A 288,358-nucleotide genomic window follows, 5' to 3' on the forward strand; every position below is an offset into this window, starting at 1 on the left:
GGTCTCTTTAAAAAAAAAGAAAAGAAAAGAAAAGAAAACCCTCTAGTAGGTATCCAAGGCATGGGAGGCCTTCTCCCTTCACCAATTCATTATTCATTCTTTCATTCAACAAATATGCAGTTCTAGATACTGAGGATATAGCAGTTGACAAAATAAATAAAAAGCCCTGCCATCATGATCAGACATTCTAGTGGAAGAGGGCAGACAATAAACATTGTACTTAGCGATATGCAATATGGATAAAACCACAGCAGGAAAGGAGGGAATGCTGTGAATGGGGTGAGTGGATATTGTATTTTTATTTCATTTTTGTTGTTGTTTTAGAGAGAGCATGCACACGTGCGCGTGAGCGGGAAAGGCAGAGGGAGAGAGAATCTTTTTTTTTTTTTTAATTTATTTTTTTTTTCAACGTTTATTTATTTTTGGGACAGAGAGAGACAGAGCATGAACAGGGGAGGGGCAGAGAGAGAGGGAGACACAGAATCGGAAACAGGCTCCAGGCTCTGAGCCATCAGCCCAGAGCCTGACGCGGGGCTCGAACTCAGGGACCGCGAGATCGTGACCTGGCTGAAGTCGGACGCTTAACCGACTGCGCCACCCAGGCGCCCCAAGGGAGAGAGAATCTTAAGCAGGCTCTGTGCTGCCTCAGCTTACGCCTTTTATTTTATTTTTTAACATTTATTGATTTTTGGGAGAGTGTGCACGCATGCAAGCAGGAGAGGGACAGAGATGGATGGGGGGGTGGGCGACCCAGGATCCAAAGCAGGCTTGAAACTGACAGCAGAGAGCCAGATGTGAGGCTCAAACTCATGATCTAATTCAAAGTCCACTGCATAATGGACTGAGCCACCCAGGTGCGCCCCCCCCCCCCCCAGCTTACACCTCTTAAAAGAATTTCCATCATGGTGCACCTGGGTGGCTCAGTCAGTTAAGTCACTTTAGTTTTGGCTCAGGCATGATCTCACAGTTCATGAGTTTGAGCCTCGCCTCGGGTTCTGCACTGACAGTGTGGAGCCTGCTTGGGATTCTCTCTCTCTCTCTCTCTCTCTCTCTCTCTCTCTCTCTCTCTCTCCGCCCCTTCCTTCCCCCACCCCACACTGTAGCATGAACACTCTCTTTCTCAAAATAAATACATAAACTTAAAAAATAAATCTCCATCCTGAGTGTATGGTGATGGGGTGGAGAAGAAAAGCTACAGCTGGGAGTAGAAAGCCTTTTCAATATCCCTGAAAATATAACCTGAGCACCACTGTCTGTCCAGAGCTGGAAGTTGGAAGTGTTTGTCCCTGCTGTATCTCTGTGGATGCTACTTCAATAAAGTCTTTATATTTTTCTTTTTTTCGTTCTCTCTCTTTCTTCTTTTATTATTTATTTTGTGCATGCAGTGAAAAACTGAAGATCTCCCAAACCAGAAACCCCCCCTTCGTGGGTTGTCTGATGGGTTTAACTGACAGGCTGGTTGAAAAGGCGTGTGGGTGCTAACATTCTCAGGTGCCTTTAGTTTAAAGAGACCAGAGATGATTTGCCTTTAACTAGGGAAAGATTATATAAGTATTACTCGCTTTTAGTTGTGTGTGTGTGTGTGTGTGTGTGTGTGTGTGTGTGTGTGTGAGTGAGTGTGTGAGTGTTTGTTTTAAACCTCTTCTTCTCCCTCCCCCTTCTCCTTCCACTTTTCTCTATCACCACTCTCTTTGGAGTTCAAGACGAAAGCCAAGAAAAAGCCCCAGCCAGACGAAGTGGTCCCCGGACTGCTGCCCTATGGTCTCAGCAACAAAGGAAAAATTGGTCAAAGGTGGTGGCTCGGCGTGCGGGTTAGAAGCCAGGACTGCAAGAGCCGCTGAGAGAAGTGAGCCCCAGGGCCAACAGGCCGTGGGTAGTGGGGAGCCGGCTCCAGCCTGTCTGTGAATCCCATTCCAACATCACTCCTGACCCACCGGGGAGGCCGCCTCCCGTGTCCGGTCCCTGCCGGGAGGTGGAGGCCAGACCCCCGGTGAGAGGCTCGGCGACCCAGACTCGGGCGACCAGCAGGTTCTGGCGGAAAGTTGGCAGCCGCCGCCCCTCTCCAGTCTCCCTCCTCGACACTCCACCCCCCTCCGGGCGCTACGGCGGAGGTGGGGGTTGGGGGAACTGGCCTGGTGTTCTGGAACAGCTGCAGCCGGCGCTGGGCCCGCCTGGAATGCGGGAACAGGCTGCGCACCAGGACTTTTATGGAAACTTGCTGCTGGAGGCGGCGGCGGCGGCCAGAGGGCTCCCAGCGGCCGGAGCGGCGGCGGCAACGGCCGGAGCGCCCAGACCCCTGCCCGCACCCAGGCGCAGGACGCGCACAGCCTCTCCGCGCGCGAGGAGGACACTCGCTGCTCGTCGGCTCCGGGCGGGTGAGAGCAGTCGGGGAACGTGGGGCGGGGGCGGCGGACACGGAGGTGTCGGGTCCCCCGAGGGGGCGGGGGCTGCGGGAAGTCGCGCCCCGCCGCGGGGCTGAGCCGCAGCCCCCTGAGCGCGCGGGGCTGCGGCCAGCTGTGGCTGCGCGCCCGGCCCGGCCCGAGGGAGCCGCGTCCTGCGGACTCGGCGGGGTGCCGGCCCGGGTCTGCGCCTCTGGCGGCGCGAGCCGGCCTTGGGCTCTGGCGGCGGTTTCCTCGGCCCGCTCCCCTGCTTTCAGCTCCGCCCGTGCCCTGTCGGCACGGAACTCGGGTGCTCGAGTGCCTTCCCTACTCCTGCAGGGAACGGCCCTCCGCGAGCGCAGTGGATGCCAGTCTCCTCGCTCTCCCCTCGGGGTCCAAGCAGGCTCCAAGTTCAGTGGTGTCCCCCCCACCCACCACGTGCCCCCGGAGCGGTCTCCGTCGCCGCCAGCGATGCCTGCTGTTTTTAAGAGAAATCCTTTCTGGTGCGTCCCTGCGGAGGTTGGGGAGTAATATGTGATTTAACAACCCATCAGCTACCCCCTCCCTCCAAAGTATTTTCTGGAGGCTATTTTGTCCGAGGTGGGATGTTGGGGTTGCGCAACTACAGTGGGAAGTTGGAGTGGAGTGCGTAATGTCACCTCTGTAGACCTCCCTTGTCCTCTCTTTTTTGAAAACGCCACGCCGTTCCAACTGTTTGTAAACTGTGAAACGCTCTACAGTGCTGAAAATTTACTGGCATTTGTAAAGAAAAAAACGAAGTTGAGAGGTTATGATTATCGCAGTGGCTTCGAGACCTTCATTTTATATTTATTTGAGGACCATTACGCGAAACAAAGAGAGCTGGGGGGAGGGTGCGGTGGAGAGCGAGGGAGAACAAGGTAAAAATAGCATAAGGGTATGTCCTAACAAAATGTCTGTCCTTGGGAAAGAGGCAGGTAGAAAAAATGAAGTAAGCCATGAGAAATAGTTCCATGAGCAAAGCCATGGGAGCATCATTCATCAGCTAAATTTTGTTAATGAATTTGTGTAACGGGCCCATTGGCCTGCGAGTCACAGCATAACTATGTGTTGGGTAGTACGATTAGTAAACCTGAGTATTTATGCCATCTTAGTCACACGTCATTAAGTGAACCACATTATTCCCACCGCCCCCCCCCCCTTTACAGGTTGGATTACTGCCATAAGAAAACTCAAAACACACTAAGTCTTCGAAATTCTTCTCGGTTTTGAGGTGTGCTAAGGTGGAAAATGCATAATTAATCAAACTGAGGGACAGTTGTTTTTTTGAGATATGTTTAGTATAAATGAACTTTGATTATTTAATACAACTAGTTATGATTCTTCCTCACAGCTATTAGTCCTCTATTTTTGAAGATCTTTTATACTTTGGAATAATTTAAAGAAAAATGTGGGAAATTGTGTGTTTTATCTACAACAACTCCCTTAAGGAGCCCTAAGCAAAAACTACAACAAAATTTTTTTAAATCCGGTTTCCCTCAAATTGGCAAAATTCGGTTTTAATGGAAGAGTCACACTTCTAAATCCCTTTTCAGCTGAATGTAGTGAAGAGCCATTTTTCTTGTTCACCTTCAATGGAATCTGTGCTATTTTTGAAAATTTGATATGTAAGACTGATCATTGTCAAAATGTGTGTCATCTCGAGATGACTATATTTAGCATCAACAAAGGAATGCGTTATCTAGGCTTTTGAACAGTATTTTTCCCCTGAAATTACACTTGAAGTATTTAGGTTAGGGTTCCATTTGTGAACAGAATGAAAACTGAGTATGTATATTTGGAAGAGATTAATTGGGGATTTAGATTGCTTCGAACCCAAGTGACCTGAAATGACACACTTCTTCATTTAGGAAAAAAGGATAAAACTTACCGTTATCTTCAAAACACCCTGAAGGCAAATAAAAGTATTGTTTAAATAAAAGCACATGCCTCTAAGAAGGAAAACAATGAAGTAAATGTAGAAAAGTATGTAATAGGTGGGCAGATGTCTAAACATTTTTATGGGAGAGAGGACGCAGTATATTTTAGTATGTAAGGCATATACACACAAAATATCTTGGTAGCTGTTTTATAATTTAGAGGGAAAATAACCTGCAGCATTCTTAACAATTTCACATAGTTTTGTTCTTACTTAATCAATTTGTGGTCTATATCACCTGTGTAGGTTTTTTCATGTTCTCTTCTGGTTTTATAATTGGAAAATTACATATTATTTATATACACTTGGAATTGTTATATTTTCTTTTTCTATTTAAGTATTCAGTGCATAGTTTGGCTGGACTTAACCATAGCGTAGACTTTCTACACTCTGTGATGAGTGGATTTTTACCCTGAAATCCAACTTATTTAACTTCTAGTAAAATTTGTGGGTTTTTTGTTCTAAACTTAATATAACCATATTTATGGTTAAAAATTATCAAGAATGGAGGGGCACCTGGGTGGCTCAGTATGTTAAGCTTCCGACTTCGGCTCAGGTCATGATCTCACCATTGGTGGGTTTGAGCCCCACATCGGGCTTTGCTCTGACAGCACAGAGCCTGCTTTGGATTCTCTGTCTCCCCCTGTCTGTGCCCCTCTCCCACTCGTTCTGTCAAAAATAATGTAACGTTAAAAAATATCAGGAATGGAAAAGGGGACCTTCAAAATGTGACACATGTATTGTTAGCATTTTGATGTATTTCCTTTTTCTATCAGTAGCGTTTTTTTTTTTCTCCCTGCCCCTCCTTTTTTTTTTTTTTTTTTTTTTCTTCTTGTCATCTCCTCCCTTTTGCTGTCAGATTAGAAGACAGATTGGAGCTCCCTGGGCCATGTTTTGAGGTTGGTGAAATTTGACTTCCACCTTCCTTTCTGTGCCTCTTTCTTGTCCTTTCCTCCCCTTTGACTGGGCCTCCGCCTTTCAGGCCAAACTAGGCCTCCCTTTGTCTCTCCATTTTCTTAGTGCTGCCTGTTCATTTAGATCAGGGGCCACAAATTGGCAGCCAGAAGCCACTTACAGCCACAAACAGGCTTAAAAAATAAAACCTGGATTTCCAGCCTCTCTTGAAAAATTGGAGGATGTTGGCAAAACTGGGTCCTTTCTGCACCGCAACAATACCCTGGGACCAGCAGTTGCTTCCCCCTCAGGGTACACAGGCTGCTCTTGACATTGTCTCCTCCATTCCCTGTTGTTTTACAACCAGTCCTCATTCACTTACATTAACTGTCAATTAACACTACGTAACATTGACTTCCACTACTTTTACATTGCCTGACCCTAGACGCTTGAGTCTTCTGATCTAAGTATGAGGGCAAGTCTGAAGCTATGATATGATGGGAAGTCTGGACCTGGCATTAGGAATCCGGACTTTAAGTGTAGATATATTTTGGTTAGCAATCCTTCTCTTAAATAATGTGATCATAGGAATGAGAAGAACAGGTTAACATTCACTGACACTAATTGCTAGTATCAATTTGAGCTGGAAGGGGCAATGTATTGATAGCTAAAATGAGTAAAAAGATTTTAAGTGGTGGGATTTCAGAAAGCATAGGGTAGGTATTTCTGGGAACTCTTAAATAATCTTAATCCCTTCCCCTCCTGGAAATGTTTAGGAGAGTTTTTTGACCCCTAGAGATTGGCCATAAAGGGGAGTTAACTACTGTTCCTCTTCTGTCTTTCCATCCTCCCCTTCTTTGTAGGCAGGGCCTGGGGCTGCCCCTTCCCAGCTGTGTCCTTCATTTGAAAGGCCATTTCCACTTGCACAGAAGGTGAGGAAGCCCATTCTCCTCCAGAGATTACCACATCCATGTGCTTTGGAAGCCAACTTCTGGTTTTTCAAGAGACCTAGTTTAATGTAAATACAGTCCATTTTACTTCGTGTTCTATTCATTCATGCATGCATTCTTACCAGCAGCCTTCTTTTGGGAGATGTTAATCATAAGTTTTATTTGGGTTGACTTTGGATTAGACAATTTTCCTGTTATCTTTGTCATTCATTCACTCCTCCAAATATGAGTTGAGTTTGTACTGTGTGTCCTAGTTGTATGAGATGCTAAGGATAAAGAATAGAGTAGAGCAGGGGCACCAGGGTGGCTCAGTCGGTTGAATATCTGACTTTGGCTCAGGTCACCATCTCACGTTTGTGAGTTTAAGCCCTGTGTTGGGATCTGTGCTGACAGCTCAGAGCCTGGAACCTGCTTCAGATTCTGTGTCTGTCTCTCTCTCTGCCCCTCCCCTGCTCATGCTCTGTCTGTCAAAAATAAATAAACATTAAAAAAAAAAAAAGAATAGAGCAGCATTCTTGCTTTTAAGGGTACTCCTAGCACAGTGATTGCCCTCTGAAAACTATCAAATACAGTCATATGAGTGCAAAGTATTATACTTTATTAATAGAGAAGAATGTCAAGGCAAGTTGAAAATAAGATTCTTTGTCACTAGTGAGGAATTGTTTATATTGGTAGGAAGAAAAAAATCTATTTCTAACAGATAAAATAGGATCTAATTTAACATTTTTGAATTGTGACAAGGCTTATCACAGGTTTTATAGTATTTTTAAAGTATAAAGTTATCATCTTTACTAAAGAAATGTAATAAAGTTGTATTTTGTAAATGTTTTTTATTTGAGAGAGAGAGAGCGCGTGAGGGCGCACAAGCAAGAGCGGAACAGAGAGAGAGGGAGACAGAGGATCCGAAGCGGGCTCTATGGTCCCGATGAGGGGCTCAAACTCATGAACCATGAGATCATGACCTGAGCCTAAGTCAGATGCTTAACCGACTGAGCCACCCAGGTGCCCCAAGTTGTATTGTATTTAAGTATATATTTCTGGTGAAGTGAAAAATGGTAAAATTTAGGCTCACATTTTATGAAGCTCAAAACAATGTTGTTGTTTGTTCTAAAGACTGTAAAGGGATAGGTTTTAACATTAATTGTAGTATATAGTTAAGTGTTCTAAAACCTTCTTAAAATTTGAGACAAATAATTTACTTGAGTTTAATGAAATGCAGATTTAAAGCTGTCAGTCGTGACAATTCTGTTCCTTGAGAAAGGAGATAACACATTAACACAATGTAACCATTATTATAAATGATAGCTAAGATTTAAAATTCTTTTCTTAAGGAGTACCTGGGTGGCTCAGTTGGTTGAGCATCTGACTCTTGGTTTTGGCTCAGGTCATGATCTTGTGGTTCATGGGTTTGAGCCCTGGGTCAGCCTCCGCACTGACAGAGCAGAGCCTGCTTGGGATTCTCTCTCTCTTCCTCTCTCCCTGCCCCTCCCCTGCTTGTGCGCTTGCTCTCTCTTTCTCTCTCTCTCTCTCTGAAAATAAATGAATAAACTTAAAAAAAAGTATTTTCTTGATTCCTGCATTATTTGCTATGTTGAAATATTTTAATTGAGTATCTAAAAAAGTCAAGGAAAATTAATTTAGAAAACATAGAGGTCAAGCATAGATCCAATGAAATTCTAGAATAGAAACATTAGCATGAATATTTTTAGATCTGATGTACTTAATATTATATTCTACTATGAGATTTACATATTGTCTCACAGCTTGAGCTTCATACCTTAATACTCAACCTGGAAATTATTTTATAACAGCTCCAAATTATACTCTATTCTTGAAACACATTTTATCAGGCTATTAAGTCATTTTCAAAAGTGTCTTAAAGCCTGTCTCACTAATTGCTGTACCTGTTGATACCAATATTAGTATTACCCATCCAGCATATTATGTATATAAATATATATATGTGTATATATTTATATATATATACATATATTTCACATTCTTTAAAATTAGATAAAAATGGAGAATGATAAAATAAGTAATGGAGTAACAGTCAAGAAACCTGCAGCTGAACATTTGCAACCTCAGATAAGTCACTGAGTCTCCGTGACTCTTTTTCTGTATGGTAAGTGAAGGGATTGGACTAAACGATCTTTCAATTAGCAATAATTGTGCTTCGGATAACCCTCATTGGCTACGATCCTGCCACTGCACAAAGCTGATCTTTAAAGTCTTTGTATAATGAGCTCTAAAAATCCTGATTCTTTTTTTTTTTTAATACTTATTTTTTTATTTTGAGAGAGAGAGCATGCACACAGGAGTGAGTGCAGGGGGGAGGGGGGAGAGAGAGAGAGAGAAAGAGAGAAAGACAGAATGAATATCCCAAGCAGGCTCCGTCCATGCTGTCAACAAGGGGCTCGATCACACTCACTGTGAGATCATGGCCTGAGCCAAATTCCAGATTCAGATGCTTAACCCACTGAGCCACCCAGGATTAAAATCCATGTCATTCTGACAGGTAGTAAAATTTATTTAAAACTGAGCTCATTTTCTGACTCCTTAAATGTATTTTCAGATTTAATCTCAATTAATGGTAACTCTGTCTACTCATTTGCTCAAACTAGAAACTTCGAGCTAATTCTTCACAGTATTCCTTGCCTCTCCTCTCTCTCTCCAAATCTAAGTGGCCAAAGCTCTTGCAGTAGTGGCCCCACTACAAGGTAAGTTCCCTGGAAGCAGGGGCTTTGTCTTTTGGTTCACTTTCATCTCTCACAGCCTAGGACAGTGCCTGGCATATAGTAGGAGCTTAATGAACACGTATTAAATAAGGGCATGAATGGGTCACTATGTCCCGTCAGTTCCACTGCTAAAATGTCTCTTCCAGTTTTTGATTTGTAATGCCACTGTCTTAATTCAGGTGTTCTTTTGCCGGGACCACTGTATTTGTCCTCTTCCGTGTACCTCAATTTTCTGCATGGCTGTCAGAGTGCTTTTTCTTTCTAGACTATGTATCTAATTCACATTCTTGCTTTAAAACAATCCCTTTCTAGATCCTCATTGCCTATAGGATCAAGTCTAAACTTTCTTAATATGACATTTAGGAATGTTCCCAGTCTGTGCCCCACCTGCTTTTCTAGTTTCACCATATATTTGCTGGGTAACTTATAGTTCCCCAAATTTGCAACAGGTCATCAGGCAATTGGTGTTTTTGTTCTTGTTGCTTCTTTTGTCTGAATGTGTGAAATCCTATTTATCTTCTCCTATTTCTCTTTCAAGGTCTAAATCAAATGTCACTATCTCTGTGTAATGTTCCTTAGTCCCAAGCCCCTCCTTTATCCCACCATTGTCTTTTCCACAACTTTTCCATGTTTCTACAGCCCTGTGTATATACTGCTATTATAGCACTTAATATGTTGTGCATTAACTAGTTGCGGTCCCATCTATTTCTTCCAACAAAGCTATTTGATTTCAAAGGCTGTTTCATACAGCCTTTGCCAGGCACAGTGTCTAGTATCCCATTGCCAGGCATAATGTCTAGTACAAAGTACGTTCTCCTTCTCACAAAAATACTGTATCGTTAATACCGACCATATATGTCAAATTCGGAGAAAAATGCAACCTTTTTGATAAATCCTATCATAATATGCTATAGGCTATGGTAGTATTGTGATACTCCCTCTGAAACCTATGATGAATACTTAGCTGTCTTAATTTAACATGAATGATTAATATGCTAGACTGGCATCATTAAATCCCTTCATCATCCCAGCCTTCTTTATTATGACCAAGCTCTTGTTGATGAGCGACATGTTTAACCTTGTCCTTTAGTGTTTTCTCTCTACTCATTCTTGATAACAATTCATCTGGCTTGCCTGAGATCTTTAACACAACAGTGCAGCGAGGCTGAATTGTTGTGTTGCTGCTGCCCCCTTAAGGTGGCCAAAGACACTGCATTGCCTGAGCAAGCGGAAGAAAAGTCACTTTAATAGATTAGATTAGGAAAAGACTGTGAGATTGATTCCCCAAATCCTTTGGTATTCAGGTTACTGAGTATAGGAATTAAGTTATTAAAACAACTTCATTTAGCATTCTAAAACAGTGAGGGGGTACTCAGTCCAACTACTCCCTTTGTAGAAAGAACTAACGTGAGTTGATAGAACATTCTTTCCTGTAATTCAGCAAATCTCAGAATGTGGTTTTAGAATTCCTGGGAATATCCAACACCCTTTAGGGGCCCATAAAGTTCTTCCTTCTCCTCTCCTCTCCTCTCCTCTCCTCCCTCTCTCCCTCTCTCCCTCTCTCCCTCCCTCCCTCCCTCCCTCCCTCTCTCCCTCTCTCCCTCTCTCCCTCTCCTCTATTTATTTTTGAGACAGAGCATGAACAGGGGAGGGGCAGAGAGAGAGGGAGACACAGAATCTGAAACAGGCTCCAGGCTCTGAGTGGTCAGCACAGAGCCCGACGCGGGGCTCGAACTCACGGACCGTGAGATCATGACCTGAGCCGAAGTCAGACGCTTAACCGACCAGGCCACCCAGGTGCCCCAGTTCTTCCTTTTTCAATTATGCATCTGTATGAGGCCATATCTTTATTTTTATTTTTTGAGGCCATATCTTTAATACTTCAATCAAAACAACATGTCACAATTAGTTCAAATGCAGAAGAAGGTATGAGAATGTACCTTTTATTAAGCCAGAATTAGAGATGTGCAAAAAATGTAAAACAATGCCACTCTTAGTATTTTTATTCTGAAAAATAGTTACTTTCATAAAATGTGTGTGTTGATATGTAATGGGTTTGTTATTATTTGAAAGGACTCTCTTGGGAAGACTTTGAAGTAACCAGTCCAAAAAAATTGTAAGTTCTTATTTGATGACATTATTAATAATATTAAGTTACATATATAAATAAAATGTAAGGATTTTTTTAATGTTTTTTTTTTTTTTTTTTAATTTTTTTTTTCAACGTTTATTATTTTTGGGACAGAGAGAGACAGAGCATGAACGGGGGAGGGGCAGAGAGAGAGGGAGACACAGAATCGGAAACAGGCTCCAGGCTCTGAGCCATCAGCCCAGAGCCTGATGCGGGGCTCGAACTCACGGACCGCGAGATCGTGACCTGGCTGAAGTCGGACGCTTAACCGACTGCGCCACCCAGGCGCCCCTAATTTTCAATATTTTAAATATCTATAGATAAAATCCATACAGAAGCTCTCTAAGGCTTCTCAATAATAGATCCAGACATCAGTCCTAAACTCAAAAAGTTCTAAAACCACTCCTCTAATTTATAGCCTTTCTTCTACTGGAGGCTTTTTTCTTTAACATCATAAAACTTATTTTTATATGCGTTCCCACACTTTCAGATGTTATTTAAATGAATCATTTTCTAACTAAAATTGTTAGCCTTGTTATATCGGTAATTAGCTTTCATCCCATCTACACTGTGAGCTCCATAAAAAGATAGATTTTATTCATCTTTGTATATGTAGTGCCTTACACTACATGTAGCACATTGCAGAAAGATGTTCAATAACTTTTTAAACAAAAAATATTTTAATGTTTATTTATTATTGAGAAAGCATGAGCATAGGAGGGGCAGAGAGAGGGGGAGACATAGAATCCGAAGCAGGCTCCAGGGTCCAAGCTGTCAGCACAGAGCCCGGCACAGGGCTCGAACTCATAAACCATGAGATCATGACCTGAGCCGGGGCCAGAAGCTTAACCGACTGAGCCACGCAGGCACCCCAGAAAGATGTTCAATAACTTTCTTGAGCGAATGAATATTCATTTCAGCTAATTCCATCTTTTCCCATTTATTTGTAATTCTATCACACTCATAACCTCTAAATCTAGGAAATAACATGTGTAAACCACCTACTGTGTGGCCCCATAATAGGGATTCAGTTGTTAGTTTCGGCTCTTCTCCTTCATTCAGTGTAGAGACTCCAAGTCTTTCCTGCGATGTATTGTAGCTTTAAAAAAATCCTTACATTTTATTTGTATATGTAACTTAATTTTATTAATGATTTAATCAACTGAGAATGTACTGATTTTCTTTAAGTAGTTACTTTAAAGTCTTCCCGAGAGAGAATAAAAGGCAAGTGTTATTCTGGGCCTAATTCTGAGGGAACAGGAGGATGTACTCTGTGGTGCCTAGGATGTAGTGATTTCAGCTGAAGTAGGGTTTAAAACATCAGAAAAGTGTCATCACTTATGTGTCATGCTGCACTGGTATAACAAATAAACAGATTTTGTATTGCTGAGGACAATGGAAAAAGCAGGTGATTTTTGAAGCTTTTTGATGGTTATATAAGTGTGCATTATATTAGTCTAATTTTGCAGATGTCTGCAATGTTTTATAATAAAAAGTTAAAGTAGATTAGACTGATATTTCTTAGATGTGTGTGTGTGTGGGGGGGGGGGTGTTTGACAATATAAAAAATTTAAAAGTTTAAATGCCAGATACACCTAGAAACCTAAGCACATTTAGAGGTGTCAGAGACTGAAGGAGAGGAAACATTCATGCTTAGTTAGGGCTTAGCGGAGAAAATCACCATTTCTATTATGATTAGTTTGGGAAAGTACTTCATTGGTTAAAAAAAAAATGTGGCTTAAGAATTGTCTTGGAAGGGAGTGCCTGGGTGGCTCAGTCAGTTGAGTGTCAGACTCTGGATTTCTGCTTGGGTCATGATCCTGGGGTTGTGGGATTGAACCCTGTGTCGGGCTCCACGCTGAATGTGGAGCCTGCTTGGAATTCTCTCTCTCCCTCTGCCCCTCTCCCCTGCTCTCTTCCTCTCAAAAAAAAAAAAAAAAAAATCATCTTGGAAGGGGGTGCCTGGCACCTGACTGGCTCAGTCGGGAGGAGCGTGTCACTCTTGATCTCAGGGTTGTGAGTTCGAGCCCCGCGTTGGGTATAGAAATTTTATCTTGGAGGTGGAAATAGGCTATTGACTAAATTTGTTAAGTGGGAGGTTGAAGGAATGGGAAAAGATAAGGGAAACCAGGTCTGAGGAAGCCTGCAGAAGACCTACAGACCCAGATGAGAATTTTAATTCTGATCTGTGATGCACTATGCAGGTAATGTTCTCAGAGCTGGAGTGACGGACCAGAGTAAAGGAGCACAGAGGGGCAGGGGATGCAGTAGTTGAGGAGGCAGCCTGGTGAGCCTGATGAAAACACAAAGAATGGCAAACTGTTACCCTATTATAAATCAAAGGAATCATGGCTAGAAGTTACTACAGAACATTTTAAACCTCATTTTACTAATAATGTATACTTAAAATCATTATTCTGATAATATGTATCAGTTAAGAACTTTAAAGAAACCACATTAAAAGAGCTTCCCTGTAGAAACTGAGGTAACTTTATGTACTCACCACACTTGAATTCTAGTACCTCTTGAAAAAATTGGATAATTCAAAAATGTTTATCAGGTTTCTGAGGAAGGGAAAACTGTTAGAGTACTTTGAATTTTGTAGGTTTTTTTTATTTATCCATTTTGAAAGAGAGAGAGTAGGTGAGGGGCAGAGAGAGAGAGAATCCCAAGCAGGCCCTGTGTCACCAGCACAGAGCCCGACAGGGGGCTCAAACCCACCAACTGAGATCATGACCTGAGTTAAAGAGTTGAATGCCCAATTGATGGAACCACCCAGGCACCCCTCATTTTGTAGGCTTATTAAAATGACAGTGATACATGTGAATACTAAATATATGAATACTTTTAGCTACGTAATTATATGTAGTTAAAGGAGGGCCTGGGGTCTCTGCTCTAAATAAAACTGCAAATTCCACATGAGTTTTTTAAAAATATTTTTTATTTTTGAAAGAGGGAGAGCGTGTATGCACACGAGAGGGGGAGGGGCAGATGGGGTAGGAGACAGAGGATGTGAAGTGGGCTTTGCGCTGTCAGCACAGAGCCTGATGCAGGGCTTGAACTCATGAATAGTGAGATCATGACTGGAGCTGAAGTCAAATGCTCAACTAACTGAGACATCCCAAATTCCACACAAGTTTATAGGCTAGTAGGGGAAATGTTGACTAATAGCATATAAAAAGCATGAAAGTGGGAGGCAATAATCAATGAGTCTAAGATTGAGTGGATATTTGGAATATGAGAGTATGTTCCCAAAAGATTAATTTGAAAATCTTCTGTAAATGTCCAAGAGCAGATTTTAAAATAAGTACAGACAGTTCATTAAGAAAATAAAAGTTGGGTCAAAGGGATGGGATGTTTTAGACTTCTCAGTTTTGATGATTACTACATGTATATTGAAAATCTTTCCATGATGCCTTTTGGAGTTTATTTTACATTATAATTTCTTATTTATAGGCATTGAGGTAGGCACTGGAAAGGAACCAATCCACAGTAATCTGGGAAAGGAGCATAAAGTCCATCAGATGTGCAGGTCAAAGTCTGGGTGGAATTAAGAGAAGTGCAAAAAGTAGTCTGAGGGGGCGCCTGGGTGGCGCGGTCGGTTAAGCGTCCGACTTCAGCCAGGTCATGATCTCGCGGTCTGTGAGTTCGAGCCCCGCGTCGGGCTCTGGGCTGACGGCTCAGAGCCTGGAGCCTGTTTCCGATTCTGTGTCTCCCTCTGTCTCTGCCCCTCCCCCGTTCATGCTCTGTCTCTCTCTGTCCCAAAAATAAATAAACGTTGAAAAAAAAAAGTAGTCTGAGAATAGAAGTCATTATCTTAGGCATCTGACTGGAAGGTTGGGGTATGGTATATGCTTCCTTTCAATTCTGTATCAGATGACTGATGTTAGAACCCCACCTGTGTTTGTAGATAGTAAAGCAGACTGGACCATTAAAAATCCTGTTCCAAGGCTTTTGTTGAGAGTTTTGGCCAAGAGACTATTAACAGCATGAAAATTGGGAGAACGTCTCTATTCAATGTTGTATTTCTCAATACTTAGCAGAGTGCCTGGCACGTAGCAGATGCTTAATAAGTATTTGTGTAATAAATAGTGTATTCTGTTTATATTGTATTCCATTATTGTATAATGAAAATCATAATGATAGTGATGAGAACAGTAATCTTTAACTGTTTATAAAGTGCTTCACCTTGGAGTTGGCAGGATTTACCTATCAGCAAACAATTATTATGTAGGTCTATGCTGGGCAAATGCCATGGGCTATGGATACAGTAGTGCATAAATTACAGTCTCTACTGTCAAAGAGCTCACATTCTAGTAGAAGAGGTATTCAAGAAAGTTCATTACCATACGTTGTGGTAAATGATACAGTCAGTGTTAAGTATGGGGGTGATATGGAAACACACACAGGAGAAGCACGTAATCCAGTCTTGTGGAGTCGAGGAAAACTTCCTGGAGAAAAGTGACTAAGTACTAAAGGATGAGTAGGAGTTAGCTAGGAGGTAAGGGAATGGGCAGAACATTAAGCCAAGGGAGGTAGCTGTGCAAAGGCTTGAGGTGTGTCAATATTTCAGTGTGAGTGATAGGGTGGGAGGAAGGTGTGACAGAGATGAAGCTAACGAGGCAATTTAAAGGGCCAAAGTGTATCACTGAAGGAAAAGTTTAGAGTAAGAAGTAAAGGGCAAAGACTGAAACATGGGCAAACAACACTGAAGAGGTGGAGAGAGGCAGAGAAGTCCTCAGAGGAGACAGAAGGAATGGTTAGAGACACGAAAGAACAGGGAGAGAATGGTATCATGGAGCTGAGTGAAAAGGATTTCAGAATGAAGGAGTGGCTGAGAATGTCAGGTGTAGTAGTGACATTCTGAAGGAGAGAACTGTACATTTTTATGGGCAATATAATAAGAAATATAATGAGAAAATGAGAAAAGCATTATTCCTATTTTATATATATTATATATATCAACTTCAGTTTATATACAACTATATATAATATTAATTATAATAATATATAATAATTATATAATAATTATATTTTATAGAATAATATATAACTTATATGTTATATATAACATCTATAATTATAACTTACATAAATATATAAAAACTTATAAATATAATTTATATAATTATATAATTTATATACAATATATACATATTGTATATATAGTTTTATATAAACTGAAATTGAGAGAAGTAAACTGGTTTGCCCAAGACCATACATCTAATAAACAACCCAAACAGAAACCCTAGTAGAAGTTTTCTGGTTCTAACTCCAGTCTTCCTCCATCATCACAGTCTTCTTAATGTGCTTAGAAAATCAACAATTAACTGAGAAGTTGTCATCAGAATATATTTATAATCCTGAATATTTTGCTACAAAATCCTTAAACAACAAAAGCTCTAGTAGAATATTTTGGAAGACTTCAAAATATATTTGTATTACCCTTTTATTAAATGTAAAAATACACAGGTTTGCAAATTTTTGTATGAGAGAGGGTTTATGAAAAATTATGACAAGATTGAATTTGTATATGTAACTTTAAAAACTGAAGTGTAAATAACATACAGTGTTATTTTAGTTTCAGGTATACAACATACTGATTCAACAATTCTATTCATTATTCAGTGCTTGCCATGATAAGTGTAGTCACCATCTGTCACCATACAATGTTATACGGTATTATTTATTATATTCCCTATGCATTGCTTTTCGTCTCTATGACTTAGTTATTTTATAACTGGGAGTTTGTACTTCTTAATTCCCTTTATGTATTTGGCCCATCCTTCCATCCGCCTTCCCTCTGGCAACCACTGGTTCTCTCCTTTTAAGAGTTTATTGGAGGGGCGCCTGGGTGTCTCGGTTGAGCATCCAACTTCGGCTCAGGTCATGACCTCACAGTTCCTGAGTTCGAGCCCCGCGTTGGGCTCTGTGCTGACAGCTCAGAGCCTGGAGCCTGCTTCGGATTCTGTGTCTTCCTCTCTCTCTGCCCCTAACCCACTCGCATTCTGTCTCTGTCTCTCTCAAAAATAAATAAACATTACAAAAAAATAAAAGAGTTTATTGGATTTGTGTCCTTACTCGTTTGTTTTTTAGGTTCTACATATAAATGAAATCATAAGCTATTTGTCTTTCTCTGACTTATTTCACTTAGCATAATATCCTGTAAACTCATCCATGTTGTTGCAGATGGCAAGATGTTATTCTTTATGTTTGAGCAATATTTTGTGTGTGTGTGTGTGTGTGTGTGTATCTTCACATCTTTATCCATTCATCCATTGATGAATACTTAGGCTGCTTCCATATCTTGGCTATTGTAAATAATGCTGCAATAAACATAGGGGTGCATATGTCATTTTGAATTAGTGTTTTTGTTTTCTTTGGATTAAATACCCAGTAGTGGAGTTACTAGTTCATATGGCAATTCTGTTTTTAACTTCTCTGAGGAACCTCCATACCATTTTTCCACAGTGGCTGCACCAATTGCCAGTTCCACCAACAGTGTATTAGGGTTCTGTTTTCTCTACTTCCTTGTCGACACTTGTTTTTTTTTTTTTTTTTTTTTTGTCCTTTTGATACTTAGTCATTCTGACTGGTGTGAGGGTATATCTCACTGTGGTTTTGATTTGTATTTCCCTGATGATTAGTGATGTTGAACATCTTTTCATATGTCTGTTGACCCTCTGTACATCTTCTTTGAAAAAAAAAGTCTATTTGGGTCTTCTGCCCATCTTTCAATTGGATTGTTTTTGTTTTGTTTGGTGTTGAGTTGTAGAAATTCTTTATATATTTTGAATTTTTTTTATTACGTTTCTTTATTTTTGAGAGGCAGAGAGAGACAGAGCATGAGTGGGGGAGGGGCAGAGAGAGAGGGAGACACAGAATCCGAAGCAGGCTCCAGGCTCTGAGCTGTCAGCACAGAGCCCGATGTGGGGCTCGAACTCAGGAACTGTGAGATCATGACCTGAGCGGAAGTCGGATGCTTAACCGACTGAGCCAACCAGGATCCCCTGTTCTTTGTATATTTTGGACATTAACCTCTCATCAGATATCTCATTTGTAAATATCTTCTCCCATTCAGCAGGTTGCCTTTCTGTTTTGTTGATGGTTTCCTTTGCTGTGTTTCCTTTGTTATTTTGGGGTTGTCCCAATAGTTTATTTTTGCTTTGGTTTCCCTTGCCTGAGGAGGCATATCCATAAATATGTTGTTAAGGGAGATGTCCAAGAGATTACTGCTTGTGTTTTCTTCCAGGAGTTTTATGGTTTCAGGTCTCACATTTAGGTCTTCAATCCATTTTGAGTTTATTTTTGTGTGTGGTGTAAGAAAGTCCAGTTTTATTCTTTCGCATGTAGCTGTCAGTCCCAACACCATTTATTGAAAAGACTGTCTTTTCCCCATTGTATAATCTTGCCTCCTTTGTTGTAAATTGACCATGGAAGTGTGGCTTTATTTCTGGGCTCTCCTGTTGATTCACATGTCTCTTTTTGTGCCGGTACCATGCTATTTTGATTACCACAGCTTTGTAGTATATCTTGAAATCTGGGATTGTGATACCTCCATCTTTGTTCCTCTTTCTCAAGATTGCTTTGGCTATTTGAGGTCTTTTGTGGTTCCATACAAATTTTAGAACTATTTTTTCTAGTTCTGTGAAAAATACTATTGGGTATCTTTTTAAAAAAGATATTTATTTCTGAGAGAGCATGAGCAGGGGAGGGACAGAGAGGCAGGGAGAGAGAATCCTAAGCGGGCTCTTGGCTGACAGTAGACAGCCCAACGCAGGGCTTGAACCCAAGAACTAGGAGATCATAACCCAAGCTGAAGTCAGACACTTAATCAAATGAGCCACCCAAATACTCCTGCTTGGTGTCTTGAGAGAGACTGCATTAAATCTGTAGATTGCTTTGGGTATGTTTTGGATGTTTTAATGATATTAATTCTTCCAATGCATGAGCATGATACATCTTTCCATTTGTTTGTGTTGTCCTCTATTTCTTTCATCAATGTCTTACAGTTTTCAGAGTTTTCACCATACTGAAAAATTAACCTCTGGGTTAAATTTATTCCTAGGTATTTTATTCTCTTTGGTGCAATTTTAAATGGGATTGTTTTCTTAATTTTTCTGCTACTTCATTATTAGTGTATAGAAATGCAACAGATTTCTGTATATTAATGGTCTGGAATTTTTATATCATAATACACATGGCACCACATAATTAAGATCATTTGCATATTAAGCAGCTATTATTTAGTCTAAGACGTGGTCTCTAGTTGGCTGATATGAGAGGGAGGCAGTTTGGGCAGAGTCGAAGGTCATTATGCCCTTGAAGGAAGGGCATGAGTAGTTAGGGTATTGTGGAGTGAGGGTGCAGAGGGGGTGGTAGGAGACAGGAAGGAGAGGATTTAAGGAAACTGAAAACTTTCAGCTGCAATTTAGAGAGCATGATGATCCATTCCTTGACTTAAATGTCAGTACTGTTGACTCCCTTCCACAGGAACGTCCTTGATGGATTTATGGTTCAGTGTTGAGATTCACTAAAATGTGTGATATTCAAATAATTTTTGAACATTTCAGTGTCCGTGTCATGACTTTGTTGGAACATATATACTTTAAAAAGCCTTCATAAAACCAGAATTCTCACTGTCATTATACAATTAGGGAATTTGGCTTATTCTAGGAGTACTGTTAGATAATGTTCTGTTAGATAAATTCAGAAGCCTTCTATACTCTTGACAGTTGAGCAGAATTTTGGGATAGGTCAGTGTGTTCCTTAAGACAATGCCATACATGTGAATATTGTTACTTGATTCGTCACTGTCATTAATTACAACAATAGAAGTGCTACCTGCATGTTGCTGACTTGGGCACTTTGAAAATTAGAGAAAACAACACCTGACCTTATCACATGTGAATGAATTCACTAAATGAATTCTAAAACACAGCCAGCTGAGATAACTGCATTTCATTCAGTATTTGAGAATCATTTAATAACCTAACTCTGTGTTCTCCTTAATGCCAAGTAATTCTAAGAGAATAATTGCTAGCACATATTAGTTTATTTTTTAAAACTTTTTTTTAATGTTTATTTCTGAGACAGAGCATGAGTGGGGGAGGGGCAGAGAGAGAGGGAAATGCAGAATCCAAAGCAGGCTCCAGGCTCTGAGCTGTCAGCACAGAGCCGGATGCAGGGCTCAAACTCATGAGCTGTGAGACCATGACCTGAGCCAAAGTTGGACACTCAACTGACTGAGACACCCAGGTGCCCTCATATTAGTTTAGAAGGAAATAAACTTCCTTAAATAAAAATTGTGCTCACGTGGGACAAAATACCCTGTTCTACTGCCCGTTGCCAGGTAAAAACTACAATTTCACTAAATGTAGAGAATACTTTCAGTCATGTCTTTTGAGCTTCCAATATATTTCTGCTGCTCAGAATTATGGTTCTCAAATAATTCGATTAAAGGATCTTTTGATTACACTAGTTGGTTAGGCATTATAAGCTGGTTGGTATTCCCCTTGCCCCACCACACATGCCAGTTGCACTGTTTTTTTGGCATCAGTATAATACAGTAAGAATGCAGACCCCGTAGTCGAACTGCCTGCTTTTATCCTGTGTCCAACACCACTCATTAGTTGTGTGGTCTTAAACAGGTTACTTAACTTTTTTTTTTTTAATGTTTATTTTTGAGAGTGTGCATGTATGTGCGCGAAGTGGGGGAGGGGTAAGGAGAGGGTGGAACAGGATCTAAAGCAGGTTTTGTGCTGACAGCAGAGAGCCCAGTGTGGGAGTGGGACGCAGAGCCCAAACTCATGAACTGTGAGATCATGCCCCAAGCCCAAGTCGTAGGCTTAACCAACTGAGCCACCCAGGAGCCTCCTTGGTTACTTAACTTTCTAAGTCTTTGTTTTTCTTAAAAAAAATTTTTTTTTTAATTTTTTTTTCAACGTTTTTATTTATTTTTTTTTATTTTTGGGACAGAGAGAGACAGAGCATGAACGGGGGAGGGGCAGAGAGAGAGGGAGACACAGAATCGGAAACAGGCTCCAGGCTCTGAGCCATCAGCCCAGAGCCCGACGCGGGGCTCAAACTCACGGACCGCGAGATCGTGACCTGGCTGAAGTCGGACGCTTAACCGACTGCGCCACCCAGGCGCCCCTTAAAAAATTTTTTTAATGTTTATTCTTGAGAGAGAGGGAGAAAGAGCATGAGTGGGGGAGGGGCAGAAAGAGGGAGAGACACAGAATCCGAAGCAGGCTCCAGGCTCCAGGCTCCAAGCTGTCAACACAGAGCCTGACATGGGGTTCAAACCCGTGGGAACCAGAAGATCATGACCTGAGCTGAAGTCGGATGCTTAACCCACTGAGCCACCCACATGCCCCTAGGTCTCTGTTTTTCCATCTGTAACAATTTACAGACTTCCCATTTGTAAACTCAAAATACATTATTCTCATCTTAATATTTTAAGAATTTAAAATTACTGGGCTTGGAAATTTTGAGAGAGAGCTTGATAATAATCTTTACCGTAAAGGGCTATTGAGGGGATTAAATGAAATAATGCTTGTTAAACACTTGGCACATTGCCTGGCACACAATAAAGGCTCCATAAATGTTAGCTTGGATTATTATCATTCATATGTGATCAAAGGATGTGTTAGTGAAACAGTTGTTTTCTTTTTAGTATTTTTTTTAGGTTTATTTATTCTTAGAGACAGGGAGACAGCATGAGCAGGGGAGGAGCAGACAGAGAGGGAGACACAGAATCTAAAGCAGGCACCAGGTTCTGAACTGTCAGCACAGAGCCCAACGTGAGGCTTGAACTCATGGACTGTGAAATCATGACCTGAGCCAAAGTCGGACACTTAACCGACTGAGCCACCCAGGTGCCCCGAGATAATTGGTTTTAATAAGACATTACAATCAATGACTGTGGAACAGAGTTCTTTCTTGTGAAGTCAATGAACCTAACATAGTCAAATTCATACCTTTAACTTTAGCACAGAAAGACAACTGAGTTACAATTGGAATGTAATATTGTTTCTACCAGGAATTTAAAAAATTCCTTTTAAAAATTATAAAGGAATCCAATAGATATTTGCCTGCTTGATTTTGAATTTTTTCTCTGAATTTTTTTCATATCTCTATAAAACTAGAGATATGAGTCCTGTTGGTTTGTAACCTACATCTTAAAAGACAATTCTATAAGACAAAAAGCTAACAAACTTAGTTTGCTACAACTTTTTTATCCTCAAAATGCAGAACAGAGCAAACTCAGCAAAAGATTGTCTGCTCATATTTTAATTAAAAAAGTTAAAGTTAGTACTACTCAAATTTTCACAGACTTTCAGAATGAGAGCTCAGAGTACTGAAATGACATTTAAAAAACGATTTTAACTGGTTTTACTCATATTAAATTTAAAAATTAAACTTATTTTATTCTGAGTCTATAAATAAGTCAAGATATAATTTGAAGATTTAAAAAAAAATTAGATGAAGAAGCTAGCTGATTCATTTATTCTCCAGGACTACTCATGACAGGGTAATTTTTCACTGTCACCAAACGACAGAATTTTCTTTCATTTTGCCACAAAAAAAAGGCTCCTTCAAGTTCCCTCTGGCCAATTAATCCAGCTAAATTTATCAATTTATGTGAGATTGCTCAGTTTCCTCATACCCTTTGGTATTAATTACTCTTTTAGATTACACAAATAATATATTAATATATGCTAATTGGCAGGGAAATGTACGTTTTTACTGAAGAGGATAAAAAGGATAGGGAGACCATGAGTGATGAAATCAATCAAAATTTTTGATACCTACTAATGTTAGGTATTGTTCTAGAATTTTTTACATATGTTATCTAATCCTAACCAGGAAGCACAGAATTGAAATTTGGATTTAGATCTGATTATCAAATTGTTGTAATCAAAGTATGAGGTGATGGCTTGTATTATGAGGACAATGGAAATAGTGAAGTAATATATAAGAACAAATTTGAAAGAAACAATCACAAATCTTGACAGTCTATCATAATTTAGGAGATCTAAAAGAAGAATGAACCAGAAATAACTCTAAGGTTTGAGAAGCTATGAGAATGAAGGATAAGTTCTCTTGGTTATACAAGAAGAAATATCTAATAGGTAACTCTAGATATGATAGAGTGACTCAGGTAAGAGATCAAGACTAGAACTACTGGTTAGTTTTATCTCAGGCACATAGAATTAGATTACTTACAAACCTTGGTAATGACAGATAGTCATGTACTGCCTGCTTTTATTAGGAAAGTACTGTTAATAATGTAATAAGCACCCACAGACCCACTGAACAACAAAAGTTAGGACCTTGTTAATAATTACATGGAATCATGTCCCATCTACCTTCATCATATTGTCTTCTCCCAGAGAGAAAACTTTAGTCCCCAAATGGCTTCACTGGAAAGTTCTTGCAAACATTTAAGGAAAAAATTATATAGGGGCACTTGGTGGCTTAGTTGGTTAAGTGACACTTAATTTCAGCTCAGGTCATGATCTCAGTTCATGAGATTGAGCCCCTCATTGGGCTCTGCACTGATAGCATGGAGCCTACTTGGGATTCTCTCTCTCTCTCTCTCTCTCTCTCTCTGATACTCCCCTACTCACATTCTCTTTCTCTCAAACATAAACATTTAAAAAAAAAGAAAAAATGATACCAGTTCTACATGAGATCTTACAGAAAATTAAGACAAAATAATTCCCAACTCATTCTATGAGAGCAGTATTATTATTAACAAAAGCAGATGTTACAAAAAAATAAAACTACACACCAATATCGTCCCATAAACATGGATGGAAAACTTCTTAACAAAATTTTATCAAATTGAATTTATCAGTATGTTAAAAGGATAATGCATCGTGACCAAATGCAGTTTCTCCTAGGAATGTAAAGTTGATTTAACATTTGAAAATAAATTAACATAGCTTACTATAATGAAAATCAAACATAAGATTATCTCAAAAGATACAGAAAAGACATTTTATTAAATCCAACATCCATTCCTAAAATTACTCTAGCACAATAAGAATAGAAAGGAACTTAATCTCATACAGGGCATCTAAGAAAAATCTGTAGCTAAAATCATTTAATGGTGAAAGACTAAACATTTTTCCCCTAAGGTCAGGAACAAGCAAATATGTCTGCTCTCCCTACTTCTATTTGACTTTGTACTGAAGGTTCTATCCAGAACCTTCAGGCCAAAAAAAGAAATAAAAGACATACAGGTTATAAGGGAAAAAGTTGAAATGCATTCATAGATGATATAGTCATCTATGTAGAAAATCAAATGGAATCTATAAAAACAACCCAATGGAACTAATAAGTTACTTTGGCCAGGTAGCAGGATAGAAGATGAGAATACAAAAATAAATTATATTTCTATATACCAGCAACAAATGATCATCAATTGAAATCTAAAAAATAACATCATTTACAATAGCATCAACAACTACAGAAGTATTTACAGATTTATATATGAATACAAAGGACCTAGAATAGTCAAAATAAGTTTGAAAAGGAACAAAGTTGGGGTTACACTAATTTTTTCAAGGCTCATGATAAAGTACACTAATCAAGAATATGACACGGTGACTGGAGTTAAAAAAAAAAAAATACTGTGGTATTGGCATCAGGAGAGAGAGACTGATGGAACAGAATGGAGGGTCCAGAAATAGACCCACCATAGTCAATTGATTTTTGACAAAATGCAAAAGCATTTCATCAGAGAGATATGTTTTTTTTAATAAGTGGTCCTGGAAAAATTGTTTATCTGCAAAAAAGTGAACTTTTACCATATACAAAAATCAACCCAAAATAGATAAAAGACCTAAATGCAAAACCTAAAACTATAAACCTCTTAGAAGTAAATATGGGATAAGTTCTTTGTGATTGTGGGTTAAGCCAGTACAACACCAAAAGCACACACTATAAAAGAAAAAGATGATAAAATAGATTTTATCAAAATGAAGTTTCTGCTCTTCAAAAGACATTGTTAGGAAAATGAAAAGACAAGCCAAAGACTGGGAGAATATCTTTTCAAATCATACATCTGATATAGGTCTTGTATCCAGAATATGTAAAGTACTTTCAAAAGTTAATGGAAAATAAATAACCCAGTAACAAAATGGGCAAAAGATTTGAACAGATACTTCTACCAAAGAATATTTGTAGGTAGAAAAGAAACATATGAAAAGATGTTCAATAGCATTAGTTATTAGGGAAATGTAAATTAAAACCATAATGTGATGTCACTACACACCTTTAGAATGTCTAAAAGTTAGAAGACCCATACCAAGTGCTGGTGAGGCTATAGAGAAAGTGTAACTCTCATATACTGTTGGTGGAAGACAAAATGGTACAATCACTTAGAAAACAGTTTGTCAGTTTCTTAAAAAGTTAAACATACATCTACCATAAGGTCTAGCCATTATACTTTATTTACTCAAAAAAGTATATGTTCATACAAAAGTTTACACATGAATATTCATAACAGCTTCATTGTAATAGTAACTGCAAACAGCCCAATGTCCAGCAACAAATGAATGGTGGTATATTCAACAAACTGTGGTATTCAACCAATTCAATAGATTGTGATATATTCATACAATGGAATAATATTTAGTACTAAAAAGGAATGAACTATTGATGATCCAACTATTGATGGATGAATCTCAAAATACGCTGGATAAAGGGGCCTGATAAAATGGTACATACTATCTGATTCCATTTATAGAAAATTGAATCTTTGGTGACCAAAAATATACCTGCCTGGGGATGTGGGTGGGAGAAGCAAGAAAAGGGGGGAGTTAAGGGATCTGAGAAAACTTTTGGGGGTAATGTTTATATTATCTTGGTTGTGGTGATGGTGTCACAGGTACATACATATGTGAACTTATCAAACTGTGCACTTTAAAAAAAATTTTCTTTTAAGTTTATTTTGAGAGAGACAGAGACAGCATGAGTGGGGGAAGGGCAGAGAGAGAGGGAGACAGAGAAGCCCAAGCTGGCTCTGTGCTGTCAGTGCAGAGTCCGATGTGGGGCTCAATCCCACAAACCATGAGATCATGGCCTGAGCCGAAACCAACTGACCCACCCAGCACCCCCAAACTGTGCACTTTTCTTTTTTTTAACGTTTATTTATTTTTGAGACAGGGAGAGAGAGCATGAACGGGGGAGGGTCAGAGAGAGAGGGAGACACAGAGTCTGAAACAGGCTCCAGGCTCTGAGGTGTCAGCACAGAGCCCGACGCGGGGCTCGAACTCACAAACCGCGAGATCAGGACCTGAGCTGAAGTCTGCCGCTTAACCGACTGAGCCACCCAGGCGCCCCTGCACTTTTTAAAAGCGTAGTTTTTTTGTATGTCAGTGATACCGTAGTAAAGCTATTAAAAATTTTTTAAAGCCAATAGATAAAATTCTAAAAGTTACTCAAATAGTTCAGAAGTAGTCAGGGAAAGAGTAATAGAGGAAGAAAAAAAGGGGAGAACAAGAAACAAATAGTAAAATGGTAGTCTTAGGTCCATTTATAAAAATAATTACATTAAATGTTAATGGACTAAACACTGCAATTAAAAGATATCATAATTGGGGCGCCTGGGTGGCTCAATCGGTTAAGCATCCAACTTTGGCTCAGATCTTGATCTCACTATTCGTGGGTTTGACCCTGGTGTCGGGCTCTGTGCTGACAGCTTGGAGCCTGGAGACTGCTTCAGATTCTGTGTCTCACTCTCTCTCTCTCTGCCCCTCCCCTGCTCTCTCTCAAAAATAAACATTAAAAAAAATTTTTTTTTAATCAGAATTGATTTTTCAAAACAAGGTCTAATTATATGCTGTGTCCAAGAGATGCAGTGTACATATAAAATAATAAGTTGAAAGTAAATAGCTAGAAAATTATATACATCATACAGACTAAACTTAAGAAAGTTGGTGCAGCTATTTTTAATATCAGATAAATTAAAGACAATGAGATAAAAAGGAAATTTCGTACTGATGAGTCAATTCAAAAAGATGTTATAATCATAATGCATATGCACTTAGGTTGAAATTACACGAAGAAAATGACATAATTAAAGGAAGAATCCTTTATTAGACAATCCCACATACCTGAAGACTGATAGAATAACTGGGCCACCAAAAGAAAAAGACACAGAAGATCTCAACAACACGATAAACACCTTGACCTAGTTGATACTTACAGAGTAATACACCCAGTAACTGTCAAACACAAATTCTTTGCAAGTACACTTGATACATTCACCAAGCTATTCTGGGCCATAAATTTATAAGGATGTTTTAATACCATGCACCTTGTACCCTCTTTTACCCTGTATCTTGGGCAAAGGAGCTGAAGGTTATCACAATTTATTACTGGCCTGGATTGTGTCAGTATTTTTTGAGGAGCAATTAACATGCTGTTTCTGTTTACAAAAATACATAGAATATTAAAAATTAAGTCATTAAAAATTCTTATACAATACTAATGTATTTTTTCAGGTGCAAAAATATACAAAGCTCCATAATCACCCTGAGACCACATAGAGCAAACATGAATGATATTTCCCAAAAGGCGGAGGTAAGTCTCAAACCTTTAAAAAAAAAAAAAAAAAAAAAAAAAAAAAAGGGTGGGGGAAAACATAGGATTGACTGTAGAACTGCTTAAAGGGCAGTTGCTTTGTGGAAAGGTCATATCCAGACGTTCATAATGACATAGTGTCAAGATATAAAATGTAAGAGCTAAAATTCACAGGCTGGTCTTGGGCCCAGTATTTTCATTTGGATTCTAATCTTGGAAGCATAATTATTAAATCTGTAAATGATAGTGAAATGCAAGTGATGGCTAACATCTTGAATAGAATTTTAATACCTTGATAAATCTTAGAAGTTATTTTTTAGTATTAAAAAAAACCCACCCAGATTTGACATATACTCTTAGGAGAAAGCAATAAAATCACTCTCGGGTAAAGCTCCGTCTTAGCTACTTCTCCCAACAGCTGCAGTAAAATTTCTCTTAGTCTTTTTCTGGTTCTTCGCTGTAGTTTCTGAGAGTTGTAGTAAGAAGAGCTCAGTTGCTGACACCCCAACATTATGAAGTTTAAAAAACCTTAAATGGCCAATGGCACCATAAGAAAATAATAGAGGGGCTGGGTATGCCACAGATTAATAAGTAACTTGTCATTATTACTAGGATAATGGGTTTGGTGTTCTGAGGCACTGATGTTTTATCTACTGAAACGTCTTCTGGTGATCAGCTTAATTTTCAAAATGATGAAAATAATTTGCTTTCCTGGTTTTAGAGTGGAGGGAAATCTTTTCTCCAGTCTTTTACTAGACCCCTCCTTTTCCAGGGGAATCTCTTTTGCCATCCTAGAGCTCAGCCTACTTGCAGTGATACAGCCTTTTTACACATTTTTAATGTTGGTTTACAGAAGTTCTAGATGGACAGTACAGCAGTAGTAACAGCATACAAATCACTGCTTTATACAAAGAACCTGGAGCACATGGGTACTAAAGGGCTGCCCTTCAGTTTTACTTCTATTTGATATGGAAACAAGCAAGAGCGTTGACATATGAATGAGGCTATAAACTTTAAAGCCTGAACTTTTGCTTTATTTTCACCTTCACCTAATTTATTGAAATGAGTCCTGGTGTCTTTTAAGTAAGAGATGTAAAATCTGAATCTTTAATAATGGTGTGGGGAAAATAAAGTACAGGTTGTTTTAAATTAGAATCCAGTATTCAATTTTTATATTTTGCTAGGCTTTGCACCTACAAAGTGGAATTCCTTTATATTAATGAAGTTTTTACTCTGTTTTCTGTAATTTCATTTTTCAAAATTAGACTTTAGAAAGTAATCAGATTCTGATTGTACAAATATTTCAAACTCATTTGTTTTCTGTTTCAGTAAGTATTTCTTATATTGCTTATGCTGATCTATCTTTACCTGATTTCTTCCTATCTTATTTTTTTTTTTAACTTTCTTCTCTTTATTTTCTTCTAACGAAGATTCTGCTTTCTTCATCTAAACCTGTCCCAAAAACCTATGTGCCAAAACTTGGCAAGGGTGATGTAAAGGATAAGTTTGAAGCCATGCAGAGAGCCAGGGAAGAAAGAAATCAAAGGAGATCTAGAGATGAAAAGCAAAGAAGAAAAGAACAATATATTAGAGAGAGAGAATGGAACAGGAGAAAGCAGGAGGTTATTTTATTTTATTTTATTCTTGTGCAAAATTCATTTTCATCTTTTTAATTTATGTTTTATTCACATTAACCATATTTTATATTAAATATAACTAAAATAATTTTCTGTATTTGTCAGTTAATTTCAAACTTTGCATATAATATAGTCTAAATTTTTGACATGCTCCTATTAATTTATTTAACCATTTAGATTAAAGAAATGCTTGCTTCTGATGATGAGGAAGAGGCATCTTCTAAAGTAGAAAAGGCTTATGTCCCAAAGCTAACAGGTAAGAAACTTGAGGGGTAAATTGCAAATGAAATTGCAAAAACAGAAATGTAGCAAATATCAAACATGTTTTGTATATTCTTAGGAACTGTTAAAGGTAGATTTGCTGAAATGGAGAAACAAAGACAAGAAGAACAAAGAAAGAGGACAGAGGAGGAACGAAGACGCAGAATTGAGCAGGATATGTTAGAGAAGAGGAAGATACAACGTGAATTAGCAAAAAGGGCTGAGCAGGTATACACTAAATATTAAATTGGTATTTCTTCAGAAACTAATGGTACAAAATAAAACAATCAGTACATTGCCTAATTAAAATATTTTAATATAACAAACTTATTAAATAGCTAACTTGAAAACAAGATCTTAAACACAAATATTTAATATCAGATAAATATATCACATGCCTAGAAGGATTAAGGGCAGAATATACTTACCTTAAGGTTGAATGCTAGGATAACTTTTGTTATGCACCAACTTGTCATTCAGTCCATATTCCTTACACTGTCCACATTTCTTGTTTTTCCTGACATGTTAGAGGATTTTACAAAGATATAAGACAGTGTCACATAAACTATCTACAGTATGCTGGTCTTTCAGTAGCAATCAATAAATAGTTGTTGGTTATTATTACACACTAAGGCATAATTAGGATATCTTCCTACCCAAGAATTTGAAACAAATCACATTTTATTTAATAATGGTATTATTAGCTAGCTTATTAACTTTTTTTTTAAGTTGGGGATGGTAGTAGAAGAGGGGAGAAATGTGTGACAGCCATTTCTTTCATATAGCCATTACTGATGCCCATAGCCACAGGGGACAAATTAGAGGGGAGAAAAAAAATTGTTACTATGATCTTATATAGTCTCTTAATGAATTTAGAATTCCCACATATTTTAGCTCAGAGCATGAGAACTTAGAGGCTAGTAAGTATTTTTAAAATACTCAAGAATATGATCTAATTTCCAGAAAAAGCTAATGTCTCAAAGTGATTAATGATTATAATGACATAGAAACTTGATCAATAGTCATACTTTTATTAAGTAAAGAATTGATCAGCTCACAAAAATTAATGCACCGATACTTGTTTTACATTATAAATTATGCCTAGTCATAGACTTGATGACCGTTATATTGTTTATGAACTTAACCTAGTCTACATTATAAGATCAAAAGAGATGATCAGTGTATTGAGTTTAATGAGATGGCATTTATCTTAGAGTTGTTAATAATATTATATGAGTTAATAAATGCAAAGCACTTAGAACAGTGCCTGGTACACGTAAGTAGACTATAAATGTTTCACCTAAGTGTCATGAAACCATTTTAGCTCCTCTTTCTTCTCTCATCAATATGTTAACAAATATATTAACATAGTCTTCATAAGTACAGAACTATTTTTATTGTGAAATTGTACTTGGCTCTTTTTTGTCTACTCTTTAAGTGCTTTAAATCTGTTTGCTATGCTCCTTCCAGTTTCCTACCTTTCTAAAAAGAAAAATGACAAAGAAGGCAAAGCATATGCCATGTTTGCATGTCAAAAAAATGTATTTACCCAGACTTTGCAAATAGACACTTCTGTGGCACAAATAACCACTTGTATAGTGGCAAATAATGACATAATGCCAGATGAATTATAGAAAAGAATTGGAATTTCCTATATTTTATTACTTTGTACATCTATATCTAAAGAAAGGATGGTATGTACTTTACCTCTGACATCTCCAGTCATCAAAGATGAGAATTCATTTTGCAGTGTAAGTTCACCCAGGAATATAAATATAAGTGAGTATTACAGATTATGCATTGTCAAATATAAAATATGTCAGTGTATGTAGTTATATTTACAATATAAATTATAAAATATGGTAATAAAATATGTAATTAAAATATATGGTATTTGGCAGCAAGTTCTGTACATGGGTTTAGTCTACTTATATTAAGTCTTATCAACTTTTTCAAAAAAGCACTGATTACTCACTAGACTTTAAGACCCACTACAACCCCAAGAACTGAATATACAGTGGTTTCTCAAAGAAAAATGACGTGTATGTTGAAGGAGGTGTGTTTGAATATGATGAAGACATGGGATACTCAGAGAGAGAGGGAGACAAAGTATCATGAAAAAGAACCACTTCTTTTAGTAACTCCAGAAACTACATGGCAGGGTGCCATAGAATCCTGATTAATGAAAATTTTGATCCATTACATTATTTGAGAATATGTAGGTAGAGCAAAATAAACTATTAATAGTAATTTATCTTTCAAATATGGAAAGTCCAATTTTAAAAATTAAGTACATTTTCTGCACAAATCTAATAAAAGTGAATCTGTCTTTGAATATAAGAAGTATGACATAGGTAATCAAGAAAAATTTGTTTTTGTTTTTTAGTAGGCTCCACACTCAGTGTGGAGCCCAATACAGGGCTTGAACTAACAACTTTGAGATCAAAACCTGATCTGAGATCGAGTCAGATGCTTAACCAACTGAGCCTCCCAGGTGCCCTAAGAAAAGTCTTAATGTTGGGGCACCTGGCTGGCTCAGTTGGTGGAGCATGAGACTCTTGATCTTGAGGTCGTGAGTTCAAGGCCCACTTTGGGGGTAGAGTTTACTAAGGAAAAAAAGTCTTAATGTTAATTTGAAAAATCCACTTGTACAAGTCCATATTCAAGACTGCTTTAGAAGGGATTCTTGAGTCAGGAGAACTACCAGATTCTAGGATCTTATGATGAATTAAAAATGAGTATATTTTGTATACTGGATGTTAGAACCAAAGACCAGTAAAATTTGGGGGAGAATCTTAAAAAAATTTTTTTTCTTTGTTTTGAGAGAGAGAGAGAGAGGGAGAGCACATACACAGGGGAGGGGCAGATAAAGAGGGGCAGAGGATCTGAAGCGGGCTTTGTGCTGACAGCAGAGAGCCCTATGTGAGGCTTGAACTCATGACCTGAGCCGAAGTCAGATGCTTAACTGACTGAGCCACCCAGGTACCCCTTAATTTAGTATAATCTGGTTATCTTTGAGGATATCCTGATGGGCAAGGTTAACATCTATCAATTTAGAAAAAGAGAAATTGTTGATAGGGGACTGTGATGTTGAAAATAAAGGGAGTGGTGCCTGGGTGGCTCAGGCGGTTAAGCGTCTGACTCTTGGTTTTTGGCTCAGGTTATGATCTCACGGTTCATGAGTTTGAGCCCTGCATCCAGCTCTGTGCTGATGGTGCAGAGCCTGCTTGGGATCCTCTCTCTCTGCCCCTCTTCTACTTGTGCTCTGTCTCGTGCGCACGCTCTCACTCTCAAAAAAATAAAAAAATAAAACTTAAGGAAAAGAAAAGAAAGGGGAGAAAAGGAAGTTGCTTTGGGAAGGAGCAAAAGGAGTTTCCTTTTCATAATCAAAAGAAATAGTTGGGAAGCAGCTCTTCAATGGTAGCTTCTGACAGCAAACACTATAACAAAACTGCATATCTCAGTTCTCTGTGAATGTACTGACACCATGGCCACTTAGACAAATTCATCTTTTCCTTTGCTGAAACCCAATGGAAAAAAAATCCTGTCTTCTGTTAAAGTTTTGGTAATGGCTTAAAATGAGCAAAGAAGAAAGCATACAAAAACAAAACAAAGAAAAGCCACTCCAAATATAATTTATTATTTTACCATAAGCTAATAAAAATCTGAGAAGGTTCTAGTAAAAGAAATTTGGGGCACCTTGGGTGGCTCGGTTGGTTAAGGGTCTGACTCTTGATTTCGGCTCAGGTCATGATCTAATGTTTTGTGGGTTCCAGCCCCGTGTTGGGCTCTGTGCTGATGGTGTGGAGCCTGCTTGGGATTCTCTCTCTCCCTCTCTCAAAATAAATAAGCCTAAAAAAAATTAGAATTTACCTTCCCTGTACTTTCAATGTCTGGTTTCTTACCATATCTCTTAGAACTTTTTATTGAGAGACAAATGTGATTTGTGAAGGAATTGTTAGCCTTCCTTTGAAGGGAAATAGTTTTTTAAGTTTGTTTATTTTTAAGTAATCTCTACACCCAGTGTGGGGCTCAAACTCATGACCCTGAGATCAAGAGTCACATGCTCTTCCAACAGAGCCAGCCAGGCACCCCTGAAGGGAAATAAATTTGTAATTATTTTATATATATATAAATGTATATATATAAACATATTTATAAATATATATAAATATATTATTATTATTATTATTATCATTATTATTAAGTTTTTCTTAGACGGGTGCCTGGGTGACTCAGTCGGTTGAGCTTCCGACTGTGGCTCAGGTCATGATCTCATGGTTCGTGGGTTAGAGCTCCGCATTGGGCTCTGTGCTGACAGCTCAGAACCTGGAGTCTGCTTTGGATTCTGTGTCTCCCTCTCTCTCTGCCCCTCCCCTGCTTGTGCTCTGTCTCTGTCTCTCTCAAAAATAAATAAACATTAAAAACAATTTTTTTAATAAAATAAATTTTTTTCTTAGCTAATGTTTTTAAAAAGCAGGATTTTTTTCATCATTCAATAAAACTTTCACCATTTACACAGTAAGTCCCAAAGCATAGTAAGTCACAGTAAGTAAGTCTGCAAAACAAATTATTCCAAGCAAAACTTAATACAAATATTAAAATATAAAATAGATATGTTATTATATAAAATAGATATTTATTTATATAAAATAATTTATATAAAATATAAAAATATATTTATTTATATAAGATATTTTATTTATATAAAATAATTTATATAAAATATATGAAATAGATAAATTATTTCTTTGGAATTTATTTTTCAAAAAATTTGGTATCTTAATAAAATGTATTAATTCTCCTGTGACAGAGAATATAGAAAAGGGAAATGGAATGATGAATAGGGTCTTAGCCAGAATTCTCTTAGTCTGTATAAGGAACAAACTACTTCCAGACTCTTTCACTGATGTTAAAAATAATAAATGTTAAATAATGTTAAATGTTAAAAAATGTTAAATAATAATGTTAAAAATTAATTTAACATTAAAAAATGTTAAAATAATAAAATCTGAATGTTTACTTTCTAACTTCTCTCATTTTACCATTCCTTATGTTTCCTTTTCCTGACATCTCAAACATTGCATTATTTAAATCACCTGTCTTCCTTTTCATTTCTCAATCTGTTACATACATTAGCCTGCTCCTCAAGCTAACCTAATGGTGTTTCTTACGAGTAAAGCCAAATTGAGAACCCCTTCTATTGAATGAGGGTCTTTCCTTCCTAGATGTGGTCAAAATATAAACAATAATATCTACCAGAATTCTCCCTTCTAAACTAGCCATGTGAAAGCTGGTGTACTGCACTGTATTATTGTATCAGTTATATTCTGCCATGTATTTATATTGTAAAATATAGTCATAATTATTTGATTACCAATGATAGGTTTGGCTAGGGCAGAGACATAGAATGAAGAAATGTTTCTGTATCTCAGTTTAAGTTACTAATTTAATTAATAATTGCTGCTTGTAAGCTTACAGACAGGTCATAACAGTTTGGTCCATTCACATTACAGAATTACAAAGGTAGGCTTTATCTTAATTTTTCTTAATATACAATTCCCCATATATTGATTTTGATGTCAAAATATAAAAATGAATATAAGGTTTAATCTCCACATAAAAGGACTAATTTGCAGCAAAATAAAAATATTTTTAAAATTATGCATTTGAAAATTTACTATAAGTCACAACTAAATTACTTTTCAATTGTATGTTTAAAAACAAAAAGCAGAAATTCAATGTAATGTAATGATATGAAATTCTCATTCAATAGATTGAGGACATAAACAATACGGGAACTGAATCAGCATCAGAGGTAAATGGACATTTCCTTTAATGAAACATTCACCTAAAATTATCTGACTCACAAATAGTCTTTTAAAAAATTAAAAGCATTTCTATTCTTATTTCTATAGCAACAACAAAAGGACAAACATATTTTACAAAGCAAGATCATACTTTTTCACTTTCTCAAATATTATAGCTTAGTGTCTTAAAAGTATGTTTTTGCTTTCATGGTTAGAGACACAACTCTCAGCTTGAAATACTCTGCCAAGACTTTGTATTTCTTGAACTGTTAATAATAGTTGAGACTGTTGAAAGGTAACATTTTCAAAAAGCAGGGTTTTTTTCATCATTTGTCTTCTTTCCTCAGAGTTCCTGATAGTTTTTATTATCACATACTAGTAGAAAGTACAGTATATAGCACCATGAAGTAATGTTCCACAACCACAGAAATTTTAGTTAATCCCTTTTTATCTAACAGAGAAAGTTAAACATCAGTCAATTTGATGGTGTGCCTAAAACTACAGCCACATAAAGTGGAAGCAGTTCTGTTTTAGCGGCATGTGTTGCATATTATAATTCACTTTATTTTTGAAAAAAGTTCAGAGTGATGTAACAATAGATTATGTAATGGAACTAATTAAAATGAATTTGAAAAACAACAAATTTAAAAATATTTTACTAAGACCAAATGCCAATGAGTTTTGTCTATAAGTATTTTATACTTATTTTGTCTGTAAGTATTTTGTCTGTAAGTGTTTTATAAAAACAATACAATATTGTTTTCCCTCACAAAATATTAGTTAAGTATTTTAAAACTTGCATGGAGAAAAAATCATATGGAAAGACTTTCTGTGTGTGTTTAAACTGAATCTATCCACCATCAAATTGATGTAGAGTATACTCACATGCACATTACCTTTTGTGGAACTAGTGCACGGACAGTTAAATTCAGATAATGTCATGCAGTTTTATCCAAACAGCTGTATTAACATCACCTTCTAGGAAAGAAGATGCTCCTTGAACCTTCTCATCCATGGATTTCAAAGATTAACTCAATGTGCAGAGAAAGAGCTATTGAATAGAAATCTGTAAAAAAAAAAAAAAAGTATATATATATATATATACACACACATAGATATAGATATATATAGATATAGATACATATATAAATTTTTGTTCTTCATAACATTGATGGCCATGTAACAAAATTCACCAATAATGGAGGTAAATCCTGTGAAACCTAAATTTTGGTTAGGAAGAAACATGCTAATTATCTATTTTATAAATTAGGAAGGAGATGATTCACTACTTGTAACAGTGGTACCTGTCAGATCACACAAAACTTCTGGAAAGATAAGAAAGAATTTCGAGGATCTAGAAAAAGAACGAGAAGAAAAAGAAAGGGTCAAGTATGAAGAAGATAAAAGAATAAGATATGAAGAACAACGGCGATCTCTCAAGGAAGCAAAGTGTCTTTCCTTGGTCATGGTAATTAATTAATTAATTTATTTATTATTTATTTATTTATTTATTTATTGGAACAAATCAAAGCAGCTAAGTTGGTTAGCACCATTTCCTTTTATAATTAACAGTTGTGTTTTCACAATGTTTCTTAGGATGATGAACTAGAAAGTGAGGCAAGAAAAGACTCCATATCTCCTGGAAAATTGAAACTAACTTTTGAAGAATTGGAAAGACAAAGACAAGAAAACCGAAGGAAGCAAGCTGAAGAGGAAGCACGACAACGTTTAGAAGAAGAGAAGCGTGCTTTTGAAGAAGCAAGGCGGCAAATGGTAAAACATATATGTAACACACACACACACACACACACACACACACACACATTTTTCAAGATTTTTTTTTCATATTTAAAACATTTTTTTTTCAATATATGAAGTTTATTGTCAAATTAGTTTCCATACAACACCCAGTGCTCATCCCAAAAGGTGCCCTCCTCAATACCCATCACCCACCCTCCCCTCCCTCCCACCCCCCATCAACCCTCAGTTTGTTCTCAGTTTTTAAGAGTCTCTTATGCTTTGGCTCTCTCCCACTCTAACCTCTTTTTTTTTTTTTTCCTTCCCCTCCCCCATGGGTTCCTGTTAAGTTTCTCAGGATCCACATAAGAGTGGACACATATGGTATCTGTCTTTCTCTGTATGGCTTATTTCACTTAGCATAACACTCTCCAGTTCCATCCATGTTGCTACAAAGGGCCATATTTCATTCTTTCTAATTGCCACGTAGTACTCCATTGTGTACATAAACCACAATTTCTTTATCCATTCATCAGTTGATGGACATTTAGGCTCTTTCCATAATTTGGCTATTGTTGAGAGTGCTGCTATAAACATTGGGGTACAAGTGCCCCTATGCATCAGTACTCCTGTATCCCTTGGGTAAATTCCTAGCAGTGCTATTGCTGGGTCATAGGGTAGGTCTATTTTTAATTTTTTGAGGAACCTCCACACTGAAGATTTTATTTTTAAGTAATCTCTACTTGAACCCACAACCCTGAGATCAAGAGTAGCATGCTCTACCAACTGAGCCAGCCAGGTACCCCTATAACATATTTTTTTTTACATATAATGACATTATATATATGTATAATGATTATAACATATAAATTATGTATAATAGTTATATAATAAATTTGAGGAAATTCCAGATAAAGATGTACCTTGAACCTCAGTGAGTACATACACATACACATTTTCTGTTTTGTCCTGGGAGAGTTAATATTTAACAGAACTTTTAAATGACCCCTTAACTTTTTTCACACTCCACTTATCTATTTAAAAATTTGACTTTCTTGGGAACTTTTATTTAACTTGAGTACATCTTTGCCTGGAATTTCCTCAAATTTGAATATTTTATCATAAAAGACAATATAAAGGAAGGGAATTTTTGGTCAAATATATTAAGGGTAAGGAAAATGTTCATGTGTGAGGTGGCTGATTCTGTCCCTTTTGAGGTCATTCATTCCTGTCTTTGATGAATCTCAGTTCTTACTAGTGAGTTGTTTCTTGGTTAGGTAAATGAAGAGGAGGAAAACCAAGACACAGAAAAAATTTTAAAAGGGTACCGCCCTGGTAAACTCAAACTCAGCTTTGAAGAAATAGAAAGACAAAGGAGAGAAGATGAAAAAAAGAAAGCAGAAGAAGAAGCCAGAAAGAGAATAGAGGAAGAAAAGAAGGCATTTGCTGAAGCAAGGAGAAGCATGGTAAGACAGAATGTAATTGGGAGAATGCCATTAGGATTCAGCTTTTTAAGCATATGTTAAGACAGGGTGCCTAGCTGCCTCTAGTAGCACATGCAACTCTTCAAGCCCCATGTTGGGTGTAGAGATTACTTAGAAAATTTTTTAAAAATTAAAAAAAAAATTTAAAGAGTATGTTAAGAGAAATAATTAAACTTTGGGGAATACTCTATTATTTCAGGAAAGTTTCAAAAGTAGGGATAGCAAATAAGTTTTTAAAGTCTCCTGTGGCATAAAACCAGTCAGTTAAAGGCGTTTGCTTCAATGTAATGTTGAGAAGGTTCTGATTAAATTGCTATGCCTGGCATAGATGATTGAATATTGTCTTCCTTCTCTGGGAAGGTATGTTTTCCAGAAGTAAGTATCTAAGCAGGGAGTTTCCTACCCTCACCCTTTCTTCTATTCTCTCCATTCTTCTTTCCTTTCCCACATTTCCTCTTTCCCTCCCTCCTTCCTTTCCTTCTTTTGTTTCACTTTCCATTCCATCCAGTATATATTAAATGGTCAAAGCCATTTAATCACAATTATTTAACTCTCCAAAATACTCACCCATCACTTCTGGATATTGCTACCAAACTTAATTCTGTCACAGAGTTACACTCCTTATACGATTTTAATGTTTGTAAAATGTAGTTATCTGACAAACTTTATTTTCAAGCAAGCTGATGTGAATGCTGCATCCCCTTCTTGAAACATTTTCAAAAATTTTATTTTTAAGTAACCTCCACAACCAATATGGGGCTGACACTCACAACCCTAAGATCAAGAGTCATACAGCCCACCGATTGAGCCAGGCAGATGCGCCAAACCATTTTTTTAAGTAGGCTCTACACCCAATATGGGGCTTGACTGAACTCATAACCCTGTGATTAAGAGTTATAGGCTCTACCGACTGAGCCAGCCAGGCACCCCTGACCCTTCTTGAAACATTTTAATTGGCTTCAATTATATGACCTGGTTTTCTTACTATGTCTAAGGGAGCTTCAGGCACATATATCCATCCATGTTTTTATTTGGCATCATCACCAATCCAGATGCTCAAATCAGAAAGTTGGGAGCCTTAAACACTTCCAACCTTCTCATTCATGCCTCACATCCAATCATTCATTAAGTTTTATTCATTCTATCTTCTAAATCACTCTAAAAATCCATCAACTTTCCCCTCATTTCTACTACTATAGTTATCCTTTTCTAGGGCCACCTCTCTCCTCCCAGGTCAATTATCTCTAGCTTCAGACTAACTCCTGTTTAACTTGTTTTCTTGCCTATAATCCATTCTTCCTTGTAAAGCCAAGAGTGATCTTTCTCTCTCTTTTCAAGTAAATTTTATTGTGTTACTGTTTTGCTTAAAAATTTTCCCTTTCTGGGGCATCTGGGTGGCTCAGTTGGTAGAGTATCTGACTCTCGATCTCAGGGTTGTGAGTTCAAGCCCCACATTGGATGTAGTGCCTACTTAAAAAAAAAAGGAAAAGAAAAAGAAAGGAGTGCCTGGGTGGCTCAGTTGGTTAAGCATTCAGCCTCAGCTCAGGATATGATCTTGTGGTCCGTGAGTTTGAGCCCCACATCAGGCTCTGTGCTGACAGCTCAGAGCCTTGAGCCTCTTCAGATTCTGTGTCTCCCTCTCTCTCTGCCCCTCCCCAACTCAAGTTCTATCCCTCTCTCAAAAAATAAATAAACATTAAAAAAAGAAAAAAATTTTCTACTTCCCTTAAGCAAAAATCTAAATTAAAAAAAAAAAAATCTAAAAAATTTTAAAACAAGTTTCTTTATAATATTGCCCTGGTGTATTTTTCCAGCTTCATTTCTTGATTCTTCATCTTTTTTCCAGACATACTAAATTTCTCCCAATTTCTTCAAAATACTGTGCTCTCATCCATCTCTGGACCTTCATTAATGCTAAATGAAACATGTCCCTCTTTCCTTTCCCTATGCTCTAATTCTTTTTCATATATTCTGTCTCCTTTGGGAAGCCTTTCCTGAGAATACAAGTTCCAAAGACATGTTCCTTCTATACATTCTTACAGCATATAGTACTTCCCTGGCATAGCACTAAAGCTGTTTTGTTGTTGCTTACAGCTGCCTTTCTCACTCATGAGGCTGAGACTGTTCATCTGGCATGTGGCACAATGCATTCTAGTGTAACAAATTGCCTATAAATGTTTGCGGAATGTATTAAAACTTTTTTAAAAATTAATTTTTTATTTGTTAAGTAAACTCTACCCCCAACATGGGGCTTGAACTGACAACCCCAAGACCAAGAGTTTCATGCTGTACTGACAGAGTCAGTCAGGTGCCCCTTAAAACTATCTTATATGTATTACAAGGTAATCCTTGATTCACAAATGATTTCTACACAGAAACCCTATAAACCTTGTGAAGGCACTTAATTTTTTGGAGAATAAACAGGTTCAGAAGTGATAGACAAGAAGTAGTTGTAAAGATCAGGAGATCTAGTCCCAGGGTCAAATTTTTAGGCTGAAACTAGTGGAAAAAGTGCAGGGAAAGAAAACTGCATTAAACCCAAACTCTAGTTTCCTAGAGATATTTCTGTATCAGGAAAGGAAAAACTAATTCCTTTATTTATGTTGTTTTCTTATCCAGGGCCATATTTTAATTTTGTATTATAGCTCAGTTAACTAATATATTAGTAAAAATTTGGGGCAATCTTTGAATTGCAAAGTTTCTATTTGCAATTTAGGGATTGCCTTTATTACAGGGAATGCTAATGTAATAATAAAACTGCCATTGGGAGCTTACCATTGGGTGTCAGGCATACTGCTAAGTGTTTCCAAATTTTATTTGATTCTCCTGACAACTGTATGAAAAGTCATCACAAGTGGGGAAACTCACAGAGGCTAGGTAACTTGCCCAAGGTCACAAATAAATGGCAATTAGACATGTAATTCATGAAATTACAAAAAGTCTAAATCATTATTTATAATTTTATTAGACTTTTGAAGTTTTGAATACCACCTTTGCCACTTAATATTTGTGTTGACTTTGGACAAGTTACTTTTCAGTGCCTCAGTTTCCTCATCCATATAAAGTGCTTAGAATTTTACATGGCAGCTCTGAGTAAGTATTAACTATTATTGTTAGCATTAAATACAATAAAATTACAGCATTAAGAGTGATTTTTACCTGATTATGAAGGAATCCTGATGGGTTATTTAATTCATTCAGACAAAACCATGATTTAGCTGCGAAATGCTCATTTTAATCACCAAAATGGAAATTCATTTTACTTCATGTAGAAAGTGTTCTCAGTATTATAAAATCTTAATGTCTAATTTGAATTACTCATAATACAAAGTCAAAGGATTTGTGTTTGTTGGAATGGAGAACAGATGGTCACCGTTTCCTCTGTAGCCACAAAAACACCTTAAATTTTCTAGTATTTTTTACCTTGTTTATTGTTTTATACTTTTGAAGAGATTTAGGTCTTCAAATTTTTAGTTCAGGGTGAAACCTTTTTACTCAAGTAATCAGTTTCTACAAAAAAAAAATCCCCTTTTTAGTATGTGTAATTTTGGAAAGAGTAATAAGAGACTTATTTTAAATAGGTAGTAGATGATGACTTCCCAGAGATGTATAAAACAATTTCTCAAGAATCTCTTACACCGGGAAAACTGGAAATTAATTTTGAAGAATTATTAAAACAAAAAATGGAAGAAGAAAAACGACGAACGGAAGAAGAAAGGAAGCATAAGCTAGAGATGGAAAAACAGGAATTTGAACAACTGAGACAAGAAATGGGAGAGGTGAGATTTTAGGAAATAGCCATTTTTTTTTTCTTCCAAATGTTTATAAATGTGGAAATATCCATTTTTTTCTTCCAAATGTTTATTAATGTAAGTATTTTACATATAGTATCTTACAATAACTTTCTGAGTATTATTATTCACATAAAGGACACTCCTCATACTATGAGGCGCTTGGTACAAGTTTCAGCACAGTTATGTGCGCTTTCTAGCCTGATAGAAGTCTGTTTCTTCCTTACTAATTTAAATCACTTATGATGCAGGGCACCTGGGGGGCTCAGTCAGTTAAGCATCAAGCTTCAGCTCAGGTCATGATCTCATGGTTTGTGGGTTTGGTTCTTGGATTTGAGCCCCATGTTGGGATCCTCTGTCCCCCTCTCTCTGCCCCTCCCCTGCTTGTGCTCTCTCAAAAATGGATAAACATTAAAAAAATAATAAAACAAATGATTGCAAGTGATTACCTTAAGTAAATATTTCTTCCTAAATACCTCACAATTGTGCGGTCACATTATGATTGAGAATTGTTTCCTAAAGTGTTTAATATACTCATTTATGCTTATTTTTCTTGAAACAAACAGAATTAAACTGATTAGTCAAAATAAAATTACAAGAGTACCATGGATACTAGAACATCAGTGTGGCAAGTTTTTGAATAATTTTATTTTACTAAATTAGAAGATAGGACTTTTTATTTATTTATTTATTTTTTTTTTTTAAGGTTTATTTATTTTTGAGACAGAGAGAGACAGAGCATGAATGGGGGAGGGTCAGAGAGAGGGAGACACAGAATCCGAAACAGGCTCAGGCTCTGAGCTGTCAGCACAGAGCCTGACGCGGGGCTCGAACCCACGGACCGCGAGATCATGACCTGAGCCGAAGTCGGCCGCTTAACCGACTGAGCCACCCAGGCGCCCCAGAAGATAGGACTTTGATGTTAAATATTTTAGTATGATTTCTCTAGTACTGAAATGAATTAAAGATATATACAAATATATATGTATATAAATACAGGACTGTACAGGGCCAGCTTCATGGGCAGGCAACTTGTGCCGTCACAGGGCCGTATATGCTCAAATAGGCCATGCATAAGATATAATGCTCTAAGGTTGCCAATCTTGATTTTTATTTATTAAAAAAATTTTTTTTTTAAGTTTTATTTAAGCAATGTCTACACCCAACATGGGGCTTGAACTCATGACCCCAAGATCAAGAGTAACATGCTTTTCTGACTGAGCCAGCTAGGCACCTGGCCAATCGATTTTTAATTAAAAAATTTAATTAAAATAAAATTTAAAAATTAAAATTTTAATAATCTTGTCTTTGAATTTGTAAGTGAAAGCTGACTGGACAGTGGAGTATGTGCTAGAGTTTTAGAGCTTTGGCTCACTCAAACCTTCTTCTGTCCCCTGCCTCCCTATGGTGCATTCTCAGAAGCCCTTTTTCTACCTCCTGGTGCTCTAAGGCCCTGCCTAACCTTTTCCTTCCCACAGCTGCCACCCTGCATCTGGATGGCCAGTTGTGTAGGCAGAAGAGGGGAGGGAAAAAGAGGGGGCCAGCATTCCACTGTCACCCTCGGCTTCTGATGTGGAAGCTCCTGGCAGCAGCATGAGAATTGGGGATGAACATGACTTGGGGTGAGATGAACAGTGGCTGTCCCAGACTAAGACTGGCAATGACACGGCATGTTTGGTGGGCAACTTGATGGGGACTTCTTGCCAGCTTGTGACCTATGCAGACGTTGCAGTCTCTTAGAAGTTACCTTCTTTGTTATGGGTTAAGACAATGGGCCTGTGGGGTTATTTATTTCCTTGCCCTAGCCAATCAAGAGACTATAAATACTATATAAACATATAGGTAATAATAAAGTATCATGAATATGCTGTAGAAAAATATTCCAAGGTCTAGCCTTAAAAGATTTTACTTTTCTTTATAATTTTTTTAATGTGTATTTATTTTTGAGAGACAGAGAGACAGAAACAGAGCATGAGCAGGGGAGGGGCAGAAAGAGAGGGAGACACAGAATCTGAAGCAGGCTCCAGGTTCTGAATGATCCTCACAGGGCCTGATGCAGGGCTGGAACTCCCAAACTGCAAGATCACGCATGACCTGAGCTGAAGTTGGACGCTTAACCGACTGAGCCACCCAGGCACCCCTTGCCTTAAAGTTTTTTAAATGTAATAGCATTTATTTTATAAAGGAAGCTGAAGATGAATCATTTAGGAAAACTTGTAAATTATATTTTAGTACACTGAGATGGATTCTAATTAACATAAGGCAGTATGTAACTGACATTTTGGTGCTACTGAGTGACTTACCCTACTACGTCTGAGTGTTTCCAAGCGAGTAGCACACCAGTTCCACGATCATCTGCACTGCAGCTAATTAGTTCATTTGACCAGAATGACTTGGGAACCACTGTAATATGAGGTATATCACAAATTTGTTAGGTTTCTGGTATCTTAGGAGTTGTCAGTTTGGACCGTCAGAGACCAAAACGTGGAGGGTAGTATAAAGGAATAAATTTTCTCTTTCATCCCTTTGGTTGAACCAAGAAATTAAGCCTCACGTCACATCATCCACTGTGATCCCATCCTTCCCCTCCTTCATTTTCCTTCCCTACTACCCCCGCTCCACACCTAGGACTTTAGGTCTTCTCCAGGAAAAGTGTATCAGGAATAACTGCAATTTTTTAAACCACTTCATACAGTGAGATTAGGGTTTAGTGTAAGAAGTATACAAAGAACTAGGAATAAATTGTGAAAAGCCAAGGGAAACTTGAGTAAAAAGTATTTAAGATAAAATGCTCTAAAGAGGGGTGCCTGGGTGGCTCAGTCAGTTGAGCGTCCGACTTCAGCCCAGATCATGATCTTGCGGTCCGTGGGTTCGAGCCCCACATCGGGCTCTGTGCTGACAGCTCGGAGCCCGGAGCCTGTTTCAGATTCTTTGTCTCCCTCTCTGACCCTCCCTTGTTCATGCTCTGTCTCTCTCTGTCTCAAAAATAAACATTAAAAAAAAAATTAAAAAAAAATGCTCTAAAGAATTGGGAGCCCAATTTTGGTTTGACTCCTTTTCTTTCATGGCAGAATATAAAATAGAGTAAAAGTGATATGTATCAAAATGTAGGGATTTGGCCAGACTGTATTTTAGAAAGGCTTCATTCACTTGAGTATTAAGTGATATTTAACTTTATTAGACTATCATCAAAAAAAAGACAGGAGGAATTTTCGGATACTCTGGCTCTATACAGAGATGAAAAAATCATGTCTAGTGGGTTAAGTGACCAGGCAAAGGCCATACAGTATCAAAGTCAGAACTAGAACTTAGATCTTACCCCCAGTCATGTTCTTTTAATTACAGTTCTTCATCTTCTCCTAAGCAAAAATTTTCCTATAGTTCCTAGTAAAAGTTAATCCTGATATGCATATTCTAGTTATAATAGAGTTATAATGGAATGTTAAATGATGTTTTGAGCCGTAATGAAATATTATCATTATTATGTTTTTGGAGAGGGAAGGCACAAATGAACAAGGGGCAGAGAGAGAGACAGACAGACAGACAGACAGACAGAGAGAAGCAGGGCTCATTGAAGCAAATCTCCTGTTTTTACCTAAAGCGGGGCTCATGCTCACCTGAAGTGGGGCTTAAGGTCACCTGATGTGGGACTTGAACACATGAACCATGAGATCATGACCCAAGCTGAAGTCAGATGCTTAATAACTGAGCCATCCAGGCGCCCATAATGAAATATTTTAAATGTTATCTAAAGTCTTAAATTTGAAGCATTACATTTTTTTAAGTTTATTTTGAGAGAGAGAGAATCCCATGCATGCTCTGTGCTGTCAGTGCAGAGCCCGACATGGGGCTTGAATTCACAAACTGTGACCATGACCTGAGCTGAAATCAAGTCTGATGAGTTTAACTGACTGAGCCACCCAGATGCCCATATGCATTACTTTTAATCAGTAAATTTAGGCATTGTGTTTATGGAGGAGGTTATTTAAACTTTATTTTTGGCTTCAAATAAGAAATTAACACTTTTTGGGAGTGCCTAGGTGCCTCAGTTGGTTGAGCATCCAACTCAATTTTGGCTCCAGTCATGATCTCATGGTTCCTGAGTTTGAGCCCTGTGTTGGGCTCTGCACTGACAGCACAGAACCTGCTTGGGATCCTCTCTCCCTCTCTTTCTGGCCCTCTCTTCGCACACATACTCACTCAACATTATAAACACTAAAACAAACAAATAAACAAAAGAAAAGAAATGAACGCTTTTTGGATGTTTTATTGTACAAACTAATTCTCTGGTGTTTAATATATAAAAATTTTTTTGAAGGAAGAGGAAGAACATGAAACCTTTGAACTGAGTAGGGAATATGAAGAATTAATAAAATTGAAAAGAAGTGGCTCTATTCAAGCTAAAAATTTAAAAAGCAAGTTTGAAAAAATTGGACAACTGTCTGAAAAAGAAATCCAGAAAAAGATAGAAGAAGAACGAGCAAAAAGGAGAGCAATTGACCTTGAAATTAAAGAGCGAGAAGCAGAAAACTTTCATGAGGTATATACTATTTTGTATTTAACAGTCATGGTATAAATGTAACATGGACTTTGAATAAGTTTTGGTACTTACAATTAACCATAGATGTATACGATATTATCTGGGAACTAAGTAGCAAAAGCATATTAAGATCTCAAGAGACTTTGAAAGATTTCCTCACTCTAGCATTGTTCAAAATGGCTGTTATCAGAATTAAAGCCGCTTATTGTGAACATCAGGTAGGTCACTCCGGAAATAACAGTTTAAATGTATTTACTGGCAGAAGTTTTAGTTTGAATCAGTAGAACCAGTGTACATATAACTTAAAAGAAATTCTAGATATTTACTTTCATATTTAAAGATGAGACAAATAAAGCCTAATGATCTCAAAGTCATGCCAATAATTCAGTGGCAGAGCCTAAATTAGAATTGAGATGACATGAATTAGAAGTACCTCCATATGTTAAAAAAGAGGCAATTACTAAATAACCTGTAATGTTCCTTCCAGCTTAAGATCTAGTTCCATGACTATGAGTACTGCTTTAAGTAGGATCTGGAAATTTTTTTTCTGCCAGAATTGCCATTTTATAATACTTAACAGCATTTATGTTCTTCTAACAATGAATTTCCATTAAATATTCAATAAGGTAGGTGTGGGAAGTTGGGAGGGCCTTCAGGGGAGACTGTGAATTAAAAGAATGAAAAAATTATGTGCAAATTCTTTGCACTGTAAGCAATTCATTATTATTAAAGCAAACAGTATAGGAACATCAAAGATAAAGATGAAGATGCACGGGGCGCCTGGGTGGCGCAGTCGGTTAAGCGTCCGACTTCAGCCAGGTCACGATCTCGCGGTCCGTGAGTTTGAGCCCCGCGTCAGGCTCTGGGCTGATGGCTCAGAGCCTGGAGCCTGTTTCTGATTCTGTGTCTCCCTCTCTCTCTGCCCCTCCCCCCGTTCATGCTCTGTCTCTCTCTGTCCCCCAAAAATAAATAAAAGTTGAAAAAAAAAAATTAAAAAAAAAAAAAAAAAGATGAAGATGCAAACGCAGGCAAGATGGTCATGGAAGGTCTTAGATGTTAAGGAACTTTGTTTTATTGTTCATTGAAGGAATCTTTAAAACATGGAGATATTATCAAATAGGCATCTTTATACCTAGATCATAGTGAAGCTAAAGATGGTTTTAGATTCATGCATTAAAAAATTATTTGAATGGCTATTATGTTCCAGGAACTGTTCTGGATACTGGGAGTACACTGAATAAACCTGCAGTCCTTGCTCAGTAGTGTTTAGAATCTAACAGGTAGGGAGGATGGAAAACAATTACTGAGTAGTAAGTAAGAGCTATGGAAATTAACAAAGTAGGATACTACTTTTTGTACAGGGTGGTCAGAGGCCTGATGAGGAACTTGAACTAGAAGTCAAATAGAGAAAATAGATAAATGTGTAGGATATGAAACTTGAGAAGACTCGGGGAAGGTGGTAGAGATGAGGAGAGGGAAAGAATGAATTGAAGTGGGTATACACGAACAAAAGTAATATGGGAATAGAGTTTGGAAGGAAATCATAAGCTATTTTAGACAAATGGAGATGCTGTGGAACATCAGGTATTCATCAGTGAAGCTGATTTGCATTTGAACTCTGTGTGATGCACACTAAACCTTAAGGTTTACTGTCACTGCTAGAAGCAAATGCTATTGCTAACATCTATGCTGGGCCTGGTGTTCAGTCTTGGGTTCATGTAAGTGAATATAATATGCCCTCAAAAAGTTCAGCCTAATGAGATGTATGAAAATAATTATAACTTAAGTGCTAAAATAGGAGTTGTATATTTAATGTTGTAGGGTCAAATAGGATGGACTCAGTATTCCTAGAAGTTTCACAGGGCTGAGAAAATGGCATTTAAGCAAAGTGTGAAGGTTAACTAGAACTTGCAGTTAAAGAGGGGAAACATTCCAGATTGGAGACAGGAGTCCGTTTACAGCCTTTACATAAAGGTTGTGAAAATGTGTCTGGGGAATGGAAAATTTGTTCAAAGGCATGGTTCATAGAATAATGGGTAATAGAATAAAGTTGTAAAAGTAGTGGCTAGTTGGTACTGGGTCTTTTTAACCTTGCAGGGACTATGATTTGGGAACAATGTTAGTAATCATTTTAGGACAGAATAATAAAAAGCTTCTGTTTTTAAAGAAATCTGGTATCAGAGAGAATGAAGAAGAAAGGAATAGGGCATTAAGTTGGGATCCAGGGATAAAAATGGACCCAACTTTTAACCAAACTGGGTAACAGGCTGTTTATGGGCAGGTGGTTACTGAGAAGCCCAGCCCAACATTAAGATTACCAGAGAAACTAACTAGATGATACTACAGAGAATTCAGTCTGGAGATGGTAGGATGAATAGTTTTGGACACATGAAGTTTGAACTATATTGGGATAAGATAAAAGCAGTCTGAAACATAGGTACTGAGTTCAGGCAAGAGACTGGAATTATATAGATTGTAACTATCATAAATAGTATTTAAACATATCAGAGTAAAGCTATATTTAAAGGGTTAATAGTTGGAAGGTGAATAGTAAAACTGGAGAACACCAACATTTAATAGTTGGCCACAAGAGCAGTTTTTACAGAAATGTATCATGGAAGCTAAAGTTCAGTCAGCATGCACTTGCTCACCTTATTGTTGTTAAAGGTAGTGAAACCTCAGAGTGGTCATACCTAGTCCTACAAGATATTTAGGGAAGATTAAAAATGAGATAGATGACTTACTGTTTTATTGCTATTACTGGCTCTTCTGTATGAAAGGACAGATTAGGACATGTCTGATTTCCTGGAATCCCTGAGGATATCCTCACTGATTGTGAAGGATGCTGACATCCTTTCTATCTTCTCTCTAGATTAAGGTCAGAGATACCCTTTAAAAACTTGTTGGCATAGTTTTGCCATGGAGTGCAATCAACTTCCAGCATAAGACTCCCTTTGCACTTATCTGGTAATATTATGTTTTCCTCCTTTAAAAATCTGTGTTCAGGGCGCCTGGGTAGCTCAGTCGGTTGACTATCTGACTTTGGCTCGCTCAGGTTATGATCTTGCAGTTAGGGAGTTCAAGCCCTGGGACAGGTTGTGCTGACAGCTCAGAGCCTGGAGCCTGCTTTGAATACTTGTGTCTCCCTCTCTGCCCCTCCCCTGCTTGTGCTCTTTCTCTCAAAAAGGGGTGCCTGGGTGGCTCAGTGAAGTGTTTGCCTTTGGCTCAGGTCATGATCTATCTATTTGTGGGTTTAAGCCCTGCATCAGGCTCTGTGCTGACGGCTCAGAGCCTAGACCCTGCTTTGGATTCTGTGTCCACCTCCCCCACCCCCACTCTTTCTCTTGCTTTCAAAAATGAATAAACATTATAAAATTTTAATTAAAAAATAAAAATGTCTGTGTTCAACATGGCTTGTTTGTATTCCAGACATCTTTCAAGGTAACCTCATCCATATAACCTCCCCTAATCCGAGAATCCCACAGCTCCTTGTAGCCTTAATCCATACCACCCATTTAAATCACTTATAGTGTTTGACTTTCTAGTTTTCCAAGTAAGGCATACTCCAAAACCATTCTCGTCTCTTTTATCTCAAGTTCACTACCCAATTGTGTTTCCTTTAATATTCATGTGGTAGGTATCAATACCCTAAGAATGCACCAAACCAATGTTTAACATGTCTTTTAGCCTTTTTAGTAATAAAACCACAGCAACATCATTCATATTAGCAACTAACTGTAGTCCTGCATTGTGTTTATTAATAGGCATTAGGTTTATCATTTCAAACTGAAACACTGGTATTAATGGCAGGAGTACTAGAATTTACCCATTAGCTATTTGGTTGTGTCTGATGTTCTAGGATTTTCCAACATTAAATAAAAATCTAATTCCAGAAAACAAGAAAAACTATCCAATTCCTTCTACATTCATTGGAATGGAGTACAATACCTCAAACTGATGTAAAACATCCACACACCAAGATTTTTTCTTACACAGGCAATTACTTCAAAGCTTGTTTCAAAATTTCCTAACTTTAGTTGGATGTGGTACACTGAGGCAATGTCTTCATAGTACTGTGAAATATAAATGGTGAGATTTCCACACATAAAAGTCTAGGTAGTTTAGAAACCAAGAGTCCACTACAGCTAAAGTACTTCAGAAACCCTGAATTAACTGTACCTACAACCCACTATACTAAAACTGCCCTCAAAGGCCACCAGTGACCCCATCATCACCAAATTGTTGTATACACTCACACTATTTAACAATTGAAACTCTGCTCTTAAATTACTCCTTAATTATTTCCATAGCTCCCAACTCTCACCCTATATAGAGGACTAACCATATACTTCAATGATTTCCTCCACGTTCCAGCCAATGCCTCTTTCAGTAGTTGTCTTCCATTTATTCTGTGAACACTCTGTCATTTGACCATCAATAAATTTTGTTGGATGGAATTCATCTCAAAGACAATTACTAGCTTAAGAAGGATGGGGAAGAAAATCACAAAGTGGGAAGTAATGGAAATTGCACTTTCTATTATATAGCAGAGTGAAGAATGATGGACAATCTTGTGACAAGAAGTATTTTAAGTTAACAATGTATAACATCCCTACCCTTTTCTGTTATTCAGTATTATCAGCTAGCACAAAGAATTGGTTGAGCAAATAACACCCTGGGACTGCAATGACATTGTAGCTTTACACTGGGAGAAAAGGATTCTAATTGTCAAGAGAATGTTTCATAAATGAAACTTTCATTTTTCTCAAATTAGGGGATAGTGAAAATCTACATGGCTGCAGTATAGCACAAATAAACCAAACATGGTATATTTTGTGTCCATAAATGACATCTTCAGAAGTACTGCTTTAGTTCTTGTTGGTTTCTAGAAAATATGCAATTACTATTCTTGGCCCACTTTCATAAAGGAAGAAGATGTTGATGTCAAGCCTGCAAAAAAAAGTGAGGCTCCATTTACTCATAAAGTGAATATGAAAGCTAGATTTGAACAAATGGCTAAGGCAAGAGAAGAAGAGGAACAAAGAAGAATTGAAGAACAAAAGTTACTACGCATGCAGTTTGAACAAAAGGAAATTGATGCAGCACTACAAAAGGTACCAGGCTTACATGTCCTTTATTTTTCAAAGATGTTCTTGAAATTTTATGGGGGATTAGGAAAAAAAATTTTGGGAGGACGCAAGTCAGCGAGGGGATGAGAAAGAGAATCCCACGAGGGGCCTGGCAAGGTGGGGGGAAGGGGAGAGAAGAGAAAGTGAGGGAGGAGTGGGGTTCAAACTCAATCAATGTGGGACTAAACTCAAGAACTGTGAGTCAAAGTCAGATGCTTAACGGCTGAGCCACCCAGGTGCCCTAAAGTAATTTTTAATAGCTTTCAAGTCAGTGGAATGTTTTATAAAGTACATAATTGTAGTAAGCATATTTACATGTTCTTTGGGAAGAAAAAACCCTTTTATCCATAAAATTCTATTACTAAAGCATTGTCCTAAAAATGCTACTATAAATGCCAACTTGAATGGACTTATTTTAATACAGAAAAGAGAAGAGGAGGAGGAAGAAGAAGGTGGTAGCATGATGAATGGTTCCACTATTGAAGATGAGGAGCAAACGAGATCAGGAGCTCCATGGTTCAAGAGGCCTCTAAAAAACACATCAGTTGTAGACAGTGAGCCAGTTAGATTTACTGTTAAAGTAACAGGAGAACCCAAACCAGAAATTACATGGTGGTTTGAAGGAGAAATACTGCAAGATGGAGAAGACTATCAATATATTGAAAGAGGAGAAACTTACTGCCTTTATTTACCAGAAACTTTCCCAGAAGATGAAGGAGAATATATGTGTAAAGCGGTCAACAACAAAGGCTCTGCAGCTAGTACCTGTATTCTTACAATTGAAAGTAAGAATTAATCATTTTTAATCTAGAACTTTTATTGTATTTAAATTTTTTTTTCCTTTAAAAAATCACTTTTCTTCTTCTCTTTTTTAGCTGACGACTACTAGCTCCCCTTCCCTCTCCCTGGAACTTTCTCTGCCCCCTCCCACCCCCCACCCCCAAATTTCTTACTACATCCATCTTTTCTGTGGCGGGGCCAAAAATGGAAACCAGAAGTGCCACTATATTGACTTTTTATTCCTTTTCCTAACAGTCTTCAAAACACAAGCTCATCTAAAGAATACCTTCTTCCTATCCAAATCATCACCAGATTCGTCACCATATTGTGAAGTTAATGTGTATTTAATGGGGTAGAGTGGAAAAGTTACTCAATTATTCTAAGCTTATAGCAATTACGTTTTAAAGATCACAAATAAAACATTATTTTGCATGAAAAAATGATGTTTATGAGCTATTTATACACCTAAAATTAATGGAGACTTCATAATTTGGAAACTACTGAGTTTTCCTTAACAGTCATTTTTCTTATAGTTTTAAAGTCTTTCTGAAGCACAGAGGGAAAAGGGGAACATGGAGAACAACAAAAGTTAAGACTAAATTTTAAGGAGAAAATTTAATGGAAACCACTGCCTATATAGAATTCTGAGTGTTGAGACTATTAACATGTACTATTCAAAGGTGTGTTATATTCAAGCTTCTAAAGCAAATTTACGTTGTGACCTTGCCTGAACAAATTATATTTTAGTAAAAAAACTTTGTATCAGTAGTTCATGCAGGAGAAAACACTTTCAACATAATTGAAGATTTTGAGGTCTAAGAGGAGGGAAAAAGCACAATCTTCAATTTTAAAATCTGGTCTAAAATGAGTTTGTAAATAATTAATTACCATGTTCTATTACCAAGTTGTTTTATATTTTAGTTTTCTGGAAAACAATTTTATTTTACAATGTAAACCCATAATAAAATAACTTGTGTATTTAAAATAAAGTCTTTTCAGTATTTTAGAAAAGAAACAAAACACTCCCTTATAATATTCATCAATGTACATTTATTATTTTTTTATTGAGGAAACCATAATCAATACAAAATTACAGCAATCATGTGCCCTTTTACATACATTGTCATTAAAGCAAACTCTAAACCACAGTTTGTAAAGTATTCAATTTACCTCAAGTCCAAGCTGCATCTCCCTAAGACACTGTTCCCATCACAGTAGCCATTTTAAGCCAATCTTCTTTTTACACACGGGTAGTTTCTGTAGAGAACACTTTTCTCAGGACGAAAATGCATCGAGCATGCATAAGAAAAAATATATATATATATGCGCAAATACATTTATGAGTTTCTATAGGGCTATCACTGAAGAAAATAAAACCTTGGGATTTATTTGCTTCTTTTTTAAAAGCACCAATTTAAATCCCTCAGAAGTTTATACTGTGGCAAGATAACTCAAGTGACTAAACAAAAAATAAAGGTTATTTTCAGAGTCAAAATTATCTTTAGGTACTGTTAAAATACATTTTAAAATGAGGCAGAATTTTCAGAAAATAAAAAGACATCCTCATTGATAATTTCTACATCCTTACTCTAGACAACAGATGTTCACAGGTAGAACTGGTTCTCCTGGCAGAGCACTCAAACAAACGTAATCACTTCTGCATATATTCCTATTTCCCGCTTAAGTTTACTCTGCTACTCCTACCCAAACCCACCCTTTTGAATTAACTACCAAGGTATTTGGCTAAGGAAATATTTTACAATGTTTATAAACAACTAGTATTAAATCACTAGTTTTAGTATTAAAACCATTTTTGTTAATTAAAAATAAAAGTATACTTTTCATTTCTAAAAGAAACATCAAACCCATTAGAATTCTAAGTATCACCACACTAAAATATCTTAAAACAAACACATTGTCAAGTTTTTAAGTGCTAAATAAAATAAATCAGTTCAATTTCAATCTAAACATTGTTTCTACCACTCCTAACATCCATTGCATTCAAGTCAACTGGCTCACCTTTTCTGCTTTCCATTTATTTCAAGGTTAAGATTAGCGCCATTTTAAAAATGCAGTTATCAGTGAAGGCTTATGGTAATGAGTTAAAAAAAACTCTTGAGATAGAAACAATGCCCCAATATCTATTAGCATTCATCTATTATTTTATAAAAATGCAAACTACAGCTAACCAAAAGTTGAAAGGCTCCTTAAGGTTCAAAGATCTCCTTTATATTATCAGTCTTAACATACCTATCATTGACTTAAAACAATACACACACACACATAAATGTGGTGCAGTAACTACACAACTTACAAAATTTAACAGTTCATGGAACATTTAAGATCAAGCAAATAGCACTTTAAAATGAAAAATGATCAAAAGCAGGTACATTACACCCTATACCAATGTATGGGAATACATTTCATATTTCTCAATTATGATTTGCCAATTTTACCTTCTACATTGAGCCCTTCTATGGTCCATGCTCATCGGCTCACCAATGGCATACACTCAAAGGATTCCTCTTTATGGGTAACTATCTCAGGACCTGATTTTATGAGCTATGATTTGGTGCTTGCAGCATCTTCAGCACTGTGTGTGAAAATGAAGGCAGTATTTTTGAATATTTTTCTTTGTTGTAGAGATAAGCAGGAGTTTTAAAAGGATCAGCACATTTTAGAAACTGAATAAACAAAACTGATAGGATGCTGCTTTAATACATTCATCTTAACTCAAAATATGTACCAGTTAAAATCATCTATAAGAACACAAACATTTTAAACTGGCAAAAAAAGTAAAATGCAGCGTCAATTATTAAAGTATTATAAATCAGAAAAATATTGGTTGCTATACAGATTATGAAAGGTTATTTGCTATACAGTTAACATTTCACTGATGCACATGCCTTATCAAAACATACTGCCAGTATTCCTTATATTTTCCTTTTTCAGTGTATGTTACGAAAACTGAATTGTCTTAAAAAAAAAAACTTCGTTAATAAAATTCTGACCCATAATGTCCTTACTGAATTGTTATACTTCAAGAATAAGAAAAAAATAAACTCCATATAGCTTTGGAGGGCAAAGAAAGAAAATGTCCTGTCAACCTGTCAATCATAAAAAGCTTGTGAAGGCTGTTGAAGTTTCTAACCAAGTGATTTCCTAAATCTCGAAAACTATGTTAAATGCCCTTTCTTAACAATTCTTCTGTAGTTGGGAAAAGATTACAAAAAGTTTGGATGTAGTTCAATTATAGCAGCAATCTACTCATCATTTCTTTTTTCTTGTTTTAATAAAAAAATTAAAATAAAAAACATTACCCAGAAATGTAAACAGTTGTTTGAACAACTTACAGACTTTCCACTGAAATGGTAGCATAAATAACAAAATACATTTTGGGGAAGCAGTAGCAGATTGCTTTTGAATACACAACCACAAAAACCTCACAGGGACAACATTAATGTACTGAAATATTTATTTATATATGTCCTTAGGTTGTGCTTACCTGTTGCTTTTTGCAGCAGAACCTAAGGTGGAAGGTCTGGGAAGGCACTGTGAAGTATAAATAATTGCACTGTTTGCAATTAATAAAGATTTTAAACCTTAAATGAATCAAAATCAACAGCCTCCAATTTGTGAGTTATGATATTGAATCCAACTGAGCTATTTCTTCAGTTTAATCAATAAATGCACCACTTTCCTAAAAGGTCATCTATAAAACAGTATCATGCAAAATACTGAAATTGTTCATGTCAATAACCCTACTCTTACAGGTAATACATAACTAACTCCTTAACTATTAAACTTCAAACTAGAACTATATATCCATATCTAAATAAGGGCAAGGGAAGTCACTCCAGGTTCTATAAAACAATCAAAAACATTTCAAATATCTATAATGAACTGAACTGCTATTTTCTACCCTATAAGTAATCTCAACATTTATGTCCTTGTACATCTTCCTTTATAGTATATTCAGAACTGGTGCTCCCCACCAATGAAAAGAATATATATATATATATATATATATATGTATATATATATTTATGAAATGGTGTTAAAACTGCTACATTGCTTAATATTTGCAAACTGAAAACCACTTCTGTCTGACACATTTCAAGTCTTTCATATTAATATAGAAGATATGCATACTGTACACTGAAAAGCAATATATTTTAGGAGCACCAATGAGTAATACTATTCAATTTTAATGATCAGTTTTCTTTAGCTATAGCTAAAGCATATCAAAAATACTTACCCATTAAGCTCACTTAAAAAAAAATACAGACCTATGTATTATTCTATGTTAAATTAAGAAGCAGTTATGGTTTTCCAAGATATCAGCACTGTATTCCAACATAATATTCACACAAAGTATGGCATTTACATTATGTGGAACATTGACAAAAAGATACTGTTGCAGTTCATCAATTTGTCATTCTGATGTACTTACAGTGCAATGCTCCTTGAAGGAACACAATCAAGGATGATACACAGCACAGTCCTCCTCACCCCTACAGAGCTAGTTCTATACTGGCTGGATCAAACCTGCACTTCAACAGACAATGGCAAGACAGACTGTATTTGCATGTAGTCTAATATATTAATATGCAAAGAGCCAACAAATATGCAAAGAGTAAAACAATGGATTTCAACAAAATATCAGAACTTCAGCATGAGTGTTATAGGGTAATAAAGTGATTTCAAGTACATAAAAAATTAAGTTGATTCAATGATTGGACTTGTGCATTTACAAAACAAGGCTTAACTATACTGCAAAAAGAAAAAAAAAGAAAAAAGCTTGAACATTTCCATACCCCGATAATGTTTCAATGGCAGATGCACTGTAGCTATACTTTTTGCATACTATTTACTTTTCTACCCTAAATTTAAAAAGAAACACACTAATATTGTATACATTGAAAGTTTCTTTACATGAAAAAACTTCTTATTCAACTACTCATATTCACTATCCGAAAACTGTTTAAAATTAGTTATGCTGAAACAGTCTTGGAAATCGAAGTAATTATCAAATTAAGAACAGAAAGGTTAACTGTTATAGCAGCAGTACAGATCTGAAACAGTGGTCATGTATAAAAGGAAATTTCACTGTTAATGCAATGGAAGTATGCCAAAAGATCACTGTACACACATGCAGTTTTGAATCAAACAGAAGGAAAAAAAAATGAAGATATCAGGATTACTTGTGCTGAAACAGCCAAATACAATAAATGGAAAAGATCCTCCAATCTACTACTATACTGCAAGGGGGAAAAAACATGCCAGTGTTTAAAAACTCAATTAATATTTCATGGGGAAAGCTTATATTTTGTGTATATGTATCTTAATTTATCATTGCTAAGAAATTATGAATCCTTTAAATACCCACATATCCAACTTACCGACACAGGAGGTTTCATATCATTTATTGTAAAGCACAAAACAGGCATTTTAAAAGTGAAAGTATACATTGAAAAAGTACATTTATATCACAAAGCATTGACCACATAATAGTTGCAAATACATTTGCTGGAATGTGTACATCTACACTAAGTACTAAAAACAAACCAATTTTCATTTCTACACAGAAATATTAACCTCCTATCAGTAGTGATAGATATTTTGTACATTTTCAAAAAAAAAAAAAAAAAACACTATTTTAAACCAAAAACAAAATTAAGATCTTCATCAAGTCGTCTGCATCCATATATTTAACAAAGGTTTTTTTCCCCCACACAATGAAGCAAATACTGTATTGTCCACTTCTTATTATTGGCCCTGTGCAGAAGAGATACATAAGAAATACACAAAAAGTTAAAGAAAATCCTTTAAATGGAGCTAACTCAGGAGTGAATCCTTTAAGAAAGAAAAACTGGTTAATATAAATGGTGGTGGCTTCTTGCATGATTTGCAAATCCCTGGGGGAAAAAAATTTATTTTTAAAATCAGAGGCACTGTAGAAATACTCAGCACTCAGATGCCAGAAAGCATTATAAAAAAAACAAACAAAAAAACCCAAACAATACATCACAGTACTTCATTTAGTTATGCTATGCCAGATAAAAATTTAAAAGGCAAACATAATCCCAAACAGACAAAACAGTAAACATGCAGAAAACATGATTGGAGTAGAAATCAACACATTAGCAAGTTCAGTATACCTGAGGTGCTGGAGGATGCTGTGGCATTCCCTGGGGACTTGTCTGGGCATAGTAGGCTGCTTGTTGTCTATAGTACTCAGCCCAGGCTGCACTATAATCTGGCTGACCACCTGGTGGAGCACCAGTAGGAGCAGGAACCGCTTGACCTTTGAGAAAACAGAACAACTTTGTTGCTGTAACCACAATTAAAAGCCCAAAAGAATCTCATTTCTAATAAAAACAATACCTTGCTTCTTGTAATATTCCTCCCAAGCTTTTGAATAATCTTGTGTCTGCCCTTGTTGACCTAAAAAAAACCCCCTAAATTTTAATACAAAATTATATCCACTGTAAGTACAGGTTACAAAGACAAGCACAGAGGGTCAGAATTGCTCCTGTTTTATCTTATTCATTAGTGTCAGAAAACTACTCTGTAATTAAAGAAATCAGAATGCTGTTTCTTTTTGCCTTATATTAATCGTAACTTTTAGTTCTAAAGCATTACTATTAATAAAAAGCGAAATCAAAACCATCCACATAGTTTTAACAAGAAAGGCAATGATTTAGGCATAATCTGGATTCAATTACAGAATTTATAAATATTAATGTTCTAAACTGAGTTTGGCAAGTATTTCAAGTAAACAATCTATGGTTCCCTGATGGTGACGGTGGGTGTGGGGAGGGGGGGAGACCACTATTTTTTCTTGTCTTATTCATTTGGATGCTACACTACAGGTTTAAATAAAATGTAAATCTTTGATGGAGGAAAAGAACATTTTTGAAAAACAAAAAACCCATGTGAAATCTATTAAAGACTTCATTATTTTAAGATACGGTCAAGATCTTTGTTTCCTGATTTGTGACCTATAAATTATGTGTACGAAGACTAACCATCAAAATACTCTTTAATAATAAGATGTTTAAAATTTTAATATATGTTCAAACCACAATACAATTTTATTAAAAGTAACATGACAAAGAACATAAAGAACAATTACCAAAGACATTCGAAGGAACAAGATCAATCAAACACAAAACTCAACAGCTTTCATGAGCAGGTATTTTTTTAAGCAGGGTAATTAAGAGACTAAAGAGAATTAACCAAATCCAATGTACAAAATTTAAATGGGCTCTGGATTAAAATAAAGACAACATACACACAGCCACAAGAGACATTTTTCTGAAAACCAAAGAAAATATGGTCTATATGTTGATATTACTGAAATAATTTATTTACAACAGTGTGCAACCTACTTTGTAAAGGCTCAGGCACAAAAAATACATATATACACACACAAATTACATATGATAAACTTTTTAAAAATGTAGAATTTGAATAGAAAATATAAATATGGGTGTTCACTGTATGATTTTTCTGATTTTATCAAGGTATAAAAATTTATAAAATAAAAAGTTGGGGAGGAAGAACATGTGTTTTCCTATTGAGCTCCCTTTTTTGAGCAGAATTTTATATAGCTTATTACTTTGCCTGGTGAAATTATTATAGCTAGATAAAAAATACTAGAGAACAGACACAGGGAAAGTTGTTTTTTATGTTTGTTGGATGTTGCCAACTTTGTATAGCTGAACTCTGTATAGTTGCTGAAAATAGGCTATCACCATCAATCACAAAATTGAAGAATTAAAAGCAACTCAGTGAATAGAATTTTAACTTTTATGAGTAACTTTAAAAATCCAAGAAAAAAACCCCCTTCTATAGGCAACAGAGAAATCCCATGTAATATAAACAAAATTCTTAGTTTTGTTTTCCAGAATTCTTTTCAAAGAGGAAGTGAGTTTAACATACTGATCCAATAAGGAGACACAATTTAAACAAATCTGAAATAGGTTTCAGTATTTAGACAACTCCCAAATATCCCAGGGTATCAAGAGTAATAAAACCACACAATGTCTCTTACAAGTTGTACACTTGAAAAACTGCTGACTTGAGGCCAAACTCGGTTAAGACAGCAACAATTTCTACTTCAGGTTTACAAAAAGGGACTGAACATCATTGTTAAGAGATACTCATTTTAGAGGCAAAATTACAATATAAGATGGTAGAAACAGAGACACATTAAGAAAATTCATCCAATTCAAATGTTACCTACTCTCCCATTTCAAATATTTCTGTGGAAAGTGAAGGGTAAACATGTCAGACTGTAAGAAAATCAAGCACTTGGTAAGTCGTAAACACCTCACATTCCAATCTTGAAGGTGTCCAAAGAAAAAGTCATCTCACTCCTCCAACATGAGGGGCAAGTTTTGCCCTGCTGGAAAATAACTCTTCCTATCTGCTTAGGACTTACTTGGCTCTCCCCTAGCCTCTTGTGCCTCTCTGCCCCCCTTTAGGAATGTACTTTAGCTTGCTCCCTTTATCCTTCTTAGTTCAAGAACTATTGTGATGCCTGTTTAGTTTATATTTTAGAACATCACTTAACATTTACATGTAGATTCACCATTTGTAAGGTTTGAGTTTCATTTCATTCAAGAGGTAAGACTTGCCCTAGAGTTCACACATAACAGCCCAATGGCCAAACCTGTTTGAATAGATGTCACTACAAGTTATCGCTCTATATACCTGCCTCTTTCCCACAACCATTTTCCTCACTACTACACACCCTTTCCCCTTAAGGTACCATATGCCAAAAGCTCAGAGTCCACCACATCAGTACTTAATATTGTAAGAGCCTTTCTCTAAGTCAAACTTTTCCAAAAAATGCCTTCACTTGCCCTCTTCCAAATGGGAACTACCTGTCTACTTTGAAATCCAGTTTGATCTGTTTACTTATTACAAAAGTTTCCTCATTCTAGCTCCAAAAATACCCACTCTTCGAGCTTTACTGCCATTGCTTGTTAACACTTAAAATTTCCTTTGTTAACCCTCTATAATCTCATCTTTGCGAATCTCTCCTAAATTCTCTTGATATTAATCCTACGAAATTCAGAACTGTTTCAGAAAACAAAACTAACTAAAAAACTTAACTTGAGGCTCCTGGGTGGCTCAGTTACGTGTCCGACCGGCTCAGGTCACAATCTCACAGCTCATGGGTTCCAGCCCCGTGTCAGGCTCTGCTATCAGCTCAGAGCTGCTTCGGATTCTGTGTCTCGCTCTTTCTCTCACTCAAAAACAAACATTAAAAACAAAACAAAACAAAACAAAAAAAACCCTCCTGTTTTAAGAGATTTACTTACTTATAAACAATGACACATTTATAACGTTAGTGGGTAGTTTCTGTCCTTAACAGGCAAAGCTGAGATTTGGCTTCAGAAGCTGGGACAGCCTGCCCAGTTTGGTAAAGAGGTTACTAGATTGGGAACTGGGATGTCCAGAGTCCTAGAAAATCCTAGCTCTGCCACTGTAAGAGTTCAACTTGGCCTCTCCAAATAAGATAGTTGGATTTGGAGATAAAAATTTTTATCTTCCTAATAATCTTATTACTTTCTTCCCTTTTATTTACAAATCTTGAAAACTGCCTTGGTAGAGCACATGACTCTTGATCTCAGGGTTGTGAGTTCAAGCCCCACAATGGGCATAGAGATTAAACAAAATCTTGAAAACTGAATTATATTAGTCTTATACTTCAATATCTGGCAAGTAATGCACCCAGAAGAAATTAAGGTAGTTAAGCAACAACTCATTTGCAAAAAGAACTTCTATAGGACAAAATAAATTGACTTGCTAGCCAGGATTAGAGACCTGGCAATTTATTATTATTTCCCTTAAGATTTGTATGTGAAATAATCATTCAACTTATCTTTTGCTCAAAAAAATTAACAGCTGATCACTATAGTGCTACAGAAAAACACATTAACTGAGAAAAAAAAAATCTGAATGGTATTAAGACCTCACAGATTACATTCAACACACCTGCTCACTCTGGGCAAATAAAAGGTAGAAAAACCAAACCAAAAATTTATCGACGTGCTGCAAATGAATGATAAAATATAATAAAACACAAGTTTCACCAGTTCCCCAATAATTAAGTCCACAAACAGGCCTGTTTTTACTTATTTTTAATATTAACATAGGGAACATCTCTGGCACATTAACCATGGTGAAAATGTAAGTCAGACCCAGCGATTTTTAATTGCAACATGCTCAAATTTTTACAATGGTGACACTATTTCATACAAGTTAAAGTGACCATATGTCCTGACCACTATCATGGGATGATTATTAATAGCATTCTCAGTTATTCTCAAAAGTATATCCCAGTCAGGGATATCCCAGTATATCCCAGGTGATTACCCTAATTAGAGTATACTGCTTTGAGATTAAAGTTTTTTAAAAGTATTTTTTTGCAGAATTTTAGCTGTTGTAGACCTGCCTGAGATAAGATGGGTCACAAAAACATAATCTGTTTTAGCCTCAGGAATGTAGCATGGAAAGTCATACTAACAGGGAAAACAATTTTTCTTTCTTTAAATAGAAAATAAGCTGCATAAAACATCCTTATCATGAAGTAAACGTATCCTACACAAAAGAAAATTTAATATAATCACCATTCTGGAAAACTTTCTTTCTGTGAAGATGACAAAACACTCACAGGCAAAGAAACATTGAAGTTTATGTTGAAAATCTCAAAGAGACTGTATACTATGATAAAATTCTACCATCTATACATTCATTCTATACTTGGGAAGAATGGACGAGTTTATCTGTTTGGCTTTCATTTGTGACAAGTGGCTGTAGTGTACATGGGTCAATTTCAAATGACACCATAACCTTCTAAAAACAAAAACTACTATCTGTTCAGCTGACCCTTGAACAATTCAGGGGTTAATGGGCACAGACCTCTGTGGAGTTGAAAACCCACATACAACTTTTGACTTTGGACAAGCTTAACTACTAATAGTCTCCTTTGACCAGAAGCCTTACAGATAACATGAACAGTGGACTAACACACATTTTGAGTATTATATACTGTATTTTACAATAAAGTAAGCTAGAGAAACAAGAAGAAAATCATAAAGTTCATTTATATAATACTGTAAAAAAAAAAACCCACTTATAAGTAAACCCATAAAATTCAAACCTATGTTAAGGGTCAAATGAATATCAAGTTCCAAATAGTCCCAGAAAAAAACAAATCTGGGAGATGGGCTTGGAGTTTAGGCCCTCTTGGGAGTTCAAATTCTGGTTCTACCACTTAGTGGCTGTACATTTCAACTGTTAGTAGAAGTACAGTTTTCATTTGTAACAATTTGTAGTAATATATTTAGCAAAACACTTGATTTAACAATTGTATCCTCCATGAGAATATAATAACCAGAAGGTCAGGGGCTCCTACCTGTTTACCCTCACAATTACATTCTCAGCATCTATCACTGTTTGGTATGTAGTATGTGTTCTACAGTTACTGAATCGAAATGACCTTTCTAGAGTACAACTTTTCCTTTCTCCTATATGCAAATGTTATTTAAGTAACTAACATCCTATGTCCCTGTAGGTTACTTACCTAGTTACTGTGCAGCAGAAAATACCACACAACTGATTTTTGCTTGGCTCTCTAGAATTTAACCTATGCCATTCAGGCTACTTATATATGTAACTGTCTTTGACAAAAGTACAAGTAATATTCAGGGTCATATGTGGCAACAGTGGAACTTTTGGTTTTAATTATTGTGGCTGACAAATGCATTTAGAAACAAAACGATTTCCTTGTTATATAACCACAATTTTAAGAATTATGTATTTTTAGAATCAGTGATTTTAGAATGCATTCAGGGGTGCCTGGGTGGCTCAGTCGGTTAAGCGTCTGACGTCAGCTCAGGTCATGATCTCCCGGCTCATGAGTTCGAGCTCAGTGTCAGGCTGTGTGCTGACAGTTCAGAGCCTGGAGCCTGCTTCAGATTCTGTCTCTCTCTCTCTCTCTACTCCTCCCTCGCTTCCACACACTCTCTCTCTTAAATATAAACATTAAAAAAAAAAAAGAACACATTCAATATTCCCTTCAAGATATTAAAAGTTAAAAACAAAGTGCAAGTAACAAAAACATAATGCAAACGTGGTTTTATAACAATCTTCATCCTTCTAGTGAGATTTATTAAATGTTTCAAATTCAATTTAACTAAATGTATAAAAAAGAAATGTAGAACATACCCATTTTCTTGTAATACTCTTCCCAGGCCTTAGTATAATCAACCTGTCCAGCTGGAGCTGGATTCTGCTGATCTCCTTGTTTAAGAAAAACATTAAAAAAAAAAAAAAAAAAAAAGGATTAACAGTTTCAAAAGACAATCTTGGCCCTTTACTTCTATTCCTTGAATGGAGAAAGTAGGAGTGGCCTGCCATAGGGAGTGAGGGGCAGGAGGGAGGGTGCTATGTGGTAGTGGGATCCTTGCTGGTGCCAAAAACACAGGACACAGGAGGTACAGAGGCCCTCAACAGAGAAAGTTTGTTTATACACATGGAAGAGGAGTTACACTAAGCATGTAAGTAAATTCATTGGTCAAGTAAGGATATACACTGAGGATACCAAGTCATTCACTATTTATAGGCATGAAAGGGAAAAAGCCAGAAAGAACTCTGATGTGTTACAACAGAATTCTGCAGGCAGTATAATGCTTTGAGAAATATATACGTATATAGATACTAATGTTTCATATATGCACCCATAAGCATACATGTATATAAATTTCCTAGGTTCCATATCACCATGGTAGAAATGAACACACGGAGTTTTTGATTTCTCAAATACCATCATCTGCTAAAAGGAAATCAGGGCTACTTAGAAAAATAGCTGATTTTAGGGCCTGAGCCCAGAAAGCACAAAATAAGCATCTTTTGGGCAGGAAAGTAAAGACATGCTTAAAAAATGACAAACATGTCGGGGTGCCTCAGTTGGTTAAGCATCTGACTTTGACTCAGGTCATGACCTCACGGTTCATGAGTTCAAGCCCCACATTGGGCTTGCTGCTGTTGGCAGAGACTGCTTCAGATCTTCTCCCTCCCCGCCCCTCTCAAAAATAAACAAACACATTTAAAAAAAGTTAAAAAAGAATGACAGACATGTCAAAAGGATACAGGAACCATCTCAAAGGTACTCCTGAATGACCAAAGTTAGGGCAATCTGATAATCAAAATAGTAAAGATAGTTTAAAATACATGTTGAATAACACAGGAGTCCATACTGATATAAAGAAATAGAAGAAAACTTCTTCCTTATAATACCAACTAATACACGTAGAATGATGCAAACAGAAATTACCATCATGGCTGTACCTGAATCAGGCACATGTTATCAAAGAAGGCTAAGGCCAATGGGCAGAAGTTCAGGAAGGAACAGAATAGTCTTATCAACTCAGTATAATTCCCCAAAAAGTATTTGTTAATTTCAAAGAGAAAAATGGTAATTTTATGGTATAGAAACCTGGCAGACACCAACATGACCAAGCGACTATGGTTACCATCACCAGGGATGAAGCAGGTCAACATTATATGACCCTTGATGTAATGCACTAAGAGGAACACAGCAATATTTCTGAGGTACTGCCACATACCAAGTAGGACTTCACGATCATGACCTCATCTTTTTGAGAAAAGGCTCAGGTGACCTATGCTAATTTGATAGTCATCGCATAAGACAAAAGGTCTGTGCTTTTTTTTTTCTTTTTTTACCAGATGGGATCCTAGATCAGAATAGAGAAACTGATAGGATAAATGGTGAAATCGGAGTAAGGGCTCTGCATCAGGACAGTAATGATGTATCAATGCTGACTTAATGTTTTAGAGGACTGTATGATGGTCATGTATTATTGGAGTTAATACAAAAGGGTATTTAAGGGTACTGGGACATCATGTGCACAGCTTGGTCTTAAATCGTTCTGAAAGATTACTGATAATGGATATGGACACATATGACAGAATAATGGGACAAGTGGGAGATGGGAGATAAAATATTGACAGGTAGGTTATCTGGGTGTTCTATAATGTTATCTTACAACTTAAACTTTTACATAAGATGCAATTATTTTAAACTATTTCAAACTTATTTTTAATAAGGGAAATCTGCTCACTGAAGCTATAATGAAATACGGAAAGTTTTTAGGTGTTATACACTGATGTGCTTAATACAGAATTCCAAACATAAGTTTCTATTTCTACATACAAAATAAATGTTTTAGTTACCATAGTTACCTTGTCCATTGGTTTGGGTTGTAGTTGGTGCACCGGCAGGAGCTGCAGGTGGTGGCTGTGCTTGCTGTTGATAATAGTGAGCATAGTAGGCAGCCCAAGCTGCTGAATTTGGATCCGTTCCTGCCTTAGCTAGAATAAACACAAATTCAAGGTTTGCATCTAAAGTCCATAACCTCTCTCTCACACACACACTCTCTCTCACACCCTCCTTGGCAAAGAAAGAGGCCCCAAAATTAACTGGAGATCAAAAACAGTAAATGGGAAGTTTTAAATTCTTATTTTGTCATTATTTCCTTTAATTTCAGTAAAGTCAGGTACAGAAATTAAGTGACCTAATTCTTAGAAAACTAGTTGAGTGGCAGAATCGTAATAGGAATAAAGATCTTTTGCTTTCAAATCCAATTTGCCTTACAACATTCTGTGCCCTTTTTTTTTTTAACCTAGTTTTGCCTCAAGCACAGCAGTTCTACGTGGTAGATGACTAAAGGAAAGGATTTCTAGGAACTATCTGTACAAGAAACAATTATTTTAAAACTGAGTTTTGTCCTGTCTTAAAGAAAGTCCTGCATTCTTTAACAATCTTAAACAGTCATATTTCACCTCATCATATTTCACAGTAATTATCCTAAATCATACACTTGATGTCACTGCCCTACTTGAAATTGTTCATTCCAGAGACTTCAGGGCTGTCAAAAGCTTTTAAGTGCAACATTATCACCCAATATCTTTCATGATCTGACCCTCTGGCTTATCCTTTCCATTCCAGCCTCATCTTCCCCTCTTTTGTCAGTATTTTTCTAACACTCAAGTTCTGGTCACAGTAAACTGCTTGTACTTTTCAGAAGTTGCAATGCTCATATCTGGCCTCAGACCTTGTTATGCTTTCTCTGGACTTGCACTCCTCATTCATCCTCCATAAAAACCAACTCACGCAATCACAGTTTGAGACCTCTTAGAAACAGAAATCCTCTTCTTGATTCTGTCCTTTATACCAAGAACACATCATGTGACACTACAGTATATCTTTATTAGTTTATATCACCAAGAAGAATGTAATTTCCTTAGGCAGAGCCTGTATCTATATGAAATCTGTTTATCCTTTATCCCATGTGGGCAGCGAGTCTCAGCTGCTTAATAAAGTTTAGTGAAGTTTGAGGAAAAAGGAGCAGGGATTTCTAGAGTGATACAATTTTTAAGGTAATACAATTGTAAGGCATTATCTACCCTCCACATCTTCCAAGTAAAAAATGTATTGCTTTTCTAAGTTGGATTACCTGTGTACTAATACAAATATTTCACTTGACACCATCTCTGGCTAGAGAAACTGAGATGAAACAGACTTTGAAAGGCAATACTTGTACTCTTGAATGTGTAGACTGTATTAACAAAACCAGACTTACAGTTAGATATAATACATATGGAGAATTTACTAATTATTCACTCAACATGATATCGTTTCATTTATCATTTTATAGGTAAGAAAAAAATGTTAAACTGACTATAAGTTTCATCTAAATCAATTATGTGGTTTTTACATAATGCGAAGTCTAATATAAGCAATATCTAACCCTAGCTGCCATCTTAGCTAATGGGTTACTTCTTTTCCAAAGACAGTGCCGCAAACCATATTCATCAACCAATTCTTACAGCGGTGACTTCACTACTACTCCCAGAGGGAAAAATGAGACTGTGATACAGAGACTACTTATTCCCATCATTTCTCTCAATCACGTTACTGATCCGAACAGGGCTCATATGGTGCATTATTGCAGATCCAAGTTCCCCAATAGAAACTCACCCCTTAACTTGCTCTAACTCTTGAATCTCTTAAATTATCGGATTTCTCTGCTTAATCACACCATCCCAATTAGCTCATAAGAGGGAAGGAAAAATCTTTTCTTTCTTTAAAGACATTTAGGGACAACTAGGCTCAGTCGGTTGAGTATCCGATGCTTGACTTTGGCTCAGGTCATGATCCCAAGGTCATGGCATCAGGCCCTGCTATGGGCTCTGTGCAGGGTAAGAAGCTTGCTTGGGATTCTTTCTCTCCCTCCGCCCCTTCCCTATTTGTGTGCACTAAGATAAAAATGAAGAAAAAAATACCTAATGTTTAAGCTATTATACACTAACTTATATTTGATCCTTCTGTAAGTCCATCTATAATAGCATTGCTAACACTTGGGAGTGTACTTTTCTGCTGTAGAATGTAAACTAATCTTTGCGTACCCACATCTTAGCACACTCAAGTTGTTTCTTGAATGAAAGTTGTGGTTATTTGGTTACTGTCATGTGTAACCATATTTCAAAGAGCACACTTCCTAGGAAATTAAAGTATGTTACAAATATAGGGCCACATTTAAATAACAATGTTTTAATAAAATTCACTAAAACAATTTCATTTAAATCAATTATTTAGGTTCTTTCAAGAAATAAATACACTAGTGTGGAAAGGAATCCATAATTCAGTACCTTCCTTGAAACTACTCCAGTGAAAGAGGCCTAAAAGATAGGTAGTAGGTGAGAAAGAAGGATCATCAATAAATGTTAATTGGTTTCAATGAATGCCCCTTTGACCATCATGGAAAGAAAACTAGAGGGTGGAAGATGCAATAACAGAATACAATGTAATATATATAAAATCCAGATCGGAACAGAGAAAACATTTAACTAAACGTATTTTTAATTCCTAACATGCAGACATTAAACAGAGGCCTGATTTTTACTAATATATAAAATTACATAAGGAATATTAAAAGATTAAAACAGCTTACATATCTTATTTGAGAACTACCAAGTTCTCAAATTTAAGTATTAAATGCTCCATTAGATGCTCACATAATTATACAAATAAATGTACACTCTTCTTTCATGGACAATGTCACAATTAACACATCATACATTTGATGGCACTGGAATCTAAAACTAAGACACTGTACTTCTTCCTATAGCTTCTGGCTTTTAGCACTCTGTTCTTATCACTTTGAAAGGAGAGAAAGTCAACGTAGGTAGAAAAAAGTTACATGAAAACATCATATTCACTCAGTCTCATACACTGTGGTAAAATCAGAAACTAAGACTCCTGTTGAAAGAGTGAAACAAGTGCGAAAAATGCACACAATGTAGAAATGACACTAGAAAATTTAAGAGTATATATAACAGGAGAGGCAAACAAAACTACAGATTACACATGAATGATAAATGTCTTTTACCTGGATCAGGAGGGGCCTGCTGCTGCCAGTGTGGATATGCATTTCCCCACCCCTGGGGGGCATAAGGAGCTGGAGGTCCACTGAAAAGATAGAAATCAATATAAAAACACAATTTACCAAAAGCTAGAATGTTTGGGGAAAACTCCAGAATCAAACTCAGTACTTACTGAGGAGCAGGGCCAGGTGGTCCTGGATTGTAAGGTGCAGGGTTGTATGGTCCCATTGGAGTTCCAGGCCCTGGAGGCCCAGGAGGCCCATGGGGGCCTGGGACACCATGGGGCCCATGGGGTACAGGTGGCCCTAAAGGATTTACTGGGCCCTGTAAAAAAGCAAAGAGATGTACAAAAAAATCAGAAAAACAGCAATGGCTTAACAATTCAAAGGCCAAATAACACCAACAACATATTTTAGATTTTCCTTCATTTCCTCATTCATGTTGCAAAAAATTTTTAAATTTTTTAAATGTTTACTTATTTTGAGAGAGAGTGTGTGAGCAAGCAGGGGAGGGGCAGACACACACACACACACACAGAATCTGAAACAGGCTCCAAGTTCTGAGCTATCAGCACAGAGCCCAAATCGGAACTCAAACTCAGGGAACTGCAAGATCGTGACCTGAGCCAAATTCAGACGCTTAACTGATTGAGCCACCCAGGCACCCATGCTGAAAAAACTCAACTCTACCATATTAAATATTAAGACCTGAAAATTCATTAAAATCAACAGCATCAGCAAAGAACTGAAACATCTCCTTTATCTTCCATTCTCTTCCTTTCAGACGAATTCCCTTTTCCATTATTTCCCTTTCTTTTTTATAATTCTTACTTCTACTACACTTCTTTATTATCTTATCATGGAAGTGTATCAAATACCATGTTTTCTCTAACTTTTCTTTCTCTACATCTATTCAGCATCTACTTTCCTAACAATCAGACAACCACCTTGACAATATATTCCCCAAATTGCTAAGGCTTTATACTGTGAACTACTGGGTACTTTATCATGTAAAGTAACAGCTAGTAACTTTAGTAACAAAAAACTAAACTCCTCTTCATAACCTTTGTGCCCCGGAACCCCATTTAAAATCAGTAATTTAAATTCATTTCCTCTCTTCCCCTTTATCATTAGTTTCTAAATACCCTATCTTCATATTCATATCATACCACTTAATAATGCTTAGTTGATTTTCCTTTTGATAATCCAAATTAGCTTTCATGAAGTTAATACTGATCATGTGACATTTTGAAGAAAAATGCTTAAATCACATTTAGTTGTCTATTCCCTCACTACAAAATAATGAAGCTAAACTTTGTAATTTAAAAAATTTTAACGTTTATTTTTGAGAGAGACAGAGCGTGAGCAGGGGAGGGGCAGAGAGAGAGGGAGACACAGAATCTGAAGAAGGCTTCAGAATCTGAGCTGTCAGCACAGAGCCTGACGCAGGGCTCGAACCCACGAACTGTGAGATTATGATGTGAGTTGAAATCAGATGCTTAACTGACTGAGCCAGCCAGGCGCCCTAAACTCCATGATTTTTCAAGTTCCTTCTATTACTTTACCTCTTTAAATCTGTTTTCATTATCCTTCACTTCTATTATCCATAACCAATCCCTTACAAAAAGTAAAAAAGGACTACTGAAAAAGTAGCAACGTTTTCATAGGGTTATGTACGAGGCACTCTTTTTAAGTGACACAAACCTCATATCGTTTGTACAACCTGTAAAATAGCTATTATTATCCTTATTTTCAGAGAAAAAAACAAGAGGCAAAAAAGTATAAACAGCTTTCTCCAAGGTCACACAGTAAATGATTCAGAGTATTTTGAACCTAACAGCCTGATTCCAGAGTCCATGCTCTTAACTATCAAACTAAACTGCTTCTCTAGAACCTATCTTGTTTGCCCATCAATCCAGAAGAAACCTTGATCCATGCATGCTAAGGATAGTAAAATCCAAAACGTTAATTCATTTTTCTAGCATCAACCTCTGCCAATACTAGGTACATAATTATTTTCTTCATATTTTCAATTACACTTATTTAAAATTTTTTTCAATGTTTATTTTTGAGAGAGACAGATCGTGAGTGGGGGAGGGGCAGAGAGAGAGGAAGACACAGGATCCGAAGCAGGCTCCAGGCTCTGAGCTATCAGCACAGAGCCCAATGTGGGGCTCAAATTCGTGAACCATGAAATTGTGACCTGAGCTGATGTAGGACACCTAACTGAGCCACTCAGGTGCTCCTATACTTATTAATTTTTTAAATATATATTTGAGAGAATGAGAGAAAATAAAAGCCCATGCGAGCATGCGGGGGGGCGGGGCAGAGAGAGAATGAGAATCCCAAGTAGGCTCTGTGCTAACAGTGCGAGTTCAATCTCTTGAACCTGGAGATCATGACCTGTGCTGAAATCAGAAGTCAGCCACTTAAGTGACTCAGCCACCCAGACACCTGTATTTTTAAGTAGGCCTCATGCCCAGCACTGAGCCAAATGCTGGGCTCAAACCCAGGACCCTCAGATCAAGACCCAAGTGGAGATTATGTAGGATGCCCAACTGACTGAGCCACCCAGGTGCCCCAACAATTACACTTATTAATACCACAAAACTTACAATACTTGTATATGTTTTTATAAGATTTTCTTTTAATTTCTTAGTCATCTCTATATCCAACATGGGGCTCAGAACTCACAACCCTAAGATCAAGAGTAACATGTTCTACTGACTGAACCAGCCAGGTACCCCGGTAAGATATTCTGTAAGTGTCTTTTATACATCTATTTTTGTCTTTCCCAGAAGACAGAAACAGCATCTAACTTCTTTTGTATCCCTTCCACAATACGGCAATCATCAGGGAGAACTTTCCTAAGAAATTCTAATTATTATTCAAAATGCTCCCTTACATCCTATAGTAAAAGAACACAGTTAAGACACTACATCCTCCTCTTATAAGAAAGCACAATCAAGACTCTTTATACTTTTTTTGTACTACCACCAGGAAACTTATCTAAAGGAAAAGTTTCCAAATTTGTGTATCAGAACTGTCTGTCATGTGTAAAGGTGGAAAGCATTCAAATAGTATACACTTTAAAACTCCCCAAATGACTGTCAATCTAAGATGGATTTGTAAATTTCTACTCTAAACTGGGGGATTCATCTAATACATATTTACCTGAGTAGGGTGGAGTACATTAAGCCCTTAATAAATACTGAATTCCCATTAACTATGTCCTACAAGTACGTTCTACAACCCACCCACCAACTCTTACATTGTATCTGCAAGTAATGCAGTCTATTATTTACTCACACAAAGTTCTAAATACTTATAAACGTGTATTTAATTGAATTATTTGTCACTGCTGGACAATCTTTCCTGTTATATGTGTTCATTTTGTGGTGAAACCTACAATCTTAGACTAGAAATTGGCATTTTTTTTATATAGCAATTATAGAAACATCTGAATTAATACCTTCTATTTAATAGGATCTATGTAAATATCGTATTTATTTACTTTTTAAGTAAGCTTTATACCCAACATGAGGCCTGAACTCACAACCTGGGGATAAAGAGTTGCATGCTTTACTAAGCCAACCAGGTGTCCCTATAAATTGAAATTTAAAGCATACTCACACCAATCTTTTCTTCTATAAGTTGCCGTGCATAGTCTATTTGCTGTGGAGTGCCACGGATTGTAAATAATTTCATATTAGGATCTGCATTAGGTGGAGGATTTCTCTGAAGTTCTATTCTTGCACCAGACTGTTGGCTTATGCTTTTTATGGTTTCACCTCCTAAAATCAAAACACAGTAATTTTTCTAAAGAGTCAAAGGATACAAAAAGAACTTTTTAAAAGAAAATGACCACAACTAAAAGGGCCATTAAGAAAAAAGTTTAGAGCAGTATCCCATCTGCCAATATTCTATTAGAATTTTCCATTTATTCTACACTTAAAATCAAATTGTATAAAGCATCTCATGCTTCTAAAATACATTCAAGTTTCTTTTTTTTTTTTTAATTTTTTTTTCAACGTTTATTTATTTTTGGGAGAGAGAGAGAGAGAGCATGAACGGGGGAGGGGCAGAGAGAGAGGGAGACACAGAATCGGAAACAGGCTCCAGGCTCTGAGCCATCAGCCCAGAGCCTGACGCGGGGCTCGAACTCACGGACCGCGAGATCGTGACCTGGCTGAAGTCGGACGCTTAACCGACTGCGCCACCCAGGCGCCCCTACATTCAAGTTTCAAGACAACTTAGTATGTCTGTACCTAACCTTAATATCAACTGTAACAACAACAAAAAGTAACTCATCAAAATATTTGGTTCAAATAAATTGCTTTTACAAGTAACGTAACACTTATTAAACTTTAAAAAGATGTAAGGAAAAAGCAAATGGCACAAAAACATCAAACCACTTTTTGGGTCAAAACAAGTTTCTTACACTAATACACTATTGGTCCACCCTCTAGAAGCCAATGTTTTTCAAATCCCATTCTTTTTATGTGCATATAAGGCCCTCATTTATGTTTTTGTTACAAACCAACATAAAATAGAGCCAAAGAAAAATCCTTGCTACTGATTTACAAGAGAAATAGCATCCAGAAAAATCAGGTCATGTGTTAACATTTTTACCCACACATTAAGACATTATTTAAAATACATTGCCTTTTCCTATTATTAATCCAGTTTTCCCTGTTGGTACAATGAAATTAAATTCCTGTAGTCCACCAGGTGGTCCCATGTTCCAGTTGCCTTGACCTCTACCTCTTCCTCGGCCACCAGGTCCAGGTCCACCAGGATTACCAGCCTAAAGAAGGGAAACACAAAGAAAAAAATAAAAGTCAGCACAGAAGAATATTCTTCTTTCCATGGTGAAGTCATTACATGTCTATTTTCCTAAACCAGAAATTTAAAAAAATTTTTTCAACGTTTATTTATTTTTGGGACAGAGAGAGACAGAGCATGAACGGGGGAGGGGCAGAGAGAGAGGGAGACACAGAATCGGAAACAGGCTCCAGGCTCTGAGCCATCAGCCCAGATCCTGACGCGGGGCTTGAACTCACGGACCGCGAGATCGTGACCTGGCTGAAGTCGGACGCTTAACCGACTGCGCCACCCAGGCGCCCCCTAAACCAGAAATTTAAAGAAGCTGAGAGATGACCTGGCCCAAATAATCAACTACCCACCGCTTGTTCTTTTTACACTAGGATGAATAAGACTGTACTTATGTAGCTGCCTTTCTGTTCCAAGATGTCTACCTCAAAGTTACCTTTCTAGCTATTAACAAAGCATTATCAGACAGATTCTGACATAAAACTAAAGGGGGAGGGGGGACACTTTCAGGCTTTCAAGAAAATAGATACTTCTGTGGAGCGTGATGCAGGGTTTTATCTTATGAACCATGAGATCATGACCTGAGCCGAAATCAAGAGTCAGATGCTTGACTGACTGACCCACTCATGCATCCTGGAAAGTATTTTTTAAATGAAAACAAAATAATGAAAATAGTAACATCTGTCAAACCTGAACACTTCGAAGGAGGTCTGTAATAATTTCTGCAGCGTGTTGACATCGGTCTGGAGGTCCTGTTATCTGTGCTATTCTATCAGGTGTTGTTCCATCATCTTCAAAATAAAAAACCAAAATGGATCTATTTAGCAACAAATGGACGTCAAAACGAATTGCTACCAACACCTAGAAAATTAAATATGTATACTCACCTGGCTTAAACTGAATTCGAACACCAGCATCATTTTGTATTTTTTTAATCATCTCTCCATTTCTTCCTATTACAATGCCAACAGCAAATCTTGGAATGGGGACCTTATACAAAGAAGACTACATATTAAGAAAGCCATTTCCTGAAAATTAATATACCTCAAATCATAAAAGTAAAAACAGCACTATGCTCTGATATGCCATCAAATAGGGTAATAAGATACAAGCTATACATTCTACACTCTAAGGCAGAAACAGGGTTAGGGGATACAATGTTAAGAGATGGCTTTGTAACACACAACAGAAAAAACACATATTTATCAACCAGTATACAACCATTTGTGAATGGGTATTTTTACTTACATCTATCCCTTCATTTCCACCTATTCTTGACCCATACTCATTTCGAACTTCTCTGAAACCACCTTGATCACGAATTAACTCTAACACCATTTCCTTGGCTTGCTGAAGTAGGGGGGGAAAAAAATCACCCAATTTAGAAAGTATGTCTCAAAACACTGTAATTATTCATACATGTTTTGCCCATTCCGCCCCCAAATCCTTCCTTGTAAAATATAAACTTAAGTTTACTTGAACTTTGTATGGGTCTCCTGTAATCCTAAGAGGTTTGTCAGCACCAGTGTTCTGAGGTCCATCTTGAATCATAACCATTTTAACTCCAGCCCGCTCCTGTTACAGAAATCACAAGTATTAACAAAAGGGGAGTGGAAGGAAACAGGCTTCAAAATAGATGAAAAGTAGTCATTTTACAAACATAATAATACCTGAAGTTGTTTAATAGTTTCTCCCCCCTTTCCAATAACTAATCCTGCTTTGCTAGCTGGAATCATTATTTCTTGAACTGCATTTCCTGGTCCATCACCATGGTGGAAGCCAGGGGCTGGTCTTCCCTTTTCTACAATCTGGTCCAGTAACCGTTTTGCCGATCTGTTAACAAATAAAGAGTCAAAGAGTAAGTTACAGCATAATCAAAACCTTATCGCAAACAGAGAAATACAAAATAGTATGATCAGGTACTTCTCTCATTCTAATTCAGGTTTAGGGGGCTTAACACTAATTTAACAAAATTTATTAAAAATTTTTTTTCAACATTTATTCATTTTTGAGAGATAGACACAGCGTGAGCAGGGGAGGGACACAGAGGGAGACAGACACAGGATCTGGGCTGTCAGCACAGAGCCCAACGCGGGGCTCAAACCCTGCTTCGGATTCTGTGTCTCCCTCTCACTGCCCCTCCCCCGCTCACACCTCTTTTTCTCTCAAAAGTAAATAAACATTAAAAAAAAATGAAATGAGAAAGGTGGCAAGTGAGTCAGGCCTTGATAAAAACACTTTTACTCTAAGTGGTGAAGCATTAGAGGATCTGAGCAAAGTAGGGATATGAACTGATTCACATTTTAAAAAGATCACTATGGCTATACTAGCATAAGGATATACTACTGCTGAACAAGGCTAAAAAGAATGGAAACATATTGAAATATAGGCAAATGATGTCACAGACAAGGTGACAGTATAGAAGTGGCAAGAAGAGGCTAGATTCCAAATCAATTATGAAGAAAAATGACCCAAGAGTTCCTTATGGATAAATTGAGGCATGAGAAAAATTAAAAGTATTAAAACAGAGTTGTCATTCACTGAGATGAGTAAGAGGAGTAAAAGACAAAGCAGGCTGGGAATGGGATGGAAAACAATTTCCCCTTTATAACAATCTGATGTTTGAGATGTCTAGTGGACATTCAAGCAGAGATACTAAGTAAGCAGCTCGACAGGAATCTAGAATTTAGAAAAAGAGAGCAACACTGAAGTTAAAAATTTAAGAGTACATAAAATTTATGGTATCTAAAATTATATATTAAATGAAATTTAATAGAGTAAATGAAGTACTCTAAGGAGCACATATAGATCTATTTTAGGAGGACTGAATTTGGGGGCACTTTCACAACAAAAGGTCAGAAATATAAAGCAGGACAACCAAGAATGACTGAGAAAGAGCAGCCAGGGAGCTGGCGATTTCTAGGAAGATTGTTCACTGTGTCAAACAATGTTGATAGGTGGAATGATGAAGAATCCATTTGTGATCTCAGAAAGAACAATTTCAATGGAACCACGGGAATAAAACTGATTCATACATGTTCGAGAAAAAATGAAAACAGGCAGATGATACCGCAAATAGAGCTACCGCTTTTTAGTTTTGTTGTATAAGGAGGCAGAGAAATATAAATGTGGGGTTCAAGGACGGTTTTTGTCAAGATGAAGGAATTTTCAAGCATGTTTATATGTTGTTAGAAATTACCTAGAAAATGGGAAAATTAATAGTGCAGAACAAAGTTGGCTCAAATGTACGGGCAATATCCTCTGGCAGGAAGGAGGCACTGGCCTCAGGCATAGGATTTCATACTTACTGGACAGATTCAGGTGTTCCAGTTAACATACAAGACCTTTCTGGAAGGCCACCACTGTCTACAATTAAAAACAACACCAAACAAATTTTAGGCCAAGAGAAGATTAACAGCATCATTCACTAGCTACTAACAAAAACATGCTAGTTTTCTAGTCATTTTGAAAACAGCAAGAGAGTAACATTACCAGGAGCTATCTGTATTTTGCATCCAGATTCTTGTTGTATGCGTGAGATCTGTTCACCTCCTCTGCCAATTACTAGTAAGAAAAAAGAACATTAGTTGCTAAAAGACTATAGAGCATGTTTTGATTGTTGTCAAAGCTTTAAAAATTAGGTTACTTACTAAATCCAACCATTCCATCTGGAACTTTGTATTCTTCTGTCATTACAGACCTGCTAAAAAATAACAAAAACTAACATTTTCCTTCAAAGAAAGAAGCTCTGTTCACACATAAAAGGTAACCCACGAACAAAAAATCGAAGTCTAAAGGCTTAAACTAGGTTTTCAGGCACATATTCATAGTCAAAATACAGCTTGAGTAGTTCAAGTCAGAATCGACATATCAAGTCAGAAGGTATGGTAGATGAACAGTCTAAAGGCATGAACTACAAAGGAGTTAGGGTGGAGTTCAGGTAATGTTATCTTAGTGATTATTCACTTTAGTTCTTCTAAAATATGGCTAATTCCACCCATCCTTCCAAATTATAAATGTATCTCACTCAAAAGGTAAAATTATCCTTCTGTATCACCTTCTTAAATGGAGGGAAATGAATTCTTATATGCAAAATAAAATGCAGACACATACTCGTCATACACTAACTTGGTTGTGTTTTCACCAACAGTTAAACTAAAATTTGCAAAGAACTCTTGGAAAAGCATTTCACTATACCTTTGCTGCTGATGCATCGGTGGTAACTGTGTTCCAAAAGCTACCAAAAAATCAAATAAAAATAAAATGAAAACTAAGTTTCCCATATATTTAATACAATTATATCCAACAATTCTAAAATCTTTCCTCAATACACACAGTATCTTTAAGAGAGTAAAATTTTATGCAGAATACTTAAATCAACATTGACAGTGGTCAAGAAAGTCACTGTAATGGCAGAGATCATCAGCAATGACATAGGAAAAAAACCGTCCTTTCTCAAGGGGTGCAAGCTTAAGTTAAAAATGGAATTATAGGGGCGCCTGGGTGGCGCAGTCGGTTGGGCGTCCGACTTCAGCCAGGTCACGATCTCGCGGTCCGTGAGTTCGAGCCCCGCATCGGGCTCTGGGCTGATGGCTCAGAGCCTGGAGCCTGTTTCCGATTCTGTGTCTCCCTCTCTCTCTGCACCTCCCCCGTTCATGCTCTGTGTCTCTCTGTCCCAAAAATAAATAAACGTTGAAAAAAAAAAAATTAAAAAAAAAAAAAAAAAAAAAAATGGAATTATAAAATAAATTGAATACAAAAACAATTTAGCAACCAAATCTTATTAATATATACCCGGCCATAATTGAAGTGGGAGATTATAAAGACATGAAATACATATTTACAAAGCTATTCACGGCCTTACACTAACTCCAAAGATACACAACAAAAAACAGGAACAAAACCCTCGTATTAAATTCCAGTTACTTTAGCTTTTGACCCAATTTAAAATACTTACAGTCATTTTGAGGAGCAACTTTCTTAGCATCTGGTTGATCTGCAAAATTAAGAGCTTTTTAACTTTTTGCCAATAAGTACAAATACAAGACTTAGCTAACCCGTGCCCAAGTAAGAATAAATATCAATGTAAACACTTATTGAAATAGCTGAGGGTAATTATCATTTGAACCAAAAAGTGCCAATACTTATCCCAGACTCTTAATAATCAAAAGAAACATTACATTTAATTCTTTTCATGTTTAAAAGATGCACAGACATTAAAAAAAAATTCTTTTTGATTGTATCAAATCACTGACCTTAATGTATGTTAAGCACTTTAGAATGATACAAGACAAAGTACTTAGGTCCATTACTAGCAAAATATCACATGCTAAAGGCTAATGATGCTTCCCACTGTAGGAACTGAAGACTGGAAGAAAAACAGAACCTATCAGAACGTGAAAATTTGACATATCAAAAGTTGAGTGTATCTGACAGTGACCACAAGGCTATGCAAAATAAATAAAAAAAATCACATTACAAGGCAATCTCAATCTAAACTATTCTATTGTTCCTAACCAAACATTTCACGGCATAAACTTCAGCAGAAAAACTCAAAGCAACTACATGACTACCTTCATCTACATCCTTTACACAGATGAATACAATGCATACCTTAGAATAGACAACCTACATCTGAAAGTACTACATTTTCCTCCCCCCTTCAAACTTAAATGTTTAAACATCAGAATGTTGTGCAGCAAAAATTCAGACACATAATCCAAGAAATATTTGTGTCCATTTAAGAATCCACTGGTTTATTTCACGTTTACATACTAAACACAGGTAATAAATAAAAATTCCTGCCTTTAAAAGGAGAGGGCATTCCCTCCCAGTGTGTTGTACTGCTCGGACTTGTCCAAGAGCCATCTACACATAAAATAAAAAGAATACATTACATACAACATCTGAAGCATCATTAGCTCATTTTTTTGTATATCAAAACCTCACTATAAATGTGAAAGACACTTAAATAAAAGAAAACCAAGTACACCTGGTCAAAAGCTACAAATACATTCTATAGGCTCATTCAGAATCCTCCTTAAAAAAAAAAAAAGTTAAATAAATAAAATGGCAAAAAGAAAATGTATCAAAATTCATATATCAAATCTAAAACAAAAAAATACTTGCAGACTTCTAAGTTCAGAAGCTTCAACAATTATGTTTTAAAAAAAAAAAACAAAGCACTGTAAATCTACTGTTTTAAGCCACATTTTGAGTTAAACCTGAAACACAAAACAAGGTACTGAAACAAAAAAAGTAACATAAAAAAAAAGGTATAACCTGCAACACACTAGAGTAGCAAGCTATAGCAACATCAACCTTTAAAGTGAAATCTGAAACAGTAAAATAGTGAAAACATAGCATATAAAGATTAATTCACGTATGAAGAAAAAAACCCAGTGAAACGTCTTCTAAACATTTTATATTTTTGTTCTTTTCAGTATGTTAACAAGTTGTCTGTGCAAACTGTCAATCTGGCACAATCCTAAAAAAAGAAAATGTTGTTTTCTACTAAGACAAAACTTGCTGATTAGCTCAAAATTTTACCTACCTTGTCTAAGGTCTTTTCCCCCCTTTCCTTCTGAGGCCAATATAAACCTTACAATTTTAGGAACCTTATTATAAAAGTAATGTTTCAATAAGGAACATGCAAAAAATATTAACAACCGCCTTCAACTAAACTGTGTGTAAAACAATTAAAATACTTATGACTACAACTTACCTCCGTCTTCCAAAGGTCTTTTTTGTCCCCCATAACCATAGTCATTTGAATTCAGTGATGTACCAGCATCACCTCCAATTTTTGCTGCAATCTTAAAAAACAAAAGCACACCATCATTAAGAATAACGTTGTAACTACTATACACTACTCAGTGCCAAATTTCTTCATAAATTTCCTACTACACATATATGCTAAGTATCTAACACATAAGTAAATTAATTTGAAAAAGAAATTAAAATTACAGATCAATGTATTAATACATTTAATAACCTCAATGAGTTAACAAATAATCATCATCTGGAATTAAGCTTCTGATAAATCTCTGTAAGAACAAAGAAGTGATCAATCAGCAATCTCCAGAATCCAATGACCAAATAAATAGCTTTGAGGAAAATCTAGGTCTTAATTCTTCTCCATGGCTCTCTCCCATGACTCTTCAAAAAGTGTGCTGTGGGCACAGAGAATGTGAACACCTTATGGGACTTCAAAGCTATGTTGCCCAATAAGGTAAATGCTAGTAGCTACATATGGTTATTGAGTACTTAAAAAGTGGCTAGTCCAAATTGAAATGTATTTAAATGTTAAATACATAATGGATACTGAAAACTTGAAACAAACATAAAGAACCAAAAGCATCTTAATTTTTAAAAAAATTATGGGTCGCCTGGGTGGCTCAGTCGGTTAAGCGGCCGGCTTCGGCTCAGGTCATGATCTCACGGTCCGTGAGTTTGAGCCCCGCTTCGGGCTCTGTGCTGACAGCTCAGAGCCTGGAGCCTGTTTCAGATTCTGTGTCTCCCTCTTTCTGACCCTCCCCCATTCATGCTCTGTCTCTCTCTGTCTCAAAAATAAATAAACGTTAAAAAAAAATTTTTTTTTTAAATAAAAAATTAGACACATGCTAAAATGGTAACATTTAGGGTACGTTGTATTAAATAAAGTATGTGACTTGCATTGTATTTCTATCAGACAATCTTGTTCTGTAGAAACAGGGCGTGGGGAAAAGCCTGGAAAGCTGTACCTGTAAGAAAAGTATCAGCTACAGAACCATAAATCATTTCAATCTTGAAGAATGGGGCAAATAATTGCTTGCACTTAAGTAAACAAACATCACATGAGACACACTAGCTTCAAGTCACAAGTAGGACACAACCAGTGGATACCGACTCCATTTTTCTATGAAAGGGGAAATGAAACTAATATTAGTTTCTGAGTGTCAGCAGTTAAGTCAAATTCCACACTATGTTTTATATTCATTTAGTCACTGAATCATCACAACACTATGAGGTAAGGATACTTAGGTAGAGATCCATTTTACAGTTGAAAAAATCTCGAGAACTTAACTCAGATTACATAGTCAATGGTGGAGATTCCCGATGATTTCTATACAGCTCCATGCTAATTAATTAATTACGATAAAGGGTGCCACTGAAAATGAGTGACAGGCTCATTGGAATTCATTATATTAATCTGTTAATTTCAAGTATGTTTGAAATTTTCCATGATAAAAAAAAATTACACAGAAAAACCAAACTTCTGGTGTCTAGAATTCCCCCAAAGAGACTGATATGAAATGAAAAACCCAACTGCTTCATTACAGTTAGGAAAGTATATTCAACGACTTGAGTCTTAAAATCCACTTACTTATCACTTGAGTCTAATATATGTTGTCAGTTACCATATGCCAACTGTACTTCCTAGGGTTTCTAGATTTCCCTTTTCCTCAGCTGTAAATGCAAACACTAACTCAAAGCATATCAGGACTAAATATTAAAATTCTTAATTTAAGAAAGGCTTTGTGGTTTGCCTGGCTGGCTCAGTCAGAAAAGCAATGGGGCTCTTGACCTCAGGGTCATGAGTTCGAGCCCCACATTGGGTAAAGATTACTCTAAATAAATAAATAAATAAATAAATAAATAAATAAAAACTTTGAAATAAAATAAAAAAGGCTTTGGTCAATCTAACCTTCCTTAATCATCCTTTCACTTTCTCAAAAGCCTGTTCCTTGTCTTTGAGTATCTAATTAAAATCTTATTTCTTTTTCTGAAAAGCTTCTTCACATTTAAAAACAACTGCTTTTCTACCCTTAAGTTTTAAAAGCTTAACATCTGAATTGTTCCTTAGGAACTTAAAATACACTTCTGTGGCACTGATGAGCACTATGGTATTTCAGGCCGAGAGAAAACTGTAACTACTGTTAAGTACTACTGATGATAGGAAAATGGTTTAAGCTGTGATACCTTCTGATAAATCTCTGTAAGTAAGAACAGAGAAGTAATCAATCAGCAATCTTCTGCAGTTAGCTTTTGTAAATGCTGCAGAAGTTTGCAGAGTAGTACTTCTTAAACTCCCTAAGAACTTCTACCTCCCTATTATTCACTGAATAGTTCTAAAACTATCCAAATGAAAATGGAAAAATGATACTTTGTTCACTCAAAATGTTACACCATCTCAAAAATTCAGAAACAATACAAAGACATTACAGAAAAGCTCTCAGTAAAAATACTACCATTTTTAATGACACAACATGGTCCTCTCCCTACAACACAAGAGTATTTTTAATCATCAAGCTTTGCTATCCTGTCACAAAATATAAAAAACAAAACACCCAATATGCAAGTACTGGTTTCCTTCCTTCCCTCCTTCTTAATGTTTATTTTATTTTTGAGACAGAGTGAGCAGGGGAGGCGCAGAGAGAGAGAGAGGGAGACAAAACCAAGCAGGCTCCATGCTGTCAGTGCAGAGCCCGAGGCGGGGCTCGAACTCACCAGTCAAAACCAAGAGTTCAATGTTTAACCGACTGAGCCACCCAAATGCCCCTAAAGTGCTAGTTTTCAGTTGAGATTAATGGTAACTGAAAAGTCAACAATTCTGTTTTGTAGAATTTTCATTGTATTCAAACAACATAATGCAATCTGAATCACTTTTACAATCATCAAGAAAGAGATTGCAAGAATAACTGAGTACTTAAAGACTAACAGCTGTTTAGAAGTGAAGGCATCAGAGCTGATAACCTTAACTTGAGATCTACCACTCATTTAGTGCCAGTCTGATTCACTTCCATCTTCACATAACCTCAAAGGGGGGGAAAAAAGGTAGAGAGATACATTTTGATTTCCCAGTGTTTCAGAGACAGAACTGATTATTTAATGTGGTCACCAAAATCCTAACCAAAGAATCCCAACCTCACCCTCTGGAGTTATAGCTTAAAATACACAAATATAAAGCTCTCAAGTATACAGGTTAGAAACCCTAAACTAGAAAAGCAATCTGGTGCTCCTCTGCTGACGTTAGCTAAGAGAGTATCTTAAAAATCTGCAAATTTCACATTAAAAAATAAGCCATCAGGATTCTCTGGAAAAACGATTGGGCAGCTTGGTCTAAACTACCAGATGGCAAAACGAGCTAGGTAGGGACCAGGGATCCTCTTCACTTGTCCTGCATTAACAAAGACCTGTCCGATTAAAAATGTCAACAACATCCCCACTAGTACACAGCTCTCTGAGGGCAAGAAGCTATCCTTGTATCTCCTGGTCCTTCCAAGAACATGGCACACTACGCCAGACAAAGAAATCTAAGGTTAGATGGGGATTTTGGGAATATAATCCAGGATGCTTTTCATATAAATAAAAAAGGAGTTCAGATGTTAACCTAAACTTGTTCCTTCAGTCCAAGTACTCCTCCCTGTATTCCATTTATATAATCAGAGAAACAGCTACAATGGACATACAAAGGCATCTTCAAATGTAATCAGAAGGGGAAATTCAACTCAAAAGCTAAATTTGGGAATCTCAGGTTTAAGGTCAGTTCTGTAAAGAAAAAAATCAAATTATTACAAGAAGACATCTGTAAAGAATCCTATTACAGCAAGGACATTGAGGCAGCTGACCTACTGGCATAAAAAGAGAGTATAAGAAATCCATAGTTTGAGGACAATTTCTGTATTTAAAAAAGCAGTCTAACTTAATCACGAAATTACAGATTAGCCAATTTTTAATTAAAGCATGGCAACCCAAAGTCTTTCAGAAGTTGTATCCACCTGTACTCACCTGATTTCCACCCTCTTTCCCCCAACCAACATTATCCTCCAGTGACTTCCTTCATGGGTTCTTGTTATTCCAAAAACTCCCATACCTTTGCACACGCTGCTTCTTTTCTCCACTGATCAAACTCTCACACATTCTTTAACGTCTTGCTTAAAATATCAGTCCTTTACTTTGGCAGTTAGGCACCCCACTCTTTGGTGTTGTGTACAGTGCCTGACTCAGCAGGAACTCTATAAATGTTTACAGAACAAGTGGATAAATTAACGGTGCCCATTTTTGTCTACTCCTCTCTGAAAGCATTAACAAATACTACTATTCATTTGCATTTGGTTCCTTGACTGTATCAACACTTCCTAGAAGGCAGAACTCCAATTCATACAGTAAAAAAAACCCTCTAGTATCTAAGTAGTGTGTGGCACAAATTAATTCAATACACTGGTTGAATAAAATTAGGTGAATCTTCTAATCCAATCTAATAAAACTCCAATAAGAGTGTCATTTAAAAAATGTTTCAGTCGCTATTCTAAAAATGTTCAGAAGTAATAGAATTCAAGTAAAGAAACTACAGAATTAGCATTAATGGTAACTTTTTGTTGACTGTCGAATATTTCTGATTATAAACCAGTATAGGTAAATTTTTATTTATAACGTGTTCACATTACTTAAAAAAGAGCTTATTATTACATTATTGCAGATTTTATGCAGTTTGACTCAAATGATCCTTTAGTGAAAGTGGAGGATGAAAAAGGTTAACGAAGTGAACTCCTTAATGCAAACAAAACACAGCACAATATTAGTATCTGATTAGCGTTCGCTTTAAACTCTAATCTAAAAACGTCTAGCACCTAATACGCATGTCATAAGGAGAATAAGATTTTGCTTACATACAAACACATACCAACATCACAACATTTTAAGTTACAATTATGTTAAGGGACTACCTAATAAAGGTAAAGTTCAAACTAATAAGTCTTTACATTTCCTGGAGTAATTTTTTTTTTTTTTTAACAGCTTTCATTTGGGAAAGAACTGCCTTGAGGGCAAATGTACGCACCTACGTAATACAAAGAAGTGTGGTCAGTTTACGACTCTGAACAGAGAGGCAGATTCAAACTGAAACTTCGGGTATAATGGGCCTGAAGCCATTTTGAGAAATAAGGGGGAAGGACTGGTAGAACACTGACACGTAAATCCTGCTCTGAGGAAGGATTCCAACCTGGGATACTAGTATTCTCTGAAGCCTCTTCCTTGTAGATGTGAAAGTGAATGAAAGCGAAAAATTAATTTCGAGAGAGCTCGGATGAACTGGAAGCTGTGAAAACTGCTTTACTGACATAACCCTTCCTAACTATGGCTCTTGAGGACAAACCCTAGTCCTCTCTCAAACTCATTACCAGAACCTTCCATACTATTGTGTAAAACTACGCGCGCTTTATCCCATGGTGGAGGATGTTCATTCTGAGAGAAAGGAAATGCCAAGCTAACTCCTCGGAGAAGGAAGCGCGACTGCCGCAGAAGCGTAAGACCTAAAGCCATCTATGCCTAACGCGCTGGGGTTCTAAATGGCTTCAACACTAAGAAACACAAAATCGAGTTCCAGCCTCTAAACTGTATTACCAACATGGGAACCCTGAGTCTCCTCACATTTCAGAGCCCGGAAGGGCACTTCTTTCCTCTTCCTCATGCGCGAAGAAGTAGCGGCCTACTCAGCCAGCGGCCAATTACCGTGAGCGTTCGGAATCCCGCCGCACGGTCCAGACTTACCTGCCGTGCTCTCTGCAACGCATCTTTGAAAGCATCGTTAACTCCTCCACCACCACCGCCGCCGCCTCCACCACCAGCTGAGCCAGAGGAAGGTGGAGGCACTGTTGAGTAGTCTGCCATGTCTACGCTACAGAGGCCACTGCCGCTTCTTCGCAGAGATGTTCCCTCAGCCAACTGCTAAGAAAGAAAGAAAATGGCGGCCGTCGAGGCTGTATCACATTCTTGTGCGACCATCGTGCCGTAAAGGGGCGGAGACTGAAAGGAGAAAATCTCGCGATGTTTTGAAGCGACGCGCTGCTGTGGGGGTGGGGTTGAAAAAAACAAGGTGAAGCAGAGAGATGTCGCGAGAAGTGTGTTCACGATATCGCGAGAGTGAAGTTTATTTTTGGCGCCTCCTCTACGCGCATTCGCGTGTTGAGACTGTGTGGTTGTACTTCCGGGGTGGTGGGTAAGAGTGGCGCGGCGACCCCGGTTGGCTGGAGTTTCTGAAAACCTGAAGAAAAGGAGTAGTTGCTTTCTATTGGTTGCCGCCTCGGGGAGGGAGTGTGGGTGAATTTTCCTCCAAGGGTCCTTCCGTGTATCCATGGGAAAGTGGGTGACGTCGACGGGCGTTAGGACGACGCAACAGTATCTCGAGAGCGCCGCAACCAGGAGTGCGCCTGGGAGAAGCGTGCCCGGGACGCTACGCGGAGATGTTCCCGAAAACGTCCGCCCGGCCTAGCGGGATCGCGGCATGATTTTCAGGGTAGTAAAGTGTCCCTGTATTTTACTTCTAGATTGCCAGATCTTTTAGCTTTATCACAAGTGGGGATTAATTTAGGCTGGAGGCCTTTTAGTTCTTGAGCTGATTTCGACATCTTGTGTAAATAATGTGGATGAAGCTTTGAAGTTATGACTGCCCTATTCTTTACCTTTAAAAAATGTGACTGCTCCTAAAATTCTGTTGTAACCACACTTAGTAATCTAGTATTGTATGTGTCCGGGATCAGTTTTATTGAGATCATCTTATAAGAACAACATCAAATTCTTCTAACAATAGTTTGCCCCATCCCCTACCGGTAAGAACCCACATGTAATGTTCTGAATTGTCATCCCTGGACTAGATAGCTTTGTAAGTGTGTCTATTTTGTTATCTGTTCCCAATTATCAGGTAACTTCAGGCCTTCCCGACATATGATGGCATGTAATTCACTGCAATATTATTAGTAGTAGTTTCAGATTCATGGGGATGCTTCGGGAATCTTATTTAGGAGTCGACCGAAATGGTTTTTTTCCCCGAATTCTTTTCTTTTTGGAGAACAAAGACCTAGGTAAAATGAACTTTATCAACTTGGCATTTTGTGTTTTGTGAATTAGGTAAAAGAGTACTTTCCCCATTGCTAGTCTTAAGAGTAACTGGGAGAAATGTGTGCTGCTGTCTTACTGATAACTAATGTGTGCACTTGTTCAAGGCCCCAAATAAGTCGGATCATTAGACAGTTATATGCATATAGCTACAATTGTGGCATCATTTTCCTCCAATGAAGCTTTTCTTACCATCTTAACGAGTTATACAGTTTTGATTATCTTTTTCAGTGTTCATAACTATCCTTTTAGATTTGGGTTGGTGGGTGGGATTTCTATTTGGAGAAGCAGTGAATGTATTGAACTACAGATTTAAGTATAACGAAAAAAAAAAGACTGTAAAAGCGTTGTTGGGTGGTATTGCAAACAAAATTTTTACAGTTGTTTTGAAAAAGATCCAACAAATGGCATTTATTAATCAATTGATTTCTTCATATTAATTAGACCTATTCCATCCTGATCAATGTAATGTAACCACAGAGTGATATAATTTACCCTCAAATAAACTTTATTTCAGACAGTATTAGTTGTCTCTAAATATTGAAAATAAGGGCCTCCATTTCTAGTTTATTTGTAGACTCTCCTGGAAGAATGGGTATTCTAGGATGGGACCCAGTTGAAATCAGTTTAGATAGGGATATCTTAACTTCAATACCATTTAGACTGTTTGATCAGATAACTCTATATTTTGTAATACTACTATCTAGTGTAATATGTTTAGCAGCCTTAGCCTCTACCCATAGATGCCAGTAACACCCCCCCACCCCCAGCCACAAACACACACACACTCAGTTGTGAAAGTCAAAAATGTCTCCAGATAGGCAAAATCATCTCACATTGAGAACCACTAGTCAGCCTTCATTCCTGTGCCTGCCTCTCCATTGGGAAGACCTATTTATCATACTTTTGAGGTATATTCCAAATTCTGTTAATTTCCATTTCCGCTCCCAAGTTACCATCACCTCCATCTTGGACTGTTATAGTATTCTGGTTGGTTTTTCTGCTTCTACCCTTACATGTCTACAGTTTGCTCTTTAATATTATGAAATTTCATGCAGAAAAGTATGTAATATATGTGTAAGTTCTCAAAAGTAACAAGCAGCCATTTCCAATATTTTTGAAGCTTAAGCCTCTACTTGATGATTGTGTTGCAGTTGTTTATATAGCAGCTTGAATAATGTCTTTAAATCTTTTTTAATTAAACTTTTTATTTTAGAGAGAGAATGAGTGGGGGAGGGGGCAGAGAGAGAAGGAGACACAGAATCTGAAGCAGGCTCCAGGCTCCAAGCTGTCAGCACAGAGCCCGATGCAGGGCTTGAACCCACAAACTGAGATCATGACCTGAGCCAAAGTTAGACACTCAACCGATTGAGCCACCCAGGTGCTCCTTGAATGATTCCTTTATAACATAAATCAGGTGATCTCACCTTTGTGTTCCTATTGCACTTTATTATTATTTTTTTTTACCTTTTAAAGAGAGTGCATGTGTGCACATGAAGGGGAGGGGCAGAGAGAGATGGAGAGAGAATCCCAAGCAAGCCCCTCACTGTCAACGCAGAGCCTGATGCAGGGTCTGAACCCATGAATCACGAAATCATGACCCAAGCTGAAATCCAGAGTGGGACGCCCAACTGACTGAGCCACTGAGGCACCCCTTCCTATTGCACTTTAAATCCTATACCCTGGAATAGTGTACAGGCTCCATATAATCAGGCCACTGTCTCTAAACATTCCTCCCTTTTATTCCACTTCACCCACCTTGCTGTCCAAGATCATTCCTGCCTTTAGGATTCCTTTTTTTTCTGCCTGGTGTGGATGCTGTCGTAGACTTTCACATGGATAATCTGTCCTCGTCATTCAAGGCTCAGTTCAGATGTCACTTCCTTAGGCCCTCTCTGACCTCTAGTTGTGCCATTCTGCAATCACTATCCTATTACTTATCTCTCTCTCTCTCTCTTCCCCCCCCAGCCCCTCTCCCTCACTTGCACTCTCTCTCTAAAAATTATATATAAATAAGTATATATATGTTTACTTGTTTATTGTCTCTTTTCCTTTAGATTGTAAACTGGAGAGGGAGGACTTTGTCTACCTCTACCATTGACCTGTCCCTAATGTCTAGTCTTAGTGTTCTAGATATTTGCTGAATGAATAGAATATTGAAAAAAAATCTGTCTCTACATTTTAGTTGATTTTGTGACCTTAGGCAAGTAATTTAGTTGCTGTGTCTCAGATTTCTCCTCTACATTATGACAACTTGCTTTGCTATCCTCAAATGAGGTATCTGTGAGTTCTTCAGAAACCAGAAAGTGCTGTAAAGTGGAAATTAATATTATTAATATGTAATTCAGTTTCTGGCATCTTATTACGAAGGAAGGATAATCCATGTAAATTTTTTGGATTACAGCTATGTTCAAATCTTAGTTTTAGTAAGACCCAGAATCCTGCAAGAGCAACTGAGTTGTGGGAGAAATAACCAGTGACTTTTGATTAAGCTATATGTGAATTCTCAGTCTACACAATCGTTTTAAACCCATTTGTACTTTGCTGGTTATTCTAGGTAATCTCATTATAACTGATGAAATCAGGATTTTCTTTAAACTTTTTTTTTTTAATGTTTATTCATTTTTTTGAGAGACAGAGACAGAGCATGAGTGGGGGAGGGGCGCAGGGAGAGGGAGACACAGAATCCAAAGCAAGCTCTAGGCTCTGAACTGCCAGCACAGAGCCTGATGCAGGGCTCGAACTCTCAAATTGTGAGATCATGACCTGAGCCGAAGTTGGACACTTAACCGACTGAGCCACCCAGGTGCCCCTGAAATCAGGATTTTCTTAACTAAATTCATTCCCTTTTGCAATGTAACTTTTCTTAAAAGTGGGTATATCATCGCTAATCTAAAATTGGTTTATTGTGCTTTGAGAGATTAGCTAAATATTTGACTAGATTATATTTTATAGTCCCACTTTTAACACAGAAATTGGTATTTCATATTTCATTCTCAGGATGAAGCAAAAGTTAGTGTCTTTGAATTTACAGAAGTCTAGCGGGGAGCATTTAGATTCACCAAATAACAGTGAAAAGATTAGCAAGCATAATAAAAGTTGGGCTATTAAATGTACTGGCAAGTTTCTTCATTTTACCTTCTGACTTATTGGTTACCAAATGACTGAGTGACCTTTTTCTTAGTACAACTTTTCACTTTTGGAGTTGGTAAATCTGAAATATTAACAGATTCTTATTTTTAGCTATTATAGAAAAGTAGTCCATTAGTGCTTTCTTTTTTTCTTTTCTTTTCTTTTTTTTAGTTTTTTATTTATTTTGAGAGAGAGAGGGACGGAGAGAATCCCAAGCAGGCCCCATGCTGTCAGCATGAGCCGTAATCAGGGCTCAAACTCATGAACTGCGAGATCATGACCTGAGCCAAAATTGAGAGTCGGATGCTTAACCAACTGAACCATCTGGGTGCCCCCCATTATGGCTTTTTAACAGGCATTTTAGAGTGACAAAATTGTACAGGCTTCCTGCCTCACCTTTATGCCCATCACCTACCTCCTAACAACTCTTAGGCAGAAGGATCTGGTAACTTCAGGCTATACTCTGTTGCATTTAACCAGGTCAGTATTTCCTCAGTATCATAGTCACAAAAGATTCAGTTTAGATGTGAGGAGGGAAGTGGCCACTTCAAATTAAACATACCAGGATGTAGTTAGGGTGTTTGTTTATTAGGCTGGTCATTGGTCTTAATGACTTTTATATCCCTTCTGACTGAGTTTCTAGAATTCTGTTTCAGACTAAGGTATGAATGGAAGCAGGATATATTTGCATCTTAGAGGACAAAGTTGTTAGCACAAATTGACTTTGGACCATTGTGGAGAACCAACAGCTTGACCAGTGTCTGAAACTGGAGGCAGCCCCAGATAGTGGAAAAGACTCTGGACTTGGTCCCAGAGGATCTGTGTTCAAATATAACCCCTGTGCCCTTTGGTAAGTCATATAACTTTTTCCTTTTACCAGCATACCAAAAAGAGGGCAATTACTCTGTTTCTGAAAAGTAGCCAACAGTAAAGGATAATAAAGAGTCTTACATAAACTTCTGAAAGGGAAAATAGAAGTCACTATGTGAAAACATATCCCCTTCCCCTCAGTTATTAGAAATTTCTTCTCTGGTTTGGTTGCCAAATTTGATAGTGTGGTCCTGATTAAAGTACTGTAAGAAGACTGAAGAATACTAGGATATTGCTCTTAATCATTTGATTTGCCCTAAATCCAGCTTTTTATCATCCTTATCATTCTCACTTATCCATAACTGCAGAGCCCCCTTTTTGTCAGGTATCCTTCCTACCTCTCCCATTTTACTGTTGCTGATTGTTTCCATTTTTCCAGGAAATTCAAAGGGCCTCTTTGAATATATATAGTGTTTGGCTAGTCCAGAGCTCTCTAGGGATTCTTTTTTTTTTTTTCTTTTTAATGTTTATTTTTGAGGGAGAAAGTGTGAGTGGGGGAGGAGCAGAGAGAGGGGGACAGAGAATCCAAAATGGCTCTGTGCTCATAGCAGAGAGCCCGATCCCGGGTGTGAACTCACAAAACTGTGAGATCATGCCTGAGCCGAAGTCGGACGCTTAGCTGACTGAGCCACCAAGAAGCCTCTCAAATTTAGGGATTCTTATTTGTTATCATGTACTACATCATGGTAATAATAACATAATATCACTTATTTTTTATTTGGAATTCCCACTAGGTTGTAAGGTCCATGGCAGTAAGGGCTCTGTCTTTTCTGTGCCTTTACTGCATAGCATGCTCTAAAACATAGCAATAGCTAATAGTGGCTAATACTATATACTGGGTCCTGTTCTAAGTGCTTTACTTGTATTTAATTCATTAGTTCTCATATGGCTCTATGAGATGCTGTTAAAATCTCCATTTTGTTGCAGTACAGGTAAGTTAACCAACTTGCTCACGGTCACATGTTAGTGTTAGTGATTTGAACCCAGGCAGTCTGAGTTGAAAGAATGGAAGAATCTATTCAAAGTCAAGTAATGGGATATATGTCTTTGTAATTTCTATGGTATGATTCACAATTTAGTATTTCTCACTTGGATTTTAAAAATATGTATTTGCATTTGTTTCTATTAAGACATATGCTGAAGTTCTTCATGGGAAGGCAGATCTTAATGTAAGGTAATAAAAATGTTACAAAATCAAAGAACCCATGTATGTATAACATGATACAAGCTTGCTTTTCTGTATTGTTAATTGCATTGGATGGATTAGTAATATGCCTTACTAAAGTATATATGGTGCTTTATGGGTGCCTGGGTGGCTCAGTTGGTTAAGCATCTGACTTTAGCTTAGGTCATGATCTCATGGTTCGTGAGTTTGAGCAATCAGTCTCTCTGCTGTCAGAGCCTGCTTAGGATCCTCTGTCCCCTTCTCTCTCTGCCCTCTGCCCCTCCCCCCCCCCCCTGGTGTTTTCTCTCTCCCTCCCTCCCTCTCCTAAATAAACTATAGTGCTTTATGGTGTGTGTGTGTATGATGTATGTGTATACATACATATATATTTGGTATAATTAGTGTTATTTTTCAAAGAAATTGTACAGGGGAGTTTTGTTTTGTAATTCACACTACTAACTAGATTGTAAGCATCTTCAAGACAAGAATAGGATTGCTTAATTTTAATTTTTTCCCTGTATTACCACACAGCATCTATGATAGTGTTTTTACTCTTTGTCTGCATATTGGGTTCCTCCACAAACTAGCCCCCCTTCCAAAAGAAGCATACCAAGAGTTTTAAAATCAGAGTCTTCTGAGAATTAAGGATAAAATTCTTCATAGTTCAATCTTTCAGAACAATTAGTGTTTGAGACAAAGGTTCTTTGTGAAAATAATATAAATTTTCTTTGCTCTTTAAGACCTCCTTCAGTGAAGGGGAAAGGCATATACTGTATGGGGGAAGAGGGAGGGGCTTGCTAAAGTACCATTCCCAACTTCACAGGATTCTTCAAGTTTTATGAGAGAAGGACTGTCCTTAACTGTATCATACAAAGGACTTCTTTGAATATAGATAGTGTTTGGCTAGTTGCTCACATCTTTTGGCAGCCAGTGTGTAAGCAGGATCTGTCCCTTGACCAGGATCATAGGAGATCTAGTACAGCATCATAAAATATATAAGAAATTGAATATCCATATTTAGTGAAAAAAATGTAGAGCTGACTGCCCTTGCTGATGAGCCATAATACTCCCAGCTTCCCCTTACTTTAGGGATAATTCTAGATTGAAATTTGGTACTCCTGACAGCATCTGTCTCAAAAAACTGGCCTTTACCACCCAGTTCCTGAGTGATTTTAGTTAATTCTATAGCATGCATTCCAATAACTTATAACAAAGCTGGTATATAATACTGCATAATATAATATATAATAAAACTGCATAATGTATAATATATATGGTTTCTTTTTTTTGACCTATGAAAGTTTTTTTTAATTTTAATTACAGTACAGTTAACATAGTGTGATATAAGTTTTCATAATTTACTTTGAATTGGTCCTCTACCTATTCCCTAAATGTACTTCCAAATCTGTGTCTGCAGCAACCTCCAAGACTCATCTTGCATGTTGCTTCAAAACCAAAATGTCTAAAATAAATTCACATTTACTGTTCTTATTCTCCCTTTATCTTGTGGCCAAAACATGTTTTTTTCCTTCCCTACTTAGATCATATATGTATACATCAGTTCCTTTCACTTCTGTTACATTTATCTTTTTCCATTAAAACTTTAGTCAAATAAAAATGAAAATTAAAAATCATCTTTTTTCATGAACCTTAACCTGACTAACCAATTCCATTGATCTTTTACTTAATTCAGTGTATTGGTTACAGGGGAGCTTTTCTAAACATGTTTAAGCTGAGCCCCAACCCCTACTCCCAGAGCCTGATTTAATTGGTCTATTATCTCTATGTGTGACAACTTCTTAAGTTGATCCTTAAAGCGCAGCCCACACTTGAGAACCACTGAAATATAACTGAAGCCTACATGCTCCATTAGACTTGCTTATTTTTGATGCCTTACGGTTTGTCCTCTAGTTTTTTCTCTAGTTTTCTAGAGAACTCAAGGTCTAAAAGCATTTTCTATTTTTGAACCCTATTTTTTTGTTGATCAAGGCTAGGGCAGTGTTTCTTAAAACAAAGGTATGTTTGAGAAACACCCTACATCATCTGGGGTGTTTTTTTTTAAATGTAGATAGTTGGCCCCACCTGGACCTAGTGAAAAATGTTTTAGGAAATCTACATTTCTTTCTTTCTTTCTTTTTTTTAATAAACATCATAGTTGATTATTCTGCTTATCAGAATGAAAACTGCCCTATTATGCAAAAAGTATTTAATAAATGTGGAATTTAGCTTAAATTTTGTTTCCCCAGCTAGACTAGTAAATGTTCTTTTTTTTTTTTTTTTTTTTTAATTTTTTTTTTTTTTCAACGTTTATTTATTTTTGGGACAGAGAGAGACAGAGCATGAACGGGGGAGGGGCAGAGAGAGAGGGAGACACAGAATCGGAAACAGGCTCCAGGCTCTGAGCCATCAGCCCAGAGCCCGACGCAGGGCTCGAACTCACGGACCGCGAGATCGTGACCTGGCTGAAGTCGGACGCTTAACCGACTGCGCCACCCAGGCGCCCCTAGACTAGTAAATGTTCTAAACACTGAGATCTTGTTCTCTGCTTTTCTGTCTGTGTAAGAGAGGGCTGGTCAAAGACTAGATCTTACTCTTTGGTTTGCCCAGTATGGTTTGGTGCTTTTATGTTGATAAAATCTTAATATCAAGTTGAATTGTTCATTACCATATTAACCATTTTCCTGCAAAACTAGAATTAAACAAATTGTTGAATATGTGGTTATGAATGTTGGGGGCCTTTGAAGCTATGGCATGGAAGTGTACCCTCACTCAACTTTTCTTAAGACTTGCAGACTTGAAAAGACCTTGAAGATCATCTAGTCTGTTTCTTTCATTTTATGGTGGAGGAAATTGGGACCCAGATTGCTTGAGAGCCATACACAAAGTGACAAGATTAATGGCAGAGCCAAGACTAGATTCCTAATCCAGCGCTCTTTATGTCATCAACAAATGCTGTGAAGCAGCAATGATTGGGTTAAGTTTCAGTTGAAGGTTTTCTGCTTCTTAAATACAAAGGGAAGAAGAATCTTTGCAGAACCAAAAACATTTTGATATTTGTAATGAGGACATTTACCTTTACTCACAATATTTACATTTTGAGATAGATTATTGAAAGAAAAGGATCTTTGCCAAAGAAATCCTTAACTGAAAATGGGTGGGTTTGAGATGTAAAGCCCACTTGGCATACAGTTTTGTTGTTGTTTTTTAGTGGAACTTTGCTTCTCTCTCCTGACATTTCCATGTCTCTATTTATAGCCAGTGATCTCTTTGGAATTTGCCTTCTGATTCTGTTTGTTCTTTTATGTTGCTTCATATTAACTGATATTCTCACTTCGTTTTTGTTAAATAAATTTGAAAGGACTTGATAATGAAAAGAAGGAATTAAAATTTTTAGAAGCATCTGAAATTATTTTTTGTGATTTACCATAATCATTACTTATAACAGGTCATCTAATTGTAGTACCTAATGATACAAGTACTAACTTTTCAAGATAGAATAGTAGTTTATTTTTTAAATTTAAAACCATATGAAAACTACAATACATTTCTTTTATCCAGGACAGGTAATAAATACTTGGATTCTTAACAACCTTGCTCTTTAATGATGATGTATTTGATATAAGTGAAGACCAAGAGATTTTTGCTTAGAGCCTTTAAAATGGTAAACTCCTTAAGTGTAGGAATTGTTTTATTTACCTTTGTGATTAAAATAATACCTGTCATCCATAGGTACTTATTCAATTCAGGAAAAATGCTGGGCATTGTTCTTCGTGCTGGAGATACCTTAGTGAACAAAACAGACAAATATGCTTACCCTCAGGAAGCTTATTCTAGCAAGTGAATGTTGAAGGAAACCATGAATCACTGCAAAGACTCCATCTTTGTTTTCAGATAGTTCTTTGCATCAGTCTAAAAAAGAATAATCTGGAGCCCCTGGCTGGCTCAGTCTGTGGAGAGTTTGGACTCTTGATCTCAAAGTTGTAAATTCATGCCCCACACTGGGTGTAGAGATTACTTAAAAATAAAATCCTAAGAATAATCTGTAGTTTATTAAACAATGGGGTGAAGAGTTGGAATGGAAGAAGTTTAATGATCAGATCATTCATTCATTAAACATTTACTTCTGAGTGTGAGTATGTAAAATTACTTGAAATAATCACATAATTGCCAGTTATTGTCATCCTGATTCTCATTCATTTGTGTTCTGTTTGCAACCCTGAGTAAAGGCCTCAGTTGCTAGCCAGGTCACATTCAGGGAACTTCATCTTAAATCAGATACTACTGAGTACTTCTGACTATGCTGGCCAGAAACTCCATATTCACCAAAGTTCTAGTCTTTTCATATTTCCCTTTTCTTTCAATCTCTATTACTTCCTGGCCTCAGTTTGCCAGTCACTTCAAGAATTCCCAACTCTCATTCCCCTTTTCTGTCAGTCGTGTCTACTCTTTAATCCACAACTCTTTTTTTTTTTTTAATTTTAGAGAGTGTGCACAAGTGGAGGTGAGGGGCAGAGAGAGAAAGAATCTCAAGCATACTCCATCCTCAGCGCAGAGCCCAATGCAGGGCTTGATCCCATGACCCTGGGATCATGACCTGAGTCTAAAGAGTCGAGCACTCAACTGACTGAGCCACTGGGCACCCCTAAATCTACAACTCTTTTTTTTTTTTAAGTTTAAATATTTATTTTGAGAGAGCATGAGTAGGGGAGAGACAGGAGAGAGAGAATCCTAAGCAAGCTCTGCACTGTCCACATGGAGCCCAACAGGGGGTTGAACCCACAAACCATGAGATCATGATCTGAGCCGAAATCAAGTTAGATGCTTAATCAAATGAGTCACCCAGGCACCCCTAAATCCATGACTCTTAATCATTTAAAATACATATTGGAGGGCGCCTGGGTGGCTCAGTCAGTTAAGCGGCCGACTTCGGCTCAGGTCATGATCTCGCGGTCCGTGAGTTCGAGCCCCGCGTCAGGCTCTGTGCAGACAGCTCAGAGCCTGGAGCCTGTTTCAGATTCTGTGTCTCCCTCTCTCTGACCCTCCCCCGTTCATGCTCTGTCTCTCTCTGTCTCAAAAATAAATAAACGTTAAAAAAATTTTTTTTAAATAAAATACATATTGGAGTTAGTTGAGCTTCAATTCACCATTTGTTACCTAGGTGTAAAGTTATTTAACCTTACCAAGGTTAACCTTTTTTGAGTTTCTGTTTGTTTTTAAATCTGTTTTTATTTTTATTAAACTTTCTTTTTAATATTAATTTTTGTTTAGGTTTAATTATTTAGTTTGAGAATGACAGTGCAGGAAGGGGAGAGAAAGAGAGAATCCTAAGCAGGCTCCACACCATCAGTGCAGAACTCCATGTGGGGTTCAAACTCATGAACTGAGATCATGCCCTGAGCTGAAACCAAAGGTTGGATGCTTAGCAGACTGAGCCACCCAGGCGCCCTAAATTTTTTCTTAAAAAAAAAATTTTTTTTAATGTTCATTCATTTTTGAGAGAGAGTTGGGGAGTGGCAGAGAGAGGGAGACACAGAATCTGAAGCAGGCACCAGGCTCCGAGTCGTCAGCACAAAGCCTGACATGGGGCTCAAAGCCACGAACCGTGAGATCATGACCTGAGCGAAAGTCAGATGCTTAACCAACTGTGCCACCCATGTGTCCCTAAACTTTCTTTTTAAAAAAAATTTTTTTTTTTTAATTTAAAAAAAATTTTTTTTTTCAACGTTTATTTATTTTTGGGACAGAGAGAGACAGAGCATGAACGGGGGAGGGGCAGAGAGAGAGGGAGCAGGGGAGACATAGAATCCGAAGCAGGCTCCAGGCTCCAAGCTGTCAGCACAGAGCCCGACGCGGGGCTCAAACTTACAGACTGTGAGATCATGACTTGAGCTGAAGTCAGATGTTTGACTGAGCCACCCAGGCACCCCTAAACTTTCTTTTTTAAGTTTATTTATTTTGAGAGCATGTATGTGTGTGTGCACGTGCACACATGCTCCTTAGGGAGGGGCAGAGAGGGATTGAGAGAATCCCAAGCAGGCTCTGCACTGTCAACACAGAACCCTATGCAAGGCTCAAACTCATGCACCGTTATGTCATGACCTGAGACAAAATCAACAGTCAGATGCTTAACCAACTGAGCCACCCAGGTGCCCCTTAAATGTTTTTATTTTAAAAAAATTTTTTTAACGTTTATTTATTTTTGAGACAGAGAGAGACAGAGCATGAATGGGGGAGGGTCAGAGAGAGGGAGACACAGAATACGAAACATACGAAACAGGCTCCAGGCTCTGAGCTGTCAGCACAGAGCCCGACGCGGGGCTCGAACTCACGGACCGCGAGATCGTGACCTGAGCTGAAGTCGGCCGCTCAACCGACTGAGCCACCCAGGCGCCCCTTATTTTTAAATTAAACTCTGTGCCCAATGTATGACTCAAACTCATGATCCCAAGATCAAGAGTCACATGCTCCACCCACTGAGCCAACCAGGTGCCCCCTGAGTTTCAGTTTGTTTTTGATACCCTAAGCATTGCTATGAAAATTAAAAATGAGGGGCGCCTGAGTGGCTCAGTCATTTAAGCATCTGACTTCAACTCAGGTCATGATCTCACAGTTTGTGAGTTCAAGCCTCATCAGGCTCTGCATGGGATTCTCTCCCTTCCTCTTTCTCTGCCCTGTATGTGCTCTCTCTTTCCCTCTCTCTCAAAATAAATAAACAAAATCATTTCTCTAAAAAAAAATTGAAAATGAGATTGTAACCAGATACTATTTCCCATAAGTAATGAAAACCAATATTAAATAATAGCCAAAAAATCCAGGCATTAAGTGGCTCTAGGGCTAGTTGATTTAGCAGCTCAGCAATATATGATATACCCATTGTTTTTTCATCTTTGCCCTCTGCCATCCTCAGCATCTGTCTTAATGCTCCAGATGATTGCATAAATGTTACCATGGTTCCCAATGTTATGCACTCATAACTATAAAGTGGAAGAAAGTTTTTTGTCTTTAAAAGCAAGGAAACTTTTCTACTACTCCCTTCCCACGGACACCAATCGGACTAACCTTGTGCTGACCAAAGCTGAATCACAGGCTTACTCTAGCAAGTAACATGCTCGGTTTTGAATAATTAAGATTCATCTCCTGGGGATAAGTGAGAGGCCCCACCTTCCTAGTAATAGTTATTACTACTGCATTTGTGAATCTCAGGACTCTGTCCTTGGGTCTTTTTTTCTGTCTATATTCACTCTAGTATAATCTCTAGCCTCAAGGTTTTAAGGTTACCTCTACCTCCAGTGATTTATCTTCCATCTGGACTGCTTCTTTGAATACTAGATTCCTATATCCAACTGCCAATTAGATACTACCATTTGTAAGTTTAATAGGCATCTTAAACTTAATATGTCCTATATTGAACTCCCCAATTCCCCAACCCTCCGCTCTCCTATCTTCCTATATTAGTCAATAGCAATTGTGTTCTTTCAGTTTGCTGAGGCTGAAAAACCTTGTTGTCATTATTGATTTCTCTCATATCCCACATCTGATTCATCAGGAAGTCCTATTGACTCCATCTTTAAAATAAATAACACCTTCACTGCTACATTATAGTCCAAGCCATCTGAATTACTGCGATATAATCTTACTGGTCTTCCATCATTGCCCACCGTCCTTTCTCACTCTTAACACAGAGGCCAAAGCAATCATGTCATTCTGCATAAAATGCTCCAATGACTTATCTTCCTTCAATATGAGCCAAAGTGTTTAGTGGCCTACAAGGCTCTACACCATCTAGCCACTTATTATTTCTCTGACCACATCCCCACCCCATCTTTCTGACACAGCTACATCTTGAAGATGCTTGGCATTCCCTCACCTCCAGACTCCTGTACTTTATTTTTCCCTCTACATGGTATGTTCAACCCCCACAAATATACATAGCTTTCACTCTGTCATAGTACAAATGTCATTTTCTCTGTGAGGCCATTTTTGGCCACCCAATATAAAATTTTAATTCCCTTATTTTCCTTTTCCTCATTTTTCTTGATTCCTACCACCATAGGAATACTACTCCATATAGTAGTATTTTAAAAATATTTTTAATTAAAAAAATCTTTATATCTCCCCCATTAGAATGTGAAATACATGAGGCAGGGATTTTTGTTCATACTGTATCCCCAAGTACCTAGAAAGATACCTTGGCATATGGAAGGTCCTTAAAATGTTTGTAAAGATGGGTGCATGGGTGGCTCATTTGGTTGAGCGTCTGACTCTTGGTTCTTTCCCTCTTTCTACCCCACTTGTGCTCTCTCTCTCTCTTAAAATAAACTTAAAACGTTTTTTTTAATTTAAAATGTTTGTAAAGAAATAAATGTCCATTCATCATGATTTCTTGGTTTTGACTGGGTCCAATTTAGTAATATTTTACTTGTTCCTGATTATTTGCCTTTCTATTTCCCATAACTGCTATTTCAGAGCACCACCATTCTTATCAAATGCCCAATTTTTTCCTCAACTCTTTAGTAGTGGATGTCCTTTTTAAAAAAATTTTTAGGGACGCCTGGGTGCCTCAGTCAGGTAAGCATCCAACTCTTGGTTTCAGCTCAGGTCATGATCTCATGGTTCGTTAGTTTGAACCCCGCCTTGGGCTCTGTGCTGAGAGCAAGGAACCTACTTAGGATTCTGTCTCTCTCTCTTCCTCTCACTGCCCCTCCCCAACGTGTGCATGCTCATGTGTGCTCTCTCTCAAAAATAAATAAACTTACATTCTTTTAAAAAGAACATCGATATCATGTATGAACTTCTTGGTCTTCCTAGTCAGTCTTCTTGCCTTCAAATTTATAAATTTGTCCTTATTTATTTTCTCTTCATCTCAGAGCCCATTTCTCATTTTGTTCAAAATTTATCTACTTGTACTCTTGGTACCAAACCTTCCTATCTTCTCTGAACCTTACCTAAGCAATCATTTCTTATGTGTTGTATTTTTATATATTTCATTTTCCTCTCTGTTGTTTTCTTCCTTTCTTGACCATCTTCAAACCTCCTTTATTCCTTCCCTTATATATAATTCTCTCTTTTCTTCAGATGATTTCCTAGAAGTGTTTAAATTTAATATTCCGTCTTGTTCAATCCACTGGATGCTGGCTTTTGCTTTTCACTGACTACAATTCCATCTGCCTCCCTCGTAGGATTGTTGTAAGAGATTAAACGGGATTCTTTGTGTTAAGTTTTTAGAGTAGGGCTTGCACATAGTTAATGCTTTTTTGAATGCTTACCATGAATACCTATAACTCTTGAAACCAAAATCATTCTCTTGTGGGTATTCTATTACTTTTGACTTTCCTATATCCTTCATGAAACACTCCTCCTTGGGGCTCCTGGGTGGCTCAGTTGGTTAAGCATCTGACTTCAGCTTAGTTCATGAACTAGTCCCCAGTTCAGAATATTACAACTTTCTTCTGGACGTCTTCGTCCACATTCAATTTGATTAAATATTGTTGTTCTAGGTGTTTGGGAGTCAAAAATTAAATAAACCAGGGCACCTGGGTCGCTCAGTTGGTTAAGCGTCCGACTTCAGCTCAGGTCATGATCTCAGAGTTCATGAGTTTGAGCCCCACATCGGGCTCTGTGCTGACAGCTCAGAGCCTGGAGCCTGCCTCGGATTCTGTGTCTCCCTCTCTCTCTCTTCCTCTTCCACTTGTACTCTGTCTCTCTCTCAAAAATAAAGATTAAGAAAATTAAAAACAAAACAAACAAACAAAAAAAACACTCCTCCTTTTGGTTTTGGGACACCAATGGTATCATGATGCTTTCAGCTCCAAGTAACAGAATCTCTCTAACAGTAAGTCCAATGATGGGTGGTTTCAGGATTTATTCAAAGATGTAACAACAGTGTCCAGAACCCAGGCTCTTGCTCTTTACCCTCTACCATTCTCACTGTGTCACAGATGTTTACTTTCAGGGTTGTAAGGCAACAAGCATGTTTTCATTATCCAGAAGCAGAAAGGCAGTACTAGGGTTTCTCCTGAGTAGGTATTTATGAGGAGGACAGTCTGCCTAAAGTTCCCCAGAGCATTTCCCTTCCATGTCACTGGCCACCCCTACACCAATCATTGGCAAAAGGAAATGCGATTACTATGATTGATTTAAGCTAACCATGAGTCATTCCCCAGGACTGGGGAAGCTCCCACCTTCCTTGAGTTCATTATTTTGGGAGAATTTGGATATCTGGTAAGCCAGAAAGAAGATAAGAATGGCTATTTGGTTCATAATCAGTAGTATCTGCCATTCCGTTCTTACCTGGTTAGTCTCTGTTCCTTCTGAGTGGTTTTCATTGTCTCCGTTTGAGTGGTGTACCCCTTAAATGCTGGGCATCCTAAAGCTCTTTGATTCTTCCAAAAATTATTCCTCTTGGGGTGCCTGGGTGACTCAGTCAGTTAAGTGATCAACTCTTGATTTTAGCTCAGGTCATGATCTTATAGTTTGTGAGATCAAGCCCTGCATCAGGCTCTGCGCTGGGACTGGAGCCTGCTTAAGATTCTGTCTTTCCCTCCTACTCTCTCTCTGTCTCTTAAAGAAAAAAAAAAAAAAAAAAAAAATTCCTCTTTTACATTTTAAAATACTACTTCTGTTATAATCTTTCCTAAAGCTTTATTTCCAGCTAAGACTTTTTTCCTTTTTGTTTTTAATATAATTTATTGTCAAATTGGCTTCCATACAACACCCAGTGCTCATCCCAACAAGTGCCCTCCTCAATGCCCATCACCCACTTTCCCCTCTCCTCCACCCTCCATTAACCCTCAGTTTGTTCTCTGTATTGAAGAGTCTCTTATGGTTTGCCTCCCTCCCTCTCTGTAATTTTTCCCCCCTTCCCTTCCCCCATGGTCTTCTGTTAAATTTCTCAAGATCTACGTATGAGTGAAAACATATGGTATCTGTCTCTGACTGACTTATTTCACTTACCATATGGTAACCTCCAGTTCCATACATGTTGCTACAAAGAGCAGGATTTCATTCTTTCTCATTGCCAAGTAGTATTCCATCATATATATAAACCCCATCTTTATCCATTCATCAGTTGATGGACATTTAGGCTCCTTCCATAACTTGGCTATTGTTGAAACCACTGCTATAAACATTGGGGTACATGTGCCCCTATGCATCAGCACTCCTGTATCCCTTGGATAAATTCCTAGCATGCTATTGCTGGGTCATAGGGTAGTTCTATTTTTAATTTTTTAAGGAACCTCCACACTTTTCCAGAGCGGCTGCACCAGTTTGCATTCCCACCAATAGTGCAAGAGGGTTCCCATTTCTCCCCATCCTCACCAGTCTCCTGATTTGTTCATTTTAGCCACTCTGACCAGTGTGAGATGGTATATCAGTGTGGCTTTGATTTGTATTTCACCGATGAGTGATGTTGAGCATCATTTCATGTGTCTGTTGGCCATCTGGATGTCTTCTTTGGAAAAGTATCTCTTCATGTTTTCTGCCCATTTCTTCAATGGATTATTTGTTTTTCAGGTGTGGAGTTTGGGGAGTTCTTTATAGATTTTTTTAAAAAATTTCTTCTTTTTCCTTTTTTTTATGTGCCTTTTTTCTTTTTCTTTTTTAATGTTTATTATTGAGAGAGAGAGAGACAGAGTGTGAGTAGGGGAGAGGTAGAGAGAGAGGGAGACATAGAATCCGAAGCAGGCTCCAGGCTCTAGGCTCTGAGCTGGCAGCACAGAGTCCGACACGGGGCTCAAACTCATGAACCATGAGATCATGACCTGAGCCAAGGTCAGATGCTTAACCAACTGAGCCACCCAGGCACCCCTCTCCCCCAGCATCATATAGTGCAACAGGGATTTCAGGACTGGTTTCCTTAATGCCCCTTTACCCATTTAGCCCATTCCCCCTCCCATAACCCCTACAGTAACCCTCTGTTTGTTCTCCTTATTTAAGAGTGTCTTATGTTTTGTCCCCCTCCCTGTTTTCATATTATTTTTGCTTCCTTTCCCTTATGTTCATCTGTTTTGTATCTTAAAGTCTTCATATGAGTGAAGTCATATGATATTTGTTTTTCTCTGACTAATTTCGCTTAGCATAATACCCTCTAGTTCCATCCACATAGTTGCAAATGGCAAGATTTCATTCTTTTTGATTGCTGAGTAATACTCCATTGTGTATATGTGTGTGTGTGTGTGTATTCCACATCTTTATCCATTCATCCATCGATGGACATTTGGCCTCTTTCCATATTTCGGCTATTGTTGATAGTGCTGCTATAAACTTTGGGGTGCATGTGTCCCTTTGAAACAGCATACCTGTATCCTTTGGATAAATACCTAGTAGTGTAATTGCTGGGTTGTAGGGTAGTTCTATTTTTAATTGTTTGAGGAAACTCCATACTGTTTTCCAGAGTGGCTGCACCAGTTTGCATTCCCACCAGCAGTGCAAAAGAGATCCTCTTTCTCTGCATCCTCCCCAACATCTGTTGTTGCCAGAGTTGTTAATGTTAGCCATTCTGACAGGTGTGAGGTGGTATCTCATAAGACTTTTTTTTCCCTAGCCCCCAGTTCAGAATATCCAACTTTCTTCTGGACATCTTCATCCACATTCAATTCAATTAAATATTGTTGTACTAGGTTTTTAGTAGTCAAAAATTAAATAAATCAGGGCGCCTCGGTGGCTCAGATGATTAAGCATCCGACTTCAGCTCTGATCATGATCTCACAGTTCGTGAGTTCAAGCCCCGCATCGGGATTCTGTGATGACAGCTCAGAGCCTGGAGCCTACTTCAGATTCTGTGTCTTCCTCTCTCTCTGCCCCTCCCCTGCTCGCAGTCTGTGGGTCTGTCTCAAAAATAAATAAACATTAAAAAAATTTTTTTTTTAATTTAAATAAACCTTTCCTATATGATCTTACATTGTAGTTGGGGAGTTAGCTAGAGAAAGGAGTTGTTACAACATAGATAGTAGTTACAAATGCAGTCTTAGCAAGCAATAAAATTACCAAGTATGGAAGTAACCTAGATGAGTGGGTCATTAATAGGGTGGTAGGCATATTCTAGGTGGAACTCATTTTTCCATTCAAATGTACTCTTCGTATATTCTCTACTTTCATTAGTAGTCCAACTGAGCACACCTTTCTTCAGTCTAGAAACAGGGCAATCTAAAATCCTTCCAAACCCCCAAATACAGTTTGTTGGCAAATTGCACACATTTTACCTTTTTATTACTTAAATTTACCCACTTGTGATTGTATACTATAGTCATTATACTTTGCATCCTTGTAATTTCTCATTTCATAATTATTTACTCAGTAAAAGTTAATTGAATAGCAATATATTATAAATATGGCTTTATACTAGAAAAAAAAGTTGTAGGGAAAAAAGTTACAACTGTGTGGGTAAGGCATAAGCAAAGAGGTGGTTATATCATTGTGATAAGTGATAGAGTGGAGATACTGGGGAAAATATGGGAACTGGAGCTCAGGAGAACCTAATCAAGGTGGGGCTCAGATTTGCCTAACTAGAGGCTGAGTCTCAAAGCAGTAGTAAGCTCCGTGCAGAGGGGGAAGAATGGAATACACCCACATTGTTTTCCTTTATATTCCTTTATAATGAAATATTACTTCAGAGACATTACTTTGGGTGACTGGACTTAATGTTGCTTTTGCTCAAAAACAGTTTTTTAACTGATCATCATTAATTTAGAAGATTATCAGTAGTAGTGTATCATACAGTTGATCCTTCATTCACCAATTCTGTACTTTCATATTTGCCCTCTCTAAAATGTATTTGTAACTCTGAAATCAGTATTTGAGATGCTTTCCTGGTCATTTGCAGACATATGCACAGGCAGAGCAGGAAAGAAAAAGTGTATATATATTATACATATCTATATTGATATCTATATATCTATATCTATAGATATCTATCTATCTATATATTATACATATCTATATCGATATCTATATAGATATAGATACATATAGATATAGATATCGATATGGATACACATAAATCCTATGTTCCCAGTTGAGGTCTAGCAAGGCAGTGCTTACAACTTATTTTAGCTCTCATAAACAAGTTTTTGTGATCTAGTTAGTGCATTTTTGCATTTTATGCTTTTTGTTGGTGATTTTACTGTTTAAAGTAATGTTTCAGCATACGGCTGAATTGCTGTCTAGTGTTCCTAGGCACAAGAAGGCTGTGAGGTGAGAGAGAATACGTGTTAGAAAAACTTCATGCAGGCCCAAGTTATAGTACTATTGGCCATGAGTTCAATGGTACATTAAATGAGGTGTCTAAACAGAAACACATAAAACAAGGTTATGTATTGATGACCTGAATTAACCCTGCCATTTCGCTTGTATTCACTAATTAGTATTATTATTTGTTAATTAGCATTCACTAATTCAGCATCCATGACAACTTTATAGAACATAACTATGGCAAATAATGAGAATTGACTACTTTGTGGGTAAATTTGATTTTGGCTAACAGCCAAAGTCATTTATGGCCAGGAGGGATGGGTTAGTTGAAGATGATTAAGCTGGACAGTAGAGGTATGATTAAAGTCTTTGTCAACCTTTTAAAACATATTTCCCCTTTTTGCTAAACAAATAGCTTACTTACCACCCTAAATATTCAAATATATTCCCCTTAGCAGATATGCCCTGGTTGAGAATTAATACATACAAGTTTTATTTTACCATCAGCCAGGCTGATGTTTTATAGTGAGTGCTGTGTTTATAGTGAAAACTACAGTTTTTTATCTTATTTTTTTAAGTTTATTTTGGAGAGAGGGAGCGTAAGGCAGGGAGGAACAGAGAGACAGAATCCAAGCAGGCTCTGCACTGTCAGCATGGAGCCCGATGTGGGGCTTGAACCCATAAACCATGAGATCATAACCTGAGCTGAATGCAAGAGTTGGACACTTAACTGACTGAGCCACCCAGGCACCCCAAAACTAGGTTTTTAAAAGTTTGCTAGATACAATAAAATTTTACTCTAGTGCATATTTAGACTTCTTTCTCCCTCTAGTCAAGAATAATTTGTATAAAGCAAGGGTTGGCAAATGTTTTTGTTAAAGGTGAAACATTTACATTTTTAGGTTTTGTGGGCCATAGTCTCTGCTGCAACCCCCCAACTCTGCCACCATATAGTGAAAGGTACTATTTTATATACTTGTATTGTAAACTCCCAAGGGCACGGATCCTGCCTTCTACTGTTTTATACTTCATGGCATATAATACAGGAGGGCCTCAATAACTATTGCCTTGACTTCCTGATTTAGTTTAGATAATAAAAAGACTTCATTTAAAAATATTAAATAGCCAAATGTTAAAGCCTATCCATTTAAACTTCAGTTGTTCTTTTTAAGCAGTTACAGTAGTTTGGGCTCATTTTATTTGGAATTAGGCAGTCCATGGCCTAATTTTATAGTAGTGTTGAATACTATATAATATGTTGGCTTATTTTATACATTTCCTAATTAATATTTGGCAGGTTGCAAATAAAGTCTTTGAATCATAGTCGAATCATAGTAGCAGTGGTTTAATTATGACCTAATGGATGCAACATATTTTGAAGATATTTGATAGTTTGGATTAGGTACTGATTTAAATGAAATCATTTGAGTTTTAAACATTGGGAGAGCTAAACAAACAAACTTGCTAGATAATCAGTTTATTGCAGTCTTGGCTAAGATTCTGACAGTTCAGTGAAATAGCCTGTAATCTTTCCTGTCTCTCCTCTGTGCTACAGACATTTTTTTTTATTTGTGCTAGTTGTCTTATTCTGAGGAACTGTTGGTTTCACTGTAGCTACAGACTACTACCCTTTCTTTAGCCAATTAAGTTTTTCAAGGGATTCTGATGTCTTCTTTGACTTCTTATGAAAGGAGAAACTTTAGAAAAGAATAAAGTGAAAAATCACATAAATTCCTCATTTCCTAATGTGGCTTTTACTTTCAGCATTGTAAAAGTATACACTGAGTAAGCATGTGTAAATGGAGCCATTCCCACTATTTCATTCTAAATGTAAAGTATTAAAAAAAAATACAAGTATGTTTTATTTAAAGATAAAAAATGGGAGCACCTGGGTGGCTCAGTTGGTGGAGCATCCAACTTCCGGTAAGGTCATGATCTCATGATTCGTGAGTTCAAGCCCTGCATTGGGCTTGCTGCTGTCAGTGCAGAGCTCACTTCAGATCCTCTGTCCCCCTCTTTCTTCCCCTCCCCTGCTCTCTCTCTTTCTCTGTCAAAAGTAAATAAACATTAAAAAAATTTTTTTTTAAGATAAAAAAATGGAATACTATTGGGGTGCCTGGGTTACTCAGTTGGCTAAGCGTCCAACTTCAGCTCAGGCCATAATCTCGCAGTTTGTGAGTTCAAGCCTGATGTCCATTTAAAAAAAAATGGAATACTATTTTTCTACATTAAAATTAAATTGACAAAATTGTAACATATTTAGAGTGCACACTGATAATTTGATATATGTCTACAACGTAAAAGGATTCCTTCCCCTTTAGTTAATCCACATGTCTATCACTTCACTTATTTACCTCTTCTTAAGATAGTAAATCTTCACAAATTTGAACGTCGTTCTTGCACAGAGGCCTTGCTAATCTTTCAGTGTTATTCCAATTACAGTATAGGTGTTGTTGAACTGAGCACTGGGATACTATTTTATAAGTTATAATGGACTTTTCTTTAGAGTGTATCTGTTAAGATTTTATTTCCCCTAAATGTGCATCTGTGAGGGATATGTGTATGTGATATACTTAAGTTCACAGGTTGAGGTTTCTACAACATTGGATCATAGCACTGGTCATTAGTAGGAACCTCTGAATCTACACTGGCTAATACAGTGGCCACTAGCCACATGAAGCTAAGGGCTTGAAATGTGGCTATCTGAATCGAGTAAGTGTAAAATTAACACTAAATTCTGAAGACGTAATACCAAAAAAAAGAATGTGAAAGATCTTATTATTTTTATATTGATTACATGTTGTAATGACAATATCTTGGATTTACTGGGTTAAATAAAATACATTATTAAAATTAATTTCACTTTTCACTTTTTTTAAAATGTGGATTCTAGAAATGCTTACATTACATATGTGGCTTGCATGTGTAGCTCACTTTATATTTCTGTTGGATAGTATTGCTATAGATGATATGATCTTTTTTTTTAATGTTTATTTATTTTTTGTGAGAGAGAGAGAGCTTGTGAGCATGTGGATTAGGAGGGGTAGAGAGAAGGGGAGAGAGAATTCCAAGCAGGCACTGCCTTGTCCGTGCAGAGCCCCACATGGGGCTCAATCCCACGACTGTGAGATCATGACCTGAGCCAAAATCAAGAGTTGGATGGCCAACCAACTAACCACCCAAACACGCTATGATCTTTAAACATAGTCAAAGTGTTATAATCAAATATCAATTTACAAGATCCAATTAAAATGACCTAGAATTCTATAGTTTTTTGGTTCTCTGATTCAATATTGGCAAGTAATGTAGAGAACACTTCTAACTGATTCCAAACTGCTAGGAAAGTATGGGATTAGCTCACTTTATGTTCACTAGTCCTCTAGTAAAGCTTTTCAATGACTTCTTATCAAAGAGGGTAAGAAAGAAGGGCAAGTTGTTACTGGGCTATTTTATTAGGATACTTTTTTTTTTTTTAATAAGGAAAGTCTTGTGAGGAGAAGGTCCTTTTTTTTTTTTTTTTTTTTTTTTTTTTTTTTGAGAAGGCCCCATGCACAACTTGGGGCTTGGACTCACAACCCCAGTGATTGTTATTCCACCAACTGAGCCAGCCACGCACCCCTAGGATACACTTTAATACCATCACAGAATAAAATCAGTTCTATAGTCCCCAAAAAAGGAACATTTATTTATTTATTTATTTATTTATTTATTTATTTATTTAAATAATCTCTACACCAATGTGTGATTCGAACTCACAACCCTGAGATCGAGGGTTGCATGCTCTTCCAACTGAGCCAGCCAGGCCTTCCAGGAAATTATTATTTTTTTTTTTTGGAGAGAGAGAGAGTGCGAGTTGGGGAGAGGGAAGAGAGAATCTTAAGCAAGCTCCATGCTCAGCACAGAGCCTGACATGGGGCTCAAACCCACAACCCTGGGATCATGACCTGAGCCGAAATCAGGAGTCAGAGTCAGACACTCAACCAACTGAGCCATCTAGGCGCCTCTATTTTTTTTTTTTTTTAACAGTTTTAGTTTTTCATTTAATGTTGGTTATAGAAACAAAATGGTCACCATTCTTTGGGGAATTAAAGATAAGGATGGGTTATTAAATATATTGCAAATGCCCTCTATGGGTGGGATAGATTTATCTCAAGTATACATTAGGATGCCTTCAGCTTTTTTTTTTTTTTTTATAATTTATTGTCAAATTGGTTTCCATACAACACCCAGTGCTCATCCCAACAGGTGCCCTCCTCAATGCCCATCATCCACTTTCCCCTCTCCCCCACCCCCCATCAACCCTCAGTTTGTTCTCAGTATTTAAGAGTCTTATGGTTTGCCTCCTTCCCTCTCTGTAACTTTTTCCTTCCCCTTCCCCTCCCCACTGGTCTTCTGTTAAGTTTCTCAGGATCCACATATGAGTGAAAACATATGGTATCTGTCTTTCTCTGCCTGACTTATTTCACTTAGCATAATACCCTCCAGTTCCATCCACATTGCTACAAAAGGCCATATTTCATTGCCAAGTAGTATTCCATTGTATATATCTTTTTTTTTTTTTTTTTTTTTTTTAAGTAGACCCTGTGCCTAGTGCAGAACCCAACATGGGGCTTGAACTCATGACTTCAAGAGTCAATGCTTAACCAACTGAACCACCCAGGCACCCAGAAATTATTATTTAAAAAACAAAATACTTCTGATTCAGATAACTCTAGTAATTTTTATAAACTTAAAAAAAAAGTTTATATATTTTGAGAGAGAGAGAGAGAGAGAACATGAGTGCAAACAGGGGAGTGGGATAGAGAGAGGGGAGAGAATAAGAGAATACCATGCAGGCTTTGTGCTGTCAGCACAGAGCCCCATGCTGGGCTCAGTCCCATGAACCATGAAATCATGACCTGAGCCAAAATCAAGAGTCAGACACTCAACCAACTGAGCCACCCAGGTGCCCCAATTTTTATAAACCTCTTAAAGCAGTTTCATGCTATCTTATTATTTTGAAGGCATGTATTTTAAATTTAAATTTTTTTTAGCGTTTATTTATTTTTGAGACAGAGAGAGACAGAGCATGAACGGGGGAGGGGTAGAGAGAGAGGGAGACACAGAATATGAAACAGGCTCCAGGCTCTGAGAAGTCAGCACAGAGCCTGACTCGGGGCTCGAACTCACGGACTACGAAATCATGACCTGAGCCGAAGTCGGACGCTTAACCGACTGAGCCACCCAGGCGCCCCTTAAGTTTTTTTTTTAATGTTTATTTTTGAGAGAGAGAGAGAGAGAGAGTGCTGGAGAGGGGCAACAGAGAGAAAGGGGACAAAGGATCTGAAGCAGGCTCCGCATTGAAGGATAGAGCCCGATGTGGGACTCAAACCCACGAACCATGAGATCATGACTTGAGCCAAAGTTGGATGCTTAACCAATGTGGCAACCAGGTGCCCTCCAATTTTTTTTTTTTTTATTTATTTTTGAGAGAGAGAGAGGCAGAGCACGAGCAAGGGATAAGCAGAAAGGGGGAGATAAAGATTCTGAAACAGCTTTCAGGCTCTGAGCTGTCAGCACAGAGCTCGACGTGGGGCTCAAACTCACGAACCGTGAGATCATGACCTGAGCCAAAGTCAGATGCTCAACCAACTTAGCCACCCAGATGCCCCCCAATGATTTTATTTTTGAGTAATCTCTATACCCAGTGTGGTGCTTAAACTCACAACCCTGAGATCGAGAGTCATATGCTCTGTGGACTGAGCCAGCCAGGTACCACCGTATTTTGAAATTTTCAAAATTTTGTTGTAAATCATTTCTTTTGTAAAGACCATTAAATCAATAAAATGTAGAATAAAATGGAGTGTGTGTATTCTATTATAGTGCTTCCTGAAGGAAAAGTATTGTAAAATAAAGCAATGACACAGTATAAAACTTGAAATCATTGGGAATTCTAATATAACTATAGTGATAAAGTGCTGGGAAATTCTGGCGGTACAGATAGTAAGTAGTCCAGGAAGAATTATGATTGATAAAACTCTTGTTACCTTTTTAGGTTTGTTTGACATCTTTTACTGGTGTTCTTGAAGCTTACAAATATTAATGAAACTTTGTTAATAACACTGCACGCTAAGAGAACCAAGAAAGTAATTTCACTAGCTTCAAAGTAAATTGACACTTAAGAGATGTCAAATATCAAATTTTTTTTTTTTTTTTAAGTTTGTTTTAGGGCAGTTGGATGGCTCATTTGGTAGGGTGCGATTCTTGATCTTGGGGTCATGAATTCAAGCCCCACATTGGTCATATTGTTTAAAAAAATAAACTTTGTTTCAAAGACTTAATAAATTAGCACTTTTTTTTTTTAAGTTTATTTATTTATTTTGAGAGAGAGCACAAGCTGGGAAGGGCAGAGAGAGAGGGAGAGTGAGAATCCCAAGCAGGTTCCATGCTGTCAGCGCAAAGCCTGATACGGGGCTTGCCCAGATCTCACAAACCATGAGATTATGACCTGAGCCCAAGAGGCAGATGCTTAACTGACTGAACCACCCAGGTGCCCTAGTCACTTTTTGAAGAACATGAAAGCTATCATTAAGTAAAAAAAAAAAAATGACATTCAAAACTCTCAACAATCTGACCATAACTTCGGTCATCTTCCTAAAGTGAGCCTTCCTAAATCCTATGCTTTAACCTGACCAGTCTTTTTGCTGTATCACATACATTTTATGCTCTTTTTGTCTGGGCTTTGTGTCCAAACAGAAAACCTTCCCTGTGCCCCTCTTTCTTTCTAAATTCTATCAATCTTTCAAGACGCTGCTCATAGTTTTCTTTTATAGACATTTTCCATACCCACCATTCCAGCTCAAGAGGAGTATATAATTAACATTTGCATAGTATTTTACTTTTGTAAAGCCCTTCCACATATTTTCTTACTCTTTATGTTAATCTAATGAGATAGATGATGTTATCCATTTTATGGAATAAGGGAATTGAGTCTCGGAGAAATAGTCATTTTTCGAGAACTTCACATAGATACTAGGTAATGAAGCTAAGAATATTAGAACCACTGCTCTTATTCCAAGTTTCATGATCTTTCCTCAAGGCTTAATGGTCACTTAAGTACTATAACAGTTACATAACACACTTATTTGAAGCTACTAATTGTTTACTCTATTTGTATTAAACTATTAAACTTGATTGTTAGCTGTAGGTTTGAAGGGATATGTACAGATTATACATGGGGAAAGTGAATAAATGGAAAAGGTGAAGAGAGCTGAATACATCTCTTGATAATAGAATCAAAGAGGCCATTAAGAGCTCTTTACCATTCCATTTGCTTTTCTGAAAGCATTATACCTTTTTAAAAGTATACCTAGGGGTGCCTGGGTCGTTCAGTCAGTTGAGGTCAGACTTTGGCTCAGGTCATGATCTCACAGTTTGTGAGTTCGAGCCCCATATAGGGCTCTGTGCTGTCAGTACAGAGCCCGCTTTGGATCCTCTGATCCCCTTTCTCTCTCTCTGCCCCTCCCTGACTTGTTCTCTCTCTCTCTCAAAAACAAACATTAAAAGCAAAAGTATAATGACAAGACTTGATCCTTTTCCTGTACCTACCTTAGTGCCAAATTTTTGGTATAATTCTTAAAACGTAGCTGAACAGAAGTCTTTCCTGACCATCCTGGCTAAAGTAACGTTTCTCCATCAACCCCTGTCTTAGTAACATTGAAAAATTTTCTTTAAAGCACTTCAAACTATCTGAAATTAAATCACTTCTTTATTAACTTGTTTCTTGGTTTTCTTCTCTCACTAGAATATGAATTGAATGAAAGCAAGGATGTTCTCTATCTAGTTTATAGCACATAGTAAGCACTCAGTAAATATTTGCGAATGAGATACTTTATTTATGGAGAATGTTCACTATTATAACATCCATCTTTTAAAACAAGTTTTAGAGTATTCATCAAATACTATAAAATGTGCACTCAAATGCTATTGACTGCATAATTCCAAATACGAGTCCAAATTACTGTAATTACCTAAGGAAGGACATTTTATAGTCAAGAAAAAAGTAGGATTTCTAGAACAATTTAAATAGGGTGTAATGTCTTAAAGACATTTGCCTTAAGCTTATTATTCTGTCTTATAGCCTAGATGGAGCAAGAAATGAATGTCTTCAGTATTTTTCTATTTTTTTCCCTAAAGATAAATTTGCATTTGTAGCCATGATAAAATTTTTAGGGATTGTAACTTATGCTCAAAGTCTGAAATCTTTTCACAGAAATGAAAATTTAGCATCTGAGTTCCAAATTTACAATCAAGCAATTTGCTGTAAGAAATAAATGATAATTTCAACAAGAATTCTCAGGTTTAAAGGCATTTTAGGAAAATATAACATGTAAAGGTTAAATATGTATCTAATTACTACGTGGTCAGTAGTTTGATTATATGAAATTATTTAGATAGATATCTAAAAGCAGACCAAGTAATAGAACAGACACAGTACTCTTTAAGTGTATGTTAATATTAGAACAATGTCTACTCTAATTTTAAGAATAAATATCATAACTATTTGATTGCTAGCTAGAGAAAAGCTCTTTGAAATCTTATCACTAGTTTTAATATCAGATGTGTATGCATATATGGAAAACAGATGAGAAAGCACATGGAAGTGTTTTGATAAACTATATTGTATACATGTTATTATAGGGAAGACATAGAACAGTTACTGTTTTTGACACTAAGAAACTAAAATTCAGAAAGAAAAGTCTGAAAAGGGAACATGGTAAAGGGCATGACCTTAGAGGATGCCTGAGTCCTGTGGAGGTGACTCTAGTTATTTTCATACTTTATAACAAGTAAAACTTCCTGAATAAAGGAAGATCTCCAAGTGGTAGCAAAATGGTTTGTATAGTTTAAACTAATGAAAACAGTTTATATGGATATGTCATCACATACATTTTAGTGCTTCCCAATGTGTATTATCTAATTCTCACAATAACCTTTGTGACAGGAATTCAGAGAAATTAAATGATTTGCCTAAATAACTCACTTATTAAGTGACAGAGCTGACGTTAGAAAGCATTTAAATTCTTAGGTCTTTATTCTTTAGACATTTGTAGCCCCCCTTATGCTAGTCCACTAACAGTAATTGAAGATTCAATTTGGCAACTTCCAAATTAGTATGATTGAGGTATATGAGGCATTGACAGAAACTAAAACTGGAAAGATCTTCTGGCCCTAAAATGAAAGATACATATTTTAAAGGGCACCTGCCTGGCTTAGTCAGTAGAGCGTGCTTGACTCTTGATCTCTGGTTTGTGAGTTCAAGCACCATGCTGGGTGTAGAGATGACTTAAAAAAAAACAAACATTTTTAAGAATATATACATTGCACTTTTTTCCATTTTTTAAAAAAATATTTAAGTAGATTTTATTTTTTTAGAGCAGTTTGAGGTTCACAGCAAAATTGAGTGGAAGGTACAGAGATTTCCCATAAACCTCCACATATGCACAATTCCCCCTCCCCCATTATCAACATCTCCCACTAGATGGAATATTTATTTACAACTGGTGAACTTCTAGTGATAAATCACTATTACCCAGAGTTCATAATTTACATTAGGGTTCACTTTTGGTGTTGTATATTCTATGATTTTGGACAAATGTAAAATGACGTGCGCACCATTTCAGTATCATACAGAGTAGTTTCACTGCCCTAAAAATGCTCTGTACTCTACCTATTTATCCTTCCCTTTCCACTAACTCCTGCCAATCACTGATTTTTTTACTGTGTCCATAGTTTTGCCTTTTCCAGAATGTCATATATAGCCTTTTCATGCTGGTTTCTTTCATTTAGTAATATGCACTTACGGTTCCTCCAGTGTCTTTTCATGGCTTGGTAGCTCATTTCTTTTTAGTGCTTAACAATATTCCATTGTCTGAATGACCACAGTTTACCACATTCACCCACTGGAAGACATCTTGGCTGCTTCCAAGTTTGGGCAATTACAAATAAGGCTTCTATAAACATCCATGTGCAGGTTTTTGGGTAGATCTAGGTTTTGAGTTTCTTTGAGTAAATACCAAGGAGCATGATTGCAGGATTGAATGATAAGTGTATATTTTGTTTTTTAAGAAACCGTCAAATTATCTTCTAGAATATACTATTATTTTGCAGTACTACCAACAATGAATGAGAATTCCTATTACTCTATATCTTTGCCAACGTTTGGTGTTGCCAGTGTTCTGAATTTTGGCCATTCTTCTAGGTGTGTTGTGATGTCTTTGTTTATTTTCACTTCACTGATGACTTTTGATATGGAGCATCTTTTCATATGCTTATTTGCCATCTGCTAGTCTCCTTTAGTGAGGTTTCTTTTAAGGTTTTTGGCCCATTTTTCTTTTTTTAAAATTTTTTTTATGGAAAATTTTTTTCAATGTTTATTTATTTCTGAGAGACAGAGCATGAGTGGAGAAGGGGCAGAGAGAGAGGGAGACACAGAATCTGAAACAGGCTCCAGGCTCTGAACTGTCAGCACAGAGCCTGACTTGGGGCTCAAAGCCATGAATGTGAGATCATGACCTAAACCGAAGTTGGATGTTTAACCAACTGAACCACCCAGATGCCCCCTTTCAAAAAAATTTTTTTAATGTTTATTTATTTTGAGAGGGAAGGAGAGAAAGAGAGAGAGAGAGAGGGAACACAAGCCGCCGGGGAGGAGCAGAGAGAGAAGGAGAGAGAGAATCCTAAGTGCTAACAGTGCAGAGCTCCATGGGGGGCTCATACTTACTAACTCTGAGATCATGTCTTGAGCCAAGGTCAAGAGCCAGATGCTTAACTGACTGAGCCACCTAGGCAACCCTGGCCCATTAAAAAAAAAAATGTTTATTTATATATTTTGAGAGAGAAACAGAGAGAGGGAGGGAGGGGCAGAGAGCGTGAGAGAGAATCCCAAGCAGGCTCCACGCTGTCAGTGCAGAGCCCGAGACGGGGCTCAAACTCATGTACCATGAGAACATGACCTGAGCTGAAATCAAGAGTCAGACGCTCAACCTACTGAGCCATCTGGGCGCCCGTCTTTGGCCCATTTTTTTAAATTGGGTTGTTTGTTTTCCTGTTGTTGAGATTTAAGAGTTCTTTATATATTTTGGATAATAGTCTTTTATCAGATATGTCTTTTGAAATATTTTCTCTTAGTCTGTGGCTTGTTTTCTCATTTGCTTGACAATGTCTTTCTCAGCAGAAAATTGTAATTTTAATGTAGTCCAGCTTAACAATTTTCTCTTTCATGAACTGTGCCTTTGGTATTTTATTTAAATCATTGCCAAACCCAAGGTCATCTAGATTTTTTTCATATGTTCTAGTATAGTTTTGCATTTTTACACTTAGGTCTGTGATCCATTTTGAGTTAATTCTTGTAAAAGGTTTAAGGTCTGTGTCTAGATTCATTCCTTTGCAAGTGGATGTCCAGTTGTTCCAGCACTATTGGTTGAAAAGACTATTTTTTTTCTCCATTGTATTGCCTTTGCTCTTTTGTCAAAGATCAGTTGACTATATTTATACATCTCTATTTCTGAACTCTCTATTCTGTTCTATTGGTCTATTTGCCTGTTCTTTCACCAATACCAGTCTGGATTACTATGTTTGAAATACAGTCAAGGTATTTGAAATTTGCATTTGAAATACAAGTGTATGTATTTGAAATACGATGAATGCTACCTATGTGAAGGTTTAATGATTGTAAATTTTAATGGAGTCAAGATGAATAAGTAACAAGCATTAACTGGAGCATTTGGAAAGAGCCATTTATTCTTAGTTGGACAGCTGTTGTGTGTGTGGATGCATACACTTGTAAATAAAGACATTTTATTATCCCTATGGTGTAGTAATTATTTTGTAGGAAAAAGTCCTTTTAGTTGATATGATGAGATCATTGTTATCACAATAGTACTCAATACTTCCATAGTCCTCATTATGTGCCAGTCACATTTAAGTGCATCACACATTTATCTCATTTAATCCTTACAACCGCCCTATGAATAGATATTAATGTTAATCCCATTTGACAGATAAGGAAACTGAGGCATAGTAAAGTTAAGTCCAAGGCTCCACAGCTGGAGTCATGTTGTCAGGACTCTAACCCTGGCAGTCTGTCTCTAAAATCTGTGCTTTTAACCACTACACAATCAATATTCCCTGGCGCCACCATAGCAAATTTTATAACCACTATTCAACTCTCTTTTTTAAAAAAAAATGCTTATTTATTTTGAGAGAGAGAAGAGAGAGAGCAGGTAAGGGGTAGAGAGAGAATCCCAAGCAGGCGCTGCACTGTCAGCACAGAGTCTGACACGGGGCTCTATCTCACGACCCTGAGATCACGACCTGAGCCAAAATCAGAAACCCACTGAGCCAACCAGGTGCCCCACCACTATTTAACTATCTAAAGTACTGTGAGGACAAGTGTAAAAGAGCCTCAGTCTGTTTATTCTTGGATAAGAAGTATTAGGGAATGGAAGTCACACCTTACTAAAATTAATCACTTGATGAGAAATTTCTGAACTAAATGTACCTACCCATTTATGAATTAAATATTGACAGAAAAAGTTTTCAACAGGAGCATTGGTAAAATATTAGAAGTCGTTTGCCTTCAAGTATTTAAGTGATGATCTGAATTTCAATAATAATTTCTTCTGAGACTCTAGAAGGCATGCTGTCTTTCTTTGTACTAATGTATTATAAACTGGGAAATGATTTGTGAATTGGAGAAAAAAACTTTTTTATTGTATATTAATAAAGCCAAAGTAGAAGGTGAAGATGGCATCAGTTGAATGACTAGTTAGGCACTTTTAGGATTTTTAGTGTGTGATTCAAGTGCTATCTTTAGCTCTGATATCTAACCATATTTAATATTTGAAACTGATTATACAATCAAAAATAATTTCTGTAAAAATAATTTATCTATAGTTACTATGAAAGCATAATATCCCAAATAAGGAATCTTTGTTAAAGTTATTGAAAAAATATGTATAATGTCATTAGAATTTTTACTGAATTCTAGACCATGTCTCCCTAAAATAGAGTGGCACACTTCCTCCAAATAAATTATTGGGCCCCAAACCATTAAACCATGTTTAAAAAAAAAAAAAAAAAAACTTTGATAAATAAAATAGTAAATACACTTAAGTTTTCTGACTTGGTTGAAAAAATTAAAATCTCTTAAAATACATTATAGCTTTACTTCAGTTAGAGATGAACCACCCCTATTCCAGCATGAGAACTTAATCTTGTAAACTATAAACATTAAGGAGAAGAATCTTTGTAATATTTATTAATTAATTAATTAATTTACTTACTTACTTGTTTATTTTTAAAGTAAGCTCTATACCCAATATGGGGCTTGAACTCATGATCAAGAGTTACAAGTTTTATCAAATGAGCCAGCCAGGTGCCCCTGTAATTTTCTTTTAATAAACGGAAGAGAATTGTGTTTTCATGGAATAATCACATTAACGTTTGATTAGTAAAAATTTTAAAATACGTATACTAATTGTATATCTTTATTAAAAATATAGTAGCCTTAAAGAAATTTAAGGGAAAAAAGTGTATGTTTTATTAACTCTAGTTCTTGTTACCCAACTTTCTGCCATACACATATATATGTATAAAATCAAATAAGCAAGGATCTATGTGATTTTTAAACAGTATTTCAAATAGACTATTATGTAGTTTTTTGGCTGTGTTTTTATTTTTATTATTTATTTTTTTTAATGTTTATTTATTTTTGAGGGAGACAGAGACAGAATGCGAGTGGGTTAGGGACAGAGAGAGAGGGAGACACAGAATCCGAAGCAGGCTTTAGTCTCTGAGCTGTCAGCACAGAGCCCGATGCGGGGCTCAAACTCACAAGCTGTGAGATCATGACCTGAGCCGAAGTCGGACGCTCAACCGACTGAGCCACCCAGGTGCCCCTGTTTTTCTTTTTACTTTAAAAAATAGTGGGGCGCCTGGGTGCTCAGTCAGTTGGGTGACCAACTTCGGCTCAGGTCATGATCTCACAGCTCGTGAGTTCGAGCCCCACATTGGGCTCTGTGCTGACAGCTCAGAGCCTGGAGCCTGTTTCAGATTCTGTGTCTCCCTCTCTCTCTGACCTTCCCCCATTCATGCTCTGTCTCTCTCTGTCTCTAAAATGAATAAACGTTAAAAAATAAGTAAGTAAATAAATAAATAAATAAATAAATAAATAAATAAAAATAAAAAATAGTAAAAGAACCTTGTTCACATCTCAGCTCCATTATCCCTAAAGGCTGCCCCTACTTTTTCCCTTACATACTCTATTTTTGTCATGATCATTATTTACAGGGATGACAATTGGTCACCCACCCTGATTAAAAAAATCATACAAACAAAACACCCTAATCTCATAGATGAAATAAAACTTAGATGAAAAAATTTTAATGTAAAGTGATTGTGTAATGGATTTTTAACTCCTAAGTGGTAGAGGAGATAGCTCAGTCTGAAAAAAGTAAATGTAACGAGTAAAATTTCTCTAAAATACTATGCAGTTTAATGACTATATTAATCTATTACCCTATTACATCTAGTGCAATGAGTTTATTGGTATGTTCATAGTTTTTTTTCTGTGAATTATTTTTAAGGACAAATTTCCAGGTTATGGTATTTATAGGGATTTAAATTTTTTTTTTAATTTTTTTAATGTTTATTTATTTTTGAGAGGGAGGGAGAGAGAGAGAGAAAGAAAGAGAGAGAGAGCATGAAGCGGGGAGGGATGGCAGAGGCAGAGGAGACACAGAAGCCGAAGCAGGCTCCAGGGTCTGAGCTGTCAGCACAGAGCCCGACGTGGGGCTCAAACTCTTGAACCATGAGATCATGACCTGAACCAAAGTCAGAAGCTTAGCCGACTGAGCCACCCAGGTGCCCCTTAAAATTGTTAATACTTGTTCCCAAATGATTTTTAAAATTATATTTATTATTTATTTTTTTAATGGATAAATGGGTGTTTATTGTTACCAATTTTGAACTGTCCATTTACATCATACATAGTTTTTTGTATTTCTCGCTGTTTTAGTTTCCTAGGGATGCTAAAACAAATTGTCACAAGGTAAACATCTTAAACAACAAAAATTTATTCTTACACTTTTGGCAGCTAAACCAAGATGTGGGTAGGGCCATGCTCCTTCCAAGGGTTCTGAGAGAGAATCCTAGGAGAGTAGTATAGAGTTATACATTTCAGGAATAACTTTCCTGTTATGAGTGTTTCTCATTCTTTAAAAAAAAATGTAGTGGATTTTAGCTCTTAAAAAAAAAAGGGATGTTTTTCCTCAGTAGCCTGAGTGTGCTGTTTCACCCCCCCTCCCCCCCCCCCCCCCCCCCCCCCCCCGGGCCTACCTAATTTCCTATACTCCATGGTGCTTTTTTCTGCTCACTTGACATTGAAGCAATGGAGGAATAGTCAGGCTCACCTGGCTATGGGTATGAGTTGGCCTTGACCCCTCAGCTGCCCACTGATGCTGCCATATTTATCTTCTTTATTGCAGTATAGTTGAACACACAATATTACATTAGTTTCAAGTGTATAACACAGTGATTCAGCAACTCTATAGGTTATGCTGTGCTCACCACAAGTGTAGCTACCATCTGTCACCATACAATGCTATTACAACACCATTGACTATATTCCCTACGCTATACCTTTCATCCCTGTGACTTATTCATTCCCGTATATAATATCTTTATCCATTCATCCATGAATGGACACTTAGGTTGCTTTCATATCTCGGCTATTGTAAATAATGCTGTTGTGAATGTGTGGGTGCATATATCTTTTTGAATTAGTGTTTCTGTTTCCTTGGGGTAAAATACCCAGTAGTGGAATTACTGGATCCTGTGGTATTTCTATTTTTAAATTTTTGAGGAAGCTCCACAGTCTTTTCTACAGTGGTTGCTCCAATGTATGTTTCCACTAACAGTGCATGAGGGTTCTCTTTTCTTCACATCCTCACCAACATTTGTTATTTTTTGTCTTTTTGATACTATCCATTCTGACTGGTATGAGGTAATATCTCACTGTGGTTTTGATTTGCATTTCCCTGATGATTAGTGATGCCAAACATCTTTTCATGTGTCTGTTGGCATTGTTCCCAAATGTTTGAAAGAATTATTTACAGTACTCATTTTACCAAAACCTAGCTAGATTGTTTTATTATTTAAAATCTTCAAATTATAACTGCTTATTTAATAACTTGAAATTTCACAGTTGAGATGAATTCTTGCTTTTCAGGTTTACCACTATGGTTCTTTTTTGTGTGTATGATATTTGAAGAAATATAAAAATCCTTTATCATCCTTCTCTACATGTAGAAAGTCAGATTTGTTTCCATTTGTTAATAGGTAATGCATTTCTCTGAAATGTGAAAGGTCTAGTCTCGGGTTCTAAAGTCATTTAATATGCCAAGTCCTGGTAATATTTCTAGCTACCTGAAAATGATTAAATCAGATAAGAATCTATTTTTTCTTTCTTCCCAGCATTACCTACCAGAACAATTCAGGCTTTTCACAGATAGTAATGTCAGTGTTCCTTTGGTAATGAGTATTTTAAAGGAATTCTTTTAGAAATTAATTCTAGAAAAGGTGATTTTTATTATATTTTTACTCCTACTGTAGATGCTGTACTTCTACAGGACTTCAGCTTGCAATTTTTTTTAAGTAGGAGTTTTAAGTTGACTTTGGATATTAGCATTTTCCCCTAAGGTTTTTGGATTTGAATGTTAACCTTTTGACATTGAGTATTCCTTGATGGAACTAAAAAATTTGCTTGAATGGCTGACAAATCTTTGTAATCTGTAAATAAGCTAGAAAGATGCTATTCGTTTCTAATACCAAAGTATTTTTAAAGGAGAGAGTTTTGAAAAACAGGAAATCCTAGCTGTCAAAGTAAAAAGATGAATGTTCTGAAAGAATTGCTGAATCATTAATGTAAAACTGCTTGGCATATAGAGTAGGTGTTCCCATATCTTTAAAGGTTAACATGTGATTGTTACCTTTTCACTATACTTTAAACATATATGTACATTTACTTTTCCTTTAAATGTTCTTTGTTTTCTTCTGAGTTTACAGATTTAAGGTATCTATAGGGCTGTGTGCAATTCTTTTGACATTTTCTTATTAATCCATCTTTCCATTATATTAGAAATGGGAACATCTTTGAAAAGATGACAAAACAATAGGAGATAAAAGATGAGTAATATAGATTGAAAATATTTCTCACAAATATACAAAATACATACAAAAAAGCAGATATCAAAAGGGTATGTAAATGATATGACATAAACTTTGTTAACAAAAAGACAAATACAAAACTATAAATATCATAAATATAAATATAATATAAATATTTATAGGAAAAAATGACTACAAGGAAATATACTTAGCAGGAATTACCTAAAGTGGTATGATAGGGAGGTTTTTATTTTATTCTTTTTTCTTTCTGTGTTTTCCAAAACCTTCAGCAATGAGTATTGATAATTATAATTAGGGAAACGTGTTTTTTAAAAGCAAAAATGTTTTTCATATCGCTGCCCTGTAAATAGCATATCCAGATTTTAAGATGATCCAGTTAAGGTCTTATAAGAAACGTGAGTATTTACTGTCTGTAACCTGATACTTTTCTTCTATCTTTCCTGCAGCACAAAAATTCTTTAAATAGTGACCCTAAGAATTGGGCGGAGACAGAGGTGGGGGGAGTGGGATCTCATTCTGTTTTTGCTAAAGTAGCTAAAATCAGATAAGAAGCTTTCACAAATACTTAGTTTGCCAAAACTATTAACTCTTGTATATTACAGAAAACTAGTTAAAACCACTAACTAAGATGATATTTAAGTCCTTGACTGCTTTTGATGTTTATGATATCCTTTTACAATGTGAAATTGGTATGTTGACCTCCTGGCATTTCTGATTGATAGACCCCAGGAATTCTGAAAATGACACAAATTATCTGAAAATGTTAATTTAAACAAACCATATTTTAGCATTGTGTATCTTATATTTGGATAACTTGAAATTGAAATTAAAATACCTAAAATCACTTCAAGGGTACCTTTAAATTTGTATAATGCCTTTAATTTATTTTAACATAGGATGCCTATTGGCTATAATTATTTTGTTTTTTTTCTCCTACAATAGAGTAAATAAATATGTAGTTATGATATTCTGTGCTGAAATATTGGGTTCTTAATCCACTTAGCTTCTTAAAAAGGAAATAAAAATGGTAGAGCCAGAAGGAAAATGAATAGTTAATCGTGGAGGAGGAGAAAACCTAGCTCTGTACTTTAACTAGAGGCAGCTGGGGAAGTGACGTCCTGTAGCATTTGCTGTTCTAGAAAGTACAGAGACACGTAGTGAAAATGGGAGGATCTAGAAGGAGGCTGTCTCCTGTGTAGTGTATATTTATCTGTAAGTAAGCCTTTGGGGAAGGAATTAAATAGAGACGCTGCTTGCTTGCTGCCTTAAGACAGCGAAGCTGAATTGCTGATTTGCTTTAACTTTTAAAATACCCAGCTTGGTTTATTTTTCTTGGAATCGTTGTATTGCTAAGACTGGGGACGCTGTTTTCTTTCACAAAGGGAAATCTAAGTTCATTTCAAGGCATTCGAAATGGGGAAAGACTATTATTACATTTTGGGAATTGAAAAAGGAGCTTCAGATGAAGATATTAAAAAAGCTTACCGAAAACAAGCACTCAAATTTCATCCGGACAAGAACAAATCTCCTCAAGCAGAGGAAAAATTTAAAGAGGTCGCAGAAGCTTATGAAGTATTGAGTGATCCTAAAAAGAGAGAAATATATGATCAGTTTGGGGAGGAAGGTAAGTATTCTGTGTATATCTTTAAGTCTCTCCAGCTCTGTCTCTCTTTCTCCCCTGCTTTCAGCTTTCTGGTCATAATTAAATTAAATTATCAGGCATCAAAGTAGAAAGACAAATAGATAAAAGCAAGATTTCATCTTTGATCATATGAGTAAATATTATTACATAGCTGTGAATGAAATGTATTTGCTTGCCCTTTTTTTGGCATTTTGTAATATATATATTCTACCAGTAGATTTATGTTAACATTGTATATTTGAAAAGAAACCTTAAATTCCCTTGCCCATTAATGAATTGTGTCAAAGTCTTATGCAACCTGTTTTGTTTTCTAATGAATTTTCTGCCAGAACCAATAAAGATCCTTCAGTCATTTAAAATTTTAACATTGGCAGTTCACATTCTGTGTAGTTTATATTTTATTTGCAAAAACGAGAGAAGTTTTTTGCCTTTCTGATAGCAATTTAGTTTAGATGGAACAATACAGAATCGTCTCCCTGAGAAGCAGAAGGCCCAGGCATTCAGCTGTAGTTGTTTTTGGCATTCCGCCTGGAGAGGAAAGAATTTTCCTGATGTCATAAAATACCAGAACAAGTTTTTAGCTTAATTGTAAACAGTAAGTGTGTGCCAAGAAACTGAGATCTCAGAAATACAATTTTTGACCTAAAATGGCCACCTAGTTAGAACAATTATTGATTTACTTTTAGGTAACATTATTTCTTTTGAAATTTTACTATCTAGGTATTGAGGAAAGCGTGACAACTTCCCTTTCCTCTCCCTGCCATACTTTTGTTTCTTGCACTGTGAGATCAGAAACTAGTTGAATACAGTAAACAGGGGTTATTTAAGATTATCCTTTTATCATTCTGGATTTTAAATTAAATTTGTCCATCATCTCCATATAAATGTAGCTATGAAGACTATTTTAAATTGCTAATTAACAGCAACAACAAAAACACTTTAATTCCTATAGGTTCTGGGATTTTTAACATTTCAAATCAGGACCAAGTTATTTCATTATTTTTTTTCCTCCCAAAATGTTCTCTTTTAAATCATTGTAGTTATGAAAACTTTTTTGTTATTTCTTTGTCTCCTTTATTGCATTTAACGTAAAATTTTCCCAATTAGAAATATACCCTAAAATACAGTGAAGCACTAACTCATTTAAAAAAAAAAAAAAATTTATATAAGCAGCGTGATTGTGTAGAAACTTTTTTCTTTTTGTTTTGTTTTGTTTTTCTTTTTGATCTGAGTTGCCTTAAATTGTAGTTTCTATTGTTGGTGATGAGGACCTGCAGTGTCAGGCTCTTACAAGATAAATATTGAAAAAGGCAAATAATGGCCAGTTCATTTCTGCTTATTCCTTATGGCCATACTAATCAAAATACGATTTGGTTCATCTCAAAAGCTAAGCAGGATTGTGAGATACTTATAATATACTCTTTCTGAAGAAGTTATTTGTGATTTTGTAAAGGAATTCACAAACATGAAGCAACACTATACATTCCCAAGAAAAAGCAGATATCCACTGCTTAACCCACATCTCCCTGATGGCTCAAGTTTGTTTATGACGAAGCCATAGAATTCAGTGTATACTAAGGATATTTATCTCCAGAATTTTCAAGTCATCCAATGAGACATTTTTTTTGGCTTAATATTACCTCTTAATAGTGTTTCTCTTCAGTAGTATTTCTCTAGTTTGATTTTTACTGGTCATCATCACAGTGAGTGAATTTTTAAAGAACAAAAGCAGTATCATCTCTGTACCCTGAATCTTTTTTTGTTCTTGATTCAGATAATTGTCATAAACAATAAAGGTAATAGAGAGGGGAGAATAAATTTTTTAAAGCATTGAAATATATTCAGAAATATCATTCTCTAGTTAGGAGTTATTTGAAAATACAGTTAAATGAAAGTTATTTGATTATTTTTTCAAAAGTATTCTTCCTTTACAGAAAAGCATTATATTTATTTGCTCTTTATTCAGAATAGCTCATTTATTCTTTGAAAAAATCCCTTTTAGGTATACTGTTTAAATGTGGGAAAACATTTTTTCTCTTTGCCTTTCATTGGTCAGTTTGTATCTGCAGGCCTGGTTCCATAGCTCTATGTGTTTCTCCAGTAGTAACGAAACACTGAATGTTAGGACTCTGGAACTATTAGTAATTTATATGATATACTTGTTTCCCCCGGTTATTACACTCGCTGTCAAGGCCTAGGACAGTGGGAACAGGAACCATGAACTGAGAAGTATATGAGTTGAACATACTAAATTTATATATTTAGAGACTAAGAGAACCAGTGATCCAGTTTATTCATGTTTTGAAAATCTCTAATATCCACAGTTTTAAATGCTGGGTTTTAAAATTTTTGGACAAAACTAAAGATGTTTTAAATTTACCGTATGACCCAGCAGTTCTGCTCGTAGGAATCTGTAAAAGAGAAATGAAAACATAGGTCCACAAAAAGATATGTACATGAATGTTCATAGCAGCATTAGTTGTAATGGCCCCAAACTGGGAACAATTTAAAAGTACTATCATTAACTGGATGAACAAAATGTGATATATATGTATGTGTGTACATACACACGGACACACTGGTATACTACTTAGCATTAAAAAGATTGATTTAATGAAACATGCTATAACATGGATGAACCTCAAAAACTATGCTAGATAAAAGAAGTCAGATGTCAGAGGCTACATATGCTATGATTTCATTTATTGAAATGCATGGAAGAGGCACATTTATAGAGAAAGCAAGTGTATCAATGGGTTGCCTAGTGCTAGAAGTGGGAGCAGGGATCAGCTACAAATAGAAAGTAGAGAACTGGTTAGGTTGATGGAAATGATCTATACTTGGATTGTGATGATGGCTGCACAACTCTACAACTTTACTAAAATCACTGATTTATATATTTGCAATGGGTTAATTTTATAGTATGTAATAAATTAAGCTATTTTTAAAAATAGAGAAATGTGCTCCATAGTTGAATCATTTAAAAACAAAAAACACCCACAACTACAGAAATTTAAAATTGGATTTTGAACCTGTATCTCCTATAAGGTTTTAGGTTTGTGGTTCAATGGATTTCAATAGAAGTTTGTATTAAAATGCTTAAAAAAAAAAAAAAGACTTTCAGTAATGCCTCCTTACAGCATCCTAGATCTGTAACCCTAGATCCTAGATTTCTTTTCCTTTATGCCTTTTTTCGGTATGTAGTTTATTGAGTAACTTTCTTTAGCTACTGAAAGGTAGTATTTATAATGATCAAACTTGTGTTTAGTATACTAATCTTTATACTCACTTGTTCCTTCTTTATGTATTCAACTGAATCTCTTTATTTGCTATGTATTTTTAAAAATAAGTTGAATTTTTGAGTCAAGACTACTTAAAGGATCTCATTATTCTAGTAACTTTGTAAGTCTTGCTATAAATCTAGATTTTTACATATCAAGTCTCCTTAAAGTAAGAGTTGTTAAAGTCCTGTAATTTTTTTCTTTGAAATCCTAATTCTTCTCCAGTGCTGCTTCTTTTGACAAACTTTCAACTAACTAGTGGAAATTATTGTTATGGAGAGTATACCAAACACATACTTGTTTTTGGATAGCAAATTGGTTGGTTTGTTTTTAAATAATAGCAGTCTTGCTACACAGCATGGGCAAATGTTGATTCCAGAGTATATTCTTTATCATGAAAAGTGATGATGGTGTCTAGAAAATATTTTGGAGAACAGAGGGAATCCAGTTGAATATTAAAATTTTCCATGAGCACTCAAAATGTATGTCATAAAGAGTTGACTGTATAGTTGATAACATGCCTGTTATAATTCAGGTGCTAGGCAATCAAGTGATACTTACATAATAATTCATGTTATATTGTTATGAATATTGGTATGATTTTCTCAGTCATTGTAGTAGCCTTGTACTTAATCTGAGCGATGTATGTACTTGACTGTTTAGTGTCAAGGAAAACCTCAAAGCTCCATTGTCAGCTTTGATAAATGTCACTTCAGACTGTGTGAATCTTCTCAGGGCCTCTGTAATCCTGACTGAGTTACCATTTTTGGCAGAGAAGAGAAGAGGTTTTAAGGAAAAGCCAAACCCATAGTGTAATAACTTAAAATGTTGTTCTTTCTTCTCATGAATTTATTATGAGTCCAAATTATTTAGATTTTGTCTTGTAGAGAGTTAGATTGGGCAAGCTAATGTACTCAACTCGTTCTTAAACTATTATACTCTATTATATTTGTGGGATAAAAGATGAAATGATTGAAGTAATTTAAGCATTGGTTCAGTCACATTGGTCATGACCTTGAGCTATATACATAACTTGTCATTTATAAAACTCTGTCACTATCTTTTTTTAACATTTGGAGTTAAAACTGTACCACTAAAAATTATAAAAAGAAGTTTTGTGTGAGCTGCATGTTAAAACTCCTTGTCCTGCTTATACTTGTCATTCTCTTTCTGAAAGGAACATCCTAACTGCTATTTGGATGTATCATTCAATACATATTTTAACAGTTTTTCAGATTATTAAATTTTTCTTAGTCTCTCCAGATTTTTATTCATGGATGAAGGTAAAAATTTAAACATCAGTTGAGACTGTTGGATGAAAAAGAATATATATATATATATATGTTTGTTTTGAAATTTTAATTTTTATTCCAGTTAACATACACTGTTATATTAGATTTGGGTGTACAATACAATGATTCAATACTTCCATACTATATGTAAACTTTTTAATGGAAGAAGCCAAATAGAATAAAACATGCAAAACTAAATCTCTTTGAAAGCATGCTTAGTGATTCCAGTATAATTTTTTTATTATTAAATCTCTCATGTATGTGTATGTGTGATTATACTTTATATAGCTTTTGCCTCTTCTCTATCCCGACATTCAAGATCCCTTTCAAAGTTTAAACACACTTTAAGAATTAGTTTATTCTCTAGTCAATAAACATGAGCGCCATCGTTTTCAGCCCTGTATATGTGAGCAATGCAAAAATGAATAGAATGTATTTCCTGCCCTCAAATTACTCACTGTTTGAAGATATTGGAATCTCTTAATCTCTTGAATTTATCACAGTTTAAAATTTTTAGATTCTATTCCTCCTTGTTTCCTTGGTCAGGAATGCCCGTAAGGCTCATTCAGAAACTTTGCTACTACTATAATGATATAAATCCTTGTCAGTATTGATCCTTTAAAAGACCACTATACTAATGTTTGATGGGTCTTTAACAGAAACTGTCTTTAGTATATAGCAGAAAATGCAGCCTCAAAAGTATAATTGTTTGTGAACTATATATTACTTAGTTGAATCTTAAAGAACAGGGTCAAAAGTTCACTATCTCAGAGTCTGAAGCAAGTTGTGCACAACAGACAGAAATAACCAGTCCAAAGGACTTACAAAGTGTTTACAGCTCTTGATGTTAGTCTTCTTTCTACATAGTGTTGAAATTAATGCTATCACACAATATGCCTAAACAATTTTGTTAGCTAGAGTAGGGTAACAGTTTAAAGAAACATTTTTCATAATGTGTCCTAATAAAATTTTTTCCCCTTTCTGCCACAGAAAGAGTTCTATTTTAATTCTTAAAGTAAAAGATGATCTAAAATGAAGCTAGTTAGTATGAATATGGTATTTTATATTATTGATTATGCTCTATAATGATAAAGATTTAAGTTATGCATTTTGCATCTATTACCAAAGACCTTTCAATTGTCGTCTTTTGAAAACTTACATACGTCAGGTTATCAAACCAGTGGTTTCTGAAACAAGAGGTTCCTGACTTTATTTTCTTATTTATGTATAGAACAAAGATTCAGGAATAAATTATCACTAAAGATGGGGATGTGGAGGAAGAATTTGAAAGCTAAACATTTAACTTAGGATGGAATGATCAAAAGTTAGGTAACTGTTCTGTATTTAGTTACAATGGCATTTCTGGCCAATCTTAATAAATTATAACCTAAGGTGGCCAAAATTTTATTAGGGATACAACTTTGAAAGTTTAACTTTCGAGAGTTGCAAGCTTTTTTCTAATCACGTTTATTTGTTCATTTAGGGTTGAAAGGAGGAGCAGGAGGTACTGATGGACAAGGAGGTACCTTCCGGTACACCTTTCACGGTGACCCTCATGCCACGTTTGCAGCATTCTTTGGAGGTTCCAATCCCTTTGAAATTTTCTTTGGAAGACGGATGCCTGGTGGTAGAGATTCTGATGAAATGGAAGTAGATGGAGATCCTTTTACTGCCTTTGGATTCAGCATGAATGGATATCCGAGAGACAGGAATTCTGTGGGACCATCCCGCATTAAACAAGATCCTCCAGTTATTCATGAACTTAGAGTATCACTTGAAGAAATATATAGTGGTTGTACCAAACGGATGAAGATTTCTCGAAAAAGGTTAAATCCTGATGGAAGGAGTTATAGATCTGAGGACAAAATTCTCACCATCGAGATTAAGAAAGGGTGGAAAGAAGGCACCAAAATTACTTTTCCAAGGGAAGGAGATGAAACGCCAACTAGTATTCCAGCAGACATTGTTTTTATCATTAAAGATAAAGATCACCCAAAATTTAAAAGGGATGGATCAAATATAATTTACACTGCTAAAATTACTTTACGAGAGGTAAGTTAGTAGCACCAGGGATTCTGAAACCAGACAGAATTATGCATCTGATCTTAGGGAATTTATTTAAACAATAGCTAATATTTATTAAATGTTTAGTATGTTATTTAAATTCTCACAAGAACCCCCAGAGGTAGTACTATAATACCTCTTTTTTTTTTTTTAGTGTTTGTTTATTTGAGAGAGGGAGAGAGAGAGAGAGAGCGCGCATGTGTGCGTGTGAGTGGGGGAGGGGCAGAGAGAGAGGGGAACAGAAGATCTGAAGTGGGCTCTTTGCTGACAGCAGAGAGCCCAACGCAGGGCTCAAATCCACAAACCATGAGATCATGCCCTGAGCCAAAGTCAGATGCTCAACCGACAGCCACCCAGGCACGCCTATAATGCCTCTCTCATGGGTAGGATTATATTTTCTAAGTTTAGTTACCTGTACTAGCAATTTAAATGCCAACTTTAAGTGCTAACTGGGTTACGTACTATGAAACCTAATATTGGGTTAACTCTACTCAGTTTTTATAGATATGGTTTATGAGATATACATTGGAATTTTATCACCTTATTCCATGTATAAGGTTTTCCCCAAAATTGTTAATTTGGAGTAATACTTATATAACAAAAAGATATTAATTTAAAATAATTGTTAAAGGTACTGCTTTATAAGTTCTTATTTGTTCTGTTTTTAGATACTGTTTTTCAAATTGCATTATAATCCTGCATATATGGCCATGTCACTTCCCTGCTTAAAATTCTTGAATAATTCCACATAGCATCTATCATAAAGTCCAAACTTTTTAGCTTAAAATGAAAGGTCATTTTAGGGGTGCCTTGGTGTCTCAGTCTGTTAAGCGTCTGACTTCATTTCAGCTTAGGTCATGATCTAATGGTTTGTGAGTTTAAGCTAACAGCGTGGAGCCTGCTTGGGATTTTGTCTCCCTCTGTTTCTACCCATAAATGTATATACATTTCCCTAAGTTTGCTCTATTATTATCTTATATACATCTATGTCATTGTCTGAGCTCTAGTCTATGGAACACTGTTGTTCCTCACTCTGCTTCAATACTTGCTAACAGTCCAAAGCTTAGCTCATTCCGTACTGTCAGAAGATAAGGGGGTATGATGGGTGCCCTTTGTCTCACAAAAGACTTCTGCACCTCTGTGCCAATGTTATATATACTGTATTGTTATTACTGGTTTGCTTCTGAGTTCCTTGTGCATTCCCTGAGGTGGGGTCCCTGTTCATGGTCCCTTAGCTCAGCATCTAGCAGGAATGTGTGGCATATAGTACGCACTCAGTAAACATTTGTTGACTAAACCAATAAATGTATTTCTTATCCTAATATTTTTCCTTCCAGAGAAGTAGGTATTTACTCTTATTCTATTCCTTTCCTAAATTTCTCCCTCTTTTCTTGTCCATTTCCATCCCTGCATTTTGAATGTTGTAATGGCAGCCTCAAACATTCCATTTCATTTCAGGGCATAGTGGAAGACATCCTTTGCTTCTCTTTCCTTTTCCTTCCTTCCCCTTCTCCTTTCCTTCTTTTATAATATGTCTGATCATGCATGTCCTAAAGAGATTTGTTAACAGGGAAAAAGTCTTACAATTATTGATATTCTTTTAGAGGTTAATGTTTTACCTTAGTGGTTTCATTCTTCATACTTGGTTATATTTTTGTTGCGTTTTTTAAGTTTTGGAGTTTGTTCATTTTATTTGGTCTATTTTAGGCATTGTGTGGCTGCTCAATTAACGTGCCAACAATGGATGGAAGAACCATACCTATGTCAATAAATGATATTGTGAAACCTGGAATGAGGAGAAGAATTATTGGATATGGGCTGCCATTTCCAAAAAATCCTGACCAGCGTGGTGACCTTCTAATAGAATTTGAGGTGTCCTTCCCAGATACTATATCCTCATCATCCAAAGAAGTACTTAGGAAACATCTTCCTGCCTCATAGAATGAAAAACTTTGTTACCCATATTTTGATAAGGCACTGAAAATATAAAAGGACTGGCAGTTTACTGATGTAGATGTGAATTCTGTATAAAGATGTGTAAATTATTTTGAGGATTCATTAAATTGCATGAATAGAGACGGGTCAAATAAATAGGCAAAAGGGATTTTTACAGTTAGAGATGAAGAGAAACCTATTCACTGTATTTTATTTCATTTCTCCCAAATCAGAAATTTTTAGTATTTTGCTTCATGTAAAATTTGTTTTTGTGGAGTTAGTGGATATATTTCTAATAAAGTACTAGCCTATCCTAAAGTACTTTATTTCTTTTATCTTTATCAGTATGATAGGTTCTCATTTATAATGGAAATTTAAATTCTTAACTAAACTACCCATGTGATATATATTTCTAGAAAATTAAAGCCCAAGTCATTTGGAAATGTGGTTGACTAGATTTAAATCTCCATCTGAAATGCTGCTATAGGGCTGGTACCCATAAAGAATATACTAATGCATATGTTTCACCATTTTGATTTTTAAAGTATGCTGTAGCATTTCTTAATAACATAGTTGTAATGTTCTTAAGGCAGACATTTTCATCATAAAAAGGAAATTAACGGCAATTTATCTCCTGTGGAAATCCCAATTGCCTGAATTACTGATATTTTAGAAATAGGCTGTTTTTAAAATGCCATATGTAATTTTATGCAAGTTGACTATATATCTTGGACTTAATAAATTATAGGCACATTTTACTGTCCACTAGTTTAAAATAATTTGTTTAATAATAAATGTGTTTTTAGAGGAAATATTGTTACTTGGAATTAATTTTCCAATTATACAGTCTTCTATAACTTACTGATAATATGCTATATGTACCTTATGCAATTTCCCTAAAAAGAATAAAGTACCACTATGGTGTTAAACCAAAATATGGGGAAAATAAACACTAACTGCTGCTTATGAATGATGTTGCTACTACTTGTTATGCATATAAATATTTTACTTTTTCATATACATAGATTGCATTTCTTAGGTGTTTTAATTTTTTAAATATATTTATGTTTAAAAAATTGTTTTCTTTTTCTTTTAACTAGAGTAAGAGTGATGTCTTGAAACAAAGTTTTTGGTTCAAAAGTAGTTTTCAGGATGATTGATATATGTACAAGCTATACTGGATCCTATCACTCTTTAGCAGACTAAGAGTCCTTTAGAAAGTCAATAGGTTGTAATTAACACATGCTTTTTACAGCCTTACTGCAATATAATTGACATGCCATAAGCTTACCTTTTTAAAAGTATATAGTTAAGTGGTTACATAACCACTGAGTCCAGAACTTTTCATCATCTGAAAAAGAAATTCCATATCCATTAGCACTCACTTCCTATTCTTCAGTGTCTGGCAAACACAAATCTACTTTCTGTCTCTATGGATTAGAGATGTGTATTCTGGACATCTAGTATAAATGGGATCAAAGAATGTGTGGCTTTTTTTCACGTAGCTTCTTTCACTTAGCATGACGTATTCAAGGTACATCCGTGTTACATCATGTATCAGTACTTCTGATGATTCCTTTTTTATGGCCAAATAATGTTCTGTTCTATGGAGATACCACATTTTATTTATCCATTTATTAGCTGATGGGCATTTAGGTTATTTCCATTTTTTGGCCGTTGTGAATAATGCTGCTATGAACATTTTTATACAAGTTTTTGTGTACATAACTTTTCAATTTTCTTGGGTATATATCTAAGAATAGAATTGCTGGAAATCATCACATGCTTTAGTTGCAAATGGAACCTCACCAGCTCAGTCAGTAGAGCATGTGACTTTTAATCTCCGGGTTGTGTGTTTGAGCCCCACATTGGGTGTAGAAGTTACTAAAAATAAAATCTTAAAAAAAAAAATGTTGAAAATGCCAGAGAATTTAGCTAATCACACTTACTATTCCACCTAATTAATAAATAATTCCTTTATAACTTTGGTTCCCTGAACAACTAAAACTCCTTAGGGAAGGGGTGCCTGGGTGATTCAGTTGATTAAGTGCCCGACTCTTGATTTCAGCTCAGGTCATGATCCCAGGGTCATGGGATCGAGCCCCGAGTGAGCTCCCCACTGAGCATGAAGCCTGCTTAAGATTCTTTCTCTCTCTCTCTCTCTCTCTGCCCCCACTTGTGCACACACACAGTCTCTCTCTGTCTCTCTAGAACAAAAACAAAAGCATAAAAACCCTAAACTTCTTAGGGAAGTATAAACATCATAGCAACTTTCTCACAGGTGTAAAGAGAACTGAAAGCATCAGTCAGAGTGGTGGATATGATTTCTGTCATTTATTGCAATTTTCTTGATTAAGCCTTTTCTCCTAAATAAAGGATTTGTGGATTAGGTAGATGGATAATCTTTGGATTAAAAAGTATTTTTTCTTTAAAGTACAGAATTATTGGGCACCTGGGTAGCTCAGTCGGTTAAGTGTCTGACTAAATCTCGGCTCAGGTTATGATCCCAGAGTTGTGGGACTGAGCCCTGCATTGGGCTCCATGCTGAGTGTGAAGCCTTCTTGGGATTCTTTCACTCTCTCTTTCCTTCTGTCCCTCCCCACTTGCTCACTCTCTTAAAAAAAAAAAAAAATTAAAAGTACAGAATTATTATTCTCTAATAAAAAAATTTTCACTGCTATATACAAACAGTATACCAGTATCTTGTCTTAAAAGAATACTGATAATGCCTTAGCAAGTAATTGGTGCCCAATTTTTATTTGTTGAATGTTGAATTCATGTAAAAGTGGAGTTTTAAAGGATTCTTATTGATGCAAATTGTGAAGGTACTTTTGATTTTAAAGTGTTCTTTTTAAGTTCAGCCACATACTTGAAGTACTGTAGATGCCAGTAAGCTAATTGATAGAGATGTTTATCTTTCCTGCAAGAAAAACCAGATGCTCACGCATTCTAATCAGGGTGTGTATAAGCAAGGCGTTCACTGTTCTGTTGTCACTGACCTACCAATCTCAGTTGCGTTCTATAAAGCTACTTCACACATTTAATTCATTTGCTTTGCTGCCTCTGTAGGCATCTGTTTGTGACCCTTTATCTTTTAGTTCATCACTCCTGCCTATTAATAGCCTTTCTTTGGGGCAAGGAATTGAAAATACTTTTGCTTGTTTATTTTTTTTTTTTATTTTTTTTTTCAACGTTTATTTATTTTTGGGACAGAGAGAGACAGAGTATGAACGGGGGAGGGGCAGAGAGAGAGGGAGACACAGAATCGGAAACAGGCTCCAGGCTCTGAGCCATCAGCCCAGAGCCTACGCGGGGCTCGAACTCACGGACCGCGAGATCCTGACCTGGCTGAAGTCTGACGCTTAACCGACTGCGCCACCCAGGCGCCCCCTTTTTTTTTTTTTTTTTTTTTTTTTTAATTTTTGCTTGTTTATTTTTAAGAAAACACCTATCATTTGACTAGTTACGTTGAATAAAATGAAATTAATACATGTGATTGGACTAGGCAAATGGCTTAGAAGTAACTACTCTATTCTTGTATTTCAAAGGTTAAACATTACCTGTAATCTAGTAACAATGTTTATCCAACAATGTGTAATGTAGTGTCCTGCCTGTATACCTGGCTTTCATATCCCCCTTTATGGAGAATTATAGAAAGAAATGTGATTTATTACTTTTAAATTGTAGCTTAATATTTATTTGAATAGATAAGTTTTATGGATTGAATATTTCAACTTTTTTATCATTTCTTTTTTTTCTGTGATAATTTTAGTTCATAAAATTTGTAAAATTTTGGAGCTGGACAGAATTTTAGAGATCACATTTTCTAGATGAGGAAGTAAGCCCAGAGAGGCTAAGGGACTTGCCTATGGCTAAAAAGCAAACTTGTAAGGGAATTCTGAGACTCCCCGTTCCTTATTCTCAGTAACATTTCCTACCAATATGCTATGATGTGCCAGTGTTAAATTTCCCAGACTAGGTAAAATTCTGTTAAAGTGCATTTACCTACTTCTTTGTTGCAATCTGTGTAACTCAGCATATTTGAAATATTGTGAGTCATTTATGAGCATGTAGAATATAAACCTATAATTTGATGGTGTTAACTAGAAAACTTGAAAGATTAATTATGAAAACAGCCGTTTTTTTAGGGAGAAAAGAGCTCAGAATTGAAATGTATCTATCATTAATTAAAAAAAGATGTACTCCAATGTTATTTTCAAAATACTTCAAGGCCACATCTGAGCTTTTAGATAAATAATATAATTAAATTAACATTTTTCCAAGTAAAAAAGTTGCTATCCAACATATGTGAAATTATATCATTGGGGGGAGAGAGAGAGAGAGGAGGAGAGTTGAAGGGAGGAAGAGGGAAGGAAAAAACCTGCAGATTATATTGAGGAGAAAATTTGTAATGAGTACAATACCATCTATAATCATTTGCAAATGTAGTAATCTCTCCCAAACTAAAAATCGGTAGGTACATCTTCTCTGTAGCTTTTAGAAATTTGGTTTGTATCAATGCAGTTCTTAGGCCATTCTTACAGAGATAATTATTTATTTTTTTCTTATGTTAAGTAAACTCTTTGCCACACATGGATCTCTAACTCATGATCCCAAGATCAAGTCACATCAAGTCACCAACTGAGCCAGCCAGGCACCCATCTTAAAGAGATTATTTTATGTATTTGTTTTTTTAAACATTTATTTTTTGAGAGAGACAGAGAGAGTATGCATGAGCAAGCAGGGGAGAGGGACAGAGGGAGAGGGATAGAATTCCAAGCAGGATCCTTGCCCAGCATGGAGCCTGACTTGGGGCTCAATCTCATGACCCTGGGGACATGAGTTGGGCCAAAATCAAGAGTTGGATGCTTAACTGACTGAGCCACCCAGGTACCCTGAGATAATTAAAAAAAAATTTTTTTTTAATGTTTATTTATTTTTTGACAGAGGGAGAGAGAGACACAGCATGAGCTGGGGAGGGGCAGAGAGAGAGGGAAACAAAGGCTCCTGAAGCAGGCTCCAGGCTCTGAGCTGTCAGCACAGAGCCTGACAAGGGCTCGATCTCACGAACTTCGAGATCATGACCTGAGCTGAAGTCAGATATTCAACCTACTGAGCCACCCAGGCACTCCTGTGGGATAATTTTAAAAAGGGGAAACGAGATAAGGAACGGAAAAGACTAAGTGGCAGAGGAAAATAAGTTTTGGATACAGCCTTAAACATGAGAAATATAACCAGAGACAACTCCATTCCTGTTTGTTAAAGGGGCGGCACTGAGATGAATATAAAAATTCTGGACAGAAAGTAGTATTAAGCTATAATAGGAGGTTCTGTATTAGCGAAGAGCTTGAGAAATATTTAGTGACATTTTTTAATAGGTTAAAAGTTACACAATATTTCAAATCAACTATGTGTTTTGCATTTCTCTAAGACTGGGGTACTGAGGGGTTCAGGAGATGAGATTAACTGAGAATCAAGATCTGAAAAGTATTGAGCATTTAAATGTTTTTTGTTTTTTTTTAACGTTTATTTTTGAGACAGAGAGAGACAGAGCATGAACGGGGGAGGGGCAGAGAGAGAGGGAGACACAGAATCGGAAACAGGCTCCAGGCTCTGAGCTGTCAGCACAGAGCCCGACGCGGGGCTCGAACTCACGGGCCGCGAGATCATGACCTGAGCCGAAGTCTGCTGCTTAACCAACTGAGCCACCCAGGAGCCCCTGAAAAGTATTGAACATTTAGAATGAGGTTAGGCTTCTTCTTAATTGTCTTCTTAATGTGCTTAGTGTGTCTAACATAGCAAAAACAATTTCAGGGTGCCTGGGTGGCTCAGTCAGTTAAACATCTGACTCTTGTTTTTGGCTCAGGTCTGTGGGATCAAGCCCCGTGTTGGGCTCTGTGCTGACAGCGTGAAGCCTGCTTGGGATTCCTTCTCTCCCTCTCTGCCCCTCCTCCACTCACATATGCGCACGCTCTCTCTCAAACATTAAAAAAAAAACCCAAATTTGAAACAGTGGGAGTGGGAGATCTTGAAAGGTTTCTAGCGAGCAAGGAATGATAAACCATATATTTATTACTCATTAAATATACAGACTATCATTCTCCTTATTTAATACAATCTTAATTTTAGTGAACCTAAAAACTGACTCTTAGGGTTGTGCATAAAACTATTTTCTTTCAGAACAACTTAAATTCCTCAGCTAATCATTGCCGTACCACAATGGTTTCAGAAACAACCCTTTCAGTTGGGGAAAGTATGTTTTACTGTGTTTTTTTTTATAAATTACACTCCCTTACTTATTCATCATGAAAGTGGGCACAGCCAACATCAGAGGATTAATCACACAATAGGAACGATTATGCATTTTATGCCCTTTTTCCAGAGTATTTGATGCATAAATTTTAAAGGAGATTTTTCAGAAGTTAAAATTGAAACTCTGAACTGATAATGGGGCCTTAGCATTGTTTAAAAATTACTTGCTGGGTTATATAGGTTTATTCTCATTAAGTTTGAAAGGATAAAAATGATGACCAAGTGTGATTTATTCTAGGTGTGCAAGTCTGGTTTATTATTTATAATTTCTCTAATACATCATTGTTCTCACTCCTTTGTGCTGTTCCTGTCAAATACAGTATATTTCTATATGTTGCAGTCACAATACATTACACATACACTGTTTTATACAATTGTTTTTTAAGTTAAGAAGAAGAAATATGCATTTATACTGTTTTTGTAATTATATTAATTACCTTTGCTGGTGCTTTGTTTGTTCATGCGGATTTGAATTATTAACCTGGGTCATTGTGTTCAGCCTGAAGAACTTCTGATAGTATTTATGGGAAGGCAGGTCGGCTATCAACAAATTCATTTAGGTTTTGTTTATCTGGGAATATCTTTATTTTGCCTTCATTTTTGAAAGATAGCCTTGCTGGATACAGGATTCATGGTTGACAGAACTCTTCTTTCTTTGAGCACTCTGAGTATGTTATCCCACTGTCTCTGGTCTCATTATTTCTGGTTAAGTCAGCCAATCTTATTGTAATTATTTGTAATTGTAATTATTTCCTTTGTAAATAATGAGTCATTTATCTCTTGCTGCTTTCAAGATTCCTTGTCTTTGGCTTTCAGCAGTTTTATTCTGATGTCTGATGTTTGTGGATCTCTGTGCTTATCGAGTTTGTTGATATTTAGATTAACATACTCCCGTTTTGCACATATTGGTATGTTTAATGGTATTCCGCCATTCTCTGAGGCTCTGTTCATTTTTCTTCATTCTTTTTTTCTCTCGATTCTTTGGATTGCATAATCTCATCAATCTATCTTCAAGTTTGCTAATTCTTTTTTCTGTCACTTCAAATCTGCTGTTGAACCCCTCTAGTAAATTTATCATCTCACTTACTGTCCTTTCAGTTCTAGAATTTCCATTTGTTCTTTTTTTTTCCACAATTTCTCCTTACTGATAACTTTTTTTTTTTTTTTACTGATACTCTTTATTTTATTTTATTTTTTTTTTAAATTTTTTTTTTCAACGTTTATTTATTTTTGGGACAGAGAGAGACAAAGCATGAACGGGGGAGGGGCAGAGAGAGAGGGAGACACAGAATCGGAAACAGGCTCCAGGCTCTGAGCCATCAGCCCATAGCCTGACGCGGGGCTCGAACTCACGGACCGTGAGATCGTGACCTGGCTGAAGTCGGACGCTTAACCGACTGCGCCACCCAGGCGCCCCTGATACTCTTTATTTGATGAGACAGTATCACCATATCATCCTTAGTAATCATGGTTTCCTTTTGTTCTTTGAACATATTTACAATGGCTTCTTCCGAGTTTTTGTCTGTTAAATCTAACATCTGGTTTCTTCAGAAGCAGTTTCTTTCTCTTCCTTTTCTGCCTGGTGTATGGGTCAGACTTTACATTTCTTTGCATGTCTTGTGATTTGTTGTTGTTGTTGGCTATTAGGCATTTTAGATAATATAGCAACTCTGGGTACTAACTAGTTCCCGCCCTCCTTTAGGACTTGTTACTTACTTGTTTGGTGACTGGTTGAATTATTTTAGTGAACTCTATTAACCCCTATAAAGTGAAGCCTCTGATAGTGTTTGGGTATGCTCACAGTCACCCTGGGATAACAGTGTTTTTGGCAAGGTTCTTTCTCTTTCCCTGACCACACCCAGATGTTAAACTTACACTAATTGCTCACTGATATTCTATTGTTTTCAACAAAGCCTGTGGGTCATAAATTGCTCCACAAACTGATTAAATCAAAGTAGGGCTCCTTTGAAGGCATAGTTCTGAAATTTTGTTTCAGATGTGTTCTGACCCCTGGAGGGCTCCTCCCATTTGTCTCTTTCCTCTGACCTTTCTGGCAAACTAGTGCTGGCAGGGTAGGGAAGGGGTAGGAACAATGATGCTTTTTTTTTTTTTTTTTTTTTTTTTTTTGAGTGACACCCCTGCTTCAGGAGCTGAATACTGGGATGGGGGCCAATTTGGGAGTAGCCCCAGGTCTCTCTAGCTTTTATCTCCCAGCAAGGAAATCCTGACCCATAAACCAGTTTAAGGGCACCGAGGGCTCCAATATTTTTAGCAGTGCTGTCTCCAAGGTAGATCCTGTATCCCAAGAAGGGGGCGGGATAGTGGTAGAAGAGAGGATTCCCCCAACTCTCCCTCACATTCACCAGGATTTAGCCTTAGCAACAGGTAGCTGGTGCAGGATGGGAAATGCTGAGGTCTTGCCCTTCCCAGGAAGACAGTCTTTTGAGTGGATTATAATTCTTCAGATCTGAGACACTGGGATATTCTAGGTTGTGGCAGTCTCTAGTGGAGTTTCCACCTCACTGAGCTTTAGAAAGGGGAAGGATAGAGTGGGTCTTGGTCAAACATCGCAAATTCTCACTATTCTTATCAAATTTTAATAGATGTTATTGAATAAATACTTCTTCATTTGTTGTATGTCTTTAGAACCATTTCCAGAGACTTTAAATAGGTGTTTTTTCATTAGTTTCACTGGGGAGTAGGTCTGCATAGCTTCCCATGCTGTCTCATACCTGAACCTCACACAGGTTAAACCCTGACAGATGAAAAAAATATATACTGTTTCTTGATAGGGTGATAGGTATGTTGCTTCTAATATGTTTTAGTTGTTCATATTTGTGCAATTATTAAAATGCCTAGAGGCACCTGGCTGGCTCAGAGGAGCATGCAACCCTTAATCTCGATGTCATGAGTTTGAGCCCCATCATGGGGTCAGAGATAACTTAAATAAACAAAAGAATAAGTAAAAATGAAATAAAATGAAGGGGGTGCCTGGGTGGCTCAGTCGGTTAAGCGTCTGACTTCAGCTCAGGTCATGATCTCACGGCTCCTGAGTTCGAGCCCCACATCAGGCTCTGAGCTGACAGCTCAGAGCTTGGAGCCTGCTTTGGATTCTGTGGTCTCCCTCTTTCTCTCTGCCCCCCACCCCAACTTGTGGTCTGTCTCTCTCTCTCAAAAATAAATAAAAACATTTAAAAATAAAATAAAATGCCTAAACTACTAACAATGTGTGTTTTTTTAAATTTTTAAAATGTTTTTATTTTTGAGATCAGAGAGAGACAGAGTGTGAGAGGGAGAGGGGCAGAATGAGAGGAAGACATAGAATCTGAAGGCTCTAGGCTCTAAACTGTCAGCACAGAGCCCGATATGGGGTTTGAACTTGTGAACTATGAGATTATGACATGAACCAAAGTCAGACGCTTAACTGACTGAGCCACCCAGGCACCCCTAATTTTTTTTTAATGTTTATTTATTTTTGAGAGGGAGAGACAGAGATGGAGTGTGAGTGGGGGAGGGACAGAGAGAGAGGGAGACAGAATCTGAAGAGGCTCCAGGCTCTGAGCTGTCAGCACAGCTCAGAACTCAAGAACCGCCAGGTCATGACGTGAGTTGCAGTCTGATGCTTAATTGACTGCGCCACCCAGGTGCCCCAACAATGTTTTAACAAATGGCTTTGGAGAAAGAGGATAAATGTATCTCCATTCTTTTTTTTTAGGAGTAATGTTTTTGCTCACTTCTGAAGTATAACCTGAAATAATTAAAGCACATAATAATATAGTATTAGATGGTGGCCTATTTAAAATATGACCTACTTACGAAAGAAGGCAAAGTGATTGTGGAAAGAATACTACTAAGCATCAGGTTTTACCAATAACTACCCTGTAACCTTGGACAGGTTGTTTAACCTCCCTGGCTTAGCTTTTTCTTAATGGTAAAGTACAGAGTTTAATAAGATGATCTCAGTCAGTAGAGCATGGGACTCTTCAGCTGAGGGTTGTGAGTTCAAGCCCCATGTTGGGCATGGAGCCTGCTTAAAATTAAATAAATAAAATAATAAGATGATCTCTAAATCTTAGGTTAACTGAAAATACTGTGTTCTTAACGAGGAATATTAAAGAATAATGAATTATTGGGGCGCCTGGGTGGCTCAGTCTGTTAAGCATCTGACTTTGCTTAGGTCATGATCTCACGGTTTGTGAGTTCACGCTCAGCGTCGGGCTCTGTGCTGACAGCTCAGAGCCTGGAGCCTGCTTCAGGAGACTTTGTCTCCCTTGCTCTCTGCCCCTCCCCTGCTCATGCTCTGTCTCTCTCTGTCTCAAAAATAAATACTAAAAAAAAAAAAAATTTAAAGAATGATGACTTCTAAATTTTGTTTTATCATTTATTTTATATAGAGTGTCAAATCTTTGAAAAATATTTTTTTTGAGAGAGAGAGGGCGTGCATGTGCATGTATGCAGACAATTATGGGAGGGGCAGAGAGAGGAGAGAGAATCTCAAGCAGGCTCCACACTGCCAGCAGAGACCAACTGAGGGCTCAATCTCATGAACCGTGAGATCATGACCTGTGCCCAAATCAAGAATCAGATGCTTAACTGACTGAGCCTCCCAGGTGCCCCAGGAGTCAAAATTTTTTTTAATTTGAGAGAGAGAGAGAGAGTGAGCATGACAGGGGAGAGGGGCGGAGGGAGAGAGAGGGGGAGAGAGAGAGAGAGAGAGAGAGAGAGAGAATTTTAAGCAGGATCCACTCTGAGCACAGAGCCTAATGGCAGGCTCAAACCCACGACCCTGGGATCGTGACCCAAGCCAAAACCAGGAGTCGGACACTCAACTGACTGAGCCACCCAAGCACTTCCTCCAAGGGTCAAATTTTAAGGTTAGGTTTAATTAAAAAAAAATTTTTTTTTACATTATAATGTATCTATAGAAAATAGACTAGAAGAAAACAAACCAAAAAATTTAAGAGTGATGATCTGAAGATAGTAGGATTAAGGTATCCATTGCTTTCATCTTCATTTTCAAATTTAAAAAATTTTCTTCAAGAAGCATATGCTATATTTATAGCATGAAGTTGTTTTACAGTGTTATTTATTGTAATTTTGATGACTGCTGTTAGATGACAATGACAGTAGATGAGGTCTTTCCTCCTATACATGAAACTGCCTTTAACGATTGTGCCATAAATTTAATTAACTAGAACCTAGTATTTTTTTTTAACATGTGGGCCAGAAGTTTATTTGTATCATTAACAACTTTAGAAGGTCCTGCAAGTTTCCTAAAAGAATAAAGTACTAGCACAACTAGTACTAGATAATAGTGTTAGGGTAGAAAAGAATAATATATGCCCTTTATAATTATAAATCACAGTAAATGATGCAGGAAATTTAAATTAGGTAATGTTAGTGTTTCATCATGCTTTGAAATTTAAATTATTTACAGGAATAATAAATATGGTTTTAAAAAATTGATACAGGGAACAAAATTAGAAAATTAGCTTGCCCACCTCTTTTGATTATTCTTTGTTTAACCCCATTTTTTTCCTCAAGGTTGTTACTAAAAATAATAATAAATAGAAATTTAGAAATAATAATAGAAATTTAAAATATCTATTAATAAGCTTGTTAGAATTCATTTTCAAATATCAACCCACATTATAACATAGTTTAAGACGTTGGTAAACCACAAAAGTTTCATAAGCAAGTAAAACTACTCTGTAATTCAAAAAAATAAATTCAAAGCAATAAAAATTCTTAAATATGAGGCTATTTTCTAGAACTATGTAATGTATAGTAGCATTTTGTTTTTTACTCTTTGTTAGCAAGAATATGTTGCTTACTTTTGCACATGAATGTTTGTGTATATTTGTTTGAACCATATGAAGTTATATTTAACTTCATAAATACATAAATATACATAACATAAAATACATAAATATATAAAAATATTATATATATAAATATAATTATATATATAAATATATGTATATATCTATCAGTTTAAATTTGTATTAAATTTACCATATTAAAGGCTAGTATCATCTTTGACACATTCAGATTTCCTTCGAATTGTGCTTATACATTATTTTTTTGTGTGTGATATATTTTTTATTTTTTAAAAATAATTTGTCAAATTGGCTTACATACAACACCCAGTGCTCATCCCAACAAGTGCTTATACATTATTTTAGCAATACATTTTATTAGTTGGTAACATTTTAAAAAATAAATTTACATACCAAAGACTTTATGAAAATCTTACATAGAAATAAATGTTTTAGTAAGAAACAGAAATATCTTAAGTTTCTCATTCAGTTTATTTAGAATATTAGTTTAGAACAGATTTGAGTGAACTTCATTCTGATGTGTTGCTTTACTCTGATTGAAGGGAAGATAATTTAAATGAAGCACACTTTAAAAACTTTTTTTAATTTGTTTTAAACTTTAAAAGTAAATTTAAAATTGGCTTTTAAAAACTTCCATTCTGTTTGCCATTTCTCTTAGGACTATATACGAGAAAATAAAATACCATTAGAAGAGTCTGATTGAATTCTGTTTTCACATTCTTTCTTTTTTTTATTTTTTATTTTTTAAGATTTATTCAGAGAGAGAAAGAGCATGTGGAGGGGGGGTAGAGAGATAGAGGAGAGAGAGTATCCCAAGCACCCTCCGCACTGTCAGTGCAGAGCCCAACTCGGGGGCTTCAACTCATGAACCATGAGATCATGACCTGAGCAGAAATCAAGAATCCGATGCTTAACCAACTGAGCCACCCAGACGCCCTTAGTTTCACATTTTTCTTAATTTTATGGTCATCATCAGTGGCCACAAAAATAATGTAGGGAAATGTTTCCCAAGTTGTTGTATTCAATGCTTTTCTTTTGCAAGTATTAAATGTAATCTTGATGTTTGAGGAGATTTATGTAGTATTTACCATGGGTAGGCTGTTGGAGTTCATAGACCTTTGGGTTAAGTGTCCTCTTTACTACTGCTGTTTCAGCTTCAGGGTGTGCTTCAGGGATACAAATAAATGGGTCACATACATATATCTCTAAAGCAGCAGTGAAGAAATTGTCTAATAATTGTTCTTTCAAAATATTAGAAATTATTAGAAAATTAATTTGTATTAAGTGGTGTGGTGTGTGTGTGTATATATATATATAATTTCCAAAGTCATGAAATTATATTTTCAGAAAAACTAAAATTTTTTCTTCAGAAAATAAAATCAAGAGTATTAGTTAACTAAGTGTACTTGGAAGATATTAGCCCTGTTAGGTAAATCATTACAGTGTGTTAGCTGGGGTTCTCCAGAGAAACAGAACCAATTAATTAGATAGATTGATTGATTAAGCTGAAGAACCAGGAAAACCAGTGATATAATTCACTCTAAGTCCAAAGGCCTGAGAACTTGGGGGCTACTGGTATAAGTCCTAGAGTCTGAAAGCTCTTGAACCAGGAGTTCTGATGTCCCAGGGCAGGAAAAGATGGACATGTCAGCTCAAGAAGAGAGGGAGCAATTTGCCCTTCCTTTGACTTTTGTTCCACTGTTGCCCTCATCACATTGGATTATACCCATCCACACTGGTGAGGGCAGATCTCTTTATTTAGCTGACTGAATCAAATGCTAATCTCTTCCAGAAACTCCTTCACAGACATACCCAGAAAAAATGTATTACTAGCTATGCAGGCATCCCTTAGCGCAGTCAAGCTGACACAAAATTAACTATCAGATATAGTGAACACGTAAATTATATGTTAGTATTGTAAAGAAGAATACCTCTTTTTCTGATTTCCCGCTCAGAGCACAAAAGAAAATCATCATTGTTTCATTTATTACATGTATTACCTCATTTAATAACCTGGTGTGCCTGGGTGGCTCAGTCGGTTGAGCACCTGACTCTTGATTTCAGCTCAGGTCATATCCAAGGTTGTGGGATTGAGCCCTGAGTCTGGCTCCATGCTGAGCATGGAGCCTACTTAAAGATTCTTTCTCTCTCTCCCTCTGCCTCTCCCCTCCCCAGTTAAATAAATAAATAAATAAATAAATAAATAAATAAATAAATAAATGTAACCTATAATAGTATCTGGCTCAATAGTAAATATTAGCTTATTGTTAGTCACAGCATCTTTTCATTTGAAAGTGGACTTAGAATACTGGTTTCAGACCTTAGTGTCAGAATTTATTCACTCAATATTAAACATTTAAGAGCAAACTAATGCCAAGCACTAAATAAATGAGAACTTGAGGGTTTCTCCTCCTGGCCGGGACAGGAAAGCAGCAAGAACTCTCTGATAATCAACCCTAGTAGCTTTCCATTTCTAGCTGGTGTCAGCATACTGTGCAGATCCACACCTGTGTGTCTTCCTCCTTAATAACTAGTCTTTACTTGGCCCCAGTCTTGCCATGTCATTTATATTTAATGGAACGCATTATTCTATTAGTTAATAATGGAGTACATGTTTCAACTTTATGACTTGGTTGACCAAGTAACATTCAATGCATAAGGAGTGGCTCAGGTTGTATAATTACTTGGTGTCTCACAATCAGGTAATGAATCTCTACCAACATCTGTCAGTAGGTCAGGAGCTGCTTTTCAAAGGCAAAATGGTTGTTGGCAGTAGAGGGAATGCCTTTAGCCCAGAATCCTAGGGCTTTGCACTATTATTTTCCTATTGGGATTTATCAGAAGTTCTACTGCTACAATATTCCATATACCCTTGAGCTGAATTTTAAAAAGCGAGCAGGGGCCATCAGGCTGCCGTGTTGGGAAAGTGCTTTCTAGGAGTACCATGAGCAAAGGGCAGCAGTATTTAGGAAGCTGCCAGTGCTGTAACAGGGTTAAAATAGAGGTTTTAATTTGGGAAAGGTAGGGGAATAGGTGGGGCACTGGCACTAGATGTATGCTATCCCAAGGTAGTTGTATTTTATCCTATAAGACAGTGATTCCCAGATTTAGGGTGCATTAGAGTCACATGGAGAGCTTGTTAAATCATGGATGGTGGCTTTGGGATGGGACCTGAGAATCTGCATTTATAAAAAGTTCATGGGTGATGATAGTCCTGGTCTGGGGCCCACACTTTGAGAACTACTGTTATTAGCAATGGAAAACAAGTAAGTAGGGTTTTTGTTGTTGTTTGTTTGCTTTTTTGAGAGAGAGGGAGCACATGGGAGGGGCAGAGGAAGAGAGAGAGAATCTTAAGTAGGCTCCACACCCAGCACGTGGGGCTCAATCTCACAACTGTGAAATCATGACCTGAGCCAAAATCAAGAGTTGGAGGCTTAACCAACTGAGCCACAGAGGTGCCCCCTAAAACAAGCAGTTTTATTTAATTTTTTTTAACCTTTATTTTGAGACCGAGAGAGACACAGCATGAATGGGTGAGGGTCAGAGAGAGGGAGACACAGAATCTGAAACAGGCTCCAGGCTCTGAGTTGTCAGCACAGAGCCCGATGCAGGGCTCGAACCCACAGACTGCGAGATCACGACTTGAGCTGAAGTCGACGCTTAACCGACTGACCCCAAACAAGCAGTTTTAAATGGAGAAGTAACACAATCAGATTTAAGTTTACTAAGATCATCTACAGGTATAGGTATGGCAGATAGATAGGGAAGATTTAGCACAGGAGGAATGAGACTAGTTGGAAGACAACCAAAATGATTGTGTTAACAGATTATGAGGGCTTGAGTTAAAGTTAGCAAAAAAAAAAAAAAAAAAAAAAAAAAAAAATGGGAAGGAGGAAATAATTTCAAAAAATATTTAGCACTTTTTAAATGCCAGATACTGTGCCTAAACATTTTGCTTTGAATTTTTATGGCACTCTGGAGTTTCTCAAAGCATTTGAGATCCTGACAGAGAAGAAAGTGCTATAATGGCAGAAGATGGGGAAAATTTTCTTTGGGGGAATATATTTAATTCCCAGAAAGTAAATGTCTGTTAAAAACTTGAAGCAGGTATCAGCAAAACTGAATCATCTTTTAACAACCACAAGGATGGTAAATTTGTAAATTTTCTATTTAAGTAGGAATAATCCATTTTCACCTTTTAAATGATAGATTGATAAAAAGTTAAAGCAGTCCCATAGTTTTATATTGAATCTAGAATTATAGTACTTTTTTTAGAATTATATTATTTTATACTTAAAGGAATTTTAGGTGATTCTACCCAAATCTCAGTTTTGTTTTGTTTTATTTTTATTTATTTAAATTTTTTAACGTTTATTTATTTTTGAGACAGAGAGAGACAGAGCATGAACGGGGGAGGGTCAGAGAGAGGGAGACACAGACTCTGGAACAGGCTCCAGGCTCTGAGCTGTCAGCACAGAGCCGGACGCGGGGCTTGAACCCACGGACTGCGAGATCGTGACCTGAGCCGAAGTCGGCCGCTTAACCGACTGAGCCACCCAGGCGCCCCAGTTTTGTTTTGTTTTAAAAAACAAGTGAGGAAACTGGTGTCCAGAGCTGTTAAATGACATGTCCACAAGCTAATTAATAGTAGAACTTAGACTAAATTTCCTCAATGCTGGTCTGGTATTCTGCATTCACCACGTTATTAGTTATAATCAGTTGCTCACAAAATAAAATTCAGACATCCTTGTTTTTAAAACCATATACAATCTGGTATCAACCTGCTTTTTCAATTTTATATGTTGAAACTCTAACCCTAGGGACGAGTTTGTAAGATAAGCCATTCATATCTACTTACATTTGGCTTCTGCAGGAAGAAAGGCCCCCAGTTTTTCTCCTTATGTGTTCCTTATATCATTCCAATCTCATCTTCTATCAAAACCAAGGTCTACCTCAGATGTGAGACATTCCTGATTTCTCTGGAGATCTCTCTGGAGAAACAATCTTTTCCTCATTCTGTTTCTTTCCTGGTAGAGCTTATTATACTCTCCCTTGTATAATGAACAGTTATGCTAATCTCCACACTAGAGTGGGTCTTCTTGAAAACTGACTTTTCTTCCCCAGCCTTTAAGTCAGGCCTTATACAAAACAATTTCTCAAAAAATGTTGGATTGAATTTATGCTGAATAATTTAAATAGTAGACATTTTGTAAAATTTATTTGTTAATATTTTTATTTAAGAAAGATGTCCAAGAAGACAGATAATCAAAAAAAAAATTTTTTTTTTAAGGTTTATTTATTTTGAGAGAAAGGCAGGGGCGGAGGAAGAGAGAGAGAGAATCCCAAGCAGGCTCTTCACTTTAGCACAGAGCTTGACTTGGGGCTCAAACCCATAATCGTGAGATCATGACCTGAGCAGACTTTAAGACTCAGATGCTTAACTGACTGAGCCATTCAGGTGGCCCAATGCAAAATGCTTTTAAACAGTATAAATTAGGAGCGCCTGGGTGGCGCAGTCGGTTAAGCGTCCGACTTCAGCCAGGTCACGATCTCGCGGTCCGTGAGTTCGAGCCCTGCGTCGGGCTCCGGGCTGATGGCTCAGAGCCTGGAGCCTGTTTCCGATTCTGTGTCTCCCTCTCTCTCTGCCCCTCCCCGTTCATGCTCTGTCTCTCTCTGTCCCAAAAATAAATAAACGTTGGAAAAAAAAAATTTATAAACAGTATAAATTAGGTTTATTTATTCCAGAAGTAATTTGGAAGTAGACTATTTTGAACTAAGTATTAAATATAATGATCACAAAGACATATTGTTTGATTACTTTTTGGAATAGTTTATATCCTGAAATACTCAGGTTATTTTAAATTACTGAGGTTATAATGATTAGTTTACAGATCAAATTAAAAAAAAAATTTCCAGGTAAATTCAGTGCTCTAATTTTAGTGAACAAATGTGGCAAAAATATTTGGATAATATTTACTAGTATAATTTTTCCAATAAAATCAAGGAACAAAATGAAAAATGCTTGGCCATGTTTGAGAAACTATCACTTCCATGTATAAATTTAAAATGGACCAGTTGGAGACAATTATCTCATCACTTGACTCTCAGGTGCAGACAATCTTTCACATTTTCCACCAGCAAATGGATAGTAGAGCTCATGTTTTGGTATGTAACATAATTACTGTAGAATTTCTACTCTTATGTGAGCTATTTTTTTCTTAGAGAAGTATCTTTTTGTCTTTACTATCTCTTGACCTTAAAACTACTGTAATTATTTTCAAAAGATTGTTTAGGTAATTACTCTTATTGAAAATATTTGTTTTACTCTATCTCCTATGTATGGTTCTGGAGAAAGGAAATTATTTGCCCAACTCTGAAAGAGTCATCAAAGGCTTGTCTGTCAACTAATTACTACTACTATTTTCAGTTTTGTATACAGGTCTTAAATGAGTAAATATATGACCTTGGAAAGTGGCTGCTCTCTAAGGTCAATGCAGCTCTAACATATGTACGTTATTATAGAACTTAGGTTAAATTAGCTTACCGGTCACATCTGTTCTTGCTTTTTTACTGTTTTATTTACCATAACCTTGGTGATGCAGAGTAATTTGGACTCCATACCAGAGGGCTTCTTCCAAGTATTCCTGGATGAGACAATATATATAAAATACTGAGCTACTGAGTGCACAAACATGTCCGCTCATCACTTTATTTGTGTAGGGAAATCTTCCAGAAAAATAGTAAAATTCAATAAACAAAGACCTCCATTCAAACAAATAATTTTTTGGTAATGTATAGGAAACACAACCCTACTGAAAGATTTGTAGTTGAGTACCCACACAGAATGGCCTTACCCTTCTCTACCCTCTTTTTCACTGCCCAACTCCTCCAAGGTGAATGTCTACTGTCACCTACTCATATAGTATGAGTCTACTGTCACCTACTCATATAGTATGCTCTGCAGATTACCTGTATCAGAATTACCTGGGGGTGGTTATGAGAAAATGTGCATTGCTGGAGTGCATCCCAGATGGATCAGAATATCTTGGGACGGGACCTGGGGCCAGGGCATCTGCATTTCAGATAAATCTCTCCTTTGCTCATAATTCATATGCACACTAAGCACTAAGGACCCAGTGTGGTTAGTCCTACTGACATTCTTTTTTTTTTTTTTTTTTTTTAATTTTTTTTTCAACGTTTATTTATTTTTGGGACAGAGAGAGACAGAGCGTGAACGGGGGAGGGGCAGAGAGAGAGGGAGACACAGAATCGGAAACAGGCTCCAGGCTCTGAGCCATCAGCCCAGAGCCCGACGCGGGGCTCGAACTCACGGACCGCGAGATCGTGACCTGGCTGAAGTCGGACGCTTAACCGACTGCGCCAACCAGGCGCCCCTCTACTGACATTCTTTAAACTATTTTTTATTAAAAATTTATTTTTGATGTTTATTTTTTATTTTTGAGAAAGAGAGAGAGCACAAGTGGGGTAGGGGTAAAGAGAAAGACACAGAATCAGAAGCAGGCTCCAGGCTCTGAGCTGTCAGCACAGAGCACAACGTGGGGCTCAAACCCACAAACTGTGAGATCATGACCTGAGCCGAAGTTGGACGCTTAACTGACTGAGCTGCCCAGGTGCCCCTGTCGAACTATTTTTTTTTTTAATGTTTTTTAATTTTGAGGTGGGAAGAGGGAGAAAGAGAGGGAATAGGGGAGGGGCAGGGGGGTGGGCAGAGGATCTGAAGCAAGCTCTGTGCTGTCAGCAGAGAGCCCAATGCGGGCTCGAACTTGGCCTTTGACCTGAGTCGAAGTCAGACGCTTAACTGTCATCCAGGTGCCCCAGTCCCACCAATATCCTTGAAGCCCGTTTAAGGGTATTAACTCCCTCTGAATCCCTGAAACATTTATCTTTCATAAATTCTCTTAGAGCACCCCTTTCCTTCTTGCTGTTTTGCTGTGACTCTGACAGAAATATGTATATCTTTGAACTCAGACTTATCCTGTGGGTCTCAGGATATGGTGTTTACCTAAGGTTTTAATTCATTTTAACTTATTTAGCCAGTTTGTGAGTTCCAAGTTAACGTATGAGAAACAGCTAACAAACGATCGCTAGAAAAATATATGACTTGGGTGCCTGAGCGGCTCAGTCGGTTGTGCGTCTGACTCTTGATTTTGGCCCAGGTCATGATCTAACGGTTCATGGTTTCAAACCCATGCTGTTAGCACGGAGCCTGCTTGGGATTCTCTCTCTGCCCCTCCCCGCCCCCACACAAGCATGCTCTCTCAGAATACATAAATAAGCTTAAAAAAAAAAAAAGAAAAATATATATGACCGATTTACCTTCAAAAAAAAAATACTGAGCAGACACATAGTAGGTGCTCAGTGAACACTTTATTGATTACTAACTTTATTCTTCCCACTATATCACTTAACTTCTTTTTCCTCTCCCCACTTTCTAGTTCTCTATTTCCAATTATTCCTAACAAAATTTACTTGAATTTCAGGTAAATGAGAGTCATTTCCTTATCCGCTTGTCACCTTCAGCTGTTCATTGTTGCCATGCAACTATAAAACATGCTATCTTTAGTTCCAGGGAAAACTGCATATGGCTTAACAAATCCTATGTTTATTTTCTCTCAAGTATTTGCTTACATACATAACTAGAATGGTTGGGGGGGGGGGGAGTTATTTCTTCAAAATGCCTGATATTACACGTTGCAATTAGAGGCTATATTTGCTGGGAAAAACAAATTAGTAAATTTATCTTATGATTCACTTGATGACTACATGTTTTCTTATAAACCAGTTGATATTATTGCTTTTGGCAGACATACAAGGTTATATTAATTTAATATTATAATTTTTTATGACTCATTCATATTTGATTTTATAGTTGATACTTTTAAGCTGTTAGAAACACTAAATGCTACTGAGTGAAAATACTGTAGATCAATAACCTGGGTTGAACTGTAAGCCTAGATGTAAAGTGCAGACTTTATACTTTTGGTTAATTGAAGTGAATTCATTTATTTTAGGTATTAAGAGAGTTCAATTTTATCAATCATATTTACTGATATCTATTATATACATAATACCATGTGAGAATCTGGAGAGGATATTGAAGAGGAATATGGAACATGGTTTCTACCATCAAGGCACTGTGTGGTTAGGTAGACAATTTACCATATATGCAAATTCAAAACTCTCTTGTAAAGCACTACTTATAGTACAATAGATTGTATTTTAGGAATCCAGGAAAAATAGGGATTAGGTGGGCTGGTGTGCCAGCCTCTCTAGATCAACCTTAATCTTTTTCAGTTTTTCCTGGTGGTATCGGTAGCCTGGGCCATATCAATAGAGACTTTCTTTCCTCTGGCATCTGGTTTAGTTCAATGTTGATTTGAGGCAGGAAGGAGAATGAGGTCAGGGTAGGCACATTTGTGGGGTCTGAGGCCAGAGTACAAATGGAGGCCCAGATACCATATCTTTTTTTTTTTTTTTTTTCTTTTCTTTTAAGTGGCTTTAACTAAGGACCCTGAGACCATGACCTGAGATCAAGAGTCTGACGCTTAACCAACTGGGCCACCCAGGGGCTCCAGATACCATATTTTAATTACTGAAAACTTACTAAAACTAATTGCTTTAAAAACAGATTGTCAAATAATATATGTTCTATCCTCCTATTTTAACTAATAGATTTTCATAATGATCTGAAAGGTAAAGTTCAAATTTAGAGTTCTTCAGTTCATCAGAGCTCCACACTAGACAGTTGGGACATGGGGAGAAACAAGGCTGCCTACAGCCTACCCCATTATACTATATTCTTACCCAGCTTTGTATATTCCCACACCCACTTGCCCTGCCCCAACTTTTCTTGACAAAGAGCTGCTCCTTGACTACCCCCAGAGATAGGGTGCTCTGGCAGTGCTGGCTGCCTGGACCCTAGGAAAGCCTATACAGGTTTCCGGAAGGAGACTTGGGGACACTTGGGAGGGAAATCTGGGATCCTGGGTATTATTAAAGGCATGGTCTAGAAGGGACAGCATGGGTTCTGGGTGGCCACTGCCCCTTGACTCTGTGGACTCCATACCTTGTAGGGTTTTGTGCAGCTGGAGGGGGGCTGGAGCAGGGGCTCCTTTTGCTCAGGTCTAATATTGGGTCAGGCTATCCATTTTCCCAGCTGCTTTTCTGCTAGATTGCCTCTGCCTAGAGGCTTCCTCCAAACAAATGTCAACAGGTCCTCTTAAGGTGTTTTTGCCTATAGAACTTTTTAATTCCTTACCACTTTGGACTTTGGGATAGAAATAGCCCTGGGGTACATACAATACTCTGTGTTAGGAGTATATCTTGACTACCACCTGCCCAGTCCCTTTGTTAAACCATAACCAAATATTCTTAATTTGAGTGTACCATCTGTTTCCTTCTGTGACTATGGCTGATACAACTGGTTCCCTAAGTGAGATTGTACAGGAAGTAGAAGTTAATGTACGCCTCAAGGAACACTTTCAGTTTCTAGGCAAAGAAGGACAGGATTTGGAAATTAAAGGGAATTGAAGGGCTGTAGAATCCACCCTTCCCATCCTATGCCAATACTTTTGCTCTGCTTGATATTTTATTTGACACAGTTTATTCTTTGAAGTTTTTATTTTCACATCCTGTGTTCCTTCACACTTCTTAGATATTGAGAATGTACCTGCCATATACCCTAGGAAGACTCAATTCTCATCCTACTTTTATTCTCTTTTAAAACTAAAAATCAGTAATATAATTTATGAATATATTTGTGTTCTCATTAATTCAAAGTAGGTGAATTATGTTTGAAGTCTTAAAAATTATAGAATAGATAAGTATAATTTTAAAATGATTATGTTTAAAACATTCATAAATATCAGATTTTTTTTCAAAATTTTAAGTTCTAGTTAACATATAGTATAATATTGGTTTTGGGAGTAGAGTTTAGTGATTCATCACTTACGTATAATGGTCAGTGATCATCACAAGTGTCCTTCTAAATACCCACCTCCCCTCCAGCAACCCTCAGTTCTCTATAGTTAAGAGTTTTTTTTATAAAGGCTTGCTTCCTTTTTTCCCCTCTTCCCCTATGTTCATCTATTTTGTTTCTTAAATTCCACATATGAGTGAAATCATATGGTATTTGTCTTTTTGCTGACTTATTTTGCTTAGCATAATACATTCTAGCTCTATCCACATCATTGCAATGTCAAGATTTCATTCTTTTTGACAGCTGAGTAACATTCCAACACACTACATGTTCTTTGTCCATTCATCAGTTGATGGGCATATGAGCTCTTTCCATAATTTGACTATTGTTGACAATGCTACAAACACTGCCCCTTCCAATCAGTATTTTTGGATAAATACCTAGTAGTGCAATTGCTGGGTCATAGGGTAGTTCTATTTTTAACTTTTTGAGAAAACTCCATACTGTTTTCCAGAGTGGGTGCACCAGTTGGCATTCCCACCAACAGTGTAAGAGGGCTCCCCTTTGTCTCTTCCTACTTTAATCAAACTTTAGTGAGCTTTTTATTCACACAATATATTGTGAAGCTATCTGGCTTTCACTTGATGGGAATGCATCATTTACACATTAGGTTTTCTCTACTCTTTTCTCAGCACCATACAAAGTAATAGTATTTGGTGCAATAGCAATCATAAACACAAAGGCAAATTCAAGCCCTGGGATCCTGAAGTAGTATTCTATTTTCACAGAGTATGAACCGGAATATTTTTATATTAAGTTTTAAAGTCCACATGAACTGGAATATGTTTACACTAATTTTAAGTCATAGAAGATGAAAACAAAAATATTAAAATTATCCTAAAGAATAGATCCCCTCCCTGTTCTAGGACATCTGCTCTGCTAACCTTAATTTGGGAAACATGGATTTTTCAGGACTGAATTGATGTGAGGAGGGAGGGAACCAGAAAAAGTTTGGTGTAATGACTCAAAGATGTCTGGTTTGGGTTACTAAGTACATTATCCTATTTTCTGAAATCAAGAGTTTAAAAAAAAGATGCTTTGAGTGAAAAGGATTAGTTTGTACAATCTCACTTTCAGTTTTCTGCAGTACTCTCCCCTTGCGGTAGTATGAGCTGCAGATATAAATTTGGAAGTCAATAACATCTACTGAAACCAAGGGAATAGGTGTGGTCATTAGGGAGAGCATGCAGAGTAAGAGAAGATGGCTAAGGAAAAATAATAGCCTTTACGAAAACAGTTCCTGGAAAGTAACAGTTAGAAAAAGGGATAGAGGTAAGTTAAAACAGAAGCATGTTTTAAGACTGGAATGGTTGAGGCTGTCAGATGCTCTAAAAGGTCAAGTAAGATAAAGACTGAAAAGAGTTAATCATATCTGATGATTGAGAAGCTGATCATAGTACAAGCAATTTCAGTGGAGTGTGGGGCCAAAGTCTGATCACAGCAAGTCTAAGAGCAAAGGGGGAAGTGAGGAAGAGCAGCCTAGAAGTCAAGATTGGTTTTGCTTTGTTGTGAAGATGTAGCTAGAGGCAAGTACAAAGGTGGGACTTGAAAACAGTGTAAAAGATTTGGGCTTCTGACCACCAGTGAGTGGCACCAGATGGGGAGGGAAAGGACAAGAGCCAACAGGTAGCTTAACAATAGAGCTCTTAAGAATCCTTGAATCACTATATTGTACACCGGAAACTAACAACACTGAACCTTAATTATACTAGAGTTGAAAAAAAAAAAAAATAGAGATGTTAGAAGAGAGAAGTGCAAGGGTCAAATAAAAAGAGATTTCTTCGGAGTTTGGAGACCAGAGGCGCGTGAAGTTACACAGAGGGGTGGGGAATTGAGGTGGCTCACACACTGCACAGAATGGCTCCAGTTTTTCTCTGCAGAGTAAGAGGCAGGGTGCTCTGCCCAGACCCAGAAGCGGGAGTGGAGCACATGATTTGGGAAGAGCGCTGAACCTTTGGGAGAGAAAACTGCCGGAGGGGGTGGGGGTGGGGGATAAAAAGGGTTACTGAGAGGCGCCGAGGCCCGGCTGAGAGAGTTTGACTATGAATTTAATGCGGCACCAATCTCAAAACTTTCCCTTCCAACTCGGCCCTGCAGGGTGTGAGGCTCAGAGAAGGCCGATGAAAGCTGACTTCTACCTAATTCCCTATCCCCAATGGCCCAGTCCTGTGTGAGGTCCTGAAAGGCCAGCGTGTTTGCATTCTAAGATGTGTTCTGTAGCTTCAGCATCCCAAGGCTTTTACGGAAATCTTGGCATTTTTTAAAAGGCGGGGAGAGAAGCCGGTAGATGAGAATCGGGAATGGGCCCAACTTTTCCTGTCTCCAGATCCCCGCGTTGGGAGGGCAGGTGGCCGCTGCGGCCCAGGTGCCTCTCCTCGCGAGGAAGGAGGGGACCGCTGACCCGGCGCGGCCAGGCGGAAGCACCTCTACCATTGGCCCAGCGGCGACTTTTACCTGCGCGGAGCCCCGTGGCCTGAGCTCAAAGTCCGCGGCATCCAGCCGGGGAGGCGGCGGTTGGCAGTACAGGTGGGCTCCCGCCCTTGGCTAGGCAAGATGCCCCTGGGGCTGCGGAGAAAGATGAAAACCAAGTCCAAGGACACCGCCCGGCTGGTGAAGAGCGAGCAGGCGGGCGCGAGCGGCGGCAGCCTCCCGGACCCCCCGGTTCCGACACACAAGCTGGTTTTCCACACGCAGCTGGCGCACGGCAGCGCCACGGGCCGAGTGGAGAATTTCTCCAGCATCCAGGAGCTCTACGCCAAGATCGCTGCAGTGTTCGAGATTTCGGCGTCGGAGGTAAGGACCAGGTGCTTCGGCTCAGCTTGGCGCGCGCGCGCGCACTCCCGCGCGCCCCCCGCGTCTCCCACGTGCCGCACCGGCTTAAATTGGCCCCGGCTGGCGGGGCGCTGGGGTGTTGAGCCCGGCATGGAGTCCACCTGCAGCGTTGGTGGGGCACTGAGAGGGCCTCGCGGGAGGGGAAAGGTAAGTCCCAGCCCCGAGAAGGTCACATTCCTCAGGCCCCTGGCTTTTGGGAAACCGGGGGCGACCTTTCTTCCTCATGTAAGTGAGTATGCTTTACTTGTCCCAGAGTTAGCCGTTCGGGGCGTGAGCGCCTCCCCAGAGTGGAGTTCCGGCTGGGCAAGTTGACACCCTCGACTGCATCTGGACTTTACTCTCCTTCCTATGCAGTCGGGAGAGGGTCACGCTGAGGATCTCCCAGATTGAGGAGTGGAGAGATAAGTACCTTCCAGGTGATAGCAAACCGAGGTCCCCTTAGCCCCACAGGTGTCAGCACCAAACACCAGAATCCCTTTGGTGGCGTCCCCAAGGAATTTGTTGTACCAAGGGTGGATAACTAGAGAGTATTATAGCTAACTACTTGGGACTAGTTAACACAACTTTCAGAGGGAAAATCAGCTCAAAATTTTACACCATATTTTTGAAAAGGGGCTGCAACTTGCTTTAATTAGAATGGCTGCCTACGTGCCTGGAGCTGGAGTTGGCCGTGGGCGTGATTCAGAAAGCACTAGTTTATGTGGCTGTTTATGGGGCTACTTTATGCTTCCTCCCGCGAAGTGCAAATGTAAGTCAGCGCAAAAAAATATTTTTGTCCGCATTTCGAGGAAGAGCACGAGATGTTGCCCTGGACTCCAGGGAGGATAGAGAGCTACCTTTGAATGGCACAGAGGTGCATTTGGATTTCTGTTGTTTAATGTTATCAGACCTGTTCAAGTAAAATTGAGGTCACGGCAAACTTCCAAGGGGAGATGAAAGAGCGCTTGAAGTGTAACCTTTTGTTCTTTCAGGTTTCCCAGGAGCCGAGGGGCAAATCACAAACCCATTTTGTGAATTATTTATATTGATTTAGAAGAGTAACAATATTTTAAGGATATTTCAATTTCAAAAAGCTCTTTCACAAGAACAAAGTCCTTTAGGAGAGGCAGGTGGCACAGGTAGTTCATTGGGTAGCCAAGGACAGGATTTGGAGACCCATAAGCCTGGATGTGAGTCCAGGTTCTACTACTTACTGGCTGTGTGGCTTCGAACAAGTTTAATTTCCCTCCCTTTCAGCCATGTATAAAACCTATGAGAACAGGAATGTCTGGCTGGCTCAGTTGGTTGAGCAGGCGACTCTTGATCTCTGGATTAGGAGTTCAAATCCCACACTGGGTGTGGAGATAAAAGTAAAATCTTAAAAATCAGGTAACATCTACCTTGAAGCATTGTAAAGACTGGGGTTTGGGGACATCTGAGTGGCTCCACTGGTTAAGCATTGGACTCTTGATTTTGGCTCAGGTAATGATCCTGGGGTCATGAGATCGAATTCCGTGTTGGGCTCTGCACTGGCATCATGGAGCCTGCTTGGGATTCTCCGTCTCCTGTCTCCCTCTCTCTTTGCCTCTCCCTATTCATGCACACGTTCTCTCTCTCTCAAAAATAACCTTAAAAAGATGGAGTTCCTATATAATAAACTTAGCAGACTGCATGGTACATGGTCTATGCTTAACAAATTGTAACTAATATTACTAATACCTAACAGGTGAGGAGCTAAGTACAAAGTGATTGGGTCTTTGCAAGGTGACATAACTAACAAGGAAAAAAACCTGGGATGTTACTTAAACTTGGATCTTCTGGTTTCTAAGCTAAGTAAGCTTGTTAGCATATTTAACTGACAACTTTAAATGTCTCTTCTGTATCCAGGAACTCTAGATTTAGTTGCTTTGCATTAATAGTCTTCGTTATCAATATTGAGAGCTCAAGATGCATGACTTTTTTTAATCCACTTAATTCCTGAAAAATATTACTATCATCACTGCTTCAGAGAAGAAACAGGTGTTTAGGTTCTCAAACTTTTCAAAATTACACGAAGTAGTGGAGCCTGGGTTTACACCCAGGTGTATGTGTGTGTCTCCTGACTCCAAATTCCACGAACCTCTATTGCTGTATTGCTTCCCAAGTTTTCCAGGGTGTCTGACAGCTTGGCAGTCATTTTCAGTGTTTTCAGTTTCAAATGCACTGAATTAGATAAAATTCCAAGATAATCTAAACCTGCTATATCAAAGTTGATTTATTTTTCTAATTCCAAATATGTTGCTTTATGTATACAGCCAACATTAATGTGAGTTTTCCATTTGGATTAAGAATAGTTAAGTACATCCAGGATAAAATACTGGTCATCATAGTATAGTATATCCTAAATATCTCCATAGTTCATTTTGAAACAAGTAATTTATTAAAATGCACTATGGTGAGCTCCCATTTCCCATCTCCTTTCCCCCTGCCCTCAAGGGGGAAATCATAGTATAAACTTTCGAGTGGTCAGGGGGAACAAAACAAAAAATTACCCCTTTTTTTTCAACGATTGTTAACTCTGAAGTCCTGCCTTTTTCCTAGAGAGGTGGCTATAAGGTTATAAATAGCACTGTATAAAAAGTTGAACCTTCTTTAAGGAGGGGGAAAAGGAAGGACTAGGCCTGACCTTATTTCAGGTGTGGCAGATTTACTGGGAGTTCATAACATGCCCATGGCTGTGCTAGGCATGCAAGTCTACAGTGTGGTCATTCCATGCTCACCATAGCAATGGCGTAAGGGTTCTTTTCATAGTTAAGTTAAATGAGGCTTTGAGAGGTTAAGTAGCTTGCCCAGAGTCACTGAGCTGGTATTGGGCAGAACCGGGATTTGAATGCAGGTTTCCTGGTTCCAAGTCCATTACATGGCAGCTATGAGGATCTTGGTAACTGCATTCAAATTCCAAATGCAAACCCAGAAGAACTTATTTTAAAGCCTCAGACTTACCCACAAAAATATTGTCTCAAAAAAAAAATGCTGTTGTGAAACTAATTTGGATTTCACCTATTTCAAGGTCTCTGAAGGAGGAAGCTAAGGAAATTATGAATCTAAGCTATGAATCACTTGTAGGCTGCAGTCTGTGATCATTACCTTGAAACAGATGGCCAATTATGCAGAAATCCCTTTCAGCTGATATTTTTTTCTAAACAACTAAATGAGCAATTCAATAAGAAGAGAAAACTTGCCTAAAAGAGCAGTTCACTTCTGTAAATGCAGGGATACTTTTACAAAAGGTTTAATACCATCTTTTAAAATATTCAGGTTATATAAAGGAGTTGGTCATTAAACTCCTGAGCTTTAGTCATAAAATTTGTTGAAGGGGCATTTTGAATATTTTTTTTTTTTAATTTTTTTTTTCAACGTTTATTTATTTTTGGGACAGAGAGAGACAGAGCATGAACGGGGGAGGGGCAGAGAGAGAGGGAGACACAGAATCGGAAACAGGCTCCAGGCTCCGAGCCATCAGCCCAGAGCCCGACGCGGGGCGCGAACTCACGGACCGCGAGATCGTGACCTGGCTGAAGTCGGACGCTCAACCGACTGCGCCACCCAGGCGCCCCGGGGCATTTTGAATATTTGACCACTGTGATTGACAATAGTTTATTCCATGACCTGTTAATTCTCTATTATGTGGAAAGATTGGAGAAAGGTAATCTGAACAAGCATTTAGAGAAATCAGTTTTGTAGTTAGATACCTTACATTTCCAGAAACCGAAACCTTAGTTTCCTTACAAATCTCAGAAATAATTTCCTTTGATTTGGTTATATTTGTACATATATATGTTACTAAATCATTGAATGAATGGGTCGAGCAAATCTAACTTCTCAATTATGTAAAGCAAGCCGGCAAAGCAGTATTCTTGGGAAGATCAGATTTTAGTTTCAAGAATTGTGATTTTAATTTCAAGCTATTTTTTTATGCAACCTGCAATTCTGTTATTCCTCTCAACAAAGCAAACCTTACCTTTTCACCTGTCCCATCTCATCTGTTGCCCCATTTCTATAGTAAATCTCAAAAGTTGCCTCCCGTGAGGCACATTCTGTATCACTTCTATCTGTTCAAAACTCTGATAGCTCCCCATCTCACTTACAGCAAAAGCCGAAGCCTTATGGGCTTACAGGCCCTGATACCTCTCTAATATATCATTGTTCCTTCTGCTCCAGCCAATCTGGCTTCCTAGCTGTTCCTTGAACTCTGGAGCCTTAGGGCTGTTGTCTTTACCAGAACCTCTTTTTGCAGAATGTTGTTCCTCTTAGTCTGTTCAACTGTCACCTTATCAGTGAGCCTGGTACTGATCATCCCATTTAAAATGACAGCATCCCTGTTCCTTTCCTTACTTAATTATCCCTGATACTAACATCCTATGTATATTGAACTTACTTGTCTTTTTCCTTTCCTATGTAGAATATAAGCTCCACAAAGGCAAGGATTTTGTCTATTTACAGACCTAGCCCCAAAGGGCCTATAATTGTATCCAAAACAGAGCTCAAATATTCATTGAATAATGAATCCTCACAGTACTTAAAATCCTGTAGCTTTAGTATGAAGCTTTAGTACCAGTTATAATACTGATATCTTCCATAGATGTTAATTTTCATATTGCAGTGTGAAGACTAGTTTATTGATTGTGTGTGTGTGTGTGTGTGTGTGTGAGAGAGAGAGAGAGAGAGAGAGAGAGAGAGAATGAATACAAGTGGAGGAGGGGCAGAGAGTGGGAGACTCAGAATCTGAAGCAGGCTCCAGGCTCTGAACTGTCAGTGGAGAGCCTGATGAGGGGCTCAAACTGACGAACCGTGAGATCCTGACCTGGACCGAAGTTGGACACTTAACTGACTGAGCCACCCAGCGCCCCAAGAAAGACTAGCTTTTGATGGAGGTAGGAGTGAGGAGCATCCCTCATATCTTGAAGGTGGAGGGGAGTAAGAGGGCAAAGTATGGAAACTGGGAAGCTAAGATTTATTTTTATCTAATTCTTGCATCTCTAAAAATTCCAGAAATTATGAAGTTGGAGACTTTGTTTACAAGCAGAATTGCTTCCTAGCTGAGTTAGTGAAGCTGCCTTGTGAAGCTTCCCAGAAACTGCTTTTTTTCAACTTGCTGGCATCAGCACTGAGCTCTTGTGAAAGTCAATATTCTGTACTTATGTGGCACATCTGGAGAACATGAACTGCACTGCAGACTTTATAATTTCCCAGCAATGCAGATAACTGGCAAGTGGAACCATGTCTTTCTTTTTTATTTATTTTAATATGAAATTTATTGTCAAACTGGTTTCCATACAACACCCAGTGCTCATCCCAACATGGAACCATGTCTTTCTGTTTCATGAATGGGAAATCCAGGAAGATGAAAGCAAAATGGGGTTCACTGACTGGCTTACAGTCCCTCCCTAGGAACCACAACACAAAATGAAGGAACTAGGAATTCAGTGTGAATTTTACCATTGAGCTATGAGGACTCTGAAGCCAGTCCAACAGATCTAAATAGGAGTGTAAGAGTGAGAAAAGCAGTCCCTGCTGTCTGAGAGCTGGCCTGACTCTCACAGGTAGGCCTTGGTGTTCTCCTGTCGGGCATAAATGATTTCCTAGAACATCAAAATTGGATAAGACCATTCTGTGACTTATGGGTCAAGTAAAAAATAAGACCACTCTGGGGGCACCTGGCTGATTGGCTTAGTTGGTAGAGCATGTGACTTGATCTCGGGGGTTGTAAGTTCAAGCCCTACGTTGCATGTAGAGATTACTTAAAAAACAAAAACAAACACTACTTTTTTTTTTTTTTTTAATTTTTTTTTTTAACGTTTATTTATTTTTGAGACAGAGACAGAGCATGAACGGGGGAGGGGCAGAGAGAGAGGGAGACACAGAATGGGAAGCAGGCTCCAGGCTCTGAGCCATCAGCCCAGAGCCCGACGCGGGGCTCGAACTCAGACTGTGAGATCATGACCTGAGCTGAAGTCGGATGCTCAACCGACTGACCCACCCAGGCGCCCCAAAAACAAACACTACTTAAAAGACTGCTCCCTAATCATAAGACTACTCTGTCATCCTACCTGGACAGAAAACAAAACATGAACATTTTTCAAACCACAAAAATCACCAGGTATCCTACTGCCCTCCCAGACCAGGTGACTGATCTAAATGATTGCTGCTCCTTTAATAATCCTAGCTTTAGCTTTGATAACTTCTCCCACCTTAGTGATAGGTTTACTAAAATAGTCCTAGAATCGCCCTACTTCTTGATGGCACCCTATCTAGAGCAGACTCCTGTTTCCTTGGAGCTGCTCACAAATCACCTAACAGGAGTCCAGATCCTTTCTAGCATCTTCTTACTCAGACCCCTCCATGGTGCCTCAAGGCATGCTGTGTCCCTTGATGCCAAGAACAATAAACTAGAGGTGAAAAATGCTGGTGGTCTTTGGTTGGAGGGTATTAACATTTGTTACTGCTAGATTATTACAATGCTGAGGCTAAAGAGGCACCCTGAAAATGATTTTCCTGATTCTGCCCATCTTCTATTTTAATATTTTGATGGTCTGATCATACCTATTAGAAACCTTCAGCGCTCCCAGTTACCTCCTGCCTTATTCCTTGCTGGCTGCCATAACCATATCACCGTGTAGCTTTTAAACAACGTAAATCTCTTGCTCACAGTTCTAAAAGCTGGTGCATGAGCACCTTATGGTGAGGGTCCCTTTTTTAGTTCATTGCTGGCACCTCCTTACTGTGTCCTCCCATGGTGGGAGGAGCTGGTAGTCTCTCTGGAACTTCGGATAAGGCACTAATCCTAATCATAAGGTCTACCCTCAAGGCTTAAGTAACTTCCAAAGGCCCTACTACTAATGCCATCCCCTTTGGGGAGTCACCATTTGAATTTTGGAGGGAGAACACAAATACCCCACCAGCTAAACAATGTCTCCATTCCGGCCTCCCTCTTAAGTCTTGTCCTGTGCTTACTGCTCCAATCTCTTCTAACCATCCCCTCTATATTCCAGAATACTTAACTGTTCATTTCTCTATGCTTTTTCTTGTGCTGTTCTCATTTCTGATCACTCCCATTCACCTCTCCGATCTCAACTGTGACCTCCTCCAAGAAGCCTTCCTTGTGAATTTGTCAGTCTAGATTAGGTATAATACCCACTATTGCATGATTTTAACATTACGTTGACACACTGAATTGAATTTAGTTACTCCTGTCTTCCAGGGCAGCAGTGGTGGGGAGGTGGGAGGAGGGGCTGGGACTTGTTTTTTTTTTTTTTTTTTTTTTTTAAATATTGTCCCTAGGGTAGCTAGATAGTTTAGCTGCTCCATGAGAGTCTGATAAGTAAATGGTAGGTACAGTAGGAGCTGAAGATGTAGATGATGAGACTACAAACATCCTTGAAGCTGTATGGATTTTGTTATGTGAGCAGTGAAAAGAACTCAAATGTTTTTCAGCAGAGGAATGATCTTTGACCTGTGTTTTATAAAGTAGAAACCCAATTTACCATTCATTTGCTATGTTTTCCTTATACATATTTTGTAAGTTGAATATGATGGTATTTTCTGGAATTGCATAGTAATGTCTGATAAGTTATAAATATATTACAATCAATATATATGCTTACTATCCCTCATGAACATCAGCTTCATTTATTTATTTTTACAAAAAACTCAAAAGACTTTGAGAAGTGGGAGAATCTAATCAGCTGCCTTATAGACCTCATTGCTGTCAGGAGGGTTAGAAATGAATAAAACTGTTGATTTCTGTGCTGGAAATCCCCTGAGGTTGGCATGTGGCTAATCCTAAAGTCTGAATCCCTGGGCAGTGGCCAATCACACTCCTCCCCTGCCACTTCAGAGGCTAACGGCTGGTCCGTTTGCCTTCCCTCACTCCTTCCCACCACTCCAACCATCCTGAGTAGACATGAAAGGCTCTTGCAGATAGCAGGAGATGGAGACACTTGGATTATCTTAGGCAACTTGTATGTGTGGGTTTGTTTATATGAGGATGTATAGGGAGGTAAAGAAGCTCAGGATAGCCTCTGCAGCTGGACATTCAGGTTCCATGGACAACTGTACAATCATTCATGCTGTCCAGGTGAAAGCAGTAGCTTTAGACTTGGAGAACCAAGAACAAGTCTGTCCTTGACCTTCCATTTCAATCAATCTCTTCCTCCCTCCACCCCCGCTTTCTTGTCTTGACTGGTTAATGCCTTTCAGCCTTTTGATTTCTGTGCCTTTAAGGTTCTTATTGCCTCATCTCTGTCTTGTTTTGTTACCTGTCTACTTTCTGTGCCCCATTCTGTCTCAAAATTGACTTCCCTGAGAGTGAGTCTCTGTGTTGGCAAGTCTGGGTACAGAACAGGTGGGACAGGACCCATGAACCTGTGGATCAGGGGCTCTCTCTGGTCCAACCCGTAGGGCATGTGTACAAAGGCAGGTGAACAGTGGTTAAGGAGTCCCAGTGGAAAGCATTGTGGGCATGATAGGTATTTTGAAGACTTCCTTAATTAAGGGAATGGTAGACCTCTTCCATGGCCTGTCCAAAATGTGAGAATATTTTCAGTTCCCTATGACTTTTATGCATTGTTCTTCCCTTTCCCTGGGAATCTTTCCCCTTGTCTTTCCCTATTAACTGTGTTAATAGATGAATTGAAGCATATTAAAAATCCTAAGAGTTTACTTAAGCAAAATCGACTGGAATTGAGCAGTGCCAAAACAGAAGTGATTAGGAGTGTTCTACACTCCTAGGAGTGTAGGGAGTGAGGGGCAGGGTTTTTACAGAAGAGATGTGGAAGCAAAGCACAATTCTTTTGCCTTGTTTAGGAAAGCCTGGTTGGTGGTTTGTGATTGGTTGTCTCTAGGTTTTGTATTCTTGAGACATTTGCAGGTGTAGATTTTGGTTTGCTTACATAGGCTGCCGAGGTATTAGAACAACCTCAGTCTAAAAGCTTCCTTGTTTAATTAATTAAAGCACTTTTACTTAGAAGTCCATACCCAGAGCTCCCCCTACCCCCCCATCCCCATGCCCACCTCAAGGTTCCTTGCCTCTTTTCCTAGCTTCCATAAATCTTACAAACTGAATAACTGTTGATTTACTGCCTGTCTTTGCCATAAATTTGAGAACTGCTCTAGGCAGGGACTAGCAGTTAGTATGCAGTAATTTTTTTTTCATTTTTAACTTTTTATTATGGAATATTTAAATACACGTGGAAGAAAATAGTATAATACCTCCCAGGTGTCCAGCTTCAACAATTATCAACACTTGCCAATATTTAACAAAGCATTTTTTTTAATGTTTATTTAGTTTTGAGAGAGAGAATACGAGTGAGTTAGGGGCAGATAGAGAGGGAGACACAGAATCTGAAGCAGGCTCCAGGCTCTGAGCTGTCGGCACAGAGCGCGATGTGGTGCTTGAACTCACTGAGCCGTGAGGTCCTGACCCGAGCCGAAGCCGGACGCTCAACCGACTGAGCCACCTGGGTGCCAATATTTTTTAAATCCCATTTAAGAATTTTTAAATATAGAGGCTCCTGGGTGGCTCAGTGGGTTAAGAGTCTGACTTAAGCTCCCAAGCAAGCTTCATGCTGCCAGATGCAGAGCCCAACATGGGGCTCAAACTCCTGAACAGTGAGATCATGACCTGAGCTGAAACCATGAGTTGGTCACTTAACCGACTGAGCCACTTGGGCACCCCTTAGGTGGATACTTCTTGAGTCAGTGACCAACACCAGCCAGACTGGGCATTTGTTGGCCTATTCTGAGCTTTTATAAAGTGGTTTTTTTTTTTTTGTTTTTTTTTTTTTTTTTTTTTAACCATTCATATTTCTTGCATTTTAAGAAAAAGGGACCTTTTTCTTAAGCTTTGCTAGCATAAGCATGTATATACTTTTTTCTGGATAACCCTCTGTGAGGTTGTCATGCTTAATTCCTCTGTGCCTATCCTTAAACTGCCCCCGCCTCCTCCCTGCCCCTGTCTAGAAGCATTGAATGACAATATAGCTCAGTGTTTGGGAGTGCCACTTCTTTGAGACTTTGGGCAAGTTAGTTAGTGGCTGCTTGGTTTCTGTTCACCTGTAAAATAGTGTTGCTAGGAGCTACCATAAAAGACTTAAGTATAAATGAAATAATTTATGTAAACATCTAGGTCAATGCCAGGTATTAAATGTTTTATAATTCTGGAGTTGGGTGAGACTTATTGTAATCCAACTTTTTAACTTGTTTACCCACCAAATAAACCTGTGCCTGATTACTTTTAACCAATTTTTGCTGAAGGAGTCCATTTATCTGAGTGCTCACTATGAGTCCAGTATTGTATTTGATGTTGGGAACATAAAGGTGAAAAATATTTAGCCCCTTCCTCCAGTTCAATTCGAAGATTAGAAACTTAGTTTCTGGTTAAGCTAGAATTTCCTTAAAAGGTGTTCCAAGGAATACTAATCTCTTGAAATACTATTATAGAAAGTGTCTTCAGTTGTCGGATAACTTTGGAGGAGATGTGTTTTGTATACTCATAATTACATATTAAAGGCTCTAAGAAGTCCACTAAACATTTAAAAAGCTTGGTGTTTCTCATTCCCTATGTTTACTTGACTGTGGAACTTACCCCCCCCCCCGCGCCCCCCCTTTTTTTTCCTGCCTAGTACTCCTTAGGCCAATATTCTGAGGTACATACTTAAAAAAATTTATTTAAAAAAAAACCCCATATTTTTAAAAAAGCTATTCAGCAGTTGCTACATTCAGTGATAGAAAGATGGTCTAGGATGATGATCTAGTTAATGCTTATCTTTTATTCCATTCTGAACTCTGCCAGGTGGTTTCCATTTCATCATTGTCCTCTGCTGATGTTCATGCTCTTCTGTTTACTTTGCTATTCAACTTTGGGCAAGTCTTCGATCTCCTTGGGCTTCAGTTTCTCCATATGTAATATGTGTTTGGTAGACGAGACCAGTGATTCCCAAACCTGGTGCATCTCAGAATCACCTGGAGACCTTTAAAACAACCAGAGATTCTGGGCCCCACTTCTGTAGATTTGGGCTAGGGCCTGCATATTGTGAATTACACCTTTCCCTTATATCCCTGGCCTGTCATCTATTATTGATAGATGTTTGGAAACCACTGGGTTAAATGAGATCCAAAGTATTTTTCATCTTGAATGTTTCTCCAGAGTTTGTACATAAAGGTAACATTTATTTTTAATTAAATCCACAAAGCATTAAAATACAGAGGTTACTAAGTGCCTGCCTCCTGGAGCTTACAATATATAGGTGTGGTGGTAACAAGGCAAACGAAGATAAGTATCATATGTTGATAATACAAGGTGGAAAATGAAGAATGTTACCAGTAGTACGAGATATGCTGATGGGGATATGGTAGGCAGAGTTCAAAGAGAGGTGAGTTGGGATATGGCTGGGAAAGTTATGGCAGAGCCCTGAAGTATTGAGCCATGTGTACGTTTACTGCTCAGCGTATATACCTAGCATGTAATTTTGATTCCACAAATGCAAAGCTATAGCTACAGAGGAAAGTTGTAGTAATGAAACTGAATAATACTTCAAACCAGAGTTGTTGTTATTTTTTTTTTTTAATTTATTTCTAAAATGCTAAACAAAACAGCGAAAGTTCTCTCTGCTTTGCAAGTGGATGGACTAAAGAAATCCTTGAAATTGTAGAGACCCTAATGTATTTAAATGATCACTCAGAGGGGTGCCTGGGTGACTCAGCCAGTTAAGCATCTGACTTTGGCTCAGGTCAAGACCTCATGGGGGTGGGGTTTGAGCCCCGTATTGGGCTCTGTGCTGACAGCTCAGAGCCTGGAGCCTGCTTCATTCAGATTCTGTGTGTCCCTCTCTCTCTGCCCCTCCCCTGCTTGCACTCTGTGTCTTTCTCAAAAATAAACATTAAAAAAATAACTTCTCACAATTTTTTTGGTTTACTGGTAGTTCTTATAAAAAAAGATCATTTAGAGATCATTTCCTTCTTAAGTTCTGGATAGAAAGTATAAGACCGAAATGCTGACAGTGCTCCCTGTCAATCGGATAAATTAAAAATGAAGTGTTTTGAACTGTTTTGGAAAACAATTCCATGTATGATTCAGTAAGGTGCAGTAATATAAACTCGAAATAAAATTTTAGAAGTTAGGGTATGTTTTTCTGCTTTTCTGACATCAAATATATTGCTTGGACATCGGGGATGGTTATACCACACAAGTTCTTTTGTTGCCTCAAAACTGGATATAAGCAGGATAGTTATAACTAATTCATGCAACCGATTCTTAATCCAATGTGTCTAGTTTCTTCCTCCTGGTGTTAGTAGTTCCATCCTACCTCTCAGGTCCTCCTCCTCTCATCCACTTGTTGGCTCTCAGTTAAGGGTATCCATAAGTTAAGGAAAGTGGTGTCTCTTAATTTTGTTTCATTCATTTACTGAATCTACTAGCAGAAATTATTCTCTGTGTAGCAGAAGTCCATAGTGGAGCTATAGAGTAAATGATGTTCTATGAAACCAGGTTTTAATTGAAAAATAATAATATATCACAAAATAAAAACTAGAAGAAAAAAGTGGGTCACCCAGAACCACAGTTCCCTAGTCTTCACCAGAAGCATCTGTTGTGGCCACTTTCTTGGCCATCCTTCTAGAAAAATACTCTCTGAATTTACAAGTCTGTATGTGTGAAAATACGTGCATATCTGTGACTATAAACCTCTCGTCCTTTCACTTTTCTTTTAAACACTATATATCTGTTCTGTACAGCTGGTAGTAGCAGAAGCAAGGGCGTAGACCTCAGGAGATTTTGAGGCCTGTGAATGACAGTCACTGGGGTTTTTGCAGCGTCCCAGAGGGTGTCCTTCATGCTGGGAGAGCTGATACTGTGTCTTTAATGGTGATAAGCCAATTTAAAATAACTTCTAAGAAGTCTGTGCCTTCTGAAAAGGTTTCCTGTGCTTTCTTTGCTTCCCTGTGTCTCCTTAGAAATGCCCATCACCTGAGGTGACAAAAGATGTTCCTTGAAACTACTTAAGATTGAAATGACTAACAGATACCTTTGGGCTAAATACTTGCTGAAATAGACAACAGAGGTTGGCTGACTGAGGGTGGATGACTGTCCCTGCTTTTCTGGATTGGGATCTAAAAGTTGGCTTTCCTTACTCATCTTAGAAACCCCAGCCCTGCTGTTATGGGTATGCTGAGTATTCTGAGGTTTGGTGCTTAAAATTCAGACTAGGAAGTTGAAGCTTGGGCATGAGTAACAGCAGGGAGGTTTTGTGGCTACTATAGATAAGTGAAAAGCAAGAAGGGACCTTTGACCTTGTCTGTGATAGAATATTTGTTTTTAGAAATCTATGACCATCAGGGCGCCTGGGTGGCTCAGTCGGTTAAGCATCTGACTCTTGATCTCTGCTGAAGTCTGTAAGCCCTTGTTGGGCTCCATGCTGGGTGTGGAGCCTACTTAAAAGTAGAAACGTATGACCAATCTGTAAGTACTGGTTAAGAGGCTCAAGAACTCAAGTATTTAGAAAGTGTTATTTTCTATTCTTTAAAAACAAAACAAAACCAAAGAAAAAACTCCCTGGAGATAAAGCCTTTGTAGGAGAATAGTTTTAACTTTCTTTTTTCTTTATTTGTTTCTTTTGTTTTTTTTTTTTTTTTTTTAATTTTTTTTTTTCAACGTTTTTATTTATTTTTGGGACAGAGAGAGACAGAGCATGAACAGGGGAGGGGCAGAGAGAGAGGGAGACACAGAATCGGAAACAGGCTCCAGGCTCTGAGCCATCAGCCCAGAGCCCGACGCGGGGCTCGAACTCACGGACCGCGAGATCGTGACCTGGCTGAAGTCGGACGCTTAACCGACTGCGCCACCCAGGCGCCCCTCTTTTGTTTTTTTTTTACTATTAAGTAAACTCTACCCCCAACATGGGGCTTGAACTGCTGACCCCTGAGATCAAGAGTTGCATGCTCTGACTGAGCCAGCCAGTCACCCCTCAACTTTTTTTTTTTGTTTTAATGGCTAAAATCCAGGATGATCCTGTAGATCCTCTCCATCTGTAAAAGTCACAGGTTCTTAAATTGCAGTGTTAATTTTACGTGGCCTTAATAGGATATAACTAACAAATTTGAGGAAATGATAATTCTATGTCCGTTCTTAAAACCATTCACATATCTACATAGTGCATTAATATAATAGTGGTTTCTGTGCTTGGCATTAACACTAGGTCCTTCATGTTCCAGGGCCAGAATCTTAATTTAACCTCTTGAAGCTTTTCACATTTGATACTAGCAGCATGTACTGGGTGTGATTAGGTATTAGGTGATGGTCATGATCCCTTTTACTCCCTTTCTTCTATATTCTTTATACTTTCTCCTTCCTATCTTAATCTTCCTGCCTTTATGTAAAGGTGAGTGGGGAAAGGGAAACCTATCTTCAGAACTAAGAAGAAAGGAATTCTTTAAAAAGGTGATTTTTTTGAGGCAGGGGTGTGGAGACAAGGAGAGAGCAAAAATTCAAAGCAGGCTCTGCACTATCTGCAAGTGCAGGGCTTGGCCTCCCGATCTGTGAGATCATAACCTGAGCTGAGACCAAGAGCTGGGTGCTCAATGAACTGAGGCACCCAGGTCCCCCAAGAAGGGAATTGTGGAATACCTATCCTTACCACTTAACCCATGCTATCCTATCTGAAATGGTGGGTTTCTACCCAAAGCCCTAGAAAGGGCTACCCTAGAAAGGACTACCAACTGTAGATGAAGCAACTAGAGCTCAGAGCGAAAGTAAATTATTCAAGTCATTCAGTCTAAAGTGATGTCTTTGGGCCCAGATAAATTTGAGTCAAAGTCCAGGCCTCTTCCTTTACGCAAGTGGTTCCTAGCCTTATCAGGCCCAAAATAACACCATGTTGACTATCCTGAAATAAAAATTCAATATTATCTACCTATACACACTTTAAAAATATATATTTCTTAAGGAATAGAGTAGATGCACATTAAATCCCATTAAGTCTCCTAGGATCTTTTTGTTTAAATTTTTTTTTTTTAATTTTTCTTAATGTTTATTTGTTTCTGAGACCGCATGAGTGGGGGAGGGGCAGAGAGAGAGAGGGAGACACAGAATCCGAAGCAGGCTCCAGGCTCTGAGCTGTCAGCACAGAGCTTGACCTGAGACTCGAACTCATGGACTTTGAGATCATGACCTGAGCCGAAGCCGGACGCTCAACTGACTGAGCCACCCAGGTGCCCCATCTTTTGCTTAAATTTAAAAATTAAAAAAATTTAGAGGAGGGAGGGAGAGAATCTTAAGCAGGCTCAACGGGTGCACCTGGGTGGCTCAGTCGATTAAGCATCTGACTTTTTTTTTTTTTTTTTTAATTGTCAAGTTAGCTAACATACAGTGTATACAGTGTGCTCTTGGTTTCAGGGGGTAGATTCCTGTGATCCATCGTTTACATACAACACCCAGTGCTCATCTCAAAAAAGGTCATGATCTTTTCTTTGTGGAGTTGAGACCAGTGTCAGTCTCCACATTCAGCCTGAAGATTAAGATTATCCTTTTACCCCTCTCCTGTGTGCTCTCTCCCAAGTCTCCTATGGTTTTAATTGTGCTCAAGTTCTACACACTGATATTTCCTTCCAAGAATCTTCTGGGGAAGATTACTTAGATGCTAAAGGATAGAGGAAGAACTCTACCACTGTTTTTCAACATCCAAATCTATGTGTTTCCTTTTATCCCATGCTGTCTTTAGTCCTACCATTCTGAAATGGCAATATGCTTATTTGATCAGCTTAATAGATGTATTATAACTAGATGACCATACAATTTGTATTTCAAACCCAGACACTTCAGAGAGTGACAGGGATGGTATTAAGAATTATTCTGGGAGGGGGCTGGGTAGGGAGGGGTGTCTGGCTGGCTCAGTTGGTAGAGCATGAGACTCTTGATCACAAGGTCTTGAATTCAAGCCCCATATTGGGTGTGGAACCTAGTTAAAAACAAAAACAAACTCTGGGACCTGGAATCCACCTAATTATAACCAAAATGCTTACTAGAAAAGGAGAAAGAAGAAAAATACGAGAAAGTTTCGTATGTTTGGTAATGAAACACCATATATAAACCAGTTTCCTGGGCATTAAGGAAGTCTGTGAAATTATAAGCACTAGGGAAGGGGGTGGGAAGAGCGTAGCGTGGTTGTAAAAATAGAAGCAGATAGTGAGGGCGCAGCGTCAGCACCAGACCTGGAGCCAGGAGACACTGGTACTCCTCGTCCTGGCTCCTGCTTGGTGACACATTTCTGGGAGTTGAAGGTGGAACCCTGTGGTAGCCTGCCAACTTCTTCGGGAAGCCTTCTGACATTGCTGGGTTCTTCTCCCTTCTTTAAGTCTTCTGCCTGCTCCAGTCCCAGGAGTTTTATAGTCAGGAATGTCAGTAATGTTGGCAAGCTGAGGGTGGGAAGAAGCTGCTTAGAGCAGGGAGCAGGAGCTAGTAATAAACGGCTCTGAGCAAAGGGGAGAGTCTTGCAGCCAGGGCTGTGCCTAAGTGTCTGAGCCTGTGACATAATTCTATTCTTGGCAGCTCCTTTCTACCTCATCCCAGTCTCTGTTCTTGGGGTTCTCTATCTCTGGCATGGGAGATGGTTCAGAATTGAGCAACCTGAATCTTCACACACATACTCCAGATGGAGGGCTCCCCTTACTTGTGTCACACTGACTCTATCTATAGGTGTGGTTTTGTTTTGTTTTTCCCCCAGTACTTCTCAAACTTGCTAGTGAACAATTATCTAAGGTGGTCAGTGGGTTTGTCTTCCCCCAATCCTTCCATCTAGGGAACACTCTAGTACATTTTCCTCTGTCACCTCTCCCCCTGTTGCCTTGTACTTTTCCTAATGTCTTTTCAGGTGTCCTAGTCTAAATTAAAAATCCTTTTCAATCTTTTTCTCTGAAGATGTTTATAGTGCTTCAGATGGCCCACTTTTTCCATAAAGTGCTCATCTCTTTCAGAAATTCTGTCCTAGGAAATAGTAGTAAGGAATAGACCCCTGTCATTTTCACCTGATCCCTCAGTGGCTCACCATGCTTGCTTTCCAATTCTCCATGATTCACTTGGGTGTTTAAATAAAATTTTTTTAAACTAATCTCTACACCCAACAGGGGCTCAAATTGACAACCCTGAGACCAAGAGTCACATGCTGTACCAACTGAGCAAGCCACGCCACTCCCCGCCCCCCCCCCCCCCCCCAACACCTTTGGGTGATTTTTAAATACCATATGCTTACAGACCTTTCATTATAAGGGTTGTAAGTCTGTTACCTGGGCTAATATGAACACAGTGCTCCATGAGCATTTTGCCAAACGTGTTTTAAGATTTTGATTAGGGACCTTTTGGGGATATAATGGCCATATTTTATAAATTTGTATTTGGTACACTGGAAAGTTTAATCATGAATCTTTTTCTTAAAATTTATAATACTTCACAAACCCACCCTACTACACTGTTCTTAGATATAAACTGTCTCCTTATTATAGTCTCTTTGCCCTTTTATATTTTCCATTTTAAGTGTCAAGAGGAGTCTTTTAAGGAGATAAGTAGGTTTAGAAAGCTGGAAAATTTGAGACAGCACCTGACCAGGGGAACAGCAGTGATTTATGATGTCTTTAAATTTGGCACATGACCTTGCAGCATTATTAGACCCAGGATAAAGTTCTGACTGGAAGAATATTGTGGAAGAGGATGATATATATAGCCATACACATTTGATTTATCTTACTTGGTTTAGTGTTTCTGTAATGTCCACAAAGGCAAGACTAAAATCTATCCCTATCTTTTTAACCTTTCTTTCGAGAATTGCTTTGGATACGTAGGTGGATATGGATACACAGTTTCTTGGATACATAGTTGCTTTGGTTAGCTTTCATTAGCAAAAGAATGTTCTTTTGGTCACTGTGGGAAGTCATTTGGTAGATTAACAACTATAAGTCTGCTTTTCTTTTTTTGGATAAAATTATTTTTGTCCTATTATTTTGATCACTGAAAAAGTGGTTGTACTGAAGAAGGAAGAGTACAAAGGATGATTCACCTTTTATTTAAGACTTGCCACTGCTGACCCAGGGCAGCTAATTTAGAAGTGAATCATTTATAGAAAGTTCTACACAGTTCGAGGCAGGGCTTTGTACAATATCCTCATGAAGGTCTAAATAGAGCATACAGTATCAGGTTTCTAAATATCTGTCTTGTTGCCAATTTTATCTTTTGCAAACTGAAACTTGTTTCTAGATGACTGTAGCCATTGACAAGGTAAAGAGGCACTATATATAATATGTATATTTTAGAAACACTTCTTAGAAGTTTAGGACACGTATTATACTGGGAAAATAACAGACTTGAGATTTTAAATGACTGTTTATGATATGAAGACAGAAATGCAACTAGTTTTAAAATTACTTAACTGGAAGAAATCATTTTAAAACTACAGTACATCGGGGCACCTGGATGGCTCAGTTAAGGGTCTGACCCTTGATTTTTGGCTCCGGTCGTGATCTTGTGGGAGGTGGGTTTGAGCCCTGCGTTTGGCTCTGTGGTGGAGCCTGCTTGGGATTCTCTCTCTCTGCCTCTCTCTCTCTCTGTCTGCCTCTCTCTCTCTCTCTCTCTCTCTCTCTCTCTGCCTCTCTCTCTCTCTCTCTCTCCTCCCCTCTCTCTCTCTCTGCCTCTCTCTCTCTCTCTCTCTGCCCCTCTCTCTCTCTCTCTGCCCCTCTCTCTCTCTCTCTGCCCCTCTCTCTCTCTCTCTCTCTCTGCCCCCCTCTCTCTCTCTCTCTGCCCCCCTCTCTCTCTCTCTCTCTGCCCCCCTCTCTCTCTCTCTCTCTGCCCCCCTCTCTCTCTCTCTCTCTGCCCCTCTCTCTCTCTCTCTCTGCCCCTCTCTCTCTCTCTCTCTCTGCCCCTCTCTCTCTCTCTCTCTGCCCCTCTCTCTCTCTCTCTCTCTGCCCCTCTCTCTCTCTCTCTCTGCCCCTCTCTCTCTCTCTCTCTCTGCCCCTCTCTCTCTCTCTCTCTCTGCCCCTCTCTCTCTCTCTCTCTCTGCCCCTCTCTCTCTCTCTCTCTCTCTCTCTCTGCCCCTCTCTCTCTCTCTCTGCCCCTCTCTCTCTCTCTCTGCCCCTCTCTCTCTCTCTCTCTGCCCCTCTCTCTCTCTCTCTCTGCCCCTCTCTCTCTCTCTCTCTGCCCCTCTCTCTCTCTCTCTCTGCCCCTCTCTCTCTCTCTCTCTGCCCCTCTCTCTCTCTCTCTCTCTCTGCCCCTCTCTCTCTCTCTCTCTCTGCCCCCCTCTCTCTCTCTCTGCCCCCCCCTCAAACTTAAAATTACAGTAAATCAAACAATGTGTTAATATTTTGATATTGACTAATCATGTTTGATCTTTAGAATCAATGACAAATAGCTCCTTTTTGCAGATTTTCTAACTCCTTTCAGGAAGTGGTTAATTAGGTAAACAGTATTTTGGTTCTATATAGAGCAAAAAATGTATAGTTTCTGCCTGCATTTTAACGTTTATTTATTTTTGGGACAGAGAGAGACAGAGCATGAACGGGGGAGGGGCAGAGAGAGAGGGAGACACAGAATCGGAAACAGGCTCCAGGCTCTGAGCCATCAGCCCAGAGCCTGACGCGGGGCTCGAACTCCCGGACCGCGAGATCGTGACCTGGCTGAAGTCGGACGCTTAACCGACTGCGCCACCCAGGCGCCCCTCTGCCTGCATTTTAAATTCAAAGCTGAGGGGCACCTGAATGTCTCAGTCAGTTGAACGTCTGACTTTCAATATTGGCTCAAGAGGTATCTTGTGACGTCATGGGATTGAATCCCGTGTCTGGCTCTGTGCTGAGTGTGGAGCCTGGTTGGGATTCTCTTTTTCTCTCTGCCCCTCTCCCCTGTTGAATGTGCACGTCTCTCTCCCCCGCTGCCCCGCCCACCCCCCCCCCCCCCCGCCTCAAATAAATGAACCTTAAAAAAAAAAAAAATTCAAAGCTGAGTTTGGTTACAGCACAATTATAGTATCATGGGTTAGAAAAAGCCCAGAAGTTTTGAATTCCCATATTTATCGTCATTCATTACCTATGTGACCTTAGATAAATCACCTAATAACTCACCTTGCCCAGGGCGTAGTTATGCCTGCCCTCAGGACTTGACTCACAAGGATTAGTTGCACTAATGGCTTTAGGAAGTGATCAGTAACTTAGGTGTCCCTCTCTGTGCAGGTGTTAGATGTCAAGAGAGGTAACACTGCAGGGAAAAGAACTTGGACTTGGACCCAGGGTTGGAATCTCATGTGCACCAAATACTACTGATATGACTCTAACCCATTTTATCTAAGTCTTTTTAACTTTTTTGAGATGTATACCTGAAATAGTACATGTAAATTATAAGGATTCAGTATTTGTATATATCACAAAGTGACCACCATGATATCCAGTTAACATCCGTCAACACAAATAGTTATAATTTCTTGTGATGAGAACTTTTAAGATTTCTCTTAGCAACTTTCAAATCTACAATATAGTATTAACTATAGGTGCTGTGCATTACATTCCTAGGACTTATTTTTTATAACGGGAAATTTGTACCTTTTGACCACCTTCACCTGTTTTTTCCCACCCTGCACCCCCTGCCTCTGGTAAGCACCAATCTGTTCTGTATCTGAGGTTTGTTCTTTTTAGAGCTCACATGTGAGATCATACAATATTTATCTTTCTTGGTCAGATTTATCTTAGTATAGTATAATGCCCCTGGGTCTATCCATATTGTTGCAAATAGTGCCATTTCTAGCCTTTGTTTTTTAGTTTGTTAAAAGAGGGGGAAGGTAATATCTCTTAGAATTGCTGTAGGGATTAAAGGAGGTAATATGTGAAAGTACCTGGTGCACATAATGGTTCTTGGACCTTTACTTTGATTTTATTTTTCCATTCTTCCAGACCTATCTTCTCTGTTCCTTCACTTTGCCACTACTTTACTGGAAGTGGGAGCCAGTATTCAAACTGTGTACGGCTAAGAGGGATGAGCAGGTGCCCCAATTCATGACTGTAATTGAAGGATTGAGTTTTAGAAGTTATTTGATTATCACATCACCTATTTTGGAGGAGCCATGTAGCTTAAGACCTTGAGAGCTTTGTGGAAGAGTTTTGAATAAGAATATTGTCACTGGCTTGGCTAAAGCTACTCTCATCTATTCAAGCACTCAGTAAATGGGTAATTCCCCCCCCCATAATTATTCTGTTCTTAGTTTCAGGTTGTATGTATGTATATTATGTATTTAGTTATTTATTTAGTTGGAAAGTGTGTGTGGGGGGGGGGGGGAGGGGAAGAGAGAATCCCAGGCAGACTGCACTGTTGGAGCCTGAAGTGGGTCTTGTTCTCCCAAACCAGGAGACCCATGACATGAGCCAAAACCAAGAATCAATTGCTTAACTGACTGAGCCACCCAGGTGCCCCTATATATATTTTTAATGTTTATTTTATTCATTTTTGAGAGGATGAGAGTGCGCAGTCAGGGGAGGGGCAGAGAGGGGGGGGGGCAGAATCCCAAACAGGGATTGGGAGCCCTGATCCAGGGCTCCATCCCACAAACTGTGAGATCATGACTTGAGATGAAACCAAGAGTTGGATGCTTAACCAATTGAGCCACCAAGGCACCCCTCAGGTTGTTTTTAATTCCTGCTATTTAAAAACATTTTTTAAAATGTTTATTTTTGAGAGAGAGAGAGGAAAAAAGAGAAAGGGTGCGAGCAGGGGAGGGGCAGAGAGAGAGAGAGAGAGAGACAGACAGACAGACAGACAGACAAAGAACCTGAAGCTGGCTTCAGGCTCTGAGCTGTCAGCACGGAGCCAGAAGAGGGGCCTTAAATCCACGAACCTCGGTGTCATGACCTGAGCCAAAGTTAGACGCCTAACTTACTGAGCTACCCAGGTACCCCTAATTCCTGCTATTTTAAGGGCAGTTAATCAGAGGTAAAATAATCTTTTATTGAGGAAAAAGTCTGAGACTTAGATAATGAGAACAGCCCAGATAAAAACCATAGTCATTAACAAAGGAAACAATCCAAGCAGTGTTCTTATGTGTAAAGATGAAGTATTAACTCCTGATGAAAGTATGGTTTAGTTGGGATGCCTGGCTTGGCCTGGTTCGTAGAGCATGCTAATCTTGATCTCAGAGTTAGGAGTTCAAGCTCTAGGTTTACTGTAGAGATTACTTAAGGAAACAACAACAACAAAAAGTGTGGTTTAGTTACTAGATTTGTCATTATGTGCTTTTTATTTTCTGTGATAACATGGATATTTCTAGAAAACCTGTAGAAAGTTAGATATTTGGTAGATTGAGATGTAGGAAAGTAGTATTAAAATAGTAATACCGCTATTTTAGAAAACCTCAAGAGGTAAAGATTCCAGTTGCTTGTATTTAAAATCACATTCACAAATAATCTAATGGCAGCTACACAAGCCTATAATTTTTTTCAGAGAACTTTGGAACATGTGGAATCTTTGACCAACTCAGTTCCTGTTTAAGGAAAGTATTAAACAAAAGAAAGTTGGAAATGAACTTCCTTGATTAAAAAAAAAAAAAAAATGCACTTGATGTGTTTTTGGAGAAATTTGTAACCTGTTTGTGGGCCAGAATATTTTTTGAAACACCAATGACAAGCTACTTATTAACAAGGGACATTATAAAGTATATAATGGAGAGAAAAGGCAGTATTAATCTATATTAGTGACTCTATAGTCATTCAGACTTATCATCTTGGCTATATTGAGTGAGTTTTAAGGGTGAATAATCATAACCACATGATAACCAGAAGATAGCAATTCAAATACAGTGCATGGTAAGAATACGGTCCATGAGTTACTTATTTTTGAGAGCACGCAAGCAAGGGAGGGGCAGACACACACACACACACACACACACACACACACACACACACACACACACACAATTTGAAGCACGCTCCAGGCTCCAAGATGTCATCACAGAGCCCAATGCGGGCTCAAACCCATGAACTGTGAGATCATGACCTGAGCTGAAGTTGGATGCTTAACCAACTGGGCTACCCTCGTGCCCCCTCTTATTTTATTTATTTATTTATTTATTTATTTTATTTTAATATTTGTTTTTGAGAGAAAAACAGCATGAGTGGGGGAGGGGCAGAGCGAGAGAGAGCGAGAGAAGAAAGCAGGCTCCAGGCCCTGAGCGGTCAGCACAGAGCCCAATGTGGGACTTGAACTCCAGAACCACAAGGTCGAGGTCATGACCTGGGCCAAGGTCAGACACTTAATTGAGCCACCCAGATGCCCCTCCATGAGTTATTCTTTAACAACGAAGTTGAAAGATAATGTAATTTATGGGAGAAAAGGAATCCATCTGTTGATGACATTAAAAAGAAACAAAATCTGATCTCTTCAGGAAAACTAAGCAGCTTTCAAGCATGGGTGAAATATCACTGTTCAAGAAACCCTTACATTCCAGAAATAATAACCTCTATAAAGAGATTTTTCGTTTAAGAAGTACTCATATATGTAGTCTCTCAGTTTTTGCAACAAGTGTGTCAGTAGACCAACTTTACTAATGTCATGATGTACACGAGAACCAGGGAGGTCAAATGATTTGACTGAGCTCACTGAGAGTACGGAAGTGGGACTAGATTCAAGTCTCTTACCCTTTTTTTTTTTTTTTTTTAATGTTTATTTTTGAGAGACCACGTGTGAGCCGGGGGAGGGGCATAGAGAGGAGGAGACACAGAATTGGAAGTAGGCTCCAGGCTCTGAGCTGTCAGTACAGAGCCTGACATGAGCCTCGAACTGACAAAAGAGTGGGATCATGACCTGAGCTGAAATTGGATGCTCAACTGACTGAGCCACCCAGGTGCCCCATAAGTTTATTTTTAAGAATAATCCCTATGCCCAGTGTGGGGCTTGAACTCAGGACATGGAGATCAAGAGTTGCATGCCAGGCACCCCAAATCTCTTACGTCTTAATCTTTTTTTTTTTTTTTCCTAACAACCATTTTAAGGATGAAATATTTCCTCTTGGGGATTTATTTTGCTGATATTGGAAGTAAGGGGGAACCACTTTTTCTGTGCCTGAAATTTCTTCTTTTTAAATGTTTATTGAGAGAACAAGAGTGAGCATGAGCACAAGCCGGGAAGGGGCAGAGAGAGGGGGGCAGAGAGAGAATCCCAAGCAGGCACTGTGCTGTCAGCGCACAGCCCAACATGGGGCTCAGTCCCACCAACTGAGATCATGACCTGAGCTGAAGAGTTGGACACTCAACTGACCGAGCCACCCAGGTACCCTGTGCCTGAAATTTTTGATAGAGGAGATAGGATGTGAAATTTGGATAAGGATGCATAGTATCTCAGTATATTAAACATAATTCACCAGCTTCCTGACTGAGTTTAAGGATAAATTGAGCTAGAAAGTAGACAGAACTTTGCTTATGTTTTATTTTAGAGAGAGTGAGAAGGGGAGGGACAGAGGGAAAGAGAATCACAAGCAGGTTCCATGCTTAGTGCGGAGCCTAACTCAGGGCTTGAGCTCACAACCCTAGGATCATGACCTGAGCAGAAATCAAGAGTTGGACCTTCAACTGACTGAGCCACGCAGGCACCCCTAGAAAGAACTTTTAAATGGAAGAAATAGAATTCCTATCTTTTGTATTTTTATATCTGGAATCTTTTTAGTTGAAACAACAATCTAAAATGGGTTGGTTAAATTATTGGTTTGTGTAACTAAATATTTTGGGATAAGACTGTGTATCTGATAAGTTTTCAACTGCAATAATATGAAACTACTTGCTAAAATTGGCTAAAACAATTGCATAAAAGGGGTAGAGTGAGCTCCAGATTGGTGAACAGAGCAACTCCCCTATGTCAGGGATCTAGGTTTATTCCATCTCTTTGCTTTGCCTTTCTTGGCACTGGTTTCTTCCTCAATAGTAAGATGGTGGTGGAAGTTCCCAGACCACCTACAGATAAGGCAGCATCCAGGGCAAGGAAAGGATGGTCTTTTACTGTATGTTTCTTAAGAGTAAAAAAAATATTCTCCAGAAGATCCTTGGATATCTTCTTCCATGTCTTGTTGGCCGCGATTGGGCCACATGCCTACTCCTAAAATACCACTTATACTGGTTTAAATCTTATGCCTAGAATAGGGGATGTGAGTCATTTTCCTCCAAAGCACATAAGATGTATAGATACTTGAGATCTGAGTGTTATGTGAAGAGGGGAAGAGGAAGGCACCCATGTCTTGCCTTGCCTGCAAACTTTTGGCTGCCTGGGATGTAACATTGTTCTGTAGGGGAGGAAGCACAATGAAAAAGGGTCATACCTACAGGAAATCTAATATTTGCTCTGCAGGGAAATGTGAAAAATTGAAAGAAAGGAAGCAGCTTAGTAACTAGAAGTCCACTTCGTGTGGGATTTCCTTTTTGGTGCTTTTCTCCTGCCCTATTACATCATCATTCTGTTTTAATGTTTTCTAACTGGTAAGTTTTTATGTTAATGGTGTTGGGATCCACTATGAACACCATTAGCAGATTCACTGTTAAAAACAGTAATAACAAAACTGTTTCTTTACTTCCCATCGTTTTGAGAAAGAAAATCAGGAAAACTGTTCACTGTGCATGTTACCTTGTCCCTCTACCCACACTATTACTGATTTTTGTCAGTGGACTAATTATACCATTGATTTCACAGAATAAAGAATAGGAACCTTTCTTAAAGGACTTTCTTTTTCCCTGTGAATAATACAGTTCTTAGAGTATTTCACAAAAACTTACTAATTACGGAACTAAATATATTCTGCCCTGCCCAGGAACACAAAGGGTTAAATCAAAGGTCCACCAGTTAGCACAGCTCTCCACAGAGGAAAAGGGGAAAGGGCAGGACAGCACATGTTTCTTTGTAAGCCTTTTTTCTTTTATATCCAGTTGCCTCTTGCCCTCCTCAGTAGCTCCTTTCATATACATCTGAAATTGGTCAGAATCTTGCTGACCATGCTGGATCTTTTAGTTGTAGAACAGAGAGTGCTTCCAGTTCAGACACATTCTGATGTGCCTTAAAGATCCATTTAATAAGTAGTAGTTGTGCCATTCCTGAACTTCATGAGGCTTATGGATGTGAGAAGGCTTACCTTCCAGTGGGAGTCAAGAATGGTATAAAACCTGGGGATCCAGGGAGAGGGTAGAAAGTGAGGACTGAAGCAAGGCTCAGGGTCCGAGGAAGTGTTGGCAACATCTGTGGCAAAATTGATAATAAAAATAAAAAAAACCTTAACTATTTTGGAATAAAACTGCTATACTGAAATGTTTTTGTTTTACATACCCAAGAAAATTAAGGGATTGGATTAGTGAGTCTGTAAGATATGTTTTAGACCTCTTTATTTTTGCACCTCATTCATTAATTTTCTCAAGCATTCTAATGCAAGATAAATTTCCTCATTTAAAAAACTTAGCAGTTTTCAAAAATAGACTTGCCTATAATTTCATTGTGGCATACATGTCACGGCCTTGCCTTTGAGAAGACAACTTTTGATTTTAGCATTGTAAATGGCAGGTAGTGGAGATATTTTCAATCACTTGGAAGTTGGTGAGATGTAAACTCAGAATCTTGCTCTTGACAAATATTGGCTTTGTGACCTTAGGCCAATTACTTTCTTTCACTAAACCTCAAATTCCTCATCTGTAATTTGGAGGGGATAAGTATTTGTAAAGTCATTGTGAGGATTTAATGAGATAATGACCGTAAATTGTTTAATATAGAGCCTTGCCTATAGGAAATATTCCATGTATATTACCCAATGTTAATGATGTAACTTCTGTCATAAATCGACTATTTCACTCAAATACCCTAATAACCAGAATGTTTTCCTGATGGAAACTGAACTATTTCTTTCTTTCTTACAGATCTTATACTGCACGTTAAACACACCTAAAGTTGATATGGAAAGACTCTTAGGATCACAGATAGGTCTTGAAGATTTCATATTTGCCCATGTGAAAGGGATCAAAAAGGAAGTAAATATACATAAATCTGAGGATTCACTTGGTCTCACCATTACAGATAATGGTACTGGCTATGCTTTTATAAAGGTAAGTCTTAAAAAAAAAATAACTATGTGACTTAATGGAGGGTAATATTTAAGAAAATCTACCAGGTCAAAGAAATGATCTTAACAGTCAGAACTGGCTCAGCAGGGATGGGTTGGTAAGGTTTCATTTAAAGAAAATGGAGGGGGGTTATTTCCAAATGTATTTTATTTTTTTCTAATTTCATTTTTTAAACTTACATCCAAATTAGCATATAGTGCAACAATGACTTCAGGAGAAGATTTCTTAATGCCCCTTACCCATTTAGCCTATCCCCCCTCCCACAATCCCTCCAGTAACCCTCTGTTTGTTCTCCATATTTAAGAGTCTCTTGTGTTTTGTCCCCCTCCCTGTTTCTATATGCTTTTTTGCTTCCCTTCCCTTGTGTTGATCTGTTCTGTCTTAAAGTCCTCCTGTGAATGAAGTCATATGATTTTTGTCTTTCTCTGACTGACTTCGCTTAGCATAATACCCTCTAGTTCCGTCCACATAGTTGCAAGTAGCAAGATTTCATTCTTTTTGATTGCCATTGTGTATATATATACCATATCTTCTTTATCCATTCATCCATTGATGGACATTTGGGTTTTTTCCATACTTTGGCTATTGTTGATAGTGCTGCTACAAACATTGGGGTGAGTGTGTCCCTTCGAAACCGCATACCTGTATCCCTTGGATAAATGCCTAGTAGTGCCATTGCTGGGTTGTAGGGTAGTTCTATTTTTAGTTTTTTGAGGAACCTCCATACTGTTTTCCAGAGTGGCTGCACCAGCCTGCATTCCCATCAGCAGTGTAAAAGAGATCCTCTTTCTCTGCATCCTCGCCAACATTTGTTGTTGCCTGAGTTGTTAATGTTAGCCATTCTGACAGGTGTGAGGTGGTCTCTCATTGTGGTTTTGATTTGTATTTCCCTGATGAGTGATGTTGAGCATTTTTTCATGTGTCTGTTGGCCATTTGGATGTCCTCTTTGGAGAAGTGTCTATTCCTGTCTTTTGCCCATTTCTTCACTGGATTATTTGCTTTTTGGGTGTTGAGTTTGAGAAGTTCTTTATAGATTTTTGGATACTAACCCTTTATCTGATATGTTGTTTGCAAATATCTTCCCCCATTCTGTCAGTTGCCTTTTAGTTTTGCTGATTGTTTCCTTCACTGTGCAGAAGCTTTTTATTTTGATGAAGTCCCAATAGTTCATTTTTGCTATATTTAAAAAAAAATTATATATATAAAGTTTGAGAGAGCTCATGCAAGTGGGGTGGGACAGGGAGAAGGAGAATCCCAAGCAGGCTCCACTCTGTAGTACAGAGCCTGATGTGGGCCTTGATTCCATGAACTGTGATATCATGACCTAAGCTGAAACAAGAGTAAGATGTTCAACAGACTGAGCCATCCAGGTACCCCTCAATTTTTTTTTTTTAAGTAGGCTCCATGCCCAGTGTGGAGCCCATCACTGTTTGGCTTGAACTCAAGACCAAAGACCTGAGCTGAGATCAAATATTGGATGTACAACCTAGTGAGCCACCTAGGTGTCCATATATATGTATGTATGTGTGTGAATGTATATATACATACACCTATATAATTTTAAGTAATCTCTATGCCCAATGTGGGGCTCAAACTCACGACCCAGAGACTGTGTTTCATGCTCTGCTGACTGAGCCAGCTAGGCGCTCCAACATATTTTTGACACCTTCTTACATCTTAAATAGTCTTCAGGGGTGCCTGGGTGGCTCAGTTGGTTAAGTGTCTGTCTCTTGATTTTTGGCTCAGGTCATGATCTCATGGTTTGTGACTTTGAGCCCTGTGTTGGACTGTGCACTGACAGTGTGTAGTCTCCTTGGGATATTCTCTCTCTCTCTCTCTCCCTCTCCCTCTCTCCACCCCTCCCTCCCTTGTCCCCCCCCCACTTGTGCCGCCCCAAAATAAATAAGCTTTAGAAAAGTTTGAAGAATTTTTAACTATAGAATTTATTTAAATACAAATAGAGCAATATAGAGCTGTAAAGGCAAGAGAAGGAAGTTTGAAATAGTATGAAAAACTAAGAACTGAGGTGTGGGGAAAAGAAAAGTAGACTTATCTCTTAAACAGTTCTATTAAGCAATTGTATAACAGACTTTTATTGAATGCTTATGTACTAGGCACTTGACATACATTTTCTCATTTAAGTCTCAACCGTTCCATTGGTACTATGTTTCCTTTTGTTGAGGTACAACAAATTTTTAAAAAAATACTTATTTTGAGAGAGGGAGAATGTACACCCACGTGAGCAGGGGAGGGGCAGAGAGAGAGGGAGTGAGAACATCCCAAGCAGGCTCTGCACCGTCAATGGGGAACCCAACATGGGGCTCGAATTGATGAACCGTGAGATCATGACCTGAGCCAAACTCAAGAGTCAGACACTTAACAGACTGAGCCACCCAAGCACCCCAGGATATAATAGATTTTTAATGTTCAGCTTACTGTACTCACACCTGTTAACCATCACCCAGATCAAGGGAAACTTCATTTCCACCACCCAGAAGTCTCCCTTGTACTGTTTCCCAGGCAGTATGCTTCTCCCACAAAGGTAGCCACTACTCTGACCTCTATCACTACAGTTTTGCTCGTTCTTGAACCTTCTGTAAGTAGAATCCTATATTATGTACTCTGTCGTTTCTGGATTCTTCTGTTGAACATGGTGTCTGGGAGATTGACCTGTGGGTAGGTACTATTACCAACCTGTATTTTACAGATGTAGAAACAGGATAAGGGAGGTTAAGTAGCTTGCTTTAAAGTTATATAGCAGAAAAATTCAGTATTTGAATTTAAGAGCTCTGACTCCAGAGCTGGCATTCCCATCCACTTCACTAAGAATTAGTTACAAACTTCATGCAACAGAGTATGTTTCAGGTTTTTATTTTGTCCAAATCTTTTCTTTGCTGATGCACTGTCATTTAAAACAAGTCTTAGGAAAGCAACCTCCTTAACTGTAAATAGTACTTTATTTAACTCCCCACTTGATAGAATGGCTATTTTTAGCTCTGCTAAAAGATAGGACTGTGTTGAAGGTTGAGTGGGTGATCAAATGGAAAATCGTGAGTTGGGAAAGTCATGTGGGATTATCTGGGGGAAGCTCAGGACATGAGGCACATGCAGCAATGCCTTTCTAATGTCAGCAGGAAGGGCTTAGAAGTGTTGCAAACATACGTGGATTTTTTAGATCTTAACCTCTGTTCAGAGTTTGTGTTCTTTTTTTCTTGAATGTCTCCTTGAACATGTGCCTGCGTCAGTACGAGTCACTAGCCCTGGAGAGGCAGAACATGATGGCAAAGAGAAAGTGGAGCATACGGCAAACTGCTGACGTAGAATTCAACTTAAAAGAGAGATGAATACGATTAATAGGACTTCTTACAAACTGGGGTGGGGGTAATTTCAAATTTACTGTAAGATTGTAATAATACAGAAGACTTCCATAATACCCTTTACCCATTTCTCCAATTCTTACCACTTGTCACGTTTGCTTTTTTGGTCTAATACACACATGTGTATGTGTATATGTATACATATGTACAAATAAAATTTTCAGAACCATTTGAAAATGTAGAATGCATATATTCCCATTTAGCCTCTAGTATTTCAGAATGTAGTTATTAAGCACGGGTTTTTTTTCTGTATAGCTAGACAGTGCAATTGTGAAATTCAGAAAATCTAATATTGATAAAATAATTTTTAATGCCTATATTGCATTTCTGTCAGTTGCCTCATATCCTCGGTAGCATTTTTCTTTTCCTTTATAGGTGTAATCCAGGGTCATGAATTTTATTTAGTTGTCTTTTTAATGGTCTTTAGAATAATCCCTCAGCCTTTCATAGAATGAGAAACCTCAAAGAAGCCTGAATTGAGGGACAGTGTGAGAAACGGATTATGTATTTTTGGTAGGAAAATTAGATCAATGATGTGTCCCTCTTGGTGTACCACATGGGAAGGTGCATTATGTTAGCTTGCTTATGACCTTTGTCACTTACCTAAGGTATAGTGTCTGCCAGTCTTCATTGCAATGTTATATTTTCCTTTGTAATTAATATTTGTGGGGAGAAACTTTATTTTAAAAATATCATTTTCCTACTTGCACCTTACAGATTGAACATCTGTTGATTGATTTTTGCCTGAATTGATTTTTATTATAATGGTTTCAAAATGGTGAATTTTAAAAAATTCCATCATTTCTTATATATTTAAAACATTCTGTTGAAAAAAAGTGGCATGGTTTTTGTTTTTTTGTTTTTTTTTATCAGCATGGATACATGATTTCTCACTTAATGGGTTATAGTCTACAACTGTTGCTTATGCTCAGATTTTCTGAGATTTGGTCTGCCGGAATCTTTCAGCTGGCTTGTGTATCCTTTGACATGTCTCTGATCATTAAGCAGTTCTTCTTCTCTGGCACAATAAGATGTTCTAGGTTCATCTTTTATCTTTTCCCAAGCCTGGAATCAACCATTTTTTCATGGGGCTCTGGTTTTGCTTTTGGTGAGGATTGATATTTCAAAATTAAGATCTGGATGCTAGTTAGACTCCTTCATTGTCACTGGAGTGTCCTTGTTTCTGGGTCTTTTCAGTGATGGGGTTAGAAAACCTATTTTAGAAGTAAATGGGCTCAAAATTATGCCTCAGATTTTAATCCTGCCCCAGAGTTTTTTTTTTTTCCCTTGCCTTCCCCATTTAAAAAAAAAAAAAAAAAAAAAAAAAAAAAATATATATATATATATATATATATATATATAATATAATCTTAAAGTTGATTATGAGAGCATGAGTGGGGAAGGGTCAGAGAGGGGGAGAGAGAGAAAATCCCAAGCAGGCTCTGCACTGTCAGTGTAGAGCCTGATGTGGGGTGCAAACCCACAAACCAGAAGATAGTGATCTGAAACCAAGAGTTGATGTTCAACTGACTGAGTTGCCTGGGTGCCCCTATTAAAATACTTTTTTTTTTTTTTAATTTTTTTTTTTTAACGTTTATTTATTTTTGAGACAGAGAGCATGAATAGGGGAGGGGCAGAGAGAGAGGGAGACACAGAATCTGAAACAGGCTCCAGGCTCTGAGCTGCCAGCACAGAGCCCGACGCGGGGCTCGAACTCACGGATCGTGAGATCGTGACCTGAGCTGAAGTCGGATGCTTAACCGACTGCGCCACCCAGGCGCCCCTAAAATACTTTTTAAAATAAAATATTTACTGATTTGCTTAGTCCTACAATATATGCAAAATAGTTTCAGGATTGCTATATCCATATTATGAAGAACCTATTAAGAGTTCAAGATTGGTATGCATGTACACACATGTACATACACAAAGTATTCTATTCAGGTTACTTGGAATGGGTTCTTTCCTGTCCCTTTCCCCATTAGGTGATGGTTATTCATTTGAAATACTATTGAATCCACTTCTCTTTGAACTGAGTTTTCTCTGCATCATGTTCTAATTCTTTATGAAAAAATAAAATATTAAAATGATTCAAAAGTCTATATTAAGACGTTCAGAGATCTGTCACTTTCTCCTGGCCCTCTATCCCATTACTCATTTCTCCCACTCCTTATAAGTAATCATTTTCATTAATTTCTGGCTCACCCTTTCAATGTTTATTTTTGCTAAGATAAGCAGGAGAAAAAAAATGAAACATTCCAAGAGTTTGTATGTCATTCTTGTGCAGGGACTGTGTTAATCTTTTCTATACGGTTCCAATTTTAGTATACATGCTAAAGTGAGTACTTGATATCTTTTCGGTAGTGGCTAGAAGTCCAACTAGGTTAGAGTAGGACAGTGTGGTACATAGATTGACAAGGGTAAGGAAGAAGGATTCCATGATCAGGGAGTGGTGATATATAGGAGCATGGACTTTAGAAGTACACTTGCCTGCTTTCAGTCTTAGTCCAACCACTTATTTACTTGGACAAATGATCTTTGATAAGTCGTTAAGCTTCTCTGATCCTTCTCTCAAAAGGGAATATTAACACCTATTTCACAGGATTGTGCAGGTATAAAGGAATGATCTATAAAAATCTGATACTGCTATTAAGTTATCAATTAGGAGTACTAACAAATCATCACATAATTAGATGAGCAGAGAACTGTATTTAATAGTACTATGTAGCTCTGCATTTACACGGACTAAGAAGGAAGTTCATGGAGGTAAATGCCTGCCTTGAGAAACCATTCTCAGCCTAACTTTACACTTTAAGAAACTAGAAAAAGAATTAAACGAAACCCCAAGTTGGTAGATGGAAGGAAATAACAAATATTAGAGCAGAAATAGAGACTAAAAAGACAATAAATCAATGAAACAAAGAAAGAGCTGGTTCTTTGAAAAATAATTGACAGAAAAGGACTCAAAATCAAATGAGAGATGTTACAGTGGAGCCATAGAAATGTAGAGGATAGTAAGAGACTGCTATGAACTATCCTATCTAACAAATTGGACAACGTAAGAAATGAGTAAATTCCTAGAAACCTACAACCTACCAAGACTGATGAAATAAAAAATCTGAACAGATGGATTCAGTCTCCTTGCTAGTCATCAAAAACTTCCCAACAAAAACCCAGGACCAGATGGCTCCACTGGTGGATTCTACCAAGCCTTCAGAGAGAAGAATTAATCCCAGTCCTTTTTAAACTCTTCCAAAAATTAGAGTGAACTCCTCCAAACTCCTTTTATGAAGCCAGAATTACCCTGATAGAAAAACCAGACAAGAATGCCCCAAGAAAAAGGCCAGTATTCCTAATAACATAAATGCAAAAATCCTTAATATTAGCAAATCAAATTCAACAATATGTTAAAGGGATCATACATCATGGTCAAGTGGGATTTATTTCAGGGGTGATTAAACACCCATAAATCAGTGTGATATACCACATTAACAAAAGGATATAAACATTTTTTATCTCAATGGTTGAAGAAAAAAACATTTGAAAGAATTCAAATGGTAAAAAAAAAAAAAAAAAAAAACGAAGTGGTATAGAGGGAACATACCTCAACATCATAAAGGTCCTGTAGGACAAGCTCACAGCTAACATCATCCTTAAAGGAAAAGCTTTCAGTTTTTCTCCACAAAGATCAGGAATAAGGCAAGCATGCTCTCTCTTGCCACTTCTATTCAACACAATATTGGAAGTTCTAGCCAGAGCAGTTAGGCCAGTAAAAGAAATAAAAGGCATCCAAATTGGAGAGGAAAAAGTAAATGGTCACTGCTTGAAGATGATATAGAAAACCTTAAAGACTTTATCCAGAAAACTGTTAGAAGTACTACAGTAAAGTTGCAGGATACAAAATTAATACACAAAAATCTTGCACTTTTATATGTGAATAATCTATCAGAAGAATCCATTCCATTTATAATTGTATCAAAAAGAATAAAATACCTATGAGTAAATTTAACCAAGGGGAAAGACCAATAATTGAAAACTATAGGATGTAAGAAAGATACAAATGGAAAGCTATTTCATGTTCATGCATTGGAAGAATTAATGTTGTTAAATGCTAACCAAAGCAATATTACAGAGTCAGTGTGATCCCTGTCAAAATTCCAATGGCAGTTTTCACAGAAATACAATAGTCCTAAAATTCATATGAACTGTAGAAGACCCGGAATAGCTGAAGCAAGGTTGAGAAAGAACAAAGCTGGAGGCATCACACTCCCTGATTTCAAACTATATTACAAAGCTCTGGTAATTTAAAAAGTGTGGTATTGGCATAGAAACACTGATCACTATGGCAGAATATAGAGCCCAGAAATAAACTTTTGCATATATAGTCAATTTATAATAAAGAAGCCAAGAATCTACAGTGGAGAAGGGATTCTCTTCAATAAATGGTGCTGGGAAAATTGGATAGCCATCTGCAAAAGAATGAAATTGGATCATTATCTCACATCATACACAAAAATTAATCCAGGATGGGCTAAAGACTTGAATTAAAACATGAAACCACAGAACTGGTACAAGAAAACGTGGGGATTAAGCTCTTTGACATAGGTTTTTGGTGATGATTTTTGAATCTGAAAACAAAAGCAAAAGTAAACAAGTTGGACTATATCAAACTAAAAAAAGTCTAATAAAAAATGGGCAAAAAAGCTGAATAGACATTTTTCCAAAGAAGACCTAGATGACTACCAGATACATGAAAACATTTTTTTTTTTTTAAGTTTGTTTTGGGAGACTGCCCGCATGAGTGGGGGAGGGACAGACAGGTAGGGGAGGGAGAATCCCAAGCCAACTCTGCACTGCCGGCATGGAGCCTGGAGGGGTGCTTGAACCCACGAACTGCGAGATCATGAACTGAAACCAAGCGTTGGACGCTTAACCGACTGAGCCACCCAGGTGCCCCCATGAAAAGATGTTCTAGGTTATTAATCATCAGGGAAATGCAAGTCAAAACCACAATGAGCTGGGGCGCCTGGGTGGCGCAGTCGGTTGAGCGTCCGACTTCAGCCAGGTCACGATCTCGCGGTCCGTGAGTTCGAGCCCCACGTCAGGCTCTGGGCTGATGGCTCAGAGCCTGGAGCCTGTTTCCGATTCTGTGTCTCCCTCTCTCTCTGCCCCTCCCCCGTTCATGCTCTGTCTCTCTCTGTCCCAAAAATAAATAAACGTTGAAAAAAAAAAATTAAAAAAAAAAAACCACAATGAGCTACCACCTCCACCTGTTAGAATGGCTATTACCAAAAAGACTAAAAATAACAAATGTTGATGAGGATGGGATGTTAAGGGAACCCTTGTATACTGTTGATAGGAATGTAACATGCAGCCACTATAGAAAACAATATGGAGTTTTCTTTAAAAAATTAAAAAACTACCATACAATTCAGCAGTTCCACTTCTGGGTATTTATCTGAAGAAAATGAAAACACTAATTTGGAAAGATAAATACACCATGCCTTTGTGTATGGTATTCATTGCAGCTTTACAGTAGTCAAGATACAGAAGCAACCTAAGTGTCCATCAGTTGATAAATGGATAAAGATGTATGTGTATATACACACAATGGAGCATTAGTATTAGCTGTATAAAAGAATTAAATCTTCCCAGTTTTGGCGGTATAGATGGACCTCAAGGGCATCATGCTAAGTGAAATGTCAGAGAAAGACCTATACTGTAGGATCTATGTCGAATCTAAAACATTTATGTGATTTCTTAAGTTTGAATTAAAGTATGGTGTGGTTTTCACAGGTAAAACTTCTTGCGTAAAAGACAACAGACTTAAACATTTGTGATTTTAGCATCCAAGCCTAGATTTTCCAGAACCAGAGCATATAAATAACCTTATCAGAAAATTCAGAGTGTACTTAAAACTAGAAATTCCCAGAATGGTTTAGGACTGGTTGGCAAACACTTATACAGAGGGACAGATGCTAAATATTCTAGGCTTTGTCATAATTTAGGGTCATGCAGTCTGTGGGTGCAACGTCTGTTTGAAGCCCAGTTCTTTTTGTTGTGTTCTTTTCATCAGTATTCATTGTACCTTGGTATCCTCATTTGTTAATGGAATGAGGCTTGTTGTGAGGACTAAGTGAAATAACTGTTTATAATTAAGAACGTTACGTTATCATGAGCATAGTCTGAGGACAGTGTTAGTATCAGCAGCACAGATCTCAAACTTGCTGACCATGGCAGCAGGGCGTGCAGCTCAAACAACCTTGAATGTGATACCTAAGATTTTGAGGAGGGTGGGATGCTGCCCCTAGAGTTCCGGTGTCTGTGATTAGCAGGTTTTATAAGTATATGTGATGAAATAACGGAGAATAATAATTCTCTGAGGTGGCTAGGATCCTTTGAGTTTAATAATGCTGTAAATCCTATCTTTTAAAAATTTGTCTTCTCTGCTTTTTTGCAGTATCAAGATGAGATAAAACCAGATTAGACAAAGTTTTAAGTGTTACAGAGGATATTAAGTGACTCACTAAATATAAGCATAGCATTAATATCTTTTTTCCATCCTTTGTGTTTGAGTAGCATTTTTAGCAAGATTATTAATCTCTGTCATGTTATAATATGATTATCAAAGCATATATTCCAGAAACTTGTCTCAATTACTACCTCATTCTTTATTTTATGAACTTAAGAGGCTAAAGCTTAGGTAACCCACAACGTCTATAATCTGTGTCTTCCACTTCTGTATCTGATTCACCTTATGGTGTTCAGGTTTCTTACACTGATTTTCCTGTCTCTTCATCCCAGATCCTTATCTGCTACTTCTGATTATTTACCTGTGCTTTGATGTTTTTCTTGCCCACCTGGATTCTCGCCTTGCTACTTGGACTTCTGGTAACTGCCTTTCCTCCTTCTGTCTAGACCCTCTTCTAGTAACTTCTGTGACTACTCCTAGGCCCAAGACAGTGTAGATTTTTGTTCCTCTGACCTTTAATTTATTAGTAAGATTTATACATGTCTGTAAAGTTTTTCATTTAATTAATTTTATATACTACTTATTAATAAAACTGTGACAAGTCTTAAAAACATGTGATAGGACACTGAGATTTGTGTGTTGTTGTTCAAAGAAAAAAAAAATAGGTTCAGAAGGTATGAAGAGATAGATGAGAGTAAAATTTAAGGAGGCAATATTTATGTATAGATTTTCACACTCTCTAATGGCTTAAGAATGGGTAGATAACAGGATATTTAATAGTTTTTTTTTTGTTTCTTTAGACTCTAGTCTTCTTAAAAATCTTGTTTATTTTTCTGTGACCTTTTAGAAATTCCAGTTGTACTTAGTGGTTGCTGTGGTTACTCTTAATTCTATTTACTTGTAATGTTAATATGGACCCCTAATAAAACAGTGTCAGATTATAAATTTCTCATTTCTTTTATAATTGACTATTCGTAATGATAATGAGCTCTGAATTGGTATTATTTCACTTGTATAAAGCATATTAATAGTTACTATTATAATGAACATAGCATTGTTCTTAAAATTTGGGGGTGAAATAGAAGCCTATTGTGAATTTTGGTATATAGTAATAAAACTTAAAAATGCCCAACCTTCCCAGGTTACCCTTTGACAATTTTCTTTTTTCTTAATGATAATTATAGAGATGCAGAGGTACATGAGTTTTGCTCTTAACTCTTAGATGCAGTGATCATACTGCGGATTCAGAAGTTATTACTCCACTTGGTAAGAGTAGGGAATGCATATGCTTTTTTTTTTTTTAATATGAAATTTATTGCCAAATTGGTTTCCATACAACACCCAGTGCTCATCCCAACAGGTGCCCTCCTCAATGCCCATCCCCCCATCAATCCTCCCTCCCACTCCCCATCAACCCTCAGTTATATTCAGTCTTTGAGTCTCTTATGGTTTGCCTCCCTCCCTAACTTTTTTTTTTCCCTCCTCCTCCCCCATGGTCTTCTGTCAAGTTTCTCAGGATCCACATAAGAGTGAAAACATATGGTATCTGTCTTTCTCTGTATGACTTATTTCACTTAGCATAACAGTCTCCAGTTCCATCCACATTGCTACAAAGGGCCATATTTAATTCTTTCTCCTTGCCAAGTAGTATCCCATTGTATGTATAAACCACATCTTCTTTATCCATTCATCAGTGGACATTTAGGCTCTTTCCGTAATTTGGCTATTGTTGAAAGTGCTGCTGTAAACATTGGGGTACAAGTGCCCCTATGCATCAGCACTCCTGTATCCCTTGGGTAACTTCCTAGCAGGGCTATTACTGGGTCATAGGGTAGATCTATTTTTAATTTTTTGAGGAACCTCCACACTGTTTTCCGGGGTGGCTGTACCAGTTTGTATTCCCACCAACAGTGCAAGAGGGTTCCCGTTTCTCCACATCCTCTCCACCATCTATAGTCTCCTGATTTGTTCATTTTGACCACTCTGACTGGCGTGAGGTGATATCTGAGTGTGGTTTTGATTTGTATTTCCCTGATGAGGAGTGACATGAGCATCTTTCCATGTGTCTGTTGGCCATCTGGATGTCTTCTTTAGAGAAGTGTCTATTCATGTTTTCTGCCCATTTCTTCACTGGATTATTTGTTTTTCGGGTGTGGAGTTTGGTGAGTTCTTTATAGATTTTGGATACTAGCCCCTTGTCCGATATGTCATTTGCAAATATCTTTTCCCATTCCATTGGTTGCCTTTTACTTTTGTTAATTGTTTCCTTTGCAGCGCAAAGATAAAAAGCTTCATGAGGTCCCAATAATTCATTTTTGCTTTTAATTCCCTTGTGTTTGGAGATGTGTCAAGTAAGAAATTGCTGCAGCTGAGGTCAGAGAGGTTTTTTCCTGCCTTCTCCTCTAGGGTTTTGATGGTTTCGTGTCTCACGTTCAGGTCCTTCATCCATTTTGAGTTTATTTTTGTGAATGGTATAAGAAAGTGGTCTAGTTTCATTCTTCTGCATGTTGCTGTCCAGTTCTCCCAGCACCATTTGTTAGAGACTGTCTTTTTTCCATTGGATATTCTTTCTTGCTTTGTCAAAGATTAGTTAGCCATACTTTTGTGGGTCCAATTCTGGAGTCTCTATTCCATTGGTCTATGTGTCTGTTCTTGTGCCAATACCAAGCTGTGTTGATGATCACAGCTTTGTTGTAGAGGCTAAAGTGTGGGATTGTGATGCCTCCGCTTTGGTCTTCTTCTTCAATATTACTTTGGCTATTTAGGGTCTTTTGTGGTTCCATACAAATTTTAGGATTGCTTGTTCTAGCTTCGGGAAGATTGCTGGTGCAATTTTGATTGGGATTGCGTTGAATGTGTAGATGGCTTTGGGTAGTATTGACATTTTAACAATATTCTTTCAATCTATGAGCACAGAATTTTTCCATTTCTTTGTATCTTCTTCAGTTTCCTTCATAAGCTTTCTATAGTTTTCAGCATACAGATCTTTTACATCTTTGGTTAGGTTTATTCCTAGGTATTTTATGATTCTTGGTGCAATTGTGAATGGGATCAGTTTGTTTGTCTTTTGGTTGCTTCATTATTTTTTTTTTTTAAATTTTTTTTTTTTTCAACGTTTATTTATTTCTGGGACAGAGAGAGACAGAGCATGAACGGGGGAGGGGCAGAGAGAGAGGGAGACACAGAATCGGAAACAGGCTCCAGGCTCTGAGCCATCAGCCCAGAGCCCGACGCGGGGCTCGAACTCACGGACCGCAAGATCGTGACCTGGCTGAAGTCGGACGCTTAACCGACTGCGCCACCCAGGCGCCCCTGGTTGCTTCATTATTAGTGTATAAGAATGCAACTGGTTTCTGTACGTTAATTTTGTATCCTGTGACTTTGCTGAATTAATGTATCAGTTCTAGCAGACTTTTGGTGGGGTCTATCAGGTTTTCCATGTAGAATATCATGGCGTCTGCAAAAAGTGAAAGCTTGACTTCATGTTTGCCAATTTTGATGCCTTTGATTTCCTTTTGTTGTCTGATCACTGATGCTAGAACTTCCAACACTATGTTAAACAACAGCAGTGAGAGTGGACATCCCTGTAGTGTTCCTGATCTCGGGGAAAGCTCTCAGTTTTTCCCCATAGGATGATATTAGCTGTGGGCTTTTCATAAATGGCTTTTATGATGTTTAAGTATGTTCCTTCTATCCCAACTTTCTCAAGGGTTTTTATTAAGAAAGGATGCTGAATTTTGTCAAATGCTTTTTCTGCATTGATTGACAGGACCATATGGTTCTTATCTTTTCTTTTATTAATGTGATGTATCACATTGATTTGTGAATATTGAACCAGCCCTGCAGCCGAGGCATGAATCCCACTTGATCATGGTGAATAATTCTTTTTATATGCTGTTGAATTCGATTTGCTAGTATCTTGTTGAGAATTTTTACATCCATATTCATCAGGGATACTGGCCTATAGTTCTCTTTTTTTGCTGGGTCTCTGGTTTGGGAATCAAAGTAATGCTGGCTTCATAGAATGAGTCTGGAAGTTTTCCTTCCCTTCCTATTTTTTGGAACAGATCTTTCCAAGCTTCAATTTTTCAGTCTATGGTCTGAGGGTCTCCTAAAGGTTGTTGAAATTAAATGAGATGGCAAATGTAAAGTGCTTAGTTTAGAGCTCAGCATATGTAACAACACCTACTATAGAAGCAGGAGAGTAACACCTTAACGATTCTTAGGGGAGTAACCCAGAGGATTTGAGGAGAAGTTTCTTGGAGGAGGTATGATGACTGATGGAGCAGAGTTCTGAATGAGGTATGGTGGTTGTCCTTTGTTGCCTGGTCTTTATCTTTAACTGAGCATTAAGCTGCATTGTGAATATGTCAATACATATAATGTCTCAGGGGCATAAAAAGGAATGTTATACAGTTCCATTTTGTATTAAGTGTTATCCTTAATTTTCTTTCAGAGAATTAAAGATGGTAGCCTAATTGACTCCATTAAAACCATCTGTGTGGGGGATCATATTGAATCCATAAATGGAGAAGATATCATTGGGTGGCGTCACTATGATGTTGCTAAAAAGTTAAAGGAATTAAAAAAAGATGAACCCTTTACCTTGAAGTTAATAGAACCCAAGAAGGCATTTGGTAAGTTTGGGTGTGTGTATGTGTGTGAAGTGTTCCCTTCCCTGGCTTGTCTTTCTAAGGGTAGTGAGCACTGAGATGTGGTGCCATGTGATTTAGTATATCCATTAAGGATATAGAGAATGAGAGCACTACTTATAAGGGAAACAACTATTCAAGGAGAAAAAATTGCCTAAAAGGACATTTTCTGAAAGACCTTTGGAGTTACAAAGTCTGATGTCGAGTGACTTTGTGGCTGTTCCAGACTCCAAGAACGGCACATTGTAATACATTCATCTTGCTGAGGAGTAAAATTTTTGACTGGGCTCTCTAAGCTATAACTATTGTTCGTGGACCTTAACAGCAAAAACTTTTAGTTACACATAGAATTGGTATTTAAAATAGTTATCTAGTCTATTTTAAAGACTTCCTTCAATACTTTTTCACCATTAGCATTTTGAATTTGGCAGCATGAGATGGTATGAAATTACTTCCACTTTGGTGTGACATCTGTAGTTGCTTGGTTTTAGCCATGGCAGCTGTGTTCCAACTGTTCAAACCCCTAGGGCTATCTCATCTACAGGAAAATGTGCCAGCTTCTCCTGACTATCCAGCACTATTTTAATAAGCCAAATGACGGCCTCTGGTGTTCATCAGTGTTGAAATATCTTTAGCAGAATCATTCTAGGCTGCCCTTACTCACCCATGACCCCACCCAACTTCTGTTTTTCCCTTTGCTCACAGAACATAAATATTCCTTATAGTTTGTTTCTAATGGATATTTTCTCAGGGCAGTAAATAAAAATGATGGGAGAATGCAGTGGGTCTGGGGAATTACATTTCCCCTCCCTTAACAAGTAAGCGACAGATACTATCCATATGGAAGTGGAAATTCTTCTCTGCTTCCAAGCGATTCTGTGCCATTTAATAGAAATACGGTGTAGGTTATATTACTTGTGGGAGCGGGGTTACATAGATGTAAGAAAAGAATGCCTTGCACTGAGCGATGTACAGAATTAGTGAACCACTATATTGTATACCTGAAACTAATGTAACACTGTATGTTAACTATACTGGAATTAAAATAACTTAAACAAACATTGGGGGTGGGGGGAAAGAATCCCTTATTCCAGTGCTGCTTCTGGAAGGACCATCCTAGGAGACCATGCTATCGATACTGTGATTCTGTGTGGTGTGCAACCAAGCTTCTGAGTACACTTGTCACAGAGGAAGGTGGGCACACTCAGGTTTCTGTCCACCTCCTTGTGAACTGGCTTTGTTTGCTACCCAGTTCCCCAGATCATAACCTATAAACTGATTGGATATAAGCAGTTTGATTTGATTTAGACTTTTCATAAATCAGTTCTTCTCTTAGTACAACTCAAGGAATATAATTTTTCCCTACATTTGTCTCTAGCACATAATCTGTTTTTCAGAATTAATCTCTATTTTTACCTATTGTCTGCATTGAAATTTTGTGGTCCCTGTATCTTTGTAGAAAGTTGCTGATATACATTAACTTGGATGCTTGGTTGATAATAGTCTTGGATGTTACAGAGGTCATTGTATTTAGCTATTATTGCTCCATGATTAGATTTCTTTCCCTTTCAATACTGGAGACACATGTATAGATGGATAAACCCCCACACTGCCTTATGTGCTAGCTACTATTGAACCTGCTCTCTATTGCTCCTATGAATTCCGTGTACACATTTGAGGACACTGGGTAGGATTTTCCTAGTGGGGGTATATTATTTCTGTATCCCAAATTCTGGTGGTGCTGTGGTTAGGACATGTGGTTAGGACATGTAGAAACTGATTTTGGAGTAATGATAGGTTTTATTTTCCAAAGTTACTGTGGCAGCTTAACTCTACTTAAATCTGCTGATCAATATGCATTATCTCCTCTGGGTTGGTACTTGGGGTTTTTCTCTGAGAAATAGGCCTTGCTACTCTGTCCTTCAGCCTTTAATTTTGCTGCTTTTTGCCTCTGGGATAAAGGCAGTAGTAGTTTTTTTTCTTTGACTTTATCCCAGTGCTTGGTGCTTTTCCCAGAAGGGAGTATACATCAAGAGGTACTTAGGGGATCTAGCTTCCCCCAGTTCTCTTGGTTCTGATCTTATTTTTTGCTGTTTCTTTCTATCCTGGATCTTATAGCATTGTCATTGATGGATTGATTCAAATTCATTGTCCTTCATGATTATCTGACTTTGTTGTCTTGGATTCCCACAGAAGAAAAGGCCAGTGTAGGTGAGGCAGAACGTTCTCATCTCTGTGATCAGATAGGCTGCCTAGGCTGAAGTGAAGTCATTTCTAGGATTGTACTGAAAGCTGTCAAAATAGCCATACACTCTAGTATTTTGATGTTTGCCTACCAACTTCCCTAAAGATTTAGCCTGGGGAGGCATGTGGACTGGGTTCCAGAATGCAAGGAGGAAGAGTGCAGTTGGCTGCTTTGCAATGGTGTAATAAAGATGATGAATGCAACTTTCAGACATGGATGGGGGAATCCTTACAGCCTGCTCCCATTTTCATAGGTCCACCACATCCCACTTCTGGGGGCCATTATATATGCCAAGATTCTTTGAGAGCTACAGAATAAACACTTCCTAGTTTATTGAAAACCCATTTTGTTTGTTTTTTTTTAGAAAACTATCAGGTCTCAGAAACAGACTGTGTCAGTCAAGCCTTGGGAAGGTCGGGAGCTAAGGCCATTTCAGGGATGTTTGAACCAGGCACCTTTCATGGCACTGAATTAACTCCCTTTAGGTATTTCCTATCTTCATGTTTCTCCACTGAGGATTCAGATTTCTCAGAGAGGGAGGGACACTGATTAAGTCATGTTCCATCTTGATAGTGAAGAAGGCAGTGTTACATGATCAGTAGTCCCACCAAAATCATGCAGGACAGGAGGGAGAGGTTTCCTTTTGGGTAGGAAAAAGTAGCAGATGTTCATTTTGCCGTTTCTCCTAAGTTATTACCTTGTTTAGTGGAGTGTGTTGGTGTTCTCTTGACTTTGAATCTGACCGTACCCATGCATGATACTATGAGGCTGGGTGTGTAGAATGGATATGGAGGGGGGTGCCTGGGTGGCCCAGTCTGTAAAGCATTTGACTCTTGATCTCAGCTCAGATCTCGATCTCAGGGTCGTGAATTCAGGCCCTGTGTTGGCTCCAGGCTGGGCGTGAAGCCTACTTAAAAAAAAGAATGGATGTGGAGGGAGGCAGGATATTGTCAATTGGCTTTGCATGTCTGGTCTTAAGGATTTTTTTTTTTTTAATTTTAAGTAATCTTTACACCCAGCATGAGGCTTGCTCAAATTTAACACCCTGAGATCAGGAGTCTCATGCTCTACCAACTGAGCCAGACAGGCACCCTGCATCAAGCTTTCTTTTAGGGAAAGGGTGAAAGCGACATTCTTAGTGCTGGTCACCAGATTTGGAAAGGACAACAATCCAGATTTGGACTATACTTCTGAGAAGATCTTTCATTTATCGTCTCCCACAGATAACTTAAGAATCTGCTGTGTTCTGGGAATTCCATTAGGCACAGTGGATACTAAGAAAGAAGGCTATAGTTCTTACCTTTTGAGGAGTTCACAGTTTAGCAGGAGGCTGTTATTCAGTGAATTTTGCCCCCTAAAATTCATGTGTTGAAATCCTAATCTCCACTACCTCAAAATGTAACTGTATTTTGAGATAAGGTCTTTAAGGAGGTAATTAAATTAAAATGAGATCATTAGGGTGAGCCCTGATCCAATATGACTGGTATATGAAGAGGAAATTTGGACATAAATACACATAGAGAATGCCATGTGACCACGAAGATCTCTATGAGTCAAGAAGAGTGGTCTTAGAAGAAAGCAACCTTGGTGTTGGCTTGATCTCGGACTTTTCTAGAACTGAGAAAATGATTTCTTATGTTTAAGATAGGTGGTCTTTTGTACTTGCCCTAGGAAACTAACACAGAAGCCAATAGGCTTAAAAAAAAAAAAAATCACAGTGCAAATTCTTTGACTATAGCAGTATGGGCTCCCTAGTAATCTAGAAGGTACAGGTGGGGTATCTTAGCTGTCCTTTGGCCTTGGGTATATGGCAAGAACATCCTGATGTTTTCATTCAATAGATGTTTGATCAGTTAGTACATGTTGGTCTTAGGATATTAATCGCTGATATAGTTTCTTGAGAGTCCACTGTATTCCATCACGATATTACCTGCTTGGTCTGTCTGTGAATAAGATCTAATTCTTGCCTTTAAGAAGCTCAGATCTAGCGGGAAGAGATGGATATGAAAAGAAAGAAATCCAATAGAGTGTTAGAGGTGCTAACATGTATTGGAGGCATAAAAGTGGGAGACATCAGGTCTACCTAAGAGTTGAGGAAAAGCTTTCTGGAGAAAGGATTTGAGCTGAATCTTAAAAGAGGTGTGCTCAGTAAACAAATTAGGAAAGGTTGTCCCAGGGAGTGAGAATACAATAAGGGTGCGGAGGCTTGGGGCAGTATCCTATGTTTGGGAATAAGCATGTATGTCAGTGTGATTCCAATAGAGGTTATAGGTGGTTGTGTGGCAAGAGACGAAGCTCAAGGGTCAGTAGAGACCAAATAATCAAGGCCCTTATATGTGAAGATAAAGAGTGGGCAATGAAGGGGCTTAAGCAGGAGAGTGACATGATGAGACTTGGCTTTTAGGCAGTTTGGAGATTGTGTCGAAGCAGGGGGTGGTTTATGAGATAGTGGTCAACGAAATCCATGAAGATTCTATTGTGTAGGTTGCAGAGAGAGAAGGCGAAATCCTGAATTAAGGTAGTACCGGTAGGTATGGAGATGAGAAATGGTTCCGAGGAATAGACAGTGGCGTGCTGGAGCCATTTGTGCACATCTCTTCCAAACTCCACATTTAGTGACATCATTTACATCACAGGCATAGAAAAGTGCTGCAAGTCAGGACTTTTTTTTTTTTTTTAAAGCTTGGAGAGCTGATGGTTAAACATTTATCTGTGTACTAGTGAATATTAAGAAGGTAGAATTGGCAGCTCATTGTAGAGGTAAAAGATATTGCAAATGATGACCCACAGATGTGGCTTGGGTGAGGGATTGTAGTGCCATTCTTTAAGATGAGGAAAACTGGAAGAGAAACAGATTTGGGTGAGAAGATAGGGAAGAGAGACTGTACTTACAGTATAATTTGGGGCCTGAGGAATTTGAAACTTGTGGGAAAATTTAGTTGGCAATGTGTAAGAGGTAGACAGGTGTCGAGAACTGGAGCCTCGGGGATGGGATTTAGGAGTAATTTCAAGCTGTGGAAATCCCATCACTCAGAGGAGTAAGAGAAAAAGATCAAACCTAGAGCTGTGGGGGAAGCCCAGCCTTTCCGGAGTAGAGAGAGGAGGGGCCAGCACAGTGAGGAATGGCCAGACCTGGAGGAGACAGCTTTTGGATGCCCTTTCCCCAAGCACTCAAGAGCCCAGTACTTGTCCCAAGAGCAGATGCTCCACTGCAGCTTTTCCTGAGTTGGCGGTGGGGCTCTGAGGGGGAGCTAAAGGCTATTTTAAGACACACCCTCAGATTCTCCTGTGTTGATGAGAGTTTAAATCACTGTTCATCCAGTGGATCTCAACCAGTATGTTTAAAACACCAGGTAGGGGCACCTGGGTGGCTCAGTCTGTTAAGCGTCCGACTTCGACTCAGGTCATGATCTCACGGTTTGTGAGTTTGAGTCCTGCATTGGGTTCTCTGCTGTTAGAGCAGAACCTGCTTTGGATTCTCTGTCCTCTTCCATTTGCCACTCCTCTGCTCATTTTCTATCTTGGTCTGTCTCTTTCAAAAATAAACATTATAAAAAAACCCCAAAACACAAAGTAGAATAGAATCGGAAACTTCATAGTGCTTTGTGCCTAGTAAGGGTAGGTTACACTGTACGTGTCAGTTATGTTTTGTATATTTGTGTTTCAATTATGTATATATTTGTAATTGTGTTATGATATGTGTATTTGTCACTGTGGGTCATAGCAAAAAAATGATAAAAATGGAAGCCACTGGTTTAAATGATTCCCTTGTTAAAAATTTGTAGCTTGAGAAATCTTTCCCATACCTAACATGGTTTCTCCTGGTCAGCTGCTTTCTGATCCAAATTTTTCTCCTTCTAGCCATGAGTTGATGGCAGCCTTCCCAGTCCTTATCAAGTATCGGGTGGAATGTCTCTAGTGATATTTTTTTTAGGGCATGGCTCACTTCCTTTCCCTTTTTGCCAATGAAAAGGAACATGTCTCCACAATGAGCTCAACACTGCAGGGTTTGCCCTGTAAACCTAGACTTTCCCAAGACTGTGAAAACCCACTCTTCCATTTAGCTGGCTCTAAGACTAGACTAGTTCAACTGGTTTGTTTCCTGTGCGGCCCTTTAACTGCAGAAAAATAACTGTTAAATCTCTGAAACTTTGGTTGTTTTACTTGGATGATTCTCTATGTATCCCAGAGAAGTTCTTTAATTTGTAATTGTTGCCCTTTATGGAAAGATGTTTGTGGAAGAAGGCCTGAAGTGTTTTTTATAAATTGTTTTCAAAATCAGAAAGGGAGTTAAAAGAAAAAGTGTACCTCCTAAAGCATTAATAGTCTTTGCTTTGGGGTTAGATTTTGTAACAGATCTCCGGGCTATGTCTTCTTTTAGAGGCTTCATTTCTGTGCTATGTGTCTATCAGAATAGGATGTTCAGTATGTGAAGTACGTCTGAGTCCTTTGAGTCATTCACAGCTGGAAAACTCGGACCTCATCTGTGTGATTCAGCTTCACTGATGTGCTCCTTTTCAAAGACTAAGTCTATTTGATATTAAGACAGAAACTTTGGCTTTTAAGTTTTAGATGACTTTTTAGATAGTATTTTTTAAGTGTTTGAAATGTCTATTTTTCATGCTATTTCTAGTGAAAAAGTTTCAACCAACAAATGCTTTTAGTGCCTTTTCATGTATACTGAGTTCTACAAAACATACTGGGGAATATAAAAGTTACTGAAGAGAAAGTACAAGTAATTAAGTATATCGACTGTCACGTTTGGACTGTGTGATCATGTGGCATTGGATTAAACTTTGTGACTTGGTTTCTTCATACAAAAAGTGAAAGTGATAATAGTATTTATCCTATCAGGCCACTGCGAGGGTTAAATGATTAAATACATGAAAAAAGAACAGAACAGTCCCTGACACCTAGTAAGTATTCAATATAAGTTTTATTGCTATTATTATGAAGGTGGAACCTTTCTGTAAGGGGTGATTTTAGGAACAAGACAAACACATGTGAAACTTGAAAAGTAATGGAGATGAGTTGGTGATTAGCACGTTAGTTGTTGGGAACTCTGGCACGGTTCCAGATCTCGAAAAGACCGACGATGATATCCTATCTCCTATCAATGAGATATATCTGTATGTCCTTATAGTAGCTGCCTGCCATTCACTTTTCTAAGTACTTTCTATGTTGGAAATCACTTAATCCTTTCAACCATGCTAGAAGATGAAGCAGTTTGTCCAAGGTTTTAGACTAGTGAGTGATGGAGGCAGCCTTCTAACCCATGCAGTGAGCCTTCAGAGCCAGCTTTCTAACAACTGTTGCAGATACGTCTGTATTTTTGCTGTCCTCAAGGAGCTTCCAATTTATAGGAGGCAGATATATTAAGAATCAAGTAATTCTATTAATAGCAGTAAGGTACCATTTATTGAAGGCTTATAGGAAGCAATAAAGCGCATAGACTGAGACAAATTGCTTGGGTTTAATTCCTATCTCTGCTGCTTGTTATCTATGTGATTTTGGACCATGTACTCCCTCTGTTCCTGTTTACTTATCTATAAAGCCTTGTGAGGATTAGATGAGTTAATATATGTAAAGTACTTAGAATAGTGCTTGGCACATTGTGCTACATAAATGTAAGTCATTACTAATAGGACTGTTATGGCCTGATTGAATCATCATGCCATTCCTGAGAGAGTTTTTCAGATAAGTAAACTGAGACTTTGGGCAGTTAAATACCTTGCTGAGGTCACCCAACGGTGGATGGGAAGTGCAGTACTCCATTCCTGTTTGCTCCTGAGGCTTGTATTAACATTGGATGTTACTGCCTTTGTAGAATACAACACAAGCCAGGGTATGTGCTAGAAAAACGTTTAAAGTGCAGTTCGGCTGAGAGCTGAGTGTCCATGACTGGGAAGGGTTCTAAAGCTTCGAGAGTGATGGGGGCTGGGAGAAATGGTAAGATTGGGAAGGAACTTTCCCAAAGAGAAAGCCATGGTTTTTGGTAGGTTCCACCAGAATCAGGGACCAGGGTCCTATTTCCATGTAACTCCCCGTAAGAGGTGACAGGATGCCTGATAGAGTTCCATAGGATATTAGAGACTTAAGAACTGTGGCCTTGTGGGGCACCTAGGTGGTGGCTCAGCTGGTTGAAAATCCAGCTTTGGCTCAGGGCATAATTCTGCGGTTGGTGAGTTCAAGCCCCTCATCGGGCTTGCTACTGTCAGCGGAGAGCCTGCTTCAGATCCATTGTCCCCCTCTGTCCTTCCTGCTTGTGTGCTCACTATCTAAAAACAAAAACAAAAGAACCTTCCAAAGAACAAAACTGTAGCCTTGCAGGCTTGAGGTCAAGATTGCCCTGTGTCCTGGGCTTAGGCTACAAGTGGACACACTGACTTGGACATAGTTTCAGACTGTAGGGTTTTTGTTGGACTGAGTCCATTCGCAGCCCTCTTGATGCTCAGAGAGGGAAGAGAGACTTCAAGAACAAAGCTAAGGCTCGGTTTCTCACCACGCCTCTGGAATGAGGGGCTCCGAATCCTGTTCAATCTGACCTTTCTTATACCCAAAATTGTGGAGTAAAATTTTAAATCCGCTTCAGAAATTTAAATTGATGTTCAGAGAAGGGAAAGGTAGGTAGGTGAAATCTTCCTAGGGAAGATTTGCATTTGAACTTGGTCTTGGTAGATGGGAGGAAAAGTATAGACAGGGTTTTCTGTGGGAAGTGTTGAGAACAGTGAAGAGCCTGGGCTTGTAGGAACTGCAGCAAATCAGGCTGCAGAAGCAGTTCTGGGTTATTATAAGAAGAGCTCCAAAAACGAGGTGGGGAATCTGAGCTTGTTTTTGAGGGAGAGAGGGAGTCCTTTAGGTATTAGAACTGAAGAATGACATGAAATAGATTTTGGGGATTTAAGCCTGAAAATCAATGTGGCTGGATTTTATAGAGAAAAAACTGTATAGGAGGCTGCAGCAGCAGTCTGGGAGTAAATAAGGTCTGGGATTAGGGGCAGCAGTAGGGATTTGAAGGAGAGAAAGAAGCCTGAGTAATATTGCCAAAGCAAACATGGTTGTCAGGAGTTGGATTGATGCTGCTTAAAGGAGAAGAGAGAAGAGAAAGTTCAGAAGAAACAAATGTCACTCCCAAGATGTCTATCCTTGGAGCCTGTGTAATAAGAGTGATGACTGGAAATGAGGCAGTTTGGATGTAGAATTGGTTTGAGGGAAAGTTAGGGAGAGATGTTCAGTTTTAGATATTTTGCATTTTATCTGACAGTGGCACTCGTGTGTGTGTATGTATATATGTGTATACGTATATACATACATCTGTATATACATGTATTATATATGTGTGTGTGTGTGTGTGTGTGTGTGTGTGTGTGTGTGTGTGTGTGTGTATACACAGGCAAAGGCTTAAGGTCTTCACAATGATAAATTTAGGGGGCAGAACATGCCGCTTAATCATCTTTTTATGTCACAGAATTTGTTCTGCCCTTCTATCTAGCTGGATGTTGGTTTGGCATTTGCCACTAAGATACTATGGGAGAAGATAAATAAAGAGCCAAATTCTCTTTTGTGGGGTGTGGCAGATGTGTTGAATACTGAGTGTAACTGATAAATGCGTTTTCAGCGTAAGACTTAGCTGGATAAAGACCCAAGCTAAATACGCACTCTTTTCTTATTGTAGTTGTAAACTCTCCTTAAAAGAAAATTTATTAAATGCTGACATTTTTAATTGCGAAAAAGTGAAATTACAATCTATAGTATTAAGAACTTTGTAATCCCGAGGCACTTACTTTAAACAGAGATTGGTTTCTTAGAACTATAATGTTTCAGGAACACTTGGAATTAATAACCGTGAATAAAAGACAGATTAAGTTTTCAACTGTTCTTAAGCTTAGTCCTAGCACTGTAGGAGGAAGGGGGCAAAAATGCTAAAATGTAAGTGGCTTCCTTAATATGGCTGCAAAGTATGAATATAATGTAATTTATTAGAGTGGTGCCTGGGTGGCTCAGTCAGTTAAGCACCCAATTCTTGGTTTTAGCTTAGGTCACAATCTCACAGTTTGTGAGTTCAAGCCCCACATCAGGCTCTGTGCTGATGGCATAGAACCTGCTTGGGATTTTCTTTCTTCCTCTATCGCTGCTTCTCCCCGGCTCTCTCTCTCAAAATAAATAAACTTAAAAATTTCTTTTAATAAAGTAACTTATTAGAAAAACAGCAATTATACCAACACATATTCTGTGAGTATTTTTACAATGGGAGTTGTCAGATCCATTATCCTATAGTTACATAACAGATTGTGCTCAAAATTGTGGTAAGAGTATGTTTTCAGAATAAGTTAAGGAGATTATTTCTTTTGTGTATGGAAAATGATTAATGATGTATTAAGTGAAAAGGCAGACTACAAAACAATGTGTGGTAATATCCTATTTCTGTAAAACTTTTTTTTTTTTTAATGTTTATTTGAGAGAGAGTGTGAGCTGGGGAGGGGCAGAGATAGAGTGAGAGAGAGACAGAGACCGAGAATCCCAAGCAGCCTTCCCGCAGTCAGCACAGCCCGCTGCAGGCTATGTGTGAGATGGCCTGAGCCGAAATCAAGAGTTGGACAGTCTGCTGACTGAGCCACTCAGGGGCTCCTGTAACAACTAAGGAAAATGACTTACAGCATATGTATATTGAAACTTAATAGTTTTTTAGGTGGTGAGTTTATGAGTGACTTCTTTCTTTAGGCTTCTTGTGTTCTTTGCATGTTTAATATAAAATTAATATACTAACTTTTATAGCCAGAAAACAATTATTTGGAAAAAGAGGCTAGCATTTCTAGGCTAAGAAGTAGAGAAACTGAGTCATTCTACTTAGTGGCTTCATAATTTTTAACTATATGATTATTCTCATTAAAAAAATTTTTTTGAAATTTATTTTTGAAAGAGAAGGAGACAGAGTGTGAGTGGGGGAGGGGCAGAGAGAGAGAGAGAGAGAGAGAGAGAGCGTGTGCACACACACACAGAATCCAAAGCAGGCTTCAGACCCCAAGCTGTTAGCACAGAACCCGACGTGGGGCTCGAACTCATGAACTGTGAGATCATGACCTGAGCTGCAGTTGGACATAACCTACTGAGCTGCCCAGGCGCCCCTGATTATTCTCATTTTAAACCATTTTCTTTAATATTATAAGTGGTTCTGTGTTAGAAATGTAGAATATTCCATTGTATCACTTCTTTAAACTGTTAAGATTGTTTTTGTAACACTTTTCATACCTTTTCAAAGACTAGTAGAAAATATGTAGTAAACCAATAATAAAAGTGAAGAATACCTCTTGATTTTTTGAATTCTCTGATAAAATCATGCTGTGGAATAAATAAGTTTAAAAGGGTAAAAATATTTTATCCAGCACTTAAAAATTTTTTTTCCCTCCCATTGGAGTCCAGAGGTTTATAATCTTTTTTGTAACACAGTCCCCCCTGTATTAAAGCTACAAACTTTCTTCAAGGCGTGCATTAACTTTTGCCTGTAATTTCAAGGAGTTCTAAAAATAGAGCTGAGTTTTTCTCAAATGATGTCTTTTTATTTTTTATTTTGAGAGTGGGCACAAGTGAGTGAGGGGCTGAGAGAGAGAAGCAGGGCTCACCTGGGGCTGGAGCTTATGACCGCGGTGGGGGGCTCGAGCAGGGCTTGAACTCAAGAGTTGTGAGATCATGACCTGAGCCAGGTCAGATGCTTAACCACTGAACCACCCAGGCACCCTCAAATGACATCTTAACTAAAGAATAAGATTTCAGGTACAGTTATTCCGTTTCCCACACTTATCACGCACTGTATAGTTTCCTCAAAGGAACAGTTAAGAGCAACTGTGTGTGTGTGTGTGTGTGTGTGTGTGTGTGTGTGTGTGTGTGCGTGTGTGTGTTTTGTGGTGTTGGTTCATTGTTGCCAGCTCCTTTGATCCAGTAGACAATGATGCCTTGTGCATGTGGCATCCACTTGTCTTTTTGTCTTTTTAAAAAATGTTTATTTTTTTTTAGAGAGTGAGCACAAGCTGGGGAGAGGGGCAGAGGGCGAGGGAGAGAATCCCAAGCAGGCTCCACACTCACTGCAGAGCCCAATGTGGGGCTCCATCCCACGACCCTGGGATCATGACCTGAGCTGAAATCAAGAGTTGGATGCTCAACCAATGGAGCCATCTAGGTGCCCCAACTTGTCTTTTTTAAACGTACCCCAGCACCCTACCAGCTGAATTTAAAAAACAAAATAAAAACTCATGGCTATTCTAAAGGAGTCTGAGAAATGTTGGTGAGAGGAAGAGCACATGGAAAAAGGGAATGTACAGTTAAATTTTTATATTTTGGAACACAAGCTCGATTTTATGTCAGCTGTTCTGAGAAGTATGTGTGCAGGCATGTGTGTGTTAGGGGTGGGAATAGGGTAGGGAGCTCTTGAACTGTTTATAGACAGGTCTATTTGTGTATGTCCAAGCATTGGAAGGCCTTTTTAGAAATTGCTTCACTGCTTAGACAGAATTCTGTATTGTGAGATCTCTTTCAGTTGGCAACAGTAGAAAACCTTACCAAACTGACTTGTGCAGAAAAGGGCATCTTATAAATCAACTGTCCATGAGGGGTGCTGGCATTAGCAAAGCTCCGTGTAGGGGCTGTACGGTGTGATCAGGACCCAGTTTCTTGCTCTTTCTTCTCTGCTGCCCGAGGCATCAGCTTCATTATTCCTATATTATCTTAAGGTTAGCTCCACATTCTGTCTCGAGATGGAGGTCAGCAACTACTGAGACTGTGTGCTTCCTTATTCATTGCAGAACAGAAAAGGATCATGTCCTTGTCTCAGAATTTCTAGCAAAAGTCCTTAGATTCATTCTGCCTTAACTGACTTTGGTCACATCATCATCTCTGAAACAGTCACTTGTGATGAAGGGAATCTGATAGGTTGGCCCATCCCTGAAGCTGAGAGCAGTCAGCTTCCCCTGAACCACAGTGACCCTCAAATGATCGCTGGGTACTGAGAAGGCAACCAATGGAATGGATACTGGAGGGCCTCCACTGCTGAATGCCTCCATGAGAGGTTGGGTTTAAACTCAGCCACTTTGGAGAATCTGAGTGGAGCAGTGGGAGGGAGGGTCATGTGTTATTTCCATGCTCCTGTAAATTGAAGGGGCAAAATCATAGTTTTATGGAAAAGATTAAATAGAATAAAAAGGAGACCTCTATTTGAAGTGACAAGTCTCTGAATACTGTCAGAAAACCAATGCAAGTGTTTCTGATGGGGAGAGAGTTTTGGGAAGAGATTTCTCCTCCCCAGGTTGAAATGTGCCAGCAGAAACCTTCTATGATATGAGCCAGGCCAGTGGGCTGACCAAGTATTATACATTAGCTGTGTGAATGCTTAAAACACCATATTTAGGTGGTGGTCTTTTATGGATGAGGACTTGTTCCCTGTGAACAGAAGAGCTGGGATTTGAACTCAGGTTTTCTGATTCTGAACTCTACTTTGTTCACTGAGTGAGTGTTAGATGTAGCTGTATCTGTCTGTACCCATCTCCTGTTGAAATCCTGGCTTTGGTCTTCCTTATGAAAGTGATGATCCATACTGTGGGCCAACTAGAGCCCTCATGGGACCAGAACAGGATCTTGTTCTGCAGACGTGAGGAGAATGCCCATTTCACCGCCTTGTCACTCTGTGTCAGTTGGGGATCTAAGCCATGTTGTATGTGCCCCTCCTGAAAACAGGGCTATAGTTTTTGTCAGCCTCTTATTTCTCCAGAGGTCAGGGTCGAACTAGAGGTAGACATCTGTCTTCTCTGCTTCCTCATTCCTCCACTTCATAGTATAGCAGAGACTGGAGGGTGGGCTAATTATTGAAAATGCCCATTAAAATGGGGTATCATAAAGAATGATACTAGTGTGTATAAATATCTTATTTAAAAATGTATACATTCTTTTACTGTTGTTTTTTTTTTTTGATGTAAAAATCCCTTTGAGTAGAGGACACAGATTGGAGTTCTGTGAGGTCTTACATAATTACAATCTTCATGCATATCTGTGGGTTCTGTTTCATTTTAAAAAACTAGATATGACGGGGCGCCTGGGTGGCTCAGTCGGTTAAGTGGCCGACCTCGGCTCAGGTCATGATCTCATGGTCCGTGAGTTCGAGCCCCGCGTCGGGCTCTGTGCTGACGGCTCAGAGCCTGGAGCCTGTTTCAGATTCTGTGTCTCCCTCTCTCTGACCCTCCCCCGTTCATGCTCTGTCTCTCTGTGTCTCAAAAATAAATAAACGTTCGAAAAAAAAAATTAAAAAAAAATAAAATAAAAATAAAAAACTAGATATGTGAAATGCTGGATGTTTATTTTTTTTATTTTTTATTAAAAAAAAATTTTGTTAAACGTTTATTTATTTTGAGACAGAGAGAGACAGAGCATGAACGGGGGAGGGGCAGAGAGAGAGGGAGGCACAGAACCGGAAGCAGGCTCCAGGCTCTGAGCCATCAGCCCAGAGCCCGACCCGGGGCTCGAGCTCACGGAACGTGAGATCGTGACCTGACCTGAAGTCGGACGCTCAACCGACTGAGCTACCCAGGCGCCCCGAAATGCTGGATGTTTAAAAATATTTTTCCTAATCTCCTAGTGTTGTCTTGCTTACATCTATTTTTTTTTTTTTTTTTTTGCATCTGCCCTCATGGAATCTTTCCAAAGCTGTTAACCTACTTTTCCTCACAATAACTCCTTGGTTCACACTTACTTCATCAGTGCATGTACTTTTAAATTAAATTACATAATTAGAGTAACAGATACAATTGCCACAAAATGGGCTTGGGAACAAGTGTGACTGCTTCTTGGTGACCTCCCCCTCAACTATGGGAGCAGCTGTGTAACCACAGCTGTGTGTGTCCTGTGGTCTATGTCATCTGCAGCAGGTGGGTAGTCTGTATGCTTCACAGGAGTGAGGAGCCCTGAATCTAGCAAATCTAGCCAGCTGCAGGCTGGCTACTAGTGTCTACTGGACGAACTGCGTCTCTCTCTGAACTCAGCCCCAAGAGAGGTCTCATGTAAACTTGTTCATGGGAAGTGTGAAGTGACTGACTTAGGGCTTGGCCTCGTTAGTTAGACATGCTTAGGCCGGCTTGCCAAAAGTAGGCCAGACGAGAAACTTTCACAGTCTTCAAAACATTCAGCACAGAAGGACAGAACTTGTTTTTTTCTCCTGCGGGTAAACAGGACCATCCTGTTTTCATGTATGAACTGGTGATTTACGTCCCTGAATCATAGGATCATAGAGAAACATGGCTTCTGTTTCCTTAGCTGTAAAAGCTGCCTTTCGGGAGGTTGGTCCAAGCCAGAACTTAAAATTTAATATTTGGTGCCACCGAGTGGTTGGTTTTGAGATAACTACCCTCATGGAGAAGGATGGTTTGACAAATAATGACTTAAAAAAAACTGGGGTGAATTGGCAGAGCACAAAGGATTTTTAGGACAATGATTACATGCTACTGGAGCAACTGGGTGGCTCAGTCACCTGAACGTCTGACTTCAGCTCAGGTTGTGATCTCACGGTTTGTGAGTTCGAGCCCCACATTGGGCTTGCTGCTGTCAGCACAGAGCCCACTTTGGATCCTCTGTCCCCATCTCTCTCTACCCCTCCTCTGCTTGCACTCTCTCTGCCAAAAATAAATAAAAATTAAAAAAAATTGTATGCTCACCAAAACCCATAAAATACCTAGGAATAAATCTAACCAAAGAGGTAAAAAATCTATACACTGAAAACTATGGAAAGCTTATGAAAGAAATTGAAGAAGACACACAAAAAAATGGAAGAATATTCCATGCTCTTGGATTGGAAGAACAAGTATTGTTAAAATGTTGATACTGCCCAAAGCAATCTACATATTCAATGCAATTCCTATCAAAATGACACCAGCATTCCTCACAGAGCTAGAACAAACAATCCTCAAATTTGTATGGAACCAGAAAATATCCATAATAGCCAACGCAATCTTGAAAACGAAAACCAAAGCAGGAGGCATCACAATCCCGGACTTCAAGCTGAATTACAAAGCTGTCATCATCAAGATAGTATCGTACTGGTGCAAGAACAGACAATCAGATCAATGGAACAGAATAGAGAACCCAAAAATGGACCCAGAAATGTATGGCCAACTAATCTTTGACAAAGCAGGAAAGAATATCCAATGGAATAAAGACAGTCTCTTCAGCGAATGGTGCTGGAAAACTGGACAGCCACATGCAGAAAAATGAATCTGGACCACTCTTACACCCATACCCCAAAATAAACTCAAAATGGATGACAGACCTCAATGTAAGACAGGAAGTCATCAAAATCCTTGAGAAAGCAGGCAAAACCCTCTTTGACATTGGCCACAGCAACTTCTTACTCAACAAGTCTCCAGAGGCAAGGGAAACAAAAGCAAAAATGAACTACTGGGACCTCATCAAAATAAAAAGCTTCTGCACAGCAAAGGAAACAATCAGCAAAACTAAAAGGCAACCGATGGAATGGGAGAAGATATTTGCAAACGACATATCAGATAAAGGGCTAGTATCCAAAATCTATAAAGAACTTCTTAAACTGAACACCCAAAAAACAAATAATCCAGTGAAGAGATGGGCAAAAGACACGAATAGACACTTCTCCAAAGAAGACATCCAGATGGCCAACAGACACATGAAAAAATGCTCCACATCACTCATCATCAGGGAAATACAAATCAAAACCACCATGAGAGACCACCTCACAGCTGTCAGAATGGCTAACATGAACAACTCTGGCAACAACAGATGTTGGCGAGGATGCAGAGAAAGAGGATCTCTTTTGCACTGCTGGTGGGAATGCAAGCTGGTGCAGCTACTCTGGAAAACAGTATGGAGGTTCCTCAAAAAGCTAAAAACAGAACTTCCCTATGACTCAGCAATTGCACTACTAGGTATTTATCCAAGGGACACAGGTATGCTGTTTCAAAGGGACACGTGCACCCCCATCTTTATAGCAGCACTGTCAACAATAGCCAAAGTATGGAAAGAGGCCAAATGTCCATTGACAGATGAATGGATAAAGAAGATGTGGGGTGTGTGTGTATATATACATATATATGTATATGTATGTGTATACATATGTATATAAACACACACAATGGAGTATTACTCGCCAATCAAAAAGAATGAAATCTTGCCATTTGCAACTATGTGGATGGAATTAAGAGATGTTATGTTAAGCAAAGTCAGAGAAAGACAAATATCATATGAGGACTTTAAGATACAGAATAGATGAACACAAGGGAAGGGAAGCAAAAAATATAAAACCAGGGAGGGGGACAAAACAGAAGAGACTCATAAATATGGAGAACAAACAGAGGGTTGCTGGAGGGGTGGTGGAAAGGGGGATGGGCCATAAGTGGGTAAGGGGCATTAAGGAATCTACCCCTGAATACATTGTTGCACTATCTGCTGACCAACTTGCATGTAAATTAAAAGAAAAATTATATGCTACTGTGATGGTGGATAAATTTTCCAAACCCATAGAAAGTACAACATCAAGAGTGAACCGTAACGTAAACCACAGACCTCAAGTAATGATGTGTCAGGTCTGTTGATGTGTAGGTCTGTTGATTGTACCAAATTTATCACTGTGGTGGCAAATGGTGATAAAAGGGAAAGCTGTACACATGTGGGGGCAGGAGGCATATGGGAAATTTGTCTTCTCAGTTTTGAACCTAAAACTGTTTTAAAAAATAAAACATTTAAATAAAGAAGCAAACCTTCCAGGGGCACCTGGGTGGCTGAGTTGGCTAATCATCCAACTCTTGATTTCGGCTCAGGTCATGATATCATGGTTTGTGGGATCGAGCCTCAGGTTAGGCTCTGTGCTGACAGCATGGAGCCTGTGTGGGACTCTTTCTCTTTCTGCCCCTTCTCTGCTCTTTCTCTTTCTCTCTTTCAAAATAAATATTAAAAAAAAAAAACAACAAACTTAAAAAACCCTTCCATTCTATGTGCATTTTCCTTTCTAGCTACTGGTGTTTTAAGAGCAAGGTAAGATAGAGACATCATCTGGGGAAGCTGGCTGACTTCTCCAGCCTGGATGACAGTCCCTTGATAAAACTCCAGAAGCTGGGTCCTTAGCTTTGTAAACCTCAGAAACCTTTTATTTTCACTGTTGTTAGAGTTGTCCAATTTTCCAGGGTTCTATCCTGCTGACCAAACTTACAAGAGACTTGTTAAGTCAGAATGCTAGTGTAGTAGTTTAGTTAGAAATGTGTGTGAAGTGGTAGACCAAAACACCTGTGTTAGCTGGCAGTTCATTTTCCACCTTATAGGAAATTTTTATGGGGAGACAGGTTATACTGAGTAGGTTGCTTAGTGAAATCACAGTGGTGTGGTGTGTGTGTGCGCACGCGTGCGTGTGTGTGTGTGGGGGGGTGTGGAAGGGGTGGGTGGTGTAAGGTTGTTTATCTTGAAGGTTAATATTAAGCTGAGACTGTCTTGAGTGCTTTAGGTCTGTACGTCACTCCGAGGTGGTGATGATGACAGACCTCATCTTTTTCTTTGGGCACGCTTCTGGAAATTCTGTGCTGAAAATCTTCCATTAATTTGTTCTTCCCTCAGGGCACAGTATGACTGGCAAGACAAATGCAGTAGACTTGCCGATAAAGCTCTGTTTGCTGGAGAATCTGTCTGGTCATGATGATTAGCATTAATGTCATCAGCTTACGAGAACTGGTCTCTTTATTGTGTGATAATTTTAAATAATTTCATTCTCCAAGGAAAGCTTTTTTTTTTTTTTAAATGTTTATTTTTGAGAGAGGGAGACACAGAATTCAAATCAAGCTCCAGGCTCTGAGCTATTAGCACAGAGCCCGACGCGGGGCTCAAACTCACAAACTGTGAGATCATGACCTGAGTCAAAGTTGGACGTTTAACCAACTGAGCCACCCAGGCACCCCAGCGGAAAACTTGTTTTATGTTTTGGTGATTCTATCCCCGATTACAAGTTACAATTAATATGTAAAATCCTTAATTACTTTGGTGTAGATTCCCAATAGCAAAACAGTACTTGCTGAAGATGGGAATGATTCTAGATTCTATGTCAGCAAGAAAGCATATTTGCAGGACACTTGATGTCTGTCTGGAGAGCTTTGTACATCCCTCACTACCTACTTGCATGTACCAGCCTGTCCTGTGGCTCCTCATTGGAGCTCAGTTATCTCCAGTTGGTGGTAGGGCATCTTCCTGCCCCACCTCTGTACTTTGTCCCAAACTGCTGCCACAGAGTCCTTGGTCAAGGGTACTTGGGGATATTTGTGAACTTATGAGTTGGTAGCCTGTGACTGGAATTGGATCCACACATCTTTTATTTTTGCTAATACGTTGTTTTTAAAGGTTTGACTTAATTGGAAAAACCTAAAAATCAGGAGTTTCATAGAGAACTAAGTATCCAGTTTCTTTGCAAACAAGTAGATTCAACTATGCGGGGCCCACATTTCCCCAGGGCAGTAAGTTATTGGAGTAAGTTATTGGCCTAGATAGGGCATGTGCTTTGGAGTTATCCTCAGTCCCCGCCCTACCCTTTCACTCATTTATGTTACTACTTAGTATTGGGTGACTCCTGGTGCGTAGGAAAAACAAACAAAAAACCAAAACACAACAAGCCTAAGGAAAGCAGTGGCTTTCCGTGGATTTTTGTTCTCTGTTCTTTTACCGACTTTCTGAGGAGAATTCCTTCCTTGAAACTTATTCCTAGCCTCTTTAGAATCCTGCTTCTCTCAGTATGACATCTCTGAATATATCCCTTGTGTTTGCAAGAGGTACGGTGTTGGAGTGTCATTGAGGAAAGCATACAGACTTGGGGTTACAAGACCTGGATTTGAATCCCAGCTCTGTTCCTTATGGAGTCCAATTTCCTTTTCTGTAAAATGAGGGCTATAACTTACATCATAGGTTGGTATGAGTATTAAATGAGTTTTGTATATAGAGCATCAAGCAGAGGGTAGGTACTTCAGTAGGAGTGCCTCCACTCCTCTCTTCTATCCAGACGTGAATCCTTCATGACCTTAATGAAGTCCAGCTGAACTTCTGCCTCTGCTCTCCTGTTACTTACATCCCTTTATTATAATAAAGCCAACTGTTTTATTTTTTATTCCTTTTAACTCTTAGTGCTTTCCAACTATATTTAAAATATTTCCCTTTTATTTTTGTAACCAGACTGTATGTGGAATATAAGAATAACAATGGCAGGCGAATTTTTTTTTTTTTTTTTAGGAAATTCTATAAGAAGACATGTCTTCTATTAAATGTCTAATTGTGTATATAGTTTTATGATGGAAAATACATTTACATTTATAGAAATCTGTTGAAATTCTTTCTGAATATACACACCTTTCTCCATCTATTATATGTTTATAGAAATAGAGCCAAGGTCAAAAGCTGGAAAGTCCTCAGCAGGAAAAATTAGTACTGGAAGGGAGACACTTCGCCTGAGATCAAAGGGTCCTGCCACCGTGGAAGAAATGGTAGGTTATGTTTATTTAACTCCCATTTTGCTTGGAAATGTGTGGATATTCATGTTTATTAGAGCTGGAAATAAAGGCAAAGCCACAAAATTAAACAGGGTACCATATACGCTACAGCAAGGACTTTAATTCAATGCCTACTTAAATAATACGAAGATTACTGAAAGCATTTAAGAAGGAAACATAAGTCCAAGAGAAGAAATTGTGATCTATGGCCATCTTCAGCTACCTGCTGAGAACATTTGCTAGAGTCTGTAGACATCTGGACTGGCTCAAACACTTAACCAGAATTCTCTGAGAGGCAAGAGAAAGTCTCAGAGCCACTGGTAGTAGCAGGCATACTTAAGATTTTGATAATGAGATACTATATTCATGAACTCCAGTCTCCTTGGGTAAAACATTTCCTCATCACCTTTGACTTTTCTCTTTCGTGACCAATGTCCCTTTTATCAGCAAACCCTGGTGGGTCTACCTCCACAATAGAACATAATCCAGCAACTTGTCACCATCTCTGCCCTCCTCATCGGGCCCAAGGCACTTACATCTTGTCTTGAATGTTGCAGTCGCCTTGTATTCAGTCTTCCTGTGTTTACCCTTGTCCTCTTTCCCTCTGTGCTTAGCACATCAGCCAGAATTAAAAGTACAAGTGGTTGCTTTTCTGTTCCATACTCTCCAGTGTCTTCCCATTGCACTCAGAATAAAAGCTAAAGTCCTTGGAGTGAGCAACATGATCTGACTCTCCATTTGTTCCCTGATCTCGTTGCCCACCACTCCTCTCCTCTCCTGGCTCTCGCTGCTTCAGCCACATGGGTCTCCTTGCTGTCCCCAAATATTCCAGATACATCCCATCTCAATGTCTCTGTACTGTTGTTACCTCTGCCTGTCCACTTACAGGCATGGCTGACTCCCTTGACTTTTTCAGGTTTCTGTCCACATATTGCTTTATCTAAAAGGCCTTCTTGGAGTACCTTGCTTAAGTAGCAATTCCTGACACTCCTCTCCCTGCCCAATCTTCCTTGCCCTTAATTTTCTTTAAAGCACTAAGCACAATAGGACACATTATATCTTTGTTTCTTATCTGTTTAGTTCTTTTTCTCACATGTCTTGTTCATTGCTGTAACTGCAGCACCTAGAACAGTACCTGACACATCAAAGGAGCGCAAATCTTTGCTGAATTAATAAACAGTTATTTAAACTTGAGAAGAGTAGGGTTTTGCTGATTGACTTGGTCAGTGTTTTTTTTATTAAAAAAATTTTTTTTAATGTTTGTTTATTATTGAGAGACAAGACCGAGCATGAGCAGGGTAGGAGCAGAGAGAGGGAGACACAGAATCTGAAGCAGGCTCCAGGCTCTATGCTGTCAGCACAGAGCCCGACGTGGGGCTCGAACTCACAAACTGTGAGATCATGACCTGAGCTCAAGTCAGACGCCTAACCAACTTAGCCACCCAGGTGCCCCTGACTTGGTCAGTTTTTAAGTGAAAAACACCAAAAGGAGAAGAGACCAATGGAAGGAGGAAGGGTGAAAGGAGAGAATAGCGGGGGTTAAGGGGTGACAGGGGTAGTGAGGATTCAGGGTGGCACATGGTGGTCTGCTCTCCCAGGGAAGACTGTGGTGATGAAGTCCTCCTGTAGACAATGGGGAGGTCAGGCATGTGTCTGAGGCGAGGGAGCTCCAGCAGGCAGGACACAGGCACCAGAGATGGCTGGTTCATATTGGCCTAGGGCTCTCCATGTGTTTGAAGAGCAGAGTGAGCAAGTTTTCAGAGTGGGATCCCAGAGTTTTGTTAGGTGATGATGCCCAGGATCATTCATGGGGGTGGTTTGTTGGAGCAGTCACTCAAAGAACCGTGAGGCCAAAGTTGTACTTTCAAATGTTTGAGTCCCCTAGGATGTTGTCAGTTTGGGGGAATCCAGAGAAAGATTCTGAGTCAGGTACCTTGGTCTTGGATAGTGAATGAAAGGATTGATGTGGATGCAAGGGGCAAGGAAGAGACCGGGGAGAGCCAAAAGTATTTTACAAATGAGATTTGAGGAGGTATGTGAAAAACTCATGGCAATGACATCTGGTAGTTTTGAGTTTTTACTTTTCCAGTGTCCTGTGCACTTTTTTTTTTTTTTTTTGAGAGGATGCAAGTGAGTTAGAGGCAGAGAAGGGGAGAGAGAGAAAGTGGGGTGGGGTCACCTGAAGTGGACTCAGACTCCTAGATGTTGAGATCATGACCTGAGCCTAAGTCAGATGCTTAACCAACTGAGCCACCCAGGTGCCCCCAGTGTCCAGCACACCCTTGGGCACATTGATGCAGGCCAGTAAATGTTTATTGCATGAATGAACAAACCTGAGTAGAAGAGGAATCTGGAAGAGAGTGGAAGACAGTGAGAGGGAGCTGGCAGGGGGAGCCAGGAGAATGCCCACTGCTTTCTAGTCCAGGCTGTGAGGAACAAAGGACAGATCTTAAAACACTTGCAAAGGGGTCAGAGGCAGGCAGAAAACTCGATGTCACTTCAGGAGGAGGGTCATCTTTGCTTAGTTAACATAATAGTATTTGTTGACTACCTGCTGTTTATAAGGTGTTGGGATGAAAAGGAGCAGCCGAAGATCTGTCTGGGGAGGTAGGAAAGATTCATTTGAAGATGAACTTCTAAAACTCCATTCCTAGGGGCACCTAGGTTGCTCAATTAAGTGTCTGACTTTGGCTCAGGTCATGATCTCACAGTTCGTGAATTCGAGCCCTGAGATGGGCTCTGTGCTGACAGCTGGAGCCTGGAGCCTGCTTAGGATTCTGTGTCTCCCTGTCTCTGCCCCTCCCCTCCATGCACTCTGTCTCTGTGTCTCAAAAATAAATGTTAAAAAAATATTTAAAACTCCATTCCTATTTTCATAGCCTATTTCATTAAATAGAGTAATTGAAAATAGCCCAATTCAAAGGAAAAGGCTAGTTTGTTGCTAATGTTAAATTTGGTGCAAAGGACTTATGATCTAAAGAATTTATAGATCTGAAACAAATCACCTCCTTATAACCTAGCACAGATTCTGAAAAGTGTGGAAGATATTCCACCTGCATACCTCATAAATTATTTGCTATGTGTTTCTTGAGACAGGCATAGTCCAGGTGCTGGTGATACAAAGATGAATAAAAACCTTGTTTTTCTTTTAAAGGGAGAGAAGTATTGAAAGAAGCCATTAAAAACTAGGGAATAGGGTTAATGTCAGAGGAGAGCTCATCAGCTGCTGTCAGGGATAGGGAGAGGTGGGAGGGAATTTCTATCCCAAAGAAATGGTTGAGTTGGTTAAAGATGGGGAGAAGAGTATTCTAGGCCTGAAAAAATGATGGGCTTGGGGATGTTATAAGCATCCATGGGATTGGGATTTGGGGGTGCTAGAGGGATCTGGTTGGGGGGTGAAGAGGCCTGGGTCAGGATGTGAAAGGTCTGTGGAATTGGGGAAGCCATTTAAGAATTGTGAGGAGAGTGGGGAGCCTGAATGACTCGGTCGGTTGAGTGTCTGACTTCGGCTCAGGTCATGATCTCACAGGTCATGAGTTTGAGCCCTGCATCGGGCTCTGTGCTGACAGCTCAGAGCCTGGAGCCTGTTTCAGATTCTGTGTCTCCCTCTGTCTCGGCTACCCATGCCTCCCCGCTGCTCGCATTCTGTCTCTCTCAAAAATAAACGTTAAAAAAAAAATATTTTGAGGAGAGCGATATAGTTTTGTGTTTTAGAAAAATCCCTTGGTTCTAAGGGATGGGTTGTTGAGCAGGGTGGGTTTGAGAGGGTGAAGATTGCAGGCAGGGAGAAAAATTAGGAAACTTCTGCAAATATGAAAAAATTGAGGGCTAAACCCAGACAATCAGAATGTGAGTGGGGAAGAGGTGATGAGATCAAGAGCTATTTAGGGGGTGGAATGGTAAAATTGTGTGTGAGAAGTAGTGATACTTGTTACAAAACTTAACAATATGGCTGGCTGGCTACAAAGGTGAACACCCAAGTTACTTTGCATGGACTGTTGATTTACACAGCGCATCCAAAATACACCATAAAGAAGGCAAGAGTGGTATATTGTACCTGTTTTTCTAAGGCTTAGTTCGTATAAATAAGAACATGAGAAAGTTGTAATAATATCCTCAAGGAAATAAAAATAAAATGGTATTTGTAATAAAATGCATATTTTTAATAAGTTTGGAGAACACAAAGCAACATATATTTATAACTGTCTTAAAAGCATTATGAATTTCTTACAATCTAATCTTGAATTCTGCATTTGTACCAGTAGTTGATTATTTTACATCTTTGGGTAATTTCTTTTTTAGCTATGAAGCCATTAAGACCAAGTATTGAAATAAACTGAATGTAGAAACAAACTTTGCCAACGTTAAACCAAGATTTTCAAAGAATAATGTATCCAATCATGTTTTTCACTCTAATCTTTAATAATTTTAGGAAGAACAAAAATATTTTGGTACCATTAATACATAAAAATTAACTATTGTTTCAGCATCTTCTCCTTTTATAACATTTCTGTGTATTTCATAATGTATATAATACATTAATATAGTAATACATGCATTTATGAAAGATACATACTGTGAAAAAATGACTAAAGAAGGGGTACGTGGCTGGCTTAATCAGTAGAGTATGTGACTCTTGATCTCGGGGTCATGAGTTTGAGCCCCATATTGGGTGTAGAGCTTACATAAAAAAATAAAAATAAAATGCCACAAATAAAAAAAAAATTAAAGACAATTTAGGTGATACAGACTTTATTCATGAAGTGGACAGTCCCCTTTCAGACAATTGCAAAATGGGTTAGAGGACAAGATTTGTAGGATAAAGATTAAAGAACAAGTAAGAGAGAAATAGAAAATCTCTGATTGTCTGGGGCTAGTCAATCTTGTTTGGTGTGAGGAGTCCTAGAGTTCGCTTGTATTTGGGGGTGGACTGACTGGATTATACTGCGTTTCTGGTCAAGCATAGTATTTACAGGGACAAGAAAGTTAGATAACATAACACTTTGGACAGCATGGCTCCATCTTGGGCCCAGAAAGTTATTTCAACAATACAGTAAAATTAAATAAAAAATAGTAAGAGTATATGTTCACAAATGTTTTACTCTGGGGATGAGCCATTAAAAGGTTTGGAGACCCTTCATCTGCATGATGAGGACCAAAGCCCTTTTCATGGCACACAGGAACCCCTAAGACCAAGTCCTGTCTGGGTATACTCTTTTTTATCAGACTCTGAGTTCACATAGACTTTGCATATCTATTGCAATAGTTTTTTAAGATTTTATTTTTAAGTAATCTCTACATACAACATGGAGCTTGAACTCACAAGCCTGAAATCAAGTCACATACTCTACCAACTGAGCCAGCCAGGTGCCCCTATTTGCAATACTTCTATTTGCAGTAACCTCTCCTGCTTATCTTCTACCAGTTTATCTTTGAAAACAGTTTTTTTTTCTTAGCAAGCAAGCAGGGAGGGGAAGGGGGCGGGGGAGGGAGGGAGACACAGAATCAGAAGCAGGTGCCAGGGTCTGAGCTGTCAGCACAGAGCCTGGCGTGGGGCTTGAACTCACGAACAGCGAGATCATGACCTGAGCCAAAGTCAGATGCTTAACCGACTGAGCCACCCAGGCACCCCTGAAAACACAGTTTTTTGTTTTTTTTTTTTTTTAATTTTTTTTTTTTCTTTCTTCAACGTTTATTTTTATTTTTGGGACAGAGAGAGACAGAGTATGAACGGGGGAGGGGCAGAGAGAGAGGGAGACACAGAATCGGAAACAGGCTCCAGGCTCTGAGCCATCAGCCCAGAGCCTACGCGGGGCTCTAACTCACGGACCGCGAGATCGTGACCTGGCTGAAGTCGGACGCTTAACCGACTGCGCCACCCAGGCGCCCTGAAAACACAGTTTTTAAGTCACCTTTTTTCAAGTCCTCTGTGACTTCTAAGAGATTTAAGTTTACCTTGTCTGTGATGCCTCTTATATCCTTTAAAATTTTTCCTTATTATTACATATTTATTTTCACAGTTGTCTCCCTTTCTGGATTGTTAGCTACTTGGAGACTGTGTTCTGTTTCTCCTTTGAATCCATGGCACTTAACGCTGACACTAAAAATAAGTATTTACTGTATTGATTTGTATTGCATTACAGAGCACACTGGGGATAGATTTCCACTCAAATGAGCTGATGGACACAACCATGAACTGGCTCCAAATCAGATTTTACCTTCCCTTAACATTCAAGAGATTTTGTATAAAATAGTATCTTCTTTCTCTTGTCTTTGATAAAGCCCTCTGAAGCCAAAACAAAAGCAGTTGAGAAGATTGATGATCTTCTTGAATTGTACATGGGAATTCGAGATCCTGAGTTAGGTAAGATTATACTATTTTGAAAAGTCTTATAGTTCTTAATTTGATGGAATTTAGTGCTTATTTATGTCCTGCATTTATACTTCGTGATAAAAATTATTTGTGGAATAAGAAAAACATAATGAAAATGTAATAAAAGAATAATGAAAAGACCTGACCCTTACCATTTACTAGCTGTGAGGCATTAAGACTCAAGTCGACTTTTCTAAACTTAAGTTTTTAATCTACAAACTATAAACTGTAATAACAGCCTTCCTTCATAGGCTTGCTTTATGGATTTAAAATATATATGTGAACAGGTTTCGTTACAGGACACATTAAATGTTTTTGCTACAGATCTATGTCAATTAAATTGTATATTGGGATATCGAAGTTGTGCACACTTAATACAATTACTGAGACCCTGTGAACAATGGATCAGAAATGTGAAGAGGAAGGACATGCCTGGTGTATGACTGATAAGGGCAGTTGAGCAGTTCAATTTCTGTGTATTTCTTGTGTCGTCATTAAGATATCAGGGTTTTGATTTGTCAAGTAAGACTATCCATTGCAAATAACAAAGCAACAACAAGCTGAATTCCAGCTGACTTAAGGAATAAAGGGGGGGACATGTTTGGTTCTTATAACTGAAAAGTCTAGAGATAGATCCTGGCTTCAAAAATGGCTAGACCTGGAGTTCTTAGGCTATCACCAGGATGTGGTTTCTCTTCTTTTCATTTGGGCTGCATTTTAGGCCCCCCTACCTAGTGTCCTCTGGCAACTTCAGGCCCTCCCTCTTGGAGTCCAAATGATGGCCATGGCTTCATCCTCTACAACTTAGTGTCAAGCATGATGGGAAAGAGGGAAGACCTTTTGCAAGTCATTCGAACAAAATGCTGAGGATTGACTCTGATTGGCTTGATTGGGTCACTGAGGCAGCAGTTTTTAGGTGCAGGGGGCAGGATGGTTAGATCTGGGTCAAATGCTCCAGCTCTGGAGCTGAGAGTGACTGGAATACTAGGGTTGAGCTGGTCAAAGTCCTGGCCTTTCCCATGTAGAAGCCAGGAAAATGTGCCTTTGAGAAGGGCAGATGGATGCTGGATGACGAAAGAGTAATGCACACTGTGGTGATGTGGTTTGTGTCTATATGCATCGGTGTGTGAGTGTGCGGTGCACACACGTGTTGTTTGGATCAGCTACTTAATAAAATTTTTTAAGCCAAAGACTTGGACTGTTATGTTTACCTGCTGCCAAGTAAAGTGTTTTACTGTAGCTCAGGTAGAGTATTTGAAACTCATTCTTCCTTTTCTACTTTAACTCCCCTTCCTTTTTTCCTATAGAGTCTATTCTTATTTTTTCCTGCCTGTCTGACCTAAAATAAAATTTCTGTGTTGGACATACAGATGCTGCCTGTAACTTAAGAACAATTGATATTCTTTTTTAGTTCCTTGGTTCAGAATATAAAATTTGCATGAAATAGATACTTGCTCCACACAGACAAGAAGTTAAAGGTGAAATTATCCTGTAGAAAGCCAGGGTCTTAAAAATTTTTCTCAACCTTTTTGCATTTGGAAAAACAGATTTGTGTGAGGTAGGTCTATGGAAATTATGCAAATGAAGACAAAGGGGATTTAGAAATGGCAGTGCTCTTGTTGTTGGAAAAATAATCTCTATATTGAGAAGAGAAGCTGAGAAGTTTTCAAACCATATAACTGAATATTATACTATTCAGAAACTAGCATATCAATGCTAGATCTTGATGAACTCAAATTTAGGAGAGCCACACTTTTCACAGGGGAGAATTTAAAACTGTCTTTAGAACTTAATTTTGGGAATAGGCCAGGGGTGCCTGGGTGGCTCAGTTGGTTAAGCATCCTACTCTTGGTTTCAGCTCAGGTCATGATCCCATGTGGTTCATGAGATTGAGCCCCATCTTAGGCTCTGTGTTGACAGCTTAGAGCCTGCTTGGGATGGATTCTCTTGCCATCTCTTTGTCCCTCCCCTACTCATGCGTGTGTGTGTGCTGTCTGTCTCTGTCTCTCTCTCTCTCTCAAAAATTAAAAAAATTTTTTGGGTACAGGCCTTATATTACTTAATAAATTGGGAATAAATAAGTTTTGCTCTTTTGTTATTAAATATATACAAGTATACATGGAAGAACAATTGGACAGTGGAGTAATTATGAACGAATTAAGCAGTTCTTTAAGAATCAGTTTCTTTTACTCTGAAAAATTCAGTGCACTAAACATTGCTCACAAATTCCTTGTAAATTAACTTGTAATCCTATTGTAAAGTTAGTCATCTGTAACAAATTCCTCCAATGACATGGAAAGTCATTATCATTATACATGATTACCAATGTGATCAGTCATCTAGGGAGGTAAAGTTTAAGGAAAGTAATTATTTGAAGAATGTAAACCATTGTTAAATTAGGAATTTCTGTCATTATTCAGATATGATTAGCATGAAGTACAAATCACAATTGTGACACTGATTCAACAGACAAATGAATATATTTGCTTGCTATTCTCAGTGTTCTTAGCATTCAGAAATGTTAAGTCTTAAAATTGCAGTGACATCATGTTACTCTGGAGTTGTTAGTATAAATTTACATTAAAAAATGAAAAAAGTAATATGGCAGTAAAATGACTAAAACCAAAACACTATCCTCAAAAAGCATTGGGATGTATTTACCACTTGAAAATGGAAAATAATTGAAATGAGTTTAGGAACTAACCCCGAAGGAGACAGTGCTTTGTTTGGTTATAAAGTTAATCTGTGAATTATGACTTTTCAAGTGACCCAATGCCCATATGTGTTGCCTTGGAATGTTATCCTTAGGGGAGAATTGAGTCTGGAAGATTTTGAGTCCTGTGACGCCTTATATGTGATTGACCTAACTTAATGAAAAGTTGTATCCTGTAAGTTTCATATAAGTTAAGGCAACTGTGTAAATTATATATACAACTATAATATGTTCTGATACTGATTTAGGAGTTTGGAGATCACCCTAGCAATGTCAGAATTTTAGGATTTCTAATTTATTAAGGGATCCAGGAATGTGTGGAAAGGAAATTTGAATGATAGATTCTAAGTAATTTTTTCTCATAAAATATTTCTTAGTTCTTTTAAAAATATACAATAATGGTGTTTTAATAGAGATAATTATATTCTTAAGATGATTTTATTCAGTGAATTCAAAACAACACTATAGAAAGTCATCCTTCTCAGATAAAGCCAATGAAATAGATTTTCATTAACAAGAAACCATATTCAACATTGGTTGTGTTTTTGATGTTTAACTTCTGTCTTGAGTTGCTTGAAATGGATTATTTATGAAAAGCCTTAAGGAAAATAAGTGCTAAAGACCCTCAATTGAAGGAAATACAACTACAGGTTTAATGGCTAACAGTGGTTATGACATCTTTATTTAATACTGCTATGTGTCATTTTATAGATTTGAAAACAGATGTAGAGAAGTTTGGTAACTTACCAAAGTCAGCTAACAAGTTGAGCTGAGATTCAGTTCTGGGATTTTGATACCAGGATTTTTCATCTGAAATAATATATTATGTTTAAAAGCTTTAAGTATTTAAAAACTTAGTGGAAAATGTAGATTGATCTATAGTACCAAAGTAAGTTTGTTGCTAATAAATGATGTTAAATTCAGTTGTGGGAAGGATATAAAGATATTTTCAAAATGGCCACTAGAGGGCAGCACTTAGCTGCTATATGTAGTCTAACAATTCGACTCTGAGTACAATTTTTTTTTCCCCCGGATAGTATTTGGGTGTTAAGTATTATTGCAGATACGTTACAGACAAAAAATATTTTAGTAGCTGTCATGTTAATGTGATATAACTTTATAAAAAGTGCTTCATTTTGCTTGAGTTTCATTTTGCTTTTCTTTTAAAGATAGTCTTTAATCAAAAAGGATAAAATTATACTAGTTTACTTTTCGTGCAAGGATGTTGAAAATTTATGTTTATACTTTATTCATTAGCCAGATTTCATACATGTTTTAGTGCATGCTCCATTCTTAATTTCTTTGAAAATTCATACAGCAAATTACTGTGTTTTAAAAAAGACTTATGAAACACTGTATTACATATAGTGTTTCTAACACAACAGTGAAACTGCCTAATTGATATTTTTGTTATTTCTACCATACCAGGAGTTCTTTGAAGGCAGATACTTTGTTTTTAATCTCTGCTCCTACTACAGTAGCTCTCCTAGAGTAAATATTTGGTAAATGCTTGTTAACTGTCCTTTGAGAGGCACAAAAATAGTGAATTCACAGGAAGTATGAGTCCTAACTTCATTAGTTTGATGCTTTAGCTCCTGGGCAAATTTATTAAACTTTGAGCCTAATGTTCACATCTTTATAAAAAGGGTAAAATAAAAACTTTTATCAGGTTGCTAACACATTGCATTAAATAATATGTATAAATTAAAAAAAATCTTTTTAATGTTTATTTTTGAGAGAGCACATGCGTGCGTGAGCTGGGGTGGTGGAGGGGCAGAGAGAGATGGAGACACAGAAGTAGGCTCTAGGCTCTGAGCTGTCAGCACAGAGCCCAACGTGAGGCTTGAACTCACGAACTGTGGGATCATTAAATAATATGTATAAAGTTCCTGTTACATAATAAATCATAGGTATAGCTATTACCATTTTTGGCAATAATCACTGGTAATTATTACTAGTAATAGTAGTAGTGATGATAGAGGTAGGACTGCATAACTGGAGGTCTGACCAACTCTGGGACTGTAGTTAGGGCGGAAGTTTTATTTTTCTGCAGTGCCATCACGAGTGCATGAGTGAGATTATACAGCTGGGATCGTGAAGTTGTGGTATGGGCATCTTAGACCGTCATTTTTCTCATTTTGTAACTAAGGAGCTTAAACCAGAGGTTGCAAGTCAGAGTGGGCAAGGTTGAGACTATATCATTCCTGGGCTCAGTGGCCTAGACAATGCTGCTGAGCTTCCTGAGGTGTCAAACAGCCATGTGCCAAGTTGTCTCTTATAGTCAAGTGGGTATGTGTATGTGTGTGACAGCTTGGTTGACTCATTGTCAGGGAACATCTGATCCTTGTCATTGTGTCCCCGGTTTAAGAGCATCATTTATCTGCACTGTTAGTTTCTGCTTCTGAATGGTGTGTAGATTTTCTTGTATCTTCTGTGTGCATCTTCTTTCTTCCTCAGTCAGGTTGTATTTGACCCAAATGTTAGTAAAATCTTCAGGTAACTGTCTCAATAGATGCTATGTGTGGAGTCTGAGAAATATTTAAAATGGTAGACTAAGCAAAATTCTAAACTCGAGTCCTACTTTTACAATACTTCAGGTTTTGTTTACTCTTTCACAGCCTGGCCACAGGACCAGAGTTCTGGGCTTTGCTTTCTCCAATGCATGTTACCTGTGCCAGTGTAAAAATTATTTAAGTGTAGGAGCACCTGGGTGGCTCAGTTGGTTAAGTGTCCCGACTCTTGGTTTTGACTCAGGTCATGATCTCACGGTTCATGGGTTCTAGCCTAGTGTCAGGCTCCATGCTGACAGTGGAGAGCCTGCTTGGGATTCTTTCTCTCCCTCGCTCTGTTCCTCTCCTGCTCTCTGTCCCTCTCTATCAAATAAATAAACCTTAAAAAATTTCTTAAGTGTAATTACAAAGCCTCCGCCTGTACCTGTGCACCTACCAGCATGTACTATGCCTAAGACACTGAACTAATTCCTGTGGGCATGAAAGACTCAGGAGCTATTCAAGATCTGTTGGGAGTTTATTGTCTTAAAAGGAGAGAAGATACGGAGGTGGAAATGATGACAATACAGAGCAATGTTAAATATGCACTGTAAGACCTTATCACTCAACATGTGGTCTGGGGACTGGTATTACCTGTCAGTTGTTGGAAATGTAGACTCGCAGGCCTTGCAGCAGAGCTTCTGGACCAGAACCTGCATTTCGCCAAGGTCCCAGGCAATTTGCTTGCACATTCAAATATGAGGGGCACTGGCAGAAGGCTTTGGGGAATGCAGATATCCCTTTCAGTTGTGGACATGGGACTTCCTGGAGGAAGGAGCCTCCAAGGAGAGAAAGGATTCTGACAGTGGAGCTGGTGATTAGGAGTAGGTTATCCTGGGTAAAGGCAGGAAGGAGGGATGGTGTGGTTTGAGTGGTCAGATTCATTAGGGCGTAGCGTTAGTGTAGAGAAGTACAGCCAAGTGGGAGCCAAGGGTGCTTTGGATGAGAATGCCAGACCAGAGTTTGGTGTTTGTAGGTAAGCATTGGTGACCCAAGGAGTATTTTTATATATGGGAATGATGCAGACAGTCTTTGAGATGGAAAGGAGCTTTCTGGTCCTTTTGTCTCATTGTCTAATAGGATCCACACTGTGCTTTAGGAAGATAAATCTATTGTATCTCGGGATGGTGCTGCCCGGACTTGGAGGTTAAGGAAACAACATGGGTGGCCATGGGAGTGAATTGTAAAGGAGCAGATCAGGGAGTACAGCAGAGTGCAGAGGTGCAACTGAGGGGAGGCATGTGTGGTCCACAGGCACAAGAAGAGAGCTGTAACGGGGAGAATGTGTGCACCACGAATGACAGTGGAGACAGTAGAAAGAGTAGCAATTTCTTCAGAAGGGAGGAGGAGGTTTGGTTTCTGGACATGCTGGTTGATTTACTCACAGAACACCTAGGAAGACTTGTCTACCACTTAGTAACAGGTATTTGGAACTCATGAGAGAAGTCAGGGATGGAAGTAAAGGTTTAGGATTTTTCTGCAAGGTCATGGTTGTGGCTAAAATCACCAAGGCAAGACAACCTAAGGAGAAGAGAGACACAGGGAGAACCCTCCAGGTTTATGGGGGAATATCAGTAAAGTACTGTTTCCTGAGCCCTTGGCTTCTCTGTGTGACCATGCATGCTCAGGGAATGTTTTGTTAGGATTTTCAGACATATAGCGGAGTTAAAAGATTCTGTTAATTTACTATAATCTCTTCATCACCTACTTCTCCATTTATCCATCCTATATAGAGATTTTGTAAAAATGTAGTTGTGATTGTAATATAAAATTTATGTTGCTTTCTCAGTAAATGTTAAGATGAAAAACTATCCCCAGCTTATTAGAGTTATTCTAATAATAAATACTGTTTAAAAATGATTTCAAAATATTTCATCAAGTATTTCATCTACTAGAATTCATTGTGCAGAGAGAACTTAATGATTCTGCATCTTAGGTTTTGTTTTTGTGTTTGATACTGTTAGGTCCATTTGTATGCTAAATTCTGTTTTTAAGATTAAAAAACATTTTTAGATTTTTAGATGTTTTTATTTATTTTTGAGAGAGAGTGCTTGTGTGCGCATGCATGAGTTGGGGGGGGGCAGAGAGAGAGGGAGACACAGAATCCGAAGCAGGCTGCAGGCTCTGAGCTGTCAGGACAGAGCCCGACGCAGGGTTTGAACTCATGAACTGCGAGATCATGACCTGGGCCAAAGCCAGCCACTCAACCGACTGAGCCACCCAGGCATCTCTCTGTTTCTAAGATTTTTAAAGAAGTTAGATTCCTGTATATCCAAAAGAAATAAAAACACTATGTTGAAGAAATACCTGCACTCCCATGTTCATTGCAGCATTATTCACAATAGCCAAGACGTGGAAACAAACTAAGTGCCTATCAAGATGAATGGATAAAGAAGTTGTGGTATATATGCACCATGGAATATATTCAGCTGTAAAAAGAGGAGAAAATCCTGCCATTTGTACAACATTGACAGATCTCAAGGCATTATGCTAAGTGGAGTAGTCATACAGAGAAAGACAGATACATACTGTATGGTCTCCCTTATATGTGGAATCTAAAAAAAAGCCAACAACCACACAATAAAGACCCCTTCCTCCCAAAGAAACCTCCTGTCTCCTACTCCTAGAAAAAGAGACTAGATTTGTGGTTACTGGAGGCAGGTGAGAGAGGAGAGGGAATTGAAAGAAAGTTGTCATAAGGTACAGAATTCCAGTTATGAATAAGTACTAGGGATATATGTACAACATGATGACAATATAGTTAACATTGAAGCATGACATATAGGAAAGCTGTTAAGCGAGTAAATCCTAAGTGTTCTCACAGGAAAAAATTTTTCCTTTTTTTTATCTATATGAGGTGTGATGGGTATTAAGTAAACTTACTGTAATCATTTTACAATATATGTAAGTCAAATCACTATATTGTACACCTTAAACTTAGTGATGTATATCAATTATATCTCAATAAAACTGGAAGAAAAAAAAGTGTAGGCTCCCAGAAGTGGACAATGTTAGTAGATTAAAGAATGTGAACATTTTTAAGGATTTTGATCATATCTGCTGCCAAATTGTTTTTCAAAAGCCAAACTTACGAAGTTAAGCCAGTGTATCTGAATCTTTGCTTCACTATATCCTGGCTAGTGTTGCATATCGTTTAAGATCTATATATAAAAGTTTTAATAAACTTGGCAAAATGCTTTGGCTGGAGTAGCAGGTCCAGCTGACGGATGCTCTTCTTTGAAGTGTTTGTTTCTGGATTGATGGTAAATGCAGTAGCTTCTGGGTCAGGGATGAGGCAAGGTAAAGGGGGGTGGGGGGACAATGATGAGAAAGTCAATTCATTACTGCTTTATAAAAATATTTTTGAAGCAATCTTAAACTTAGAGGAAGGTTATAAATACAATAACAAAGACTTTTTACTCTTGAACTATTTGGGAATAAATTGATATTCATTGCCCCCAGATACTTTAGTGCATATTTCCTGTAAACAAAGCTATTCTATCTAGTCACAATATAACCATGAATCATGAAATTAACATTGATACATCATTACCATCTAAACTCAGATCTTATGTTTTACTAAATAATATCTGTTATAGAAGGACATGTCGAAAATCATGTGTTACTTTTATATCAATTTGGAATCGTTTCCCACTCTTGATTTTCATGATCTTGATGCTTTTGGAGGGTACAAGCCAGTTATTTTATAGAATGCTCCTCAATTCTGGTTTGCCTGATTTTTTTTTTTTTCTGAATTGCATTCAGGTTATACCTCTGACAGAAATATCAAATATGTGCTCTATTCTTTTTTTTGTTTTGTATATTTTATTTTTTTAATTTACATCCAAATTAGCGTATAGTTCAACAATGATTTCAGGAGTAGATTCCTTAGTGCCCCTTACCCCATTTAGCCCATCCCCCCCTCCCACAACCCCTCCAGTAACCCTCTGTTTGTTCTCCATATTTATGAGTCTCTTCTGTTTTGTCCCCCTCCCTGTTTTTATATTATTTTTGTTTCCCTTCCCTTATGTTCATCTGTTTTGTCTTTTAAAGTCCTCCTATGAATGAAGTCATGATATTTGTCTTTCTCTAATTTCACTTAGCATAATACCCTCCAGTTCCATCCACATAGTTGCAAATGGCAAGATATCATTCTTTTTGATTGCCGAGTAATACCCCGTTGTATGTATGTATGTGTATACATACATGTGTATATATGTATGTGTATATATATATACACATACATACATATACATACCACATTTTCTTTAACCATTCTTCCATCGATGGACATTTGGGCTCTTTCCATACTTTGGCTATTGTTGATAGTGCTGCTATAAAGATGGGGTGCATGTGTCCCTTTGAAACAGCATACCTGTATCCTGTGGATAAATACCTAGTAGTGCAATTGCTGGGTCGTAGGGTAGTTCTGTTTTTAATTTTTTAAGGAAACTCCATACTGTTTTCCAGAGTGGCTGCACCAGCTTGCATTCCCACCAGCAGCGCAAAAGAGATCCTCTTTCTCTGCATCCTCGCCAACATCTGTTGTTGCCTGAGTTGTTAGTGTTAGTCATTCTGACAGGTGTGAGATGATCTCTCATTGTGGTTTTGATTTGTATTTCCCTGATGATGAGTGATGTGGAGCATTTTTTCATGTGTCTGTTGGCCATCTGGATGTCTTCTTTGGAGAAGTGTCTATTCGTGTCTTTTGCCCATTTATTCACTGGATTATTAGATTCTTTTCATTACATCTTATTGGGAGGCATAGGACTTGATTTGTTCTATTTCTGATATTCATATTGATGATTTACGGTGGTGTTTGATAATTGTCTCCACCATAAAGTTATTCTCTTCTTTTTTTTTTTTTTAAATTTTTTTTTTTTCAACGTTTATTTATTTTTGGGACAGAGAGAGACAGAGTATGAACGGGGGAGGGGCAGAGAGAGAGGGAGACACAGAATCTGAAACAGGCTCCAGGCTCTGAGCCATCAGCCCAGAGCCTGACGCGGGGCTCGAACTCACGGACCGCGAGATCGTGACCTGGCTGAAGTCGGACGCTTAACCGACTGCGCCACCCAGGCGCCCCTAAAGTTATTCTCTTCTTAATAAGTATTTGGTGGAAAGAGATTTTGAAACTATGTAAATATCCTATTCCTCATGTTCCTACCTTCCTTCAATCTATTTATCAGTCATTTCATTGTGGATTTATGGTTTCATGTTTTGTTCAATGGGATTATAATCTATTAACATTGCCACTTAATTTGTTGCTTAAATTATCCCTGGTCTGGTCGATGGGGTCTCCATCACTTTGACTTCTGTGTCTTTTTCATGTTGTCACCAGTTGTTGATGGTTTCTTACCTTCTGGCATAAGATTAGCTACTCTTGGTTCATATTTTACTTTGCCTGCTCCAATCCTGGAATCAGCCATTTCTCCTGTGAACTCTGATTCTTTCTAGTGGAGAAAGGTGTTTAAGAGCCAAGTTCTGGGTGCTTTGTGTTCTTCTTGCTATCTGGGTGTCTAAATCTCTCTATTGAAATATGTGTCCATTGGTCTCTTGAGTTCTTTTCCACAGGATTCATTCTAGTTTTCCCCTTTCCCTGTTTAACTTTTTCTGGCAGTGACAAATCTGGCTCCCAATATTCTTAATATATATACACGTAGGTGATTATTCTCCAAGTGTGTGACCAGTCATCATTGTAGCTGCTGTCTTCTTCTCTTCCCTCCTGCCCAACCTCCGTGCCTTCCTTACCACACCTGGACTCTCCATCTGCCACCAGGTTGTTTGGCCATGTGGAAGCTTCTTTCATCCCTGCATGGAGTCACTCCAGCCACATCCCACTTCTGCTCTGATTGTGGTGCCCTTCTTTGAGCCAGATCTTCTCCTTCCCTTCAGTCTGTGTCAGTACAGAACTGTTTAAGGCAAGACACAGTTCTTAAATGCTCTTAAGAGCCCTAGTAGATTTTAGCTGAAAGACCAGACCTCTTGGCTCATTCAGAGAAATCCTACAACTGTTGATTTGTTCAACCTTAACCTGGGAGGAAAGGAGATGCTGAGTTTTGGTGTTTCTTTTTTCCCCTGTAGGTTCTTCACCCAAGTCCCATATCACATCTACATTGTCTCTTCCTGGTTACTAGTGTTTATAGGGGGCTGAGGGGAAAAAACAACAACAACAAAAACACCTGAGCCTCATGGGTTCCCAGCTAGTTTGGGCAGGTTCCATGGGAATATGTACTCCTGGAGATGTTGGTTCCCAGACATAAGATATGGGGCCCAGGTAATTTACTGGAAAAACAGAATAAGGGCACCACTTCCTCTTTCTATCTTAAACAAGAAAGGGGCTCAGAAAAAGTTACCTTGATTCCACGAGTAGATAGATACCTTTCTCCTCTTCTCCGTAGCTTGGTTTTCCCATTGCTAATTGTTATCCTTTGTCTTTTTTCTTTTGAGGGGCCGGGAGGACTAGATTCCATTCTAGTTAAGAGTGGGGTACTGGTAGAGCTAGTGGCTGTGAAGAGATGGGGGAGGGATGATGTACTTGGAGTTTCCCAGCAGGCTTAGCCACAGGGTTTTCTTTCAGGAGCTCTTGTCACGCCCATAGGATTAGCAGTGGTTCCTGACTGATGGCCTCCAAGGTGGAGGAGAGGACAGGACAGCTGCAAATCTGGCTGCAGGAGACAGATTGTTTAAAAATATATTTGCTACCTTGATATGATAGAATGTTAATGTTATAACTTGTACTACAAATATATCTATGCATGTTACATTTAGAAAGTAATTTTCCTGGTGCCATTTTTCTCCAATCTGTGATGCTGTTGCATGTGTCATTAATTTTTAAAAATTGTTTTTGATAGCTACCACAATGTTTGAAGCTGGAAAGGACAAAGGTAATCCAGATGAATTTGCTGTGGCACTTGACGAAACTCTTGGAGACTTTGCGTTCCCAGATGAATTTCTCTTTGATGTTTGGGGAGCCATCGGTGATGTGAAACGAGAATGATTATGATGTGGATGATCCATCTCTGGAGAAATGAACCATTCTTCCTTTTTTGAAATCCCATAAGATCTGTTTTTAGACACTGTTACGGACTCTGGTTTGGTCTTATGTGTATGAAATACCTTCTTTGAAATATAATTTTGGTTTCTGGGTATCTTCTAATGCAGTTTCATACGTGCTATTCTTAAGATAAATTACCTAAAATATCAATTTAAATATTCATTCAAGAGTCTTTTTAAAGTAAGTTTTAGGGAGTATTTCTAGAGAGATGATTTTGCTCCACATTAACCCATGTTTTCTTTTCCACATAGAAGTCATTGATTGCAATAGGTCTGTAGCTCATTTTCGATGTCTTAATGCAGTGAAACTAGGATTAGAGTTTGATTTGTCTTGTAGCATCTTCATTTTGTTATACCAGCCTGAGCAGGATATGTTCAGGAAGCGAAGTATGAATTATGCCACCTATAGGTCTAGAAGCATTGTTTCTTTAATCCACTGAGTAAGAGGGAGGAAGGTTTCTATAGTCTCTTGATGTCTATAGCCTACTTTCTCTCTTCATAAAACAAGGATTGATTGACTTGCTTTTTGCTTCTTTGTAATTACTTCTTTTTAAAAACTTGTGAAATCTGTTGTGCTATGTGTTTGCTTGTGTGGAAGAAAGGTGGAAAAGGCAGATAGAGTAGAAACCACTTATATTTGATTTTTTTAAAGCAATTCTTTAACCATTATTTCTTTTTCCACTCATACCCACGTTTATGTTACCTTTTATAAGCACTCCAGGGAAGGTTTTTTATAGTCCTTGTGGAACTTTTCTTTTGAAAGATATTTACTCAGAAAATAACTATGTTTGAGAACATTTTTTTGGGTGAAAGAGCAATGCTTTTAAGCCCCCTAAACTTTAGAGGAGATAGCATCAGAAATCGATTTCCCCCGGTGGAAATAAAGGAGGACCAGAGGAATTGAGAAAATATATTAGCCTATTATTTTAGAGTTCTAACATACTTTCTCTAAAACCTTACATTATTGAGAAAATTGAGGGCAAATGACTGTCTTATCACTCTTATTTGACATGTTATAGATGTAGGAGAAATGGAAATGAATGGTTTCAACATAGATCATTTAATAAGGCAGTGCATGGTGTGACCAAGCATTCTTCTAAAGTGTTGTATGGAAGATGCTGTGTGCTGCCATGGTAATCAGAAATAATAACCCGCGAGGGCTGTGTTCCAGGAAATCAGAAGTAGTTCCCTTTTCGTGCTGAGTTAATGCTAAGATAACTATTGATTTCTGGTACAACTTTACCTGTACAGACATCCACTCCTCTTTCACATAAATCTAATGCTATGAAGCTGATATTCTTTGTCTCATTAATCTGAGACCTGTACAGAAGCCCGGTTTTACTCATTAATGTGTAACAAAAGTAGGTTATAGAATGTGGTTTGTCTTATTGTACTTGTCCATCATTTGAAAATAGGACCCACCTCAGGATGTAATTTGTTGTTACTTGTTCATTGGATTTCTTTTGGAGCTCCCCAAGTATCTATTAATTATTAACACCATCTGTCTTAGAAGGACACACAAAGAAAGAGTTGATATTTTTCTTTCTTTCTTTCTTTTTTTTTTTTTTTTTTGAGAGCATGTGTATATGCGTGCGCACAGGGGAGAAGTAGAGGGAGAGAGAGAATCTTTAGCAGTCTCCATGCCCAGTGAGAGCCCAACATGGGGCTCCATTTCAAGATTGTGAGATCATGACCCGAGCTGAAATCAAGAGTTGGGTGCTTAACAAACTGAGCCACCCAGGCACCCCAAGAATTGATATTTTTAGAGATGAAAACATTGAGGCCCACGGAAACATTTTAAACAAAAAAATTCTTGTCACTAGATGTTAGATCTGAAATGATAAGTCATTATTATGATCTATGTCCGTTTCTCCTTTTTTTGGGGATGCAGGAAGATTGATTCCCTGTGATTTATGGAATCTCATATTCACAAAGTGGGTTATACTCACCATGATTTTTCTAGAATTTTGATATGTAAGATACCAGGGTCCATGTACAGCTGTAACTCCACTTGTCTGTTGGCGTTAAATGGCAGTTATTATTTAGGGCTTCAGCTGTGCACAGGTACTTTAATACTAGTAAGTTTTTCCTTGAAATGTCTTTCTCTCTCACCTCTATTGCTAAGCTGATAACAGGGTCAGTTTCTTTGTCATTATGTTCCCTTACATGAAGATATATCTGTTTGTGAACTTGGTGACTTTTGGTAACTCTCCGTGAACAAAAAGAACAGGGTCTCTTTTTAGATGTCATGGTCTGCAGTTTGGGCTACCCTCCTACTACAGTGAGACCAATCTTCCCCCCAGCCCCCTCACTAAGCATGCTATTTCATTGGTCCCTATGAACATTTCCAGAAACCTCTGTCATCATCTTTTGTTCTGTAGGGGTTCCCTGCCCGGTGGAGAAGGGTATTTAATTCTTGATTTTCTTCCATGCAAAACAGCATCTTTCAGTGGCTACTAAGAGCACATGTTTTCTTTGTGGCAGGGAATATATGCGATGACTGAACATTGGGCTAGATGGAGCCTCGAACATAGCTTGGTCCTGATCAAGTGTATAAATTCTGATGATTACAAATAGGTACATTTTGGGTTTCTGTGATGTTTCATAAATATAATTATGTGAAACTCTTTAAGAATTCAGTTATAAAAGCAGTAATCAGTTAATCTCTGTTTGGGGCTGCCGTATCCAATATTGTAATGTGAACAGATGATTAAATAGAGATAATTTTGCCAAATGATTAATTTGCTATATTTCCTCCTATAACTTTAACAAATAGACATTTTCTAAGTACAGCACATTTTCTTTAGGTCCATGTTATTGCTAGAACTTCATCAAGTTGAGAGAGAGCCTTCCTGGCATTCTTCAGTTACCATTGCCTATCTGGCAGAGTAGCAAAATGAATTTCATCTGCAAATAGGTTTCAAAATAATGGTTCTTCTAAACAGAGCATAGTTATCCGCCATATGAAAGTTGGATCATATAATGACCCTCTCACCCTCTGATACCTCTAAAAATATATGGGTACTAATAGCATTGCTATTATTCTGGTGGAAGTAATAGGTTAGAAGGACAGTGGGGGGGGGGGGGGTTTACCCAAGCTAGAAGTGAATAAAGAGATAGGAGATGCTGTTCAGCTTATAGTGCCAAGAATTAGTGCTCTGGGTAAAATGCACATTTGTTATCTTCTTGACACCGATTGAAAGGAACATCAGAGTAATTACAAGTCCTAACACATATCATGGTTATAAAATGTTTCTAAGATTGTGAAGTGTACAAATGGCACAGCTTGTCCCTACCTATTACCTGAAAACTAGTTCTAAGAAATGACTCTAGGTTATTATCTGCCAGGAGGATTGTAAGTTGAATATGACATCTTGAATTTCAGACATTAGGCCTCTGTAAAACTTCAGTATAGCCATAGATATTTTTTAAAGCAGTAACAAAAAGAAATTTAAAAGATTTTCTGGTAGATTGTTTTAAGTATACATCTTATATTTTGAATACATCTTATATTATTTGCTGTGCAGTAAGTAGTATTGACTATATACAAGTAAAATATTCTACAGTTTTGGAAAAAGGAAAGCTTTTCTCTTTTATAAAAATCATAACATATTCTTTAAAATGTTTTTTTGAGATTGAATTTTGGGAATCTGTTATGTGAAATCGTAACGTATTTTGATATTGTTTAAAAATGTGTTTACTGTATTTCTACTCATAGATGTATAAATGTTCATGCACTGATCAAAGTAAATTATTGTAAAGCTATAATTTATAATCTTATATTTAAAATATGACTCCTTAAAATAAACTTTTCATGAAAAAATGTTTTTATCATAAAAATTTGGGGTTTTAAATGTTAGGCTTTTTGTTTAAATGATTCGGGGGATAACACGTGTAATTGTTTAGGTCTTTATGTTTTTAATACATCATTGGTATATTTTTTTTCTCAGTGTATTTTTTCCTCAATGAAAATCCCAAAATTATGTGGTTTAATTCAGTAAAAATACAAGAGAGATGCACTGCCGGGGTACTCTAAGATAAACTAGTCATAATCTTTTTCTGTTTATTAGATGGAGGTTTACCCAGGGTGACATTTCTTATTCAACCAATTTTATGGCAGTAGTTTCCAAACAATAGTGTAAGTAGAAGAAATATCAGCTTATAACTCTTAGGTAGTTATGCCTTTTGGATTCATTATCTCCTTGATGCAGTTTGAAGGCCCTATCAGAGCTGTTAGAAATCCTTAAAAATATGCTAATTTCATATGTTTGGGGTGGAGTCCAGGAATCTGCGTTTTGACCCATTCTCCAGATGGTTCTAATGGAAGTGAATCATGGACCTTTACTTTGAAGTCTCTGAAGGTCATGGACTAGCATTGGGTAGGAATGATAGATACGACTTCAAGAACTTACCATCTGTCAAGGTAAGCAGAGACCTAAAAGAGCTCTCAAATACAATTAGGTAAGTGCTAAAATGGATATAAAATAGTATGGGAAGAAGCTGTAGATGATAGTAAGATTTCTTTTAATTTCACCAAGTGGGTGATTTTCTAAATGTAACTTGGTATGCCAGAAGAATTTGTTCTTGGAGAAGGAGACTTCCCAATTGGTGCACTATGGATTAACCCATGTGATAGTTTTGTCTCAGTTTACATGCAGTATTTGATACTTCCCATTGATACAAATAATATTGGCTATTTATCTTTCTCCTACTAGGTATTTTATTCTCTTCTAGTTTTGTAGATGAGGATCCTCTTAGTGGTTTTTAGAGTGGAATTGACATGCATGATAAGATTGATCTCAATGGAAGTAACTTCAGAGGATACTGTAGTTTTAATTATGGAGAAGCTAAGCTTCTAAAAATGCTACTTGAACTCTTGTGTAGATTTTTCTCTTAGTGAGGTTCCTTCATGTAGGGGGTAGAGTGAATATGATTCATGCTTCATTATCTTCTTATGCGTCACCCAAAAATATGTTGACATAATATTTATGATTAAAAAAAATTGTAGATCCAGTGAGTTTAATTTAGCTTTGAAGAAGTTTCTCTAGGGGCTCTGGATGGCTCAGTCAGTTAAGCATCTGGCTCTTGAGTTTTTGGTTCAGGTCATGATCTCATGGTTCATTGGTTTGAGCCCTGCATCAGGCTCTGAGCTGACAGTGCGGAGCCTGCTTGGGATTATTTGTCTCCCTCTCTCTTTGCCTCTTCTCTGCTCGTGTTTGCTCATGCTCTCTCTCAAAAATAAACATAAAAAGTTCCTCTAAGTTTGAATTCTTACCCACTTTTCCAGGTAAGTTGTTATAAAAATAATTTGATTTTATTTTTATAGGTTTCCAGTGTAGGATAGGTTAGGTGTGGGAAATGAAAATGGGAACATTGCAGCCATGTTCTTGCAATGTTCTTCCCTCCTCTCCACTGCGCATCCCTTCCTGGCTTCTTCTTTACCCACCCTCTATCCATGGGGGGTTCCTCAGGCCCAGACCTGGGTTCTGTCCCCTTTTCTACCCTCTTCTTGGAAGACTCATCTATTCCCATGGCTTTCAGCATTTTTACAGTTACAACTCCTAGATATATATCTTAACATTTTGGATTGCTCTTCTGAGATTTATATTCAGATATCAACTGCTTTCTTGACCTCTCCACTTGTGTGTCAGAACTTTAACGTGTTCAGGATGAAGCTAATTTTAAAGTCTTATTTTCCTTAATTTTCTCTGACAGGAAGTGGCATCATAATTCTCTTCATTGTTTCTTTCTTCACCTACTGTACCTAATTCATCTGTCTCCCAAATGTCTACTTCTTTCTAGTTTCACTGTCCCCTGTTTCATCCATGCCTCATTTCCATCTGGGCTGCTGCTTCAGGCTCTGCATGGCTCTTCCATCTTCCATTCTTGCCTTCCTCCAGTTTAGGTTTTACCTAGTAATGGGAGTGCTCTGAAAACATTGATTATACAGGACATAAGTGTTCAGCTTTCTTCAAAGTGAAGATGTCAGGGTCTTAATGTTTTTCTTCTCTGGAAGGGCTTGACCTTATGCTCATTTTTGTCTTTGAGGGAAGGGGCACTGGTTTTTGGATGATTCAGCTTCTACTAAAGGGCACACAGAGGCTAAAGGCTATGGGGGTGTATGTGTGTGTGTTGGGGAAGGTCGGGGGAGAAAGGTCCAAACAGGAAGATTGTGCCTTGTTTTCCTGCAGACTTGTTATAGCTAGATGGAGTGTTAGACCAACAGGGGCAAGAACCTTCCAGAGATTCCTGCTGTCTCCTCAATGCAGAGGCACTTAAGACTCCCAGTCAGGGGTGATGTTTGAGCACCCAGGACCCTTGTCGAAGCCTGAGTCATTGAGCAGAGCCCAGCAGCTTTCATAGAACCAGCACTTCCCGTCTCTTGTTTGTTTCTCTCATCAGTGTTTGGTGAGGACTTTTTTGTATGCAGTTTTGCCTACTGTTGTCCAGCAGGAGGAGGGCTGTCACATCAGCTCAGGCCTCTGGCTTATTCCTGTGGGTTCCCTGCTCTAGGCTCTTTTTTTTTCGTTTGGTAATGATGTGACCCACATATAAACCTGAGAAGAGAGAGATGGTCCCTTGGATACGCCTAGTGGAGTGGTGGGGAAAGCCTTTGCTTTTGTACCAGCACAAGACTTTTCACAGGGACATGGGCAAATGACCCTTTCTGCTACATGTTAATGGGATCACACCACCCTCCTTCAGGCTCTTTACAGCGGCCTCCAGAGCCCTGCCCACCTCATCGCCACACTTCCTCCACGTGTGTGCTCTGGTTACACGGAAGTTTTTTTCACTTTTCACTTTTCACCAAGCACTTCCTTTCTTAGAGCTATTTCACTTTGTTTTCTCTTCCCTGAGCACTGTTCCTCCTATTTGCATGACCGTGTCCTTGTCATCCTTCAGTAATTAATTTAAATGGCATTTCTTTGGGGATGACGTTTTTGACCTTCTTCCTCCCTTTATTCTCTGTATTCTTGATTTCAGCCCTTGTTTGTTTTCACCCTAACACATCAGTATTTTAAATTGTTTCATTTTTCTTCTATATTCCCCACTTGAATATCAGTTTCTTGGCGGTGGGATTGTTTTTATCTCTTACTGTTCTATCCCCAGCACTTGGCGTGGAGCCTGGTATGTATTAAACACTAACAAAATAATTACTAATAAGGAACTTCAAATGTTAATTGAGTGCCCACTGTGTGCTCAGTTGTTGGAAGTAGGTCAATTCACCTAATCCTCAGCAAACCCCTGAGGAAGGCAATGATCATCTTCACTTTAAAGGTGAACAAACAGGTCCAGAGAAATTAAATACCTTGCTCTAAGGCACATGTTTGGTTAGTGGCCGACAGGATTTGAACCCAGTTTTAAGTCCTGACTCTCTCAACTTGATCCTGTTAATACTTTACCAGAGCAATGTTCTCACTCACTCAACTGAGGAAAGCTGTAGAGGGGATTAAACCCAGAGAACAAGGCTATAGGTTCACTTGGCTGCTGTCATCAGTCTGAGTAGGGAACAGGTACTCTGAGGGCAAGCCAAGAAGCGGACTTGAATGGCTAAGTGATGGATTTTATGTTACAAACCGTACGCTAAAGGATTTTAATGATTCTTTAGAGTAAAAAAAATTGTGACTGGCAATAGTTAAGTCTAGATTAAAAACAAACAAAACAAACATTGTAGTCACTGGCATAATAAATTCTTGCTGGTGTAACTAAAGGAAAAAAAAAAAAAAAGATTAAGAAAGTTCCTGACCATATCTTGGAGAATGAAGACTGGCTTTGAAATCCTTCAAATCTGGTTAAAGTGATTTTATGGTTTAATTGTTTTGCTTTGAGTTGTGGGTATTCTGCTTCTGGAGTCATTATTGTTTATGTTTCAGAAAACTAAGGGGTGAGTGCCGTGTTCTTTAGTTTTTTTTTTTTTAAATCATTGTTTCACAAATTTTTTAAAAGCAGCTTATTACCAAATGCTTTGTGTACCATTTACTGTTTGAAGATGTCATTAGCATTTGAGGTTTCATGGAGCATGGAATATCACCATTAACCATTTTTAAGACTAAGATACTTGAATTCTGAGACATGAATTGAGAAGTCATGTTGCTCAGAAGCCCATTTCTAGACAAAAATTCTAATTTGTGGGTCAAAGAGGTGAGTTTATAGAGATGATTATAAATTTCCTGAATATATTCCCTGCTCAGTTTTCTATACATAAGAGTGGTCAGTTTCAACATATTATGAGTTGATGAATAGGGAATATTTGTGAGGCTTCCCTCAATATTAAACCCAAAGTAAGACTGTAACTGTGGTAATGAAAAAAATGAAGTCAATCATATGTCTTTCCAGAGATCAAATGTTCATTTGTAATTTGGACAGATTTATTGAATTCCTAGTTAAAGGAGGTCCAGGGAAATTCTGAAGAAGGTATATTGACTTAAATAGAATTAAGTGGCATTTTCAGGACTGATCATTCTAAAATTCTATGGAGTGTGTCTGTGACTCTCCTTTTTGAGTTTTTTGATAAACACTTTAATCACCTGGTATAATGTTTTAAAATAGTTAGTTTCCAGAAAGTTTCTTCCAGGTGATCTAGTGCTTAGGAGGAGACCGCCCAGCTCTCTACCACCTTGTCACCTGACGGAGGGAATTCACTAGGCAATTTAAAAAATTTACATTATCTGACCAGTAGGTGGCACTGCCTGCCCTCAGGACTACCTCAAGTCTATCTGTCTCTTATGCAACTAACCTTCCATACCAACTTAGCTGTTTTGTATTCTTCTTGTATCTGTTCTGACTTGTCCAGCCTGACTTTTGAGGTCATTTGTGATTTCACTAAGGATAGCTTTTTGACAGTGCAAGTGTCTTTGATACCTGGACAGTTTCTTCTCAGAATCTGGGGGATTATATCTTCTGGTCTGGGAGAGTGTTCAGAGTGAATGACTAATTCTGCAAAACCAACCAAGGCTCCTTGAGATCTGAGAGGCAAATAAATGACTGAGCACTGAAGTACTGTAGGAGGTGATTATGGTTAATATCCTGTGAAAGTTATAGATGGCTTCATACCAAGCATAAAATTAAATAGGTACATTAAAAACTTTAAAACCTTATTCATGACTTCAAAACTTTTAAATAAGTTTTAAGCAAATAGTTAATTGTGAATTTGTTCTTTCCCTGAATAAATAAAGCAAGTTGAGCTTCTTTATATTTAGTAATTAATATTGTGTGATAATTCACATCATGAAAAAAAACCATGGAGATAGAATTCTGGCCAGACATTGATTTCATATGTTACTGTTTCGACGACTGTCATTTGAACTAACTTTTCTCCTCTCTAATGTTTTTTTACACTTAAGTAATTTGCCAATACTTCTGAGTTATAATATCTTGTACTTATAGGATATTTTCCCCTTATTAAATGTATATCAGATCTATTATCAACTGATGTTATTCAGTACCCATTAGCTATAGCTAAATGACATTTGTTAGAAATAAGAGTTTTAAAAGTTGGGATTGTAATAATTTCCTATAATTATAATTGAACTGCTTCCTTATAGGCATACTTGTCAATTCAGGTCCAGGGTCTATATGCATGATTTCCTGCTGCTGTATGGAGTATACTTGCCCATGAAAGAAGCAACTGAATCACAAATCAACATCCTCAATTAAAAATATTTTATCTAGGCTTTATAACTGGTCATAGGGAATAGCAGAGATGCAAAAGCAAAGGTGAAGTTGGAAGGAATCAGTGGCTTCTAGAGAATTTCCTTTATTAGACCTCCTGAAAAGCCCTGTTGTAAGCATTGGTCTTATGTTAAATGTCCAAATTCTTCATGTTACATTGATAGTAAGGATTTCATAATCTCTGGAATTTAGTAATTCCAGGAAAAGCGTGGACAATTAGATGGTGAATGTCAGCCATTAGTCTATTGTTGGATTCCTTAATCTAGCTGATTTATGGCTCATTTTTGCACTTATGTTTGTTTCCTCTGTCCACAGTGTGTTTTATTAAGTATGGCATGTTCCACATGGTTGGAACCAAATATCCAAACCAAATGTTAGACTTGGATTTCACTAGCCTGTGAAAGACCATGTCTCTGATTGACACTTGCAGGAGTCTATCTATGTACCTCATTTTCTGCAGATCTGGAGGATTTTGGTTCATTTCTTCAAGGGCACAAACAGTCTGCACTTTGAGCTTCAGTGTCCATTGTCCTGGAGAGTGCGCCTCTCCTGATCAATGACCTGGGACCTCTCATTGTCCCTGGGTCTCTGTAAGTTGAATTTTATATAAAACCTGGCTGCATTTCAAGGACAAAAGATGCAAAACAAACTTCCATGCTGTTCTGCCATCTTGGCCCCCTGCCCTGAATTTTATATAAAATCATCCTATTAGTCAGGATTCAGTTACAGAGAACACAATCTGCTGTACTGTTATAAGCAGAAAGTAATGTGATCTAGGTTACCAAATAGGCCCCAAAATTGTTAGCACTCCAGAGAAGCCTCTAAGCTGAGGGAGGTAGACACAAGGATGAATTCCCAAAGTCTTGCTGCCCAACTGGGTTGCTAATGGAGCTGCTGCCATGGTCTGGAAGCTGTTCTGCTAAATCTTTTTTAAAAAAATTCTTTTTAATGTTTATTTTTGAGAGAGAGAGAGAGAGCGAGGAGGGGGAGGGGGAGGGGACAGAGAGAGGGAGACACAGAATCTGAAGCAGGCTCCAGGCTCTGAGCTGTCAGCACAGAGCCTGATGTGGGGCTTGAACTCAGGAACTGTGAGAACCTGAGCCAAAGTCGGACACTTAACTGACTGAGCCACCCAGGCACCCCGTTTCTACTAAATCTTTAGCAGCTCTGGAGCCATATCACTTCTGCTGTATCTGCCTTCTGAATTCAAATCTTGAGTGCACATCAGTGGCAGAACTTAAATCATATCCAGAATCTGTAGCTGCAAAAGACCCTGAGGTAAAAAGTTTTTTTGTCTACTCTAGTATCAGAACGATAACGCAGCAAGATTGGAATAGATGTTGAGCAAGCCAATCCAAAATATTTGCTACTACCAATAGTCTATATTTAATTAAGTCAGACTTATTTTTAAGCAGCCCAGCTTACTTCCCTAATTGGGAAAAACCAGCCAGCCTTTTTTGGCATGTAAGCAGACAGCCAGAACATGATTGGTAAACTATTTTTTAAAATTCATGCTGTCTTTTAAAAAAAAAATCGGTGGAGCACCTGGGTGGCTCAATCAGTTGAGTGTCTGACTCTTGATTTTGGCTCAGGTCATCATTCCAGGGTCATGGGATCAGGTTCCATGCTGAGTGTGGAGCCTGCTTAAGATTCTCTCTCTCCCTCTGCACCAAGTCCCCCCCAGCTCATGTGCTCACTCGTGCTCTCTCTCTCAAATAAGATAAAATAAAGTAAAATAAAATCAAATCACTGGCTAACATATTTTGTTGAAGCTTGTGTGAAAGTTGGTGAAATGGGCATAGGATAAAACAGTACCACCCTGCAGATCCCATTGCCTTGAGACAAAACAATCTACATTAGAAGATTTTATTCTTGAAAATAAAAAAGTAAAAGCTTTATAGATTAATTGTTGAGTTGTGTGGTATGAGAACTTGTTGGTGCATTCTTTTCTCTGAATTTCTGCAAGGCTGCTGATTAGTTTTGGGCTCAGTGGGCAATTATCCGCTGTAATTTTCTTTTATTTGTATTTTGCTTTCTCTACTGGGTGAATGTTCCAACTTTCTTTTCCTTTAAAAAAGAAATCCTTTGTTCCTACACAAATGGTGGTTTGCTTGAAAGAATTTTATTAGGTTTACTTCATTATTATAGAGTGTCTCAGTACAAAGGATATAAGACAAATCATATTAAGGAACTGATAGACTGTTAATTGATCTAAATGAACAAATGACCTTTTCTGCCTCTTGTCTATGCTGAAGCATCTTTTCAATGGATTACATATTACTTTCCAAATTGGATTTTATAAGTAATGCTAAATGGTAGTGATTTTTTCCTTTATTTGTGCTAAGAACTGATCTAAGTGAACACTTATTCTCCTTTAATTATTTTAGTCACTGACTCTTAATTCCATCCCTGATTGGTTGGTTGTTAAGGCACTACACTAGTTTAGACATTTTCATCATAAGTGTTTTCATTTTTGTTTTAAAAAATTGTAGATAATTAATGTTTTAAATGTTCTGTACACTGAGAAATTAATGCTGCTGGAAGTCTCTTGGCTCTAAGATATAAAGGTGAGTGAAAATATCATTGTTATATCTTTTAATGTGCTACAAATAAGCCCTGCACTTAGAATTTCATTTTGGCTAGAAAATGTTACAGAATGTATAACACCTTCAGTTTTTGCAAAAGTCTGGGATTTTCCAAGCCTGTCCTTCTTGCAGCATAATGGTAAAGTCTTTTGTATCTAATTACGTCAGATTCTTTTTCCTCCTTTTCCAGTTCAGATTATTTCATCATCTGCAACAGAGAGAAATAGTTAATGCATGTAAACATATCAAATTAAGTCATACATTAAAAAATGGTAGAGAAAAATGGCTCATAATGGGAGATGATATTGCATAATGAAATATTACATAAGGAAATGGAAGTCATATAGACTTGGGTGCTAGACTAGCTCCACTTACAGGTTAGATAAATTACTTCTCCAGCATTCCGTTTCTTCATGTCTTAAATGGGGAATAATAATATTTACTTGTCGTGAGGTCCTTGCAAGGATTACATAGATAATATACCTAAAACACTTAACATATTATTTGGAACATAGTAAGTATTTAGTAAGTTTATTGTTGTTGGTACATATCCAGAGTTTTCACACGCTGGTAGAGAGGTTCCTGAACATGATCGGAGCTAGGTAGAAGTGCCTGATCTGCTTTCTCCTACCTCCCCACTTCAATAATCTTGAAGAATGTTGACAACTGTAATATTCAGCAACAATCTGCCCTACTTGAGAAGGAATTTATGCCATATGTAAAATACGTAATTTTCTGGAAAAAAATTACCCAAATTGATTCACTGTGAGTAGAAAACCTGAATAGTTCAATCACCATGGAGGAATTAATTCCCTTCATCTACTGAATGACTCTGTGCAGACAGAAAATGTGAGTTTTTTATTTTTGGAAAAAGATAATTTCTATTTTATAGTAACTATTATAGAGCATTGAGACATGCTGAAATTCTATCAATTATTTTACGAGTGTCACATAGTGCTACTGTACAACTTAAGATTTGAATACTTGAACAAAGATTTGGATAAAAACATCATCTTGATGGGATATCATTGAAATATTGTATTCAAAATGCATTGAATGACATGAGAAAATGTATAATGTTCATTTAGAAAGGAGGGCTTGTAACTTTATATTCAGCAGGATCCATTTTGTTAATAACATATTTTTCCCTTTTAAGTATTTATTTTAATGCCAGTTGGTTAAAATACCGTGTTATATTACTTTCAGGTATACAATATAGTGATTCAACAATTCCATACATCACCCAGTGCTCATCATGAAGAATGCATTCCTTAATCTCCATCACCTATTTAGCCCAGCCCCTCATGCCCCTTACCCCATTCTGGTAATCATCAATTTGTTTTCTATAGTTAAGAGTGCTTCTTGGTTTGCCTCTCTCTTTTATTCCCCCTTTGTTCATTTATTTTATTAAATTCCACACATCAGTGAGATTGTATAGTATTTGTCTTTCTCTGACTGACTTATTTTGGTTAACATAATGCTCGGTAGCACCATCCATGTTGCAAATGGCAGGATTTCATTCTTTTTTATGGCTGAATAGTATTCCATTTTATAAATATACCACATCTTCTTTATCCATTCATCAATTGATGGAAACTTGGGTTGCTTCCATATCTTGGCTATTGTAAATAACGCTGCTATAAACACAAGGATGCATGTATCCTTTTGAATTAGTGATTTTTGTATTCTTTGGGTAAATACCCAGTAGTGCAATTCCTGGATCATAGGGTAGTTCTATTTTTGAAGAAACTCCACACTGTTTTTCATAGTGGCTGCACAGTTTGCATTCCCACCAATAGTGCAGTTGGGTTCCTTTTTCTTCATCCTCGCCAGCACCTGTTGTTTATTGTCATTAATTTTAGCCATTCTGACAGGTGTGAAGTGATATTGTAGTTTTGATATGTATTTCCCTAATGATCAGTGATGGATTCATCTTTGGAAAAATGTTTATTCATGTCTTCTGCCCGTTTTTAAATTGGATTATTCATTTTGGGTGTGAGTTTTGGAAGTTTTTTATACATTTTGGACACCAACTCTTTTCAGATACATCATTTGCAAATATCTTCTCCTATTTCCTAGGTGGCCTTTTAGTTTTGTTGATTGTTTCCTTCGCTGTGCAGAATTTTTTATTTTGATGTATTCCCAACAGTTTATTTTTGCTTTTGTTTTCCTTGCCTTAAGAGACATATCTAGAAAAAAGTTGCTATGGAGTTAAAAAAATATATATAAAAGGCAGTAATATAAAAACTAACAATAGTAAAATCTAAGTAGTACAATTGTGGGTGACTTTGTTCTTTCTTGTACCTTTGTTTTCCAAATCTCAACAATGATTATGCATTATTTCCATACTCAGAAAAGGAACACTATTCAAAATGGAGACAGTGGCTGTATCAAAATATACTCATGAAGGATATGATAAAACTTACAATATTAAAAAAAAAGATTTAGACAATTTCACATGGCTAACTTTGTCTTTAGAGAGATTTGGGAAGTTTCTCCTTTTAATTTTTTCTTCATTTTCTAACTAGTCCCTTCCCTTCCCTTAAAAAATTAAAATGAATTTTTTAAGCAAATGAATTGTATCTGTGGAAGATACTGTGGAGGAACTGAATTTGGGATATAACAATTTTCTCTAGGTGATGAATGGGCTTTCTGTTTTAATTTTTTGGTCTGTTTCCCATAATGTGACAAAAATGGAAGAAGCCTCGTTTATTGAAAATTCAAAAGCAGATAACTTCTATTGAAAGTTTAAGGTATGAACCCAAATTCAATAAATTAGAAAATGCTATTAGACATTTAAAAATGACTTAATATAGCAAATAGGAAAATTCTATATGTAACTTGGGTTTTGTTTCTGAGCTAATGAACTGAATTTTAAGCTACAGAGGCTTGCCCAAAGTAGACACACAAATAGTAGATGAAAAAAATTGTTTTAAAGCTTTATTAATTTATCTTCCACTTACCTTATGCTCTAAAGAGATTTCATCTGTAAGATTTCTAGAGTATTGTCCTTTTTGTTCTTAGAATTAACTGATAATATCCTCTTTACTACATAAGATAATTGTAAATTTCTCAATATTCTAACTTTAAAAATCTATATTACTTGAATTTCAAAACTGTTTGGTATTATAAGGATTATTTGAAGGTTCTATTAGGAATTTTTGGATAATATTGGTCACATATATTAATTGCTATTAAGAAATATATTAATTTTAGGTTTTACTTTGTTGAGAGGAAATAAAACTTAAATAATGTTTAATAAATACTTAAATGTAACAATTTAATAATAAAATATTCAAATTGTGAAGATACTGTGAAGGAGAAAATCACTTGAGATTTTAATATTCAAAGATAAACATTGTTAATATTTTATTGTGCATACTGCCAGAAGTGTTCCTGTTTGTTTACTTACGTATTTTAACAAATTGTAATCATGCTCAATATGGTGCTTTAGATCTTGACTTTTTCATTTAACAGTATAGGTGTTTCTAATGTCACAGATGTTTTTCCACAACATGATTTTGCTCATTAAATATTATTCCCTCTGATATCATAATTTATATACACTGAAAATTGAGGTTTTTAAAATAGCTTGCCAGTATTGTAAATAACACGGTGATACAGTTTTTCTTTTTTCCATTAAAGGAATACAAAATCACTTAAAGACATACAAATATAAAAAAATCTATTAATTTATTAGAAGAATGATTTTTAAATTACTTTCTCTAAAAATCTTAAGGTATAAAACAGAAAACCTGATTTTTGTATTTATTTTTATAAATTTATAGACTGAAGGAAGATTATGAGAGAACTAATTCTAAGGTATATTTGAGAAATTATAAAAAGGCCTACTAGAAAGAATAATGGGGTAACCAGACTTCTAAGATGGTTCCCCCCATTGGTATTTGTGTCCTTGTATAATTTTCTCCCCTTGAGTGTGGAGTGGACTTAATGACTTCGCTCTAAGCAATGGCTATGGCAAAGGTGTGGGGTGTTACTTCTATGATTCAGTTACAAAATTTTGTGACTTCCGTCTTGCTACAAGATCCTCTTTGTTGTCTTGGCCTGCATACTTTGATAAAATAGCTGCTCCGTTGGAGAGGCACATGTGGCAAGGAAATGACAGAAATTTGTGGCCAGGAGCCAGCAAGATATTGAGATTTTTATTTTTAGTCCAACACCCTGTGAGGAACAACTGCCCACAAACACTGAATGAATTTGGGAAGTTGATCCTTCCCCAGTTGAATCTTCAGATGAGACTGTAAATCCTGGCCAAGTTCTTGACTGAGGGACAATGCATCACAGGATCCAGATAAGCTGTGCCCAGACTCATGAATCCTAGAAACTGTGAGATAATTGTGCATTATTACAAATTGCTTAGTTTTGGTGTATATTGTTACATTGCATTAGAAAGTAATACAGAATTTAATTAGAAGGGACAAGAAGAAATTCAAAGATCAAAGGAGGGGGCAAGATGGTGGAGCAACATGGAAGCTTTTTGTGTCTCTTTCTTCCCTGAAGTTTAGCTAGGTCAACACCAAACCATCTTGCACACCTAGAAAATTGATCTGAGGATTAACTCAACAATTGGCATAACGTGAACCAAAGAACTTGGCAGCTATGCAGTGCACAAAGAGGTGAACTGAGGGGGAGAGAAGCCATGGAGGGTAGGGATCTGTTTTTTGCTTGCAGAGAGAGGACAGAGATGGGGGAGAGTACAGAAAAAGCACTCCCCCCACACACACCCGAAACAAGCTGGAGAGAAAGAGAAAGAGTGGAAACACCCATAAGGGACTGAACAAGAAAGAGAGAAAGGAGGTTTGGATACCATTAAGATCAATGAAAGGGGAGCACAAAGTCTGCAGCTCTGTAGTTCGATACCTGGCAGAGCTCTGGTGGGAAGGGTGAATCTCCAGGATCAGATAGTGAAGTCTGAGGGGTCCTCAGGTCACATAGGGAGAGGCAGTTCCCCTGCTGAGAGGACATTTGATACAGGCTGTGTGGCCTCCCCACAGGCAAAGGTCCCAGTGGGCCCTGGAGAACAGCCACGTTTGCTGGTTTTGAAATAAGAATATTAACAGGCAATGAAACTTGATGCCAGATGTGTGTTGTGATTTATCATAATTCCTGAAATGCTGCTGCTACATGATTGCGTGAACTTTTCATGGGGTGGGCTGGCACCTAGCTGCAGTCTCTGGACATCTGCAGTGGTGTGGTCATGAGAGTGTTCCCAGGGGTGGGCCAGCACCCCACCATTGCTTGGTGAGACCCTCATCCAGAGGGTCTGAGCACATCAAAGCTGCAGGGCCCTCTGAAGTGAGGGATTTATAAACACAGCCTCATCTGAGATAAAACTCTGGACAGAGGTACCATCTGGTAGGCTGATGACTTGGGTCATGGACAGGGTAGAAATGGGGAGTAGATAGAGGACAGAGACAAAGGGGAGGGGTGTTTGATTGCTGGTTGGCAAGAGCACAGAGTTCTGATGCTAGAGACTGGGTAGCTGGGTGACTTCATTTTCACCTCTGCCATGCAAATGCATACATGTGCTACAACAATCCATCCCAGTAAGCTATGCAGCACCATCTATTGGAGAATTGAGCCATTACACCAAGCCCCATCCAACTGTGCCAGCCATACTCTGGAGGAACACTCCAAGTCTCTCCACCTACTTAGTTTATGATGTATAAAATGATTCATAGTTTGACTTCTAGGGGAAACTGGATGTAATTTCAATCGTATTCCATTCTGTTCACTGGTCCATCTATTCAAAATTTTTTTCCTTCTTGAATACAGAAAGAGAAAAAACTTATTTTTATTTTGTTTTTATAAAGATTTCTTTAATTTTTTTCCATATTTTGTATATTTTTAAGATTCTATATCAATTCATTCTATTGTATTCATGTATTTTGAAATTTTCAAATATTTTCCTTTTTTTCTCTTTTTCCTCTGTTCTATCAAGCAGCTTTCAACAATCACACCAAAATACACCTAGGATATAGCATCTTTTATTTGATTTTTTTTGTGTTTCTAATTTCTATTTTATTTTTCTCCCTCCAAAATGATAAAACAAAGGAATTCACCCCAAAAGAACAGGAAGAAATGACAGCCAGGGACTTAACACAGATACAAGCAAGATGTCTGAACCAGAATTTAGAATCACAATAATAGGAATGATAACTGGGGCTGAAAAAAGTATAGAATCTCTTTCTGCGGAGATAGAAGAGGTAGAATCTAGTCAGGACAAAATTAAAATGCTATAACTGAGATGCAGTCTTGAATGGATGCCATGGCGGCAGTGATGGACAAAGCAGAGCAGCGAATCAGCGATATAGAGGACAAACTTATGGAGACTAACGAAGCAGAAAAAAAGAGAGGAAACTAAGGCAAAAGAGCACAACATAAGAATTAGAGAACTCAGTGACTCATTAAAAAGGAATAGCATCCAAATCATGGGGGTCCTAGAAGATGAAGAGAGAAAAAGGGATAGAAGGGTTATGTGAGCAAATCATAGCGGAAAACTTTCCTAACCTGGGAAAGACACAGACCTCAAAATCCAGGAAGCACAGAGAACTCCCATTAGATTCAACAAAAACCAACCATCACCAAGGCATATGGTAGTCAAATTCACAAAATACACAGACAAGGGAAGAATTATGAAAGCAGCAAGGGAAAGAGTCCTTAACCTACAAGGGAAGACAGATCAGGTTTGCAGCAGACCGATCCACAGAAACCTGGCAGGCCAGAAAGGAGTGGCAGGATATATTCAATGTGCTGAATCAGAAAAGTGTGCAGCCAAGAATTCTTTATTCAGCAAGGCTGTCATTTAAAATAGGAGGAGAGGGGCGCCTGGGTGGCGCAGTCGGTTAAGCGTCCGACTTCAGCCAGGTCACGATCTCGCGGTCCGTGAGTTCGAGCCCCGCGTCGGGCTCTGGGCTGATGGCTCAGAGCCTGGAGCCTGTTTCCGATTCTGTGTCTCCCTCTCTCTCTGCCCCTCCCCCGTTCATACTCTGTCTCTCTCTGTCCCAAAAATAAATAAACGTTGGAAAAAAAAAATTTAAAATAGGAGGAGAAAAAATTTCTCAAAAACTAAAGGAGTTCATGACCACTAAACCAGCCCTGAAAGAAATTTTAAGGGGGACTCTCTGAGGGGAGAAAAGATGAAACAGAGAACAAGAGCAACAAAGACTAGAAAGAACCAGAGAACACCACCAGAAACTCCCAACTCTACAGGCAACACAATGGCACTAAATTCATATCTTTCAGTACTCACTCTAAATGTCAATGGACTAAATGCTCCAATCAAAAGACACAGGATATCAGAATTGATAAGAAAACAAGATCCATCTATATGCTGTTTACAAGAGACCCATTTTAGACCTAAAAACACCTTCAAATTGAAAATAAGTGGATGGAGTACCATCTGTCATGCTAATGGTCGCCAAAAGAAAGCAGGAGTAGCCATACTTATATCAGACAATATAAATTTTTAAAATTTTTTAATGTTTATTTTTGAGGCAGAGAGTATGAACAGGGGAGGGTCAGAGAGAGGGAGACACAGATCCGAAGCAGGCTCCAGGCTCTGAGCTGTCAGCACAGAGCCCAATGTGGGGCTCAAACTCCTGGTCCGTGAGATCATGACCTGAGCTGAAGTTGGACGCTTAACTGACTGAGCTACCCAGGTGCCCCAACAATATAAATTTTAAAATAAAGACTGTAACAAGAGATGAAGGGCATTATATCATAATTAAGGGGTCTATACACCAAGAAGACCCAACAATTGTAAACATCTATGCCCCCAACGTGAAGGCACCTAAATATATAAATCAATTAATCACATACAGAAACTCATTGATAATAACCATAATAGTAGGGGACTTCACCCCACTTATAGCAATGGGCAGATCATCTAAACAGAAAATCTACAAGGAAACCATGGCTTTGAGTGACACACTGGACTGGATGAACTTAACATATATTCAGAACATTTCACGCTAAAGCAGCAGAATACACATTCTTCTTGAGTTCACATGGGATGTTCTCCAGAATAGATCACATACTGGGACACAAATCAGCCCTCAACAAGTATAAAAAGATTGGATCATATCATGCATACTTTTCAGACCACACTGCTATGAAACTCCAAATCAACCACAAGAAAAAATTTGTAAAGATGACAAATACTTGGAGACTAAAACATCCTACTAAAGAATGAATGGGCTAACCAAGAAGTTAAAGAGGAAATTAAAAAGTACATAGAAGCCAATGAAAATGATAACACCACAGCCCCAAACCTCTGGGACGCAGCAAAGTCAGTCATAAGAGGGCAGTATAAAGCATTCCAGGCTTTCCTAAAGAAGGAAGAAAGGTCTCAGATACACAGCCTAACATTACACCTTAAAGAGCTGGAAAAAGAACAGCAAATAAAGCCTAAAACCAGCAGAAGAAGGGAAATAATAAAGATTAAAGCAGAAATAAATGCTACTGAAATAAAACAACAGAACAGGTCAATGAAACCAGGAGCTGTTTCTTTGAATTAACAAAATTGATAAACCCCAACCAGTTTGATTAAAACAACAACAAAAAAAAGGACCCAAATAAGTAAAGTCAAGAATGAGATCACAACCAACACTGCAGAAATGCAACCAATAAAAGAATATTATGAGCAGTTCTATATGCCAATTAATTGTGCAATCTGGAAGAAATGGACAAATTCCTAAAAACATATAAACTACCAGAACTGAAACAGGAAGAAATGGAAAATTTGAACAGACCCTTAACCAGTAAAGAAATCGAATTAGTAATCAAAAATCTCCCAACAAACAAGAGTCCAGGGCTGGATGGCTTTCCGGGAGAATTCTACCAATCATTTAAAGAAAAGTTAACATCTATTCTTTTGAAGCTGTTCCAAAGATATGAATGGAAGGAAAACTTCCAAACTCATTCTGTGAAGCCAGCATTACTTTGATTTCAGACAAAGACCCCACTGAAAAGGAGAACTACAGACCAATTTCCCTAATGCACATGTATGCAAGCATCCTCAATAAGATATTAGCCAACCAGATCCAACAATACATTGAAGAATTAATTATTCACCATGACCAAGTGAGATTTATACTTGGGTGGAAGGCTGGTTCAATATACGTAAAACAATCAATGTGATACATCACATCAATAAAAGGAAGGACAAGAACCACATGATCCTCTCAATAAATGCAGAGAAAGCATTTGCCAAAATACAGCATTCATTCTTAATAAAACCCCCCAAAAAAGTAGAGATAGAAGGATCATACCTCGAGATCATAAAAGGCATATATGAAAGACCCACTGCTAATATCATCCTCAATGGGGAAAAACTGTGAGAGCTTTCCTCCTAAGGTCAGGAACATGACAGGGATGTCCACTCTCGCCACTGTTATTCAATATGGTATTGGAAATCCTAGCCTCAGCAATCAGACGACACAAAGGAATAAAAGGCATCCAAATTGGCAAGGAGGAAGTCAAACTTTCACTGTTTACAGAAGACATGATACTCTATATGGAAAACCCAAAAGATTCCACCAAAAAACTTCTAGAACTGTTCCATGAATTCAGCAAAATCACAGAATATAAAATCAATGCAAATCGGTTGCATTACTGTACACCAATTATGAAGCAACAGAAAGAGAAATCAGGGAGTCGATCCCATTTATGACTGCACCAAAAACCACAAAATACCTAGGAATAAATCTAACCAAAGAGGTGAAAAATCTGCACACTGAAAACTAGAAAGCTTATGGAAGAAATTGAAGAAAAAATATAAAGAAAATAAAGAAAAAAAATATTCTGTGCTCATGGATTGGAAGAACAAGTATTGTTAAAATGTCGATACTACCCAAAGCAATCTACATATTCAACGCAATCCCTATCAAAATAACACCACCATTCTTCACAGAGTTAGAACAAACAATTCTAAAATTTGTATGGAACCAGAAAAGACCCCGAATAGCCAAAACAATCCTGAAAAAGAAAACCAAATCTGGAGGCATCACAATCCCAGACTTCAAGCTGTATTACAAAGCTGAATCATCAAGACAGTATGGTACTAGGCAAGAACAGACACTCAGATCAATGGAACAGAATAGAGAACCCAGAAATGGACCCACAAAGGTATGGCCAACTAATTTTGAACAAGGTAGAAGAGAATATCCAATGGAATAAAGACAGTCTCTTCAGCAAATGGTACTGGAAAACTGGACAGTGACATGCAGAAAAATGAATCTGGACAGCTTCCTTACACCATACCCAAAAATAAACTCAAAATGGATGAAAGACCTGAATGTAAGATAGAAAACCATCAAAATCCTTGAGGAGAAAGCAGGCAAAAACCTTTTGGACCTTGGCCGCAGCAACTTCTTACTCAACACGTCTCCAGAGGCAAGGGAAACAAAAGCAAAAATGAACTATTGGGACCTCATCAAGATAAAAGCCTTCTGCATGGGGAAGGAAACAATCAACAAAACTAAAAGGCAACCAACGGAATGGGAGAAGATATTTGCAAACGACATATCAGATAAAGGGTTAGTATCCAAAATCTATAAACAACTTATCAAACTCAACACCCAAAAAACAAACAGTCCAGCTAAGAAACGGGCAAAAGACATGAATAGATACTTCTCCAAAGAAGACATACAGATGGCTAACAGACACATGAAAAAATGCTCCACATCACTCATCATCAGGGAAATGCAACTCAAAACCACAATGAGATACCACCTCACACCAGTCAGAATGGCTAACGTTAACAACTCAGGCAACAACAGATGTTGGCAAGGATGTGGAGAAAGAGGATCTTTTTTGCATTGCTGGTGGGAAGGGAAATGAGTGCAACTACTCTGGAAAACAGTGTGGCAGTTCCTCAAAAAATTAAAAAAAAAATAGAACTGTCTTATGACTCAGCAATTGCACTACTAATATATATCTAAGGGAATCTGGTGTGCTCAGGCATCCCAATGTTTATAACAGTGCTATTGACAATAGCCAAAGTATGGAAAAAGCCCAAATGTCCATTGACAGATGAATGGATAAAGAAGTGGTGTGTGTATGTAATCGTGTGTGTATACACACGCGCGCACACACACACAGTGGAGTATTACCTGGCAATCAAAAGGAAGGAAATTTTGCCATTTGCAACAATGTGGATGGAACTAGAGGGTAATCATGGAAAAGATGCAGATATAAAGATCATAGGAAACACTGCAACCTTTACTTTTTCAGGTATCTTTTGCTGAGTGGTAATAGTGACTTTTCTTTTTACAATTATTTTTAATCTATTTAATACAATACTTTCTATAGAAAAGTTAAGTATGGAAAAGTTCAAGGAAAAAGTAAAAATCACACGTAATTTCACCACATAAATTGCAATTATTATTTTGGTGTAGTTTTCAATCCTCTTGCTGTCTCTATAAAATCAGGACTATAATTTTTATAATTTGTTTTCTAACCTAAACACTTAATACATTTTCCATTTCATATTCTTCCACACATCTTTTAAATGGCTTTATAGTTGCCTATTGTATGATATATTACAACTTATTCAACCAAACCTCTATAATTTGACACTTAATACTATATTTTAATTCATGAAACTTGGACTCTCCCAGAAAATCAAGGTTACATGGATAATGTTTGTGTTTTCTTTCATGCTGTGCTTTATTTCAGAGACATAAGTGATACATTTTTAGAGCTAAAGGAGGACGTAATTTTTAAAGCTAGTTCTCCCAGGCAAACAGCACATTACTCTCCAGAAGACCTCATCAGGACTATTTTTGTCCAGTGTTCAACAAAAAGCCTTAGATAACTGAAAGAAGTGACCGACTAAGTGAATAAGCTTAAGAAGTGTTAAGCATCTATGACCTCTTCATTTAAACAAAGACTTAGTCACACTCCAGGAGAGAAGCAAGTCATCTTTTGAAATATAGCTATTGGAAAGAAATAGAGAAATGTTGTAATAAAATACCTGTGTCTGTTGGCCTTAGCAAGAGCTTGAAGGATCAAGCAGCTGACCTATGTCACTGGGACAGAGATCCCATTGCGGGCACTAGAAGCAGCAGATGCACATGTCATGGCCATGTTTTTCACATTTAATGAAGTAGTGTACATGTCTTTTTCAGCCTTCTTCCTTATGGTTTTTAATCTTTTTCTCTGCTTAAAATGGGTCTAAAAATAGTTGAAAAAATTGTGTAAATTTATCAATTTTCTAAATAACTATCTTCCTAAATGTTTCATACTTCATTGTTTTTTGGAAAGTCATTCTTTTTAAACTCAAGCTGCAAGTAAAATTGCCAATAACTTGAAAAAGGCTAAAGTCAAGTTTTTCATTTTTTGGGGGGGGGGTTTGTTTTGTTTTTTATTTTTTGCTTGTTTCCAAATACAGTTCACTAAGCATAAGAATTGAATTTGTAAAATATGGGTAGTCATCTTTCTGATGCAGTGTTTTGTCTGGAATCTAGATTATATATTAATACTTCCCCCAATCCTAAGATTCTATGATTTCATTAGTAAGAGTGGTTAGAAAATTACCATGCGACTTCTAACCCTGGGGTTAATGATTTTCATTCTTCTCTGACTGTACCTCTATTCTAATGAACTCTCTCCTTATGTATTTGCTTTCTAATGAGTGGACTCTATGTCCAGACAATTGGCTGTGCTTATTCTTTCAGATGGAATATTGGAATTGGAAGGACCTCAAGGCACTTGTCTCAGATGTTAGAGACCCTGTGTTTTAGGCCAGAATTTCTGCTCTTGCTCTGAAAACTTTGACAACAGCTTTGTTTAATTGGTGTTTTGTGTATATCAGTTATGAAAGTTTGGGGTTTCTTTCCTGGAAATGTACTCTACAAAGTGAAAAGGTTTTTGATTGCCATATATATACGTACATATACATACATACATATATATATATATATACATACATATATATATATATATATATATATAAAATCAATCTATGTGAGAGTTCTTGTGACTTTGAAGGAATGTCTGACCTCTGATTGCATTAGAATTCCCATAGTGCTGTACCCCAAGTGAAGCTGACTTTGCATTTCTAATCAGAACTGAGATTGACATAAATCCTAGTGTGTGTGTGTTTCAAAAAAGATTTTTAAGCTGAAATGCAAAGCCCAAATATTTGAAGTTGGCAGAAAGATTAGAAAAGGAGAATTGGAAATGAACTTTCTTTTTTCCTAAGTAACCTAGAAAAGTTACTAGCTTTTTAAGGGGTGGGGGGAGCCTGGTAGGTGGGGGATATAGTGGGGATTTTTTTTTTAATGTTTGTTTATTTTTGAGACCGAGAGACAGAGCATGAATGGGGGAAGGTCAGAGAGAGAGGGAAACACAGAATCTGAAGCAGGCTCCAGGCTCCAAGCTGTCAGCACAGAGCCTGATGCGGTGCTCGAACTCACGGACTGCGAGATCATGACCTGAGCCGAAGTCAGGTGCTTAACCAACTGAGCCACCCAGGCAGCCCAATAGTGGGGATTTTTAAATGACCAATTTTTTTATGTTTTATTGTCATAGGGAAGAATTAAAGTATTTCTTGAGCTAAATAAGTGTGTCAGGCCTTGGGAATGTGCCTTCATGTAAATCTTACTCCTTTAATAATCTAAAAAGGTCTTGGAATCTCAGCCTTCTTACCTAATAAGCCTGTAACCAAGCCATATCACATGCCTGGACAGCACATTCCTTCTTTTCTTTCTTTTTTTTTTTTTTTAATTCCCTTCTGCTAAGTTACTTTTCTCCAAATATCTATTCTTTTTTAACTTGACAAAATTGAGAACCTATTATGCAAGGCCTGTATTATACCTCATGGTAGATGGAGGGAGACATAAAGATGTGATTCCTGCCCTAGGGAACCTTAACAGTGAGACCTAGCCCTAACTCTAACACTAACCCTTAGCTCTGAACAGCAAGGTAGGACTCCCTTTTGGTTCTAGATATCATTCTCATAGCCCTAAAGTTCTTTTTTACCAGGCATTTTATTAGCTGCTGTTTGTCATTTTGTCACTTCCTGATTTAAATTGCCCTTTCTGCCTCAGAACTCATTTTCCTGAGACATTTTTCCCCCTTATCTTTATCTCTGTAGTAAATGTGAAAAATAATAAAATTTGCTTAAGTAAGATTTTTATCAGAAAGCTTAATTCTGAAAGCATTAATTTCAAATTCATGTCTTATTAAGTTTAGGAGTTCCCTGAGGACATAGCAATTGAAAGTCTACATTTAAAATCTAATTTAAAGTTTAAAAATAAGAGATACAAATGTAAATTATATCCTTAATTGCTATAAAGGGAATTGTGGGTTCTTAAGTATTTGAGACTAAAAAGTACTTGTATTAAATTCCAGACTGGTAAAGTATATAAATTATAAAGGTACTATAAGGATAAAGGGTTGAAAGAAAGTTCATTTGGAATGTAATTGTGATAGTTAATTTTATATGTCAATGTGACTGGGCCATAGGGTGCCCAGATATTTGGTCACACATTATTTTGGGTATATCTGCAAGGGTATTTTTTGATGAGATTAATATTTTAAGGAGTAAAGCTGGTCGCTTTCTATAATGTGGGTGGGCATCATCCAATTAGTTGAAGGTCTAAATGGAATAAGATTGACCTTCCCTGGAGTAAGAGGAAAAAAGTCTTCAGTAGACTGTCTTCAGACTTCTTCTGTATCATCAGGTTTCCTGTACCTGCACCTGCTTTAGACTGGAACTGCATTGTCTCTCTTGGGTTTCAAGAAGATCACTGCAGATTTGGACTTGCCAGCCTCCATACTCATGTGATTCAATTCGTATATTCCAATTCCTACATCTTACTGGTTCTGTTTCTCTTGAGAACCCTAATGCAGTAATAAACATAACATTTGCTAATCATATGCTTGTTTTAGTACTTTGCACAGTGTACAATACATAGTTGATTAATTCTTACAGGCTTCACAGTCAAAGTTTTGGACTCTGTGCTGTTTACTAACTATATGACTTTGGTTAATTCTATGCCTCAGTTTCTTCATCTTTAATATTAGGCTAATAATGTTAACTTCCAAATGGGGTTGTTGTGAGGATTAAATGGAACAGAGCAAGGAAAGGAAACAAGTTTTGATGAAAGCTGTAACCATTACACCCATTCAGGGCCTTTCTGTGACTAGCATTACCTATTTATTTGGCAATACATGGGACTGGGATGTGGTCCATGGATGCTCTCAAAGAAGACCCTGGCCTATGTGGCATTTCATAGTTCTCTGGTGAACTGAGTTCAGCCTTCCCTGTCTGGTGAAGCTAACAACTTCATATTCCTCTTGGCTTCAGTCAGAACAGGCCAGTACTCTGAAAATAGTGGTTTTGTTTGTTTGTTTGTTTTTGGTTTTTTTTGATTTTGCATTATTCCATCAACCTATAGTGCAAAATCTATAGTACAAAATCTTTTTTTTTTTTTTTTTTGCATTATTCCATCAACCAAGGAAACACATAATGACAAAAAGCTTCTGAGGATTCAGGAACACTTTTGAGTGAATTTATGTAAGAAACTCCGATACTGCCCAAGACCCCCATGCCAGATTAAATTAGGTTCGAGCTCCATTTCCAGGACCTATAACAGGCATAGTGCTGCTGCCCCCCACCTTTTTTTTTTAATTAAAAAAATTTTTTTTCATTTATTTTTGAGAGATCAAGCACAAGTTGGGGAGGGGGGCAGAGAGAGAAGGAGACACAGAATCCGAAGCAGTCTCCAGGCTCCGAGCTGTCAGCACAGAGCCCAACGTGGGGCTCTAACTCACAGACGATGAGACCATGACCTGAGCCAAAGTCGGATGCTCAACCGACTGAGCCACCCAAGTGCCCCAATGCTGCCCCCCCTTTTTTTATTTTTTATTTTTTATTTTGTTGAGAGAGCACGTGTGAACAGGGGAGGGGCAGGTGGGGGGCGGAGAATCCCAAGCAGGTTCCATGCTGTCAGCACGGAGTCCAATGCAGGATTGAACTCATGAACCATGAGATCATGACATGAACTGAAATCAAGAGTTAGACACTTAACTGACTGAGCCACCCAGGTGCCCCTTCTCCTGTTTCCTTGGATTTCCCACTCTTTAATTCCTCATGTGTCCCATTACTTCCACTTTTTTGCTGTTTGCGGTGATCCAGAAGCTCAGCCCCTTGACCATTTCCCACAAAAACTTTAACCATACACAGAATTTTTTGAATGTGGTAATTGTCTTGAATATCTGAGAGGTTCCTTTACTCACTACACAGCCTGTGCCATCTTGCAGGCTCTGTCCTCTGTTTTCTGCTCAGGGCTTTTCAAAGCCAGTGCTCCTTCTGGGATCCTTCCCAAACATCATGTGCCCCCCTGGTGAGTACAGTTTTCCCTCTCCTTCTGACAGCTCTTCTCAGAGCTGTGTGTTCCTACTAGATCAGTCTGCCCAGTTTCCCCAACCTGTTTGACATTCTGTTACTCAGGAAAAACATCTTTGTGTTTGTGTCAAATGGTAGTACAAATGTGTTAGGCATGTTGTTTATACAGTCCACAGACAGGGCTTGCTGTGTTTATGTAGTTACAGTGTCCTTGTACTAATTATGGTGGCTAAGGGGCCCCAGTACTCAACAGACTGGGGACCACTGCCACAAAAATTCCTCTATTAATATTTTATGGAGCTATTATCCATGGATTTATATTTTCATTCTCATCTGCTCTTATCTCTTAACAAAAACCTTAAATTCATCCCATTTAAAAAAACTTGTACATATTTCTACTTACCCTAAGTTTGTCCTCGCTTAAATTTTAAGCATGTATTTCCTTTATTATGTTCCAGGCCTCAGTGAACACATTCAGTCTACTTCAATATTTTATAGACATCAATTTTTTTCTACTTTTGGCTTTGACCATTCCGTCCTGAATAATGCTGATTTGTCTCCATGTTTTAGCTTCCAGCTCTTATAGCATCAGTGTAGTGTGGGGACATTATAGACCATATTTCCAGCTGCCCTCATGTCAATACCATTTGCTAATGGTATTGATATTAGAAAGGGGAGGCCACTTTCCATTTTCTCCTCTCTGGATTGCTTAAGAGCAAATGCTGACATATTTTAAAGTAGAGATTTTTCTATAAAAGATTGTTTTGCAGTAAGGCAAACTTAGACATTTTAATACATTCTAATCAGTATGTAAGCATTTTGACCAATTGGACAATCTTAATTTTTGCAATATAACTAGGCACTAGTTCGAACCAGGGTGTAGTACTATTTTTATTTCTTCAGCTTGTTATTACTGAATATTCTTTCAGGATTGTTCCCCTCCCATGGGAAAATACCATACACCCAGCGATTTAGCTCTGGACCAAAGAATGCAGTGACTATTTGTGTGTGCTGAGTTAGCATCTGCAGGGAGTGGGTTTTGGGTTTAAAATTCTAACATTCAAAAAATGCTGAAAATCCACTATGTAGATACAAGGTGCCATACCAGAAACATTCCTGATCCTCAGGGGGCTTATAGTTTAGAGTGGAGATGAGACAAGACTAGCAAGTCAGAAAGTAGCCATAATGCAAAGCAGAGGAGTGGTAATTTCCTGCGAGGGCTCTGATGGGACCCCTGAGAAGGGGGAGAATACATCCCACTGGAACCAGGGGAGAGTTCATGGGTAGAGTCTTGGCAGCACCTTAGACAGTGGCCAGCAATGAGTCAGGGAGAGAAAATGAGGTAGAAGGCAAGGCATGGATGTGGGAAGGTGGAGGATAGGTATGAGAGCAAATGATTTTGTGAAGAAAAGTACCAAAATTTCAGTCTGCAAGGGTAGGGTGAGTCTGATCAAGAAGGATCTTCAGTATTAGGCTAAGAAATTCTGTGACCCCTGATTCTTCCCCAAACCTTGTAGTTTGGTTGGGTCCTATTTTTATAATAGCATGTACACTAATGTATCCTGGTTAATCTGTTTTTGTTCCTACTAATTGTATTACTCTGAGTAATTCGAAGTCCTGGTAAGTAATTTATCTTTGTATTGTAGACTTCTAGCAGGACACCTGCTAGACACACATAGAAGGAGCTTAGTAAATGTGACCATGATTTAAGCCCGTCTTTTTAAATTTAATTAATTAATTTATTTTTAATGTTTTTATTCTTGAGAGAGAGAGGGAGACAGAATCTGAAGCAGGCTCTAGACTCTGAGCTGTCAGCATAGAGCCCAACGCAAGGCTTGACCCTAGCTGAAGTCAGGCGCTTAACTGAGCCACCCAGGCGCCCCTGATTTAAGCCCATTTTCAGTTTTGTTTTGTTGCAGGAATAGCATTATCTGCAAAGACATCTCCCTTTCTCCCTCCCCCCGACACACCACACTTTCATGAAGAAACAGATTTTGAAAGTTGACTTTTTTCTCTGAAGGTTACTGATTCTCCATTTTCTTAAAAAAATTTATTTTTAATGTTTATCTATTTTTGAGAGAGAGAGAGAGTGTGAGCAGGGGAGGGGCAGGGGGAGAGAGACACAGAATCTGAAGCAGGCTCCAGGCTTTGAGCTGTCAGCACAGAGCCCGATGCGGGGCTGGAACTCACAAACCGCGAGATCATGACCTGAGCTGAAGTCAGATGCTTAACCGACTGAGCCACCCAGGCACCCCCGATTCTCGATTTTCTTACTGAATTTGGCAGGATCCATTTTGATGTGAGTTGCAGCTTTAACAGATTGCAAAAGCTGTTGTCAGCTTGGTGATTATATTGTATATTCTCAATTTCGGAGGGCAACAGTGTGTGAAAGATATGGATTCTCAATTGCCTGAGAAAAGGCAGATTACTGGCAGCACTGACTCTAGCAGTTTTAAATAGAAGATATATAATAGATATAAACTTTTGATGGTCCCCATTTCTACATAATAAAGTCCAAATTTTTGCATGTGTTTAAGACCCATAGCAATATGCCCAAAGGAACCTCTTGTTCGTTGCTGTTCTCTTTCTTGTGCCTATGTTTTGGCCAAAGAGAACCACTTACCCTCCTCAGGCTGTGTCATTTCTTTCAATCTTCCTATCTTTGTGCTGTTCTTTCTGCTGTACATACATTAGTGATTGTAATAGATAACCTTCCAAACCTCAGGGGCTTAATATGATTAAAGTATATTTATTTTTGCTCAGGTAAGAATGGAATACAGTCACTCCTAGAGGGTGGCATTTCTCTACACGTTTTTAGGGACTCCTGTTTCTTCTGTCCTTTGGATCCCCCATGTTCACACCACAGCTTCCAAAGTTGTTCTTCTCATCTCCAGCCTAGCCAGCTGGAAGGAAAAAGGCATGAGGGTCATGAGTCAGAGGCCAAACAAGTCAGGCCTGGAAGCAACAGATGTTACTTCTCACATTATATTGGTCAGTACTGACCACAAAACAGGCTAACAGTGTCCCAGGAGAAAAAGAAAATGGTTTTCAATGACTTGCTAACCAGTATCCTCCGCAGTCTTTCTGGTCACAAATATCTATTCCATTCTTTTATAGAAAATATCCATTTCTCATAGGCACCCAAAGACCTATGAAGTCAGTGAAGTGGCACAAAGTTCAGATATTCCAGTGATGGACATGGTGTCTGGATGGGGCCTCTTGTGTGATCTGAATATAGAGTGGTGAATCAGGAACAGGATAACTCAACAAAACAAGACAAAACAAAAACAAATGAACCTCTCTTTTGGAAAACAGAAAAACAGAAGACACTCAACAATTTCTAGTTGCTAGTATATATGAAATCCTGAACAAGCATTATGAAAATATCCTGTCTTCATAAGGTGGGGTTGGGGGAAGTTCCTTGATTAGATCATGGCGTTGCTCTCCTGGTCAACTCCTTTGTCCATGGCCCTGGGTCCATCCTCTGGGAGGGACTTCCATGTCACGTTTTTTATGGCCACACCTGAAGGGGATATTGGGAGTGTATTCTTGAAGGTATACAACTTTCACAGCCTGTTTCCTACTTATGCAAGTGTGAGGTCCTGAGGATTGTTTTAATGCTCAAATAGTCTAAGGCTTTTTCAGGTTGGGATTATATTTATTTGGCAGTACAGTTCACTTAGAAATCTAGAAGGCTTTTGATCTGTTAGCATCTAGTCAGTTCCATGTGCCAGTAAATACATCCAATGATTGCCTAGATGTCATTCTCAAGTCTTATTTCTTTGCTTTCTTGTTCCCATACCCTTCCTTCTCAATTTAATGGTGGCTACCTTGAGGCCATTAGGTTAAAGGCTAACCATTAATGTAATCTTTGTAATAACACTGGAAAATTTAAATTTATATTATTGCTAATGTTTAAAAGAGTAACATTAAAATATATCATCCTCAGTAAATTAATATTCACATAGAAAATCTTATTAAAGATAAAATATAACATATAGAACTTTCATTTAAAAATACAATCATCAAAACTAAAAGGCAACCGACAGAATGGGAAAAGATATTTGCAAATGACATATCAGATAAAGGGTTAGTATCCAAAATCTATAAACAACTTATCAAACTCAACACCCAAAAAACAATCCAGTGAAGAAATGGGCAAAAGCCATGAATAGACACTTCTCCAAAGAAGACATCCAGGTGGCTAACAGACACATGAAAAAATGCGCAACATCACTCATCATCACAGAAATACAAATCAAAACCCCAATGAGATACCACCTTACACCTGTCAGAATGGCTAACATTAACAACTGAGGCAACAACAGATGTTGGTGAGAATGCAGGAAAGAACTACCCTACAACCCACTTATGTTAAGTGAAATTAGACGAATATATGACTTCATGTGAGGACTTTAAGAGACAAAACAGATGAACAAAGGGAAGGGAAACAAAATATAAAAACGGAGGGGGACAAAACATAAGAGTCTTTTTTTAATTTTTTTTTTTCATAAAAGACTCTTAAATATGGAGAACAAACTGAGGGTTACTGGAGGGGTTGTGGGAGGGAGGATGAGCTAAATGGGTAAGGGGCACTAAGGAATCTACTCCTGAAATCGTTGTTGCACCATATTCTAACTAATTTAGATGTAAATTAAAAAAACATTAAAATGAAATTCTCATTAAAAAAAATCATAAAAAATAAAATACTGTAAATTTTGGGGCACCTGGGTGTCTCAGTTAAGCATCTGACTCTTGATTTCAGCTCAGGTCATGATCTCATGGCTTGTGGGCTCAAGCCCCACGTCAGGCTCTGCACTGGCAGTGTGGAGCCTGCTTGGGATTCTTTCTCTTCCCCTCTCTCTGCCTCTCCCCTGCTCTCTCACACACCCTCTCAAATTAAAAAATATATAAATTTTATGAAAACTTTAAGAATTTTTGAGATTTTGGATAAAGATATATTTTATCATAAAAATATTCCTTATTTTGAAACATTGTTTGAAAAGAATGCCTGAATTCCTCTGAAGCCATTAATTCTTAATTTAGTTACGCAGTTGCTGTTTTTGATAACATTAGTAAGAAAATACATTTATAGTTTTATACTGCAATCACATGTCAAGTAATTAGGATAGAATAAATGTCAATATAGACGTTAGGTTAAACATTACTTACATATTTTTTTTGAAGTTTATTTGAGACAGTGCATACTAAAATCTATCCTGATGACTTTAGCAATGGTCAGTACAACCAAATGAAATTAATATGTTGTAGTCTTAATAGTTTATAGGACTTAACTATATTTGTTTCTGTCTCTCTTTTTTAAATGTTTATTTTTGAGAGAGAGGGGGGACAGAGGATCTGAAGTGGGATCTGCACTGACAGCGGGTCTAATATGGGGCTCGAACCTATGAACTATGAGATCATGACCTGAACCGAAGTCGGATGCTCAACTGACTGACCCACCCAGGCACCCCTGGACTTACTTATATTTGAAGGTGTGATGAAGTATCCCCATCTTGCCATTTGGTTACATGGTCTGAAATCACAGTTCTGACCAGTGGACATTCTCTTGGTGAAACGATGAGGTAATGTACTCTTGAGAAAATATATGTTGACAGATGGGAAAAATAATCTCAAGAAATTCTGCTTGACATATTGATCAAATATCATCTGAACAAGTCACTCTATAGCTTGGTCATGTAAAAAGTATTACAAAACCTGTCTGAAAGTCCTCAGATTTCCAAAAAGAATCCAAAATTTTAAAAGGAAGTAAAATAAGCTGGTAATATCCCAAGAATCTAGTTATATTACCAAACTCCCTGTAGCTAATGAGGTAATGAAACCAAACTGATATGGAACAAAATTCATTTATACTGACACAATTCTTCTAAGAATGTATACCAGTAATCCTTGGATTTAAAAGGCATCATGAAAGAGGGTACCCAATAAAGTAAGGCATTTTGAGCCAATGAAGAAGACTTTCAGAATGAAGACTATAATTCCAATAATCCAAAGTACTTCCAGAAGCTTGGATGACCCAAAGTAGTATTTACAAAGATTAAGTTGCAATAAAGTGACTGAAAAATGAAAGCGAACAAAAGATTCTGCCAAGAATACCAAGTATACTGAATTTTTGGGCACTTTTTCTTAGAAAAGCCCAATTTACAGTACTTTTGTTGACATACATAAAAGTTGTTAGAAGCCCGGTTCCAAGAGAAATTACATATATTCCTGAAGCTTGGATTTTCAGCACATTCTTTAGACCTGGAGTTTATCTGGATGTGAGAATCTCCAGAATGAAGGCAGGGCCCTTCTGTCCATCTTGTTGCAGGAGCACTTTAGGAGATTGATGCTGCTGCAATGTCCACAGTTCATGGAGGGTGGCATGGGTATTTTTTCTCTCCTCCACATTCCTTTGCATAGGGATTGTGTTTCCTCTAATGACGATGAGTGGGTGGAAGTCAGGGTGTCAGGGACAATGGGAGACCGTTCTATCTCTATAGTCAGGGTTCCTCATCCTCAAACCCAACCACAACTAACTTTGTTAGCCCCAGTGGCAGCAACAAAGCTAGATTTTAATGGGATTTTGTGTTCAGATATATTTTCAAAATTGTCTTTTAAAATTTGGGGCCCAATAGCTTTCATACAGCCTTCCTCGTTAGGCTCCCAAATTGGCTTGCAAATTGGCCAATTATTTCACAAGCTCTTTTTTTTTAAGTTTATTTATTTTGAGGTGGGGAGGGGCAGTGAGAGGGAGAAAGAGAATCCCAAACAGGGTCCATGCTGCCAGCGCAGAGCCTGATGTGGGGTTCAAACTCACAAATTGCAAGATCATGACCTGAGCTGAAATGAAGAATGGGACACTTAACCGACTGAGCCACCCAGGTGCCTCACTTGAGCTCACTTCTTAAAATACTTTGCCTGACACATGAAAAGATGTTCAACGTCACTCCTTATCAGGGAAATACAAATCAAAACCACACTCAGATATCACCTCACGTCAGTCAGAGTGGCCAAAATGAACAAATCAGGAGACTATAGATGCTGGAGAGGATGTGGAGAAACAGGAACCCTCTTGCACTGTTGGTGGGAATGCAAATTGGTGCAACCACTCTGGAAAGCAGTGTGGAGGTTCCTCAGAAAATTAAAAATAGACCTACCCTATGACCCAGCAATAGCACTGCTAGGAATTTACCCAAGGGATACAGGAGTACTGATGCATAGGGGCACTTGTACCCCAATGTTTATAGCAGCACTCTCAACAATAGCCAAATTATGGAAAGAGGCTAAATGTCCATCAACTGATGAATGGATAAAGAAATTGTGGTTTATATACACAATGGAATACTACGTGGCAATGAGAAAGAATGAAATATGGCCTTTTGTAGCAACGTGGATGGAACTGGAGAGTGTGATGCTAAGTGAAATAAGCCATACAGAGAAAGACAGATACCATATGGTTTCACTCTTATGTGGATCCTGAGAAACTTAACAGAAACCCATGGGGGAGGGGAAAAAAAAAAAAGGTTAGAGTGGGAGAGAGCCAAAGCATAGGAGACTGTTAAAAACTGAGAACAAACTGAGGGTTGATGGTGGGTGGGAGGGAGGGGAGGGTGGGTGATGGGTATTGAGGAGGGCACCTTTTGGGATGAGCACTGGGTGTTGTATGGAAACCAATTTGACAATAAATTTCATATATTGAAAAAAAAAAAGAGCTAATGAGGGAAAAAAAATACTTTGCCTGAGATACAAAATAAAAGCCCACAATTATTCTCTTGCCAACCACTTCCCCCAGAGTTACAGTGTCAATGTTCTGCCTTCCAAGTTATCCCAGGCAAGTTTACCACATGTTTTGCCCCTGTGTAATTTGGGTGTCCATCTTTACAGCTCTGTCATAGATTCATTTATAAGTCTTGACATCAAACGGTGTAAGTCCTTCGAATTTTTTCTTTTCCAAAGTTGTTTTGACTCTTCTATGTTCTTTGCAGCTCTATATGCCTTTCAGGATAATCTTTTCAGTTGCTACAAAAAAAGCCTGCTGGGATCAGGGGAAGTAAGGGTCTAGGAAGGAGAGTTGGTGAAGCAGGGCGGTCATCAAGCAGTCTTCCTGAAACATTGGCATGGTGGACAAGTCCGAGCTTGAGGGGAATCTGCTGATAGGGTCCACAAAGGAGAACTCCACTCCCATGGAGGTCTGTGGAAGGCTGTGATCTGGTCCTCGTGGTTGCTTCTGTGAGTTTGCAGTTGGGTATCTGGTCATGGGTTGCTGTTGGTCAGCAGGACAGGCAGATGGGAAGAACAGCTGGATCTGGAGGCAGAGGAAGGTGTAGAGTGGGGAAGAACAAGCACAGACTGGCACTTGCTTCTCTGCATCTTACTCTACTCGCCTGTAACCATGATGACCTTCAGAGCATAAGGGCTGACTCCTTCGTTTCATTTTCCAAATCATGTGCAAGTTTCTAACCCAGAACCAAGTAGGGAAGATGAAAAAATGTAGTTCCAACTTAGACTGAGACAAAATAAAACTTCTTTGACTGCTCTTTCTGTGTCACCATCTTCATCCACCCAGCCACCAGCTCCTGTTGATTCTACATTGTTATTTCTGCATTATAAACCATTCCCTTCTTCTTTAGTTCAATCCCTCATACATCTTAAGTCTGGATTACTGTAATAACCTCCTAACGTGCAGTTACATTAAATGTGGTCACGTAGGTTGTGCATTGCACAACTTTGAGTGCCATTCATAGACCACATTTGATGGTCCTCCCTCTAGTTGTGCAGGGTACATCAGGCAGAACCCTACATAGTTCCATCTCAGGTCTAGCCTCACTTCGTCCCTTTAGCAGTATGGGTCATCCTTTTAAAAGGCAAAATGGACTCTAGCATTCTCCTGCTTAAAATTGTTGTCCTCACATGACCTTCAAGGTGAAATTCAAATTCCTTAGCATAGCATACAATCCATTCATGATTAGCAGATGAGCCTAGGCTCTGGAATCAGAATTTCTAAGTTGGAATTTTATTTTAGCCACTTCTACAATATATGACCTTGGGCAAGTTACTTAATTTAAAATTTTAATTTTAATTTTTCTGTTTCTTTAACTGTGAAATGGGGGGAGGAAGGTAAGAATAGCCTTTCAGCATCAACTTTTGTCAGCATTCATTGAGATGTAAAGATGTAATATTCCTTCTGTAGTGCTCTCACCATTGACTGTGCCCACCCCAACTCTATGCTTCATCTGAACTGAACTGTACTACTGGTTCTCCTCGTTGTGACCCATCTGCCTCTGTGCCTTTACACTTGCCTGAATCACCCTAGCTAGAACCTGCTCATTGTCCAGGACTCAGTGACTCATCACTTCCTCCTAGAAGCCTTCTCTGATTCCCTCAGCCTCAGTGTGACTGTTTCCTTGGGCTCAGTGTCAGTACTTGATTATACCACAGTGGATTCTCTTTTTCTGTCTCCCCCACTATAAACTGTACACTGTCTACCCTGCTAGACCATAAACTCTAGACCATGTTTTCCTTGAGGGTAAGAACTGTTTTACTTATCTTTGTACCTTAGCTCCTAATGTAGCAGAGACTAAGTTTTTAAGAATGTTAGCAGCTTCTCAAAATGTTTATTGAATTAATGAATGGTGAATGATGAGGGCTCTAACAGGTATTGTTATACTTTATGGAGAAGCATAAAGATGATGAAGGGAATATTTTGGGACAATTCATACTAGCACGAATTTTAGAATTCTGAAATTTATTGATTTGGTAGATTTAAAAGTATGTTACTGTTAAGAAGGGAATTAAAAAGAATGAAGATTTTTTTCTTTCTTTTTTTTTTTTTTTCTGAGAGAGCATGAGAGAGCATACATGCGAGTAGGGCAGGGGCAGAAGGAGAGGGAGAGAGAATCTTAGGCTGCACGCCCAGCTCAGAGCCAGACAGAGGACTCCATCTCATGACCATGAGATCATGACCTGAGAAGAGATCAGTTAACTGACTGATCTACCCAGGTGCTCTCAAAATGGAACATTTTTTAACAGAAAGAATGACTAAGCACATTTTTTTGTTAAGGAATTGTTTACTACCATTTGCTCAATATCCATTATTTTAAGACCCCTTACAAAGATATTGAAACCCACAACTATATGGTCAATTAATCTTTTTAAAAAAATTTTTTTTAATGTTTATTTTTGAGAGACAAAGTGTGAGTGGGGGAGGGGCACAGAGAGAGGGAGACACAGAATCAGAAGCAGGGTCCAGGCTCTGAGTTGTCAGCACAGAGCCTGATGCAGGGCTCAAACCCACGAACTGTGAGATCATGACCTGAGCCAAAGTCGGATGCTAAACCAACTGAGCCACCCAGGCACCCTGGTCAATTAATCTTTGACAAAGCAAGAAGAATATCTAGTGGGAAAAAGATAGTCTCTTCAACAAATGATATTGGGAAAACTGGACAGTAAAATGCAAAAGAATGCAACTGGACCACTTTCTTATACCATACACAAAAATAAATTCAAAGTGGATGAAAGACCTAAATGTGAGACCTAAAACCATAAAAAAAATCCTAGAGAAGGACATAGGCAGTAACTTCTCTGACACTGACCATAGCAATTTCTTTCTAGATATGTCTCTCTTTTTTTTTAATGTTTATTTATTTTTGAGAGAGAGAGAGAGGGAAAGAACACAAGTGGGGGAGGGGCAGAGAGAGACACAATCTAAAGCAGGCTCCAGGGTCTGAGCTGTCAGTGCAGAGCCTGAGGTGGGGATCGAACTTATAAACTGTGAGATCATGACCTGAGCTGAAGTCAGACGCTTAACCAACTGAGCCACCCAGGCGCCCCTCTAGATATGTCTCTTGAGGCAAGGGAAAAAAAAGCAAAAATAAACTATTGGGACTTCATCAAAATGAAAAGCTTTTGCACAGTGAAGGAAACAATCAACAAAACTAAAAGGCAACCTATAGAATGGGAGAAGATATTTGCAAATGACCTATCTGATAAAGTGTTAATATCCAAAAAATATAAAGAACTTTTAAAACTCAACACCCCAAAACAAATAATCCAACTAAAATATAGGCAGGGGGCACATGGGTGGCTCAGTCGGTTAAGCGTCCGACTTCGGCTCAGGTCATGATCTCGCAGTCCGTGAGTTCGAGCCCTGCATTGGGCTCTGGGCTGATGGCTCAGAGCCTGGAGCCTGCTTCCCATTCTGTGTCTCCCTCTCTCTCTGCCCCGCCCCGTTCATGCTCTCTCTCTGTCTCAAAAATAAATAAACGTTAAAAAAAAGAAAAATTAAAAAATATAGGCAGAAGACACGAATAGACACTTTTCCAAAGAAGACCTCCAGCTGGCCAACAGACACAAGAAGAGATGCTCAACATCACTGATCATCTGGGAAATATAAATGAAAACTACAATGAGATATTCCCTCAAATCTGTCAGAATGGCTAAAAATCAATAATACAAACAAAAGGTGTTGGTGAGAATGTGGAACCTTCTTGTACTGTTGGTGGGAATGCAAACTGGTATAGCCATTGTGGAAAACCATATGATGTTTCCTCAAAAAGTTAAAAATAGATCTACCCTATGATCCAACAATCACACTTCTGGGTGTTTACTTAATACAAAATCACTAATTCAAAGGGATGCACCCTGATGTTTATAGCAGCATTATCTGCAACAGCCAAATTATGGAAACAGCCCAACTGTCCATTGATTGATGAATGGATAAAGATGTGGTACATTTATACAGTAGAATATTACCCAGCCATCAAAAAGAATGAAATCTTGCCATTTGCAACAACATGGATGGAACTAGACAGCATTATACTAAGCGAAAGAAGTCAGAGAAAGGCAAATACTATATGATTTCACTTATGTGGGATATAAGAAACAAAACAAATGAGCAAAGGGGAAAAAAGGGAGAGGCAAACCAAGAAACAGACTCAACTATAGAGAACAAACTGATGGTGACCAAAGGGGAGGTGGATGGGGGGGATGGGTGAAATAGGTGATGGGGATTAGGAGTACACTTGTGATGAGCACTGAGTGTTGTATGGAAGTGTCGAATTACTGTATTGTACACCTGAAACTAATATTCCCCTTTATGTTAACTAACTGGAATTTAAATAACTTAAAAATATTGAATAATGCATTAAAAGTTTTAAAGTTCTTTAAAGAATGTTTTGTTTACCAGTGCTTAACTGTATTACCTAAAAACATAAAGTAGCTATCCTTGGCAGATTGTGGATCAAAATACTGGGAACTGTTTATTTTAAAATGTCTGTATCAGTTCAATCATTTAACTGTGCACCTTGCCTCAGTCAGCTGTTTATACCTGATATTTCTGATGGCAATCTTTTAATAAAGAGAACAAGTAATTACCCTGAGTTTTTCTTCAAAATTTTAAAGTTCTGTGTACTGAATATGTTCAAAATAAAGCACATCTGTTAAGGATTTTTTTTTTGATAAAAAAGGGAAGGGCAAGGGGGCATTAACTGGACAAGACTCTGGGTCTCTCCCAGACATGTCATTAGATCTGGTAATAAAGTGATTATTGTGTTTGAATGCAGGTCTGTCATTTCCTGCCCTCACCCCCTCGAGATGATGTCAGCAGTTGTTTAAAGAAATTTAACTGTCTCTCTTGTACTTGGAATTAAAATGAAACATGAACTATTTTCTCCTTAAAAAAAAAGAAAAAAATTTCAGATTTCTGGATTAATAATTATGAAGTGTCTTAAAGTTTGAAATAAAAATGTCAGTGCATAGACTAAATATCAGAGGATATTAAATCCAAGCACTTCTGTGGGCTATAGATATTGACCTTTTCCAAAAGCCTGTCCCTTCTTCAAATAAGTTCTTGCTTTGATATGAGGAAAAGTTTTAATAAATATGGAAATGATCATTCTCAACCTCTGTATCATGCTGTGTTAGGCTTATGATTCTAACTGCTATGTGACGCATCACAATTGTAAGATTAAGAAGAGTGACTTGCTTAAATGTTTTTGCATCTTACAAACGAATAAGAATATGAAAATCTCACCAAAGAAATGAGCAGAGGGCATACCAAAGGAGTCTGAAAAGAAAAAAATAAAAATGTCCAATGGAAAGATTTTAGCCTTCCTAGTAACAAAATGCAAACGAGCACAATAATGAGATACCATTTTAACCTATCACAACAGCAAGGGGAGTGAAGAAGTGTGCACTTTCATCCATTGCTGTTGGGAGTGTAAATCTATAGTCTTCTCTGCAGTTTGATAGTATGTGTGAAAGATTTTAAAAATGCTTTTAGCTTTGACTTGGGAATCCCACTTCTAGGAATTTGTTCTAAGAAAATAATAGGACAAATGCAGAAAGGTAAAAATTTAAGCATAGTTATCACAGCCTTGTTTTTGAAATGGCACTGAGTAGGTAACCTGCTTTTGCCTGGTTTCTGTGTTGGGGGACAGCCACTTCTGGAATACTTCCAGCCCTCTTCCACCGCAGACCCCTCCCCAGGGGAAAAGGAGCAGCTTGTTTGGTTGTGGTCAGGGCTCTGCTCCCACTGTTCTCACACTTTGCATCATTCTACCTGCAGAGCATGTGCCCTCACTGGCTTCCTGCCAAGTGCAGCTTTTATGGGGAAGGCCTCCTGACTGTGGGGAAGCCTGCAGTTTTCCAGCTCTACCTGTGTCTGTCTAGGAAACTGTTTAACTCCAGATACCCTGTTAGGAGTCTCATTGGGCTGCACACCTGATCTGTGTCCTCCATCCAACTTTTATAAAAAATAAGGGTCTGACTCCTCTCTACTGGTCAGTTGGTATTGAACCAGGGCTTTCTGACACCCTCAAGAAATAACAAAATAGAATTTGGATACCCCGAAACATGGGATTGATTAAAAGGATATGGCTGTAAAATTGGATATGATGCAATTCAAAATGATTCTGTTAAGGTATATATTGATAAATGAAAAGAAGATCCTAATATATCCTTTTTGCATATGAGCACACTTACTGTATATGTATGTAGTCGGCTCTTTTCCCCTCTCTCTTTCTGCATCTATATTTTCTAAAGCTTCTTTAACTACATAAAGATAGGTTGTTTTTTTTGCCTCTGTATAGGCTGTAGTTATGGCTGTGTTTACCATGTCTGTGGTGGCTGGAGTGTCCTTTCCCTTATTTTTTTGTTTCACAGGCAGTTTCCCTGATGGGGTGAGCAGGGTCTTGGGCACAGGCAGGAAATGTGGAATTAGGTGGGCTTTTCCCAGCTGGACACCTTCATTACATAACTTCTCCTAGGATATCTGGCCCCTGGTGATGTGGCTACTGACTTCATCCTCTCTACAGAGCCTTACCTGGTCGGAAAGGAGCTCACCCTTGGGCCCATATGAGGTAATTGTCATCTTGTTCCTCTACTGCCCTTTTCAGTCTCCTGCTCAGGAAGTTGGAGCTGCTGTCTGAGGACCAGTGCCTCAGTCATTCTCATGCTATTGAGGGCTGGGAGAATTTTTCCACTCAATAGAATTAAACTGTAGATGGTAGTTAGTCCAAGGTGAGCTGATGCAGTTACCTCTAATTCATGGAGATGCCAAAAGCATCATTATTTGCAATGGCTCCTGGGAAATGGAATTTTCCAAATAAATGAAGTTTCTAGATAGCAATACTACTTTAAGAGCCTATACCACTTTTCTTAATCTTTTTTTTTTTTTAAGTTTATCATAAGAGAAAGGGAGAGAGAGAGAGAGCATGTAGGGGAGAGGCAGAGAGAGAGAGAGAGAGAGAGAGAGAGAGATTGAGAATCCCAAGCATACTCCACACTGTCAGCACAGAGCTGATGCAGGGCTCAAACCCACAAAGCATGAGATCATAACCTGAGCCGAAACCAAGAGTCAGATGCTTAACTGACTGAGCTACCCAGGCACCCCTGTTAATCATTTTTAATGGAAATCTTACTGAAGGGGTTTCCATTTATTTTCATAAACATTCAATATTTTCTTGATGACTCAGTCTCATCCTTTTAAAAAAACGTATTTTATTGTGCCTTAGAATGGTGATATTCTCTGACTACACTACACCAATGCAGTTCTGAAGAGCAGCTCCTGGTTGTACCTTCACAGTCACAGGTTTTTTAGATGGTCGGCCTACGGCCCCTGCCAAAAAGTGTTCCATGCAATCATCTGCGTGCTCTGGTTGGAACCTTGCTTTGTTGAATTAGCAAAAGATTGGGAAAGGCCTGATTAGCATTAAGATTTAGCATCTTGTAACAGACGCATTTGTGCTGCTGTGAGGCCATTTTCATTTGGTTCTGGGTTTGCTGTTGGGTTTTAGCCACTGTGGTTAAAGTGGTCAGCAATCAGAACTAGGGCTGAAGGGGCCATTCTTGTATTTTGTAACAAGATTTCCCTTCACTCTTTTGACAACTGAATTAAAATTCACATTTTCCTTTACAAACAAGCTTCCTCATAGGTTAATGATCACTTACATTATAATTGTAGGAACTGTGGTTCAAACAAATGAAGTCAATTAAAAAAATTTTTTTTCAATGTTTATTTATTTTTGAGAGACACAGAGAGACAGAGTGAGAGTAGGGAAGGGCAGAGAGAGAGGGAGACACAGAATTCAAGCCAGGCTCCAGGCTCTGAGCTGTCAGTACAGAGCCTGACACGGGGCTGGAACCTACACAGGGTGAGATCATGACCTGAGCCGAAGTTGGACGCCCAACCGACTGAGCCACCCAGGCGCCCCTGAAGTCAATTTTCTAACTTCAATTATAATAAAATTGAAATGTTTATGAACTTCAGGATCTGTTCCTGAGGCTTTAAGGCTGGAAATCACAAGCTATTTCTAAGAGAATTCTGAGGAGACCATTGAATGATCATTGTTCATCCATTTTAACTCTATTCAACTTCATTAAGCAATTGATTCTTTTATTGATTTTCCATCACCTAAAGTATAAAGTGCAATTTCTTTAACATTCTATCAGTTAGGCTTCCTAAAAACCACCCAAAACATAGTGGTTTAAAAGGAAAGTTTTAAAATGTTTTGTGATTCTATAGCTCAGTGGGCAGCTCTCTCGGTCTGAGTCAGTTTGGCTAGAGCTAGATGGTTTGGGTTTTCCTCATGTGTCTGGGATGACTGAGATGACTGGGGCCTCTCTCCATGAGGTCTTTTCTCTCCCAGGAGCTAGCCCAGGTGTGTCATACAGTGGCAGAATGGCTTCCGGCAGCAAGAGAGGGCAAACTCCAAAGCACGGTAATTTTCAAGCCTCTGCCTATGTTATATTTATTAATGTCCCATTGGCCAAACTAAATCCCATTGGCTCTAGTGCATGCATACAAAGAGGTGTGATTTATGGGGGTCATTACTGTAATAATCTATCACAGCATGTTCCAAACTGTCATTCTAACCCTGCAGTTCCCACGATGTGGCTGAGGTGCCCCGGAACACCACAGTGAATTCACAGGGAGTGTTGTGGCACATTTAAAAATATCAAAGAAAACATAATTATACTCTATGACTACAGGACATCATGCAAACTATGAACTTTATGTCTGCCACAGTGTCAATGTCATACATTTCTTTTGGTGCTGTTGTATCTTTGCAAAGCTGGGTTTTTGGTGGTTGCTGTGATAAAAAGCAACTACTACATGAAAATCACTGTGGAACAGGGAGTGAGGGTGGTGCCCAATTTGATTCCAAGATTGTAGAAGTGATACAGTGCCCAGCAGGTGCATATATTTCATTATTAAGTTAATGTTATTTAAGGATGAAACATTAAAAAAATATATATGTGTATTTCAAATGTAATTAGGTTGTGAGGACACACATACTTACAAATTGTTTGGACCTAACTGTGTAGAAAATGAAATTAAGGATTTCTTTTGGTTTA

The 288,358-nt window shown here is 38.0% G+C and overlaps 4 protein-coding genes, 1 long non-coding RNA gene, 2 other non-coding genes and 2 pseudogenes across 52 annotated transcripts; 3 read left to right on the top strand and 6 right to left on the bottom strand.

Annotated features, from left to right (window-relative positions):
• Positions 1 to 1,659: 1,659 nt before the first annotated feature.
• Positions 1,660 to 55,852, top strand: NEXN (nexilin F-actin binding protein). 10 transcript variants are annotated; one of them, XM_045477949.1, is made up of 14 exons: positions 2,029 to 2,375; positions 27,569 to 27,647; positions 29,078 to 29,269; positions 29,462 to 29,540; positions 29,625 to 29,773; positions 35,322 to 35,363; positions 36,626 to 36,823; positions 36,952 to 37,128; positions 38,370 to 38,558; positions 42,158 to 42,355; positions 46,686 to 46,907; positions 51,836 to 52,021; positions 52,461 to 52,821; positions 52,912 to 55,852. In XM_045477949.1, the coding sequence occupies exons 2-14, from the start codon at positions 27,621 to 27,623 to the stop codon at positions 52,923 to 52,925; spliced, it is 2,034 nt and encodes a 677-aa protein (XP_045333905.1). In that variant the 5' UTR covers positions 2,029 to 2,375; positions 27,569 to 27,620; the 3' UTR covers positions 52,926 to 55,852. The 10 variants fall into 10 exon arrangements, with proteins under 10 accessions (XP_045333908.1, XP_045333910.1, XP_045333915.1 ...); XM_045477952.1 differs by lacking the exon at positions 29,078 to 29,269 and having other exon boundaries at positions 1,660 to 2,375; XM_045477956.1 differs by lacking the exon at positions 42,158 to 42,355 and having other exon boundaries at positions 2,010 to 2,375.
• On the bottom strand, positions 8,234 to 8,399 carry LOC123600091 (annotated as a pseudogene).
• Positions 34,977 to 45,248, bottom strand: LOC123598105. Its single transcript, XR_006712394.1, has 2 exons — positions 44,671 to 45,248; positions 34,977 to 36,421 (listed from the first exon to the last, which is right to left on the bottom strand). It is a non-coding gene; the product is annotated as an uncharacterized LOC123598105 (long non-coding RNA).
• Positions 53,847 to 87,920, bottom strand: FUBP1 (far upstream element binding protein 1). Of its 31 annotated transcripts, none has more exons than XR_006712392.1 (24): positions 87,667 to 87,896; positions 81,860 to 81,950; positions 80,941 to 81,003; positions 80,093 to 80,131; positions 79,333 to 79,372; positions 78,786 to 78,838; positions 78,628 to 78,699; positions 78,444 to 78,501; positions 76,806 to 76,968; positions 76,612 to 76,710; positions 76,384 to 76,485; positions 76,023 to 76,125; positions 75,826 to 75,926; positions 74,968 to 75,109; positions 73,936 to 74,096; positions 70,476 to 70,627; positions 70,309 to 70,388; positions 67,091 to 67,228; positions 65,063 to 65,137; positions 59,204 to 59,263; positions 58,978 to 59,123; positions 57,270 to 57,369; positions 56,322 to 56,368; positions 53,847 to 54,073 (listed from the first exon to the last, which is right to left on the bottom strand). XR_006712392.1 is itself a non-coding variant. In XM_045477928.1 (22 exons), the coding sequence occupies exons 1-22, from the start codon at positions 87,784 to 87,786 to the stop codon at positions 57,359 to 57,361; spliced, it is 2,064 nt and encodes a 687-aa protein (XP_045333884.1). In that variant the 5' UTR covers positions 87,787 to 87,896; the 3' UTR covers positions 53,847 to 57,358. The 31 variants fall into 31 exon arrangements, 24 of the variants coding, with proteins under 24 accessions (XP_045333884.1, XP_045333879.1, XP_045333904.1 ...); XR_006712390.1 differs by having other exon boundaries at positions 53,847 to 55,409; XR_006712393.1 differs by having other exon boundaries at positions 53,847 to 56,368; positions 57,270 to 57,364.
• Positions 87,921 to 87,985: 65 nt separating this feature from the next.
• DNAJB4 (DnaJ heat shock protein family (Hsp40) member B4) lies at positions 87,986 to 136,780 on the top strand. 5 transcript variants are annotated; one of them, XM_045477961.1, is made up of 4 exons: positions 87,986 to 88,411; positions 126,979 to 127,220; positions 133,295 to 133,863; positions 135,583 to 136,780. In XM_045477961.1, exons 2-4 carry the CDS (start codon positions 127,010 to 127,012, stop codon positions 135,814 to 135,816), a joined length of 1,014 nt encoding a protein of 337 aa, XP_045333917.1. In that variant the 5' UTR covers positions 87,986 to 88,411; positions 126,979 to 127,009; the 3' UTR covers positions 135,817 to 136,780. The 5 variants fall into 5 exon arrangements, with proteins under 5 accessions (XP_045333917.1, XP_045333921.1, XP_045333918.1 ...); XM_045477962.1 differs by lacking the exon at positions 87,986 to 88,411 and adding an exon at positions 92,392 to 92,992; XM_045477963.1 differs by lacking the exon at positions 87,986 to 88,411 and adding an exon at positions 126,122 to 126,140.
• Positions 110,728 to 110,833, bottom strand: LOC123600193. Its single transcript, XR_006713565.1, has one exon. It is a non-coding gene; the product is annotated as a U6 spliceosomal RNA (small nuclear RNA).
• Positions 136,781 to 161,006: 24,226 nt separating the features above from the next.
• GIPC2 (GIPC PDZ domain containing family member 2) lies at positions 161,007 to 243,023 on the top strand. Of its 3 annotated transcripts, none has more exons than XM_045477966.1 (6): positions 161,016 to 161,754; positions 188,704 to 188,889; positions 203,214 to 203,394; positions 224,063 to 224,169; positions 230,458 to 230,539; positions 242,665 to 243,023. In XM_045477966.1, the coding sequence occupies exons 1-6, from the start codon at positions 161,515 to 161,517 to the stop codon at positions 242,808 to 242,810; spliced, it is 942 nt and encodes a 313-aa protein (XP_045333922.1). In that variant the 5' UTR covers positions 161,016 to 161,514; the 3' UTR covers positions 242,811 to 243,023. The 3 variants fall into 3 exon arrangements, with proteins under 3 accessions (XP_045333924.1, XP_045333922.1, XP_045333923.1); XM_045477967.1 differs by lacking the exon at positions 161,016 to 161,754 and adding an exon at positions 161,839 to 161,940; XM_045477968.1 differs by lacking the exon at positions 188,704 to 188,889 and having other exon boundaries at positions 161,007 to 161,754.
• Positions 194,528 to 194,631, bottom strand: LOC123600166. The gene has a single exon (XR_006713540.1). It is a non-coding gene; the product is annotated as a U6 spliceosomal RNA (small nuclear RNA).
• A 33,874-nt stretch (positions 243,024 to 276,897) lies between the features above and the next one.
• LOC123596812 lies at positions 276,898 to 285,872 on the bottom strand (annotated as a pseudogene).
• Positions 285,873 to 288,358: the final 2,486 nt, after the last annotated feature.

The sequence above is a fragment of the Leopardus geoffroyi genome, chromosome C1, assembly GCF_018350155.1.
Source record: "Leopardus geoffroyi isolate Oge1 chromosome C1, O.geoffroyi_Oge1_pat1.0, whole genome shotgun sequence".
Classification (NCBI taxonomy): domain Eukaryota; kingdom Metazoa; phylum Chordata; class Mammalia; order Carnivora; family Felidae; genus Leopardus; species Leopardus geoffroyi.

Excerpts from the sequence above, each read along its gene's own strand:
- NEXN (XM_045477949.1), top strand. The coding sequence starts at position 27,621 with ATGAATGATATTTCCCAAAAGGCGGAG. Across the intron at positions 29,774-35,321 it reads TAGCAAAAAGGGCTGAGCAG|ATTGAGGACATAAACAATAC; the intron begins GTATACACTAAA and ends CTCATTCAATAG. Across the intron at positions 46,908-51,835 it reads AAGCAGAAAACTTTCATGAG|GAAGAAGATGTTGATGTCAA; the intron begins GTATATACTATT and ends ACTTTCATAAAG.
- DNAJB4 (XM_045477961.1), top strand. The coding sequence starts at position 127,010 with ATGGGGAAAGACTATTATTACATTTTGGGAATTGAAAAAGGAGCTTCA. Across the intron at positions 127,221-133,294 it reads TGATCAGTTTGGGGAGGAAG|GGTTGAAAGGAGGAGCAGGA; the intron begins GTAAGTATTCTG and ends TTGTTCATTTAG. Across the intron at positions 133,864-135,582 it reads CTAAAATTACTTTACGAGAG|GCATTGTGTGGCTGCTCAAT; the intron begins GTAAGTTAGTAG and ends GGTCTATTTTAG.
- FUBP1 (XM_045477922.1), bottom strand. The coding sequence starts at position 87,786 with ATGGCAGACTACTCAACAGTGCCTCCACCTTCCTCTGGCTCAGCTGGT. Across the intron at positions 75,927-76,022 it reads TCGAATTCAGTTTAAGCCAG|ATGATGGAACAACACCTGAT; the intron begins GTGAGTATACAT and ends TTTATTTTGAAG. Across the intron at positions 59,124-59,203 it reads GGAATATTACAAGAAGCAAG|GTCAAGCGGTTCCTGCTCCT; the intron begins GTATTGTTTTTA and ends GTTTTCTCAAAG.
- GIPC2 (XM_045477966.1), top strand. The coding sequence starts at position 161,515 with ATGCCCCTGGGGCTGCGGAGAAAGATGAAAACCAAGTCCAAGGACACC. Across the intron at positions 161,755-188,703 it reads TCGAGATTTCGGCGTCGGAG|ATCTTATACTGCACGTTAAA; the intron begins GTAAGGACCAGG and ends TCTTTCTTACAG. Across the intron at positions 203,395-224,062 it reads AGAACCCAAGAAGGCATTTG|AAATAGAGCCAAGGTCAAAA; the intron begins GTAAGTTTGGGT and ends ATATGTTTATAG.